The following is a 288,358-nucleotide window of genomic DNA, read 5'->3' as shown; positions in this document are numbered from 1 at the left end:
AAAATGAAAAGGCTGGCGGTTGAAATCCAGTCGGGGCGTTTAGAGCCTAATTGCCTCGGGGAAATATGGGGAATGATTTTGGTAGCTTTGATATCAAAATTTAGCTGAATTCGCCGGGATAATTTTGAGAGGAGTGATAGCGATAATGCCCGATGAGTTATTCGAAGGAATTACTGCAAAGTGGTTATTTACGGGCAGGAAAAACAGTGAAAATCTAATAAAGACTCGAACACCCTTTTTCCCATATTGTAAAAATACGTCTTCACTTTCGACGAGGAGAATAATAAAGCAAATAGTTAAAGTGGTCATGTATGGGCAGCTTAGTATTGCTACTATTTAGGCCTACATGCCATTTAAATTTGATATATTTCATCATTTTTTTAATAAAAGAATATCATGTGACCCGTTCCTTTCATTAGAATCCCTCAGTGTGCCATGTTCATGTGATTCTGGACATTATCCTATTAAAAACTTACCATGATAATGCTTTTTACATGCCCTGTCATATGGGAAAGGGGCAACAGTAAGAAAGCAAATTATACAATTAGAAATATAGGTTGAGAGATTTTGAGCGTTTACCTATATAATATTTTTCGAACATACATCCCTCGTTAAAATTAGTCTGCTGCTGTGCAAACCCTCCACTCGAGTCAAGGGTCTGAATGTGCAGCCTACTCATGCCTTGTGTACTGAAGGCCCTCTGGCTGAATTGAAACGGCAAGTTTTTTATGTGCTAGTCTTTGCGTGAGGGCACACTTGTTGATCGAAAAGTTTAAATCAGGGTCTGTGTCTGCACGCTATTTTAAAATAACCCACCGTTTGATATTTTCTTACACAACCTAATTGTTACATTGCATAATACACCTTAACGGGGAATCCAACCCAAATAAAAATTGTTTTTATAAGGAAAAGAAAAATCAGACAAGTTGATAGGTGAAAGATTTAACAATATTGGACAAACAACAAGAAAGTTATGAATTTTTAAAAGTTGTAAATATTGGTGATCACTCTACCCATGGAGACTTCAAATTGGCCGCATATAGGATGTCATAGTGATGTAAGGCAAGGACTACTCTTCCATGTACTCCAATACATATTGTGACTAAAATGTCATTTTTCCCAAAAGTTTTATTTCAAATTATATTTTTCTTTCATGAGGACATAAAACAATATACTACCTGTGTTCTATTTAGATTACTGCCCCAGGGGGTGGGTATTTAGGAGAAAACCACAAATCCCTGATAATAAAGTACATGGCCTATGGGAAAGTTGTCCTTGCCCCTTGTCATAATTTACTTACCCAGTTGCCAATTTGAAATCTACATAGTATTAGTGATCTCAATTTTAAAGCAGCTTTAACTTTCTTGTTGCTTGTCCGATTTCTTTCAAACTTTCACCATTCTGTTTAATTTGTTTTTCTCCTTCCCAACACAACATTTTATGGCCAAGGCTGGATTCCCCTTTAAATGTCCATAAAGGAGCAACAGCGATGCATCAGAACACGCAATATATGGATTAAAATCGAATTAAGTGTCTTATTTATTATTATTGTTTTGACAGATGTCCGATGAAAGTGGCGGATGCAATTCAATATCTCAATTTTTTAATCCTATTTTAATAGTTAAATATATCTTTTTTTCGTACATCAGGGCCTCGTCTTACAAAGAGTTGCAATTGATCCAATCAATCACAACTATGGAAAGCCAGCAATGTCAACACCTATACTATGCATGTTTCTTCAAAATATTATCTAACTATGATGCACATTCATACATTTGTATTGTTTTCTTGAAAATTCAGTGTGCTTCTTTTTGTTTACAAGGACATTTTTCAAATTTCTTGTACAAAATATTATGGCAATGATGGATTTCCATAGAATTGAGAACAATCGGATCAATCGTAACTCTTTGTAAGACGAGGCCCTGATCGTTCGCAAACTTTTATATAAAAAAAAGCACAAAGAGAGTTTGAGTCTTTTTTGCGTCCAACCCGAAAAAAAACTTCAAATCCTATTTCACTCGCCCTAAAATCTGCTAAACCAGGAAACTGAACACCGTCGCCGTCTGAAAGAAGTGGTAAATAAAATTTAGATGAATCCGAAAAGGGGGCACTTGGACTCGGACTGAAATAACTTTCCCAATGTAAAGGATTTTAGTTTTCTGTGTCACCTGCGCCGCATGGTCGGGGATGCGGCGAGTTCTTGGCTGCAATACCGTATGCTAATTGGCTAGCAGACATGCAGAGTTGAAAAAGCTGCAAGTTCGGCCTATGGGGCAGACATGCTCCTTGTGGGTGCGGATGGTGAATATTTTCTGCCCCCCCCCTAACTCCATACCATCCATGCCCTCCACTACTTAATTCTATCTAGATTATCCCTTTTAAAAAAATCAGCGAATATTTTCTACTCCACCAAACCCCCGCCCCTACCACTAAACGTTTCACCTTGTAAGCCCTTTTCACAATTTTAGCCCTCCATGGGTTATTTTATTTCGCCAAGCAAAGCAATTTTTAAACAGACAATTATACTTTTAGGGATCTTTAACTCTCCTTTTGCTAATGTATTTTTCTCAACTTACAAAAAGAAAATTAAAAGAATATCGCGTTTACAAAAATTCAACGATTAGGATAGGCTGTATTTAGATTATGTGCTTAACAGCTTAGGGTTATGACATAGTTACACGCAGAAATGTGTTTTTCATATATTCTCTCCGTTTTCTCTCTTTTCTTTTTTCCCCTCTTCTCTTTTTCCTCTTCTCCCCCGCCCCCCCCCCCCCCCATTCTTTATTTTCAATCACTTGAAAAGTCAGAGCACTATTGCTCCACCCCATTTGCTCTAACTTGTACTCCTTTGGTCTGGCGGTGTATTCATATCTTATGCAGATAGCGCTAAAATATTTTTTTTTATTCGGGAAAGGGGGCAGAAGCATTCGAGGGTCCAGGCATGACGTATGGGATGAAATTTATTTTAAAAAATAATAAAAAAAAACTGGGCAATTTTTTTTTTACTTCTTGATACAAAATCAAATTTTGTTTCAGATTTCGAGATATTAACATTTAGAAAAACATAACATCATATCTCAATCTGTCGTCTGGTTTTTTGTTACCTCCCATTTTGTGTGGATTGTGTGGGCGGGGGGTTATGCCTTCAACCTCCTCCCCAATCCATACGCCAGTCAAGGGGTGACCTGTTTTGTTTGCATAGAAATCATTACGAGCTGCCGCGTAGCCGACTCGTCTTTTAATGCGAGAAGGGTTTTCCAAAAGAGGGGCACATTTTTCCGATGAAAATTTGACAAGCAAAACAGAAAAGAAAAAGTTTTCACCTAAAATTGTGCCCCTCGCCCCTAGATCCGCCATTGAATGCGAGGATCATGGGTTCGAATCTCTATAAGACCATACGCCCTGAAGAGTGTCAATCATGCAAAAATAATCTTGAAATAGACTCCCAAAAGTAAATATTTTACGTAAAATACGTGTAAGAGTACTTTGTAGAACTAATATCGCTAAGATTTTTTGTTTATAGATAATAATTGTCATTTCATGGCGAATATACCAGAATAATTTTACTTCGACATAATTTGTTTAGGCTTAGTACTTGTATTCCGAGAATATTGCTATTTGTATAAATAAACTTATTAATGATCAAAACTAACGAGATTCTAATCTGTATAGAGTTAAAGAAACTTTAAGAACTTTTCCGAGCCGACGTCACAGGTATTAGCTGCGTTCTCTTTCTTTCGTAAAGACCACTGATTTTAGTGAAGTTATAAATATTAGTTCGTTTTATGTGACCAAGGTTTTTTCTTAGTCTTGTATTTTTTATGTTTCCGAGTTCCATTCTCAAATTTAAAGAATATGGTTGTGGTGGGATAATAGCTGCCAAAAAGCGGAGTATGGAAATGAGGGAAGCAGCGAGTGTCAGCCATCGGAACACTCTATGCACGCCCGGGAAGATCTCCAGCCATCTGTACCCTCTTCACTGGCCACTCAAGTATGATACTCCACCGCGTGTTTTAAATGTACGCTAATGGCAGTTAAAAGCCCCCGTACGACGGGTGCAGCGAAGGGCGAGGATTGCGAGCGCCGTTCGCATGGACGCGTACCAAGCACACACGCGCATTTGTTGGAAGAGTGGTTGCCGATCACGTCGCGGGGTTGGGTAAAGATGCGCGCGGAGTGGGTGAGATGGGTTCGGGGTACCAGGCTTTTAGGGGCAGTGGGGACGGTGGGGGTAAGGGAAGTGGGGAGTGGAATAAGGAGGGAGGGGATTATGTTCTGAGGTTTTTAGGAAGGGGAGTTTGAAGATTGGCGAGTGAATACTGAGAGTTTGAAACACTGTGGAGAAGAGGTTTTTGATACTCGCCATGTAAATAACAACGGCAATTATGAATACCTAATGACGTCACGGATCTGTGCACAACGCATATGGATGGTAGTTGTTTCGTTTTTTTACATTCCTATTACGTTAGTCAGTGGTGTAATGAATTGGACGAAAAACTTCTGGAATGAAGAATAATGGGTTCATGGGAAAATGTGACTGCAATAGAAGAGATTTAACACAAAAAAAAAATAACGTGATTAAGAAGATTTGATGAAAAAAATAGTATTCAAAATTTTGATGGCAATTCTACTGCTGTTGACGACAGTGATGACAAGGATAATGATACTGATAATGATGATGGTGATCGTGGTTGTGGGGATAATGATGACGATGGTGATGATGAGGATGATGTTCATGATGATGAATGTTGATGAATGATGATGATGATGATGATGATGATGATTGCAATGATGAATGATGGTGATGATGATGATGGTGGTGATGATGGTGATGATGATGATGATGGTGATGATGACAATGAGGATGACGATGTTGATCATGGTGATCAAGATGATAAAGATGACGATGATGGTGGTGATGCTGATGATGAGGAGGAGGAGGATAATGATGAAGATTATGGTGATTGCAATGATGATGATGATGGTAATGACGATTATGATGGTGATGATGACAATGAGGATGACAATGATTATGTTGATCATAATGATCATGATGATAATGATGACGATGATGGTGATGATGCTGATGATGAGGAGGAGGAGGATAATGATGATGATGATGGTGAAGATTGTGGTGATGGTGATAATGATGGTGATGATAATAATGATAATGACTTCAATCCTGCTGTTGATGGAAATGAGGATGATGAATATGGTGACGACGACGACGATGATGATGAGGGTCGCAATGATTGTTTTCGTGACAGTTATGAATTCCATAGCAATGAGGATCATTCATTGACACGATGGTCGTCGGAGTCATTGACCTCCAAATTTTACTACTGGTATTGAGGTATGTGGATAAGTACATCATGACAGACTAAAAAAAACATTCGACTTAATAAAGACCAATCAGGATGTCGTTCATAATTTTGTGTTCACTCATTGCTTATATTGTATTACAACTCGTATATATTGTACATGTTGTATATAGACACTTAATTATGGACCGATAGAGTTCCCCAAAATTAAAATCACTTCAGTCCAATTTTTTTCGTTCTCAACAAAAAAAATCAATAAATAAAATTCATGGACTCATTAACCAGTATACCATGATTGAAAGTAATGTCCATCTTATGCTGTGCAGTCACACCAACGAAACCGATTTCAAACCGATCAATGGTGTGCCATTGGCGAATAACATAATAGCTTTGATCGGTCTGGCGTCTGGGTGGGGGTGTGACTGAGTGTAAAACCAGCACGCGGGTTGTACAGTCACTGCAGTGGAATTGGTGAACAGATGGTCGGGAACGTTGGGGCCGTGTGTTGGGTTGGTTTTCGACCTGGCGCACCGCCGGTATAGATCGATACATGCCAGAGCATTGGATTCATTAACGAGCGTTAAGTGAGGGGGGTAAGTGTTTAAATGCTGGGGGTGCAATGTTTCGGATTTTTTTGTTATGTCCCTGTCGGGTGTGCGAATGTGGGTTTGTGTGTGTGTGGTTCTCGCGCATATACTCACTCCCCTAAATCTGGTTTGTTTCCCCCTGCCCGTTTTCGCTCTCTTTCTCTCTCCCCCTCTCTCAATAAATTATATTATGATATTTATCTCTTTCGTCATCTCTCTCTTCCTTTCTCTCTTTTCTCTCCTAGCCTCTACTTTATCTCCCCTTTATTCTCCCTCTCTCTCTATCTCGACCCCTAGCTCCACATAAAGACCCTCATACACACCCACACTCACACACACACACACCCTCACACACACACGAGACACCTGCACACCTAGACGCACGTCCAGAGCGGGGGGGGGGGGCTTTAATTGATCTACCAAATATCCATTGTTATCAATTTAGTCTTATTTTGTTTTATTTAATCCCTTTCTTTCTAGTCCCCACTCCATAAAAGAAACCCCTTCCATCCAAATTTTATAGAGTGACAAGATTTTGTCCTGGCCTGCAAATGGCATATCTCTTTAAATGGCGTGATTTTTTTCCACTTCTTAAAATGCGTTCTCGCACCCGCGAACATACATGTATACCGTTTCGCGTTCGCGCAGTGTCAAACGCCGCTGAGTGCGGTGCACAAACGTTGCCCAAAGCAATCGCGAAATCAAAGTAGCAAATTTGGCGAACAAATGAAATTAAATTTATCACACTTTCCAACACAGAAAACCCGAGCCTCCATTTAGTAAATTAGGAGGAGATAGGCGGACAATTTGTGGGGAAAATTTCTGGAGGTTTTGGGACATCAGGAAAAAAGGCGTGAGAGTAGAGGGAAGCAGAGAGAGGGAGAGTGGGGATAGAAAATTGGAGCAGATTCTTTGTTGCCTTTTGGCCAAATGCGACGTAAATTGGAACTTGTTTAAGTTGGTGGCGGAAGGGAAAATAAAAAATAACGAAACAAAAAAAATTAAAGATAATGTTCAGAAAATTGTTATTATTCTAGATGGTCATTTTTCCATTTTATTTTCTCAAGGCCTTAAACAAAAAGGTTGATAAAGTTAGCAAGACTAGAAGGCAGTTTCATATAGAAATAGACGAAAATTTAAAAAAATCTTTAAAAATGGAATTATTTTTCCCTAAATAATTGTTTGTTTTTAAGCTTTGACAGTTTTAATCTGGGTGTGTTTGTGCAAAAAGTAATTTCTATTGGCAAGGGTTAACTAAAGGTCTACGTGTTACAATTAAATATTGACCATTTCTAGAAGACAAACATGAGATTCAATGTCATAATGATAATAATTCTAATAATGATAATAATGATAACAACAACAACAATAATATACAATACTAATAATAACAATATTAATAATGATAATAATGATAGTGATACCAAATGGCCCTAAGCGCTCACAATTCCAATTTCACATACAAAAACAACTAAACAATACCAAACATATAAAATGAAGGCAGATGCCTAAAAAAATAAAAGTTTGGGGACTTCTTGAATGATTCGATTTGCTGGGGATTGTTTTAATGTGAGAATGAGTTTGTTCCATTTAATTGAGGATGCAACAGTGAATAATAATAAATATAATAAAGACAATATTAATGATAATAATAATAATAATTATAATAATAACAACAACAATAACAATAACAATAACATTGATAATAATAATATTATTATTAAGTAATTTCAAGTAATTTGAAATTATTTCTGTTCCCCATGATATCAGCATTGCTGTAAAGGAAAGAGACAAACGGCTCAAGTTCCAAGATTGAGATCGAGAGGATGTGGAACGTGAAGGCCACACCAGTCACCATTGGTCACTCAGGAATGGTGAAGAAGGGAATGGAACCCTGTAATACCTAGATCTCTCCTCATCTTCGGATGTACGACATTCAGAAGGCAGCTATCTTGGGTACAACCAGATTGATAAGACTCTCGGACATTACTAGTGAAAAGTTCTTAGTTGCACTTAAAATTACTTGGTGTTCTTTGTTAGAGCAAAGTTATTCCAAAAAAACGGAATTGATCCTGTTTAGAGGAATAATGATAATAATATTCAGCATGATTTTGTTTAGCGCGTACTATTAACCGGCTTTAGCAGGGCTTCCCTGATCGGACGCTCGAAAATTCAAAGATTTCCTGCCTACCGGTTACCCATTTACTACACCTGGGACCCGTTGCATAAATCTTTTGCCATTAAAAAAACTCTGGCAAAAATTCAAAAACTTTGGCAAACAAAATTATGCCATTGAAAATTACACATTAAAAACTATGGCAATAAATTATTAATTAATTATTATTTTTATGGCAAAGGTTTTATGCAACGAGTCCCTGGGTGGAGAGTGGCAAATGTAAATAAATGTCTTATAAAAGGACGGAAGAGACATAGGTACATTTACTTGGGAACAGAATCAGAGGATTAGGAACGAGAAGACAACAGATAGAAGGAGTAAAAGAAGAAAAAAAAGATAAAGAAGAAGAAGAAGACAAAAATTGGAAGAAGAAGAAGAGGAGGAGAAGAAGAAGAAGAAGAAGGAGGAGGAGGAGGGGAAGAAAGAGAAGAAGAAGGATGAGGAGGAGAGAAGGAAGAAGAAGGAAGAGGAGGAGGAGGGGAGGGGGAGGCTAATAATGTAAATTACTTGAATGGAAGGTGGAAGTAGAGGAGGAATGAGGAGGAGATGAAGAAGGGAAGAAAATGCAGAAGAAGGACGATGAAGGGATTGATGAAGAATTAGTGAAGATGTGATGGAAAGAAAGAAAGAAGTGAACGAGGAAGAATAGGAGGTGGATAAAAGAAGGAAAATGAGAATGATGATAAGAAGAGCAATGTAAGTAGACGAATGGATGTAAGAAAGGGAGAAACCGGAAAGGTGGGTGGGAACGAGGTGTAAAAAAGGACAAAATGGGAGGAGGAGGAAGAGGAGGAGGATGAGGAGGAGGAAGAAGAAGAATGAAAAGAAGAAAAAACAGAAGAAGAAGAAAGAAAGAAACAAACAAACAAACAAAGAAACAAAGAAAAAAGAAAAAAAAGAAAAAAGAAACAAACAAACAAACAAAGAAAAAAGAAAGAAAGAAAGAAAGAAGGAAAGGAATAAAAAGTCATGCTTCTCAGAGGCCCTTACCTAGTCTATTTGCAAGTCTTCTTTAAAAATGTATAATGATTTTATTCTTGCTTTTTTAAGAACTTGGTATTATATCTTGTTTTTGTTTTGATGGCCAAAAGGCCATCTAGTTGAAGGAAAGGTGAGAAAGAGACGCGAAAAGTAAAGGGTAGCATAAAATACAAAAGGGAAAAATACGAGGGGATATAATTTCTTGAAAAATAAAGAAGTCAACCGGGCAAGCAATCAATCAAAAGAGTTTTAGAATTGGCTCCCAGTCTATTGCTCCGGGCCTCCGCACTAAATTGGCATTAAATCTAATATGTAATTGCCTTAAGCGCCTGGAGCTAAAAGACTATCGGCAATGGAATACGTCAAAATGCGTCAATAAAGAGGAAATAAAAACGTTAAGGTGAATATAACGGTGAGAAGAAAAAAATGGAAATGCTATCGTAACCAAAAGACTCGTAGAATAAAAGAAAACTGTTTGCTCCATTGACTTATTACTTTCTTGATGTATTTAAATGATTGCTGTTATTAATACAATACACACTAGTAAACATGACTAAGAAAATTTACATTTTCCTAGATACCATAATAGTAATATAATATATTGTAATTTTAGCGTTATCGTGCACCCCACTATTTTGTTATAGGCCCGTATTCTGAAGTCGGGTTTAATTTAAACTCTACTTTTAAGTTGTGGTTTAACTATGGAAAGCCAGTTGTTACATAAATCTCTAGCAGTAGAGGTTCAATGCATCAGCTCATTTTGACTCCCAAAACATCATTAACTGCCTGGGAAGGATAAGTATGACAGTTGTCTTCACCATTAAAGAATTAGTAAAGAGCACAGTAAACGTGAGAAGCATTCACTGTAAACGAAACTTTGAAACGTTTGGCTTCCCATAATTGTTTTCTAACTTCAGAATACGGGCCAGAGTGTTTACATTTGTTTGAACTCCACACTGATACAAGATGCATTTTTTTTAAAGGTGCAGCGACTTTTGCTATCAGAAATTGTGCTTTCAATCTACAAAGGGAGCAACGCGTTCACACTGTTACGTTCATGAGCATGAATCACATTTTGCATTTCCACATGATATAGGCCTAGTCCATTATTGTGAACACACTTAGAACACTCATAATGTAGACGTGACCACAGTACTGAATTATTTTCTGTTAGATTTGAACATTTTAACATAGTCCACTGCACTCTAAAAAAAAAGGTTTACCCAATATTGGGTAAAATGGGAACATGCATATTAATTGGGTAAAAGATACCCAATATTTTGCAAATTTTTCGCAAAGTTGCTTTGAAATAGCCCAACTAGGGGTATAGAAAAAATACCCAGCAAACATGCATGTTCCCTTTTTACCCTATATTGGGCAAATCTTTGGTGTTTTTATAGTGTATATGAACAAATAGTAACATTTACACTAATAGTAATAATTATAATAATGGTGGCTACTTATTAAGCGCACATGTCCACCTTTCGGTGTTCATGATGCTTCAAGATAAATAAATATACACATAAGCAATAAGTGAAAATAAATAGGAAAGGAATATAAATATGAATTCTCTTAAATAAAACACACTATTATTCATTCATTTATTTATTCATTTTTCCAACAAAATTTACAATGCAATAATTACAATAAATAAAACATAACATCAGAAAATAAAAATGAAATTTTATTAAACTGGTATAGGAATCAAACTGGTAAACTGGTATAGGAACAAATAAGTTTAGAGATGTAGACAGTTTGAGATTATCTTCGCACTGATAAATTTTGACTGCTTTAATGGTTTTAATCACATCTTCAAAATACTCCACTATTTGAACACACTCTGAACACTCACACGATGGACATTTCCACAGTGTGAAAATATTCATATATATATACATTATTAAATTTGACAATTTCAGCGGTTATAATCACAAATTCTTAAAATAGTCGGGCAAAACATGTCAAAATTTTAACCAACCCTGGGCAACATAATGTCCACACAACTGTTGGTTTAAAATCTACCCAAATTTGGTAATAAAAACTTATTGGGTAATAAATGTGTTCAGTTGGATAATAATTGCCCACTTATATATATATTTTTACCAACATACATTACCCAACATAATGGAAAGTATGTTGCCTCACATTATAAGTGTGCATCAATTCAAAATACTCCACAGTGTAAACTCACTGGAGAAGACACATACTGTGGAGGTGTGCACAGTATATGAAACTATCTTCAAGTTGTTATATTTTAGAATTTTAACAGTGCCAATCACATATTCACATAATCCATGGGAACACTAACAGTGTTGACGTGTTCACAGTGAAATTATTTTCACACTTTAGAATATGGGCATTTCAACTGTTTTAATCACACCTTTACACAGTATGTGAGCGCACAGTGACCGTTCACATTGTTGAGGTTTTCCCCAGTGAAAGTATCCTCACATTGTTAAATATGAGCATTTTATGTGAATCACATCTAAGGTAGTCGTATCAAAATTTAAACGGCGATTTTTTTTTTCAAGTGCATGGTTTTATTGCGTTCCCTAACCATAACTTGGATAACCTATCCATAACTTGTCAATCATTGTCAAATATCTCTGTGATTTCTTGAACATGATTCTCTCATTATTTATAATAATTATGGCATGTTTATTTTAATTCTCACGCTGCTGTATTCATCGCACAACGGCAAGCAATTTATCACATTTAATCCAAGCACTTTATTAAAATCATACTGCGAACGAACAGCGACTCGTCATCATACGAAAGCAACATTAATTTCCCCCATTGCTGTCCCCACACAAGCTCGAAGCCCGGCATTCAGCCGAAAGCCCAGAGGCTAGCCAGGCGGACGGGTCAGGCGACAAGACAACGCAGTACCCCGCTCCGTGCGCTAGATGTCGCGCGGCTTGTGTACACTGTACCCCATTAGCCCCACCGGGCCCAAAGCAACCCTCACGGCAGACTCGGCGCCTTCTCTTTTCCCCTCTTTTCTCGCCCTTTACGCCAAGATTATAAAAAGGCGTAAAAAAGCCGCACAATCACGCTTCATTTCGTGGCGGAGTTCGCAAAATGTGAGGAGAAGATAGGAGAGAATTTTCCACCGATGAAATGAATTTCCAGACACAGTTAAAAGTTTGGATAGACCTGCGGAATCGCTCTGAGGCATCGTGAAAATACTGTTTTTATTTTTAAAGTAAATATAGAACAGTAATGGATGACAAAGGGTTAAGCTTTATCTCTCTCTGTCTCTCGCTCTGTTTTCTTGCACTCTCATTAATAACCTGTTTTGGCTTCTTTTTGTCTTTTGATTTGCTTTACTTTACATTTTCCGTTAAACGAAAGGCCTATACTACATTCTTAAAATAGTTGGGCAAAAAAAATGCCCAACTCAGTTTTGACCAACCCTGGACAACATACTTTCCACACAACTATTGTTTAAAATTCGTACAAATTGGGTAATAAAAACTAATAATTGGGTACTAAATTTGCTCAGTTGGATAAAAATTGCCCAGATTATATATATTTTTTATCAACATACATTACCCAACACAGTACCTTGCCCAACATTTTAAGTCTGTAATTATTATGATTATATTAAACGTTATACGTCATTAAAACAATGTTTTATTCATATTTCTTTGTTATATCTTCCCCTTGATTAACATGAGTGTTACTATTAAGCTATATTTTTCTTGACAACCTCCTTCTCTTCGCAGTCTCCCTCTCTGTCGACCCCCCTCCCCCCCCCCCCCCTCTCTCTCTCTCCCTGTCTCTTTCTCTTTTTCTCAATCCTTTCATTTTTTTGGCATTTATTTTCTATAGCTTTTTCTATAATTTCCTAAGCTCCCCTAATTTGTAAACAGGATGCATATGAAAAAAAAACACCGTGATTTCTTCTCATTGTCTTTTTTCAGGCCTATATATACACTCTAAAATAATATTTGGTAAAAATGCTCCATAAGGGTGATTACTGTGTCCAACCAACATAGGACATTTCTTTTGGGTTTTTTTGTTTATCCAGAGTGATGAAAACTTTGCCCATTCTAAAGTAATTGCTGCTTATTTTTTTAACCTTTCTGGACAATATGCTTCCGCATTGGGTAAAATACTGCCCCGAATTGGTTGGACACATTATTACCCTCGTGCTGGTTAAAATTTTGTCCAATATGTTTTACAGTGTACCACATTTTCTGTTCCCCTGTCTGTAATTCATACAACCCCCCTTTGTAATGTCTCACTTTATTGTCACTCAAATATTTTAGCCTTTTTTTTTTTTTAGCAGAATCCATCGTCAGTAATTAGATTTGTGTGAAAGAAGAAAATAAAGAAAGAAATGACATTCGCTATAAATTGACATGTTAAAATGAGCGATTGAAAGGCTGGTCGGACGAGTGACAACCTATTCAAACACGTTGCATTTACCACTTTAAATGGTTCCATCCAAACTGTTTAAATTAAATTATTGTTTGATTCAGCTTTATACAAAATTTGATATAACATTTGAAAATGTCATATACTCTTCCAACCTTTAAATTGCTGATTTAACATTTCAGATTTAACGCATATTTTGAAATGATAACAATAGAAAATAACAGCGCAACAGCTAAATAATAGATAATAAGGAAGTAGTGAAAAATAACTAACAGCTCAATAGAACAATAGTACAATTTATTGCACTTATCGTGGTAGTGTATCTGTTGCCATTATGATCATGGGAATATAATACAGATACATATCACACAGATAAAAAGAACTCGTCTGAGTTATTTTGTTTTTGTTTTCGCTGTTGTTTTATGCGACAGTCCTCAGCTTGAAAGAACACGTGCAGTGTCACACAGTGTGATCACAGTGTGTTCACATAGTGGACTGTGAGAAAATATTATTTGTACTATTAAATGGCTCAAATTCTAAAGTGTGAAGGTATTTTCACACTGTGGACACCTCGACAATGTGACTTTTCACAGCGTGTTCACATGGTCGGCTATGTGAATATGTGATTCACACTGTTGAAATGATCAAATTTAACAGTGTGAATGTGAACACACTGTGGGACACTTTGTTCTTTCCAATGGGTTCAAACCGGCGAACCCTGTTACAACCGATCAAATCTATTACGTTATTTCCAATGGAATGCCAGCGATCGGTTTGGAGTCGGTTACATTGGTTATGTTCACTCTTAAAAAATGTTGGGCAACATACTGTCCACACAACAATTGGTTAAAACTGTTTATCCAATTCTGGGTAGTATTAACCCAATAATGTGTGCTTCGGGTGAAAACTACACAGTATTGGTTGGAATCTACCCAGAGTTGGATAAATTTTTTTTAACCAATCGTTGTGTGGACAGTATGTTGCCCAACATTTTAAGAGTGTTCTTTGTGTAAGATTGTGTTGTTTACTCAACTCGGATGTGACTGCAGAAATGAAATAAAATTAAACCCAAAATCAAATATTAGCGCGTGTATTTTGTAAGGAGGGGGAACGACCTTAAAGGGATGGTCCGGGCTGAAAGTATTTATAGCTTCATAGATAGAGTACAATTCACTGAGCAAAATGCTGAAAATTTCATCGAAATCGGATAACAAATAACAAAGTTATTGAATTTTAAAGTTTAGCAATATTTGGGGAAAACAGTCGTCATGAATATTCATTAGGTGGACTGATGATGTCACATCCCCACTTGTTCTTTTGTATTTTATTATATGAAATTAGGTTTATTCAATTTTTTTCCTCCAAGAACTAGAAAAATTGGATTGACAACTGATATAGAGCATTAGATATTTATTGCTGCAACTTATTTCATTATAAGGGAGACATATTATTCTCACATGTATGAAATAATGAAAAAATATGATATTATGTAATAACATAAGAAAGCGGAAAGTGTAGATGTGACATCATCAGCCCACCTAATGAATATTCATGAAGACTGTTTTCACAAAATATTGCTAAATTTTAAACTTCAATAACTTTATTATTCCTTCAACTCGCTATAGGGGATCCACGCTCTACAAGCAATGCTTTTTAGTGGATCCCCTAATTTCAATACACGCTTAATACTATTTTATACAAGCTTTTATTATATAATTATGCTGAGGTAAAATTGATCTTGTACTAATACTTTGATTTGTATCTGTATTTGATTTATATTTGTCATGGAAATGAAAATAAACTTCTTGAATCTTGAATTCAAATTCAATTTTATTTTTAATAGAACATACATAACAGAAGTATAATACAAACTAATATAATACATTTCTAAGTACAATGAAATTGTGATACTGAATATATAAAGTTTACATTATTATTTTTTTTTTGTAGACAATTTATAATGCATAACTTTAAAATAAAGAGTATCTGTGGAAATGGGGATTCACTCAAAAGCATATACTGTAGCTTGTAAAATGTGACCCCCCCCCCCCCAAAAAAAAAAAGGATTCTTCAAGTACTCAATCAAACTTGGTAATCGTTCCTATATGGTATTAACGAATTTCAGTTTAATGACTCATGTAAAAAGGGATTCCCTGAGGTGAACGGTTTGGGGTTCCCTAAAAATAATAATCATTATTCGATGCGTAATGGGCTGAACCGAGCAAACTACAATGATTGTGGTATAGCAGTTGTAAGGTTTCAATGGCCAAATTTCAGGCACTCCTTTATTTCCTCTCTTCCTGCTCTCTGCATTTCATCTCTCTCATACACTACACACACCCCTCCCTCTCTCCCCCTCTGTCTGTCTGTCTGTTTCTCTCTCTCTCTCTCTCTCTCTCTCTCTCTCACCCCACCCTCTCATCTTTCACTTCTTCTTCTTCTTCTTCTTCTCATTATTATTATTTTTATTATTGTTATTATTATTGTCATTATTATCATTATTATTATTATCATTATTAGTGTTATTATTATTATTATTATTATCATTATTATTAAGATTACTATTATCAATATTACTAGTAGTATAGTAGTAGTAACAATAATAATATAGGATTTGTATAGCGCACGTATCCACCTTGCTAGGTGCTCAAGGGCTCCTATATCACCCCGGCTAAGCTAGTCTATACCGATTCTGGTGCGCACAGCTTTTTGAGGAATTACTTCCTGCCTGTACCCATTTACCTCACCTGGGTCGAGTGCAGTGTGGATAGATTTCTTGCTGAAGGAAAACACGCCATGGCTAGGATTCGAACCCACGACACTCTGTTTGAAAGGCGAGAGTCAGAACCACTAGACCGCGACGCGCCCAGTATAGTAGGGTTATTAGGATTAGGATTATTTAATTATTCATCTTATTTTTCTTCTCCATCATCATCTTCTTCATCATTATATTATTCTTTTCTTCATCTTCTTCTTTTTTCTCCCGTTCTTGTTGTTCTATCCTTCTTTTTCTTAAAGGACAAGTCCACCCCAACAAAAAGTTAATTTGAATTAAAATAGAAAAATCCCAAAAACATAACACTGAAAATTTCATCAAAATCGGATGTAAAATAAGAAAGTTATGACATTTTGAAGTTTCGCTTAATTTCACAAAATAGTTATATGCACATCTTGGTCGGTATGCAAATGAGGAGACTGATGACGTCCCCCACTCACTATTTCTTTTGTATTTTATTATATGAAATATTCTCATTTTCCCTCATTGTCAAGTGAAATAACAATTAATTCCTCCCTGAACATGTGAATTAGCATTGTTTAATGATATATGGTTCAGTCAAGTTGGTGCTTATTGTCAAATCTGTAAAAATTGAAATATTGTATAATTCAAACAATAAAAAACAAAAGAAATAGTGTGTGATAGACATCATCGAACGACTCATCTGCATGTCACTGAGTTGTGCATATCACTGTTTTGTGAAAAATAAGGGAAACTTTAGAATGCCATAACTTTCTTATTCTACATCCGATTTTGATGAAATTTTCAGCATTCTACTCGTTTGATTGTTCTCTATTCATTAAAATCAACAATTTTCTGGGGTGGACTTGACCTTTAATTCTACTTTATTTTACGTTCTTATTTCCCGGTCCTCGTAATTCTTTTATCGGTCTTTTTTTCCTTCTTTCTCATATTCTTTAAAATTTTGCTCTGCTGACTATTGCACCACTTCTGTCTTCTCCTTACTCGTTACTCTTTTTTGTTTTGTTTTTTTAAATCATTTTCTTCGTTGTTTTTCAGTCAGTGTGAGTGTCTTTCAAATAAAACTCATATAGGTCGATGAAATAAAAGTCTACATTTTCCAGTAAATTTAATAACAAAACCCCCTATATTGTGGAATTCAAAGCTCGTATCAAAGGTATTAAGGATATTGAATATGTTTTGGCGAAGAAAAATGGTAAATTACCTGTACATTTTAAAACGTGGAGATTTGATATCTAATTTGTTTTATGTATCTGTCTTGACAAGTATATACCTACATGTTAGTAAGTGCTGCTCTGTTTGATCGTGTAAATATATAGCTTGTTGATTTGTTTGATTTGTACTGTGATTATTTTTTTTCAATAAAGATTGAAAGAAAAAAAAGTCTAAATTTTCCATATATGTTTTTAGGTATATCCTCTCTTTCATTCATGTTTCTACATGTCTCTCATCACGCTTATTTCACAATTTACTACTGACATTTTACATGTTTTATAACAAAATTAATGCTCAAAATTTTCTTACACAGTTATCTTCAGAAATGGTGGAAGAATATGTTATTTTTTATGATTTTCAGAGTGTAACCTTAAATAGAATAATAATAGGTGTAACTTAATAATTTTGACTGTCACATATATCTTCCGTGTATTATGGTACCCATCATGTTTGTCCATGTAACATAATCATGATTATAATAGATTAACAGATTTAGTCGTGCATCCTGGCAGAAATTACATTCTTGATATATACTATAGAAATAAGCGATTTCATCTCCAGTAACAAATAAGTAATTAAACCTTGGTGTGAATTTGAGCTTCGGGACTTTATTTAATGCCACGTCACCCTAATCATCGTAGGATCTTCTATTGAAAATAAGAAGAAAGGGGGGAAATTGCTCACCCCCTTTCCCCCGAAGGAGATCTTCTGTATTAACGAGTATATGCTTATTGTTCTCCCACAACTCTCCGGCGTGTAATCCGCTAATCCTTCGTTCACGCTCCCGAATTTTGAAAGACCCTACTACAACATTTTGCGCTTCGCCGCAGAACTATTTCGCGTTCTTTATCTTCATAGGTACTCCGGTCTTTTGTAAATACATGATTTCTCATCTTCGCTTTTCAGGGTTTATCAAGAGAAAACCTTTCTGAGCCAAGAGAAAAGTTTTTGTTGGTTAAATTCACTCTTGTTTCCCGGGATCATTTGAATAGGATGACAAGGGGATTAAGCATTTGTTACGGATCTGTTTTTTGTGGTAGAGGGGTAAAGAATTGACCCCACAGAGGGGGTAAAGAATTGCCCCCATAAATGCCTAATCGTCTTAGAAATGAAACAGGTATTTTTTAGAGCTCATCAACTGGTATGATGAGGGGTTGACAAAGGAATTAATTAAACTGTCTATATGAACAAAATACAGAAACCATGAGAAAGTTCCAGTGAGAAACAGCGGGTAGGAGGGGGGGGGGGCGTGGAAGACATGGATGGATAGGGAAAATGGGGGCAGACTGAGGACTTAAGATATGGTAAGAAAATTCGTAATATTTTCCAAATTTAATTCCTCTTAACTTTTATTGGAGTACAATCTTCACTGTATCCTTTCTTCTCTCTCTCTCCCTCTTTGCGCGTGGTTGATACACAGTTGAAAACATAAGAAAACAAAAGACTTTACAAAAAAATTACAGGATCATTATATAAATTGTTTTAAACTGAAATTATGTGCAATTTAACAGGACAGGTCTGTTTTTAAGGGGATAATACAAAACATTCTCATGTTTCATGCACCAAATACATATTTTTTTCAAATTTTACACAATACATGTAACATTACACGTTGTAGTAAGATTAATGCTGTAGGAACTTCTTTAGGAGAACTTTACCTACAACAGTACAAAGGTATCTAGCATGGAATATAAGCACCTTTACCAGCTGTGTGAAAATATAAACAAGAGTAAAGAAAAGGTGTAAAGGTCCAGGGTTTTAAAATTGACACCAGTGTCTGTCACTAGGGGACCACGCCCTAAGATGTTAGCATAGCACCCTACAGTATGAATATAACACCAAAGAGAGTTAAAGTAAAAACAATACAAAGGTGCTATAATAACGTGCATGGGTTTTGATTAAACACCGCATATTTAACATCGGGGTAAAATGACTGGTGTCGTACAACACACTTTTTGCTGCGTACACTCTAAATAAGTTTACCCAATATTGGATAAAATGGGAACATACATGTTGGTTGGGTAAAAAGATACCAAATATTTTGTAAATTTTACGCAATGATGCGTTGAAAGAGTTCAATATAGGGTAAAAAAATACCCAGCAAACATGCATGTTCCCTTTCTAACCCAATATTGGGTAAAATTTTATTCAGTGTTTTTATAGGGTGCAGTAGAAGTGTAAAGAAGCTTACGGGGGAAACGTTTTCATGGAAGGAAAGGGATATGTAGAGGTGTTGTGGCTCAGTGGATAAATCTCTTGACTCTTAACCACAAGGTCTGGAGTTCGAATCCCACCGCAAGCACTCTCGTCCTTTGGCAAGGCGTTTAACTACATTTACCACTCTCCACCCAGGTGTAGTAAATGGGTACCCGGGAGGAAGGAGTTCCTTGAATGCTCGTGCGTCCGATCAGGATGCTAATAGTATGCAGCGCTTAGAAACATTGTATTAAGAGCTATATAAATGTTGAACATTATAATTATTACCATCATCATTGTTTAGAGAAGATGAAAAAATACACAATTGTTTTACATATAACGGTGTTTATCATTCCATGCACTCTAAAAACACTGACTAAAATTTTACCCAATATTGGGTAGAAAGGGAATATGCATGTTTGCTGGAATTTTTTTTTACCCCATATTGGGCAAAATACATGTTTTTATGGGTAAATTTCAAAGCAACATTGCGTAAAATTTACAAAATATTTGGTATCTTTTTACCCAACCAACATGCATGTTTCCATTTTTCCCAATAATGGGTAAATCTTTTTTGTGTGTGTCTGTCTAGAACATAATAAAGGCAATCGATGATGACCCGAAAAGAATGTTCATGTTTCGATCAAATTATTGATTTAGATCCAAGTTCGATATGTACCGGTGGACAGTTAGATATCTATCGATATCGCCCTATTTCTTTTTACGATGCACGCAACTAACTTTGTATGGTTGATTGCCATTAAAACAATACGTTCTTGATAATTATAAATGCAAAAAGTTGTCGAAAACGTTTGGACCAAAACATAATTCTTTCCATTTTAATAGGTGAATATTTAAAAAATTTTCTTTTCTCTATTCGTTCAGTTTGATCGTCATTTGAAGTTGTTTTCGGACGGAAATGCCCGCTTAAACAGATCGAAATGTAACCCCACTAATCCTAAAACAGAACTCGCGTAATCCATGAGAGGGTATCGATCTTTTCCCCAGTTATATCGATCTCCGAGTCTCAAAGTCATTATCGCTCAATCGATATCGCAAAGCTGATTACGATCGCGGGACAATGCATGAATTTTGACAACATATCTCTCTATCCCCGTTCCTTATTTACAAAATGCGTTTTTAGTAAGCATGGAATTAGCATTTGAGGGTTTCTGGTGTATTTCAAAGCGTTTTGGAGGGGATCAATTTGTTGAAGCTCTTCGTGGGAATGTAATTGGTTAGTTTTATGTGTTGGAACATATGTCAGCGGTATAAGCTCAGGGATTGGATGGAATTACAAGCTAATTCGTTCTTTTTAGGATAAGGAAAGTGTTGTCCAATTTAAAGCTCATTTGTGGGCCTGGTAGTTTTATAAAATGACTATAATAAGACCAGTGTAAGCACGATAAGTGGTTAGGCACTGCTAGTATTGAAAATAAAATACACATGAAAAAGAACAAGAGAACAATATTAGATGGAAAAACATTTTAGAATCCCTATTCTTTTTTCTCTAACTCCTTTCCTTCGTCCCCCTCCTCTTTTCTTCTATTTCTATTTCTTATTTTATCTCCTTCTCCTTCTTCTTTATCCTCCTTCTCTTCTACTTATTCTTGTCATTCTTCTTCTCCTCTCCTTATTCTTCTTCTTCTCCTTCATCTCCCCTCCTTCTTCGTCTTTTTCTTCTCCCTCCCCTCCTCCTCCTTCTTTCTCTTCTTCTTCTTCTTCTTCTCCTTCATCTCCCTTTCTTCTCCTACTCCTCCCCTCCTCCTCCTTCTTATTCTCCTCCTCTTAATCTTCTCCTTCATCTTATTTTCTTCTTCTCTTTTTCCCTTCTTCTTCTTCTCCTCTTCATCCTTATAAAACATTACATACGTTCATTCTTCTTTTCTCATCCAACAATTGCACTTTCCCCGTTTCCTTCCGAGACCCTATACTTTACATCCAACACATGACACACTTCCATACCATCATATTGTATGTTTTCAATATAAAATATTCCTCCCCCTTGCTCCTTACATCAAAAACACATTTCCACGTGTTTCCCCCGATCGACCCGGACCCACTCTCGGAAACTCGATGTCCATTACGGATTTCCGAGTGCTATACTCAACAGCCGAGCCGACGTCGTAATGGTATATAGCGGACAAAAGAAGATTGCCCCCCGAAAAAGACTTTCTTCTGTCCCTCTTTCGGTAACTAGCGTCGTAACGTTGGGCGATTTTTCTTGTAGCTTACGCTTGTAGTCGTATAGAAGTAGGGCCGCCCCTTTAAAAGAAATCTAAAAAAATATAACGTGTGGGGTCACCCCTCGCCTTTGTTATCTAATGAGGTAAAGAGGGAGTTTACTCTGACCAAAAGTTTATTGCAAAAAATAACAGGAGAAAAAATTATAAATATTAGTGTTGGTTTGAGGAAAATCATCAAATATTTTCGAAAAAGTATTAGAATTGTGACATCATATGCGAATATCTTCATGGCATTGGGAAGCAGGGGGTGCTGGGGATGTAGCACCCCCTCGAGATTTCCGGGGGGGGGGGTAGGTGCTGCGTTTATCATTCTCCATAGGCAGCACCCCATGGAATTCTGACAGGTGTGACAAAAGGACAAATGTAACAAATATAATATTCATTTTTTAGCGAAACCTTTTTTGTTTTGCTTGTCAAATTTCTGTGGACCAAAAAAGCATTCATTTTTTAGTGAAACATTATTATTATTATTTTTTTTTTTGCTTGTCAATTTTTTCCGAAATAAAATTGAACCTCATTTTTTGGACCCCCCTTTTCATTATCAAATTTAAATCAGCACCCCCTGAAAAAAAGAAAGAAAAAAAAACGTTCCAAGGGCCCTGAACAGCTTCTCTATCTATCGTGTAGTAAAAAAGTAAATGAAGTGTCATTTTCTCAAAGAAAAATATATTGAAATGTTGTTAATGTACCGTGAGTATATCAACACATAACTGTTTCACATCTTCTCCTGATAGAAAAAAAACTTTTTTATATAACGTCACAAATCAAAATCTAAAGATTTATAATGTTTTTCTTAATTTCTGATGGATTTACCTTAACCTTCACCTGCATCTTTAATAATTTTTTTCTAGTATTCTTTACATTTAACTTTTTTTCATGGTGAACTTCCCCTCCAAAAAAAATGAAGAAGGGAAAATTGAGAAATGGAGGAAAGAAGAATGAAGGAATAAGACTATCAACGAGCACCACCAATTTTGACAGGGGTTGAGTTTTAGATAAAGTGTATTATTTCATAAATTTTGCGAGCTTGCAAAGCGATTAAGTTTGGTGAACAAACTTATGCAAATTATGATTAATGCTACCATTAGCATGAAAAGGCCTAACCTATAAAATATTCAAGGAAAATCGTAAATGATATGATTATGACGATAATTTATGGTGGCTTTATGTGATTTATTTTATTATTATGCGACCCGGAATACGAGCATTCTTCTTTTTTGAGGGGGGGGGGCTGAAACTTCTGATAAATAAATAATTAACCATCACGCCCATCAGCATCATGCTACTTGAGTGGAGAAATAAGCCACAGACTTTGAGGGGCCATATATGGTATGGTGCAACATCTGAGTAGAGCTTTGAGCGAGCAAAGCGAGTGAGTACAAATTTGACCAGCTGAATTAAAAAATCTGATTTTGTGATAAATTTTGTGACATGCTATTCAGAAAATGCTATCGTATTTCGTTTTTGCCCTTTCAATTTCTTTTTGTTGCTCCTTTTTGAGAGTCGTGATTTTTTGTGTGTGTGGGAGGGGGGGGCATGGATCCAATTAAGACCCCCTCCCCATCTGTACGACAGTGTCATAGTCACCATCCCCGCCATCATCACCATCATCATCATCATCATCATCATCACTATCTTTATTACCAACACTGCCATCATTATCATCATCATCATCTGATCATCATCATCACTACCACCACCACCACTATCAATATCACCACCACTATTATCACCATCATCAACTGTCCTTTTACCATAATGACCATAATGCACGCTCATCGTCCTTCTATTTGCATATAACCAAATGTCCACATCCCATCGTCGAAATTGAATTTAACTTTGACCCTAAGCGGCTATACTGTATTCCGTTATGTAAACATGTCGAAGTTCTCTCCACACCCTTACTAATTAATAAAACAAACATTTCCCCCATTTTCAAGTTCTCTTGGGCATGTTGGGAGATGCCGGGGAGATGATGGCACATTCGTACGAACCCAAACACACTACAGGAAAACAGTTTTGGTCGAGAATATCCTCTCTTCAAAACTTAAGCCTTTGCTTTGTTAACTATATAGCCCCGCAATCCATTACACCAAGTTGTCATACACAAACTCAACACAATAGAATTGCTACTTTGAACAGGTAGTTTGAGAGATAATAGCGCATGCGCGATGGAAACGTAACAAAGAGGTTCAATACACGGTTGAGTGAACTGAATCCCATAGTGGGGTTTGTTGTAATGTTATTGAGTGGGAGAGAGGGAGATAGAGAGTGGGGAACCGGGTTATTACAATAGATGTGTATGGTTTCTGATAGTTGAAGCCAGTTCGAGTTTTTAAGGGGTCGAGGCAGGGTGAGAACAAAAAATCTAGCGCGTTTTGTACGGGACCCAATACAGCTGTCTAAATACGAAGTGGATTCTAAGCGAAGCGGCTACGCTCCCAGTGCCTCGCTTACTGATCACGCCTCGTTAATTCACTGTCTACGAAAAGGAATTCTTCTCCTAGCGACCAGCCAAGCAATATTTCTTCATATATTCTTCTTCGTCGTCTCGAATAATTTTTCTCCGTTGTGAGTCATCTAACGGCAGTGTTTCAAATACTACCAGTGGAGCCACTGTGAGGGGGGCTTGTGATAATAATACGGATTCTCTACACCAATGCCTTTTTCTTTTTCTGTGTATTAAAAGAAGAGCAGGGGACTTCGCGCTAACCAGGGCCGACTTCGCTGGGGGTTGTTTGAGTCAACAATTCGCTCGCTGCCAGCTGATTCCTCGAGCGAGCTTGTTTCGTTAAAAAAAAGGAGAAGGGTAGTCGCTTGGAAGAAATTGGTCGCCAAGACGCGAAGGACTTGCGAGGGAATATTACTGGCCGACACACAGCACACACACGCGTACGTCCGTGCGCTGGTCGAGGCCATGAACTTGGCGTAGGCGATCACATTATCATTTTATCATCTATTATCATTTTCTTCGAATCTTGAGGTCCAGCGGCTCGCGCTTGCGAACGCCGCTAACCGCCCCTGCCCAGTAGTACAAATGCTTTCTAGCGAGTTAGTCGGCTTAGAGACAAGTGGCGTTCTTAGTGACAGCGCTACGGCTGCATCTTTGCACAGTGTTCCTGAAACCAGTTCGTCTTCAACAGCACCCGGCATCAACCCGGGCGATTTCTTCAGCGCCACGGATTTCGCTGTGAGTCGCCACTCCCGCTCGGGGAGCTTTACCGGCTTTGGAGGCATGCTGGAGCCAGATTTTCGCGGGGCCTCGGCCGCCGAATATGGCATGGGATCGGCGCTTGGCATGAATACATTTCAAGGAGCGCCGAGTATTAATAGCATGTCGTCTGGAAGTTATACGACGTTAACCCCTCTTCAGCCGCTGCCGCCTATTAATACAGTCGCCGATAAATTGAGACATGATACGAACGCTAGCACGGGATTCTCGCTGATGAACAGTTCGAACCTCGCCATGAATAACTACGATAAACTTGGAGGTATGAATATGGGGATGGGTGTCGGGGTCGGCGGGTCAATGGCTGCCAATTCCATGTTAAACGGTTACGGACATCATCAGGCGATGGGGGGCTATGGTAGCCCCCACCACGGCACCTGTTCGCCGAGCGAGCCCCGGTATGCCGCGTCCATGAACGGCTATGACCAATTCACCCATAACGCCCAACATATGCGGGGCTTCACGCATCATCATACCCAAAGAACTGGTCTAACCACGCCTATGGTCCTGAACGGACTAGCCGGTCACCCCCATCACGCACCGTCACCGTCGATACCGCCACCTGGAAGTCGAAGCGGTGATCGAAGCTCCGTTTCGTCCAGGGACACCGGGCAAGCCGGGGAGGAGATCAACACGAAAGAAATCGCAGCGAGGGTAACGAGCGAACTCAAAAGATACAGTATACCCCAAGCCGTGTTTGCCCAAAGGGTCTTGTGTAGGAGTCAAGGGACACTGTCTGACCTCCTGAGGAACCCCAAACCCTGGAGTAAACTCAAGAGCGGCAGGGAAACCTTCAGGAGGATGTGGAAGTGGCTCCAAGAACCAGAATTCCAGAGGATGTCGGCGCTCAGATTAGCTGGTAAGTCGATAAAATACCATCTAAAACTTTTTACTAACTAACTACTTACTATTAACATTATTATCAATATTGGGTTTTTAAATGGGCTCTAAGAGCCTCCTTAACCCTGCCACACTCATCTGTACACCCTCGTCGTGAAAACAGTGAGATGTGGCCATCAAGGTAACTTCAAGGTAACTTATTAATCCCAAATAATGACTGTGTTGATTAATCCCTTTTATCCACCATAGGTCTACGAATTTGAGATTTATTTTGAAAATCATATTCTTTGTCCAACAACCTGAACCACATTCAATATACTAACAGAATACATGTAATTATTTTATCTCAAAAATATAGTATTGGTCCAGTGTCTTCCATTCTTATTCAGTTCCATGTGATGTCAATGTATGTGTTCAAATGGTGAAACTTGATTTAAGAAAAATTATTGTAAAGCATAAATTTATCATTATTATGTGAACAAATATAGGCATCATAGACAACTTTGTGTTGGCAGAAGTATTTTCATGAATGAAAAAGTGAAGAAAGAAAAGAACGAAGATTTCAAAAGTAATTTCATTTTTACATACGTTTTTATTTCACAAAAGCAGTGGAAAACTTCTGTTTATTACTTTTATACCGCCGCACTAAACCACGACATTGCCATATCACCTAGGCATTGTTTATAGCAGCAGATAAACATCGCCATGGAAACCAATGAAGTCCAGACTTCCAGATAAAAAAAACATAATGAATCCTGTAAATATTATGTTTGAACTCTGCGATAAAGACGGTCAACGATTTTATGTCTTGATAAAAGGGCCATCTCATGTCTTCCAAAAAGGAAATTCCCTTCAAATCGATCTGATTTTGACAGAAATCTGAAATCAATTTTTCCTCCCCGCCGCTCCGTTTTCCCCTTTCTCTTGCGCGCGTGTTCAAAACTTCCGAAACTTGAACACCGTGCTTCGATTTATTGCTAAAATCTTTATCAATCTATAATTCCTGTTTACATTTTCCCTTTGCTTGACAGATTTAGATGTTTTATACAGTACTAGCGCTGGCTAGTCACTGGCTTTTCTTTCTTGCTCTTGCCATAAATCAAAATTCGCCGACACTGATTGAATTTCGCCCCGAGTGAAGCAAAATTAAGAACTGTTTTTCTTTAATCGCGTTAATTTTATTATGGCTTCGAGGCGAATTTACGCAAAGCGCGTGTACGACCATCGCTCATTTTTTTCTGCTTCATCGATGAGTTCTGTTTCTCACCATCGCTCTGACATGAAAATGGTGCCGACTTTATTTTCATAGCTTGTTCTTGTATTTATTTTGATTAGAGATTATTCATTGTCATGGAAATGTAAATAAGTTGTCACAGATTTAATTATCTTTGTAGAAATATTCATAGTTATCTCTACAAATTCTTTTGTCATTTTTTTCATAATTATGATGGAGTGATATTGTTTGTTTGGCTTCTTCCAAACTCGTCCTTATTCACGAGATCAAAAGGAATGCATTTAACCTTTTAAACCGGTCGAGTCATCTTTGTTTGTCTTATTACGTTATCTGTGATGAAGTAAGTTTTCAGATTGCCGTCCAAAGCCGCCAAAATTAATGCCTCCTCCATTAAAAAATAGTCAACGTTAGGTTAGGACCGTTATCATGACAACGGGCGGATATTTGCTATGTGATTTGTTTCCCAGGTACACAAGTTTTGAGAAATGCGTTCCTAACCAAATTCTTAGAATTCGTTCTATCAACAATAATATGATTAAAAGCTTGAGATAATTAATTTGTACAGATTTTTGCGTTTTTTTATTATGAAGCTACAAAGTACCGATTTTACATTGTGCGTACTTATTTCCAACTGACGACGAATTCATACCATGTCGAAATAGCGCATGGCCGGCCTGATATTATTGTTACCTTCGACTGGATTCCGAATTCGTATAAAGACATTTTGGGTTATCATATCTAGCTGGTATGTAAAGTCTTTTTATATTAAGTTTATTTATTTTTAATTCGTTCTTTAAGGGAGGAAAGACGACATCCTTCTATTCTCGATGCGGAAATTAATTACAACCCGCGAAAAGAGAGAGAGAAAAAAAAAATACTATGAGCGCACTATCGCCTCCCCGTCCCGACTCCGCTCGCATCTCGCCAATGTCCGCTATTATTTCAATCTCGCTCGGCGTACGACATCTTAGAACCAATATTGTTCGCTTTTTCGCTCGGTCGTATAGGGGCTGCTAATTTGACTATTCATACGTTAATTATGTGTCTCATATTGTTGGCTTTGTACATAAAAGTTACGCAAGAAAGTCAACATGAGTATGGCTTTATTGCTTGTCACTCTCAAGCTGTCTTAATACAAGACATGAATGGGTTTCCCTTTCAAAGTAAAAATACTGAAATGAATAAAATTGTCTTTTTATGGAATTAACTTACAGTTACAGATCAGATTTCAAGAATAGACGTTCATTTTACTATAGATTGGAAAATTGTTTAACTTTGATATGTGGGTAATGGAATTGATCTACATTTAGAAGGCAGTTCAATTGCAACTTTTTATCCTTTGTTTGTAAGAAGAAATTATAGGAGTTAAGGACAAACCAATCATAGATTTTCTTTAGTTTTATTTGGAATTGGGTAAAATCTAAAAAGTGTAGTGAAACTATATTCACTATAAACTAGAGACCTCATACTCAAGAGATATAAATGGAAACTAATTTACTACAGTAAAAGAACAGATAAAATAAAAGAAATATGTATGTGAACAAATAATATTTTAAGGCATTTCAAGCAATTTAAATTGTCCTGTTATGCCTCTGTCTGTCTGACACATTTATTTGACAACAGTCACATTAAAAATGAATACCTATTATTTGTTGATATATATTTTTTACAATTGAATGAATCGTAGCTTTCACAGGTTATACTGAACTTGAAATCAATTACAATTTATTTCACTTGAAATTCAATAAGAAAACGTTTGTTATGAGATGAAGACATAACAAACACTTAAACCTGTTTTTATTTGAAACCAACATGTTTTGATGTTTCCATTATTATATTTTGATGCTTCAAAAAGGTAAAAGAATATTAACAATTTACACATCTATTTTCTAAGTCTATCCATTTTTTGTAGTCCATCTAGTGATAAAATTATACATAGTTTTTTCTATCTCATAAATTTGAATTTTGAGCTTGATCTAGTACGAATAATATACATTTTTAGAAATTGATCATTGTGATAGTTATTGTTATAGCCTATTACACTCTAAAAAAAGGTTTACCCAATATTGGGTAAAATGGGAACATGCATGTTGGTTGGGTAAGAAGATAACCAATATTTTGTCAATTTTACGCAATGTTGCCTTGAAATAGCCCAATGTGGGCTACAAAAAATTACCCAGCAAACTTGCATGTTCCCTTTCTATCCAATATTGGGTAAAATTTTACTCTGAGTTTTTAGAGTGTAGGCCCTTTGTACAGGAAATCAATTTCATCATCATTCTAAGATCAACACTCATGAATGCATCTATCCACATTTTGCAGTAGGCAAATTGTGTTCTAGAGGGAAGGGGACCTATGCATATATAGCTTGATATGTTGCCACTATAATTCAATTGGGTTTTAACGTAATACAATTACACATTATTATGATTGGGCCTCATTTTATACCCACCAACATGCACAGATATTCATACAGTATTGGAGTATATCACTACTTGAGATGTTTAGATTTTCAAGTTCTGTAAATAGCTGTTATTGAGATTAATTTCTCAATTCTTGATAATTATTATTATTATTACTATTATTATGATCATCATTTGAGATGTTCTGTTTTCATTATCAAGTTCTGCAAATATTAATTTGTTATCATTATTATTATTGTTATTATCATTATCATCATTAAATCATTACATTTATTACATTATCAGTAGTAGGAGTATCATTATTATTATGACTAGTACCGTTCCTGTTTTTAAATGCCTTCACTTTTTTAATCATTTCCCTCTGTACATAAATGTTTTGATTTTCAAGTTCTGTAAAAAGCCGTTATTGAGGGGTATTTTGGATATCCAACATATTTATTTCTTAATTTGTAATAATTATTATTTTTATTATGATCATCATCATGGTCATCATTTGAGATGTTTTGTTTTCATTATCAAGTTCTGTAAATAGCTGATAAGGAGGGGTGTATTGGATATTCGTCATATTAATTTTTGAGTCATTATTTATCATTATCATTAAATTATATTTATGATATTATCAGAATTAGGAGTATCGTTATTATTGTTCTCACTAGTACTATTCCTATATGTTTAAATACCTGCACTTTTTTAAATTATTTCCCTCTGTACATCAATGTATACATTTAGGCCTACTAAATCTTTTAATGATGTGATCATTGACATTGGATAAATAAACTATACTCATTTAGAAAATGAATGTTAGCTCATATACTAGATGAATAAAGATGATATCTACCTTTTATATTCATGCGTCTGCAAAATGTTTGGAGATTTGTATAACATTGTGCCCCCAAAGTAAGTGCATTACACGCATTTTAGTGCGTGAAAAATGTTGAAGACGCTGCATGGACTACATACAGAGCGTGAAACATGCCCCAACAAAGCGTCGAACACCATCGTACCGTCAAATAATTGTGTTTCTAGAGTAGGGTTGTTATTAAATTCGGCATGCCGGTGCGACGGACAAGTGACGGTGTATTTACCCATTTAATTAACAGGCAGAGTTTTCTATAGTCCCACGTATGCCACTACAAGTATGGATTGGGAGTCGAGATTTGAGGTTTATGGGTGGATTTTGTCATTAAAGGGAGTCATCAAATGAGAAATTACATAGGATAATGGGCATTGTACACACTTGCTCCTGCGACAGTCGCTCCGGGATTAATTTTGTCTAAGGTGCAGGGTTAGGGTTAGGGTTGCAATAGGGTTTTATATTTTAGGTTTAGGGTAGGGTATAGTATTAATAAGCAAAGGGTTGAAGTTGCTCATCCAATTAGTGTGTGGAATTTAGAGCCGAGCAATTGTCGCCAGAGCAAATGTCACTGTAAAAAAACCAAAAATATGAAATTCTAGAGAGCAATGAGTAAATATCAGGTGGAGGATCGAAACAAAATATTCCAGGAGATGCTTGAAAGATTTACATTAAAAACTTGCTATAAATTAAAGGCTTGAATATGTACAGGTGCAATGATCATGTACCAGCTTGGGTTAGGGGGCAAGTGCCCTTCAAACTTTGCTCCCCCCTAAAAAATGTATAGAAAAAATATATAACAATATATAAGTAAATATGTACATCATAAAAAAATATAAAATGAAACATTTTTTTTTTGGTTAGATAATTGCATGTCACTTTTTGAAATCTTAATTTCAATCCAATTTAATGGATATCTGATTATTTCCATGTCAAAACTATTACCAACTTTGAAAAAAAAATATATTGTTTTGGCCAGCTGTTCATTTTCAGGAATGAGGAACCATATTCCAAAAACCCAGCCCCTCAAAAAATTGTCCCAATGTGTTACTAACTGTATGACTATATTTGCTAGTATACATGTATTTGATCAAATCAGATGTACAGAAAGTGCATTTATAGAGAGGGGGACAGGGCACTTCTACTTAAGTTCAAAGGAATATAAGCGTGGAAAACGAGATGTTAATCAAGCAAGTTGGCCAGAAATAAAAAGAAGAAGTGGCAAATTGGTTTCCAAGAGGTGTTTAATTTGAATAAATTCCAGCCCAGACAGACCATAGCAACCCCCACATTGAGATGCACCATACTGTCCGTTTCCACATCGATTCCGCAGCAATTTCCACAGGACAATGGCTAAGAAAGATATCTGGCTTTCACATGAGGGGGGAAATTGGCACTGACCACGTGCAGTTAAGTGAATCTCAGATTCAATGAATGCAAATAGATGCATTGGCATCTAAACACTTGATGCCTCTATGCATCGTTAGTGTCTTCTTTTTAGGTTTAAGGAAAGTTCATACATCTATGTAGAGTGTCTTTGAAGGTGAATAGATACTTTGGAAAAAAGAAAGGAAAATGTGAGCTACGAGTTTTGAGATGACGAGTCCTATTCCCCTTCTTGTTAAAGAGTTTCATTCAGTTGCTTTTGGTACACCGACAATGGAAATAAAAGATATTGCAAGGTTCACATGTGCATTGTCTGTCTCTAATGATTAGGAATACACATTTAAGGGTATTTACTTAGAAATTTGAAGAAAAACATGGAGTATAAATATTGTTGTTCACTCCTTGTACTGATTACTCTCTTTACTCATACTTCCACTTTCACTACTACGTTTACCGCTATTACACTTGTACTACTACCATCCTACATTTACTACTACTACTACTACTATTATTATTCTACTACGCTACTACCCACTGCTGCTACTACTACTATCACCCTACATTTACTACTACTACTACTACTACTACTACTACTACTACTACTACTACTACTATTACTACTACTACTACAGTACAACTACTACTTCTACTATTATTACTACTTCTACTACTACTTCTACGACTCCTACTACTACTACTTTTACTACTCCTACTACTACTACTACTACTACTACTATTACTACTACTACTACTACTACTACTACTACTACTACTACTACTACTACTACTACTACTACTACTACTACTACTACTACTACTACTTCTACTACACCACTGCCTACTACTACTACTACTTCTAATACCACTACCACTACTATTTTTATCCTACTACACTACTACTACTGCTGCTACTACTACTACGACTACTACACCACTACTACTACTTCTACTACTACTACTACTACTACTACTACTACTACTATTACTACTACTACTACTACTACTACTACTACACCACTGTCTACTACTACTACTACTTCTAATACTACTACTATTATTATCCTACTACACTACTACTGCTACTACTACTACTACTACTACTACTACTACCACCACCACACCACTACTACTACTATGCCTTCATGTTGCTACCTTTTATAACCCCCCCTTTGAATGTCAGCAAGCTTGTTTATGTACCTCCCATTGTATGCAGGATGGCCTCATTTGCCCTTGGTTATTTCACATCTTATGGAGATTACTTGTAATTCTGATCCTTCTCAGAAAATAAAAATATTCTGAAAGGAAAATAGGTGTAAATTTGATGTTAATGAATATTGCTGTGTCTTACTATTTGGACTGTACATAGATGTGTTATGTAGATCTTGTGGTCACGGCCCCATCTTACAAAGAGTTACGATGGATCCAATCAATCGTAACTGTATGGAAATCCATCTGTGTCATAATTTTTTCTGCACGAAAATTTGCAAAATGTCAATTGTAAACAAAGGAGAACACCAAATTGTCAAGAAATCAATGAATTTATGGATATGCATTCATATCTAGAATTTTTTTTGAACAAACATGCATTATGTATATATTTTGACTTTGCTGGATTTCCATAGTTGCGATTGATCGGATCAATCGTAACTCTTTGTAAGATGGGCCCCAGATCTGATACTTTAGTAATTTAACATCTACAATAAGTTATCAACATGTAGGTGTCTTGTTATAATTACTGAGGCCTACAAAGCAACAAATTTACTTATAAGTTTATCAATAAAAATGATTTTTATCTCTCAACAGATAGACTAGTAAATTATCATTATGAATATTACTGAAAATGCAGCCCTGGGTCCCATGTCGTAAAGACTTCTTATAATAACAAATGCACAATTTATACAACAAGTTTCCTATTAGCCAATCAGAATGAAGGATTTCAGTAGCTTTTAACTGTTATTGCAAGTTTGTTAGTATAACAAGTTTTGTGAAACAGGTCCCTGGTTATATGTGTAATACATTGCAAACGATAAAAAAAAATCATCAAGATAAGATGATACCTAACACCAGAATACAACTTATTAGTTAATGTTTTCCACTGATGCTATAAATAGAAGCATGACTGTATAAAAAGGTCAACTTCAATCCTTAATACACCATTTGACATGGCAACATTATACTACTTTAAGCACCTCTGATGGCTAGCAGCTAAATGGTAAACTATTAACTGAAGATAAAAGGCCGAGAGTGATCCAAGTATATAACGTGAGCAATAATATGCATGCACACCCCCTTACTCGGTCCCCGCATCCCACAACGACGCGTGGAGGTAGGCCAGAGGGCTGCCCCGCGGGAGAGGCCTCCAGCGCTAGCCGTCTCCTCCCCTCCCTTCGCTCCCGGGCTTGTTTAATCACATCAATTAAAGCGAATGGATGGGGTAATTCAATCAAGTCACCGGCGCAAACGCACACCGTATTGTTTCCCCCCTACTCGGCCACGGTAGCAGGAGTTAAACGCCAGCCAACGCCGCTAGTCTCTGTCACTCAGCCCCAGACTGCATCTCTGCTTCCAGCCATTTCCCCTTTTAACTTTGATGTAATGTACATGTAGGGGTGTCTTTTAAGTTCCTGCCCCTCCCCTAAAAAATGCAACGAGGGTTTCAAGGTGCAATTGAGTTTTAATGTCCGTGTTATGGATAGGTGTTGGAAGGTGATAGGTAGATACACTGTAGTGCGTAGTGTTTAATTAATACAATTGATGGTGTAAAAGTTTATTGAAAAGGTAGGGTTTTGTGTAAGTGTAACATTTGTGATATTTAGGACAGTGTAGAGTGTAGGGTTTAAAGTAATGTTAGGAATATTCATGAAGTGTAGGATTTTTAAGGTGTTAGGTGTTACCTATATTGGTAAGCATGTTTAGTGAGATCAAGTACTATTCACATGTATAGGAGCACATAAAATGTATCTGGTTGGAGATACCAAGCAAGCTGTAGTTTAATAGGGTGTTGAAGTTTTTAGATAGATGTTTAGGCTTAGGCTGAAATGTAGGTTCTGATAATCCATGTTAAAGATGATAGGACGCAAAGACATGTTTCTCTTACTTTATCTTCAGAACATTTTTTTTTGATGGGTAGGGGTGGAGTAAGTTGTGTACAAGATCACGGTGACACTAGTTCTTAAAGTGATGTGTCACACAATTCAGCTTCTGCGGGTGAAGACTAGCCCCCAAGAATTGCCTCTTATGGTGCGTAAGCATTTTCTTGCCGATTTAGTCAATGGAAGTAGCTGTGTTCCCCTGTGTCCGCTATGTATATGCACAGACATTCACTTATACTTGACTTTAAAGAGATGGTGTGTGCATGATCATCTTGTGTCTTCAACATTTGTGTAGTCAAAAGCAGTTTCACCTATCTTTAAGGCTTCAAGAATGAAGTAGCCAAAGGCATATACACAACCTTAGGGGGTGGGGGAGGCAATTGTGATTATGAAATTCAACTGTTTGTCTTGTAGCTGTGAAGGCATAGCATTCACTTTCTTCATTCATTTATTTTTTCACTCATTCATTCATCCATCCATTTATTTGTCATTCATTGATTTATTCATTCATTCACTCATTAATTACTTCATTTATTCATCCATTCACTTATTCATTCAGTTAATCATTCACTCATTCATTCACTCACTCATTCACTCACTCATTTATTAATTCATTCACTCACTCATTTATTCATTCACTCATTCATTCATTCACCCACTCACTCACTCACTCATTCATTCTTTCAACCATCAAAGGAATAAACAAAAACAAGATAAAATATTCACAAAGTGACAAAAAATTAAAAACACATAGACAGCTCAGAGGCTCCGGACAAGCCATGTTTAAAAGGGAACCCTTTATTACAAGGATACATTACAAGTTCAAACAGAATAGGAAAAGCATTAATTAGCGGTAGGGAGGGTAGACTCCCCTTTAAAGGTAAAATCAAATAAGAAATGGACAGTGTACCTTAGGACCTTTCCAACTGGGATTTTAGGACGAAAGAGAGTTCAGATTACCATTACCCTACATATTATAGGGATAAACTCAATAGTAGCTGAAATGGTAGGGTATTGCTGTGTTCTGCACAGTTGGGTATTTGTGTTTGAGTTCTTGTGCCACTGATTCTGTCATTATTGTTTCTAAGCATCATTTTTGAGATTTTTGCTTTTATGTTGTTGTCCATTAAAATTGTAAAAAAAAGGAAAACCTTTATCATTGCAATGACCGTTGCCATCATTAACATTATCATTGTAATCATGACCACCACCATTATCGCCATCATCATGGCCATCATCATCATCATCATCATCATCGTTGCCATTCATATTATCATCATCATTATTACCCTCCTCCTCATCATCACCATCATCATCATCATTGTAATTATAATCATCACCTTCATCACCACCACCACCATCACAATCATTTCTGTTGCATTTCCGCTCGCTTTTTATCATAATTTTCTAAATCGAAGGGGATAGAAAGTTTCATTGTAGTAATTTAGAAAGATTTAGACATTCAAATCTACAATTTGAAGTCTACAAGGCTAAAAATGATGACCACATGATATTAATGATGACAATTATCCTGCCCTATTTTAACAAAAGTATCACAAATGTAAATACAGTAAAAGGTCAACTTTGATTAATACGTCACTAGCTACCCTTTGTCAAACTAGGACCATGTATCGTAATCATAATTATTACGATGGTCATCCAGTCACCTTTCCTTCCTTAGATTAAATGCCCATAATCATCATTACAATGAAACTTCACTGGTCAACAAAAAACGAAAGACACTCTGAAACTCATTTATCATCCTTTTCCCTTCACTTTTGAAACTAACATGTATTGAGATGAGATCAAATTAGCCTAGATAAAGTAAATAAGTTGTTAAAAATAGACACCTCTACATTTAGCACGATTTTGAGACTGATTTACAATCCTAACAGCCAAGATGAATAGATAACTCATCAATAGACATTATTCTAGTTGAGACTTCACTTTTGTTACTGATTCATATCAGAGTAGCCGAGAAAAGTAGATGAATTGTAAAACATATAGAGACCTCTGAAAGATCCAGGACTTGTATATCAAATCTGCCTAGATAAGTAGATAACTATCTTAGAATAGACACCTCTGCAATTTTTCATCCAAAAGCCATCGACAGTGACCGAGTGATAAATTTGTTGACAAAAGAGCACTGATACAGCTCAAAAGTAGCACCCGCAATCACATTGCGAACAATGATTTATGTGTCGGTCTATTTGTCCCCAAAAGCTGTCCATTGTCAAAATAGCCCAGATTGTAGCTAAACTCTAATCACTCATTCATGACCGCATCAAAGATGGGAACGACAAAACATGAATTTTTCGCCCTCTGTGGGAACCCGACCCCTCTTTATTGTTCGTCTAATCTCTATCATCTTGTTACAATCAGCAGTCAAAATACCGTCAATTTGAAAGCGATTCCGACACCAACAATCACCCTGTTGAGTTAATGTTATTCTTTGATGCAAAAGGCGGGTATAGAAATTGATTTATTGTTGTTATCGGTGCGTCTCGTGCATGGGGGAATGACGGTCTTGTTGTGCCCCAGGCGTTGGAGATATCCATCTCGAGTAATTATCACATTTATTTCTTATGTTCAATGGGGAGTGTCTATTTGGGGTTTTAACCCCAATCTGTCTCGTAGTTTAGCATTGTTTGGGTGTTCAATTTACAAGCAGTGGAGGAATATCATTTGGCTAATGTAGGTCATCTGAAAAATGAAACAAGGTTATTAAACAAACTACATAATGAAAGACTGTTTCGTTTGAGCACAAGTTTCTTGCCAGTTCAACTGAGCCCAGTGTGAATGATGTTTGTATAGGTTTTAATCAGATCATCAGTAATTATAAGGCCATTTAATTTATTTATTTATTTATTTATTTATTCATTTATAGATTTATTTATTTATTCATTTATTTATTCATTTACTTATTTATTTATTTATTTATTTATTCATTTATTTATTTATTCATTTATTTATTAACATGTATTATTGTTCTTTTTATTGTTACTTTGAAGAGGAGGATCACAGAACAAAATTACAGTCAGATAATACATTACTGTACAGTAAAACAACATTTATTTGCACGAGCCTCTCCATATCATTTATGATAGAGAAACAAAGTTCAAATGAAGGGGAGTTTCTGAAATCCAAGACAGAAAGGCATCACTCTTCAGCATCATAAATGAAACGACCAATGAAATTTGTTAGTCTCATAGTAATTATCATACATTTCAGATGGTTAAAATTTAGCAGCCACTTGTCTTTAGTGAAAACCTGCCATTAGTGGCCACCATAATTCTTTCTCATTTTAAAGGAATAATTGTTATACATTTAGAGGCATTTTCCCATAGATGGTAATTAATAGACAGATTTAATCATATAGATCTTTTGAATACATACATAAAGATTTCTCTGTTATTTTTTTTTTATCTACTAGATATTTTTTCATTCTAGATATCTTATCATATATATCCTTATCACCTGTTTAATTTGCTCCTTCACTTTTTCCCTTCACCTTTCTCTCTCAACAAATCTCTTCTCCCCTCCACCACAACTCCGGCAGAACTGCACTTAATCTTTGACCATTTCCCTCTGATCAAATTAGCCCAATTTGGCATCGCGGCATAAATTTGATGACAGCAGATACCCAGATTCCGATCCCCTCTTCTCAAAGACCTGCGCTATTTCGTGGGGAAATCCGATCCCGCCGCTGCCGGGCCCGCCAGGCTACCGTAGACGGTGTATGAGTGACAAGCGCAAATTAGAGAGATAATTAATTACCTATCAAATGAAATTTGGTTGTATTGAAACAGTCGAGGTATCACTCCTATCTGTCTCTGTATAGGCCTCTCTTTTTGGGAAATGCGACTTTTGGGAAAGTGGCAAAATTCTGCACTCTTAATTACAAGCTAGTTAAGAGTGAAGTCCAAACTAGCTTCATTTTTATTTAAATCATGTAGAAGGATGAAAACAATGATGCCTCTTTTAGGATAGAAAGCAATTTGAAGTCAAACCTGTCGATGAAGTCCACCCAATGGAAATAGTGAAATTGGCCACTGTAGGCAAGTGGCCTTTGTAGACAGGTTCTGTCTTTAACACATACTCTGTTCAGGTGAGAGAAAATCTTGAAAGATACTAAAGACAGTTTTCCACTATAGTCAGGTGGTTGCTAAGTCGCGTCTGACTGGATAAGAAATGTTTGCACCTTGATATCAATTTCTTTTCCTAGGTGTCCAAAAATGCAAGAACAGCAACTGAGTAATTAAAAAATAGCTTTAAATTTTGTTTATGAATTATTTATTTTAAATAGATTGAATTGGAAAAAATATATATTTAAATCTTAGCATGGGGTTACTCATATTTAGAATTTGTCCATAGCCATAGGGCTATACATTATCTTTACACAAGAGAAGTTATATGCAGGGATGATTATCCTATGTCAACATCTGTAGTAGATAACGGTTTGTTTTCATTTCAAATTTAAACCATACTGATTAGATTAAAGAACCAGCCTGTCAGGACGGGGGATGTGCTTCGTAATATTTTAATGAGATTTGAGAAGGGGATATTGTACCCCCAAAACCGCAATTTTTGACCACGGGATTATAACCTTGTTAGATGGTGGACAATTTTGTTTTTCTTTGGTTTCAAGAGGAGGGATTTTTATTTATTGGAGAAATTATGTCCATCATAGAATGATTATTTTTTCAATCTTGGTAAATATTTAGGTATACATGTAGCTGTCCCTGCTGCGTGAGGGAGTGTATGTATACATGGTGTAGCATTCTGTATCTTAATTTAGCACTCTATATCTTGATGTAGCCCCTAGTGTATATGAATTTATATTGAAAAACTTACACAGTAATTATTTTCTTAGTCTATATCAAAATCTCCGCAGTATTGCATAGCAAATTGGATACAATATGTCTATTGATTGCCTGTATGAAAAATTAATTTTTCTTCCATAGAAAGTCAATTAGGCCTACAATTAATTCAGATTAGTTCTTTTCTGTTACATTCATGAACATGTGTGGTACAATGAATGAAAATAGCATGATGAATACAAATCAATTAATTTCATGATTCTTGATACATTGTGCAATTGTATATGAATTATGAATAAGACACCAATTGCCACAGAAGTCGATCCTTGCACTCATGGAGTGACTTGTACGGAACTCCAGACTTATCGTTTTGTTCTAATTCTCCACAATAAATGTGTTCTGCTGGCCATGGATGAAATATATGAACAGAGGTGAGCCCCCCACCCTGTCATGATTGTGCAAGTGATAGGTAGAATTGAGAAATGAAGATGAATGGAAAGGGACACTTAAAAAAAGGTACAATGAAAAAGATATGACTTGGTCGTTTCTGTCTTTACCCCTATTTTTGTTAGAAATGATTATGATCAAGTATTGTTTTCCATCAGCATGTCCCTTCCACCCCCCCTTTTCCAAAAATGATTGTTCAAAATGAGTCTTGACAGGGTTTTTAAGGTATATGTTGGAGTAATTTAAAGTGTATTTATCCCCAACTTCAAGAAATCAAAGAAAATGTTCTCCTGTTTTTCCTCTCCAAGTCTCCAAAAGGAATCCTAGGGAAAAGAAACCTTGCTTGTCAATGTAATGAAATAAAAAAAAAATGCACTGCTTTTGTGCTTCCTCCCCTATACTATGAATAAAAAAAATCAAGTCCTCTTCTCTCGCGGTGATAAGCGACATTACATGCACAGTTGACCATGTAATATGTTGCATTTTAGAAAACCAGGCCTATAATTAACGTCGCTAGCCACGCTGATTCGGAGACAAGGGGAAAAGATGGCCTCGGCGCTGATCATTTTGGTACTTTTGCTCTCTGCCGAGTCGTTCGCTGCCATGGAATTTTGGTTTGCACGGTCCGGTGGTTGTACACTACCATGCGTCCATTGCTTGTATTTTCTGGCTGGTTGGTTAGCAGTGCACGGGTGGGTTGGGGGTGGTGGAACGGGTTCAGAGACTGAGAGAGGTGGATGAACGAATTGGTTTTAATCGAGGATGGAAGGGAAAAATTGGGAAAAAGAATTTGATGGTAGGAATTGTTTAAGGGAAGATAAGAGAGGAGAATACTCAATCAAACCTTTTAAGGTCTCCTAAGATAAGACACTGTTTCCACTTAAGACAGGTTCCCTTGCATGCATTCCTTTCATATAGGAGATACTCGGTGGGTATTATTGGTGGCCACTAAAGACTGGTTTTCACAATAAACTGGTGGCTGCTAAGATGGCTTTGACTGTGTATCAAGGAGGACATTTCTTTTGGTGAGAGAGATTAGAGGATAAGATAATTTTCGATGTGAAGCAAATCTAAAGAAGATGAAGAATTGGTATGTTGTCGGGGGGAGTAGGGGGAGCAACGATGACATACTGTGACTTCTAAGAATGGAATAAATGGGGTAGTGGAGGTGTTGTGGCTCGGTGGATAAGTCTCCGGACTTTGAACCACAAGGTCCGGGGTTCAAATCCCACCGCAGCACTCTCGTCCTTTGGCTAGGCGTTTATCTACATTTGCCACTCTTCACCCGGGTGTAGTAAATGGGTAACGGAAGGAAGGAATGCCTGGAATGCTCGATGCACCCGATCAGGGTAGCCGTGCTAAAGCCGGGGTAATAGTATGCAGCGCTTAGAAACATTTGTATTAAGCGCTATATAAATGTTGCATTTTATTATTAGGGCAACTAAAAGAGACGGGATGGGGAGATTTTGAATATAAAAAAAAAATTACTTTAGAATTCTTAAAGAATATCCCTACACATTTAAATATTATATTTATTGCGTGTAAGCAGTTTTTCACATAATTTTATACTAATGACATACATAGATTGTCTCTACAATTCACTCCAGTAGCCAGGGTAGGCTTATGAGCCCAAAAATCAACTTAAAAGTGAATGTGGTAGAGTATAAAAATTGATTAGCATATTTAAGTGGAAACCTTTCCTTTAAGTCATTGAGACTGGGGGAAATCAATTCATTTACCTAGTATTTCTATCTCGGTACCTTTCCTCACCATAAGGCGCGTAAAAATGGGAGCAAATATGCTTTATCCCTAGACTCTGCGCATCTAGTCTCGTCAATTAGACCAATTTCAAACAAGATTTTTCAAGGTTAAATGAACTGGTGCATGTCAGTTAATATTTTAGCAATTGATTATAGGTAAATCTAGCTCAAAAGTTCCCCAGGGTGCGGAGAAAGTGTATATGGTATCTTGTGTGCAGGCAAGGCAAAATCTAATAGCTGGCGTAATGGTATATTATTATGCACTTAGAGTCAGAGACGTTGTTCTGATGAATGTATTGAGCACTATTCAAAACCAGATCATTATTATTATTATTAACGGATTTTTCTGACACTTTGTCTTGTTGCCGTTTGATAATATATATTCAAAAATTGAGAAAAAAATTGGAACTATGTGTCTGTTATAAAATTATCACTGCAAGTAATCTGACATAGCAACAGACTACAGCAAAGGGGTGCTTAAGGAGGTAACAAGTATGCATACCCTAATTAGATGGAGGGATGGTGAGCATAGTATATGATGTATGTACTGTAGTACTATCAAAAGGAATGTCTGTGAGGGATAGACTACACTCTGCAAGCAATACCCTATACTGTTGGCATCCTCCGAGAGTTTGCTCGTCGTAAATTCCGCCCGCGTCCTCTTCGTCCACACGTTCCTGTGTGCCGTGCATGTGGAAGCGACAAACACACTAATTTTGCACGGCCTGTGTTTAGCGACTGTGTTTACCTCCCCAGTCGGCGCATGACCCCAATTATTATCAGTTATGTACGTTCTTCCTTTAAACTTCCTGGCCATCCATCGCACATGCCTGAGCATTTCATAAAATGCAAGATGTTCAGCCAATGCTATCCAGTACTCTTCCATGTGTTCAGTGTCCGCCTCGGTCCCATATATACATGTACATGTACTGTAAATCCTGCTTTGTCACTTTTACATCAGATGTAGGCCTAAAGATACAGAAATCCATTAATGCAATATATTATGCCTTTTTGATGATGTAAATAGATAGATAAATTATTAAAATATATAAATAAATGAAAACGTGAATGCATTATTAATATAGGTTTAATGGATGAATGAGACAATGGACTATTTGAATGAGTAAATGAATGAATGAATATTTGGTAACAATTATGCAAATGAATGAATTGATGGAAAAGGATGTTTATAATGATTTAAAATCACCAAAACTCAAGAAAATACAAAAAATTGTGAGTAGGGAACGGGTAAAATGGTGAAACCTCTATCTGGTACCTGTCCTACATGTGAATTACCATCCCGATTCCTGCATTCAAAAGATTTAGGTGAAACCGCTCAATTCTATAATTAAGCTAATTGGCCCATGCACTCGTAAGGAGGGGATAGGAATTATGTCTCTGATGGGTCGGCGACGATTGAGCCGCCATATTTAACCAATCCACAGGTTGAGAAATAGGGATGATGGGATGGGTATCGCTATAGTAACGAGGTTAAGCTTCGGATACGTGACAGCCTTGGTCTATCTGCTCATCTTGAAGGGATATATCAACTATTTATTGTCTTCATTGTAAATTTGTTCACAGTAGGTTTATGTCATGTAGGCCGAATTAAAGTTTTTTGTCAATGCATGAATCTTTTGCCACTCTCCATCCAGGAGTGGAAAATTGATACCTGATAGGATTTAGTACTTGCATGAACATGTATGTAGCGTTACTGTAGCAAATCTGAAATTAGTACACTTAAGTCACTCTCCACCCGGGAGTAGAAATAAATACCTGATAGGATTTAGTACTTGCATGCTCATTACCTCACAGTGCCGAATCCGAAATTATCACTTTTAAACTTTGGCCACTCTCTATCCGGGAGTAGAAATAGATACCTGATACGGCCAGTTTGTGCTTGCATGCTTACAATGTCGCTGTGCTAGATCAGAACTATTAAACTTCAGTGTCCTTTAAGCCTCATTTTGAAGTAGAAATACGCACATGAATCTAGATGATATCATTATAATTACTATTACTACTAACATTTTTTAAAGCTCCAAATTGCTCATTTCGCTATTGTTCTCCCCAAACCCTGTAGGCTCGTCCATGGCCGGATCTCAAATACCTCAGATTCTCAAGTGTGAGTACCCTATTCAGCAATACTTCATCATTTTCATTGTCTGGCAAAAGGGCATAAGTGCTTGGCACCTTCCCGCTAAGTTACCGGGCAGAAGGTTGAACAGGTATCCTTCCCGCTGCAGATACGTTTATATACCTGTTTAGCAGAGTTACAACCTTTTGCAGATACCTTGCGGTCGATGCTTGGCACTTATGTCTTTATTGCAGGCAGTTCATGGCTATCCATACATCATCATCAGCATGCTTCTTTAAAAAAAATGAACATTAGGGTTCAAAGTCCAAAGGAATTTTTTCTTCTTTTTTCATCTATATAATAATATACTCCTATCTCTTCACAAAAAGAATAAATCATATTTCATTATATAATCATCCACCATCGTTATACAGCGGGGATAATTAACCAATGATATTTACTTTATTTACGGATACAGGGGCTTATTGGTAAAATAACCACATACCGGTACGCAAGGTTCACTAACAAAAAATGGCTGCTTGTTGCATGACTAACTAACACTCAACTCCAATTTATTTGTTATGTTATCAGTATATTTTATTGATCTCCAATCAGTTTTTAGAAACAACTTATGTTTAGTTTTATTCCTCCATTGTACAATAAAGACGATACTGCCTTCACAGTACATTTGATATGTTGAGGCCTGTATAAGGTTTGAAAGAAGGAATATGTAACATTTTATCATTGTTTGGGGGAATAGGAAAAAGGAAGAAATGTGAGAGAAAGAAAGAAAGGCGGAGAGTTAGAGATAGAAAGAAAGAGAGATAGAGACAGAAAGGGAGAGACAGTGAAAGAGAATTAAAGAAATTAAATGACAACACAATGCAATACAATACTTTTTAGAATCTTATTAGAATGTTCGAATGCAATGGTGAGAGAGAGAGAGAGAGAGATACAGATAAAAAGGTCATTTGATTAACTGGAAATTAATTGATACTATCATTGTTGCTTGCATTCGACTGGCCAATAAATTATTGATGTGCATTTCCTTAAGTGATTGGTTAACTATTCATAATCAATGAATATTTAATCCCACTTTCATTCAGCCAAACAATCAAAATATTTCAATTTCAGGTGCTGCTAGTTCATTCAATTTTGGATCACCAATTACTACAAATATTTAATAAAATGAGACCTTGTCATTATTAGACATGACATGCTACTATGCATCAAAGCATTCTAACCCCATTGTGGGTATTCAATAGACTATTAAAATGGGTAATTGCTCTGTTAAATGCTTTTTGGTTCTCCTTTGTGTTTGGTGGTGGTTGGAGGGGGGGGGGTATTGGTTAGTTTATTATCAACGATCCTCTTTGAGGCTTGGGTATCATAATAGTGTATCTTCTAGTGGAAATTGAAGTTTAATGCACAGACAAAGAACAATTAATGGAGAAATTGACATATTTAGTTAACCATCATTTAAGTATGCATTGTACATTTTATAAGATTATAAGTTGGAGCAAAAGCCTGTCTCTGGCAGCATACATCGAAAGCATATTTAGGAACAGCATTAAAAATTTTACTTGAATTTAGGGTGGCTCATTGTGGGGCTTTGGTATATTTTTGTACAATTTTAATGCTTCACATCTGATATTTTTTAAATATATATATATGACTATGCTAGAATGCTAGCTTGTTAGCATTCTTGCAGAAGGTTACATGTAATTGCAGTGTAACACATTTTTCTCATTAGGTCATTTGTTTGAGGAGGGGTTATCAACTTAAATACGAAACAATATTCCCCCACCAACAAAAAGCTTGAAGATTTGTTTGAATATTTAGGGGTGTCTTTTATATTCAATCTAAACAGAAAAATATATTTTCATTAAATGAATAGACTTTGAAGGTGTTATGAAATGGAAATGATAAGATGTGTATTTTTTCTTAGAATTAAAATTACAGGTTAATTTAAACAAAATAGTTTCTTTTATTTATGCCAGTCACCATTTTTTTTTTTTTGCTACTTCAATTTCATTGACTATTGCAACCAAGATAAAGCTCATTTAATGCAGTTGGGCAGTGTATAACAAGATTAAATTTTCCCTCTTTTGCTGGATAATAAGCTAGTGGATAGGAAGTTGAATAAAGAAGCCCTGCTATGCCTGCTCAATGGGCACCCCCATAGCCAGACACGTCCATTGTCCAGGAGATAATACACATGCACCTGTCTGTAACTCACAATATAAAACCCAGCTGAAAAGACTCCACGTGGGACTACACAGATCCAGTGCGAGGCATTCATGAATGGAGGAATAGGCTGATGCTAAGAATCTTTAATTAAATGCCTGCCGTAGTCCCCTATTGCAAACAATTAACATTCATTAAGTTCCGACCGCTTGCCTTGGTTAAGCATAGATGTCTATGGAGGAGGTTGTATTATTTTTTACTTTCATTTTTTTGTAGTCTTCGGTATTTCAAGTTCCCCATCTCCCTTAAATTATAATTATTTTCAAGCCCTCTTTCTCTCTCTGTCCATGCCTTTTTATGTTTGCTTTTCATTTTTGGGTCTTTTCATCTTATTTCTGCACTTTTCTTTCTGTATCAAGGATTTCTTGAAATAAGTAGTTGTCTTTTCTTTTTTTCATTTTTATTTTTCTCTTCCCCCATCTATCTCTCTTCATCTTGCTTTCTGCTTTATATATTTCCATTGTGTGTGTGTTTTTTTTTTTATTTCTTTTAAATATGAATATGGCTGGCTGGATGACCACAGTATGTGGGGCATATTTACAAACATAGTCTTACGACAGAATAAACATGAACAGTCGAGAAAATTAGACTTTTGGGGAAACTTCTTGTTACATCCATATTTTATGGTAGTTCGATGGAAAAAATATCGGGGGGCACTAACAAAAACTTTCATCAGTTGTCTCTGAACACAATTACCCATAGTATTGCATTACTTACAGCAATGACCTATTATAACCTACTTGTAGGCCTGCCATAGATGACTAAGCATAGTCATGATACTGCAACTTCACTGTATATAATTAATTCTGTGAAGCATTCAAGCAATATAAGACATTTCGCCACTTTTAAGGATTCAGTACCAAGAACTTGCCTCTTTATTTTGAAGTTAAACCTCTGCTTCCACCTGCTATGCTGTGATGTAATTTCTAATCCCAGTATTAAAAGGCCTATGAGTTTTTTTTATGGTATGATGCAAAACCAATTGAACTGTATGAGGAAAACTAATGCTATCATTTTTTAAAGCTTGATATAAAGAATAAGTCTAATTGTTAACTATATTTAGCTTTTTAATATATACATTTTTAGAAATATTGTATGGACTTTTCCATATTCGTAGCTTTCTTATACAATTTAAAATAATATTGTTTTACTCTTTCCTTAAGAAAATGAAAAAGTGTGATTGTTACAAAACAAGCTAATTTAACTTCCATTTCATTATCAGTGGTTGAATTCTGGATAAATACATATTCATGACTTATTCTTGCCATGCAATCAAATATTTTGTTCTCATCACTTTGATCTCTTTATGAAGCCATCATATTGTTTGTCACATTAAAAATTGGATCTTCTGAAATACAATTAAATGCTTGGCCGATCATTAGTGAAAAAGTATGTAATTTCCCATGAATATATGACTTGTACCCAAATGAGTATTTTCCCATGATTCTTATCTGTTATCTTCATAAAGAAGGAAAGGTTGAGATTCTAAAAGAATTTTCCCCAACTTTTTCCATATTGATGAAACGGGTATTTCATTTTTTTTTTCATGAGGCAATGTTACTATTCTGGAAACTAATTCCCCATAAAATTTTGTATTTATAGATTTATAAAATGAATTAATAGATAAAAATTTAAATGATAAAGACTAAGAATAAGAAACATTTAAGAATTACTTTTGTTTAAGAGCCAAATTCTTTCCCTTGGAATCAATCCCTTTTGCTTAAACTATAGTGACAAAGATAGCACCATACTAAACTTTTGGGGACTCATCGACATACTTCTCTTTCAGTGTACAACTGGATGTAATAAGAAAAACCCATCTGTAGGCCTATATGCTCTATAGCACAGTTTCAACAGGAAATATTTGGCTAAGACATGTGTGTAGTAATTCCATTTGTACACAACATCGCAGAATACTTAGACAATGCATGATGTCGAGAGATAAACACTGTACAATGTCACTCCTATTAGATGCAGTGTACAGTGAGGGACGGGGATGGTGATTTTAAGCTTCTAGCTTCACGGTCGGACAAGCAAATAAAATTACGTTTCCTCTTTGGGGATACCTTAAAAGAAAACACTGTGATGAGGTAAAGGTACTGTCCAATTTAGTGAATGGAGGTGATAGAGAGAGAGAGAGAAAGAAGAGATGATATCATAGAAGCAGTACTGCCCTACTTTGGCAAAAGGAAGCAAGTGACACATCAGTCAAATTTGAGTTATTGTTTCTGAAACACCCTTTGTATGTTGCGCGTTCAGGCAAAATTTGGGGAAGAAATTATCGTTCTATGGAAAGATATTGAAGAAAATATGCTGTTATATTGCATTGATGCCTATGTAAAATGACGAACACACATTGCTCATTTACAACAGATGATACTTTTGTAACTTGCTTCCTTTTGCCAAAGAACGGCAGACTAGCCTACAGGGTGTTGCAAGAAAATTGTGACAATCCTGAAGAGTTCTGCTGCAATTTTGCAGTTTCAGTTGCAGCAAATTTCTTCTTGTTGAAAGGAGCCGTCCGGCTTGGACATACTACAGTGTATTGAAATAGATTTTTTTTTATGATTGAAGGGGGAAAGAGGAAGGGAGAGGATGTGAGTGAGTGAGAGAAAAAGTAGGTGCTTTATTTCTGTGTGAACTGTTATGGAGAAACAGAGATAGAGAAAGAGAGAGGGGTAGGGGGTGAGTGAAAACTGCAGTGTGTTGTAGTTGTACTGTGTGAACTGTTAATAGAGAAACAGACACACACACGTACTCACGCATATGTATATGTATGTATAGATATATGTATACACACACACACACACACACATGGAGAGAGAGAGAAGAAGAGAATACATACATAGACAAAAAAGCATTTCAAAATTGGGTTATGAGAAGGGAGAAAGGGAAAGAGAGGGGAGATTGAGAGACACAGTGAGATAGTTCTGTGTGAACTCTCCATATGCAAAACATACACACACATACACACAGAGATAGAAAGGGAGAAAGCGATGGAGAAGGGGAGAGAGAAGAAGAGAACACATACATGGACCAAAAAAAGCATTTCAACGTGCTGAGTAAACTCAGAGCCCGTGAGTAAATATTGAGTGTCCGTCGTCGGTGTGAAAGCTTTCCATGCCTTGTGCAAACACAAGCCACGTGCCTTTAATTCAGACCATATTCACCCCCTTTCTTCATTTTATTTAATACCCTTCTCTTTTCCTTTCTCTTTCTCTTTCTCACTTTCAGAACCATTTTTTGTCCTCAAATTGTATACATGTACATGTGCTTTGTTACCATTTGTTTTGATACTGTAGTCTTTCTGCATACATGTGCCCTTTCTGTCCTCCATCTAAAAAATGGATGAAAATGGTCTGCTTTTTTTTTTAATTGCAGCTAGTACACCTATCAGTAACTATTATTTCTCTTATTTTCTTTTATCTTTGAATGCATGCAGATATGATGTACTACATGGAAACTTGATATGTATATATATTTTTTTTTCTTCTCATGCTTGCTTTAATCTTGAATGCTTAATCACCTGATTGTGTATGTGGCTCTCTCCCTCTCTCTCTCATCTCTTTAACTTACACTTGTTATCTGTATTGGGTTACCTTTCTACCAAATTTCTTTTCTTGTAAATGCATCCTTTCTGTATAACTCTCTTTTTATCCCTATTCTCTTTCTCATTTTATCTCATTTTCTACCAAATTTCTTTTATTGTATAATGCATCCTTTCTGTATAACTCCCTCTTTTATTCCTATTCTCTTTCTCATTTCATCTCTCTCTCCTCTCCCTTGTGTCCTTTTCCCCCTCTCTCCCCCCAATAATATACTACATGGTCTATCCCTCTCCCACTCATCCCCCAGCAGCAGCTAGCCCACCGTCATCGGAGGATGTTGTGGGAAAACACGGGCTGCATGCGCCGCTCATTTGTACTATCAGCACAGTCATACGAGCTCTGGGCAAACAAGGTTTGGTCGGGCGATCGCGAGCCAGTTAGCTCCACGGCAAAGTCCAGACAATTTTTAAAGGGGTTGACGTCCCCTTCAACAAAGTGTGTGAGAAAATTGTTTCATTGAAGATAATCTGTATTTATTTATGTGGCAGTGTAGATGAAATTTGATGATTCGTAAATATGATGAGTAAATATTGATCAATTTAAAAAAATTATAAAATACATACATATATATATATATATATATATATATACATTATCTATTTTCATTAGCCCAATGTGATTTGTTTACAGTAACATAAAGAATTTTTTTTGAAACTTAGTTAATAATAATATTCCTTCTTTAGACCTGCTTTAACAACTGCATATTTTCCAACTCAGCTTGATGTGGGCCTAATATACGAGCCTTTGGTCTCTTTAGATTTTCTATTTGCTATTTCATTTTTATATGATATAGTTTAAAATAACAACTTAAAGTTGGAAAAGAAAACCCACAGCCTAAAACAATAATAAGCCAATTGACTATCTAGAGCACTTTAAATCTTTCTTTTTGTTTAGCAAATTGCATTGCCAATTTGAGGTAATACAGATTTAATCCTTTCTCCATCTTGGGTCGTCGTCGATAAGTTTGGACATCGTTCCTATCCCCCTTTCCAGGAAATCTTATCCCCTCTTTAGTGGGCAGATGATGATGATTAAGTGGTATATGTCTTTTGATCTGAGCAGGGATTATAAAGCGCATCCTCTCGATATGAGGTTTTATAATGACCCCCACTGCAGCTAGGATTCCCCCCTTCGTAGCCCGGAGGGGCGCAGGCTCCCGTGGACCCAAATAACGACGCTCATCTGAATTTTGAACACCGCGATTATTCCCGCTCGCGAGCAGGTGTTCCTTGCTCGGCCCCGGGCCCGAATACGCAATGAGTGACAGTACAGCCATCGTGTTTCATCTCTGAGCTCTTCTTATATTTAATTCGTCATGAAAATCAAGCTTGATGCGTACGTGGCATCCTGCCGCCTATGATGGGTAGCCCTACGTAGGGATGTACATGTATTTCTAGCTGGAATTTGACCTTATAGTTTGAAATTAAATTCCATTATGGTTATAGGCTTAAACCCTATTGTATATTTATTTTGTGTGGTATATACATGAATACTCTGACTTGCCAAGTGTCTGGGTGAAATTTGAGTGAAATCACTCAACACAATCTTAGAAGGTATTGCTTGTAATACGTATGAAAGGTAATATAATTCATGCAAAGATAATCATAGAATTTGAGAAATAACCCTTTTTTTACCTTTACCTTGGAACCATTTTAGTTTTTTTTTTACAGAATAATTCACATTATAGCCTATAGGAATTACAAGATATAGTAGTCAGTAGGTTGAAATTGTTTGATTTGTTATTGCATTACAATACAGGTAGTTAAAATGCATTTCAATTAGACCCTATTTCAAACGTTGTGCTTCTATGCTGTTAAGCCTACATGGAGAATAAGAGCAAGATAAGTATTTCCTTCTATGTTATATGTCTGAAAATCTGACCTACTATTTTGAAATCAGGGAAATAATGTGGAATTAAAGATCTAAATTATTTAAAGGGGGGAGTGACCTTGCAAAGATGGCAATATTTACGGTATCTCTTGGGCCCCCCTACCCTCCTTTGCGGGTTAAAACGTTTACCGTCAAGTTATGCGCCGGCCGCTTCTCGGTATGGTAGAGACCGGTGTTTAGCTTCAACCATGTTGTCCACCTCCCCCTAGCGAAGATGAGGCACGGACCGGGGAGAGCGTCGTTGATGAGGCGAACTCGCGAGGGGGTAAGACGTTCTGTACACCTTGCGGCCTCGGGCGCGATCATCGTCCACTTAATCGGGGAGAAGAGGGAAGGAATATGCATGAAGAACAACCCTAATTAAAGACACATGTGTGTTTAGAAGCCAGGGGGCGATAATAGAATACTACACCAAGGTACTATCTCCTCTCAGTCATAGTGTCATATTACATTGTAGGGCTGTATTGAACAAAACAGCAAAATGCCACTTGGTCTAATGAACTACAGTAATCTCACTTTGTCCAAGCACGTTTGGTCTAATACCATTTTCTATATATTGTAATTATATGGTAATATCACTTTTTTAACACTATTTATTCTTATAGCCAATAAGGCAAACATTCAAGGTCTTGAGGGATGGTACGATTTGAGGAATCGTTTAATATACTCTTTAAATATTTGAATATACTTGAGAAATTTTTTGGTTTATATAGGTGGAATACTTAGTTTGATTGTTATCGTCTAATGTTTTTAGTCACACACTTATGTTCTTTAACACCCCCCCCCTCATTATTTTTTTCTATACACATGATTGTGGTAGTGATTTCAGGCTGTGAGTGTGTACACCAGAAATATCTGTGCAAACAAGAAAAGGACCAGAATCTCCCAACACACTCAGCCAGTGCAAACTCCACAATCACCCAGTTATTCTCTCTCTCTCTTTCTTGTTTTCTGTCCCTTTTACTATAGAGACATGCTTTCTTCTTTCTCCATTCCTCTCTCCGTCTCTTGCTTTCTTCTTTCACTCACTCTCTATTCCTAACTTTTGCATCACCCCCCCCCCCTTCACTCGAGTAAAGGGTCTGAATTGCAGCCTACTCATGCCTTGTGTACTGAAGGCCCTCTCGCTCAGAATTGAAACGGCAAGTTTCGTATGTGCTAGTCTTTGCGTGGAGACACACTTGTTGATCAAAGTTTCAATCAGGGTCTTTGCCTGCAGACTACCCTCACCCCAACCCCAACCCCAACCCCACTCTCTCTCTATCACTCTTCTTCCTCACTTGCTCAGTAATTTCCCCTCTTCATCCCTACCTCTCTCTTTCATGTCTTTCTACTCTCTCTCTCTCTCTCTACCGTATCACTAATATATCAACTGTGTGAGTACCCTATGTGTACAGTAGCACAGGTGAACAGACACAAGCCTATTTCGGAGGAGACCTCGTTACCCCTGAAAATTGAGATTAAATCAAGGAAAAACAGTACGAGTGGTAACAGGCACTTGATTGATGGTGTATTTGATATCCATAGTGCTAATGGGTTGCCTGCCAAAGGGTCTCAACTCCGTTTTCAGTGCAATGCAGATATATTGGTCTGGAGACTATACCCCCTCCCCAGCATGCTTTCCATGTTGTAAAAAGGACTTTTGCTACATTCATGGGAATGTCAAGCATATTCATGTATTTATCTTTCCATTACTATGTGCACAATATATAGAGAAGGTGTTATCCAATTTCCAAAATGGATTTAGTGCCTTAGATAACACTGCATACTATGAGTAGAATTTGTTACCTTTTGCTTTCAGATCATACACAAACATTGATTGTGGAGTTGTCAACTGCTCAACAAATAAAAATAGGGTTAACCAGTCTCTGTGGGTCATAGATGTGAATCTGAAAATGTCAGATGGAATTAAGTATAAATGAACAACCACGTAGACTGATAACTTTTAATTAAATTTTCTTTCTTCTTAAACACTTAGTGTTAATTTAATTTCACTTTTCAATTCGGTAAAAATGTTTTTGATTATTATGAGGAATGAATATTTGATAAAAAAATCCCCAAAATTAATCAATCTAAAGTTAAGATTCAAGTTGACTGTAAGGTATGTATATTGCCAAATAAGTCACCAATAAGGTTTAAATATATTGGGATGTAAGTCAGCTTTAAGGTCTATATGAAGATAAGTTGCTTTTAAGGTGTACATAATGGAAGAGAAGTCCCTTTTGGGTGCTTATAAGACAATAGGTTGTGTTTAATGTTTACATATTGGAAGATAAGTCATCATTGTTGGGATATAAGTTTGTTTTAAGTTGTATATAAAAGAAAATAAGTCGCCTTTAATGTGTGGATATAAGAATCAAAGTTGCCTTTAAGGTAAAGAAATAAGAAAATAAGTCTCTTTTGGGGTGCTTTTTAGAAAATAAGCTCCCTCCAAGGCGTTGCCCTGTATATTTGCAGATAAGTCGTCTTTAAAGTGTACATATTGGAAGATATTAAGTCGCCTTTAAAGAGTATATATTGGAAGATAAGTCGGTTAGACTTTATTGATCTCTGGGTAAGCACTTGTTAAACGAGTGTAAATTGACTGTGGAATGTTTCGATCTCTCCCTGTCTGAGGGGAGAGATGGGATGTCCTCATCTTTAAGATCTATCAGGGATTGTTAAGGTGCATCGATTCCGACGCAACAAACGAGATTAGCATTGATTTATCAATACGGACCCTAAGAATCACTAGTGATTTTTTTCCCCCTACTCCAAGAGATCGAGATTGCTCCATCGTTTGCTTGCTTGCTTGCTTCATCCGTATCTATAGTGATATTGTGTGCTTCTAGGGGATGTAGATCTTGGGGATGGTGAACTTGGAGGACAGTTGCTATGGTGTCTTTCAAGATGGTGGTCTAAAATTTAAAAATTGATTTAAATAAATTCAAATTTACTGTTTTCAATAATGAAATTTGAAATCAGTTATAAATATGTGCAGATTCTATTTGCCTAAATTGCCTAAAACAAGATCCAAATATTGTATTCTGGAAGACTTAAACTACTGCAGTCTTTTGGCTTTTGACTATGTTTTTCTCTTTTTTATGATATCTTTTCTTTATTTATACCTCTCTATCTGTTTTAAAAAGAAAGATAACCTAAACATGTGAAAAAGATTGTTTGTCATTTAAAGGTCATAGCCTTTTATAGTATTTTTCTCTTCTTTTCTTGCTTTGTTTTTTTTAATCTTTCTATCTTTCTTACTTTTGTCTTTCTTTCCATTTATTCCTTTCTCTCCAGTTCTTATATACCAACCATGAAAGGGCTTATAACAACTGATAGGGCATTTCATGAAAAAAAAACACAACTATCTTTAGTAGATGTTAAATGACTGGCAAAGTTACCTATCTTGTGTAGTTCCCTCTTTGTTCCCAAAATACATTGATAGCTACGCAGATTTAAAATCACTTTAGCAATCAACATGCAATATTTGTTTTTAAGGTCTTTACATGATATTTCCTTTTTATTTAGGACCAAAATATATTATTGATTTTAAAGATTCATTACATGGGATGTTTTTTAAATGCTTACACATTCAAAATCCTCAATGAATTATGTTTGAAGTTCCAAACATTACTAGCCCATGATTTAAACGTTTGTAGATTTGTCATGTAGGCCTATTTATTCTTGATAGTTATGATTTATACATATGATTCATTACCTGAAATTTGTTTCAGCAGCACCTGTGCATATATTGAAAGTGGAAAATTTACCAACTGACAGAGAAACATTGTCATTATATAGTTAACATCATAATAAGATGGTCTATCACTATGATATGAATGATTATTATAATTGTTGTTAGATATTTTATTGCATTATATTGAAAATTGTAGACAAATCTATTTTTTTTGGACATACATGGAAAAAAAATCTATGAAATGTGTAAATTGTCACTTGCTGGGAAAGAACTCTAGAAACACAGGTGTCGTGTGATCTCTTTTATTTCCTCAAGTGGGAATTTGTTTTGGGCGAAATCAATTCCGCAACTTGTAAGTGCTTCGGGACCGAAACGCGAACTGGATTTCTTGCAAAATTTAACGAAAATTAAGGAGCGAGGGAAGAGGAGTGTTTATGGTAAAAAAAGAAGCATTTGTTAAAGATCCTTCTACACACCCAATGGCAGAAATCAACAAACAATGTATCTTCGGAACTGAATTAGAGAAAACCGAGAGAGTGAGAAGAACGGCGGCGTGGATAAAATTCAGGGTTTTCTTTTTAAGGACTGTGATGGGGTAACATTATCACCGAAATGACCGTAATGAAGTTAGCGACCAAAATGAGGCCTAGATTCCTCACCAATGAAAGTTAGAATGAAACAGGAGAGCGTACCGCGCCCTGAGGGAACCCGGAGTGGAGAGTAAATACAGGCGTCATAATTATCTGTGGGAAGAAACGTTAATTCAGGTACAATTTCCAAAATGGAAAGTATTCGGTTAGGGTTAGGCTGTAATAGAAAGCTAGGAATCAATTGCAAAATGCAAAGTATTCTTCAACCAAGCAATTCCTTGGCTGTTTGTTAGAAGATAACCTTTTCCTTGATTTTTTACTTTTCTTAAGTTGCGCTTAGATGAACTTCAAGTATCCCACTAAAACCTTTTTCTAAAGCTCTGTTGTTATTTCCTTTTTTCTTTCCCATTATTTCCTACCATATTAACAATAGTTGTACTCCTTTCATGTGGGGTAAAGTTCTTGCTGAAGGAAAACATAGAATGACCAGGATTCGAACCCCCGACCTGATGATTGAAAGACGAACGTCAGAACCAATAGACCAAATGAGTCAAATGAATTCTCATCATCATGGTAGGATACCACTACTGAAGTGGAGCATCAAGATGCTCTCAGCTAGTCATACCTTCCTTAAAAAGCTATTCTATTGGGATTCTGCTCAAGGAAACAGGCCTAATAATCAAACATCTTTTGGAGGAAGAGTGTGGGCTCTCGGAAGTGGTGCCGCACTAAAGAGCACTTAACTTCACCTGACAAAGGGTATCGATGACCAAACACGTTTGGCCTGGCTAACAATGTTCCAGGTGTGTTTACATCAAAATTTCCTCACGTTTCTTTCAGTGTAGCATGATTTATGAAAGTTTTCTCATTCAAGTATCTCTCCGGTGTGTTTACACCAACATTGATTCAAGTTTCTTTCAATACAATATGATGGTGGATCCTGGAGACTAGACCCTGATGTGTTAACACCAATACGTGTGCATGTTTTCGAAGTGTAACATAGCGTAAGCGAAAATCACTCCCTACTTAACCTCATTTATTCATTCATACATTTATTTCAGCGTTTAAACCTCTTGGGTCTATGAAATACACAGACTATACTAACAAAGTGTCAAATTTATTCTACTGCACTTATTCAAGGAATTAGTGCAAAATTGAATATTCATTTACCTTTTTGAGTTCAATACCAAAACATTGATTTGAAATGAATTTTTTTTAAGGACAGGCAATTGAAACTTTTCTCCTTCTGCCACGCACTCTGTTTTCCTTTCAAATTGTATTCTGTATACACGGCGCATTTACTAAGTATTTACAATATTTGTAGGAAAACTTGGACCAACAGTGAATGGAGCTTTTGAGAAATCTTTGTCTGCGTTTTGAGTCCCTGGCATACGTTTCTCTCATGATAGCGAATATTTGACATTACTTGTGTGCTGAAAGCGACACCTCTCCCTCTCTTAGTCAGCGTTTCCTCTCGATCCCACGTCGCGGGGCAGCCGTTCCTACTGGTATTCGAGACGGGAGTCGACAGGGAAAAGCCTGCCCATATCAAGTTCTCTTCTCTGCTTTTGGAGCTACTACCACCTTGTTTGCCATGCAAGGGAGATGAGAATGGACCCATTAGTGTTCTAAAGTCATACTATTTCCTCTTCCGCTCCTGCACCGGGTTCGTTTTCCTCCGCCGTGTGCCATGCGATAGTTTTTACTATCTACCCCTACAACTTCTACTAAAATACTCCAGAATGGCGGTTGTCGCTGCCTGTGTCAGGTTACCTTCCTCAGAATTTGCATATTTTTCCTGTACTTCCAGTATAGTGTGTAGACTGTTGAGTGATATAATGTTTGTAGTAAGTGGGGATGAGGACTTCCTTGAACAAAATCATATCTTGCAAATAATGGAGCAATGTTGTCTTAATGGCAATGGTTAACATGGATTTGACTTAAAAAAAAACCCAAGCTGTAAGGTCCTATTTGTTGTAAAAATAAAACCCTGAAAACATATTGCACCTGAAAAATCCTTCTGCAAAACATAATCAATGGAACAATATCACACTTCAACCAAAATCATTTACCTTTATTAGCAAGTACTTTGAAACAATCATGTTATTACAAAAAATAATTCAATTTGTTTCAGTACATTGGCTGGTGCTTGACCACTGAACCACCATGTAAGGGAACATTAACAAAGAAGAAGGTATTGATCATTGAACCTGCAACTTCTACTGGGCCACCATCTGTGGACACATTTACAGATGGATTGTTTATTGAACCAACAACTTTCTGTTCATATTGCGGGTGCATGCTTGACCACTTGGCCACCAAGAGTGGACAGATTTTCTGATTGATTGTTTATTGAACCTACAATCTGTTCATATGGTAGGTGCTTGACCACTGAGCCACCATACATGACAATTTTTTTAGAACAAGGTGCATTTGTTTTCAAATTTTTCCTTCAAGGAATCAATACCTGGCAAAAAATTCATTGAATGACAAAAATATGTTTAACCAATCCCTTTATTAACAGATTCGTCCCCATCGAGAATACCCCTTCTACGCGCTTGACTGACAATGAGTCTCGGGACGCTAGCCACTCTTCTCCCCCAAACCGTTGAGTTTTCCGGTTGCGGCGCTGCGAGCGCTCTCTCAGCCCCCTCCACCCATGTGTCAAACTGCTTTCAATGGCATCTCCCATTACACAAGGAAAACTCTCAGCCACTCGTTGGACAAGCGGGGGAGAATTGTCATTAATCGATCGGCTTCTTAGCTCCTTATCAAGGGCTGCTCACCTATACGAGACAGTTTTTTTTCTTTCTCTCGCCAAAATCCAGGAGTGATTGAAAAATGCGACTCTGAGAAGTAAGTCAAGGAATTGACCATTAAAAGGCCCATTGCAGAGTGCATTGAGCACTTGGACACCCTAGTGATAAAGGATGAATGGTACATTAATCTATAAAAAGTAGTACGTGTAGATATATGTTGAGGTCTATGGGAAATGTATATGACATTGATCTATTAAGAGGACCTTACTTTGTTCAATGTACATTGAAGCATTTCGTAGCTTCAGTGCTAAAAGGGCATTGGTGTAGCTTGGTGAATGAATTGTTAACCCAGGGCGGTTTATGCTCTGACTAGTAGTACAAAAAATGTATATTATAAATAAATTTATGTACAACCCTGTATGCCCAATATGTTATTGCTTGTTTGCTTATCATACCTTACACCTTCTATAGGCCTTTGTTAAAACGCTCATAGTCCTATACACCTTACACTAAAAAGGTGTGTGTTTTCTATATAATTTCTCTATTTATGCCTGATTTACCTGAATTGATGAATGTAATCAGTTCACACTGTGCTAGAATCATAGACTTGAAATAATACACATATTAGTTTCTTGGTTTGTTTTCTTTTAATAGGAATTATCATGTGAATGATGATAAAATGGTAAGAGATAATGGAATACGCCGCACAAAATTTTAATGGTTTCATGAGGAATAGAAGGTCTGGCTCTTTGTGATTTATAAAGAAATGGATCATGTAGCTTATCTTATGCTGATATGAATGTATTTTATTTACAGGTAGTACACTATACCCAGACAAGGGAATTACAATTCTTAGTTGTCAATGGGTCATACCATAATGAGATGAAAAATCATTTATCCTTATACAATATTGACAAAACATGAATGAATCAATCAATCAATGATAATCAGGCACAATTAGCAGTTTTTTATAATTTGAATAAAACTGAATATATTATGTAGATACATGAAAAGAATCAAAATTAATGAATAGCCAAATGATAGCAATATATTATTTTATATAGAATAACATATGAGAGAGGCCTTAAACAGTCCACCATGTATGAATTTAATAAATAGAATAAAAGAACAAATAAGATTGAATTTGAAACAAAAACAGATAGATTGAGAAGAAATAAAATAGATTTTATTCCTATCCTACTTTCTTCGACCAGAGTCATGCAGAGTTATTTGGGTCCCGGAGCCCTCTTCACTTCATCAATTTGATTGATTTATGAATCATGGCTAAACAAATGATGGATTAGTCTCGCTCCCCATCCGTTCTTTGGCAAACATGCATAATTTATTACACAGGAAGCCCTTGGGATTAGCCGACCATATGCCCTACAATGCCTGGGAGCGGGAGCCTAATTGTGCATTAATTGATTATGCAAACAAAGTGCCCCTTCCTTGGGGAGGGGGAAATGGATGGGGGAGAGAGGGATTGAGGGGGAGAAAAAGAGGGAAGGGGATGGGAAAAAGAACGTAATAGTCATTAAAGTATTATGAAGAGTAAGGAAGAAAGAGGAAGCTGGGAGAAGAAGGAAAAATAAGGAATGAAAATTACTGAGGAAGGAGGAGAAAAGAAAGAAAGAGAGAGAAAAGGAAGTACATCTAACAAGCTGTTTGCCAGCCCCCTCCCCCTGATATAAAAGAAAGAAAATTATTGAGGTCAATGTATCAGCAATGTCGGTGATCAAAGCTACAATCGGGAGTGTAAGAGGTCACCTTTTAAGCTAATATCAGTTCTTTTATATTTAGTTTTTTTCTGCAATTTTAGTTTTCCTTTATCTGTATAAGAGCTTTTGCAATTTCAGATATGTTCATATATGGTTACACCAATGCCACATATAAATGTAATATTGGAACAGGGTTAGTAGAACAGAAATGCTAATAGTGACACACATAACAAACTACTTATAAAGACAGTAAAACAAAATAATTTGCATAATTTTAATCAAGATATAATATTGAAAGTAGGATAACACACAGGTATTTGGGGAAGAGTAAAATTCATTCACTTGATTGAAAAGAAGATGGAAGGATAGAACCTGTGATGGTAGGCAAATGAAGAGCTGAAAAAGGAAGTTAGCAAGGTGGATAGTGTTGTATTAGCCATCATCCACACCACAATCAGATTTTTTAAACGAGCTTAAACCCAGCGGCCCCCTGGAGAAATATCATCCAAAACATCTTCTTCATCTCCTCACAATACTGTCTACTTTAAACCAATTCAATTACCAAATTAAATACACCCTGTGTATACTAGCAGGGGCGCTGTTGTCATTTTTCAGCTGCGAGAAAAATGGATTATGCCCCCTGCACAATCAAGCGCGGAAAGAGAGTAGCGCGCTGCAGCTCTTGATTTTTGGTTAGGGCCACCAAACGGGCAGAGAGGAAAAGATCATTGGTTGAGGATATTCTTAAAGCTAAATGATCGTAGTTGCAGTGAAACACTGATTTCGTGAGAAAGTCTGTAAAACCAAGATAAAGTATTGATATATCATCGTGGATCTCGATCTGGTACAGTTACATAAACTGAACTTTGTGAAATCATAATATCTAGCTAAAAAACGATCACACTGAAGATCGCCAACACAGATAGGCACACGTGGGACAGTGTATTATTATTGCTGGAATAAAGAACCGACAGAAGTGACCGAATCCGCGCTTATTTTGCTTATTTCTCTGCAATTACAAAATTTCTTCCAGAATCCTTTGGCACATATTTTTTATTCATACAAACAGACACTTTGGTAATCATTATATTAAATTCTGTAAAAAGTCATTTTGAGATCGTTCCCATAACTGGAATTTATCTTTAAGTTCTGCTTTTTATTTTAGTTCTTTATTTTAGGCAATGTTGGGAGTAAACTGAATTTTGCTCAAGATTTTGTATTATATTGATATTGATGATAGAGTTTCATTATTTTGAAGCTTTATCATAAACATCAGTGGGTCAGGAAAATCTTATCCAGTACAGTAGTCTACTTTTTCATTATTATTTTTTTTGTTGTTGAAAGGGTTGGGAGTTGAGTCAACATTGTACTAGGCTTTAAGTTCTATTTTCTGATTTTGAATCTTTGCAATTTAAATGTCATATCGTTATATTGATTTTTTTTTTAAATCATATATCATAGGTTAAGGGTATTAAAAAGACAAATTGTAGCAACAGCAAATTAGGTACTTACTCCTTATTTCCAAGCACTTCATAGATTTCTTTAATTAATGTCTTAATTTAATTATTATTTTTTTGATAGGCATATATATGCAAAGCCCAGCTAATTAACTGAACATTATAAAAACAAATATTTTCAGCAGTTAGTGATATTTCTAATAATGATATCAATTACAACATATAAAAGGCAGTCCATCATAATATGTCTAATAATAATATCAATTACAACCTATAAAAGGCCCTTCATCATATTGTTTCTTTGCACTTCATACTGTTGATTCCACCCTGCACTAACAAATCACTATTTAATACTTTAAAGCAAACTAAAAACCAATTGAACCAGCTATAGGCTATCATACCCAAGCTGCAGTGTTTAAAATACCGAAAAAAAGGGCAATAAACACGGGTCGAGGGTGAGTAATCGTTGCTCAGTTTTCAAATACTTCACGTGAAGTGATTGCGGATTCCAGTTACTGTCTCCAGGCCAGAAGTACATTCTCCAAATTCGGTTCGTACTTTTGGAACGCCTCTGAACGGGAAATGGGCAGATAAAATTTACCTTTGTGTTAAAGAGGGGCTCTATTACAGGTTTATCCCTATGGCAGGGTAATGCAGCGCATGTATGGAGAGCAGCGTGAGACGATAATAAGTGGGAATTTGAACTCTTTTCAAGGATTCTGAACACCCTTTTAAGCACTCTTTTGCAACAAAAGATGGGACAATGTATTTTGAGCACATGTTCAGTGGTGCTTTTTTTGTTGAACAAAAGCGGAAATTGTTGTTTTTAGCAGATATTTCCCAATAGAATCAATTTTTAAATGTTCAAAATAGCATTTTATTCCTCATTATTTGTACTTCTTTGTTCCCATTCCCTACGTGTTGTGATATTGTTCTTTTTGGCATATTTTTTATCATGCTTTCTTATTGTTTGGGTAATATCTGAAATATAACAATGGAGCATGAGTCCTTAGTTTGTTCTAGGCAGTTATAGGAAAATTAATGGATCTTAAAATCTTACTTTTCATATAAATATATATATATATTATTTGCTGTCCTTAAATTTGAAATACTTTGTCTTCTTTTAAAGTGTTATTAATGTATACTTCAATTATGATTCAGTTATTAATTGCATTGTTTTGCATAATAAGCATGCATACACTGCACAGTATGAATTCTTTTCCATGAATCATTTGTGCATTCACATTGCTACATTGGAATCGGTTTTCTATTTAATAATGAACTAATATTTCCAACATACAAGGCAAACATTAAATGAGATAAATGGAAAATATTAGATTTATTAGAAGATGTTCCTAGCAAATTCTAAAGTGCATTTTCCTTTTATGTTTAAGTTTTGAGATGTTATGTTCTGAATGGAAGCACTTGATGAATTCCAAATTCAATTTGCATAATATTTTTTAAAGATTAATTTGTCTGTAATTTGTGATTCCAACTCACTAAAACCAGATACTGTCAAACTTGTCTTTGTGGCCACCTGTTTACAGTGGCCACATTCTCTGTTTCCCCGGGAGGGGGGGGGGGCATGATAGACCTGTTTGACTGTAGGCCCATTGGTGTCTTCTGCAGTAACAGAAAATAAAACAATTCTTCTGAAATCATCACTATATTCATTCACTTGCACTTCAGCTCTCGATGAAAACGCAAAACTAGCTACAAATTACAAAATCAATTAAATTGGCACTGGATCTAGTTTTCCGCCATTAATTCAATAAGACTCCGCATTGTCCCAATCTCCCACCACGACCCGAGGCTAAAACGCTTTTACACCACTTATAATATATCGCTGCCATTTTCTCCCAAATTTGGTGGCGGCCTGCCTCAGAGTATCTTTAGCAAGTGAATATTTGTGAGTGAAATCTCGGATAACATGCACTGCCCCTGAGGGTGAGCTATTAGCAAGGCAAAATGTGTATCGTCTTTTGTGGGTTTGTGGAAATTGTGCTTGAACAGGTTACTTCTTTAAGAATACAGTGGAAGATGGAGTTACAGATTGGTATGAGATGCCATCTTTTAAGTGATACCATTTTATTTGTAAATGTAGAACTATTTCTAAGAATTATATTGATTAGTATATTAACAAATATCATGATAAATGAATAAACTTTGAATTCTCTCTCAGTCATTGCAATGAGAAAACAAAGCAACTAAGTGCAAATTGTTGAAAAATTAAAAAATTTTGTCCCAAAAACTGCTGATATGGCATTTAATTTTTGCAATGTGTATTTAAGATATTTGGTTCACAGTTAAATACAAAAATCTATCAAAAAATCATTGTTTCATTATTGTATTTTCATGATATTAGGCTCATAATTCAATATGAAATCTGCAATTTTTTCTATAAAACTATATGATGACCTGATAATGCTACAGGTATATTGAAGAAGTGGGTTGAGGAACCGCAACTTTTGCAATGAGTTCCTGACATACTTGGATGGTATTAGTAGGAGAAGGACTTGTTTTAACTAAGTACATACACTTAGAACCTTCATGCTCTGAACCCACGCCTCATCCTGGCTATATTGCCTTCTCAAGTTGTGTGAGATGTGCGATTATTATCTTATCTTATGATAAGAAATAAGACTAACAAAACAAATGACATTGCTTTTGATTCTTCGAGGGAGGTTTATGAATTTCTCCATTTATTTCCGGCCGCGGTATACTCAATGGTTTCCCCCACGACTTTTCCTCGCAATATCTCGCCAACTTAGCCCTGTCGTGTTTAATTAGATTATTCCCCGCTTTTGCCAAGGAAAAAAAAGTTATTTTAATTAGAAAAGAACAATATTGATTCTTATGAATCGATAATTTGTTTGCTAGCGGCATGCATGGCTATGAGGCCTAGGCAAGCTTAAGTTGTACATGATGTTAATTTGCAATATGTTTTTTGAGGGGAGAGAAAGGATAATGGCATGCAATTTTGACTGGCTGACTGGAATGTAATTTACACAGATGGTATTCGGGGCTGAAGTTCCCACAAGTTGGTTATTGGTTTTGGTATATGGGGGAGAGGGGGTGGGGGCGTTAGTCATAACTAAGAAAGTAAGAAAGTCACAGAGAGAAAGAGAGAGAGAGAGGGATAGAGAGGAGAGGGAGAGAGTAAGAAGAATGGAAGAAGTTGCATGGCATTCTATAAAAACAAATATATCACCATCAAAATTATGTAAATCCACTGGAGTTTCTGACTACAATTTGTAATTTTAGGGTAAAAATACAGATATTTGGAATGTATTGAAGAATCTAAGTTATCTAACTGTGAAAAGGATTTATGCAACTCTTTGTGTCTTAATCTTTGTTAAACCATTATTTCATTAGTGGAGACAGAGGGAAAATGAGTTGGAAGTGTGAGAGAAAGAATGTCAATGTTGTCATTGCCTTGTGTATAATTTTAGTCTGTTGTATTTTTTCTTGCTAGAGTAAAACAAGACAAAGATTAAGAACCCAATTGCACCCAGTTTTATGTTTTGTAACTTAGCTGTCAACATATAACTATTCTGTCAATTAAGTTGTCTTTTAAAGACTCACATCTGAAAAGGGCCCAAAAGATATGACAGTGGTTATAGATTAAAGACCTGTTTTGTAAACTTAACTATTAAGATATCCCAGCCCTCAGCCTTTTAAATTCCCTTTTTGTTGGAGTATAATGATGGACAGGGGTTTGAATACTACCAAAATATATTTTGTACACCTATTATTAAGATACACAGTACATGTAGCTATGAATGAAGGAGTACTATTTGGGACAATGGGGGTAAAATTGCCCCCCTCTCTAAACCATTGTTGGCCCATCTGGTACCAACATGGACCCCTAGAGTTAGATCCCTTACCCCAGAACTGGGGAGGGGGAAGAGGATTAAAGGGATTACACATGGATTAAGGGTATTAGCAACCACAGCTTGACAATATACATATTTTTGGGTCTAATTAACAGACGCTAAACTGGATTACTTTTTTTTTCTTCATGACATTTTTTTCATGCCAATGCAGTGAAATATCAGCGCTAGTTTTACTGGTTATGAAGGGAAGCATGTATGCATGCATGTATGAGCGTGAATTTTTAAAATCATGCAATATTTTTTCTTCAGAAACAGATTTTTAGGAAGATAGAGAAAAGAGGAACAATTTAGGGCAATCCTTATCAACATACAGTATATTTTTGGCACAATACAGACTTAGATAATCTGTAAATACTTTTGTATGTACATTTGAAAAATATATAATGTAGAAAAAGAGAGCTGTGGGGAGGAAGAAATAAGGTTCAAAATGAAAGTTTTCAGGCTTGCATTATTTTATGTAAAATAAAATACTGAAACTATAAATATATCTGAAATAAAATTTCCAGGTTGAGATATGTATTAATCTATCCCCTATAGTATATTATGTTATATACCACTTTTATTGTGTTACTGCCTGGCCTTCAGTAGTATAAGTATATTCATTGTATTGTTATATTACACATTCTGATATGGACACAGTGTCTGCAAAGTCTGCTACATCATCTGTTGAATTCTCATAGCCTTTTTGTTTCCAAAATATACTTTTCAAGCAAATAGTGTTGGGAGAGAAGGGGGCAAAGAGAGTTAGAGTGAAAGAGGGGGGGGGGGGGAGTGAGAGAAAAGGTACATGGAATAGAAGGAAAAGAGAGGTAAAATAAAGTAGGGGAGAAAAAAGCAGAGAGGGAAAAGTTAGTAGGTCCATGGTTAAAGTGAGAGAAAACTGCTGTAAAGAGAAGAAAGTGAATGCCGGAGAGGGGAAAGAGCAATTAATGAGATAGTGAACAAGCAAGGAAAAAGAGGAATGGAAGAAAATCAGAAAGAGAGAAGAGTGGAAAACTTTGAATGTCTAAAGGGAAGGGAATGGAGGCAGAAGAAAAGAGAGTATGTAGTAGGAAGAAAAAAGATGAATGGAAAAAAGGGGGATATTAAATGAGGGGAGAGAGAGGGAGAGGGGAAAGGAGAAGACAGATATAAAGGAAAGAGGGAGAAGAGATGAGAGAGAGAGAGAGAGAGAGATGCATTTGAATACACATCACATTGCAGGGGTATATATTTGAATAATGAATGAGAAAATCTACTCATTGACAATGACAAACAAGGTTGAGGGATGGTAGCAAACAAAGGACAAACACAACAAGAAAATTCATCAAAACGGTGGGAAAACCGAAGTAAATCATGGATACTAACTGACTCTCTTCCCATGCTTTCATTTTCATATTTTAACTAACCTATTTTTTCTTCTCTTTTATTCATGGACAAATGTTTTGTTTCCATATTCCATTGTACTCTTATCCTACTTTTGATCTAGCTTTAAGTTTTTAACTAATGGTTTGCTTATAATTCAGACTGCCGTGTGAATTTTTCGTGCATTGCTTTCACATAGTAAAGATGATTCTGAAAAGCTTTTGAATGGCGGCTGCATTTAAGCGAATGCATTTGAATGGAGTTCTTTTTATTCAGTTTAGGCATTTTTTCTAATCTGATTTAATGAATGTCTGAATAATCCACTGTCACTAATAATGATTGTTCTTTTTTTTTCATATATATTTCATTCATCATTTACCAAAAATGTTCATGTACATGAGTATATACAGTCAGATGTAAGAATGAATGACCCTAGTCCATCTCTTTGCAAAATTGAGTTAAACTGGGATATTGTTGCTTATGTATCAGCCCTTCTTGTGCTTAATATAAGTTATATTTTGAAATTCCGTCAACATGTGCCCAAAATTAACAAAAACTGACCAAAATCCTCATTGGACCTCCACCAAAATCATTCAGTTTTTATCTTAATACACTTCCGCTTCTGTTTCTGTTTATGGTAACCCCCGTAGGAACTCTGCAGGACAGGCTTTTGCTGGTAAATGTCAAGCTGGTATATGACCAATTAACTAGGAAAAATTCTACATCTAGTTTAATCAGTCATATTGGCTGACCTGATAGATGGCAGATATTACTCTCAGGCCTTTTATCAAAGTGGAGACGATTCGAAATCACAACCTTGCAATTATTACCACTGGACCACATGACCCTGTTTCTTTTTATCATTTAGCCAAAAGCTCATTTCTGTTTGTTTTTATTTGTATCTTTATGCTACAGCCTGCAAAAAGAAGGAAGACGATGCGAAGAGCCCGTCACAGAACAGCCACATCAAGAAACCACGCCTTGTCTTCACCGACCTCCAACGACGCACCCTCCACGCGATCTTCAAGGAGAACAAACGCCCCTCGAAGGAGATGCAGATCACCATCTCCCAGCAGCTGGGTCTGGAGCTCAGCACGGTCAGTAACTTCTTCATGAACGCCCGGAGGCGGAGTCAGGACAAATGGCAGGACGAGATGGGCGGGGTCGGAGGGAATGTGGGCGGAGGAGGCGGACCCGGGGTGGTGCATCCGAACCAGGGCTCGCTGACACCCAAGTCGGAGTACAAGGCATAGCTGTGATGACGGATGGGCGGGGCGCATGTCGGAGAAGGACGTTGCCGGGTGTGTCCCAAGTGTTTCTCGTGACCAAAGAGCGGAGTCGCCCGTCGTCCCCCGCTAGTGTTCATTTTGAGGAATAGTAAGTGTGTGAGCGTTAATCCCTTTTTCCAAGCCTAACTGAAGATGGGATTGCTAAACGACTCAGAATCGACATCAGCATGAGCCAAATCCTGGACTTGCAACAGTTGGATCGACCGGTATCAAGCTGTTCCAGAAAAAAATCAAGTCAAGTTCTTGTCACTCTGTAGGTTCTATCTTGAAGATCCAAAGTACCAGTACAAGTGAGGGAAATAAGGCTGATATGCGGTCTCCGGTTGCCATGACAATGATGCTGCGCCATCATATCTTCATACTGTTGTCGTGATTAACAATCGAAGGCAGGAGAATTATTTATTTTCCATTTGAATCTATCAAAGTATCTTCTTAACAGGGTTTAATGATGTTTTCACTTCAGTGTGCTGTGTGCAAAATGGGTTCCTTGTCAGTCTTCAGGTTTTAAGTGCAGTGTGCAAAATGGGTGGGGCTTATCATCTATTCTTTTTTGCTAACCTATACATCCTATTGCCTGGGTAAGGACGACAAGTAAAGTACAACACCAAATTGCTCATGTTCATGTGATGTTGGCATTTCTTAACGCAAGTTTATATCGCACAATTTTGCTGACACCACCTCTTTTATGAAATTAAATCAAATGTAGGAAAAAACACTATCCTGGCTGAAAAATAAAGTTACTGGTTACTGAAAATGAAAATTCTAAGGCTGAAATTTCACAAGCGCAATAGGTTTTGCACCATGTTGAAATAAGTGTAATGCTATTCAAAAGTTGTTTATTGGGACATGTTATTTATTGGAGAGAGTGGAATAAAAAAATCTGTTGCATTGGGCTGTGGTATTAAAAGCTAATGCTTATTGACCAACAGAGGGAGACATAGCACTTTTAGGAAGAGAGTAAGTTATTGAAGAATGTGTGCTCTTTGAAAACTGGAGAAAAAAAATCTTCTGCAATAAATCTGGATGTTTTCTAAGTTTTTCATGTCTACCTCTACATGTTACTGAAAAAGATAATGATATGTAAATGTATTCAGATTAGAAATAGATTAATAGATTATGAATATTCATTATCTATTTGCATGGAGAAGTATAGTCGATGTGGTATGGATTTGATTGTGGCTACTTCTGTTTTAAATCATTGTACTTGCTGATCAATTTGAAAAAAAAACATAAAATTAATTTCCCATTATAAAACAATTTTTTTTTTTCATTCAAAATTCAAGTCTAAAATCTAAAGCCCTTTTCACGATACATTTGTGTTGAGAATGTAATAGAATTATTCATTTTTTGCAATAAAATAATATATTTTTGACCAAGAGATATGTAGTTGCATTAAGGCTGAAATATTTTTAAATTGTAAATTCAGGACTTTCTCAGTCAAAATATACATTTGAGACAACTATAAGCTTCTAATATTCGAAACTATATCATTATCTCCAATTTTAAACTTATTTTGTGCTCATACAATATCCTGTTGCTAAGAAGATGCGCGTACTATATATTTTATCTAGTTGTATCAAAAATGGAAATCTCATATAGAATTTGAAGTATTTCTAAATACCATATTTCTTTCACATTCCAATTGAGTATTGAAATCTTTATTATATGTATATTTGCTCTGTGAGAAAGGGATGATTTTTGAAATATTATTTATTCGCTGTATTTAAGTTGTTCATACATTTTGTGTGCTGTGCAAAGTTAGAGATTTGATTTTAAAACTCTACACGGGGCAATTATTTGATGAGAAAAGTATTGAAGTATTATTTTTTTCCTTCACCATTCCAAGACACAGTAACATAAAAAGATGCAATCAATATGTAACTACAATTGATTGTAACTTTGTGTACACAGTTTTCCATAGATTTACACTTACGACCAATTGTCGTTCCTAAAATTGATTGCATCTCTTAAGTGTTACCGGGTCCAGATGTTATGTTCATACACATTCGTGCAGTGCAGTTTGATACCTTTTAGTTCGTAGATGAGATAGTTTTAGCCAGTGACCTCTGCATCAGTTATGTAATTTATTATTGCATTTTTATTTCATGCTATTTGCCAGTATGAAATCATTATAGTCTTTATTTCAGACCATGTTGCTGCATATTGTAATATTTTTAGAGAATGTTAATATTGAGCATTCATGATCTCATTCCACACCAATGATAACAAGACCATATTGCCAACTTGTATCAAATCATGATAAGAAAAAATGAATTCCTTTGTCAATTTTGAATAAATCTTTCCATGTAAACCAAGGTAACATAACATGTTCAGTCACAGATAAAATTTTGCCTGAAACTAAAGTATGCCAAAGCCATTGTCACTAAAATAACTGTTACACCAAGCTTAGCAATTATTCATAGATTGAATTTAAATGATTGACTACATTGACCACAGTGTAAAATCAATTGTATGACCAATCACAAAGTTTTCTGTTAATAACTGACCCTGATCAGATAAAGCTTCTAAGAGCATATTGAGTCATTTCTAGAGTTTTTTATTCAATCTTTTGGCTAGGGGGTGGATGGTGCGGTATCTTTGACCCAGGCCCTCTATTTCGTGATATTTTCTTATTGCTTTGAGAGAGAAAGGGAATAATATTTGTGAAAAAACAGAATTCTTGCCTTTTCTTCTATTTTGCCATATTAATCATTCCAAATCATTTGAGATTCAAAAGTAAATCTTCAGGATTCAAATTGAATTTAAAAAGGGAGCATTTCCTTGAGCAAATAGTTGGTGATATCCATTGACTATTGTTATAAGCTATTGAAATCAGATCATCTGATTGGCCAATTAGTAGCCAGTGAAAATCAGTAATCAATAAGAAACTTTATGAAATGCCCCCCCTTCCCCTCCAGTTGCTTAAAACATCCTAATAGCTGTAATTAAGAATGTACCGTTCGAATTAAGTCAAACGATATACATGTATATAGAGAGATGGGCCCAGCTAAGCCAGTCATATTGCAATTATTATTCATAGTTTTGAATGTTTGCTTTTTTTTATAAGATTGATTTTCTATTCCATTCCACTGAATGTCTAAGAAAATACATTAAATGAATTGAAGTACATAAAAACCATTAAAATATTACATTTGCATACTCGAAGTAGATATTTTTCTACATTGCCAGTGTGTAAAGTACAGTGAATTCCATGTGCCATCAATATATTATTACATGTATGTTTTTAAAAATGCCACTTGATTTCTTAATGAATTTATAAATGATGTTTCCTTTTTGTTATGATTGGGCAGCAGAGAGTTGTAGCAAATCAAAATTCTCTTTCCATTTGGAATTTTGTCTTTCATTATATTTTTTGTCCTATAAAACACTTTAGATCCATGGTAGCTTCTGTTTGTTTTAAACAAGAAGAGATAAATAATATGTCCTTTGTGATAAAGATATAATGTAACCCTTTCCCCCTCGAAAGTCAAAGAATGAATTCAGAGTTTGTTCTATTTTTCCTTTATAGTCTTTTTTTTTTCTAAATGGATTTAGTAAAATTTTGATTTGTGACTGTCAATCTTAAATACATTGTCATTTAAGTTAATGCAGGGTCATTTTCTAAAGCAAGTTCATTGTTAACTATTATTGGTCTTGTTTTGTCAATGTGATTGGGTCCAATTTGTTATTAATGTAGATGATATATAACAGAGATCATGATTTGTATATATAGTTATCTTAGTTGGAGTTTGCCCAATTAATGCGAGATTTTTTTACCATCAACCAAATTAATCAGTGTGCGCGTGAGTTTTTTTGTGCAATATGAATTGTGTATATACACACAGTATTTCCAGTGCTTTCGAATGCCATTCTCTATTTTCTGAGTTTTCACTTTTTTGTTTGTGTAATTTTTTTTCTTCAAAATATGTATTTCCAATATTTGTCTCTTGACAAGCAAGGTGATTCTTGTTGCAATTGATTCATTGTATTTCATTCCTCACAAGAATAAAAGTTGGTTTAACATTACATTTGTTTGAAATATGACTTTAGCAAGTGTTGGTTAGTTATAAAAATATTTTTCACAAAATTTTCTTAAACTGTATGTGCACTGGGGTCGGGGGGGAGGGGGGGGGTTATATTGCCATTTTTCTAGAAATCTTAGATTAGCAATTAGGCATTATATATTTATTTTTGTTTCACACATTTTTGTTTTGTTTGTGAGAAGGATGATCTTAAGGTGTGTATCGTCATTCCAAATTGCGACCATATTTTGCCTAAAAACCTGTCGATATGAATGAAAGAGCTGGATTACATACATTTATTACGCTAGCTTAGGGAGGAAAGCAGATTTCTAGTAAAAACTTCAATTTTATCACAGTTTCTGACCTGGTTTAATCTACAATACTTCATTAATTAATGCAGGGAATCTTCACTAACAATTCCCAGATAAATGCATTACTCTAGAATTTCATTCATCTTATTCATTCATTTATTCCTTTATTGAATTAAATCTATTTTGTTGTAGGGGCAGGGATAAGAGGTGTTTGGCTTTTATTATTTTCCTTCAAGTCTACTCCCCTCCCCCCCTCCCCATTATAATCATGACAATCATATTTTCACTATTTTCTATTTGGTTGTGCCTTTAATTATTGTTGGGTATATCATATTCATATTTGTTTTTTGTTTTTTTTAATAGGATTACTCAACTTCAAATGTCCTCAATGTCTTGTTGTTGAGGTTTTTTTTTGCCTCCGTTAATAAATGTATCAGGCTAGATGAAGATGAAACTTTAAATGATTCTATTCATAGGGTTATTGCCCATTATTTGTGGCCCATAGTAAGGAATTATGTGTCGAAATGAAAGGGTTGCTGGATTAGACCTTTTATAAAATCATGACAGTAATCTGGTTATAATTTTCTTTTTTGCACAATGTGTGTACATGTGCCCTAAAAATATGCGTGCAAGCTATATTTGCAAGCGTAAGGATTGTGTTAAGTTTGGCACAGAAAGTTGTTGTCTTTCTGCTTGCTTTGTATTATTTCTTTATTTTACGTCATTTTTTGGTCACGTTTCCCTGTGCATTTGGCCATGCTTGTGGAACCATGTTTTTTTTCTGCTGTTTTTCTGGAGTTTTGATCTGTAAATTTTGACATTTTTTGAAGATGTTAATATATGAATGATGTATAAAATACAGGTGTTTGGAGAGAAATAAAAAAAAGTAAAAAAAAATATGTTTGCTCTCAGGATATAAATAGTTTTGGAATGTTTATTTCAAGTTAATTGTGTTATGTGATGCTGCAGTCACATCCAACAAAACCGACCCCGGATAGATCAAAGTTATTATGTTATGACAAATGGGATATCGTTGGTCAAATGGGTGTAGGTTTGTTGGGTGTGACTGTGTCTAAATTAGTAAGGAGATGCAAAGCAAATTGAGTGAGAAAGGGAGGCAAGGGAGAGAGAGAGAGAGAGATAGAAGAGGGAGAGAGAGATGGGAGGGGGAAAGAGGGAGAATCAATGAGAAGGCCGGGGGAGAGAGGAAAGGGAATGGTAAAATTGGGAGAGGGGGAGAGAGAAGGGGTAAGATATGGAGAGAGAATGGGTAATAATAATAGTCGGTTCTTGTATAGCGCAATAACACATTATGAACAACATCTCAATGCACTTCCAAAGGACAAAGGATATGAAGGATTTGAACCCACAACCCTGTTTCAAAGTTGGGAGAATAATCCACTGGGTCACAACGCTCCACATGGGGAGAGGGGATGAAGGGGGAGAGAGGGGGAGGGGGAGAGAGAGGGGGTAAGATGAGAGGAGGGAGAGAGAGAGAGGAGTCCACATAGAGAGAAAATGGGGAGGGGGGCAGGGAGATATTAAAAAGCAGGCAATAGGAGAAATGGACAGATTTCGAGGAGGTAAAATAATGCGCCAGGGAAAGAATTAAGACTAAGAGGAAAGAGAAGAAAATAAGGAAGAAAGAGAGATCGAATAAGCAAGAGCCAAAACCAAGACATACTGGAGATGAAAATGGATTTTTCCCCCATTTCAGACTGCCCAGGACTTGGAATCTGTAATGAATTTTCTGCAATCCCTCATGAATTTCAGAGATCTTCCCTCTCTCTCGTCCTATTTCTTTGTTTTTCTATCCTATCCCTCTCTCCTCTTTCACACACACTTGCCTTCTCACCCCATTCCTATCTTGTTCCCTCATTCACTTTTTCTTTCTCTGACTCTCTTCCAACATTTCTCTCTCCCTCTCTTGAACCCTCTTTTAACCTTTTCTCTTCCTCTCTCTACTTCCCTCTTTCATTTTGTAAATCACATATTCACCCAAATCAAAGCAACTGTATACCCAGTTGTGTGTCCGGAGTCTCCGGAAAATCAATTTTAAAAACAACTATTTGGAAAAGTTAAAGGTCAAGTCCACCCCAGGAAAATGCTGACTTGAATAAATAGAGAAAAATCTAACTAGCATAGTGCTGAAAATATCATCAAAATCGGATGTCTAATAAGAAAGTTATGACATTTTAAAGTTTCGCTTATTTTTCACAAAACAGTGATATGCACAACTAGGTCAGTCGATGATGTCCATCACTCACTATTTCTTTTGTTTTTTATTGTTTGAATTATACAATATTTCATTTTTTATAGATTTGACAATAAGGAACAACTCGACTGAACCAAATAGTATTAAAAAATGCTAATTCCACATGTTCAGAGAGGAATTAATCCTTGTATCACTTGACAGTGAGGAGAAAATTAGAATATTTCATATTTCATGTAATAAGATACAAAAGAAATAGTCAGTGGATGACGTCTTAGCCTCCTCATTTGCATACCAGTCAGGATGTGCATATAACTTTTTTGTGAAATTTAGCTAAATTTTAAAATGTCATAACTTTCTTATTTTACATCCGATTTTGATGAAATTTTCAGTGTTATGCTTGTTGGATTTTTCTCTTTTTATTCAAATCAACTTTTGTTGGGGTGGACTTGTCCTTTAACAAGAACAGTTGCATCAATTTTTAGTATAAAATGTTAAGCAATGTTACAGAGAACAAAACTTTTAAAAATTGAATTAATATTTTTTTGTAATAATAATAATAAACAGTTCTTGTATAGCGCATATCACAATTATGAATAATGTCTCTATGCGCTTCCAAAGGACTTGGATATTATTACCCCAGCTGTAGCTTGGCAGCCGTAATTACTAAGATTACAGCGCACACGCATTTCAAGGAATAAATTCCTACCAGGTACCCATTCACCTCACCTGGCTTGAGTGCAGCACAATGTGGATAAATTTCTTGCCAAAGGAAATTACGCCATGGCTGGGATTCGAACCCACGACCCTCTGTTTCAAAGTCCGGAGACTAATCCACTTTGCCACAACGCTCCACGCTTTGTGTAATCAAAAAGCCAAAAGAAGGCTTCAAAAGTTTCAAGTGTCCGGACACCCCACCCCCATCATAATTATTATCAACCTCTTCCAAATCAAATTCTTTTTAAGTCGGAGATGTAATCCCGATAAAATTTGACTTGCACAAAGTCACTTGTAAATACTCAAATTACATGATTTCTTGGCACGCAACTAAAAATCATACACATGATGAAGTAAACAACACATAGCCTTTAATCATACACTTTGTAACTTTTTTTATTATTTCTCTCTTTCCTTTTGTCCACCACGAAAGAAAAACAGAAACATAAAAATACCTTACAATGACAACAGACCTATGACAAACACATATACGTAGACCACAAAATGCACAAGACACGATACAGACCTTTTTCTGCAGTGCGAGTAGCAAAATATAAACTTTCTCAAAATAATATCTAACACGGTCGCAAAATTTGCCAAGGTCTGGCTTTATACCAATATTTGGTATTCTCTCCGGCACACTGCCTCCAAAAATAATTTCTAGAAATTCAACAAAATTAAAAATAGCATACATCATTCATCTGTAGGTGACACAACATTTGCTCTGGCGACAATTGCTCCGGGCTTTATTTCGTCTAAGACGTAGGGTTAGGTTTGAAATAACCTTATAGGTTAGGCTTAGCATGGACCTAGTAGGTCCATGGGACATAAGTTTAGGGTGGTAATAACATTATATGTTAGATTTAGCATGGACCTAGTAGGTCCATGGGTTTAGGGTAGGGTATAGTGAGATTTAGCATGGACCTAGTAGGTCCATGGGTTTAGGGTAGGGTATAGTGTTAAATCCAAGGTTAAAGTTGGTCATTCCATTTGTGTGGAATTTATAGCAGAGTAATTGTCACCGGAGCAAATGTCATGGAACCCACAGATCTGTAACATTAAAAAAGGGTTAGGCATCACTCTTGATGCATTTTCTCCCCTTATGACAGTTGAAACATATCTGTGAAAACATATATTGTTAAAAGCAGTCGCGTACGCAGGATTTTTTTAAGGGGGGGTTTCAAGCTAAATGAAATGTTGACAACCAAAAAAAAGTCTTCACCACAAATTTTATGTCGTTTTGTACGTATCTCAAAAAGTTGGACAAGCAAAAAAGGGTGTTCCAAAATATTTTAGGGGGGGTAGGGTATCAAAAGATTTAAGGGGGGGTTGAACCCCTGCAACCCCCCCCCCCCCCTGCGTATGCCGCTGGTCAAAAGTTCTATTCCAACTTTTGTGGATGAAGCAACCAAATGACACAACACTGAATGTTGCTCTTACATATTTAAATTCAGAGCCGACTCAACACATTATTTCAGGAGAAATATAACCCGTTTTCCTAAGAAAATAATGATTATTTTGCTTATTGTAACATATTCTTCCTCGTCCCCCATACCCTTTCACTAAAAAAAAAGTCTGAACTTGTAGTCTAAGGTCCAGACTGGGACATGTATACTGAAGTTCCACATTTTATCTACAATGTAGGCTTGTCTCAAGATCCATTAATTTAAGTTAATAATAATAATACACAGTTCTTGTATAGCGCATATCACAATTATGAATAATGTCTCTATGCGCTTCCAAAGGACTTGGATATTTTAAATCAGGGTCTGTGCCAGCAGACTACCAACAGGAAGAAAGAAGATGGGAGGGTATGAAAGACTATTCCTTAATTGCTCCTTTTCATATCTCGGATTAGTTTCTTTCTATAGAATATAGATATGCGCGATTGCTTCGATCTGATGAACCACAGGTGTGGAAAGCCAGCAATGCCAACATCTAAAATGCATGTTTGATCAAAATGCTTTCTAGATATGATGTTCATTGTTGTCTTGACAATTCAGTGTGCTTCAGAGGGCAACGGGCGATTTCGCCCTCATGGCAGCCCAAATCGCCCCGAGAAGTCCCCCCTAAAAAGCCTGCTTTAGGGCAACCATTGGGTGATTTCAAGTTCAGTGTTGACCTTTTGGTGTTGGTGTTAGGTCAATTTTTACACGATTATAACACCAAAAATAACATCAAGATGGTCCCGAAAAGTCATTCACTAGTTGTTGAGATGTCAATCATGTGATCTGGATAAGTTTTACAAAATCTGAATTAGTTTTGGAGCTAGGGGAAGCAATCCAAATTTCAACACTAACACCAACACCAAGGCCAACACCGGACTTGAAATCACCCATTCTCTCTAGAGTCACTCAAAGATCTGTCCCCAACAAGAAGATTATACAGAAAATCAACATTCCAACTATGGCAGAATAATGAGTTGCTTTTGCTGCATAATTTCTTCTTCGTTACCCCTGAAAAGTAGCCCTTAAAATGAGAGAGCCCAAACTTCCGGAATAGCCCCAATGTGGAGGAAAATAAAAAAATTTCCCACATGAGGTTGAATGGATCAATCGTAAATCTTTGCAAGACAGGGCCTGGTCGCAAATATCTTTGCCTGAGTAGTTCATGAAGCAAAGCACAAATTGAGTAAAACAGGGGTTCACATAAAATAAAAAAAAGGTTGATAAGTTTGGGGAAATTGCCCACATTACACATGTTGTAAAAATCAATGTCTGTTGTTTTTTTTTGTTCCAGATCTATAGAGACATAGCTACAATTCAATGGCAAACACTTTGTCAGTTGCAAAAATGTAGTCAAACTAGTGATAAATAAACAAAAATGGTGGTATTGCCAATTTCTGCTGCAATTAAATGACCAAATCGGGTCAATAGACCTATCATTTCAACAAAGGGTACAAATAATTATGTTTATTCTCCTCTCTTTATATGTAACAGTATTTCTTTTTCAATGATTTTTATGTCACATGATTCGTACATCAAAATCAAAATTTCAAAAAATTATTCAGAATTAAATTGAAATATACCATAAAAATAATCTTTAAAATATTGTTCTTCTTCAAATATATCAGAGAAACTGACCATTCAATTTTGTTGATTACATAATACGTGATGTGCACATTGGTACATGTAGAGTCAAACGCTGTGATCTTGAGGGGGGCGGGGGGGGGGGTTTGGCACATTGTTTGCAAGAAGACAGTGTTAACAATGTCTGAAAATATTAAATAATAACGGCATGACAACAATGTCAATTACACGCTTGCAAGAATGAACAAAAATATTGCAATTGATTATATCACAAAACGCAATGTCAAAAATGTAAGTGCTAAATTTCAATATTACCTACTGAACAATTCTTAAGAAATACTTTGGTGCATATGTGTGCTAACATTATATGTTTGCCAACCTTGATACCTAAGAAAGTTGGACAACTGAGAAATCATAGGCTGTAAACAGGACACTGCACACTCAGCAGAGTTTCTTACACATTATCAGTAAAGATAGATTTTAGATAAAAATTGGGGAGACAGTGGGTGAAATTATTCTCTTTTTCACCACAAATGAGGATTTTAAAAAGGAACAGTTGACAGGTATGTACCACTAAAACAGAAATTCTTGCAGGACACCTAAATATGGCGGAAAATCGAATTATTTCTTAAGGTTTTTAGAAGAATGTAAGTTAAGTGACCAAGACCCAATGGAGATTGAGCTTTTTGTTGGGGGGGGGGGGGGTATTTTTTCAGTGGCATCCCAAGGTTCGAACTCTACTTGTGGCCATCTTTGGCCATTAGATGGCACAAAATAAAACAACTGGTAGGCGTTTCATAAGGCTGTTCGGAAGTTAAGACCAACTGTACGAACGACTGGTGATCCTTTCTTACTCAAATAAACGTCGCTAATGAATATTTTGGTGTGTACCATTTACCACGAGGATCGTGTAACTTCTGAAGGTTTCCATGGCGAAGAAGAATAGTGAAGTAGGTTTCACGGTACACCATGTATCTTTCTTGGGCAAGTGTTGGTCCTGAAAAGGACCACCCAATCTCGACGTTTCGACAAGTGTGTTCTTGTCGTCTTCATGAGAATGAGCAAAGTTGTAAAAGCAGGCCTTATATACTCTGTCAGAGTGCCGTATGGACGGTATCTTGCATGGTACATGTCTCTGATTGGCAGGATAAGTCTTTATGTCGCTCTTAAATTACGAACAGCTTTATGAAATGCCCACCTGTATCAGTAATCTCGGTACAAATCCAATTCTATCATTGCTCTGATTTCAGTTTAGTTTCCATGTATTAATTGCATTAAATTACAATTTACTCTTTGAATGACAAGGCAGCTTAAAATAACACAACGTAAAAATAAGGAACCACTGTTCACTTTGCATAGCAGCGCTTTATTCAGTCAGACGTATTGGTTCCGTATTTCCACATCCATTCACTTTAAATACACAAGTGTGTGCGTACAAATCGATGTGTGGTTTCCAAAACAACAGTTTGGTTGGCATTCAGTACCCCAAAACTAATGTTAACAAACGAGTAAACAAATAAGTAGTGCTGCTTACGTAAGCTAAGTTTGGCACAGTACATTGAGTTTCGGAATGAAGGAAGCGTGTTGTGTAAATAAAAACCCTCCAAACTGTCTTTAATGTACATTGCGAGATAATTTTGCGTGGACATTACTACAAATAATTTGCATGTTCTTTACGATACGAGTAGACTATTTTGAATACTACAATGTATTCACACACAATTATTTCTGTACAGGATACCTGTACGTAAGTGATATCTTTCCAAGGTTTCTGTGAAGTTCTGTCGGACTCTGCAGAGCGGCACAACTGCATCATCCATGTGACAGCTTTGGCGATCACCTCTGAACCAGCAATGCTCTTCATTGGCAAAATTATTGCTAGCATCTTTTGATTGTTGATCACAAAATGCTCCGGACCGCTTCTTCAACATCGCTATCCATCGTGTTGAGTTCGGTCTCAAGCCCGGCGACAGCGCTGCTTTCTTCCAGGAAACTCGTATTGGCATAGTCTTCGAGATTAAACACTGCAGAGTCGTCGGCGCTGTCAAACACATCGTCCTGATCAAAGCTAATATCGGCAAGGCTGGCATGGCGCATGTTATCACTGGGACCCGGGTTCTGTAGAAAAAGAATACTGTTGACTGCACTGTCCATCTGCTCTTGAAGCACGTCTTTGCACTCACTATCCTCATCCATTATTGCATCGAACTGATTTCCGGAGGGGTTCCGGTCGCGAGACTGCGAGCCGACCGTGTCGCGGGTACTTGCGTCGCTTTCTTGGAATGCAAAAGAATCTTTAGTTTTCTCGCTAACCTTCCACACACTGCCCCTAGTCCTGTAATCGATTGACGGCGAGTAGTCGCTACTGTCTAAGGAATCAGAACTAAGCAGCGCCTCGAGTTGGCTTCTCCGCCGCTTCGGCTTGGTCGGGGAGGATAGTACTGAGTCATCGCTCTCACTTGTAATGGATCGATCGCGGGACTTGACCTTGGACTCCACCAATAAACTTTTGGTCAACCGTAACCGAATGCCACCCCCGGACGCTCCTTTCGAACCATCTTCCTCGTCGCTGCTCCCGTACTTGGACACGATCGAAGACTGATACTGTCCTTCGGTGCTCGAGGATGTGTCTCCGTCACCGCTCACCTGTCTTTGACGCTGCAGAGTGGCTCCCTGCCCACCGGACCTACGGGAGGGGTTCATCTCTGGACTTTTTCGTATTCTGTCGTGGTTGGTCTTGTGGCGGGGTTCAGCTTTGGTAGGGGCGACCTTGGCAGGTTGGGCGAACGAATGCTCAGAGGGTGCCTCTACATGGGCAGCCTGCAAAATTAAAGAGAAGTTAATTTGGTTATAATACTACCCAAGTCCATTATATAGCGCAACTACTGTATATACATAATCCCCTGGAAAGAACACTGAGTCACATAGTGAATTCACATACTGGACTATGTGAAAGTGTGATTCACACTGTAGAAATGTAACAAAATTGTTGAAAAAAAAAAATATCAAAAGGTGGAAATTTTTCATTGTGATGCCACATTCAAATCGCAAAACTGACTCCAGGGCCTCGTCTTACAAAGAGTTACGATTGATCAAATAAATCACAACTATGGAAAGCCAGCAACGCCAACTTCTATAATACATGATTATTCAAAATAATTCCTACATAAGCTCTATATTCATACATCCAGTTTTCTTGAAAATTCACGGTGCTTTTCTTTCTTCGCAAAGGACATTGTGCAAAATTTCTTGACAGAAAAAATGATGACGTCAATGGATTTCCATACAGTGGAGATTGATTGGATCAATCGTAACTCTCAGACCAGGGCCCTCTGACATAAAACTTCGCAACTGATCATGGCGGATTTTTAAGACTGATTACACATAATTAGCAAATGTGCAATAAATCATAGAACTCTGTCCAACAATCAATCGCTGATGCTGCAGTCACATTCCCCTACGGCCGCCGTACGGCGAGTCAAAAACAGCTGTTTTATCTAATTTTATTAAAACTACCCATAAGTAGCTGGTACAATAAATGTTAAAACTGCTTTCAACTCGCCGTACGCCGTACGGTGGCCATAGGGGAAATGTGACTGAAGCACAAGCTATCAGTTCTGGGGCCCAGAATATGCAAAATATGTATCGATATATAACTATTGAATTGGATCAGTAACAGTTGGTTAAGCGTCCGTCTCACAACTGGGAGCTTAGGAGTTTAAGCCCCAGCCACGTCGGACCAAAAAGACTTCAAACGATGGGAGTTGCTGCTACCCTGTTTGGCATTCAATGATGTAAATTTTCTGAGTAATTTCATTTCAGATTTTTATTTCGAAAATTAAAATACATTTTTTAATTCATTGGTTTCATTTCAGATCATCTTATAACTCGAAATTTGCCTTCTGGTCCCTAGAGAGTTATATGTATTTTTATTGTCTTTCATGTTGTATCTTTCTATGAGTGGAAATAGGCTTGAAACTCGATGTGTTGCTTACCTGAGCATTGGCTGCTTCTTGGTCCTGACTGGATTCTATCTTTGGCATCAATGATTCTACTAGTCCTGATTGGAAAGGCAAAGAAGAACGCAATAATTAACGATATATGTCAGTTGTGGTATTGATTTTGAAATGACTTTGTACGGAATCCCAGAAAATGACTAAGTATCAGTATGTACAAGTAAGAATATACACCAAAGGATTCTAAAAGAAACTGTTTAGATATAAGCAAATGAGCATGGGTCTTTTTCAGGGTTCCCAGCTTTTCAAGAAAACAAAATTCCATGATTTTTCCATGATAGAGTTTCAAAATTTCCTGATAATTATTTCAACCCATTTCAACCAACTTTCGACAAAAGCCTCTCTGCTCTCCATTGTGATTTCAATTGCATTTTCAAAGGAATTGATGCCTTGTAGAGTGTCTACGTGGTAAATGCGAAAACTCTCCATTATCTTTGTTGGTGATCTTCAGTTTGAACATGTTTTAGTGCAACTTTTTTCATTAAACTTTAAGGATAAATAAGGTAAGAGTGAACTGACAAACACTATACATGGCCTCTCATTGACAGTGTGTTAAAAATAGAGTCTTGATATTTACCTTGAGATGACTATTAATGATACAGTGAATAAATTAGCAAACAATTATATTCCTTTATACAATTATATTCCTTTAGGAAAACTGAAATAGAGAAGAAATGTATGGTTTTGCTACTTGGTAACATAATCATGTCAGCAGTATTTAGATATTCAGTTTGAGGAAATAGCACAGCTTTTTTACCTCTGTTAGCCTCGACTCTACTGCGTTCTTCTTGGAGTGCAGCCGTCTCGTCTTGGTGAAACAAACGCCCCAGCATGACAACCTCTGACGACGGCACTTCAATCTGTGATGACAGGAACGGACAAGAAAGGTGATAGACTTGGGCTTTCACACCGAAATAAAAATTGTTCATACTTGAACAAGAACACAACTTTCTTTTAAACTTATAATCGATTGAGCAGTAAACTGCCATTGCACATTTTACAGAATCTATCATTCTTTTTTAGAGTTAGGGTGTAGTGTGTTGATAAGTGCCACAGATTTTTTCTTTAGAAAAATGTTTCCACGCTGATAATGAATGAGCGATACGGGTTAACTGGTGGGGGTAAACAAAAATTAAAGAAATAAGAAAATAAAATCAATTAAAATAATGTTAATCTAATACAAACATTAGATGGCTATTTCATGGATGTAAAGAAGTAAAATGTGAAATTTCAGCAACTTTTGAGGGGGCTAGTTTTGTTTTTTTGCCATATAGAAAAACGGTTGTCAAAACAGAAACGTTTTATGCTTTTAACTCACCATACTTTCTTGATAGAGGAGGTATTGGAATTTATCCAACATCTTCTTCTTCTTTGTCATCAGCTGGTTACTGATCTCATTAAAAGAACTCTCAGCTAATGAAAATGGAAAAGACAAGTAGTCAAAATAAATATAAAAAAATCTTGTGAAATCATGGAAATGTTTCATCGGCATTTGTTGTCAAATTGTCAGATCTGACACCTTTTCTTTAATTTCAAATGAAGAGAAACACTGTTACTATGGTAACTGCCTGATAAACAGGACTTGTCGGATGAAACATCTGACAAGAATCTGACAAGACCTTTCATGAAACACTTCCTAGTTGCCACACTCATTTGCTTCCGTTTATCGATATAACTGATCAGGGGCCCGTTTCATGAAGAGTTACAACCATTGTAACTTTGTCTTTATGGCAAATACCATGGTAACAGGGTTCAGCAGCCAATCAAAATCAAGGTAACCATGGTAGTTGCTATAATGGCAAAGTTACAACACTTTATGAAACGGGCCCCGGGAATGCAATTATTGCTTTAAATAAGTGATGGATGGGCCGGGTCATTTTCAATCATTTTTCATATAATCTATAATTTATGGTTAGAAACCGTGCTATTTTTATTATGATCATTGGAACCAGTTACACCACAACCAACATGATCATCATCAACAAAACCATCACCCAACTATCACAGCCTTTACATCCATTATTACCACTACCACCAATACCCCCACCATCAAACACAGCAATCACCAAACACCAGCTTTCCCATCACACCCTTCATCCCCATCACCACCGTCATTACCACTTCCATCTACGCCATTACAACTACGATCAACACCGACCACCATCAGTATCATTACCAACATCATCACATTCACCATCATTACCCTCACCTGCCATCACCACCATTACCCACGCAGTTACCAATACTCCCATCACTACCTTTACCATCCATTGCACCCTTCACCCGCACCACCAAAACCACCATCACCATCCTCCCCAGCAAATTTAAGAAAAAAATCCATTACTACCTACACCACCACCACCATCGCCACCATCACACCCTTCATCACCAACAACACCACCGTCATTACCACTTCCATCTACGCCATTACAACTACGATCAACACCGACCACCATCACTATCATTACCAACATCATCACATTCACCATCATTACCCTAACCTGCCATCACCAGCATTATCATTACCACCATTACCAACATCACAATTTTTTTTTTTTTGGGGGGGGATGCAAAACAAACGATGCCCCCCCGGCTGATGGCCATGCTTATACTCACTTTCTTTGAAACTTTCCTTGCTGGGGATCTTCTCATGCGCTATGTGGTAGGGCAACAGCCTCTGTATAGCCTCGTTGTACGAAGCAAAGGGCGTCTTGAACTGAATATTCTCCACACAGTACTTGTCTAAGTCACGCCTCTCTCGGATGCTGGAGAATAGAATGGAATGGTAACATTCAAAATCAAATTAAAATCCCATTATTGTTGAATTTCAAATTGCTTAAAGGGCAAGTCCACCCCAACAGAAACTTGATTTGAATAAAAAGAGAATTAGAAATATGACGTGTCCAAAGGACACAGATGCCCCCGCTTAACACGATCAGAAATTCATTCAATATGATTGAACTTAATATCGTGCAAAAACCAATATGCATATATATATAATGAACAAATTTAGACCTTTGACCTAAAGACTCACCCTTTCCATAATAATCTTTGGCAGAATATATGACAGTCAGGTCATTTGATGTGTGATCCAACAAGCATAACACTGAGAATTTCATCAAAACTTGGTTGTAAAACAAGAAAGTTATAACATCTCAAAGTTCCAAACAGAACCAAGCCAAAGTCTGATGACTTACAATTCAGCTGCAGCCGGTGGTGGCGTCGGGGGCTTAGGGGGCGGTGGAGGGGAGATGATTTCCACTTCTCTACCCCCTTTATCCTCCATTCGGTCTCCTTTGGGAGACGCCTTGGCCCCTTTCTTCTTGGCCTTGCTACGGCTGGGCTTGGGAGCTCTCACCGGAGACAACTGAGCCTAAGATGGAATAATAAATAAAAATAATAATCAAACACAAATTATAAATAGTATTTATAGCAGCCATTCTCAATTAATTTTGTTGAAGCGCCAAATTTCTTGTTGAGAATCTGGACTGCTCCACTATCCAACACGCGGAGAGCGAAACTTTGTGGTGTGGGGGGGGGAGGACTGCAGGACCACCTGAAGAGCTTAAATGTCAAGTATTCCAGAAAAATGTTGATTTTAATAAATAGAGAAAAATCGAACTAGCAAAACGCTGAAAATTTCATAAAAATCGGATGTAAAATAAGAAAGTTATAACATTTTAAAGTTTTCCTTATTTTTCACAAAACAGTGATATGCACAACTCAAATGAGACATTCGATGATGTCTCATTTGATGATGTCCCTCACTCACTTTTTCTTTTGTTTTTTATTGTTTGAATTATACAATATTTCATTTTTGATAGATTTGACAATAAGGACCGACTTGACTGAATCATATGGTATGAAACAATGCTCATTCAGGGAGGAATTAATCGTTGTCTCGCTTGACAATGAGGAGAAAATTAGAATATTCCCTATTTCATATAATAAAATACAAAAGAAATAGTGAGTGGATGACGTCATCAGTCTTCTCATTTGCATACCCACCAGGATGTGCGTATTGTTTTCTGAAATTAAGCAAAACTTTAAAATGTCATAACTTTCTTGTTTTACATCCGATTTTGATGAAATTTTCAGTGTTATGCTTGTTGGATTTTCTCTTTTTATTCACATCAAATTTTTGTTGGGGTGGACGTGTCCTTTAAGTAAAAAGCTTTTTAAATGGCCGAGAGGGGTTCTCAATCAACAGAAGATATAAAAATACCAACTACACAATTTATTTCAAAAGAAATGATAAGTGACTTGCTCAAATTAGTGTTAATTATTATGTTTCTGTATTAAATTTTGTTCTTGATCAGGGTCGTGTTTGAAAAGCAAACCGGGTATGTTGATTAGTGGTAGAGCGTTAGCCTCATGAACGGGAGGCCGTGGGTTCGATCCCCAACAGAGTCATACAAAAAAAATATACATAGGAATGGAACCTTCTGCCTTCTTGCTTGGCGCTCAGCATTTAGATTCGAGAAGGGTAGTAATAACATACATGGGAATGCAGGGCCCGCTGCAGTTCCCTAACCGAAATGGCTACCCTGAGTAAATAAAACGTAATTATGATTATTATTCTTATTATTAAAAGCACATTTCACAAATCTATGTTCACATATTATGTACATAGTCTTTGTACCAATCGTAAATGAATACATTAAATAGATCCTCCATAATAGGGGTTATCGAATGCTAGATTACACAAAATCAGAGGAAATCAAATAGCATTTAGATTTCAAAGAGCTGAGTTTTTATTTTCCCTTTGAAATTAAATGATCAACCCTCGATTCCAGATTAATAGTAGATCAACCTTTTATTTTCTAATGCTTTTTCTTTTTTATACTGGATCCCACGCGCCAATCCGGAAGGCTCGGTGCGCCACAAGTGGCGCGCGCGCCACCATTTGAGAATCCCTGATTTATAGAGTACATTTTCTATCTCATTTAGATGCTCAAGGTGCTTCACAGGCAATTACTAACGGACACTACGGTGTCAAAATTCTGACAATGAATTTACAATAGATATCTGTCAAAATTGTGGTTAGTAGCATACCTTTGGTGTTGGAGTACTGGAGGAGGGCTGCTGCACAGGTTGTACTGCTGAACTTGACGCATCTTGGACCTTTACAAAGAACACACAAAAGGAAAAAGAAATTGATCTAAGGCCATTTACGGACTGTTTCCTGGGCCCTATTGCATCAAATATTTTAACAAGGGAACCTAAATTTTACATGTATTTTATCCTGGGCTTAAGCCCAGTGCACACTATGCAAGCAATTGCACAATGATCCAATTGCAACAAAATAAGAAAGTGTACGCAAACCACAGCAATATTGGTGCCATGAAGATGCAGGGCATTGCAGAGCTGTTACAGTGTGTGCACTGGCCTGTGATGTGCTTGCACTGAGATCAAGGGCCCGTTTCATACAACTGTTGTAACTTTGCCATTATGGCAACTACCATGGTAAGCTTGATTTTGATTGGCTGCTGAGCCCTGTTGCCATGGTTGTTGTCATAATGGCAAAGTTCCAACAGTTGTAACTCTTTATGAAACGGGGCCCCAGATGCGACTTGTTGCGATTGGATCTCATTGCATAGTGTGCGCTGGGATTGAAAGTCAACTAAGGAATTGGCCTAACCTTTTTCTGTCCCTAATGGCAAAGTTACAACGGTTGTAACTCTTTATGAAACGGGGCACCAGATGCGACTTGTTGCGATTGGATCTCATTGCATAGTGTGCGCTGGGATTGAAAGTCAACTAAGGAATTGGCCTAACCTTTTTCTGTCCCTGCTGTAGCTTGACCTGATGCTGTCGGTAGAACTCTTGTTGCTGCTGTGGGGTCATGTTCTTCAACTGCTCCTGGAGGCGCCTCAAGACGTCTTGTTGCTGAGGTGTCAGGTTCTACAGTAAAAAGGATACAAGAATGGTAGTTTCTAAAGTTTCATTTTTTATCATCATCATTGACACCTGGATGAAATCAAATTCACTGCAACTAAACCACAGTAAATGTGAGTTCATCAGCAGGTACTAGGTTTGAAGTAATTTTTCCTCATTTTTAATTTACCCTTTCTTGTACTTCTCTTAGTTCTCTTTACTTTTATGTTTTGCTCTCTTCTAAGTGCCTTGAGCATTTAATCAAAATGGAAAAGACGCTATATAAATCATATGTATTATTATTATCATCAACACCATCGTCATCACCAAAATCATCTTCATCATCATAATCATCTTCAATTATCATCATCATCGCAATCATCATTACCTTGCCCACTAACTGCACAATATTTGTGGTGAAGATCTGTTGGAGGGTGGTGGATACGCTAGTAGAGGAAGGGACCTGTACCCCTGACACCGGCGTTGGTATGGACGAGATGGGAGCAACAGGTTGAGTGGACCCCTGGGTTGCTGGGGCCCCTGATGTAGAGGTCTGGGACGAGGCCTGGGCGGCGACAGCAGCAGCAGCCGCTGCAGCGAAGGAAGATGAAGTCTGCTGATCGGTGTTACCCATCTGAAAACAACAGACAAACACTGATTTATCAAAACAACAAAAACACAGCGAGGTGTAGTAGAAAATCACTTGGGTTTACAACAATGTAGTCCACAAACATATACCACTATCAAATTACATTCAGTTGTGTCCATTTCACCACTTGTTTGATTTCAAAGGAAATCTTTCCTGATAAAAGGGGCAATTTAACTACCATCCGGAAACCTGATCTATCCCGATCATTAGACATCCAAGGGATAGGAATCGGTTGATATCTGGAACAGCGTAACAACAGCATTGTAAAGACAGGGTAAAGGCGGGCATTCATTCAGATCGGCGTGATTGGTGAGAAATTTTGAACCTGCTCAAAGTTTCCCGCCGTTCTTCCCGATCAGTCATGGGAATGGTGGGATGAGTACAACCTGGGGCCCGTTGCATAAAACTTTTTACCTGAGAAAACTCAGGTTGTTTTTACCGGAGTTTTTGCCCTGTGTTAAAGTCAATGGCAGAAATCAGACTAACCTCAGTTTTCAGTTTTTACCAGAGTTTTCTCAGGTAAAAAGTTTTATGCAACAGGCCCCATGTCTTTCCAGACATACATGTACTAACAGTAGAACCGGGATGCTCCACTTGATAATTTTTGTTCCTGCAGAGCATTTTTCGCTGACTTGACGTAAAAGGTTCATTTTCCCCCAATCCTGCCCGATTTGTGGCTTGCGAAATTGTAGCAAGATCAACGGAGTAGAATGTCCCCTTTACTTGTCCTCGTTCATGCAGAAACTAGAGGAATCAAAGGAGCAAGACATTAAGGCCCAAATTCACAAAGGTGGTTTTGAAAATCCACGATTGAGTCCATGGCTTATGAAGATTTCCTGTATAAATTACGCTTATTTTACCACGTATGTTAAAAATGTCTAATGCCAGGGTTGTGATAAAAAACGTTTTTTATTAAAAAAAACAAATAAAACGTTTTTTATTGTTTTAAAACGTTTTAAATCGTTTTAAAACGTTTTTTTCCAACGAATGATGCAATTTTCTCTAAATCAATTAAACTATACACTAAATACAGTATGATTTAAGCTCTTGATGTTTCAAATAAGAGATTACCACAATTTTGTTAATGAATTTACAACAGAAAAGTTCATATTTCCCCCAAAATTACTAAATCATGGAAATTGAATGCCTACAAAAAAAGAACACATTAAGTAATTTGACATTTTATTCCCTAATCTAATACATGAACATATACATGTAGTCCCGAGGTATACCGAGTCTGAATCGAGGGGGGGGGGGGAAGGAGAATTTGCACAATGGAAGAAATTGACGTACATGAGGTTTCAAAGCTTAATTTCATTACCGGTAAATCAATATGCTTTATTTCACTTGAATCAATTGTACCAATTTTAGTGCATGAAATACAAATTCAATTCAAATCTATAAATAAAGCCCTTGAACTACATATTTTTTAATTCAGGAATTCTGATCAAATGTATATTAAAAACAATCAGTAGGCCTATAGAATTTTTTTTTAACCCTAATAAGACTGGGGGGGGGGCTGATTCAGCCCCCCCTCGTCATTTTTTGTGATAAATCCACTGCACATATTTTTTTACCGCGTCACTCACAGACTTTCCTTTTTCAAGTCTCACGCAACTTTTGAGACCAAAATTGCGACCCCCTGGTATGCGGTTCCGAAATTATGCAACATTTTGTAAGTGCATGCAGACCCAAAATTGCTCAAAAAAGTGAATTTGTGTACAAATCTAATTCAAATAGTGTTTTTAGCCATAATTCATAAATGTACCATTATTTTTCCTTTTACTGATTAAAATAAATAAATTTCACCTTGTTTATGGTCAAAATATAGTCCCTGACTATTTCCATTGAAAAAACAATAAAATACATAAGAAAATAAATGTGATGTTGAAATTTTTTAAAAGAACATTTGATCAGATTCCTATAAAGGGTTTGTGAACCAAAAATGATAATTTCAGGGGCATTATTTAGTTAATTAGAGCAAACTTTTGATTTTACGCATAAATTAGCAATGAGATTTATGCAAAATTTGATTTATAGTTATTTAGATTATGCCATGGGTAATGCGTGTGCCAATTTTCGTTGTGATCCCGCGATCGACGGCCCAGATCATAAGGGGGGGCCCCGTCAGTCTTCTTAGGAAACAAAATAGCCCAGTCTATTTAGGTTACCGGTAATGTTTTTTTAACTTTTTTATACTTATGTACAGAGTTTTTAAACTTTTTTTTATTACTAATAGAAATTTTTGGCAAGAACTCACATTGGGCTTATACATGAAATCACGTTTTTAAGCAATTCGGGATCTGATAATATGCACTTGTGGTGTATATCATAACTGCATACCCATGCATTCATCCCAAAAATAGTCTTGAACGATATGGCGTGGCCCTGTCGTGTTTATGGATTTATCATAGAAATCTTTAGGGGGCCATTAAGGTCCCCTGGAATTGTTAGGGTTAAGGTTTGCTAGCTGATTATCTTATACTGTTTAAAGTACATGTACTTTTCTTCATCTTTATGAAGGGCAAAGTTTCACCAACTTGTGTGTACCTCAAGAGTATGATGTCAGGTTTACAGAATTTGTAAAATATTATTGCGCTTGTGCAACACTTCCATTTCATTCAAGTTCTATTACATGTACATGTATTTTAGCTTATTTTAATAGTGTTTCTTTACCTGTCCAAAAAGTGAGTACAACACTCAGATATGTTTGTTAAAATGAGAATATTCTTAATATGGATTGTTGTGCACAATTGAATAGAGAGAAGAGGAACATGACAAAGCAATGGAGAAAGAGGAAAGAGAAAGAGGAGAAAAGGAGTGGTGTTGAAAAAGAGTTTTAGTTAGTTAGAAGAAAATAATACACTTCAGAAATAACAGTGTAAAAAAAACAACATTTATCTAACATCACATCCATGCAAATTTATAACACACAAGTCTATGCGGTGTTTTAAAACACGTTTTTTTTGTAAAAAAAACGGGTGTTTTAAAACGCGTTTTAAAACATGTTTTAAAACACACCGTTTAAAACGCGCCAACCCTGTCTAATGCTGAAGCGCGCTTTCGTCACAGCGCGCCAAAATGACGCCTGCTGCCATGGTTATCCACGCTATTTTATATATGAGTCCACTGTTTTGAATTAATGAGTCCACTCTTCAAACAGTGGACTCATGAATAAAATAGCATATTAAAGGGATAGTCTGGGCTGAAAATATTTATATCTTAATACATAGAGTAGAATTCACTGAGCAAAATGCCGAAAATTTCATCAAAGTCAGATAACAAATAATCAAGTTATTGAAGTTTAAAGTTTAGCAATATTTTGTAAAAACAGTCGTCATGAATATTCATTAGGTGGTCTGATGATGTCACATCCCCACTTTCCGATTTCTTATGTTATTACATAAAATCATAATTTTTTTCATTATTTCATACTTGTGTGAATAATATGTCTCCCTTATAATGAAATAAGTTGCAGCAATAACTATCTAATGCATGAAATCAGTTGTCAATCCAATTTTTATAGTTCTTGGAGAAAAAAATTTGAATAAACTTAATTTCATAAAATAAAATACAAAAGAACAAGTGGGGATGTGACATCATCAGCCCACCTTATCAATATTCATGACGACTGTTTTCACAAAATATTGCTTAACTTTAAAATTCAATAACTTTGTCATTTGTTATCCGATTTTGATGAAATTTTCTGCTTTTTGCCCAGTGAATTCTACTCTATTTATTAAGCTAGAAATACTTTCAGCCAGGACCATCCCTTTAAACCATGGTAACAGGCGTCAATTTGGCGCACTGTGACAAAAGCACGCATCAGCATTGGACATTTTTTATACACGCGCCCGATACACGCAAAATTAAGCGTAATTTATACAGGAAATCTGCATAAACCATGGATTCAACCGTGGGTTTTCAAAACCAGCTTTAAGTCTTTTTTAACGTACCTTATATTGTCCTGTTGACGGAGGTTGATTTGGCATGGCAGTACCTACTGCAGGTTTAGGAATGTTTGCTGTGGCTGTTACAGAACCGTAACTCTGGGGTGTTGTCCCTGATACACCCAAGTTTGAGCTGGCCACGGCAAATGTAGAACTGGCAGTATTCTGAAAGTAGCAGAAAAGGATTGTATAATACAATAGTCTTAAATATTAAACAGAGATATAGTAATTTTCCCCTAAACTTAGATAAACTGAATTATTTTCTTTTTTGCTTTAACCCTAAAAGGACTGGGGGGCATGATGGCCCCCTTCCCCCTCGACGCTTCGCGCGATATTTCTGAAACGCAAAAAGATAGCGGCGCAAAATTTTATGACTTTGTTCTTTGTCTTGCACAACTTTTGAGACCAATTTCGCGATATATGGGTATGGCATCACTTTTTACGAGACAATGTCATGCCGAAAATGGCTCATTTTTATACTTTGTGTACAAAATCTATGGGAGATGAAATTCAGAAAAGAGTAATTATTTTTTGTTCTAATTGGTCTGCTTAATTAATTTAGGGTTTAATCTAGTTGTTAAATGATCTGTAATAATTTCCACTGAAAAAACAATGATATTGATATAAGATGAAAAACAAAGAAATACATAGGAAATTCTATAAACAAAGAAATACATAAGGAAAAATTGGCTTTTGCAATTTTTCTTTGTGGAAACCACATCTGCAAATAAAAAGAAGAAAATGTGAAGTGAAATTGGGTGTTATATACGCAAATAATATTTTTCATGAAGAAATTTGCATATTTTATTCATAATAAATAAAAAATATTTATTTTCAGATTTTTTTTAAATACTAGCTTGTAGTTTATGTGGTAAAGAATGTGCGTGCCAAATTTCGGTGCGATCCAGCAAACAGCAGCTGAGATCAGAAGGGGGGGGGGGCCATCATGCCCCCCAGTCCTCAATACATCTCAAATAGTCCAGTCCTTTTAGGGTGAATAACGAGATACTCTGTTGGAGGAGCTGCTGCCAAAATCTGTACCTCAAAACTAAAGCCACCAAGGATGGCTTGGCTGTGGAATTCACTCCCCTCCAACACGTTCCCTTTAGCTCCCAACATGGACAAATTTAAAAAGTGTTAATTCATATTTAATTAGCTTGATATAAAACCTTGTACTTTTAATTTAATTATGGTTTTTACATGGCAGTCATGGGCCACCTTTCATCATATTATGATGGCAACATCAGGCCCAAAGAACAATCTAAAAAAAAAGTGACATCCAATGTAAAGCCAAATGGAAGCACTACCAAGATCATTGTACTTTTATTAGTTACAAGTTTTTTTTGCACCAAACAACATGAAATTAAACAAAATATGTACCTGGATGGTACTTGCAGCTGTGGCGACTTCTCCTGTAGCATCGTTGGATAAGCCAGTGGCAGGGACCTTTGGAACGATGGCACCACCTACTGGTTTGGCAGAGGGTGTCGGGGTACCTGTCCCTTCCAGCTTAGCTCTGGCCTGGTCGTTGATCTTCTGCTGTAAGTCCAGGAGCTGTTGAAGCATCGCCTCTTGCTTTGGGGTGCGGTTGACGATGCCTTCTAGCTGCCGGATGAACCCTTGGACACTGTGGAGGCTCTGCTGGGTCTGCACGCTGAAGTGTGATGTTTTGGCTTTCTGAACAGTCAAGAGATGGATTGGTTGCAATTAATTTGTTTTTTTGTTTTTTTAATCTTTTAACCAATATAATCTTATAAGGTTCGTAATAAAACAGCTTTCCCTTCAAATGGATTTCGGGGCCTTACCAGGTATTAGCTCACAAGAAACGTTTGTAAACTGAAACTAATCCTCTAAATGAAAATGATTTTATTTATTAATTTAGAAATTAATGAAACACCCTCCCCCCCCCCCCCCCCAGCTCCGGTGGCAAGATTTAACTAATAATGAAAGTAAAAATGTCAAGTGATTTGGAGAAGATTTCAAAACAAATAAATTAATCTAAAATGATAACATTATAAAATACTCACCGCTTTCGTTTTGAAAACAGTACTGGTTGCTTGTTGACTCTGCTGTAGCTGTTGCAGTCTTCTGCTGGCAACATTAGAATCCTTCTGTAAGCTTCCCCCAGCATTGACAGATGTTGCAGACACCCTTGTTGCTGTGACCTGTGACTGAGCCCCCTGTGAGACTAACGATGTTGCTGGACTACTCCGGATATTCTCCTGTGGCACTTGTCCATGTTGATAACCCTGCGAGGTGAGCTGCCCAGCTTCAAAACCAGGTTTCTTATTCATTTGGTTTGAAGGCAGTATCATTTGGGGTGCACTCTGCAACATACGACTCAGATGGCTACCCTGCGAGGCATTGCTCTGAGACCTAGACATCTGGCCAGATTGGGATGGCAGTTGATTGGCTTGAGATCCAACAAAGTTCATCTGCGCGGGAGCACCTTCTTGAGGTACCCCAGTTGGGTCGATCTGAAGAGCAGCCTGACCCTCTGTTGCTCTCTGCTGCATTGATAGAGGTTGGTGATGAACTGTTCCAGAGCCAGTCTTTCCGCCTGATGTCTTCCGACTGAACTTGTTCTCTACTTTGACAGGTACTGGATCATCATCATCAAACTCAAACACATCTTTCTCCTTGGTAACAGAAGGAATCGTTCCAAGTGGAGCCTGCTTCTGTGAAGGCAGAATAGACACGTTTGGTGGAGCTTGCTGGGGAGCAGGTGGGGGTGGAGGCATCATTGATGTATTTGGAGGTGGTTTCTTTTTTGAAGACGAAACCACTGGTTGTTGACCTTGATTTGGTACGAACGACCCTCCGCTAGGTGTGCCATCCTTCTGCCCTGAATTCACAGCCTGGATAGTTACATTGGGTGTGTAATTGGGGTTCTGATTTTGAAGTCCATCTGTTGCCTTTGGAATACTGTTGGTGCTAAAGGTAGTTGAGCTAGGTCTAATGAGTTGCTGTACATCAGTTTCTCCTGTAGACGAAGCTATTCCACCATGTCTTGTGTTATAAGCAGCGCTAGCATTCTGGGTTGCTTGTAAGATTGACGACGCTACCAGTTGTGCTTGATCCGCACTCGCAGAAAGGACCTGCTGCTGTTGAAACTGCTGTTGATTGGTGACACCAGATTGTTGCATTTGCTGGAATGAACTTGCAGGCATTGAAGCTCCCATCTGTTGCTGTTTTGCCATCTGCTGTTGTTTTGCAAGCTGCTGTTTCTGTTTTAGGTGTTGCAATTGCTTCATCAAATCTGGATGTTTCTGCAAGAGCAACTGAAACTGCTGCATGTAATGAGCTTGCTCCTGGGCACCTGATGGACCCTTTGCTTGGGCTGCCTGTGCTTTCTTCAAAAGATCAAAAGCTTGTAAAAGCTGGGGCATCATCGTTGTGGAAGGCTGACTAGGAACTTGCCCAGTCTGCGCTGGATGGACAGGAGCACTTGACGGCATCACATGATGTGCATTTGGAGCAAAGGTTGATTGGTTGTTCTGGATCACTTGGCTGCCACTATTTAACACATTCTGTGGACTTTGCAATCCTTGAGAACCCATGACATGCTGGCTATGATGAGTTGGCATTGACAATCCTTGTGGACTTGCTAATGGCTGACCTTGTGGGCTGGGTAGAGGATGGCCAACACTAGGTGGACGAGATGTTTGTCTGCCCTGAGGGCTGGGCAATGGCTGACCAGCACTAGACGGGCGGTGTGGCTGCATGGCTTGAGGACTCTGTGCAGGTTGTCCTGCACTTGGTGGGCGATGTGGTGGCATCCCTTGTGGACTCGGCAAAGGCACACTTGGAGGGCGATGACTTTGATTGGATTGGGGGCTTGGAAGTGACTGACCAATGCTTGGTGGTCTGGAACCCCCCTGTGGACTTGGCAAAGGTTGTCCAGAACTAGGTGGATGAGATATTTGGCTCTGGTTTACAACTGCTTGAATTTGCATTTGATTTGATTGAGCTGGATTGGCACCTGCCTGTACTGCATTCTTTCTTTGTTGAAGTTGCAAGAGCTGGTTCATCAGTGCTGTGTTATCAGCTCCAGGATTTGAAGTGCCCATCTGTCTCATCAATTGCTGCAACTGCAGAGCGCTTACCATTGGTCGATTCTGAGTGCCTGGCTGTTGTGCTGCGTTCATACCCTGCCCTTGCCTTTGCATCTGCTGTTGTACTTCTAAAGCACTTATCATGGGCTGTGGTTTAGTAGCGCCTGCAACACTTACACCTTGTCCTTGAAAATGGCCAGCATTCTTCAACTGAAGTGCACTCATCATGGGTGCATTTGGCCGTATTGGCTGCTGGTTGAAAGATGTGCTTTGGGGAGTCATCATCTGCTGTGCCTTTAACTGCAATGCACTAACCATAGGCTGCTGGTTCAGGGCAAGGCTCTTCATACCTGATTCTTGCATTTGCTTCGCTTTTAGTTCAAGGGCACTTATAAGACCAGGAGTGGAAAGAACTCCTCCAGCACTACTCATCATACCGCTACTACTAATGGTATTCTCCAAACTTGCTGTAACACTTGTATTACTCCCTAGCATGTGGGAACCCGAGGTAAATTCATTTGGATGTCCTCCTTGGTTGATTTGGGAGCCAACGGTAGAAGAGGCCAGAGTTGTGGTAAGAATACTGCTAGTGGCTAACGTAGATATTGTGGAGGCTGATGTACCACTTGCAACTACATGCTTTCCTTGCAATGTCTTCAGGAACTCTCCTTGAAAATTAGCGCTGCTGTCAACAGAAGCAACAGGTCGTGAACCAAACATGTTTTGCTTTTTTAGTTGAGTCTTCTTGGTTGGTAAACTGCTAGTATTGGAAGGTAGTGTGCTCACTAATGTGGGTGTCTGAATGGAAACAGCCGCAGAAGAAACTGAACTTTGTAAGTTCAGCTGGGCGAGTTGAGAGTGCTGGACGAGGGCAGGGACACTGCCACTATTTCCTGGCAAGGTTTGAGTCTGGTTTGGCAAGCCTTTAGCATTGACATTGCTCGGCGTAACAATGGTGTTTGCAGGAGGAGAGTTCTGCTGAATGAAGACTGGCTGAGACTGTGTCCCTAGGTCTGTCGTGCTGCTAAGTGCCTGGCTGAGGTGTAAGGATGAACTCTGCTCTGCTCCAGCATCACCAGGCTGTACTTTCTGGAGTAAGGTTTGTAAGGAGCCCGAGGTTTGGTTTGCCAGAGTAATGGCAGCCATCTGAGCTTGACTTGACTGGGGAACAGATTGCGAAGTGTGCTTCGAATCCGACTGTACTGTGGAGATTTTACCATACAGTTTATGACGGAATGTTTCTACTGGCTTTGCCTTGGATGCAGGCAAAAGATCTGACTTGATTACTTGCACTTCATTTTTAGCAGTGGATAATGACTGGGCATATGGTTGAACAATATTAGCCGCATTCTGATGGGCAATACTGCTTGCATATGATACAGGAGAATTAACCATCTCACTATTAGCCGGAGATTGGTACGATACAACATCCACTTTTGATGGCGGATTGTATGCAATGTCTTTGGTGCGGTATGCAGTGGAAGATATCAGAGACTGCGAGAAAATGGGTCCAACTTTTGTTTGTGCTTGAGCTGAACTTACTACCTTTGGCTGAATAAGCTGTGGAGTTGTTTGAACTTTGTTATAGGTTCCAGGTTGTTTGCTCTGCACAAAGCTGACTTGATTGGCTCCAGATTGAACTATCGATGCTTGGCTCTGTGCGATTGGAAGGACATTTGATGAACCTTGTGGATTTTGGATCACTATTGTCTGTCCACCGGTGACATAACCTTGCGGCAAGGCGATTGTTTGGTAGGCCTTTCCAGCTGAAACGCCAGACTGCACAAGCTGCATCACTGGTAAGGCTTGTTTACCTCCTTGTTGCTGATTGACAGGCTGAACAACGGGTGCCATGGCCTGTCCAGGCATCTGAATGGTGGCAAGACCAGAACCGCTGGTTTGGAGTTGCTGAATCTGCTGAGGGGCAAGAACTGCAGGTGGTCTTGTCATGAAGATGAAGCTTCCTTGAGTAGCACCAATTGTTATAACTGGTTGCAGGACTGGTACAGAAGAAGCTCCAGCAGGTTGAACTGCTCCTTGTACAGCACCTTGTACATTGTGTAAGACAACCGTTTGCTGTCCTGTTGCACCAGCCTGTCCATGATTCAACTGGATGGTTTGTCCAGCTGGAGCTCCTCCAATTGTTTGAATATTATTACCCGCTTGTGGTGCCAGCATGATTCTAATGCCTTGTTGGGGTTGAGGTTTTGATGCAGCTGGAGGGCTGATTCCAAGTTTGGGATGGATATTCAGAGGAGCCTTCGTGTTCAGGACATAGGTTTGCTGCATGGGCATAACAGTCTGCTGTGCACTACCCATGACTTTCCCAGGCGTTTGGAGGAACTGAGAGTTGATGACCTGCCCCTGGGCATCGATGACAGGCTGTGTTGCAAGGACTTGCGTCTGGGGCTGTGGTTGAGGTTGAGTTTGTGGCCTTACAACTGCTACTTGTGGAATGCTTTTTGTCGTCATCTTCTGATGGTCTTGGGAACTACTACTTTGGACAGATCCTCCCTGGACCATGAAACTTGAGGGTAAAGCATGGCTTTGCGGGATACTATGAGCAGGCTGTACAGCATGTGTTCTTCCAGATCCTTTGTCCGTTGGAACCTCTGTAAGAGCCTCTTGTTGGTTGGGAACATCATCAGAGAGATCACCTACCCCTGACAACATCAGACTCTGCTGAATCACATCTTGGACATTCCCTGAACTGACGGAGCTGGGTGGGACGGCATGCTGTAACTTCTCACCTTCCTCCTCAAATGAAAAGATGCTGGAGAAGTCACTTTTGACAGATGGCGTCTGGTTGGACCCTCCAACACTCCCCTTGACCCCTAGCTTTCCGAAGAGATCATCACCTGCTGAAAAAGCCTGGTTGTTGCTGGCCTGCACCTGACTGGAACCCATCATAAAGTCAGGAAATATCTCTTTGATCTCACCCCCTTCTTGCTCACCAAACCCAAGGTCAATGATCGGCCTGGATGCAGCCTGGTTGTTCTGCGGCTTGTGGCTGGTCGGTGTGAAAGGCCGATCGCCCAGGAGTGAGAGGACAGTGTCATTTTGGATTGGTGGGGGTGAGATGTTTTCAAGGCGCATCAGTACTGAGGATGGGGTTTCCTGCGCCATGGAGGCGCTGGGGTTTGGTCCGATGGCATATTGGTTATTGGTGAGAAGAGATTGCTGCTGGTACCTGGAGAACTCCTGCATATCAGATCAAGAAAAACATACAAAATCCAATCAACTTCAGAACATGGGTAAAAGTCATGTTTATGTGTACAGATAGCTATAAAATCCTAGTTTGCACGCACAGACCCTTATTAGAACATGTTAACCCTAAAACCGCCCGGGGGGGGGGGGGGGTTGAATCAATCCCCTCCCCCATTTTCCACGACCATTCCAGTGCGCAGAATTTTTTGACCGCGCAGCTCACTGACTTTTTAACTTTGAAGTCTTGCGCATCTTTTGAAACCAAATTTACAATGCCCACGTATGCGGTTCAAAAATTATGCAACATTACGTAAATGCAGGTCAGACCCAAATTTGCTCTTTGCTCCAAAACGTGCAAAGTCAATGTAAATTGAGTTTTCTCCCCTTATTCATAAAGATATGATTATTTTTACTTTCATCAGCTGAAATTACTTAATTTTAGCATAATTATGCTTCAAGAAGTTTCTGCTATAAATTTGGCAAAAAACAAATAATAAAAACAAAATTTCAAAAACAAATAAATACATAAGAAATTCATATTCATACCATGATTTCTTTTTATTTGTTAGCGTTAGCAATGGTATAAAGAATGTACAAAAAATAGCATTCTATGAGCTTTTTATAGTGAATTAGAGCAAAAAGTATGATATACTCATAAATTAGCATTTAATTAAAATAAATTCATACAGAAAAAAATGTGATGATTACGGAAAAATTATTCATACAGCCTTACATCTCACACTATTATCCTGCTAATTTTCAGATTATGCGCGATTGGCGGCTGAGATCTAAAAGGGGGGATTGATATACCCCCCTCTGAGGTTTTGAACAACCATTTTATCTTTTTTTATTCAAACCAACCATATGTAGCTGGTACAAAAAATGTTTAAAAGGCGGTATTTGTTTAATGAAATATGAAAAAGGATCTTACCTCCAAGTCAGCACTATCCAGTCTAAACTCATCTTGTTTGTCAAGAAATGATGTCAACGCATCAGGGTCACTGAAAACAAAAACAATTACAAAAGATATGATTTAGAATGCAAATCCACTCAGCAGTGTGCTCAAGCAAGATGACAAAATATACATTAAATGCATTGAGAAATGAAAGAATTCAAACTTTACAGTACAAAGACAGTTTTTCTTCAATTACGGTACCATCTTTACTTGCCAAAAGTTTTAATTCTGATTTCGGGGCAGTGATTTTCTACTTACCAGTAAAATCAAATGGAGAAATATGTTTGGTTCTTCACTTTATATATATATGTGAAAATTCACTGAAATTACCTTTGCAAAAGGGAATTCATGTTTTGCTATGTACATTTTCTACTGAGAACGAAATTTCCATTTTAGATCAAGTTACAAAGTCACCAAAATTTACAAACAGGAAAGACAATTTCTTTTTGTAATTGAAAATCAATGTCCGTACTAATTGATAAACTATATAATCCAATATTAGTGGTATATCATTCATTATATCCTACATAAATTAAATCCTGTATACTGATTGTGACCAAACATATTCCCACTATTTTGCGATGATGTCGAAAATGAAACGCCCACCGGAGAAAATGTGCTATTCCGTGACGTCAATGATGGAATAGTCGACTATTCCATCATTGACGTCACAGATCATGATGGCGCAAGCACTAATACGCATTCCGCGCACTCAGAGCGCGTAGCTAAGTGCTTCAGGAAAAGTAGGTCAGTCAGCGTCAGCAGATTTAAAAAAGGATAAACTGAGAATACAAGAACTAGATTATCAAGATCTATTGCTCTAACTTATTTTAGGATATAAAACAAATATACCAGGCCTTTATTTCGAAAGTATAGAGGGAATTATTCATCCTCGGTTGTACTGGCAAAATCACTATTTTAAAATAGTAATGCCAGTCCAACCTCGGATGAATAATTTCCGTTATACTTACTCAAAGCCTGGTATATTTGTATATTATTTTCAACAATTTCTGGAAAGATTGGAGTGTCAAAACTAGGCCTGCCTCTAGTCAAGACTTGTAGTCCAATCAAATTTAGGTTGAGACTACTATTCTTTAAAAAAGATAATCAGACAGCACTCTATATAATCATAATACAGTCATCATAATAATATGCAACACTGCGCTTAATAAAATGTTTCTAGGTGTTGCATATTATAACCCCGGCTTTAGCACGGCTACTCTTATCTGGCGCTCGAGCATTCAAGAAATTTATTCCTACCAGGTACCCATTTACTACACCTGGGTGGAGAGTGGCAAATGAAGATAAATGCCTTCAAAAATGACGCAAGTGCTGCAGTGGGATTCGAACCCAAGACCTTGTGGTTCAAAGTCCGGAGACTTATCCACTGAGCCACAACACCTCTATATAGCAATGAATTGAGACGACTTACTCTATCACGTCAAGTAGGCATCTACCATCATCCATGTCCTGAAATGGCTGTAGAAAAAAAATACATCACTGTATTATACTACCAATGAAAGTAGGTTCTTATAAAACATGTCTGTCAAATAAGAAGACACTTCTGGGCCCTGTCTTACAAAGAGTTACATGATCCAATCCATCGCAACTCAATGGAAATCCATCAATGTAGTAATTTTTTCTACAGGAAATTTGCAAAATGTCCTTTGTCAACAAAGGAGAACAATTCAACACCCCACATTGTCCAGAAAACAATGAATTTATGTAATTTACATCATATCTAGAAAACATTTTGTACATTCATGTATTTTAGATGGTGACTTTGCTGGCTTTCCATAGTTGCGATTGATAGGATCAATGGCAACTCTTTGTAAGAGGGGCCCCTGGAGCCCATTGCATAACATTTAATGGCAACCTTGTCATCCAAATGGTAACTACCAAGGAAATGATTATCAACAGGCAATCAAAATCAAGTACTGCAAAGAGGTTAAAGGGAAAGTTGATCCTGACAAAATTTTGTTTTAAAATAACAGAAAAAACAAGAACAATTGCCAGTGAAGTTTTGAGGAATAATAATAATAATAAACAGTTCTTGTATAGCGCATATCACGATTATGAATAATGTCTCTATGCGCTTCCAAAGGACTTGGATATTATTACCCCAGCTGTAGCTTGGCAGCCGTAATTACTAAGATTACAGCGCACACGCATTTCAAGGAATAAATTCCTGCCAGGTACCCATTCACCTCACCTGGGTTGAGTGCAGCACAATGTGGATAAATTTCTTGCCGAAGGAAATTACGCCATGGCTGGGATTCGAACCCACAACCCTCTGTTTCAAAGTCCGGAGACTAATCCACTGGGCCACAACGCTCCATCCGGCAAAGATTTTAAAAATTAATTAGAATTGAAATGTTTTGATTTGTGACCTCATATGCAAGCAGCTTCCTCTGTACATGTATGATCTGTATCTTGAATAAAAAATAAATAAAATAAATGATGAACATGGTTTTTAATAGAACCTTCAGTATATCAACAGAAAGATCATTTCACAATATTGTGTTGCTGCCCTCTACGTTCGAAGATGTAACAGCACGATATTGATCGGGGTCTTGAAATCCAAAATGGCGGATAGGCGGAAATCGTTGACTGCTGAAAATGATGTCCAAAAACCCCCAAAATTATCGATGAAATTTCATTTAACCGAAAAATAATGCTGATGATGTGAAAGGCGAGGATGTATTTTATGTTAAATGTGTTTGTCAAAATATTTTGTCTACCCGCATAGATCCGTTTAGAACAGATTATATTGCGTTGCTGGTACAGTGGCAGATACAAATTTTGAATGTTATGACATTGCTATTCAATGGGTAAACGGAATTGTTTCTTTTTCATGTACACAAAGTCTATGGGGAAACAGAAGTTTTCTGACATGCTGAAACGGAATTTGAGATTTTCTGAAACGGAAAAGGCAATTTTTTGAAAAGGAAAATCACTGTCCTTATTACCGTATACAACAAAAGTTTCCTCAGGGTAAAGGTAAACTTCCTTTTTAACATTACTGTAGTAGATGGCAAGTTACAGCACATGTATACAGGGATAACGAAAATGGAAGTTTATATTTACCTGAAAAGCCACTTTGGCGGAGTCTTGTGATCATCCGGCAGCCCCGGCCAGCGTCATGTTTCTTGATTCTTTCTGTTACTCCACATGTAAATTCTGTAACAAAATAAAACTATTTCATTCATCAGGGGCCCATATAAAAAGAGAGTATACGATTGATCCGAACAACCTCAAGTATACATGTATGGAAATCCACTAAAATCATATACTTTTTTCTATAGGAAATTTGCACAATGTCCTTTGAAAACAAAGAGAAGCATTCTGAATTGTCAAGAAAACAATACCTGTACATGTATCTCGAAAATATTTTGAACAAACATATATATATTTTTGGTGACATTGCTAGCTTTGATAGTTGTGGTTGATTGGATCAATCGTAACTCTCTGTAAGACGGGGCCCTGAATTCTTCATGAAAGGCACACATATACAAACCATTTTTTTTTCTCAAAGTTTTTACTGAGGGGGTCACTTTAACTCGGCCAGTTCTGCAAAAGTTTGAGACACCTGTTAAAGACGTCACTACATGCATGGAGTGCGCTTTCATTGACACAATTGTTTTTGTATAAGAGCAGAGTCAAAATAGATAAAGGCCATTCAAGTGACAGTCAAAAACATAAATTTGTTTTCTTATTTTGACAATTATTAGACCATACTGGGCAAAAAAGAACCCTTCCAAAAGAGTTGCCGATATTTCACATTGCAATGGGCGAGCAGTAGGGTCTATCTTCCCTATTTCCCTGAAATAATTTATACAAACTATTAAGTAGACCTGAGACATTACGTTTATTTGAAAATTGTTTAAAAGCTATTAATAAACGCATGTTTAAAAGTTTAACCGGTAGGAGACTTTGACCAAAAAAAATTTACAAAAAGTTTCATTTTTAAACCACGAAATGGCCATTATTTTCCAGATTTCATTGAAATTGTTTTAGTTGGAACCTCTCATGAAAATGAAGAATATCCCCCTCTTTCTTGACTCTGAATTCTGAAAGGTCGTTTCGTGACTGATATAACTTTCATGGTGTTGCAACATTAACTGAAAATGAATGTTCATCATTTTACACTCTACCAACACCATGAAAGTCTAGAATTAGGAAACATTATTTTTTTATGAATAGGCCTAATGGCTATAAATATAATTTGCATTGGATTTGCACATGAATTAATGTTTTTGAGCAAATTTGAGTCTGACATACCAGTACACTTTAATATTGCGCAAGTTCAGAACCCGTACCTGGGAGTCACATATTTGGCATCAGAAGATAAATTAAATATATATGTGTGCCAAATTATGGCTCTGATCCAGCAAATTATCCGATCTGAACAATCTCAAGATTATTTGTAATGGAGACCCATCATTGGGATAGTTTGCTGGATTAATATTGAGATTGCAAATCCTACATAAAGGGGAATGAAACCTTTGGAACAAGTAGGCTTGTGTCGAAACAGAAAAATCAAAGAATAAGAACAAAGAAAGTTTGAGAAAATTCGGACAAATAATGAGAAAGTTATGAGCATTTTAATATTGCAATCACTATTAATGCTATGGAGATCCTCATATTGGCAATGTGACAAGGATGTGTGATGTCACATGTGAACAACTTTCCATTTGATGGACTATAAAATACCCTCAAAATGTCTCTTTTTGCTTTTTCTTATGGTGATACAAACTTTTTATCCATGATGTATTCTTTAAAAATCTGTATTACATGCCCTCCTACAGAAAGAACACATGATCTACTGATAGATGTGATATAAGAGGCAATTTAAGTGAAATACATGTATATATTACAGTAACGGGGAGAGTTATTCACAAGTGACATCACACATCTTTGTCGCATTGCCAATTTGAGGAACTCCATAGCATTAGTGATCGCAAAATTCAAATGCTCATAACCTTCTCATTATTTGTCAGATTTTTCTCAAACTTTTGTTGATCTGTTTCTTTGATTTTTCTGTTTTCACACAATCTATCTTGTTCGAAAGGTTTCATTCTCCTTAAAGTCAACTTAAGATTATTTGCAAAATAGCGTGCTTTTAACAAATTATAATAGCGTGCTATTAACGAATTATCCTGCTAGTTCGCAGGTGCAGACGCACTCTAGATTCAACTCAGAATTATTTATTCATGGTGTGCATCGATGCCTAGCTCAAGCACGAATTCACTTCTTGCACTAGTGGAGATGGGGTACTTCTTAAATCTCAAAAATAATCAAGAAGAGGGCTGATTGGGCTAAAATCTTGAGATTGAGCAAACTCAGACATTGAACATTCCCCAAGGAATTTGAATAGAAAGATGATGAAAATTATGGAGCCACAAACAATTCTTTTCATTCTGAATTTTCTCAAAATAACCAATTAAAAAAAAAACAGATCAGCAATTTTGTTGATTTTCCCACTTTTTCCACAGGGAAAACACGTTCCAATTATGATCCATTTATTATTCAAATGATTAAAAAACATTCACATGCCAGGAAGGGCAAGATCAGAATTGCAAGAAAATTGATGCAATAATTGCATAGGGCCTAATTCATTTGTGTAGATAGTTTGAATTTCATTGAATTCATTCAAGAAAATATTGATGTTGATATAATTGAATCTACAGACCACGATAAGAATTATGCCAAAAAATCAATTAACCATGACTATAGTCTATAGTATAGTACTCCTAAGATTTTAATGTTTAATTCAGCAGTCAGTACGACAATACGCCAGACGGTGGCCTGTAGGATGGGGGGTCGGGTGTCCGGACACTATATTTTTGAAGCCTTCATTTTTGTCTTTGGATTACACTAAAAATGTGAATTCAATAGTTTTAATCATCTACTATTTTGTTCTCTATAATATTTCCTAACATTTTGTACAAAAAATTGATGAAACTTCGCTAGTAATTTTTCCCGAATGACTTTCTAAAATTGATCGTCCGGACACACAACAACTGGGTATACTTATAAAGAAGAAGAGATGTTCAGCACAACGAACAAGTTTGAAAGGGACCCAGATCAGGAGTTTAAAAATTATTAAAAATAGTGAGTTTACATGTAAACTCACTCTTTTTAATGCCTATGGATAATTTCACTTGTCAGTGGGCCAACTGTGTGCAACTGCTGCCATGACTGCCACCAGTGCAGTGCTGTTGCAGTAAACTATCCGGTTATAATAATGCATGCACTGCACTGGTGCACTTGCAGTGCAGTGTTCGCATTCAATACTAATACTAATAGGTCGAGCCCAACAAACTTCAACGAGCGGACACAGCTCTGTCCGCGGCCCGACACTGGCCGCCTGGTAAACCTTTGAGCATCCGCTCCAACATGAAAGATTTTGACACTCATCTATTTCGCACACATAAATGAGAGATTATTACTCATTATCTTCCCCACTTATATCGACCAAAAGCAAACAGCGATGTTATATTCATCTCAATTACAACATATAAGTACATTACATACATATTTTCAACATTTTGGACAGAATTCGATGGCGAGAACATTGACATCATTGTCGGATTTTCGATTGAATAAAATTCCGAAGCATAGGCTTCTTGTGTGAATACGGCTCCGTATGTTTCTACACAGAGTCAATGGGAACAAGTGCGTAAGTGCATCAGAAAGGCAGTATTCTACACTACAGAAAAGGTACAAAAAATTCTACATCATATCATGCTTTTTTCATGAAAATAATCGATCAATAAGTGGCACCAAGCAGCTCGTCGAGCTGTAGCACGTTTAACCCCTAAAATTTATCAGAAAATATTATTCGGCATTTCACTCACCGTCGACAGGTTCCGAGGTTCCGAGTATAATAGGGTAATTTTAATGACAAAGAAGCTGATTGGACAATACGTCAGACAAACAAAATTACCATATCTAAGTGACCAATGGGGCACGGTGTCGCTTTTCTGAGTCACAGGGTCATAGGTGGGCATGTGTCGGGTTTCATTATTGCTTTTCAAGGGTGTATGTTAATGAGGAGTATATAAATAGATCGTGAACATATATATCCTGGGAAATAAACAACTCACAACCTATCCCTGATGGAACAGCGTGAGATCAGCATGTTTTTGTAAATCTTAATAGTCACTGATACTACGTGTTCTTTGGAATGTTAACCTTGCTGAACACATTTCATAACGGATTTAGATATAATTTTATGTGCAACCGTGTATAAATAGGTGATGGGGCGAGGGCGGTCGCCCCCCAGTCCCCAGTCACCCCTTATACTAATTATTAAGCCTATGAATAGTGAGGAAAGATAGCAATGCGATTATTAATTTCTTTTACTCTTTTGTATGTCTGTTTTACCAAAAAATCAAGCATGCTTAAATAAGGCATAAAGAATATTATAGGCCTATAAATTGCGATATTCGACCGTCCGTATGATTAGTAGTAGAAGTTGTAGTAGTATAGTAGTAGTGGTAGTTGTTGTTGTTGTTGTTGTTGCATTATTATTATCATTATTGTTATTATTATTATTATTATCATTATTATTATTATTATTATGATCATTATTATTATTATTATTATGATCATTATTATTATTGTTATTATTATTTATTGCAAACCCAAAATATACGAATTCAATGTTTTGGTGAAGAAAATTCAGATTTGGGTGTATAATTTGCTCAAATTTGTATTTAGTGGCTTTGAAAAACACACACACACAAATTGCGCGTTTCGAAATATTTGACTTCATATAGAGTCCAATTTAATGCGTCATTCACTCATAGTGCAGCGAGGCAGCTGCGCGGGAGTATATAGCGAATGTATATTAATGGCACTGACCACTGATCATACAGCTTTAAGTGAGTACCTCAGTCATATCTCCCATACATATCAGCCGTTCAGCAATATGTAGCTCGAACAAAAAATTGGGAAAAACGCGGGCTCAAAGTTTTTGACTCGCCCGTTTGAGTAACATAAGGGAAAACAGGGGAAATGTCAAGGGCACACACGTACCATACTAACTAAATTTATTTCCTCATAGACTCATGTGTTAAAATGAGATTTGAAAAACTTAATCGCGAATAATGACACAATCCAAACTTTTACCATTGGTAGTTCATCCAATAATCTTCAAACACTAAAAATATGAAAAGGGGGTTTTCGGAATTTTTTCGCGCTATGTACAGGGGCTTCAAACCAGATTGCATTGGTTGCAGTCACAGTTGGGCAACTAATTAAGTTCCAATAAAATCCAGCATTGACAAATTACTGCTCTCCCATGGGACTGAATAGATCCAGTAATAATCCCTCTCGATGCACATAATTATGAAAAAAAAAAGGTTCAGATATGCACCGTTGATTTTATATGAATATTTTTCTGACCATTGAATGCCGGATCGGGTGTGCGTCCTGAGTGTATAAATGACCAACCGACCCTACCGATTTTGAGCTTATGAGGACAGGCTTAACAATTTTTAGGCCTAAGGATTTACCTATTGTGCACTATGCTTAAAGGGATGGTCCGGACTAAAAATATTTATATCTTTTTTTTTTTCTTTTAAAAATAATTTTATTGATAAATAATCACATGTGATAGTTACATAAAATGTTAACAATGTCATACAAAGCATGAAATATTTTCTTGAACAGGACTGTTTTCAAAAATACACAAATTTTTACTTTTACAACGCTTCTCTATTTCTAAACGATTACAAATCAACCTTTTGAATAAACAAAGTATACCAAACTCATGGAATCTACAACTCCGACTTTCTGTTCGAATAAAAATTGAATAAATAGCATACCTTGCATACATAATTAGAAGATTCAAAATTCTATACTTTTTGTTTTTCAACTCATATCCTTTTATCAGAGTAGCAACATTAAAGTCAAATTTAATGCCTACAACTTTATACACGATACTGCTAAATATTTTCCAGAATAATTGTGTTTTTTTACAAGTTACAAATAAATGTACGCTGTCATGTATTTCATTGTCATGTGAACATAAAGGATTATCTCTTAACTTCCATTTATACAAATTATATCTATGAGGTAAAAGATTATGTAATAACTTATAATTAAACTCTATTATTCTATTTTCTTTGACAGTTTGTAGATTAAATAACCATACAGATTTCCAATCAATCTCTTCTTGTAAAATATTTTCCCATCTTTCTTCAGCTTTAGGCTTAATACTTATTTTGTTTGAAATAATGGTGTAAAATAACTTTGAACCTCTTTTCCTATTTACATTCATCAAAATATTCTGTAGAATGTCTTCACTTTTAGGTTGAAGAATCTCAAAAAATAACTCAAATCTGGTCTTTTTCCAAACATTCGGTATTGCATTCATTACAATGTTATACTCCTGAAAAAGATTTGCATACTTTTTTTCAAATAAAACTTCTATTTCCTTTAATGATTTGAATTTGGAATCTGAAATAATGTCTTTTACTTTTAGAATTCCAATATCGAACCATCTTTTTGTGGCTTAATTCGAATATAAAAGATCGCAATGGAAATGTATTGTTTTTTAAAAGATGGTTAAAATATTTATATCTTAATACATAAAGTAGAATTCACTGAGCAAAATTCCGAAAATTTCATCAAAATCGGATAACAAATTATAAAGTTACTTAAGTTTAAAGTTTAGCAATATTTTGTGAAAACAGTACCATGAATATTCATTAGTTGGGCTGATGATGTCACATCTCCACTTTCCGTTTTCTTATGTTATTTAATTTTTTTCATACTTGTGTGAATAATATGTCTCCCTTATAATGAAATAAGTTGCAGCAATAAATATCTAATGTACTAAATCAGTTGTCAATCCAATTTTTCTAGCTCTTGGAGGAAAAATTTGAATAAACCTAATTTCATATAAATTAAATACAAAAGAACAAGTAGGGATGTGACATCATCAGCCCACATATGATGAATATTCATGGCGACTGTTTTCACAAAATATTGCTTAACTTTGAAATTCAATAACTTTGTTATTTGGTGTCCGATTTTGATGAAATTTTCGGCATTTTGCTTGGTGAATTATATTTTATTCATTAAGCTATAAATACTTTCAGCCCGGACCATCCCTTTAAATTCAATTAGGCCTACATTTTTAGAACTTGTCTCACAATCAATGCAGCCTAGATCTGATCATGGAGCTATTAAACAATAATAGCTCCATGATCTGATCAATATACACATGGCTTTATTTTGCTCAAATCGTTTTTTTTTTTAAATAAAACATAGTAACGAAAAATATTGGAATGCGCAGATAGGAAGGGGGGCTCGAAAATAGATCCATTGACGCGAAGTGCGGAACCAAAGGCGTTTCTTGAATTTTAACTGAAGGAAAATGTGCCATATTTTAGAACTACTAATTTGACACCTCTATACTTTGCATATAGTGCCGCGAGAGGTTTCCTCAAAGTTTTTAATGCAATCTTGTCTTTACCATTACAGGCAGATACATAATTTTGAGTAAATGCATGATGGTGATAATATGATGATAATACTGACAATTATTATTACATCTATATTTTTATTATTACTATTATTGTTATTATCATTATTATTATTATAATTTTTTTATTCTTTTTCATTCCAAAATTTAACAAAGGTTACAATGTAAAGCAAAACACAAAAATATAATATACAGAAATGAAAAAATGAACCCACTGGAAAATATTACTATTATTGTTATTATCATTATTATTATTATAATTTTTTTTTTCTTTTTCATTCCAAAATTTAACAAAGGTTACAATGTAAAGCAAAACACAAAAATATAATATACAGAAATGAAAAAAATGAACCCACTGGAAAGCAAAGCTTGTTAGTATGGGTTCCCTGCAATAAATAGTTTAAATTATTATCATCATCATGATTATTGCCTATAAATATACCGCATAACGCTTATTTTATCAGAAGTATAATGCAGCATAAATATTACCTAATTGGCTTAGCAGATATAGAGCAGCTGTTCCTTTTCAATCAGGAGATTCAGAGCATATACACCTCACCTGGGTTGAGTGCAGCACAATGCTGAAGGAAATCGTGCCATGGCTAGAAATCGAACTCATGCAAGCTTCAGATTGAAAGACGAAAGTCATAGACCACGACACCCCCACATGATTTATTACGATTCATATCTGTAATATCGTATCTTCTGCTCTGCTATTGTTTGACTCAGTCAGTTAAAGAAATTACGAGGAACACAGCCAAAATTGTATTTGATGTATGATGGAAATGAAATAAATTTCTAAAATCTTGAAAATTAATTGAGAAAATTAAATATAAAGGGGCCGCGGAACCTGAGGGCTGAGCCCGGCCCTCTGCATTTTTTTTCTCCAAAACCATGTACAAAAACGGACAAATGACCACCCAATGGTGATATTTTGCATCGGTGCATGACGACAACCCCCGCCCCCCCCCCCTCCGAGTCTGTCGGCTCGCAGCCCCCACTTTTAAAACCGAAATACAGATAACGGGGTATATAATTAGGGATAAAAAGATATGATTTTACTAAGCCAATGACAATTGCGTTACATGTTTCTGTATTACATTTCAATTGTTACATTTGTATTTATGATGGATTTTGTTTACTGTTTTTGTTGGAAATGAGAAAAAATAAAACTGAAGCTGAAACAATTTAATCAAAATTTGATGAAATTTTGAATTTCTTCCCCCTATATTATGTATCTACAAAGTTTTTTTGTCTATAGGCTACTCCGCTTTTTAGCAGTCTCCTCCATGTCCAACCTGTTTATATTAATGATTATATTATTTGTACACGGAGATTTGAAATATGTTTTCTTGATTAGGCCTATATTTTGTATATCAAATTGTACGAAACAAATATTATTGTAAATGTTGGAGAAGGAAATAAACGAAATGAAATCACAATGGCAAAATTGTTATATTTAAATCCATGGTCTGATCCAGAATTTTCCAAAGGGGGTTGGCACATTTCCCGAGGGAAATTTTAAAAGCAAAAAAAAAAAAGAAAAAAAAGTTTTAACCGAAAACTAAGGATATTTCGTCCACGAAAATATTGACAAGAAAAAAAGGCATCACTATCAGGGGGGAGGGCACTCTTCGATTTTAACGGCATGTTTACATTACAAATTTTAATTCTGCCTCTCAAAAGGGGGGCAGGCACGTACGGGCCGACTTTGCCTCCCTCCCCTGGGTCCGCCAGTGTTTAAACCTTTGGCAACATTTCAAAATGTCCTCTGCTGAACTTTGGAATAAATTACCTGATATTGTTAAACAAGCTAATAATGTAGAATCCTTTAAGTCCCTTTTGAAGACATTCCTTTTTGTAAAATAAGATATACATGTACCTATTAATTGATATTATATATTTGCTCCTCTGTGAACAGGCTTTTCTTTCTTCTCCATTCTTTATATTCTTCTTTCTAAAGCGCATAGAGACATGATTTTATCATCGTTATATGCGCTATATAAGCAATTAATGTTTTATTATTATTATTATTATTTCTTTAAAAAAATAGTTATATGCACGCCGTCATGGGTGGGCTGAATCATCGTTACAAAAATGATCAAGATTCATTCATTTCACAATGAGTGTATGATAATGTCTCGAAGTTCCCTGTAACAAAGAATTTCTTAAGAATAAAATCAGTTGTCAATCCCTTTTTTTTAAAGGTCAAGTCCACCCCAGAAAAATGCTTATTTGAATAAATATAGAGAAAAATCAAATTAGCATAAAGCTGAAAATTTCATCAAAATCGGATGTGAAATAAGAAAGTTATGACATTATAAAGTTTCGCTTATGTTTCAGAAAAAAAGTGATATGCACATATCAGTGACATGCACATGAGACGGTCGATGATGTCCCTCACTCACTATTTCTTTTGTTATCTACACTGTAAAAAATTGCTGTAATTTGTACGGTAAATTGATGTAAATTTTAACAGTAAGATACTGTAATGATGATTTTACAGTAATTTGCCGTATTATTCAGGCGGTTCACGGTAATTTACAGCAATCATTCGAGTTCTTTTTTTTGGGAGATCAACTTTACAGTAATTTACTGTAATTGAGCACGCGAAATGCATTCTGGGATACAACACGTCACACGCGCATGCGCCTCTTACTCGGCGCGGAGCATAAATTCTTGCAAAATTTCGAGTGTCAGATCGATAAGAAGTGCCGTCGGAACTGCTGTTGTTTTGAATTCAACTTTACGTCTCCGGTCAAGTACACATTCCCTGGTAAGTAGTGATATTTTCATCCTGTAGATCCTTCACATGTAGAAATGTTTTGTTGAACTGTTTTACATATAATGTAATCTTTCATGGAACTCTGACATTCACCATCCTCACTTTTCGCGCTCTCTCTCTGTTGTCTATGAAGATGTATGTGTTAATGTGTGTTGTGCGGATGTTGTCTACGGAAGATGTGTACTGTGTAGATTTAGACTTAGAGTTGTGCGGGGTGTTGACTCAAATTTCGACTGTTTTTAACTTGCTAAAAAATAGTAAAGACCTATGCATAGAAATTTGGTATGTGTTGAAATTATCATTAAAATGCCTCTTAGCAATTCCATCATATCGACTAAATTTCATTACGCTACTTTTTGCTAGATCAGCTAGATAGATTGCATCGGATTCCGATGTCTGCACGCAGTTTAGCCATGCAACCCTGGCCATACTCGTACAGTACAGTCATGCAGCGCAGCATGCAGTGCTAGTGCAGTGCTTGTATGGCCTATGGTGCGAGCTAGCTAGCCAGCGCATGCATGCACCGCGCGCTAGCGCTAGCGATATGGCAAGGAGTTCCGGCGCGGCCGACCGTGGGCAATCGTCTGTTACAGTCTGGTCTTTTGCATTGTGACGTCATCACTGTTTGAAAGCGTGCGCGTGCATATAATTAGCCAAGGATGGGGAAGGGGGATACTCCCATGAATTCATTTGTGTCTTTTTCACAATATAACACATATATATTTCCTTTGCTATTGCAGTTTTTACACTTTGATAATGGTAAACTTTTCTTGAAAATATAGACTTATCCATTTGTAAATATTTTTAAAGTTGATCACAAATAACACACAAACAATTTTTTTTTCCAACTCTATATTTCTACTTCTCGGTTCTCCACTTTTTTGTTTTGTCCTTTTCTTCCCGCTGCTTCTAATTATTCACCTCCTTTGTCTTCTTTCTTCACCAATTTCTTCTCCTTTGCCTTCCTTCTTGCCACCTCCCCTTTCCTTTTCTTTTTTTTTTTCATTTCCTCTTTTAATATTCTAATTAATTCTTATCTCTTCTTTTGGCTTCTCCTACTTCTCATATCTCTTCCATCTTGTCAAACTCTTTCTCATTTTGCTTCTTACTCATTCCATGTCTATCTTCTTGTCCCCTATCTCCCTCCCCTCCTGCCCAGGACCCTACTCATTCAACTTATTATTTTTTTCTATTTTTTCCCTCTCTCTCTTCCTCCAGTACTTCTCGTGGAAGCTGCGGCTGCAAAAGATGATGCAAACCTGCATGATGTAGCATCTGGTGTGCTGAGAGGGTTGCAGAGCCTGTTTAAAGAAGGGAATGACTCCCTTTTCCTCATCCGTGATGTAAGATTTAATAATTACTCTCCTGAAAAATGTTTTGCGCTATTAGTCCTGAGTGAAAAAGTTAGTATTTAATAATTGCTTTTGTATCGATGACTCTGGACTTTTCAAGACCCTTTGTGGAACCTTTCCTTAGATCTGTTTTTTTTTTCTTTTTTTTCTTCAATTTTTAATTTTTTGTTGTGGGGGGGGGGGTGTTTTGTTGCTAAGGCACGCCCCCATTTGAAAAAAGAAATGAGAGAGATCACTTGCCCTTCCCCCTTCGAGGTGGTACATAATTGAAAATTAATTGATGATTATTTCTAGATTGTATTGGACCTTCACTCTTGGGGACTGCATGCTGTATGAAAATTAAAATCAATTAAATGACACTGAAGAGTTGAATCTTGTGTGTAATGGTAATGGAAACATGGGATTATCATATCTTTTCAGGTTACAGATACTGCTGAGGACATGGAGAAAGAGGGAGATGCATCTGATTCACCCAAACTCATAATCCAAGGTGCATGACAACTTCCAGTGTTTTTAATCAAACCTCTTAGAATAATATAATACAGACATTTAAAACATTCTCAGATTTAGGTTTAGACTAAATCTGTACAGACATGTACGTTTATTTTGTGTCAATTTTCTTAAACAGACTTGTATTTCATATGTACATCTTTCACTTTCAGCATTTCAGATTTGCCATGCTTGTAATTATATGCAGTCATTAACAAAAGAGACATGTGAATACTGCATGATCCCAGCCTTTAAAACTGGGCAAAAAACATAAATTATAGTTTTTCACTTTGTAACGCGTCCATAAGGGGGGGGGGGAATCAGGACAATTGGAAATAAATAACTGAATTTTACTCTAGTGAATTTGTACCAGAGATTTTCCCATCAGCTAGTGTTAAAACAAATTATAGAAAATGAAGCTCATAACGATTAAATCTTAACATTATTTTGTTTGATAGGAGATCCATTTGACTCGGCCAAGTCCCAGTGGATGGTCATGGTTGAAAGCAGAGTTATTGGCCATTCATCATCAACAACTGAAGGCTTTCTTTGTGGGGTGGCATACCTTTTTGCCACCTATTACAACCTCAATTTGGAATATCCAAGCACGGCTGCAGCAACACTGGAGTTCATTCAGAGGTACAATATGGCATGCAAAATATCGGACCATTTTCTGGAACTGACATAAGTCCAATTTCATGGACATCCTAGCTAAATGGAATTTCAGTCTGAAAAATAACTTGATTTTAAAAAATGTGGAAAAATAAAGAAAAATATTGGTGAAGGTTTGAAGAAAATCCGTCAAAATTTTTTGTTAGAGTTGTGAATATTTCAAGTTATGATGTTGTGACGTCACATCCGAGCAGCTCATAAATTTAAGCATTTTGATTCTAGAACATACTTTCTTATCTGATAAATAGGCTTTTTATTAATGTGCTACTGCTTTGCGACTTGATGGAGCGAGCAACATCCGACTGTTGCCTTGCCTTAGAAAACAAAGACATTCTTCACAGTACTTCTGCATTTATTTGGGAGCCAAATATGATTTCCATTGCAAGTGTCACGTTTTGAAAGTAAGCAAACCCAGCAGTACTGTGGGGAACTCCAAAATTTCAAGAACTTATTAGCGACTAGCACACTAACATCTGGTGTATTTTGGTGCAGGTTAATGATTACGTACTTGAGTAGAGAAGAGTGTGTCTCTGTACTAACAATAGAAAAAAGTGATTTAAAAAGTATTCTTTTTTAAGTAAAGCTGGCTTGATGGAGCCATCTCTAATTACTGTTTGATAAATTTCATTTTAGGTTTGTCAATTTATTTTGACTCCCTCAGTTTTCATTTGATTGTTTTTATTTTTATTTTTTCTGTAATATCTTTTTCTCCCTGTCTCTCAGATGTCTCCTCGGAATAAGCCCTGATGGGTCGAAGTGCCATGCGTCGAAGAGTCACTGCAACGCGAAAGTAGTGTCATTTGTGCGTCGGTTTGCTGATTTCCAGTGGCTTTAATTTCCTGATTTGTACATTTTACCCCATCATCTAAAAACATGTGATTTTATATATCACCCAATAATACTATGTTCGCTTGGTCACCATCCTCTTGAATAATTGGTTGAGCTTTGTCTGACCAAGCAACTACAGAGTTTATGCCCAATATTGCATAACATGAGAAACTTGCTGAAATAGATTGTCGACATGCTAGTTATGAGAGAACATTCATTTGAATATGCTATTAAGTTGACATTGCCCACAACTTTATTTTAGCCGTTTCTCAAATCCAGGTCAAGTAAGAGTGGGGGAGGGGTAAAATTCATATAGAAATTGTAAATGTAAAGGGGTTTCATACTTGGAAAAATAAAGTTAAGAATATCTCCTTACAACCGAATTTGAACCATACAAAAACATAGATATATGGCACTACACACTGTTTGTATGCCTCCGCCCACCAAAGGTGGTGTCGGAGGCATTATGTTTTTGTGTTGTCCGTCGGTCCGTCTGTCCCACTTTCGTTCTCGCGATAACTTAAAAACCGGTCAACAGGTCAACTTCATACTTTTTGACTTGAGGATACATATCTGGGCGACAATGAGCTGATAAGTGTTTGGGTCCAAAGGTCAAAGGTCATAGAATTCACTAAAATACATAAGAAATAGACCATTCTTACAATAACTCCAAAACCCTTTGATAGATCAACTTCAAACTTGTCTCGTGTGTATATGTTAAAGTAACAATGATCTGTTCAGATTTTGGGGTCTCAAGGTCAAAAGTCAAGGTCATTGAATACAATAAAGTACATATAACATATACCGTTCTCGCAATAACTCCAAACCATTTGACGAATCAACTTCAAACTTCGCTCATTTGTGCATATACAAGTGACAATGATCTATTAAGATTTTGGGTCTGAAAGTCAAATCTCAAGCTCTCTGGATTCAATCAAATGCATATATTTGCTTTTTTGAGAAACAGTTATCTGACTAGATTTTGAAGTCACAAGATCAAAGGTCTTGAGGGTTTTTTTTTTCTTTATGGAAATAAAAACTAGGAAATATATTTCTGGTATGGCAGTAGCGGAGGCATCTATTTCCAACATTCGTGGTCGAAAATTCATCTTTAGTTAGGATTAACATTGCTGTAAATCAATTTCGATTTCAACATTGTGCTACATTATATATATATGTATATATATATACTGCGTAGTAAGCGCTTGGTCATCAAGATGTTGACAAATATTGCAATAAGCTGTTTACTGAGAACGATGTAAACTTCTGTAATGTATGTGGCTTTAACACAGCCTACCAAGGTGGAGTGAGATTATTATTATATTATTATTACATGAATGACACAGTGATCTCCATTATTGCATATCATGCATGGCTGACTGTTAGCCATTTTTGTAAAGAGGACCAAATTATATCAAGAAATTCAGGAAATCTTAAGGTGATGTAGCAATTTTTTGTTTTCTTATAGTCAGAAAAGGATATTAAATGTATCAGAAATTCCTCAAATGAAAAAGCATGTGACATTTTGATTACATTTCAAGAGTTTCTCAAAATAGCAGATTTGCATGATGTAGTACAGAAAAATTTGAAAATTTTAGATACTTCTCACAGATTGACATTTTTCTTCATTATGATTACTGAGGATTTACTACATTGTATTTTGTTGTTCACAGAATTATAACATTTTCATACTTTCACTTTCGCAGCTGTTCAAGTGTCACAGTACAAACATTACTTTGGCAAAATTGGAGGTCATATTTGTACATGTTTGTTCGTCAAATATTCATGTAAATATTAAGTATTTGCAATGGTAGCAATACTCTCATTCGGGTTCTTTCTTGCCAGTTTCAATATCAAATTGATAGTACTGTTGTAAGAAACTTTATTTGTGAGGAATATTGTATGCAATGTAATATTATTGTCACAATTTAATGTATTCATGGCAGTTAATGTATTTGTATGCTTGTAATATAAATTATTGGTTCAGTGTGTGTTTAGGACTATTCATTATTTTGATATAGGATTGAATAAGGTTTTCTGTCTTAATAAGATTTTTGGGAATATGTATATATAAGAAGTTGACATACACTTAATTTTTTATCAATTAATAGTATACATGTAAAATTACTCATAAGTGAGAAGTTTCACTTAAAAATTCAGTTTTCTTCTGGTAGAAGCATTGTCGTCAGGTTACCATGGAGTAAGCATTTTGCGTGTTACTACGGATATGTGGATGTAAGAGATAGAGAGTCTGTGTGTGTGCGTGTGTGTGTGTGTGCGTGTGTGCGTGTGTATGTTCATCCAGTGTTCATCCAAGGTCAGCTGAGACAAGCCCTCCTAGAAGGAAGTTCACTTTAGTCAGATTTGTTTTCTTAAAGAAATTGAAAGTTTGCCATTATTTCAGGCAGTAGTTGCATAAGTGAAAAATTGCTTTCACTTGTAATTGATTCTAATGGGTTATGACTGAATATTTGAATGATTATGGTACCCTTCATGTAAATGGATTGCTTTAAAACACACCTGTTCATTAATGTACTCTCATTTAATATACAGTGGCCTGAAAGTTTGTGTAAGGTTAGCAATTACAACTACTTTAATGCATGCAAGGTGAATTTTACTTGTTGAATAGATTTATTTACAAAATGTTTAAGTCAACTGAATTGCAAACAGCAGATAAAGTAACACCAACCAAATTTTATGGTTGTTCTTACAACCTTTGTTGCTTGCTCTGACAGGTCCAACAAATACATAAAGAGTTTATGCATGCAAAAAGGATGCCACTTATTGTAATACCATTCAGTCCATGGTAATTACCTATTACCAAATCCAGAGGAACAAAGTATTCATGAAATTTGACTACATTAGTGAACAGGTCTGTAATGAACATCAGCATTCTTAGGACATTTCTGTGTACATAGTTTCTGTATAATTGTCATCTTTGAAATTTGATTATGCAACACATTCTACTTGCCAGCATTTTGCCCATGATCCTTACAAAAATTGTACTGTTTGTGAAATATGGCATTGTCAGTTCTACTGCATGTTAATGCAATAAAGACTTTTCAAAGTTTCATTCAAAAGTTTTACTCAAGTGTATTTTTGTCATTGGAAGTTGTGCCAATTACAGTAAAACATACTGTAAATGGGGTCAATTTACAGTAAATTACTGTAGGGAGTGTACAGTACTGGGGGTAAATTGGGAAGGTGTACAGCATTTTACTGTAGGAAGTGTACAGTACCTCACTGTAATGCAAGGGAAATTTACAGTAGTTTACTGTAATTTAACCAAATTTACAGTAGCAACAATTCTAAAATTTGGTAAATTTTACAGTAAGCTACAGCACTTTTCACGGTATTTTCCTGTAGCTAGTTCAAATTTACAGTAATTTACTGTAGGACGAAACTACAGTAGCTTACTGTAAAATAAAAATTACAGTAAATTACCGTGCAGCAGAGTTGCCAGTAATTTACTGTAAAATCTACAGTAAACTTTTTACAGTGTATTTTTTTACAGATTTGACAACTAGGACCAACTTGACTGAACCATATAGCATTAAACAATGCTAATTCCACATGTTCATAGAGGAATTCATCGTTGTTTCACTTGACAAAGAGGAGAAAATTAGAATATTTCATATTTCATATAATAAAATAAAAAAGAAATAGTGAGTGGATGATGTCATCAGTCTCCTCATTTGCATACAGACCTGGGGAGTGTTTCATCAACATTTTCATCCGACAAGTTGTCAGATCTGACATCTTTCTCTGATGTTGATTAGCTGAGAGGTACTGTTACTATGGTAACTGTCGGATAAAATGGGACTTGTCGGATAAAACGTCCGACAAGTCCTTTCATGAAACGCCCCCCAGGGGAGTGTTTCATCAACATTTTCATCCGACAAGTTGTCAGATCTGACATCTTTCTCTGATGTTGATTGGTTGAGAGGTACTGTTACTATGGTAACTGTCGGACAAAATGGGTCTTGTCGGATAAAACGTCCGACAAGTAAATTTCTTAATTTTCTTTCTTTTCTCATTTTTTATGGTGGTGATTTTTTTTGGGATCCGGCCATATGCCCCCTTCCCACTGAGCTCCCCTCTCAGTGCCCCTTCCCCCTTGTGCAAGGTGTCGCCTCAACCATCCATGCCTCAACAGAGATGTTTATGCGTGTTTATGCATATGCGCGCGCGAGTCCAGCGAACTTAAAGGAGAATGAAACCCTTGAAACCAGCTGAATCCATATCAAAGAGAAAAATCAAAGAAACATATTGTTGAAAGTTTGAGGAAGATTGAATGAATAATAAGAAAGTTATGAGCATTTAAATATTGAGATCACTAGTGCCATGTAGATCCTCAGGGCCCATCGGCAATGCGACCAAGATCTGTGATATCACACACGTACAACTCCCTCATTACTCTAGTACTTATTTCACTTTATATTCTCACTTTTATAGAGTCTATCACAAGGTGAGGTGTTCTCTTTATGAGATGACAAGTACAGAGGTTTCACAACATTATACCATTGATGAATCGTTTGTCATATGATTAGAATAAGCAAAAAGAGATGTTTTGGGGTATATTTTCAGTGTCCAAATGGGAGAGTTGTACGTGTGTGACATCACAGATCTTGGTCGCATTGCCAATGGGAGGATCTCCATAGCATTAGTGATCTCGACATTCAAATGCTTATAACTCTTTTATCGCTAGTCCTATTTTACTCAAAGTTTTGTTGATCTTATTCTTTGATTTTTCTGCTTTCACAAAAGCTAACTTGCTCCAAGAGTTTCATTCTCCTTTAAAACGTACGGTACGGCCGGCAGGCGCGCGCGCGGGAAATTTGATTGAGAAGGAAGATGGCGAAAGAACCGGAATCTAACGTCGCTGAACGCTTTGCAAATTTGGGAATTGAACTCTTAGATGAAGGTGAGACGACACTTAATGTGAATTAGGAGATCTAGCGTTAGGTATTCCTGCTTAAGAGTGATGTTGTTTTTATAATTTTATTGCAAGGTAACTTTGATTAGCTGATCTGCTCTGGAAGCTAGTGCCGCTATGCGGTACGTGCACGGCTGGCCCGCCGGCGCTCCCGGGCGACAATATTTGAATATTCCGCTCATACTCATAGGCGGATCCAGGGGGGGGGGGGGGGGGGGGGGGGCGAGGGGCCCGGGCCCCCTATTGGCGGAGCCAAATAAAAGGGGAAAGAGAGGAGAAAAAAAGAAATGGAAGAGGAGGAAGACGAGTGAATAAGATGAGGGGAATTACTAGCCTACGGTACTACTACTAGGCCCTACTTGGAAAATAAAAAGAATCTTTCATCATCATGATTCATCATGATAATGTTCATCATCATGTCACTTAAAATTTTTAGGTTCACGCTCGCATTACCTGCTGGGTGATTTTCATATCTTATAATCTTGTTCAATCTGGAGTCAAAATAACAAGTTTGGAAGTCAATAATATACTAGGCCTATACACAATCAGAGTGTCAGAGGCGCTGGTCAGAAAATTGGGATTGTCCCAGTTTTACAGCGACTGTCTCAGTTTTTAAAGCTTTCTTCACAAGAAATGTAGTAAAGTTCATTCACCTGTCAAGTGCCGACACCAATCAAGTACGCTAGTCAATGTAACAAATCAGGTTTCATAACAAGATTATTGGAAGACTGGAAGTCATGAAAAATAGACCATGTGTATGTAGACAGTGAACTGGGGGGAATTAAGTCAAGATCACTGAATCTATTTTTAGCACTCTCAATTCCTGTAATTGATGTCTTTGTCCCGTAGGGGGAAGTGAACAAAAAAAATTCCTATAAACAAGGACAGTCTCAATTTATCAAGACATGATTTGTCTTGGTTAATGAGGATATCCTTGTTTTCTGGGACAATCCCAATCTTTGGACCAGCGCCTCTACTGACAATATATTTCACCTCTGAAATTGAACTTTCATTATTTTGTGTGATTTACAAATTGATTTTTAAAAGGTGCTCTGTAAAAATATCAGTTTTATGGCCTGAATTTTATCGCAAATGTTGATTTATCAGGTAGGCCCTACCTATTATTAGGGAGACCACAAGATTTTTCTATCTCATCAACCACTTCATTAAACTGTTTGATTTTTTCAGATCTTGATAAAAATAGTGCAAAATAGAAATCTACCAAATTTCATAGTAATCCATGAATCAGTTTTTGAGTAATAATCAAATGAATTTCGAATGAAATTCCACCAAATGCTCCCAATAGGCTCTGTAGTATAATTTGTCACAACACACTCACAGCTGAAACACACGACCACACACAGAGTGCAGATATTTTGTGTGCAGTTTTGCATTGGGCTTTCTGGAGTATGGGAGGGGGGGGGGGTATTTTGAAAGCAATTCTGACACTTGATCCTGAAGGAAAGGTGAAAAATGAGTATTTCCATTGGATTTGCCATTATCAATACTACAAAAACCCACTAGTTTATAAAAATATGGTACTTTTATTCACAAGATACAAAACTTTGAACTTCCTTTTTTAATGCCACATCAAAATCATGGTAGTAACCAAATGTAAACTACATGTAAGTAGGCTATACATGTGGAGCATTTTATTCTCTTTAAGTTGATACCAAATTCATTAAATTTGGATAATAGGATCATATGTCAGAAATGCGTTGAACTTTGATTTTTCCCTCAAAACCATGACCATTTTTGGCTGTGTGAATGCGGTGAAAAGGGCGATTTTTTTTCTCTGTGTGCAGTCGCCCTACTATTATTTTCGTGTATTCCATAACATTTTCAAAATATCCCTTTTCAGGTCTGATTGTCAAAACGTATCAGCTAGCGCTGCACGCTCGCATTTTGATTGGCGAATTGTGTACGTGTCTCAATATTGATTTTACAACAAACTACTTAAAATCCCCTTTTTACCAAATAAAGAAGTTGTGACCAAAACTTTTCACTGCGATGTCATCGAGGCAGCGTTGCTCAGTCGGTTAGAGCGCATGTTTCGAATAAGATCGTAGATCTCAACATGAGGGGTTTCAGTCCCGCTCATGCCGAAACGCGTCTAACAAAAAAGTATGATGCTATAGCGTTGTGTGTTAGCGTGCCTCACCACTATTCAGTGCAGGTGTGAATGCAGTTGGAAAACACTCCATCCATCGGAAAGGACGCAAATGTTGCTCCTGTGTTACATAGGAGAGGTACAACCTATGCATGTTAACACCAATACACTATTTCGTCAAAGATTAGGGTGTTCATCCGGTGTATTGCACCTGCCGGTCCCGGCAAAATTTAGGTCAAGTACCCGATGCGTTTATGCCCATGAGGGCCCTGTTTCGTATACATCCAGATCCAGTTGCGGGGTTTGGCTGCCATTTTGGATTTTGGCCCGGCACACTTTTTTCTCGGACCCAAGACAAAAAATATTGTCATTTCATGTTGAGATATTAATTACAAGGAATAAAAAAAAAACTGTTGCCGTATTAAAATGACAAAAAAAGTATTTTTGACCCATGTATAGCCCACTCACTCAATAATGGTAGTGACTACATGTATATGAAAACTGTTAAGTAGGCTATCTTTAAGGAGCATTTAATTCTCTTTAATTTGATACAAAAAAAAATTGATAATAGCATCATATGTCAGAAATGTGTTAAACATTGATTTTTCTCCTCATAACCATGTCAATATTTGGGTGTGTGAGTGTGGTGCAAAAGGAGGAATTTCTAGCTATGTGTGTGCAGTTCCCCTCATAATGAATCAGAATTGCTGCATACATGTGCTTTCCGGGGATTCATCAAAACTGAATATAAACTTTTAACCTGTTATATATATTTTTTTCCCTTAAGGATGGGTGAACGCAGTATGGGAGAGCGACTTCACAGAGAACCCCGAGCTTCCAGAGGGTGTCAAAGGTCAGTGGGCCAACCAGCGTGAAGTCCTAAGGTCATTGAAAGACGCCATTGACTGCTCGACACCGTGGGCCAGGGTGGACTTTGCCACACTTCCACAAGGTACATTTAGGGCGCTAAACTTTCACAAAGATTTGTTATAATAACAAATGCACAATATCTGTAGATACATGTAGCAAGATTACTATCAGCCGACCAGATTGAACGATTTAACTAGCTTTTAAACTGACATTGCATATCAGTCATTATATTATAACAAGTTTTAGGAAATGGGGCCCAATTTGTTTGGCAAATTTTTCAATTTTGCTATAGTTTTCTACTCTGGTGGAGATTCCCCATATACAATGTTGTACCAAAATTGTACATTAAATATATCAACAGGCAAATTACTTCACACCCTCTCTTGAAAGAAAAAAAAATTACTAAATAGGTTCATTATTGCGGATTGAAATAATCGCTAGAGGGTATTCATTTGTCTCGCAATCTACTATGGTCAACAAGGAAAAATACAAGTTCACGAGCTTTCGAGTGCCGCTGCAACTCTTTATCAAGTGACGAAAATTATCTGATAAAAAATTAGTTCAGTCATCATGAACCATTATAAAATTTCAATTTCTGCAAATTCATGCTGTCACATATCAAAGACTTCAAATTCTAATAACTTTCTTAATCTTTGTATTTTCCAAAAACCTTTTATATCAATTTTTTTTTTTCTGGTATTTTAACATTTTTTTTTCAAGTTGAACTTTCCCTTTAATGCAAATTGTTCTTTCATGTATGACATTGAAATGTCATTTGTGAAAATTGTACTCGGGGGCTGTTTTGTGAAGAGTTACAACTCTGGTATCTCTGCCATTATGGCAGTTGCCATGGTAACGGGGCTCAGCAGCCAATCACAATCGAGGGTTTTTGATGGTAGTTACAATAATGGCAAAGTGATGCTAGTTGCAAGTCTTAATGAAATGGGTTTTCTGCATGTTGGACAGCAGCATTTCATTATTAGGAATAGGACTGTCCTTTCATCAGCAGTAGAAAGAGGGAGAGAAATATTTTAAAGGTCCTATGACACAAAAACCATCTTATTTTGGATATGTATCTATTCTTGGGTAGTTTTACTTGAAAAATACGAATTTGCCATCGGTTTCTATGTACGACGAACCAGTGTTGAGTTATTCTATGGAAATTAACTTCAACGGGAACGCCCACTAAAATTTTCAAGAAAGTCAGCCGATCGACCTGTCAATCATCGTGACGTCATCGAAAGAAAGCTTTCTCAGCTGTGCAGCCGGACCCCTAGTTATTGCACATGTTTCTCGTGTAGTTGCTGTTTCAATCAAGCTCATCCTTAACAGATTTTTTAGATTTTTATGAGGTTTTGATCATGGCTGCAGCATCGTCATCAACTGCGTCTGATTCTTCAGACTTTGAAGATTCAGATTCTGAATATCATTCCAGCAATTCAATTTATTTACTTTGAATCCACACGTGCAACCACAATAGGCACTTCACGCTCCAAACGTCAGCAACACTCAGCAGATTCTTCCCCTGACGTCATAATTGTCACTGATATACGAAACCAAATTGGGCTGAATTTTTTGTGGGCGTGGCAAATTTGGCTCAATTTTCAATATAAAACTGCCTTTGAACCTGATGTGGGATGTTTTTCGGGTAAAATTTTGATGGAATCGTTATTGGTAACCACTAAGCTAACGAATAAATCAGCATCTTTGCTGTATTTCATAGGACCTTTAAATGTCACTTTATGTAGTTTTTAATACAACGCTCGTGTACATGTAATTGTTTTTCCGAGCAGGGTTTTGGAACATCCTCTGTGAAAATGGAATCGTACCCAGGTCTTTGCTGGCTGGACTGCACCATTTTATGAATAGGGTGGACAGCCTCCTTTCATCGGCAGTGGAAAGAGAGATTGCAATATCGGCTGCTCATCTGTATATCCTCCTTCTCGAGATACCAGGTAAATATGTAGTTTGCAAGCCTAGGATGGGCTCAATTACAAGGTAATTGATCATTTACGTGATTAATTACATTTTCTCAGGTAACAATTGTAATTGTATTTGAAATTTTGAAAGGGAAAGCACTCAACCCAGGTGAGGTAAATGGGTACACGGTAGGAATTCCTTGAATTGAAAAATTCCTTGACTGCTTGAGCGCCTAGGCAGCTCAGCTAAAGCCGGGGTAATAATAATAGCAGGGCCCGCTGGTAGAACAGTTTTCGAAACTGAAGTGGCTACCCTGGGTAAATATACCTATATTAATATATTATTTGTAATTGTAATTGAAAAAAAAATGTAATTGAATTCAATTACTTTTAATATCATTCAATTACTTTACAATAAACTTACTTGTTTTCATGATTTAATTTCATGACTTTTTTTTTTTTTTTCATAAAGTTTTTATTGATCGATAAAATGATTACATAAATATCAAAATATTTCGTGTCGACTGCTTCAGCATCAAAGTGTGTAATGGGTAGAATTTTGCTTTTTATTAAACATAAACCATCTTGTCAGTTTCTCTGTAACTTAGAATTGTGTTGAAATAAGTGGTGCTAGTACATATAGAGAATACAAATTGATTTCATTTATGACTTTTATAGAAAGTAATTGAAATTGTAATTGTAATCGACAAAAGTCATTGGTAATTGTAATTGAAAAAAAAATGGAGATATCTTGCCACGTAGGGGAGAATTGAGTCTCTGAATATTGCAGAATTACATGTACACATATTCTGTCTAATCTGTGTAAGCGTATTTAAAAGTGAATATTTCATCATGGCGATTTAATCAGTCCCATCTCAAGCCCTTTGCTAACTTTAATATTGGCAGTTCAATATAGAAATGTGCCATTTGGAAAAGTGGCCTTGCTCTACAGGCCTTTAACATTTACGCGAAGTGTTGGTTTGCTTTGTTGCACTTTGACTGAACATCTACATTGTATCAATGGAGCTCTGTGGCCTAGTGGATTACTCGCTGTACATTGAAACAGAGGGTTGTTGGTTCGAATCCCAGCCAGGAGGTATTAAACTTCAGCAAGAAATTGATTGGCATTGTGCTACACTCACCCAGGTGAGGTGAATAGATACCCGCTAGGATTTATTCCTTGAACGCTTTAGCGCCTATATGGTGGCTCAGGTACAGCCAGGGTAATAATATGGTACCAAGTATCAAGGGCAGTAAAGTATATACACATAGTAACTATGCTATATAAACGGACATGTTAATATTATCATTATTATTACTATCCTCCAGGAAGCGGAGCATACCGTGTCCAGCAGCCGATGCTCTTTGAGGAAGCCCTGGACACCTTCAAGCTCTGGCCGAAGACGGAGAGCAACAAGCGGAAGCGCCCCGAGTCCAAAGGCCATCGGAGCTCCCAGCCACAGGGGGGTAAGAAGTCCCGTCGCATCACCTCCAGCCAGACCGCATCCCAGAAGGCTCATGATGCCGGCAACGATGAGGAGGAGGATATGGAGGAGGATGAGGAGGTGGTTTCCTTGACAACGCAGGAAGTGGATCGCATCCACCGGGCTATCTACCATGCTATCAGGGTATTTATCTTTGATCCTTGCATTGTCACCCAGGCTTTTATCCACTGTGTGCCATACATGTAGTGCTCTGTCCCCCTAAATTGCTTGAAAAATGTACAAGAATTTGCTCAATTTAAGTCATTACATGTGCAGGATCCACACGCATTAGCGGTATGCACTAATGCTCTAATTTATTAATAATAATAATAATAGCTGGATTTTTATAGCACTTTTTGCCTGAGGATACAAAGCGCTTGCTATTATTACCCCGGCTTTAGCTCGAGCCACCATCACCTGCGCTCAGCGCATGCAAGGAATTAATCCTGCCGGGTACCCATTCACCTCACCCGGGTCGAGTGCTGAACACTGTAAAAATGTTGATTAAAATTTTAAGCACATTGTTTAAGCCTGTTACTCTAACAACTATTGTTTAAACTATTTAAACAACTGTTTAAACTTTTTAAATAACTTGTTTAAAAAGTTTAAACAATTAAAAAAAGGTTAGTAGTTTTCAAAGCCAGCACTGCTGCTATATTAAATCACGTAATGCAGGTGAGACTGCAAGAGGTGCTCTACTTATTTGCAGGAGGTTGTTTTCCTGCTGCGGAATGTGCCGCTAAGAGTTCTGAAGCGATCATTGAGCATGTTATGCAGCATACTATTATTATAATTATTATTATTACTGCACACCCAATTTTGTCGCCATTCTTTGCGGAAGGTTGTTTTCTTGTTCTTATCCAATCAGAGGCAAGGATTTCAGTAGCTTATAACAGACTAATTATTTGATGAAATGCTCCTAAGACCAGCACTATCTTTGTTCCAGAACTTGAATTCATCCTTAAAAATTTACCTAGTATTTGTTTTTAGGGAATTCTGTGTTTATCATCTGCAACATTTTGTAATTTTGTCACCAATTTTTTTTGCAGGAGGTTGTCTTCTTGCTCAGGAACGTGCCGCTGAAGAGTTCTGAAGAGATCATCGAGCACGTCATGCAATGTCTGGCCGAGGTCAGTCGCGTCCCCACGGAGCAGGGCTGGGAGTCCCACTTTGGAAACAAGAGGTGAGGTATGATGGTAAAGGTAGCATATCATGGTGCATGTGGCTGGGGAGACAGTCTAGCACTAAAAGAAGATGCATGAGGCCTGTTCGCATTTATTTTCTTTACTGCCTTAATAGTACTGGTTGATTCTTGATAACACAATATAACATAAGAAATAAATCCACCAGGCAAATTTTTTTTACTGTGTCGCTCGCTGACTTTTTACTTCCAAGTCTCATGCCATTTAGGGTTAATGCTTGCCAACTGTTTTGGAGTGTTATGGCCCAGTGGATTAATCTTTGGACTTTGAAACAGAGGGTCGGGAGTTTGAATCCCAGCCATCGCGTGATTTCCTTTTGCGAGAAATTGATCCACAATGTGCTGCACTTAACCCAGGTGAGTGAAATGGGTACTGACAGGAAGTAAATCCTCAAAAAGCTGCGAGCACCAGAATCGGTAGCTGAGGGTGTAAGCCGGGGTAATATAGGAGCGTCTTTAATAAGCACCTGACTATGTGGATATGTGCGCTTTACAAATACCCTATGTTATCATTTTTTTCAACTCTGTCATTTGTATGGGAAAGAGTTCCATTTGCACCCCCCACCCAAAATGACAAGAGATTGTCGAGACTTACGGTTTGTTCACTTCATATTTCTCTATCGATTTTTTCACTGTTCCTTACCTTGCTTGGGATTCGAACACACCTCGTACTTTTAGTCAAGACCTCTATCCGCTGTGCCAGCGAGAAGCACTGATACCGGAAGAAGTATTTTAGCAATCTTGAGCCGATACTTCCGACTAGTCTAGACTCACAGACCCTTTACTGACTAAATAAACCGATGTTTATGGACAATAACACGCACTCGATCCTGCTCGAAATTTGACGGAATAAGGCCATATTTTGGTATGTATTTCCACTTCCCCATCACATATGTTCTATATTAGGGCTAGATATATTATTTTGAACCTTCTCAATGTTTTAATTTTCAATTTTATTGGGGGTGCATGTGGAACTCTTGCCATTGTATGTAATACATATTATATGACACCTAGATAGATCCTTGTAATTTGATTGGTTGTTTGATATCGTTCATTCAGCCCATTTTGCCGTGACGTCATTGGCCGTGCAATTTTGGATCCATATGATTTTGTCAATTGCACACGCGCACCGAGACTGCATTCTGCAGGCACCAGCAGTGCGCATGTTGTAATGACGTAACAATCAACAGACCGAACTCGCAATGCATGAGCGTGTTTTGCATCGAAATTCATGAATTTCATATGAAAAAAAATCAATTTGTTGGTGTCATATAAACCAATTAATGAATGTTTTTTTCATTCGTGCAATGGACAGAATACTTCATTCGGTGAAATATGAAATGAATGATCCATTCAACGAGGTGTAGCCGAGTTGAATGGATCATTTCATCTTTCACCTCATGAAGTATTCTGTCCATTGCACTCATAAACATTCATTATTTGTATACTTTACTTCTTTTTCTCATTCCCACACAGTTCTTTGGAGGATGTTTACAGTATCAGCCATCTTGCCTATCTCGGTCTGGAGGCACTCTGCACAGGTTCTCATGGGGAATCCTCTCACATGCTACGACAGGTAAGATACGTTTCTCTTGTCTTTGCGTTAAAGGGATGGTCCGGGCTGAAAATATTTATATCTTGATACATAGAGTAGAATTCACTGAGCAAAATGCCGAAAATTTCATCAAAATCGGATAACAAATAATAACGTTATTGAAGTCTAAAGTGGAGCAATATTTTGTGAAAACAGTCGTCATGAATATTCATTAGGTGGGCTGATGATGTCACATCCCCACTTTCCGGTTTGTTATGTTATTACATAAAATCTTATTTTTTTCATTATTTCAACCTTGTGTGAATAATATGTCTCCCTTATAATGAAATATGTTGCAGCAATAAATATCTAATGCACTAAATCAGTTGTCAATCCAATTTTTCTAGTTGTTGGAGGAAAAAATTTGAATAAACCTAATTTCATATAATAAAATACAAAAGAACAAGTGGGGATGTGACATCATCAGCCCACCTAATGAATATTCATGATGACTGTTTTCACAAAATATTTCTAAACTTTAAAATTCAATAACTTTGTTATTTGTTATCCGATTTTGATGAAATTTTGGCATTTTGCTCAGTGAAATCTACTCTATTTATCCTATAAATACTTTCAGCCCGGACCATCCCTTTAAAGTTACTCCTTCACGCCGAGTGTTGAATGTTGAGCCCAGAGAAACAAACTTAATTGAATGTAATATTTTGTCACCTGACTTCACAATTTAATATCTTGACTTAAACATGGTAGAACTTTTTTTAGCACCACTCTATGCATGATAAGAATGTAAAATAAGTATTGTTAAACCAGTGAAAAATTGTCACTCTGCTGAGAATGGATTTACTTCTTTTCCTTTTACAAATCATTTTTCTCTTGAAACAAATTTTTTATTTTTTTTCATTATAATTTTGTCCCAGGTTTTCAAGCATCTACTTCCAAACATCTTGATGCTGATTGGTGAGAATCAAGCCGTTGCCTCGACGTCCATACCAAAACACATCCAACAGATGAAAGACCATGCCGAGGCTTTCGCCAGGTAACTACATGCGATGCATATTATTAAAAGTTAGGCCAGGCCTTAGTATCGGCCAAATGTAGTGTTGTTACATTAAGACTTAAAGGCGAGCGAACTTACCACCATGTATTTTTTGCCCATTGACTGTGTCTTGAAAATAGCTAGTATGAAATATACCTTTTGAGATAGCTCTGAATGATACAGAAAATTATTTATCCTATAACTTATAATTTGTAGGGAAACTATAAATTTCTGAGAGGAAAAGTACTGTACTTGTTTAGCTATTTTTTAATATGATTATAGTGGTATGAACGTGTTGAGTGGGGAATTGATGTGTTATTTATCAAATGGGTCTACATTACAAGATGACACTGGTTAGAATGTAGCATGATGGGTTTTGAACCTGGCCCGGTTTGGAAAATGAACAATTATAAATCAACACTTCTATGGGATGTTCACCTCAAATCTTAGAGATACAGTTAATTCATTCTGAAGTGATTTATTGGATGAAATGCCATTGTATTCATATCCCTTTTCTCCCAATGGCTAGATTGCTGTAAAATATATATTCCAAGTCAACTTGCAAGTTTACCTTCCGAAAATTGAATATTCATCCAAGTTTAAGCAATTTATTTGACCATTGTTATGGAAAACGTCTTCTTTTCTTATCTCAGTCGGCATTCATACATTTGTTCATTTATCTGCATTATTTTAGTTAGTGAATCTATCAAATACATTCATTCATTATTCACTCTTTTTTCATTCATTTATTCATTCATTCATAAATTCATTCATTCAATTATTCATACATTTATTCTTCATTCATTCAAGATGTCAATCATTCATTTTTATCTCCTTTGTCTATCTATTCTTACATTCCTTCGTTTATTAATCTTTCACTTATTCATTTCTTCTTCCACTCATTTTTTTATACATTTCTAAAGTTTATTATGTAAGTCAAGGATATTTTTGTGCTTCCAAAAGACTTGACCTTGGCAAATTTACCTGTATTGCAATCTTTGAACGGTCCCACTAACGATATTTTGTCTCTTGATTCCAGCCATTTGTATAAGGACATTGGGGAGAAATCCTTGCCATGCTTGAGGGTTCTAATGCAGCACATGTGTGTCAAGGTGCCGGATAAGGTCGAGTATCGGACGCGAGTCTCACACACCATCGCTCGCATCCTTGCTGGTGTTCCGGCCGAAATGGAAGCCAGCTTCGTCAAGTGGCTCTTCCTTTACTCCAAAAATGCCAAGGTATGTTGGTATAATTTTCATTTTGACTTATGGAGTGAAAATTTGTTACTCTTTAGAACCACAAACATTCTGGGGATGGGCAATTAAAAAATATGAGTGAGTTGATATGAATAAATTTTAGAAATGTATAAAAAATGAATGAATAAATAAAGGAATTAATGAATTTATTAGATAATAAATGATTTCAACGTAAGAAACAAAAAATAATGAATGAATAAATGATTGAATGCTTAATCATAGGAATGAATTACTGAGTAATTGATAAGTGAAATGTATAATGAATGAATAAGGAAATACAATAATTGTATACATGTCGATATCATTGATTTGTAAATTAACAAAAAATCAATTAATCATTGAATTTCTTTTTTACCAGTGATTAAATGAATGCATAGAATATATATTTGATAAATGATTACAAATGGATAGGTAGATTTGTTAATAAATTAATTACTCTCAAATGAATAATCAATCAATCATGAATTAATTAATTACTCTCAAATGAACAAGATAATACCCCTCTTTCCACCTCTCTTCATCCTCAGATCAGCTATCGTGTCTTTGCTCTTGAAGTAGTCGGTGCCCTTCTTGAGAGGCCAGAGAGACAATCATCTGGTAAACTTCTTTTCAAATCATATCATTTCAAATCAAATCATATTTATTTATTTATTCATTTATTCATTTATTATTTATTTATTTATTTATTTATTTATTTATTATTTATGTGTTTATTCATTTATTTTTTTTAAGGGGGGAGGTAATAAATATTATAGAATGAAAATGAATAAAATTTTCAGGTAATCATCAGGTAAACTTCTTTTCAAATCAACATTTTAAATCAAATCATATTTATTTATTTGATTTTATTCATTAATTTTATTTATTTATTTGTTTGCTTATTTATTTATTTATTTATTCATTTATTTATTTTGTTTTATTTATTTATTTTTCATTTATTCATTCATTCATATTTTTAAGGGGGGAGGTAATAAATATTATAGAATGAAAATGAATCCAATCAAACGTTTTGAAGATCTATCACTTACGTGTATATATTTACTATACAGCTGTACTTGGATTCTCATTTTTTTCCAAAATGTATTCCCTTGAATGTCTTACGCATGTTACAGATGAACAATAATATTGACAATAGTAATAGGCATTTATATTGTGCCAATAATCTAGAAATAATCTATTCCGACGCGCATTGTTATTATCATTATGAATAGTAATAAATTGTTTTTTGATTACCTATTCTCACTAAGCCTCAGTGCCCAGTCTCCATAATTGTTGAAAATAAAATCTTTTTGTTTTTATTTTTTTGCTTTTGATAGGCGAGGGCAACCAGGAGCAGTTTTTATCTCATCGTTTCTTACTTGACATCATGGTGTCCCGCTGCTCTGATAAGGCACCTACGTAAGTTTTAACCTCTGGACAAATTTTCCACTTTTTTTGGTTTTGCTCAATAGATTTCATATAGAGCACTATAATCATTCAAAAGTTCTACACTTAAATTCAGGTATGATTTTCTCCATGGATTTTGATATTTTTGTAAAAGGCTTGTTTTTCTGTTACTTTTTTTTCCTAAGAGTTACTATCAATTAAGTCTAATTTTGTCTACTTGTCTAATTTTCATTTAGCCTATTTACTCTAATTTTCACTTTGTCTATTTATTATTTTACTTGTAAAATGGAAATAAGTTCATGCACAGTTCATCTAACCATAAATTGCATTCGCCATATGTTTTGCTTACATATATTTTTTTCTTTTGTGGACGATTTTGGGAAACGTGGGAGGTGTAAATTTTGCAACTTTTGTGATGTTTCCTTTTGAGTATTTGGTCATGTATCGAAACACAATTTTTCGAAAAATTAGATTCATGAAAATTGGCAAATAAAACCGCAGGGAAAAAATGATGTCTACACAGTACATTGAATTGTATCAGGAACAAATGTAGGGGTACTTCATCTCTAAGTAAAAGTAATTAAATGAATGAAGAATGCTAATTGTTTTCCCCATAAATCAGTGTTCGAGCCAAGGCGCTTAGCTGTCTTGCCCAGTTTACTGCCCTCGCTGGTAACCAAGCGTCCAACCCCCTGTCGGATATTCTAGCTGCCCCTACGGCCAAGACTGGGGCTACCCCGGTGCTTGTTCTTGAGGATGCAATCAAGGTAAAATATTTATACAGCTCCCACAGTCCTTCACGTTAATAATTTCATGGAGCTCAATAAATCGCTCCTTATTTTTTTGAGGAGCTCAATTGAGCTCCTCAGAATCGCTCTCCTTGAGGAGCTCTAATTAATTCAATACATGTATGATAAATTGTAGATTTTTCTTAACATTGTATATGCAATAGCTGTGTAGCTATTAATTAATCTGTGGTGAAACTAGGCGTGGATCAATATGTTTACAAAATATCGTGCTCCTGCTCAAAAAAAAAAGAAAAAAAAAAGAAGAATATTCACCTCTTTCCCGACTCTGATTTGAACTTACTTGTAGTCCCACATGTAGACTTCCATGGTGTTGCCATGAAAATCTACATATGGGACTACAAAATTTACCGAGTTCAAATCAAAATAATTTCAAGGAATTATGGAAAATAGATGGCCATTTCATGGAGTTAAAGATGTAAAATATTAATTTTTTTTTTTTGAGCGCGATTTTTTGTTCTCATTTTTTTTTAGGAGCGCAGTAGGAGTGCCGGCGCGATCGCGCTCCTCAAAAATGAAGGTCTGCTCCCAAGAATGTTCTGTTATCTGATTGGTCCAAATCGGATCACATGATATCAGCAAATTGCACTACTGCATCCAACATGCACTATCCTGCACTCTGACGTCATACCAAATGCACTATCCTGCACTCTTGACGTCAGAGTGCAGGATAGAGTTGTGGTATTATCTAGAATTTAGTTGAAATATAGCATTCGGGGCAACTCAGTAACATGGGTGAGGGGGGGATGGTTGTATAAAACAAAAAATACACATACTCTTGTGCATAGAGGACCTCAATAATGAACTCTGTGCTCGACTCGCCAAATTGATATACTGCACTTGGTCTTGCGGACCTCGGTGCGGTATATCCATTGGCTCTTTTCGCACATCGTTCATTATTTGGCCCTGCATGTACGCGCTTACGTGCATTATTTGTATATTATTTTTTTATGAAAACCCCACCCCCCCAAAAAAAAAAAAAAAGAGAAGAGAGAATAGTAATTCTAACGATCTGTGTTTCACACTACATAAGAAAGTTCATCGTGTTTTAGCGTACTAACCCTCAGGGAAAAACATTACACAGGGGATTTGATTTTGCCCTTGAAATGTAAAAAAAAAAGCCCTGGAAAAAAAAATATAGCCCTGGAAAATCCCCATTCACTGTCGTGTTAACGCTTATCCAATGTTGCAGTTTTATTCATTTAGGGTGTGAAAAGTAGCCCCCGAACATAAAAAATTATTTTTTGCCTGGCCTAGTTATTGCCCCTTGTTAGCTGGATGGTCGCAACCTATGTTGTTCATTTTAATGCAGGAAGCTGCTGCAGGATCTACCAATGGCAACGCGGCTGCAGGACATGCTGGGACTGACGCAATGGATTGTGGGTCGACGGTGAACGATGGGGGTTCTGGAGAGGTCACGGAAGAATCTGTGAAGGAAAAAGGTCCCTCAGAGCCTAAGAAGGGTGCCACCCCTGGGAACCTAATGGGAGGGTCCCCTGCTCTGTTGTTCGGAGATGAGAGTGCAGCAGGTATGCTTTCCATCCTAAGTTCCTCTTAAAAAAAAAAAAAAAATCATTTTGTACTTGTTTTTATTTTTATCATTATCTTAAGTAATAGTTGTAGCAATTTGCTTGTTTCATAATAGATGTGCCAGCATCGTATTTTTCCCCAATATCCAGGAACCAGGACAGAAACTTTAATAAATATAATTTCACTTTTTTTTTTTAATACAACTGTTCACATACTTTGTCAACATTTTTATTTTCTTCTTCAGAGGAAGAATTCAAGAAGGTCCATGACCATCACAGTCAAATCCAGTTCGTATGAAATGAGTGTTGCCATGTTGGGCAAACCTCTTAAGAGTTGCATGCTTAGATGGTCTTAGAAATTGCTACAATTACAAATAGTAAAAGACCCTTATCTGCCAATTTTCAGGTTTTGTTGGTAGCAGTGGGCTGTTGAATTGCTTGAAGGAAAGGATCTGCGATGATAAAGTCGGAGTCCGCAAAGCTGCTCTACAGGTAATACTTCAATTTTTTTTGGTAATTTGTTTATTCTGTTTGATGAAACAGGAAAAATCTAACTCATCCCTATTTTCCAGTTTCATGGGTTTGGAGTTTTTTTTGGTTTTGTTTTGTTTGTTGTTTAGGTTTCGTTTTGTTTTTGTTCTTTTATTTTTTTTCTGATGAAATTATGATTACTTGTAATTGTATTTGATCTGTTGTATTGTTTATATTTGGTCCTTGTTGACCCCATATAATATATGAATAAAAAAAAAAAGAATTCTTTTGATGGGTTGTAAATATTTTTTCCTTGGTGTAGGCGCTTGAGAATATCTTCAAGCTCCAGTGTATGGCCTTTGACCTTCAGCTGTTGGAGATCCTCCGGGAGCGTTGCCGTGATACCGCCCTCTCTGTCCGTAAGCAGGCACTAGACTCGCTCACCAGTCTCCTCAAAGAAAGCCCAACTGACGAAAGGGTCCAAAGGTACTATTTGAAATCTATTTTCATATGAACGCACTTAAAACGAATTTGATGCAAGTCATTTGGTAAATTAAAAAAACCCAAAACTATTCCAGACTACGTGAAATCAACCATTACACATGTTTCCACTTCACAAATATTTTATAGCAGACAACAAAGATAATTTTAAGTTTCAAGTTGGATATTTGGCCTACATACATCTGAATTTAGTGACAGGGAACATGAACAAATTGTAAAGGTATGTCTATCTTATGCAAAAACATATTTTCTTGGGTATGAATTTGGTTTTTATTAATGTTCGATTCCCCTTAATGCAAGTATTCGTTTTAGAAGTAGAGGGCGCTCATTTAAGATTTAATGTCATTAGTGAATACACAGTTGTGTGCGTTCTCCGAACATGATCGACTAATGCGGTAATGTGTTACAGACCCAGTCAGCAATCCTTGACTTGACTTAATATCGCTTGGACCCAGAGCAAAAGAAATGGTCCACTTAGCCCATCGGTCTCTCTTGTTCTGGCCCTGAGTGTAGTAATACAGTCAAAGATTGCTGACTGCCACAGTATATACCTCCTGCAGTTGGGAAAGTAAGTTTGTTTTCTTGGTTAGGCTCTGATCTTTTTGAGGTGTCACAACATGTGCTCCAGGCTTTATTTCGTCTAAGACATAGTGTTAGGCTTGCAATAGGGTTTTATGTTAGGTTTAGGTTAGGGTATAGTGTTGAATGCAGGGTTTGAGTTGGTCATTCCATTTTTGTGTGGAATTTAAAGCGGAGCAAATGTCATGGCACCCTCTTTGAAAGACCACCAGACCTTGCGGTTATAGATGATTATATAGATTATATCAAGATTATATCTTTGTAGGAAACATGAAAAATTGTCTCCGTACTAGGCAGAAAAAAAAAAAAAAATATTTTTGGGGCTACTTTTCACAGCCTACTGCCCAAAACTGCTAATTTGGATAAGCTTTTACATTGCAATGAATTAGAATTTTCCGGGGCTATTTTAAGCATTGTGCCCCTAGCCTCTGTAATTGTTACCCGGAATTGCTGAGATTTCTTTTCCTTGCCTTGTTTCAGGGTATGGCTTCAGGGTGTCCTGCCTACAGTGTCCGACCGAGAGTCGTCAGCCTCTGAGAAATGCTTGCAGCTCCTTCAAGATCTCGTTCTGGATGGTGTATGCAGGAAAGGTGTCACCGAGACCAAGAAACGGCTGGCGTGGAGTCTACTCTGTCAACTCATGGAACCTGACCTCTGTGACCTCAGGTTAGTAGTCATGTGACCTCAGATCTGTTGTCATGTGACCTGAGATCTGTGTATGTAAGTTTCTGAAACTCATTGTGAAGTTGTAACAAGCTTCAGATACATTTTGCCATCTATTGGAATGTATTGCTAGACTTAGTTGGCAATTAGTTCTTGTTTTAAATGAAATTTGAATTTGGTTTGTAGACATTGGTGGTTATTTTACCTGACTGTTGTTACTGCTAAGAATGCATGAATGCTTGTTATTAAGCAACCAAAACACTGATATCTTAAGCTCCTATCAGAGGGACCATATGCATTTTTTGTTGGAATGATGTTACGCACACTTGAAAATAGATGTTGAGATCAGGGCCCCATCTTACAAAGAGTTACGATTGATCAAATCAACCACATCTATGGAAAGCCAGTAATGTCAACATCTAAAATGCATGTTTGTTTAGACTATTTTCTAGATATGATGTCCATTCATATATTGATATTTTTTTTAGAAAATTCAGTGTGCTTCTTCTTGTGCAAATATCCCAAAGAAAAATTATGACATTGATGGATTTCCATATACTTGAGGTTGATCGGATCAATCCCAACTCTTTGATATAACTTTACTGAAAATATTTATTTTTTGTTTTATCAGGGTGTATTTCCAGCGAGTATGTCGTCTGTGGGCGAGGCAGAAGTTACTCACTCCATCACTGGTGAAAGGCTTGGCAGAACACACACAAGGAGATAATACTGTTGTAAGATAATATGGATTTACAGATTTATTTCTAAAAAATCATTCTGAGTATTAAAAAGTGGATGATAACGAGTTCTTCAGAGCTGCCAACCAGTACGTTTTTGGCATATTTAGTATGTTTTTGCAACCAAAATAAGACAGTACGTTTTTTTCTTTAAAAAATATGATTTTTATATTTTACAAAATCGTAATTTATTGAGAAAAATCATCTCTATATGTCTCTATTTCCTAAAACTTTCACAAATATGGTTATTGGTTCAATGTAATTTCAGGTAACTTGTTTTTGTTTTCAATCATTTCGTTAAAACCAGGACGCATGTTTCAATGTTTTTTTTAGCTGCAAGAGCAGTGCGCATTTTGGCTTGCATGCAGCTTTAGTGCCGCGATGAGCGCGTGCGCCACGCATTGTATTATGAAATACATTTTTTTGGGGGAAAATACAGTTTTTAAATCACAGAATACACTTTTTCATTCCCAGAGGTTGGCAGGTCTGGTTCTTTACTTGCAATTATCAAGAGCAAATGCAAGAATGATCATGGGAGTATTTCATCAACTCTTGTCTTCTGACAAGTTGTCAGATCTGACAGCTTTCCTCAGATTTGATTTGCTGAGAAGCACTGTTACTGTGGTTACTGCCAGATAGCACAAGATTTGTCGGATAAAACTTCTTACAAGTCCTTTCATGAAACTCTCCCCGGAGACAAAATAAAACAAAAAAAAACTGAAGCTGAAAGAAAGTTCATCAGATCATATATATAAGGATATTTTCTCCCTCCTATCTTTTAAGTTTTGCAGAAGTAAGAGTTTTTTCCAATAGATTTTTATTTCATGCCATATTAAAAATCGACAACAATAGGTATGAATTTAATAATCAACATACAATATTACAATGAAATAAATAACATTAAAGATTTAATACTGTTTACTCGTTTAAGTTGATAATTCATAATGAAGTATATTATCAATCATTGTGGAGCGTTGTGGCCCAGTGGATTAGTCTTCTGACTTTGAAATAGAGGGTCGTGGGTTCGAATCCCAGTGTGGTGTTATTTCCTTCAGCAAGAAATTTATCCACATTGTGCTGCACTCAACCCAGGTGAGGTGAATGGGTACCCGGTAGGAAGAAATTCCTTGAATGCTTGAGCGCCTAGGCAGCCCAGCTAAAGCCGGGGTAATAATGATAGCAGGGCCCGCTGGGAGAACAGTTTTCAGAATGGAAGTGGCTTCCCTGGGTAAATATATACCTACATGTATATCATTATTATTATTATTATCTTCCTTTCCATCAACCCAGGCTGCCTGGATGTTCCTGTCCCAAGTCTCTCACTTCTGCCCTCACCTGGACAAGGCCCTGGTCCTCTCGACCTGGCACGACCTGACCTCTGACCTCACAAACAGTTCAGTGAACTCTACAGCTCAAGGGTCAACGAATTCTGAGATCTTGACCAGTGTGCTTTCCGTCATCGGGAGTCTGGCAAGCCACCTAGGGGAAGATGAGAGGAAAGATCTTGTGCAGGGGATGGTTGAGAGGCTTGTTACTCAGATGGACTCGCCAAACCTTATGGGAGCTATGGTAGAAACTGTGTATAAGGTTAGTTCACATATGACATATAAAAGAGTTCTGTAAAAGGGAATTTACATAAGAACTTTGAATAAGGCTTGGTCAGATAAGAACACTGTATAAGGTGTGGTCATGTAAGAACTTTGCATGAGTTTAGGTGATATATAAACTCATAATAAGGTGAGTCGTTAAAATTTGGTTGATATAAGAAATATGTATTTGTAAGTTGATAAGGAAAGGTGTTAAGGTATGGAAATGAGTATCAGAACCTATGAAAGATAGACTGATGTAAGACTAGTGTTGTTTTGGTCATCGGGAGTCTGGCAAGCCACCTCACGGAAGATGAGAGGAAAGATCTTGTGCGGGGGATGGTTGAGATGCTTGTTACTCAGATGGACTCGCCAAACCTTATGGGAGCTATGGTAGAAACTGTATAAGGTCAGTTCGTACATGACAGATGTATTCATAAGGAATTTAGCTCACATGAGAACTTTGTATAAGATGTCATATAAGAACATATAAGGTGTGGTTGTGGTCGAATAAGAACCATGTATAAGGTGTGGTTGTATAAGAACATTGCATCAGGTGTTGTCATATAAGAACCCTACAGGTATATAAAGATGTGGTCATATAAGGACCCTATATAATGTGAGTTGTTAAAGATTGGTTGATATAAGAAAGGAGTAGTGATAAATAGATAAGGAAGTGTGTTAAGGTATGGTAATGATTAGTACTCTGTATAAATGATAAAAGCTAGTGTTAAATTGGTTGGTGGGGGGACTAACAGGACTTGGGCCTTAGAAGACTAACAATAAAAACCTGTGCATCAAATTGAGAAATCTTCATTTTATGGTCGAATGCTCATGTGTCCAATTGTCTTATTCTTCATCAATGTTCAGGACGTCTTCTTAATACGCTATATGACGTAGGAAGAAAATGATATGATTGTAGTTATAAATATGATGAGCATCTCAAGAAATGTTGAAAAGGAAAAGGAGATTTTTTCCCTTGTTATTATCTGTTAATGATAATTTGTTGTGTGTACATGTAGCTTTGCTGTGCCTGTGTCGGTGAGAACGAGACCGCCAACCCGCTCCTGGACCAATCCTGCGACACGATCCTCCAAGCCTGTGACTCGTACCTCTCCCAAATCCTGCTCACCGAAGATGCACCCCGACCGGACGATGCCACGGAGGAGAAGCTCATCGCCAGGATCTTCCTGCTGGGCGAGATAGCCCAGCTGTGTCCCTATAGGATGCCTCGGAGGGTCTTTACCCTGGTCCAGTCCCTCCTGGCAGGTCCAGGAGCTGCAATCTCTGAAGGTAGGATGCTTAAAGGAAGTTAATGATTTGTTCCCCAGGATTCAAACTGGATTCAAAAGTTTCAGCTGGTAATTTATTCATTATTGCAATGCTTAACTCTAATAGAGCCTGTTAGACCCATCTCATAGCAGAGGGGAAGGGGGGGGGTGGATTGATTTTTCTGTTAGGAGAGAAAGTCCAGCTGTGTCCCTATAGGAAGCCAAGAGGAATCTTCACCCTGGTCCAGTCCCTCCTGGCAGGTCCAGGAGCTGCAATCTCTGAAGGTAGGATGCTTAAAGGAAGTTAATGATTTGTTCCCCAGGATTCAAACTGGATTCAAAAGTTTCAGCTGGTAATTTATTCATAATTGCAATGCTTAACTCTAATAGAGCCTGTTAGACCCATCTCATAGCAGAGGGGAAGGGGGGGGGGGGGGTGGATTGATTTTTCTGTTAGGAGAGAAAGTCCAGCTGTGTCCCTATAGGAAGCCAAGAGGAATCTTCACCCTGGTCCAGTCCCTCCTTGCAGGTCCAGGAGCTGCAATCTCTGAAGGTAGGGTGCTTATAGGAAGTTAGTAAATTTTGCATTTTTTCGGCTGCGGAAAAGTAAATATAATATAATTTCTTATCTGACAATGTTGTGGTATCAACCTTAGAAATGCAACCAAGATTAAGATTCAGAGTTTTCAGGATAATTTTGAAACTTTGAGTCCCTTTTGTATACAACTTACGCATAATGATTATCAAGTATCAGCAAATGAATGACTGTAATTTCTGGGCCCCGTCTCACAAAGAGTTACGTTTGGTCCGATCAACCTCAGCTATAGTGGAAGCGTTGTGGTGTAGCGGTTCTGACTCTCGCCTTGCAATCAGAGGGTCGTGTGTACGAATCCCACCACGGCCTAGCGTCCTTTGGCAAGACGTTAATCCACACTTTACTATTCTCCACCCAGGTGCCTAATGGGTACCTTCTAGGATGCGAAAGCCTATGTAGTATGCCTTGCAATTGAGTCTTGGAACTCTTGTTGGAATGCCTGGTCAGTAATCAGGGCCCCGTCTTACAAAGAGTTGCGATTGATCCGATCAGCCACAACTATGTAAAGCCAGCAACGTCAGCATCTAAAATGCATATTTGTTCAAAATGTTTTCTAGATATGTCTATCATTAGATTCATCCTTTTCTTGGCAATTCATTACACTCATCTTTGTGTACAAACGGACATTGTGCAAATTTCCTTCAGGACACATTATGGCAATGATGGATTTTCATATAGTTGAAGTTGACCGGATCAATTACAACTCTTTGTAAGACGGAACCCTGGCATCAAGTAAAAAAGTGTCCCTGCTCTTATAATGAATTGTGTAACGCAGACGGGACAGCCTGGGTGTTCACTTGTTTTAGCACTTGTTTTAAGTATATTTTTCTCCCTTACCTTGCAGGATCTGATCTACCTTCTTCTCAAGGTCTCACCCAGTTCTCCCAGCAGCCTCTCTCCCAGTTCCGCACCAACGGTTCCCCCGTATCAATGGCCGTCCGGGCCCATGCCTTCGTAACCCTCGGCAAGCTGTGTCTCCACCACGAAGGCCTCGCTAAGCAGTGCATCGCTGCCCTCGCCCGGGAGCTTGAGATAGCGGACGACGCGGCTGTCCGGAATAACGTCGCTTTGGTCATGTGTGATCTGTGCATCAGGTGGGTGTGTCATAAAGTTGTTCGCAAGTTAAGACTTTAAGAACGACTTTGATCCTTATGTGCTAAATAATACCCAAATGAACATATAATGGCGAACATCATTTAACACGAGAAAGGATCGACAGTCGTTCTTAAACTTACGAACAGCTTTATGAAATGGCCCCCTGGTATAAATTTTAAATAGATAAATAAATAAGATAAGATTTGTGTAACGCATATATCCACCTTGTTAGGTGCTCAAGGCGCTCCTACATTACCCTGGCTAAGCTAGTCTACCGATCCCGGTGCTCACAGCTTTTTGAGGAATTACTTCCTGCCAGTACCCATTTACCTCACCTGGGTTGAGTGCAGCATAATGTAGGTAAATTTCTTGCTGATGGAAAACACACCATGGCTGGGAATTGGACCCACATCCCTCAGATTGAAAGACAAGAGTCTTAACCACTAGACCACAATGTCCCCCTGTTTCCTGTGTTAGCAGCCATGTTAATGAGAGAAGTATTCTCTTGCTGAACTGTTTCCTGTCTGACCTTTGACCTCTAGGTACCCTAATCTTGTTGATCGCTACGTGCCTAATCTAGCAGCCTGCTTGAAAGACAAGGATAAACTGGTCAGGAAACAGACGCTGACTCAGCTCACCCAGCTAGTTCTGGTATGTAAAGATTTATTTAAGTGTTATGTCTTGTACTTAGTCTCTGCTTCATTTTTATGCCATGAAATAAGATCCTGAGTCTGTTTTACAATGTGTTTATTTACACTTGCACTTAAAATCCTTATAAGTGTTTATCTAAGGTGTACTGTCAATGAGATGATTGTTCACTTAAATTTGCACTTAAAATCAAAATGAGTTAAGTATTTATTTTAAGTTACACTTGAAATCCCAATATTATGATTCACTGAATGTTGCACTTGGAATCCCAATGAGATAAGTGTTCACTTATACTTGGAATCCCAATGAGATAAGTGTTCACTTATACTTGGAATCCCAATGAGATAAGTGTTCACTTATACTTGGAATCCCAATGAGATAAGTGTTCACTTATACTTGGATTCCCAATGAGATTAGTGTTCACTTATACATGTACTTGGAATCCCAATGAAATAAGTTTTCACTTATACTTGGAATCCCAATGAGATAAGTTTTCACTTATACTTGGAATCCCAATGAGATAAGTTTGCACGTATACTTGGAATCCCAATGAGATAAGTTTTCACTTATACTTGGAATCCCAATGAGATAGGTTTTCACTTATACTTGGAATCCCAATGAGATAAGTTTTCACTTATACTTGGAATCTCAATGAGATAAGTTTTCACTTATACTTGGAATCCCAATGAGATAAGTTTTCACTTATACTTGGAATCCCAATGAGATAAGTTTTCACTTATACTTGGAATCCCAATGAGATAAGTTTTCACTTATACTTGGAATCCCAATGAGATAGGTTTTCACTTATACTTGGAATCCCAATGAGATAAGTTTTCACTTATACTTGGAATCTCAATGAGATAAGTTTTCACTTATACTTGGAATCCCAATGAGATAAGTTTTCACTTATACTTGGAATCCCAATGAGATAGGTTTTCACTTATACTTGGAATCCCAATGAGATAAGTTTTCACTTATACTTGGAATCTCAATGAGATAAGTTTTCACTTATACTTGGAATCTCAATGAGATAAGTTTTCACTTATACTTGGAATCCCAATGAGATAATTTTTCATTTATACCTGGAATCCCAATGAGATGAGTATTTCTGATATAATTTTGGTGCGCCTCCCTCATAAAACGAGAGGACGGAGACCTTTAAATTTATTACATATGTAGGGATACATGTATAAATAATTGTACATGATTTACCAACTCTCATGTCAGATCGCGAAGCCTGGCAAACCATCGCTGATTCATTCTCAGATGCATCCGATTTGTAGTGTTAAGTTGCACTTTAAGTCCCTTTCAGATAAGTGTTCAATTCAAATCGCACTTAAAATTACAATTATATAGGTGGTGATGCTCCGAAGAAACACGCTACTACATTCTCCCATCAATGTTGAGCAAATTACAATGGGGAAACCAGGAAAATTATTCAGTGGAACAAATTAGTCAGTGATTTTTTTTTCTTTATTTGCTTCATGAATCAATCATCTGATGTTTATGATTTGCCATGTCAATTCTGTCATCAATTTCTATCAATTTTGTTTCATTTTCCAGGAGGACTATGTGAAGTGGAGAGGGCCCCTTTTCTTCCGCTTTGTTTCCGTCATCGTAGACGAGGTGGATACCGTGAGAGATTTTGGTAAGAATATTGCACCATTGATAAAAGAAAAAATTGATCTGCTTCTCGTTAATTCTTTCAAAATTATCGTCAAGTTTCTTCAAATTGAATACAAATCTTGATTTAGATAAAAATTATGTATTAAAATAAAGAATTATGTATTGAAAAAAAAATTTGATCTGCTTCTTGTTAATTCTTTCAATATTATCGTCAAATTTCTTCAAATTCAATACAAATCTTGATTTAGATAAAAATTATGTATGAAATGTCAGTTTTATTAAAGACCCTTTGCCACAGATATTGAGATATAAGATTTCAATAGTATAGGCCTTTCAACAGACCTTTAAATCATTCTAAATTTGGAAGAAAGTATATGATTTTTTTACCGTTCAGAGCTTGTTTCGATATAATTTTCCAAACTTTCTTGATAACTTATCGTTGGATGTATATAATGACTCTTACTTACTTAGGGAAGCCACTTCAACTGTTAGCTGATTTTCAAGCGGGCCGTGCATAACATAATGTTATTATTATCCTTTCTTCTAAGTCAAGCGCCTGACATGAAGGCAAGAGGTCCCATTTTTGGAGTCTTTGGTCAGGGGGTCGAACCCACAACCTCCCGTTTCTGAGGCGCACGTACCACCACTGAGCCACTATGTCCGGTTGCTATGAATGAACGAATTGCCCTCTTACATCTTAGAATTATTGTTTATATCCCTTTCTTTTACAGCTGAGTATTGTTTGGTGGAACTCCTTTTGAAACGTCATCCCGGGATGCTGATGCAGCAGTTTGTCGAGAGTGTTTTCCATTTCAACAACTATCGCAAACACTCTGGTAAGTGCTATTACACATCTATTAAAAGATGAATAACGATTTGTAGCGTTATAATTGCAAAGTGAATCTCAACAGAATCCAACAAAGATACCACCCTAGTGGTTGTGTATATAAATGAAAGTAATGCGCCAAATAATTCCGGGCTCAATTAAACATAGGTTTGGGATCGAGCGCAAATATGATAGAACGCTCGTCATTTGCTCCTCTTCGATGTTCTGAACAGAATCCATATGGCACAATGATCCTGATTGGCCGTTGCAACCTAGCGATTGATAATAAAATTTTGTGTTACATAGCCCAGGCATTGAATGTGTATTACGTAGTAAAAGAAATCATTCAATTGTGGGAAACATGCTTGAGCTTTTCTTAAAGACCGTTTTTTTTTTTACGGCTGCAAGTTTTAACAGATTTCACACACAGTGCCTCATGCAAGAGTGTACCATGTCAGCAAATTCTGTTTTATCTTTATTTGTAAAATTATCCCTGGAACTCTATGTTGATTGCTCAATATATCAAAGAGACCTTAGAACAAGTAATTATACATAATCTATTTCATACAGTTTTCAATCAGTTCACCTATCTGGCTGAGCGAGGGAGCTTTTAATTTACAAGAAAGAGAATATCTAATTTCAAATAAGAGAGTTTGAATTTATGCTCAAGGCAAGCACAAGATTTATAAGGTTATCAACGAAATAAAATGCTTGGGTCAAGAGTGAGAAAGCCCCAAGAGCAACATTCAGTAACAATTTTCCTATTTCTGTTTCACTCAGTCTTCAATCAATTCACCCAATCTGACCGAGAGAGGGAGCTCTTCAGTTTACAAGGAAGTGAGAACTCTGACAAGAGAATGACCATCTTCAAGTTTATGCTCAAGCACATGACGGATGAACATCGCTTCAAACTCACCGCTAAACTCATACAAGAGGTAAAAATTTTGATATGAAATATTTGGACCAAATAGGGATTAGATTATGTAGGATTGAACAGAACAGGGATTAGGCCATATAGGTTTTGACCAAATAGGGATTAGACACTGTAGGATAGGTCCATACATGAACTAGATTACATGTATGTAGGATTGGGCCAAACATGGATTAGATTATGTAGGATTGGGCCAAACATGGATTAGATTATGTTCGATTGGTCCAAACATGGATTAGATTATGTTGGATTGGTTCGAATGGATTAGATTATGAAGGATTGGTCCAAACATGGATTAGATTATGTAGTATAGGTTCAAACAGGGATTATATTATGTAGGATTGGTTCAAACAGGGATTAGATTATGTATTAGTTAAACAGGGATTAGATTATGTAGGATTGTTTTAAATAGGGATTAGACTGTTGGATTGGTCCAAACAGGGATGAGATTATGTAGGATTGGAACAAACAAGGATTAGTCCATGTAGGATCCGACCAAATAGAGATCAAACCGTGTGTTAAATGAACCAAAAAACAGCTCTTAGTCTGTGGGATCAGACAAGACAAGGATTGGACCAAATTGATCTGAACCGAGCAAGTATGGGACCAAGTAAGGAATGGACCAAGTTGAGATTAGACCATATTGGTTTGGTCCAATTGAGAGAAGACCATTTTGGTTTGGTCCAATTGAGATTAGACCATATTGGTTTGGTCCAATTGAGATTAGACCACGTTGGTTTGGTCCAGTTGAGATTAGACAATATTGGTTTGGTCCAATTGAGATAAGACAATATTGGTTTGGTCCAATTGAGATTAGACAATATTGGTTTGTTCCTATTGAGATTAGACCATATTGGTTTGGTCCAATTGAGATAAGACCATTTTGGTTTGGTCCAATTGAGATTAGACCATATTGGTTTGGTCCAATTGAGATTAGACCATATTGGTTTGGTCCAATTGAGATAAAACCATTTTGGTTTGGTCCAATTGAGATTAGACCATATTGGTTTGGTCCAATTGAGATTAGACCATATTGCTTTGGTCCAATTGAGATTAGACCATATTGCTTTGGTCAAATTGAGATTAGACCATATTGGTTTGGTCCAATTGAGATTAGACCATGTGGGAATTATGTAATTAGGATTAGACTGTAGGATCAGACCAAACAGGTACCAGCTCTACCATATTTAATTGGATAATCTGCGGATTAGACCATTTGGGATCAGATTTAAAAAATTGATTAGACCTGGTTGATTTGTTCGTTTTTTTTTTTTTCAGGTTCTTGGAGCATTTGTTGATGGAGTTCTCCCTCTTGACAACGAGTCTAGCGGCATCCTCCAAGATACGCTGAAGATTCTCTGTTGCAAGGTAATTTAGGCTAGGCATTGGAGTACTATTCCAATATTAATAACTCAGTGCTAAAGACCGCTTGAGTTGCGTGCAATCACCCACAATATGTACAATTACAACTTCTCTGCGGGCATGTTAGACCAGTCAATTTGTTAGCTTTACCAGTAGTGGGGTCTTTTTCCAAACAATATAGAATACACTGTCCCACATGTTCTTCTTTTTGCTGGCGATCTTTCTCCTATGTTGAAACAAGTTACTAATATTGCCATTTGTAAATATCTCCATTGCATTTTCATGCATTGCTGTCATTTTGTTTTGTGTATTCATTGTCTATTTCTAGTATAATTTTAGTGTGATTATTTCATCCCTTGTTCTACTCTCTACTTTCAATACATAATAAAGTCTTGAATGAATGAATTGAAAGAATGAATAGTTTAAATAGCTCTGAAATTGAATAGGATGTGTAGTGCATTGTCTAAATTACAACATTATTTTGTTTAACAGGAGATCAAGCTAGCCTCCCTCCACTCCAAGCAAGCAAACCCTGATGACATCGTTGAGGAGATGCAGATGGCCGAAGCCGTCATGGCCCAGGCGAAGACCAAACTCATCTCCCAGGTCGTCAAGAAGAACGTCATCGAGAACATCATCCCCGTTATCATCGCCCTCAAGCACATGGTAAGATGAACTGACATGTTTTTAGCTTAATTTTTTTATACCTCGGGTCTATCTTAGGCATTGGTAGCTTGTTCGCTTTTATTTCTGCTTTCAAAATAGTACAATACATCATGTAGAACATGCTTACTCAGACAATATACAAAATAATCCACAATATAGTCATAATACATAATGAATAGAAAATAACATTTGTGAGCCTAAACTTCACTTTTATGTATAACAAACACATGTAATTGATGAACACAGGAGACAGACATCGTGAGCCGTTAAGCTGGAAATTGATGGCGGTCTCATTGTGTTTTGTTGTCTGTCCCTCAGCTTATTAGTCCCGTTCTTGAAATGAACTGACGATGATGATAATGATGATTTCATGATGATGATTATGATGATAATGATGATAATGATGAGGGTGATAATGATGATGATGACCATGATGATGGTAAAGAAGAAGCCGACGATGAAGATGATGGAGATGGTGATGATGATGATGGTGATAATGATGATAATGATGATGGTGATAATGATGATGATGACCATGATGATGGTAAAGAAGAATCAGATGATGATGGTGAATTGATGATGATGATTATGGAAAAGATGATGAAGAATAGGAGGATGGTGATGATGGTGGTGATGATGATGATGATGGTGGTGGTGGTGATTATGATGATGATGATGATGATGTTGATGATGATGGTGATGATGATGGTAAAGAAGCAGAGTAATTGATGATGATGATTATGGTAAAGATGATGAAGAATAGGAGGATGGTGATAATGATGGTGGTGATGATGATGATGAGGATGATGATGGTGATGAGGAGGAGGAGAAAGAGGAGGAGGATGGTGATGATTATCATGGTGATTATATTGAAGATGATGATTATCATAGTGTTGATGATGAGGATGGTGATTTTTTTGAAATGCTGAAAATTGGAATCCTCTTTTTTACTCCATATCCTATTAGCTGGAGGAGAAGCATTCTCCGCTGCTAGGTGACCTGATGCTCTATTTGAAGGAACTGATGAAGGAGTATCGCAATGAAATCAAAGGTATTTCTTCATGTCTTTATATTCCTCATGTATCAAATTTATTGGGCCAAATGATCCTGACGCCTATCTTATCACATTCCCACTTTAATCCTTTACTGTGAATTCATAAAGATACAGTGAAATTGACAATCGGGAACTATACATGTATAAGCTACCTCTTGACAGGTGAGTATTTTGTTAAAGAAAAAGTAAAATTAACGGGTTAGACACGGGTTTCATTTGGCTTTCAAAATAATTGCCATAACTGAATGGTTTCCAAGTCATCTTTTAATATAATCCACCTGCCATGGGCTTCATAGTGCACAAGTCAAATTGGTAATTCTATCTGACCACAGTTTTCACCTGGTGGCTGTGACACAAAGCTTAGCAATCATTGTATAACATTTTTTTACGATTGATTGCATTGACTACAATGTGCAATTAATCATAAGAAATCAAGCATTGATTAATCGCTAATCTTTGTGTTACGGGACCCTGTCCTTTCTCCTTACAGACATTCTTGCGGCCGATCGTCAGCTGGCCTCGGAGATCGAGTTTGACCTTCGCAAGTTTGATGAACAGCAGGCGGAAGCCGCCAAGCAAGCCGTCCAGGAGAAAGACAAGGCCAATACGCCAGGCAAGGCCGGAAAGGAGGCGCCCACGGCAGAAGGGGTGCAGAAACCAGCTACTCCAGGACTAACCAAGGTAAACATCAACTGTGGTACTCTTCCCCAGGGGGCGGAGAATGTGCATACATGTAATGCAGTCAAGACTGGTTAGATCTAATTACCAACACCCAAGGTAAACTCGCTCCGACTACTCCTCAGTGAGTGAAGTATGTGCATGCATTCTTCATAGTAAAGATCTATTGAATGTAATTATTAAAGGTCAAGTACACCCCAGAAAAATGTTGATTGGAATAAATAGAGAAAAATCAAACTAGCATAATGCTGAAAATTTCATCAAAATCAGATGTAAAATAAGAAAGTTATGGCGTTTTAAAATTTCACTTATTTTTCACTAAACAGTGATATGCACAACCCAGTGGCATGCAAATGAGACAGTCCATGATGTCTACCACTCACTATTTCTTTTGTTTTTTATTTTTATTTTATATTTTATTTAACCATGTAGTATTAAACAATGCTAATTCCACATGTTCAGGAGTAATTAATCGTTGTTTCACTTGACAATGAGGAGAAAATTAGAATATTTCGTATTTCATATAATAAAATACAAAAGAGATAGTGAGTGGATGACGTCATCGGTCTCCTCATTTGCATACTGACCGGGGTGTGCATATAACTATTTTGTGAAACTAAGATAAACTTTAAAATGTCATAACTTTTTTATTTTACTTCCGATTTTGATGAAATTTTCAGTGTTATGCTTGTTGGATTTTTCTCTTTTTTAATTCAAATCAACTTTTTGTTTGGGTGGACTTGTTCTTTGATGGCTTAGGTAAACTAGCTCCTATTACTCCTCAGGGAGTAGAGTATGTTCATGGGAAAGATTGAATGAATGCAATCTCTATCATCTAAGGTAAACTTTAACCCCTATTATTTTAGGCACCTAATTGAGGGGAAAATCCTGTTATATGAATCATGGCAAGTAAAAATTGTGTGCTTTAAATTTTTTAATGTGTCATTTAACAAGAATATTGTAATAACAATTTCAGAGGAATAACTGGTCATATTGCCATCATTGTAAATCATCATTTTTTTAAATGATTGCATAAACCTGCCCCTTTTCAAAGAAATAAGGAATAAAAAACGAAATGAGCTTGATATTAAATAGTTCAATGAAAAAAAAAATGATAAAAAATAAATGAAATAGGTTTCAATTTAAAAAGTTGAACATGTCCTAAGTATTGATTTCACATTGCATTTCTTATTTTTGCTTCAATTTTTAAGACACCACAGCTTCTTTCACCAAGGTCCGTGGCAGGCCGTTCGCCAAGGGTTGCTGGACAGAGCCCTAAGACACCGACAAGCAAGGTTGCCCCGACCAAGTAAGTTTTCCGTGAAATTATCAGCGGGAGAGTGGCTTCAATTGGATCTGGCCAATTCCATAAAGTATAAATCCAACCCCCTTGATCTTTTTGAATTAATAATTGTAATAATATTTAATATAACGTTTATGTAACACGTAATAGAATATAGCATATTCAGACCTTGATCATCATACCCATGGAATTACAAGAACTTATCCTGGCTAACATTATTTTACTCGATTACACCGACTCCAAGTAGAACATCTCAGGGTTAGTTCTCAAAGATACGAGCATGAGTTGTATGGTCGAATTAGGAGAGGCAATGGATTCAAAATTGGAAGTTCAACAGCCCAATGACACCCGTACCAAACTACTTGCGGGGTTGATAAAGTTCTCTTTATTTTCTTTCACACTGCAAGATATCCTATGACCTTGGAAAAATGCCTGCAAAAGTTCTTGTAATTTGGAAAAGTACCTGTGACTTAACGGGCATTTACTTTCAAGAATATTACAAATATATTGCTTTCACACTGCCAAAAATAGCCTGGTATTTTCTGATCGGGGTAGATCGGGGTATATTTCCCGATCAGGGAATATCTGGTATTCTTGAACCTCGAGTTGGTCTGAATGTGCCTAATATTTTTAAGAGCAGGATGCCTTTACCTGGGCTTTAGTTATCGTTCCGGCTCCGGCCTCGTTGGGAATCCTTGTATTTGATGCTTACTTCAATTACTATGCCACAACGCAAAGTATCATGCAAACCTTGAGCCATATTACCATATTGTTTGCCTTTATGGCAAAGTTACCATAGTTGTTTTAACTCTTTATGAAACAGTTTCCTAGTTCCCTGGTCCTCCATAAGATGTTCTTGTTCTCATCCTCATCTCCATTTTTTTCTTCTTCTAGAGAGAGACTCCTTGCTGCCCAGGCCATAGTGAACTCTGCCCGGCGAGCCTTTGCGACCGCCAGGCGTGCCAACACCCCCGGGAGCAACACGCCTGGTGCCAACGCCAGCCCGAGGGTGCAGGGTGGCACCCCTCCACGGCCCCAAGCTGGAGGGGCGAGCGATGGTACCCCTCCACCGCGTAGGCCCCAGGCTAGAAGGGGGAGTGATGGTACCCCTCCACCGGCTAGGCCCCTACCTGGAGGGGCGAAAGATGGAGTGGTGGAGGACGAGGGCGGGGCCAGTACGGGAATCGAGGAGAGGGTACGACGTGTACGGGTCAGCGAGGACACCTCTCCGGAGTCCAGTCTGCGATCGCCGCTCAGGGAGTCGTGTGATCAGAATACGTCAAAGGTGACCAAACTTTTGTCAAAATGTATGAACAAAGAACTCGATTGTGTAAATGATACCAATCAGAAATGCTATTGGTTGAATTGGTCATGGATAATTTATGCATCTTGTGTTGTTTTAATATCTTTACTTGAGAAATAAGTGAATTGTATTGAAAATAATAATGGAGAAATTTGCTTACAAATTTCCTTGTTATGAAATAGAGTTTATATTGTCACAATTATTTTAATTTTTCTTATTTTTCGGGGGTAAACAGGAGAGCGAGCCAGATATCCAACGAGCTATCAGCACACCCGATAAGACAATTGCGAACATAACTTTCCAAGCTCCAATGGATATGAGCATCATTCCTCTCTCGTCCCCGATCCCGACATCACTACCGATCAGGGTCTACAGTGACCAACGCCCTTCAAAAGGTTTGTCATCAAATTCTCTGAGTTGGCTTATCGTAACCTATTTTAACTTGGCTCTTGCTGAGTAAGGGGGGGTGGGGTGCTATCACAATGATTTTGATCGATTGATACTGACTGCTTCCACTGTTAACTGTCAGACATGTACATATATATATATATTTTTTTTTTTCCATTCTAGGTACTAAGAGTTGGGTACCCCAGCTGGACTCGCATGAAGAAATTCAGATCAAGAAAGAAAATCTGGTTCTCATGTTCTCACCAGAACAACCGTGAGTAGCTTCTATCCTTCCCACAATTCGTGTTCAATGTCGATTTTCAAATTTAAACAGCAACATGAATCATGATTGAAAACTCAATTCCAAAACACCAAACACAAACACGATCAGCAGTGTACCGTTATATGTTGATTGTTTTAAATTTCCAGCATACATGTCGCATTCGCGATGTTTAAGGTCGTAAATATGAGCTGATCGTGTTTACAAACGCATCTTCTTCGACGTTCAAATTTTCCTCAGAATCGTGATTTGAAAGACGTTTACTTTTATGACCCGGAATAATGGACATTGAACACGCCCTTTGTTTCTCATATCTGCATTTTGTAATCATGTTTTAAATCATGATACTTGTTGCCATTTAGATTTTGAAACCGACATTGAACACACCCTTGGTCTATTGGTGTACTATCAAATGAAAATGAAAAACGAAAACCCATATTTTATTGTCAGAAATGAAATCTGAATTAGAAATTGTTCAAAATTGTTATGCTCAATTGATCGTGGGCCGGGCAGCCGCTGTGCAGTGCCGGATCCAGGTAGCTCAATCCCTTGAATGATTGAACGCCAAACAGGGTAGCAGAAACTCCCTTCTTTTAACGTCTTTTGGTCTGACGAAGCTGGGGTTGGAACTCTGGATCTCTCGGTTGTGAGACGGACGCTCTACTGAGCCAACACACCAGTAAATTGGAATAATTCCATTGGTCTACACTCTAACTAATCCAATACCTTCATAGTCTAATTCTCATTTAGGCTAATACCAGTTGTTCTAATTTCCACTTCATTTAAAAATTTGGTTCATAAACAGCTCATGTATTCACATATACATAGTGGAGTTTGATACGTGGATATTGAAGAACTTGACTTTTGGAAGCTCATACTGCCCTTTGTCTTTGTTGAGAGGTTTGAGGTTTTGTCAGTGTGTTGAGAGCAAAATTGACTCTGCAACATGTTTTGTTATGCGATCATGACAGTTCATTTGTTGGACAGAGAACCGCAGTACTAAAAGAGAAGCATAAAAGAAGCAGTCTACATCCGGGCATTCAAACCTCCTCCCAACAGGGACAGAGGGTGATAAAAGCTTCCAAAATTCTGTGACCTAATCATCAATCACTACGTCACTAAGTTCAAATCGGGTCACATCGCTGAGAACGGCTGTAGTCAGTAGCCAAACATTTGAGGTGACTCTTGGAGATTTCTTTGTGTGTTATCAAATGTTTAACATTTTGTTATGTTCTGTTTTTCTCCTGAATGTTCCTTTTTCCAGAGCTCCGAAACCTAGGCTCTGGAATATCACCTCGCCCCAGGTCGACCAGAAACCGGTTAGTCGTCGACCACCGGTTGATTCCCAGCCGACATCATCGACCTCCTCTGACAAGGCGGAACCAGGAGGACGACGAAGTAGACGAAGAGGTCCTTCTGAAAATGAACCTGAACCGGAGAGACGACGAAGCGGCCGGATGAAAGCTCGCTAAGAAAAGCTTGACTGTGCGATGGGAGTGGAATATTGAATTTCTGCCGAATAATAGCATTTTATAATTTCTTGATATATAGATATTTTATTTCAAAACCCAGTGTGTATTGAGCTTTCCTGAAAAATAGATCATAATTCCAACAGCAGACTCAGAAAAAGAAGGGAAATACATGCAATATCCCTGCTAGAAAGATTACAGGTGTGATTCGCATGGAGCCCCCTGTAAATATGAGGTTTGGAGCACAATGTGAACATGATTTCACACTTTGGAGTCCTTGATAGTGTGTGTGTTCAGTGTGTTCACATAGTTCGCTATGTGAAGATGTGTCCCACAGTGTGAAAGTACTCAAAGTGGAACGTGTGAAGAAGTTTTCACACTCGACATTGAGGGTTTATAGCGTGTTCAAGTAGTGGACTTTGTGAATATGAGGTTCATAATGTTCAATTTGAGCATTCTAATAGTGTGAAGGCAGTTTCACTCTGTTCCATACTATAAACACTCTGTCATCGCGCTGTGTTCCACACTAAATATTCTGATGATACTTTGAACACACACTTTAAATGCACCATGAACACACTGAACATACTGCACTCCACACTGTTCCTCTCTGAATTTACCGTGAAAACATTGTGAACACTATGTGAACACACCATGAGTACACTGTGAACACCCTGTGAACACACTGTGAATACACTGAACATTCTGTGAACACACTGAACACACCCTGAATACACTGAACATACGGTGGACACACTGTTAACATACTGTGAACACACTGCAAACACACTGTGAACATACCCTGAAAAAACACTAAATATACGGTGGACACACAATATACGGTGGACACACTGTTAGCACACTGTGATCACACCGTGAGCACACTGTGAATACACTGTAAACACACTGAACACACTGTAAACACACTGTTAACACACTGTGAACACACTGAATACACTGTGGGACACTGTTCCATCCAGCAGGGATAACTGCATATTTTGTCTTCTGCTCATTATTAGAATAGAAACATAATCATTTCTTTCCTGGATTTGATATTGTTGTGTACATTTGTTGTTGGTGAAGAAAAAAAAATGAAAAAACGTGTTGATGTCAGATCTAAATGCATTTTTCTTTTTGCCAGTATTAAAGGGGAGTTTCACCCTGAGGATAAGTTGGTTAAAAAAAAGACAAATTAAAGAAAAAAATATTGGTGAATGTTTGATGGAAAGCCGTTAAAGAACAATAGGGTTTATGCATGTTTAAAGTTTTGGTTTGTGGCATCACAGACGAGCAGCTCCTCCACATGTCGTGTGATATAAATTCTCAAAAATGCCATTTTCTCAAGAAATAGAAAGTTATTTGATTTATTTGGTGGACATATCATCAGACATATATTATCATACCCCTCCATTCCTATGAAAAAAAAAAAAATTATTACATGATATATGGGAGAGCTGCTCACATAATTATGATGTCTCAAATTGAAAACGTAAAAAATTCTTATCCCTCTTATTCGATGCATTTTTATTCAAACCTCTGCCAATATTAATTTTACAAAAATCATTTTGTATTAAAGCCAACTTATCATCAAAATGAACTTCCCCGGCACAATTAAGGCACAAAAAGAACTTGTGTACAGTTCATGATGTTTACATTTATTGAAATGAAATATCTAGATAATATGTCAATAACAAGAATATTATGGTAATTCTAGTGACGGCACTCGAAGATTCTCCTTCTTGCATTGAGTATAAGAAATGCCGTTTTCTGCTCTCAAATGTATATTTATAATGTGTTATCTATATTATTTTCTCTGATTGGAGTCCTGTGGCCTGTCTGACAAAAAAATTCTACATATGAACGTGTATCCATAAATTCATTGATTTCTTGACAATTTGGTGTGTTTGCCTTTGTTTACAATGGACATTTTGCAAATTTCCTGTAGAAAAAACTGATACTGATGGATTTCCATACAGCTACGATTGATTGGATCAATCGTAACTCTTTGTAAGACAGTGCCCAGGGGAGCATTTCATGAAAAGTTTTTATCAGTTCAAATCACTGACTAATTTGATCTCAGCCAATCAGATGCAAGGATTTCAGTAGCTTATAACAATAGTCAGTGACAGTTTGTTTCATGAAATGCACACCTGAAGCCAACCCCTAATTTGTGGTAGGTCAAGACTTTAGTCATGCTGGTTGAACTTGCGCTCTAGACCAAACAATCCTGTACATGTACATCGTAAGATTAATCAAAATCACTGCATGTTTGGTAACTGAATTGCATTTGACATTGCTAACCTTTTACAGGAATTATTAAATAGATGCACTGGCTCTTTTAAGCCCCTTTCACGATTGGTGGTACAACTGCTTACGACCGTTGCGATTCTGTGCAACATATATTGTGACCAAGTGATCGCAAACGATCGAACGAGCAATTGTGAAAACCCCTTAAGGTGTTATTTTAATACTAGCAGGAAAATTATTACAATATTTTGCTTTGTGAGCGAAAAATGATCATTATACATATTGCTTTCTAGATCCTAAGTTTGAAATGCAGGTGACATTTGTATAGGTAGATTTATGTGTAGAATCAAAGCTCCATATATGTATTGAGCTTGTTATGCTTATGTTTTTTTATTATCATTTTCATGTTATGTTTTAATAGCAATTTCACTTTCAAATTATATTTTCTCATCATGTTTGAATTATTTCATTCTTTTTTTTTAAACTTATAAAAAGAATCATTTAAAAGCGATAAGATTATTTACAGGTTGGTGACAAGATATATTTCATTTGCTTTGACGAATGAAATACAAAAACAAGAATTCAATCTCTTTAAATATCTTATTTTTTATGGAAGAAATAATGCCTTTGTAATATTTTAAAGGATAATGATTACATAGAAATAATTATGAAATAATCATATCTGTGTATCAATTTTTACCTTCATTTTCATGTTTGAGTTTATCATATCTACAATAAAGCTTGATTTAGGCGTACTAACTGAAGTAAAACTGGGTCTTCAGTATATACTCTTTTGAGTGATGTTACAAAGTGTGTTACGTATGTTTATGAAGGTTTGTAACACAGTGAAGAGTTTGATGAATAGTGCTGACACCTAGAAACATAGTGAGTGATGAAAATGTGTTACATAGTAATGAAAGCGTGTAACTCTAGTGATGAAAGTGTGCTACATTATGATGAAAATGTGTTTCATCATGATGAAAGTGAGTTGCATCATGATGAAAGTGAGTTGCATAGTGATGAAAGTGTGTAATATAGTGATCAAAGCATGTCACATAGTGATGAAAGCGTGTAACTCTAGTGATGAAAGTGTGCTACATTATGATGAAAATGTGTTTCATCATGATGAAAGTGAGTTGCATCATGATGAAAGTGAGTTGCATAGTGATGAAAGTGTGTAATATAGTGATCAAAGCATGTCACATAGTGATGAAAGTGTGTAACTAATGATGAAAGTGTGTAACTAATGATGAAAGTGTGTGACATCATGATGAAAGTGAGTTGCATAGTGATGAAAGTGTGTAATATAGTGATCAAAGCATGTAATACAGTGATCAAAGCATGCCACATAGTGATGAATGTGTGTAACATAGTGATGAAAATGTGTTACATCATGATGAAAGTGTGTTAGTGATGAAAGCATGTAATATAGTGATGAAAGCATGTCACATAGTGATGAAAGTGTGTGGCATCATGCTAAGAACATGCTCCGTTATGATGAAAGTGTGCATAGTGATATAAGCATGTTGCATCGTGATGAAAGCATGTTATAGCGCTTAATATAGTGTTGAAGAGTAATGAAAGTGTGTTACTTTGTGATGAAAATCTTTTTTATGATGGAAGTGTGGTACCTAGTGATGAAAACTTGTTATATAGTGACTAATGTGTTACATACTGATGAAAGCAAGTAAGAATAGTGATGAAAATCTTGTTTCATCGTGATGAAATTCACTTTGTCATTTTCTCCCAACAAATATTTTCTCTTTCAAGCCTATTCAACATACTGCAAGAAATAAAGCAGTTACTCATCAGTACCATTATCACCATCATCATTGGTTGAATCAGTATCATTACCATAATCATTATGTTAATATCTTAATTATGTAACACGCTGTCACCGCTATGTTACACACTTCCATCACTATGTAGAACACTTTCCCCACAACGTTACACCATTTCATCACTATGTTACAAACTTGCATCACAATGTTACACACTTTCATCACTATGTAACACTTTATTTTCATTACTATGTTATACAATTGCATCCTATGTTAAACACATTTATTACTACGTTACACGCTTTCATCACGGTGTAACACACCGTCACTTCTGTGTAACACACTTTCATCACTATGTTACACCCTTCCTCACTATGTAACATACTTTCATCACTATGTAACATACTTTCTGTACCATGTTACACACTTTCTTTACTACGTAGCATGATTTCAACACTAAGGTACACACTTGTGCAGCCATCGTGATTACTATTATCATTGTTATCACTTTCAATCATGGTATTGATATCTCTAGGATTAGTAGAATCGTTATTCCTAAAATCCATATTTCCAGGAATAACTTTATAGACATATAAACCCAGGGGCAGAATCTCCTGACACATCTCATAATAATGATAATAGCAATAATTACTTCTTATTAAGCGCCTTTTCAAAAGTTACAGAGCGCTGTACACACATACATGTACCCGCCAATACTTCCCTCTCCTTTCCGTGCATATTTCTAGCTCACTCTCTCCCCTTCTCCCAGTGTAACCCAATTCCACACACACACACCCACCCACACACGATCACCCTCGCACACACACACACACGCACACGCGTATCCCATCCCTATCAATGTATAATAAAATCTCCACCTCTTCTTCTTGTGTGGAATATTATGCCCCCTTCTCTGCTGATTTATCTCCGATTCGTCCAATGCCAATTCGTCCAATTGCCAACTCGTCGACTATCATTTGGTCTACCATCAGTACGTCCACTATCCACGTGGTCTAAATGCCAATTCGTCAACTCACCATTTCGTCTAATAGCCAGTTGGTCCAATAGCCATTTAGTCCATATACCACTTGGTATAATTTGACTTGGTGTTCATTGTGCAACATGAATGAAAATAAAATGGATATTAGACCTACTGGTAATGAGACGAAATGGTCATATGCGAAGTGGTGATTAGACGAAGTGATGATTGGACCAATTGGTTATTGGACCAGATGGTTGTTAGACAAAATGTTGATGGACGGAATGGCATAAGACTAAATAAAAGACCAGTTGGTGAGTGGACGAGTTGGCAGTAGACGAATTGGCAATTTACCTCTCTGCTGAGGATTCTTGCAGCATATATCATTTCCACTCTGCCTTATGTTTATCTTATTTTTCTCTTTTCATCCATACGAACTTCGTAGTTGGGGTGAACTATAACTCTGTGTAGCCATGTTTTTAAAGAAAAACAAAAACAAAATGCGTATGTCAACACAACGTCTACATTCATCTCTATTCAATAAATTGACGAAAACGATTAAAAATTTTCCCAGAAAATTCGAGCATTTATTCATTCCCTTAACCAAAGATACAATCAATATGCATACATATTTATACATTTTATTACAGCTAAAACATTCACCAACCATTCACGATAAAAACTCACAATATATATTTTTCAAATAATGCAAAATACAATTTGATTTCTTGAAAGTCCTAAAGATGCTAAATTATATCCTACCAAAGTTAAAATGTAATTGTTTTAGATGTTGAAAGACATTATGAAACATACAATATGGCCTTAAATATAAATTTTGATTTGTGAAAATAGAGACATGTCTGATATAAAGTTAAAACATTTCTTTAAAAAACATTAGATATATAAACATGAAGTGACAACATCTGCGACCTATGAAAAATTCAAATTCGCTCCTGACTGATCTCAAATATTTCAGAAGTCGTTTTATTGATCAACATTTGTCTTCTAAAAAGTTGTTTTATCTGACAAATCTTTGGCTAGGAAGCAGCTGAGTCCGATGGTTATCACAGTAACTGTTGGAAAAAACGAGATTCTGATGGATAAAGTATATGGTTCGAATATAGGTTTTCACTTGCTTGTTTCATTACGAGAAATAACATGCCTTTATAGCAGAAACCTCAAGCTTATCAGGTTTTTTTCCTCAAAACATTACCAATTGTAATCATTCTTTTTAAAAGGCAGCACATGAAAGAGAGCAGAAGCTCGGGGAAATTCTCAGCATGCCCCGTTTAACCTATCACCTTTTCATGAAAGGAATTGTCTGAGGTTTTTTTCGCCAAAAGTCTGGTTTTATCCAACAGTTAATTACCGCCTAAGAAAATAGAATAACACATGAAATTTTTCACATTCATAGAATACTGCTTAAAATAGTACATATTTTATACGGAATTCATGAATGACACTTGGTCTATTCAGTCATATAGATATCTTGATAATATCGTTCATTTCGAAGACTTCATATTCTGGCGGGTGTGTCACAAAGATTTAAGGTTGACTGAGGGGTGCACTGTTGCAAGAAAGTATTTGCAATAAATTGCAAATAGGCCCGTTATGTTGCAATTTCATAATCAATAAATATGAATAATAGTTCAATATTTTCATTTAGTCACACTTAACTCGTCGGAAATCACCCCAAAGGTTCATTATTTAGCCATTTGAACATAACTTTAAGCAACAAAAATAGAAATTAAAAACAGGGCCTTCACATACATGGACGCTTCAGCCAGCATATTATGCCGACGTATAGGTATAATAATTATGGCGCCCTGTTTTTTTATAATCTTATTTCTTTATCAATACGCTAAAAAATAACTCGAATTCTTTATATAGAGATCTTAATTTCTTTGTCATCAAGAACTAATTTTGTGCAATAACGAACGGCAATGATTGATATCAAGAGTTAAGCACTTGATATCAAGAAATATAGTTGATTAAAAGTTTGGCCAAGGTATGTCGGCATTCACTTACTGTATCGTCCATATGTGAACGACCCCTTAGCAAAATATTAATGCAACCTGCTCACACAATCAAAGGATCAGTGTATTCACATATGTGAAGAAAAAAAATTCACAGACATCAAACTCAAATTAAACAGTGTGGAGGTGTGGGGGCAGTCAAATATTGCTGTACACATGTGAGACCAAAAAAAAACGCGTTTAAAGGGGTGTTTTTTCCAGTTTTGGACGCACGTGCACTCGTTAAGGGTATAAAAAACACAGATTTTCAAGAAAAAGGGTGGTTTTGAAAAACTGGTCAATGGTCAATCGCAGGGTCAAACGTATTTAGGGTATGTTTTTTTCCAAATTTTTTTTTTACAAACTATCCAAACGTGTTTTGGGCGAGTTTTTCCCCCTAGCTTTTCCCCCGAGGTCATATTCTGGCGACAACTTGTTTAGGGGCCAAATTGTGTTAAAAAAAAACCGCGAAAAACTTGTTTAAGGGAATATTTTGCAGACAGAGAAAAAACTCGTTTAGGGGGTGTTTGGAAATAAGTTTGTCACGAATGTGTACAGCAATACATTTGACTGCCCCCCCCCCCGATTCACAGCGTATTCACATGGCTGACGATGTGATCATACCGCGATCCAATTCCTATATAACAAATTCAATATTATGTTTGCTTTAAAGAAATATAATACCATTTGAATACATAGAGTACTCCATCGATGGGGAAAAAATCGGAAGTATAATCAGAATTTCGACGTACCCGGCATGTAAACAAACAATTCACCTAAGTAGGCTATTGGAAAAGAAACGAAAAATATCTAACTTTTGTAAAGTCGCATTGCGCATTGCCTACAGGAAGTCTGCAGAGTCATACCCTTTCAGTTTGTTCTTCCTTTCTCTTGATTTCACCTCGTCATTTTCACAACATCATAATGTCTACAAAATAAGAGAGTTCTAAAAAAAAGTTCTAACATGATCTATGTCATCGTGGCTTTAAAAGCCCAAATGAAATAAATGTAACACCGTGACTGATAAGTATTAAAAGCTTATTATTGCGTCTTCTTATACATTAAAAATAGAACTATGAAAAATCACCAAATCTGGTGAATAAGCTGAGATGAATTACTAGTAGTTAATACAGGATGATAGCACCACACAATATGATCAATATCCGAATTTTTAAACTGGATTCACTCTCAACTACGTGAATATCAAAACCACCACTTTTTATGGGCATTAAATCAATTGATTTACAGCCATAATATGAGTTATCATAAAACACTTTAAACCTCATTAGTGAATAAACATTGACTTAAAAAAAGTTTTTCCTCAAGAATCAAATAAAAAAAATCATTGTTAGATATATCATTTTAGTATTGTGGCTGAATAGCTCGTATCAGCGCTCAGTGAAATAGAGAAGCCCTTCGCCCATTTCGTTTCACTTCCCTTTTCCCACATAAGAGTCGAAACCGTGCACCCCTTAAAACTTATAAAATGTCAAAACATGATAAATCAAAGTTACAGAGATTTAAGACGAGTGTCGGCATAGTGCTATGAATGTCCAATTAATTAATTATTGCAAGTCTGGCCTAAAGAAGATATAAGATAAACAAAGAATGCCGCTTTCATAATATCTTTTTACAGTTGGTCTGTCACGTGTTATTAATCACGTGATCATTGGGCCATCGATTGTATGTTCAAATTTGGTATACTGTCGAGTTCAATAAATGAGCTGCGCGAGATTATTCGACTGTTATTTACTAACTGTCATTAATGAAACGACGTTACTGTTTGAAGAAATGTCGACATGTATTCTTAATGAATAAGATCAAGTTCTTTCTTAAGAACTGTGAAAAGAAAATTGTAATGTATAATGATAAAAAAGTGATACAATTTGCCGTAAGCTTTCCGACATTCAAATTCAATTTCAAATTCGTATTTACATAGGTCTACTCAGGACTCAACTCATGAGAAAAACATATTCCTCACTAATACAATAAAAGAATAAATGAAAAAAAAAAACAGTTCATGAATAATAATACAAACATATCAATTAAAGAATATCTCGGTAAAATATAAGGTTTCAATATGGCATAAAGTCCATCCTTACAAGTTGTGATTACTAATACGGATTACTCAAACAACAAAGAAAGAAAAAACGAAATTTGAGATAAAAGTCCATGCTAAAAAATTATTTAACATAAAAATCATGGTTATATGTCTATCCATATTTTCATGCCATTGCACAGATCATTAACTATGAGAGATTTTAGTGTCCTTGCCATTTATATGCTGTTGATGGAGATAACAATATAATAACTAACCATGCAAACCATCATTGAACTGATTAAGTTATGTTTAATGACCACTGTGCACCTTACAATTGCTCTGCGAACCGATTTTGGAATAAAACGTAAAATTTAATGCTAATAATGAAACATGGAATATCTGACTGCGCAATGTTCTAGATCATCGTGCCAATACCTACGCTAAAATCTGTGACTTTGCTCTCGTCCTTATCGGAATAAAAGCGAATTCAATATCTAGTCGTAATTACGTCATAGCAATCGTACGATTGGCTACGATTTGAAACAAATTTGGCATTTACTCCAAACTAAGGCTTGCAATAATTCAAAATTGTTATATTAATATTTTTTCAGTTGATATGAACCTACCATGAGGAAGATACTTTTCATTCACAATTTTGGCATGGTCTATATATATACTCTGATGAGAAATTAAACTAAATTGAAACCCCAAAGTGCTAGAAATTCTATGCTTTTAGGGGGCCGATTCATAAAGCTGTTCGTAAGTTAAGGGCGACTTTAAGAACAGCTGGTGATCCTTTCTTGCGCGCTAAATCATCGCAAATGGTGCGTTCTATTACCAGTCGTAGTTAAAGTCGCTCTTCTTACGAACAGCTTTATGAAACACCCGCCCGGCCCATATTACATAAAGCTTTAGCGGTAGATCGTATGCTATATTTTACAATTGATTGAATTAATCGTTGTGTATGATCAATGGTAACAATTAACCCACGATCAGTTACTAAGCTTTATATCACGTGGCCCTAGGACGTGCATGTAACCCTTTTCGTAAAAATTAGCTAAACATAAAGAAAACAAATGTCATAGCTCTCTTGGTACATGTATATATGCAAATTAGTCGATATTTTTGGTGTTATGCTTGGTTGATTTTTATCACTCATCGCTTATTTTGTTCAAATCAACTTATTTTTGGGATGGACTCAGGGGCGGCACTAGAGCTATTGTGGGGGGGGGGGGAGGATGGTCCGAACGCCACCTTAACTTTAAGAGCGTTACAGACTGTCAAAGGAACCAGAAATCAGAGACAGAATATTTCATGAAGGTTCCACATAATTTATATGGGGTCGGACGTACATATTTTATGGAATTGCCCAGTAGTTAAATTTTAAAAAGGGAAGAAAGCGGAAGAAAACAACAAATTTGAGAGATCCCGACATACCGCTTTAATTCATTTGAGAAGGTTATAGGACGTCAATCTTAGGCCCCTACTTAGCCGCTCCCTCATTGAATTCATGATCCTGATTCCGCTCATTGGTGCACTTGAACTTTGAACAAACTTCCGATCCATCGCCGCCTCGACTGCTTGCAGAAAATTACATATTTATAATCAATATAGCCCACACCTCTTGTCGTATGCAGCATAAATATTGATTAGTTTACCAAAATAGTGAATCTATAAAACGTTTTTTCAGGTGACGTCACAGTGGATGGCATAACAATTAACCTGCGCATCAGACCATAAACAATGAATCAACACATTTTTAAACTTCTGAGAACGCTCTATATACCCTGTATCCTGCAGTATCTAATCATATCAAATCACTTATTATTGCTGATTCAACTTTGACCCAGAATTGTGTCAGCTGTGAGTCAAAACAACTTTAGTTCGAGTGCAATTGACTCAGACTCTGAATGAAGTTGGCTCGGAATGGTGTCAGTAGTGGGTCAAGTCAATTCCCAGTCAAATGGTGTGACATTAGCTTTAAAATATCACTCAACTCCCAGTAAAAATATATTGGAAAGGAGTCACTTTGACTCGAAACACAATTGACTCCCAACTGACGCCATTCCGAGTCAAATTTGACTCTTCAGAAATAAGGTACACAGGGCATGCATCCACGTGTACATCATAGCCAACATGAGCATCAATATGAAATAATGTAAATCATTTTATATCTAGCATGAGATATTGGAAGCATAAGGATTCTGATAAAATTTAAAATTGCAATTTCAGATAAACATGGATTGAGGAATTGTTACAATAGTAAAATTCCTCAAAATACGAATTAAAATCACTAAAAGTGACCCCACTACCGAAAAAAAGACATTTGAATTTTGCACATTTTCAATGCTCGTAATGATATCATGTTGGAGCTCCATCCTTACGATATACAATCAATGCCATTTTTTCGAATGGCTTTCGGATTACATAATAATGTTTCTACAATGTTCAATGCTTTTGATATAATTGCAGGGAAGTACAATAAGTGTAAAACAATAATACTTTGGCTTGGCTGCTAAAAGAGAAAATATACAGCAGTTAGATCCAAAAGGGGGCATAATATGTTCTATTCAGAACGATAATGCTAAAAAGCAAACCATGTGGGGTTAAAATTACAGCGTTGGCTTAACATGCATTGGTCTTATTACGACACATTTAGTTTAGTCGATACTCTTTGGTGTTAAGTTCAATATCTACGGCGTAACTTTAACACCTTTAGATGTGGTCCGACACCAATTGGGGCTGGTTTGATACCCCAGGTTTTACAGTAAAGGAAACAAAAATTTTGTTTAAAGAAGGAAGGTTAGTTGTTGTTTATTTAGTCACTTGCTGGTATCGGCGGAGGGAGACCAAACGATGACGTCAACAGTAGGCCTACGTAGTCTATCACCCAGACTCCACGTTTGAGTAAACATCTGCGCCAAATCACCATTCTAAGTCTTATACAATTCCATGTCATCCACGATCTGTTAAAACGGATATTAAAAAAAAACACGAATGAATGAAAAGTGGAGCGGTGAGTAGGAATGATATAAAGGGAAATGATAATACGGCAAAAACAGAGTGATCCTATTGCATGAGAGTAATATCACATTACACTACATGCACCAACGTTTTTGTTTTTTTAAGGGCCAAATCCACCCCATTTGATATATATAACTAGAGAAAATGGGAGAAATAGAACAATAAAAAATAAACATAAAGTGTGGTCCAGTGGTTAGAGCATTGGACTAATAATCGCAAGGTTGTGAGTTCGAATCCCCACTCTGCCATTGTCTCCACTTTGATAAAAAGGCCAGAGAGTAACATCTCTCGTCTATAAGGTCAGCCATTATGACTGATTAACCTAGACGTAAAATGTTTCCTACGTACAATTGGTTATATACCAGCTTGGCGTTTACCAGCAAAACGCTGTCCTGCCGATTTCTACGGGAGTTACCATAAACAGAAACAAAGAGGGAACTAATGACAACACGCGCATTATTTAATTAGTTTTTTTATGTGAAATGTGAGATAATTTGAATTTTCAAATGAATCAATTAGCTGGAATTTACATTATCATGTTTACTTCTAACGTATGGTAAACATTGTAATAAATTTCTTTTTGTCATCATATTTAACAAATTAAACATTCAAAGTGAAAGAACACAAGAGAAATGAATATGTAATCATTAATAGTACTCTATAATCATATGATTCACTTTCCACTTCAGCAAATCTTTTAATGCTTGTTTCATTTTTGTTTATAGTGGGGTTGACTTGATATAAAAAAAAAAATAACGAGATACATTTTTTTTCACCATGACATCTAAAAAAAGTTAACTAATTTCAAGGCTCCAAATGTAAGGAAATTTTTTAAAATATCTGTTTCCACTTCAGTGAAACTTACATTGTAACGTTTCTTTCATGTTTGTGTTATTCCAGTCGTGTTGGGGTTATCTTTACCTTTAAATAAATAATTTTGAAATATGCGACCAAGCTTTTTTTCTACCATGCCGTCTCCAAAAAACTACGTTTAGCGATTGTAATACTCAAAAAAATATATATTAAAAATATTTTTTTTTAAGAATCGTCTTTAATAACACTAAAGCAACGTCAAGGAAGGCACGTGCAAAGCCAAACCAAATTATACCAAAACTAAACGGAAAACCTATATACCCATAGCGTAAAACTTAAGGGGTGTTGCAAGAAAATATTTGCAATCAACTGCAATTAGTGATGCAAATTTACAATTGATATATCAGTTATAACTAGAGCAACTTTATTTCTATGGTATGTTATAAGACTGAGGCAGACTAGCAAACGAGTGAAAAAAATTTGCCAAACTCTAAGTTTGATTTTTCTCTTTTCACCTAAACTTAACATGCAAGTGATTCCAAGTTTCAAGCAATGCCCAATGAAAGGGAAAAAGGAAACTTGGAAGACATGTTTGCATCTTAAAAATTCTAATCGGTATAACTTTGGAATTAATAGACGTTGGATCCATCCCCTAAATCACTATAGTTACAGATAATATATAGCAAAATCATAGCAGAAATTATCTGATATGACTAAGGAAGAAAATCCCCATGCAACTATATCACCATCTAGAAAAGGCTTGAGTCAAACCATCGCGTTTCCCGACCTCTCATGGAAAAATTAAAACATCGCCAAATTATTAAAAATAAAGGGAAAATCAGGAGATAAAGAGTGCGGTTTTCAATGGACACAAGATGATTTCTATCTCTGTTGAGTCTTTATAAATGTTGTTAAACCTTTCTATTCACTTTCCAATTGTATATTCGCCTAACGCACTCCTCTACAAAGTGGATTTCGCGCTTTGTAAAGTCACATGTATTATTATCATTTGTTAAGGATACAAGCATATAAACATATCCAACATTCGTAATTGTTGCTTTAACAAAGAAAGAAGGGGTTTGACACCACAAATTGATCGTTTTGCAGTTCAACATGATAAGAAAACCCCTCGATATTTACGTTTTTGTGAACGGCTTCAGAACCTTTTGAACAGTAATTGACAAGACTACCTTTTTTTCCTTCACGATAGTCGTAACATTCGCCAAACGAAATGTATTCTTGACAATTAGCATCATTTATTGACACGAATTAGGGGTTTACTTCAAACTAGTGTAAGATACCTTTATTAGCAAACAAAATTGGATATTATTATGAAAGGCCGGATTACAAGGATTTTACCTTATCGTGCGATGGCTCGACCGCTGAGCTTTCTTTGAATTTGAAAAAAAGTATACAAGCCCCTCATCTATTTCACTTATTAACAGTAGTAGAAATAACATGCACAAGCATTTAACTGATGTACGTTTTGATTCCTCCACGAAGAGAGTCAAATTACAAAAGAGAAAATAAATCAATTTATGTCCCGTTTCACAAAGACTTGTTTTGAGAACAGATGCACAAATTCTATAGCAAATTTACTACCAGCCAATCAGATTGAAGGATTACAGTAGCTTTTAACTGTTACTGCATTTTTTTAAATAAGTTTTTATGAAACGGGGGCCGGGAGCTACTCTTATTGAAACGGAAACTCAGACGAGCTGAAGAAGCGTCCCGGATCAGGGCCTCGTCTTACAAAGAGTTGCGATTGATCCAATCAATCGCAACTATGGAAAGCCAGCAAAGTCAACATAATTAATGAAATGCATGTTTATTTTAACTTTTTTATAGATATGAATGTATATCCATAAATTCATTTATTTCTTGACAATTGGGTGTGATCTCATTTGTTTGCAAAGGACATTTTGCAAATTTCCTGTAAGAAAAAATATGACACTGATGGATTTCAATAGAGCTACGATTGATTGGATCATCGTAACTCTTTGTAAAACTGCTCTCCGTTTCAATAATAGTACGTCCAGATGAATAGATTTATTTTCTCTTTTGTAATTCGATGCACTGGCATTAAAGAGCATTAGCACGATCAGTATACACAGTCTTACCCATTCCTCGTCTGATGGAAACTAAAAGTAGTTTTGACATAGGAAAAAAAATGTTACACTTTGTGAAGAAAAAAAATATAAATAATATTCCGCATTTATATAGCGCTTAACACATCGGAACGACGTCTCTAAGCGCTTTACAGATATATAAATAACCATAATAACATCATAAATAACCAATAATAAATATAAAATAACCATGAGGTAGAGAATATTCACAAGTTTCGAATGCACAGCAAAACGTGTGGTTGCAGACGACACCACACAAATACCTAAAGGGGAATAAAACTTTGGAACAAGTGAGCTTGTGTGAAAACAGAAAAATCAAAGAATAAAATAAAAGAAAGTTTGAGAAAAATCGGACAAGACATGGTAATGAGAAAGTTATGAGCATTTGAATACTGCAGTCACTAATGCTATGGAGATCTCCTCATTGGCAATGCAACAAAGATGTGTGATCTCACACGTGAACGACCTTCCCTTTGATGGACTATGTACCTCCAAAATGTCTCTTTTTGCTCTTTCTTATGATGATACAAACTCTTCATATACATAATGTATTCTTAGAAGATCTGTTTTACATGCCCTTATATAGAAAGAATACATAATTTACTGATAGATGTGACAAGGGGGCAGTTTGAGTGAAATATATACAAAAGTAATGAGAAAGTAGTTCACAGGTGTCATCACACATATTGCCAATATTACAATAATCTAAATTTCTAATATTTCTTAGTATTTATTCAATTTTTCTCAAACTTTCGTTGATCTGTTTCTTAGTTTTTTTTGTGTTTTTGCACAAGCTATCTTGTTCCGAAGGTTTCATTTTCCTTTAAATTGTTGGGATTATTCAGTAACTGTGGGTGTTATTTTAGCACCTTTGGTTGAAACATGGAGTTTTACACTCTTTGGTGTTATGTCAAATCTCTAGGGTGTAGGCTTAACACCATCCCCAAGGGTGTGGCCCGCCATGGACACCAATGGATGTTTTTTACAGTGTATATTGGACGTCATCAGACAGAATCAAACTGCATTATGATTTATCCAATAGGACATTATCAACGCACAAACAATGGATGAAATATGAGGCTAAGAGAGAATAATAATCGACTTGCGATTGATTTGTTGACTTGCGTTTAAACGCAACTCTTTCTGCAACGGACCCTGGAAATTCAGGTCATAGTCATGAAACAAATCTAATGAAAAACTATTCTGTGGACAATAAAAACCGGTCGTGGAACAATAAAAAAAAAGAGAAACAAGGGAACTGATCGTCCAGGTGTGACAACATGTAAGTTTAGGCCCAAATGACATTTCGGTTTAATGGATCTTTAATTAATTATTCAAAATAGCAGTCATCAGGTTTGGGTTGAGAAAAGAATCCTATGAAATTTTGTCTTTTTGGGCAGTGGCAGATCCAGGCAAACCGGCGCGGCGGAGGTAGAAAATTGGTTCCGTGAGGACCGTGACATTTGCTCCGGCAACAGTTCCCCCGCTCTAATTTTCACACACTAATCGAATTACCAACTTTTAACACTGGGTTTAACACTATACCCTACCCGAAACCTAATATAAAACCCTATTGCAACCCTAACACTAACCCTACATCTTAGGCTAAATTAATTCCAGAGCAATTGTCGCAGGAGCAACTGTCGTGTCACCAGAAATCTGAATGAAAAAGTTGATAAAAGAAAAAGAAAGAGAGAGAGATAGAGAGAAAGGAATTTTCTGAAAGTCTTACCTCTGATCGCTCCGGACAACAGCATGCTATACAGCATATGAATAGACTGAGAAGAATAAATATAAAGGCGAAGAAACTAACTATCCCAAAGGGTGCCATCAGCAATAACCACTCATCAAAGTTAATCGGTTCTCGAGTGGTTGGAAGAACAGTCGAATTTCCGGTGGTATCCATCACAGTTCCTGACGTAACTTCCGGTGTTGTCATCATCCCTGATGAGCTGCTATTGTCTGATGTCATATTTGAGGAAGTCACATTTGGTGACGTCACATTCGGTGACGTCACATTTGGCGTCGTCGCATTTGGCGACGTCACATTTGGCGACGTCACATTTGGCGTCACCACATTCGGTGTCGTCATATTTTCTGCCGTCACATTGGGTGCTGTCACATTGGGTGACGTCATATTGGCACCACCTGATGCTGTCGAGTTATCTGCAGTCCCATTTGTATCATTCGATGTCCCATTTGTGACAGTCGCATTGGTCGCCATGTCACTTTCGACCGTAGTCATCGGTACCGTTGTCACAGCCAATGGAGTTGTCATGATGGCCGTAGAGGGCGTCATATTTGTCGATGTCTGGGGTGGAATGCCAAAGAAATATCCGTTTTCGTAGAGTGGCCATGCTGGGACTCCAACGCTAGCCAATGAGCACACGATCGTGAGAAGTGCTAAGATAGCCAGGCCGCGAGTACTCTGTAAAGAAATTTCGAAAATGATTGTTATTCTATGAATTTTTCTTGTCATAGTTTCAATATTTTAAACGTTTACAGATCATACCACTCCGCTTGTACCGTGTGTGAGCAAACAAAAACTTTACACCTATAAACTTGTCAACTCAGTTGAAATAATAATGAAAAGGAGATATTGTAACTGTAGACATACTGAAAGAGTATTTTATACCAATTTTATATGGGATATGCTTTGATATCCAGGCTCTATCCTTTGTGATGGTAGATTCGAATTGAGCCGAAATAAAGTTTGATTGCAATGAATGAATCGAGATGTGAAGTTATTTTGTGGAAGTAAAATTACTTTAAAAATACCTTTTCAATTAAATCAATATAACACAAAATGTTATAATGAAGATTACTGCAACTGTTGTAACCAATCATTCAATTCTTGCTAGCATTACCTTTTTTGTTCGCATGAAGTCCATTGTTAAGAAAAAAATTGTGTTCTGAAGAAAATGTAATTCTTGACAGTGTCTAATTGAGCCAACAATTTTGAAGGGCGAGATCTTGCGTATCGGGGAACATTTATGAAAAGTTGCAAACGAGCGAAAATTTCGACCTATTTATAAAAAAATAATCTAATTTTGTGATAGATTTTCACAGAATAATATATATCACCATTTTCTCTTTCCTTTTATTTTTATTTTCTTGGTCGTGAAAAAAATGGGAAAAGGTTGGGGAGGGGATAAGCGCCACTGATACTTGATATAAATAAATGGGATTCCGAAACGGCTTGTACGTCGTTGGCTAATACCTTCAAGTGTGACAGACCTTTAAGTTCTTCCAAAATGAAAAAATAAAAAGCGAGATATAGGCCAAATAAGTGAAATTTGAGTACTTTGGAGAATGAGGGAGGTGAAATATTAAGAACTGACACTATATTATAAAAAGCAGATTGATATTGAATACCATTGGGCAAGGCCAAGAGGTAGAATAAGCTTTACATTGTAAGAAATTGCATTTTGATATGTGACTTACAAGTTGTAATCTGATTTTTATACTCGATTTACATGCATGCCTCTTCAAACTCTTTATTATGTAGTCATTATGTATTTAGTATCTTATTCATCGAATTTGTATGCTGTGTATTAGTACTTGAATAGGGTCTTGTCACCCTTTTTTTCCTTCAAAAGACCGCCAATTATTTTGTGCTTTGCTTTGATTTGAAACAATAAATAGGATTAAACAAACACTACACCATAGGAAAGAAGGGGTTTAAAACTTGTGGGTTGACAATGCTAAAAATACCAATAAGATGTCAACAGTTTAATTTTCTACAGGTTTAATAAAAAACAGGTCAGGGGCCGAAGACCCCATAGCCCCCGCTGTTCTGATACCCCTGCTATAAGAGGCGAAATATATTAAGAAAATAAAAGCTAAGGAAATACTGTACTTACCCAGTCATCGTCAGTCATTGTCTTGGCGATGTATATAGCAACGACTCCGGTACCCACTGCCTGAAAAAAAAATGATTAAAGGGGAAGTTCACCCTGAAGAAATCTATATTGGTGAAGGTGTGAGGAATATCGGTTAAAGATTAAGAAAGTTATTATAATTTCAAGTTTTTGATTTGTGACGTCATAAACGAGCAACTGACCCACATGTTATTTGAAATAATAATGCTTGAATTTTTTATTTTTTCAAATGGTTTCAGATGACTTATTTTTGCTCTCTATTCATGATCGGGTGTGAAATATTTGTATAATGATATAAAAAAGGTGTAGTAAAAACCATTTTTAATTTTCTGAAAAAATTACATTTCATTTATTTTTGTTTACCATTCGCTATGTAGGAATGATGTTGGCATATAATGTCACAAATCAAATATTTTAAATTCTAATAACTTTTTAATTCTTTGATGGATTTTTTCTGCTATTTTCACAATAAACCTTGTCAGGGTGACATAATGACCACCTGCCGTCACATCACATCCAATCCCAGTTTAGCTTGGAAGAGCTGCTTCAGTGACTACTACTGGTCCAGTGGTTAGAGCATTGGACTTATAGTCGCAAGGTTGTGACTTGTGAGTTCGAATCCCCACTCAGCCATTGTCTCCACTTTGTTAAAAAGGCCCGAGAGTAATATCTGTCGTCTAGCTACAAGGTCAGCAATTATGACTGATTAACCTAGACGTAAAATGTTTCTTAGGTAATTGGTTATATACCAGCTTGGCGTTTACCAGCAACATGCTTCCCTGCCGAGTTCCTACGGGAGTCACCATAAACAGAAACAGAAACATTTTTCTTCCAGATTGGGGTCACTGCCAAAGACATTTAGTGCCGACGGAGGCGCTGAAAACAGCTTCTTACAGGTCCTAGGGAAACTTACCACTACACCTGTAGACACCACCAGGTAAGAATAGAGGATGTATTCAGGGAAGACATCCGGTAGAGAGATGACGTTAAAGTATAGGTCGGAGAGAAACCCGATGGTGATTCCGGCCAGGGCGAACAACGTCCCAAAGACGAAGAGGATGGCGCCAAAGGCCTTGAGGGTCCGAAGTCTGCATCCTAGCGAATCGAAGCTGCAGCACTTGCAACACTTGCACATGGTTGAGAAAGGTTTGTGCCTGAAGAGAATGGAAAGGCGTACCATAGAATTAGTATCAACAACAGCAGAAGTAAACATTATTATGATAATAATGATTACTTCTGCTGTTGTTGACAATACTTCTACTATTACTACAACATGTACTACTACTACTACTACTACTACTTCTACTACTACTACTACTACTACCACCACCACCACCAACACCACCACCACCACCACCACCACCACCACTACTACTACTACTACTACTACTATTACTATTACTACTACTATTACTACTACTACTACTACTACTTCTTCTTCTCCACCTCCTTCTTCTACTACACTTTTTGTTTCCACTGCTCTTCACCCTTTAACTATGCCAACCTGTATGCCAAACGAAGATACATCACCTTCAAGACTTCCACATGATGACTAAAGAGTGTGGCAGACAAGGAAAGGAAGCTGGTGTTGATACTACTACTACCACCACTCCTCCTCCCCCTCCTCCTACTACTACTACTACTACTACTACTACTACTACTACTACTACTACTACTACTGCTACTACTAACTACTGCTACTACAACAACTACCACAACAACTACCACTACTACTACTTCTACTCCTACTACTACTACGTACTACTACGTACTACTACTACTACTACTACTACTTCTACTGATATTGCTACCACTACTACCACCACTACTGCTCCTTTAGATTTACTACCACCAGCAGCATAAAATACTTCCACTGTCACAACTTTAAATACAATGATCCACAAGGACGGGTATTACTACAAGTATTAGCAGCAATCCTTCGATACTTGTTTTGTGAACGAATAAATATGTATTGCTGACCACCGTGAGCGCGAAATGGAGGCACTAATAAGGAAAAATCGTTGATGAATACTAAGAACACAATGACATATAATTCGAGATATATCATTTTATAAGTATTATGATTGAGAAGGGGCGATTTTCCCGTCGCCAATTTAAAGGAAATTAAAACAATAGCGAGAGGGCGTGATATATACTAAAATTCCTATTTTCACAAGGGAATCAATAGATTTGAGATGATAAACGGCAACAGCATATACATGTATCTGGCATTGAAATATAAAATGATAATTCAATGTATCCTTCATTTGATTACTCTTAACGGATTTTAGTTCTAATGCTTTATACAGATTTTAATATTACACTGTTACATAATTATCTGTCCATTTACAGAATTCCAGTATTTTTTACCAAAAGGTATACCAGTTAAACACATTACATGTGAATGCACAAAGCAATCGACGAGCATGTATCAACACTTCGAAAGCCCAGACGGTGGGACCGTTTCAATAACCTGTGGCGTTATTTGTTCTCGGTATTTATTCACGCACTTGATCTGATTTCTTATTGTGACTTCAAACTGAGCCATTATTGCAGAAAGGGCATTGTTGTGATATGGACTGTATCAAAGTGAATTGCCCATCAAAATGATGAATATGAATAAGGCATGGATCATTGCAGTTTATGTACAGATTGATCGACAACCCAGGGTACACATATTGTACGTTTGTTGAATATCCCTGGGAAAAGTTGAACCATGGCGAATTATTACATTTTCTGTTCTGGTAGATTTAAGATCTCAGAATCATTACACAATATTGCTTATATGACTTCACCTAGTGCACTTTAAATAACTATTTATAATAATGATATTAACAACAACAGCAACCGTGAACGACAATAATAATAGTAATAATAATAACAACAATAATGATAATACTACTACTAATAATAATAATATTATTAATAATAATAATAATAATGATAATGATAATGATAATAATAATAATAATAATAATAATAATAATAATAACAACAACAATTAGTAATAATGATAATAATACTGATGATAATAAATGTACTGATTTATACAGCGCAAAATTGTTGTAAATACATTCCTCTGGGCAGTAAGAGCTCCTGAAATGCTTGGCAAACCAAATTTAAAAAAGGAAAGGAAATGTATGGAAATTGGCGAAGATGCGTCTTTAATCTAAGTTTAAATGTTTCTACTGATGGAGAAGATCTAATTTCATGTGGCAAGTTATCAAAAAATGTAGTGGCTGTCAATGCGAATACACGTACTCCTAAAATAATCTTTGTTTTACAAGTGGGGATTTTGAGCAGCAAATTAAAATTGAGAACTGTGTATGTTGTTGATGTTTATGTATATTTTGCTCCCAAATATTACTGGGGGCTTGGCCAATTAGTGCCTTGTATGCAATTAACAAAAAAATAAAAATTAGATATATAAATAGGAAAGATGTAGTAATATTTGGTCTTTAAGATGTGCACCCTTCCCCTAAACACACACAAACCCTCACTCACCCACAGACGCATGCACATCTAACCCCTCCAAGACTGGATAGTTCACTTTCTGTTATTAATCAATTTTGTTTATTATTTCTTCAGCTTTATTTTTTTTTGCTTGTGTTCTAATTTGCATGAAGCCTTTTCTAATTTACCTGGAATCCATTTTTCCTCACTAAATGCATTTCAAATGTAAAGAAAGCATATTGACATGGTTGAGCTAAGCAGTTCAAAATGTCACGGGCGTATGGTATTTCTTGTAACCTATTCTTCTTTTGCTGATCATATTTACTCTGCAATAATACACTTCCAATGATTCAAGCAAATATATTTGAGTTCTCCTTGACGCACTAATGTTTATTGATAACCCACGACATAAAACTTAAAGGGCAAGTATGTTTACTAAGATTTATCAAGAAGGCAGATAATATTATCGTGCAGATAATGTAATTGTTAAAATATGTATGCCGTATCAATGAATAAAAATGAAGCGATACTAATTTACGTTTTATTTACCCAGGGTAGCCACTTCAGCTAGAAAACTGCCCTACCAGTGTGTCTGCATAACGCAATTTAATATTTTACATAGTGTTTTTTTTTTCAATAAGTAAAACCTAGAAATTATAATTTCATGAACATTTCAAAGAGTAAATAACCTGAGGATTTGTAGAGATACCAATAAATTAAGAAGATAAAATGAAAGTTCAATGTTTATCCTTTTAAATGACGTAGCTATTGATGAAATTGAACAAACAGAAATAACGAAAATAATGGTCTTTTGAATGAAATACTATTTTGCTATTCAAGTTGTTTCCTCTGAAGTACGAGAGAACATACACACGCAATAAGCCTGTTCACGGTTGTAAACTGCGCACGAGCAGAAAAAGGGCATTGGAGACAACCACGAAGGTGGCTTTCAAATTCACTGACATAGGCATTTGTGATTTGATGATTATTCATGTATTCCTTTCAAAATATTTATCACATCCAAGCTGAAGAGTTATAAATAGAGCCTTCATAATCACTGGTATTTGACAGTAGCCTAAACAATAGTCAAATGTGCCAAAGGCAGACAATAAAACAGATTTCCAAACTTTATCCCTGATGTACTATTCTAGTCACCTGGTCTATACAATGCCTTTGTTCTTAGAATTTGAATACTCTACCGGTAAAGCTTACGCAACATCTACATTTGGAAATGATAGTGCTTATCCTAATGAAAAATCACAAAGGTCATTTGAGAAAAGTTGATCATGAGCTAACCGTGAACTGGCTTATTCGCTGATAAGATTAAAGGACAAGTCCACCCCACCAAAAAGTTGGTTTGAATAAAAAGATAAATATGAAACAAATATAGCCCAGAGAATTTCATTACAATCGGATGTAAAATGAGAAAGTTATGACGTTTTAAAGTTTTGTTTGATTTCACAAAATAGTTATATTCACATCCTGGTCGGTCTGCAAATGAAGAAACTGATGACATCATCCACTCACTTTTTATTTTGTATTTCATTACATGGAATATGAAATATTGTAATTTTCTCCTCACTGTCATGTGAGACGAAGTTTGAATCCTACATGAAAATGTGTGATTATAACTGTATAACATTGTGTGGTTCAAGAAAGAGGGTCCTTATTGTCAAATCTGTAAAAATTGAAATGTTGTACACTTTAAACAATAAAAAAGAAATAGTGAGGGACATCATCGACTCTCTCATTTGCATATCACTGAGTTGTGCACATAACTGTTTTGTGAAAAATAAGTGAAACTTTAAAATGTCATAACTTCCTTATTTTACATCCGAATTCGATGAAATGTTCAGAGTTATGTTTCTTTGATTTTTTTTTTATTCAAATCATTCTTTATCTGGGATGGACTAGACATTTAACCCGAGGGTACCGAATACAGTGCCTTTGGATGCCCTCATGAATATTCATGCCATTTTAATTATTTCCCCCATTTATGCTGAGAACAGCTATTCCCCTGGACAATATAATGTAGTGTAAGACTTGAAACGTTTTATCATTACGATTTTCCTATAACAATGACTATTTTCGTCCATTCCTGAAATGCTTTGAGGCCTCTTAGTACTTTACTTAAGTTTCGTTGCCAATTACCTACCCTTAAAGGGATGGTCCGCGCTGAAAATAGTTATATCTAATAAATAGAGTAAAATTCACAAAGCAAAATGCTGAAAATTTCATCAAAATTAGATAACAAATAACGAAGTTATTGAATTTCAAAATTTATCAATATTTTGTGAAAAGAGTTAAATGCACATTGTCATGAATATTTATTAGGTGGGCTGATGATGTCATATCCCCACTTCTCTTTTTCTTATTTTATTACATGAAATAATAACTGTTTCATTTTTTCATACATGAGCAAATGATGCGTCTCTTTTATGATGATATAAGTCAATCCAATTATTTTAGTTCTTGGTAGAAAGATTTTGAAAAATCTGAATCTATATAATAAAATACAAAATAAAAAGTGGGGATAGGACATCATCAGCCCAACCAATGAATATTCATGAAGACATGACTAGAACTGTTTCACCGGAATAATGCAAATCTTTAAAGTTTAATTACTTCGTTATTTGTTATCCGATTTTGATCAATTTTCAGCATTTTGCTTTGTGAATTTTACTCTATTTATTGAGATATAAACTTCTTCCGGCCTGGACCATCCCTTTAAAATAGTGAGAGACCCAGTAAAAGGTTTATTCAGACATTCAAGCGCTGAAAAACCAAGGTTATTTTCTTCTACATGTTATTTGGCCTATCAAAAAAAATCGATATTTTTTACGATTTCGGAGAATATTCACTAATCTATAGCACTTCCTTTCTATATTTCTAAGGAATAGAAAACGATGGTTTCCCTTTACGGTACATCAACCAATGGAATCCACAACAAGGCCACTGCATATGCTTTTTTTTCCTCTGGTGATTCCATTTAGAATTTCATGTGTGTATCATAGATCAACAAGTAAAGATTACAGAAAATTGAAATGACCCCATAACCATGCAGTCAAAGAAACAATTGAAGAACTTGTTGATATGAACAGACAGTTTTACATAATTTGTGAATGCAATTTAATTCTATTGCCCGTAATCGGGAGTCTGGTTTATTAACTTAATTAGGACATGGTCTGTTGTCTGGGCTGAATTATTTATTTATTTATTCAAACATATTTAAACAGGTTCACAAGATCATAGATAAAATTACTAATTTGCATCTTGGTCCTGGTGTATTAAAAACATGATAAAATTGTAATTACAATAATTGGCATATAATAACAGGCATATATCGAAAAACAGGGTAAGACATAAACATATCAGCGTAATACAAAAACATGGAAACACTATTGATCATGTTATTATTAATGTAAAAAAAATAGATAGGCCTACATGAATAAAAAAGGTAGGTATACGTATAACCTCATCAACTACAGTACATTTCATGAGAAGTGATTGACAAGAATCTAAACTGTAATTCTTCTTGTATTAACTGGATTCCTTCCATGATTTGAAGAAAAAAAAATTGTGTATTGATCATTGATTTTTTTGTAGGCCTAATGATTTACACGCAAATGCCGTATGTACGGCCGCCGTAGAGCAAATGTGACCAATGTCTTATGCAGTACCTTGGTCACATTTGCTCTACGGCGGCCGTACGGCGAGTCGAAAACAGCCGTTTAACATTTTTTGTACCAACTACATATAGGTGGTTTGAATTAAAATTATTAAAACGGCTGTTTTCGACTCGCCGTACGGCCGCCGTAGAGCAAATGTGACCAAGGTACATGTATAAGAAATAAGGGTCCAAATATGAACCCAAAGGGTCGGTACAATAGCAGCACCCCTATAACGGTGCTGGGTGCAATAGACCAGTTCGTAGTTACTTCATGGACAATTTTGGTCAAATGACCTTTTATTTCTTTCATTGAGATTTCAAAGCAAGATATTAAGTATGTATGCCTTACATATCGGGATGAAGAAATTGAATAGACCAGGTGACTATAATAGCACATCAATGAGCACTCTATGAAGGTATCTGTTGCATTTCTACTTTGAATGCATATTAGAGAATGTTGTACAATGTACTTGGCAAACTGTGAAATATACCAGTCATTCGTGGACGCATTGTTTTTTGTGGATGTGAATGAAAAACACTATTCAAAAGAATATATGAATAATCAAGACATCGAGGTTGGTGCTCATCTCATTAAAGTTTAAACCACCTTGTCACTTTAGTACAAATGACCTTCCTCTGATGTGCAGAATCTTCTGATCATGCGCAGAGTGGAACTACGAACTGGCTTACTAAGCTCAAAATGTGCCCCTTTAAGGGTGAAGTGTAGCTGAATTAAGCACCATATACAGACATAGGGTGCAGAGTTGAACCATACAATAAAGGTTCAAATATTGAAACTGAAATTGAAACTTTATTTACAACAATCTTCATAAAAAACATACAAATCAAGAAGTATACATTTTTCAATAAAATACATTATAATAAAAGTGAGTGTATTTAAGAATAGTGGAAGGATCACTGAAAAGTTACAAGGAACTTATAGATTAGTGATACTGAAATCAACACAAAACAACACAATTAAAAAACAAATGCAGTAAGGAAATACAGAAACAAACAAACATAACAAAAGTATACAATTGTATCTATATCAGTATTACTATTAGTATGAGACTTTCTGCATGAAATGTACATGTATTTTTAAATGTCTTTTAAAGCTTTGAAGTGTTTTGCACTGCTTAATATTTTGAGGGATCTTATTCCAAATAATGGGACCCCTACATACAAATATGTTGTTTGAGAAAGAATAATGGCCATATATTGCCAATTATAAATTACATTACATGTACATTATATACCAATATGAACTTTCTTATAATGTTAAGTATTATCCATCTTAAAATGTGTAAAGTTGAACCTTTTAGGGTGCAAACGAACATTTCGGGGTGCAAATGATAATGATAAAAAGGTACATATTGGCAGCTTTATTCCACTTAGGGTGCAAGATCATACCCCATAAAGTTGGTAAAAGTGTTTCATTTAGGGCTCAAATGTTGCTTAGTGTCAGATAATGCATTGAAGACCTGAATTCTAGATATTGTTGCCACATAAGCATCCCGAAGTTAAACTACAACTTTAGGCCATAATAAACAAGACTTCAGAATACGGGAATATCTCAACTCTGATTCGTCCCCTTTCAGATCTGTCTTCCCTGTCCCCCTTTTCTACATCTTATTAAGACCCCGTTGACGATTCAGTATTTATTCCTTTTTTTTAATCACGATTTTTTCATCTCCTTTTCACAGACCCTATAAAAGCAATAATTTGTGCAAGAACTATGATCATGATACATGAAGATAGATACAGTAGCAACATTCCAACAAGAGTGAATTCGTTTTAAAAACGTTGGGTGATAATTTTCTTCGGGATTTTAGAGACCATCTTTTAAGTGGAAAAATATAGCAAATAACGGACGAAGAAGAAACCTATAAAGAAAAAAATACTGTTTTAATGATGAGGTGATGACAATAATGGCAAAACTATTGATTGCTCATGATGACGATGATGATACCAGTTATGGGTAGATTTTTTGCAAGGGGGGCAATTCTGTTCGGAAAAATCTGACAAGCAAAAAGAAAAAAGTTATCGCTTGCCTGTGTGCAAAGATTTCCACTATAAATGTTCTTTATGCCTCTCAAGGGGAGGGGGGAGGGATACGGCCCGGATTTGCTCCCCTCCCTCGATCCGTCAATAATGAGTAGAATGCTGTTGCTGCGAAATATTTTTAGGTTGATGTTGATGAGGGCGACTGTAATTATCATCATGATGACGATGACATGATGATGATGTTAACGTTGTTGATGATAGGCGCTGATGTGGATGATGATGGTAATGTTGATGACTGTGGTGGTTGTGACAATGATGATGATTTCGATGATAATGGTGATGGAGATGATGATGATAATGGTGATGATGATGATAATGGCAGGTGAAGAAGAAGAAGATGACGATGAGGATGGTGGTGTTGGTAATGTTGATGACAGTGCATGGTGGTGAAATTGTGATAATGATGGTGATGTTCATGATAATGGCAATGATAATGATAGTGGTAGTGATTATGACTGTGATGACGATGATAATGATGATGGTCGTGATGATAATGATGATGGTCGTGATGATAATGATGATGGTGGTGAATGTGATGATGATGGTGGTGATGATGATGATGATGACGGTGGTGATATTGTGATGACTGTGGTAATTATGGGATGATGATGTGGAGCAATGATGATGACACCTTTTAATGATGGTGGTGGTGGTGATGATGATGGTGGTGGTGGTGGCGGCGGTAAGGACAGCAGCGACTTGATTGTGATAAGTTTTGCGACGACTATTATACACGGTAAAACAAATATACAACGCTGTTTACTGTATGAACCTTACAGTAATTATTTAAACAGTTTAAACAAGTGTTTAAATCTTAATATCTCAATATCTAATCTTCGATTAATTTAACATGATTTTTTAAACGGTTAAACAAATACTGTAAGGCTCATATAGTAAACAGCGTTGTATAAAATCTTAAACAGCGTTTTTACTGTGTATGGCCATGACAACGATGATGATAAAGAATACTTGGGCCATACAATAAAGGCTGGTGATATTCGTTAATTTGGCCCAAATATATATTTATATATACAGTATGCATACATATTTGTTTCAATTTTAATGGAGGGAACAGAACCCTAGCATCATAAACTCTTCCACAAGATATAATCTATCTCTTGCAGCCTATATCTTCGAGGTAGGCTGCAGAGCCCTTTGGAGATTACAACAGAAGCAGAAGAACGGTAGAGAAGACACTGCCAGAAAGCAGGCACGTGAAGCTAAAGACTACAAGACGTATCGGGGTAAAGGAATTTATCATTACAAATTATGAATATAACAATCTGTGCAAGTCCAGCAGCCTTCAATTTGATAATAATCGATAGCCATACTGAAGCATCTTGTCTTTTTCATTAAAGAGGTTATCATTGAAATTGCAACTGCACAAGCAATTTAAAGTTATTACTAAAAGACACACGTCTCACAGTGCCCTTTAAAAGAAATTACCAAATGCATACCATGATCACAACTTACCAATTAACCTGGCCAAAAAGTCTGATATTCACGCAGGAGTTGACAGAGCGGCTTTGATATGCCTACATGTATGTCCTATCCGTGACGAAGTGATCATCAATTTATGAAATATTTATGAATCATGGGTTTCCGAAAGTTTGCAACTCACATCCGGAGAGTATGAAAGTGAGAGATTAGAAATTCTGCGAAGCCGATGTACTACGTGAGATTATATTATAGGCCTAAAACTCTTCTATCGGCAGACACACATACACAAATGCCGCAGATTTAATTCGTCCCCTTTTTTCTCCCCTCTGCTCTGATTTAGAAAGAAAAAATAATCTCGTCAGCCGACAGTCTTTGTTATTTCCCACCCAGCCGTGTTCTAAACACACACACAGAAAGCATGACACATATTATACTCATCCAACACATACACACAACTACATCGGGGATAAATGTGTGTATATTACTTTTATCCAATGTGCATTTAGCTCCGCTCAACCGCGTTCAATTTGCCATTGTGACGCCACAAAGAGCTAAATAGGCTACATACCAATACTGTGAAAACGCCGCACCCTATACTTCATCACTTCAATGAAACGTGCTTTTTTCAAGATTATTTTTAGGTTAAGGAGGGATTGGCCGCAAAAAAATTGAAGGCAAACATCTCAAGGTACCTTTTTATTACGTCACTCTCCGATCCATATCTCGCCTTTTACTATACAGAAGTTATAGGCAATTTATGCATATTTTTAGCGTTTGGCGCTTAATATTCGATCATTGAAATGTGTTAAAATAACAATTCTGGTGGATATCATCCTCGTCACAGAAAAAAACGCTGTTTAAGATTTTATACAACGTTGTTTACTATATGAACCTTACAGTATTTGTTTAACTGTTTAAACAATCATGTTTAATTTATTGACAATTAGATATTGAAAATTAAACTTTGTTGCTTAAGATTTAAACAGTTGTTTAAACTGTTTAAATCTTAAGCAACAAAGTTAAACAGTTGTTTAAACTGTTTAAACAATTACTGTAAGGTTCATATAGTAAACAGCGTTGTATAATTTGTTTTCACTGTGTAAGAGGGGTACTCCAATCTGAAAATAACATGATTCGATAGGCTAGGCAATCGCACTAGATTTGTGCTGTATAGATTGTGTCCAATAAGTCAATTAGTTGGCCTCAAATTTTCTTGCCATACCTAAAGTGAACAACATAGCGACTAAGCGACATCTTCGAATTTTCTGGCAGCCAATTTGATTATCTATTGATGTGACATATTTCCACGGCTCCTCTCAGTGGCTCACACAGTCCTAGGTCAGCACAAAGACTTTAAAATGCCTATTTTTTTGCCACTAGCCCACACAGTATAGCATATAGGGACGGACCAATATTGCATGATTTTATTGAGTATCTAAGCCTCATTTTTCACTATTTAGGAAATTTTGAGGTAAGTTTTGAGCAATATCTGTGATAATAATGCTATATTAAGGTAATGGTTTTTAGTAGAAATGCTGTTTTTCTTTTGTCCTACCTAGATTTGAACAGATAAAGCAAAATATATTAAACGAAAAGCTGAAAATTATTTGCACTATTTCTTGAAAGTTCTATCCATATTCTCATGAACTGGACTATGCAATGATCAAGCTGATGATGTCATATTTCAACTTATATTTTGTATACAACAACATTGATAAGATTAATAATAATAATGATAATAATAACAACAACAATACTAAAAATTATCATCATAATTTTCATTATTACTTTGTCCGCCAGAAGAAAAAATGGAACTACTGATTTAATGTATAAGATAATCAATGCTGTGCATAGAGAAAAGAGACATATCATACACATAGGCCTATATCATGAAAGTGTGAAATAATTAAGATTTTGTGGAATAGGCCCTAACATTATAGAAATTAAAATGGGATGGGGACAGTGATCATCAGCCCACTAATTGCATATTCATGACGGTGGGCAACAGGGGCGGATCGAGGATTTTCCAAGGGGGGGGGGGACAATTTCTGGGGAAAATTTGATAAGCAAAAAAGGTAACTTTATACCTAATTTGTTTTTGGTAATTTCATCCAGAGAAAATTTCACAAGCAAACAAGCCAAAAAAAAAAAAAAAACAAGAAAAAAAAACGCGTCCTCGCTTTGAAGGGGGGGGGGGGGACATATGTGTTAGAACGGCATATTTACATGAAAATGTAGAATATAGAATATGCCTCTCAAGGGGGGGGGGGGGCACGGGCCGGATGTGCACCCCCCCCATGGATCCGCAAGTGGTGGGCATATAACTCTTTTTTCACAAGCTATTACTAATCTTAAAAATTTATTTGTTATTTGAAATTTTCAGCATTTCGCTTAACATCCTCAATGAAATCTATTTCATTTATTTAGATAGCTAAGGTTCAAGGTTTATTCACATCAACATTTCACATTTTCAACAAATCAACAACTCAACACAAACAATAATATTATACAATACAAATTGCCATAGATAAGCATATATAAATATCGTAAAATATGAAATGTATACCTAATATAACGATAGAAAAAAGTAATATAATGTATTCCTGAAATTGGTTTTAAAATAATGACAAAGAAAGAAAATGGGAGATGTGGATATGAGGGAGCCAAAAGTAAAAGCAGAGCTTGTTGGTTGAAGGCTCCAAAGAATATGCAGTGAGAGTCCCATAAAAATATCAATACGACAAGAAAAATAGGGAAAAGCCCAGTACCCTTTAACACTTGTTTTTTTATGATTCTTAAATTTGTCCCTCCATAGTTTATACTTATTTTAATTGGATTTCTACTGAGATGTTAATAAAAATGTCAAGCATGTGTGACACAGAACTTTCAGATAATAAGGGAGGGAAATCGCAGTAATTGTAAAGTGCAAAACAGTATGGGGAAATATGTCCGAACGTACAAAAACCATTGTCAATCGTCTTTCATGACAAAACGGTCTTTATCGAAAATCCGTAAATCAAAACAGCATGTCGTACGTGACTTTGGAAAAACTACACATGAAGAGTTTAGTTGCCAAAGGGATTAGGTCCACTTTCGACCATTCCGAGAAAAACCTTGTTTTTTATTTTCACTTTCTGCAATATTCTTATGAGAAACTAAATTGTCGTGATGTACTACCCTATCATGTGAACATAAAATTGGGTATAAAAGAAATCTACCTGTCTTCATTTTTTTTCCTATATATTCTTTTAAAAATTATCATTGTGGACCTAGCCCCTTTTGCAAGTAAACTGAAATGAATCCAATCTATTTTGCTTAAAAAGGTGATTTTTTGCCACTTTTATTCACGTTTTCATGTAAATTTCTAATTTTCTTTGTTTTCATCACAGCGACCAAAAATTTAGAGGTTTTGAGACAGAAAACAATAAAATTTATGAACAATGGATCTAACCCCTTTTTGACAAATGAGCTTCTCAGAAGAATTTGTTTGCAAAAGAGTTAGGTCCACTCCAAGAAAATCATTTTTTACTCTCCCATATTGATATTCTTATGCGAAATTAAATTTTCATGATACCCTACCATGAAAACATAAAGTTAGGTATAAAAGAAATCTAACTGTCTTCATATTTAAAAAAAATATTTGCAACAAAACTGAAATGGACCTAAACCCTTTTGAAAAAAAAAGTGAGTTTTACTTTGCCATTTTAAATCACTTTTTATGGGAATTTCAACTTTTCTATGGTATCACCTTATCATGCTTATAGAGCTACTAAATATCTATACATAGAGACAAAAAAATGATGAAAAATGGACCTAACCCCTTTTGCAAGTGAGCTCATATATTGATCAATGTTCCGTCAGCTCCGAAACACCCGACGATCGGCTGCCCGGGTTACCAATATTCGACATAGAGTCATTTTTTTCATTGTGATTTGACATGTATTTGCAACAGATTTACGACATTGTAGAATCCATCCCCGTTCTACTGCGAAAACTCGCTAATGACCCCTCAAAAAATTTTATCACCCACGATTGAAGGATTATAATTTTTTTGCTCCTACACCATCATAATTAGAGAGCGGAATCAATCTCATGACATGAGATTTAGGGGGGGGGGGTCGTCCCAGGGGCCCGTTGCAGAAAGAGATGCAATCAAACGCATCTTTAAAAATCATGCGCAACTTCGTTTTTAACCAATCAACAGCGCGCATTTTGGACTACGAATGGTGGGCATTTGTTATATCAATCACTGGCGGATCGAGGGGGGGGGGGGGCACGCATAGGCGGCGGAAGCGGGGGGGGGGGGGACGTGTCCCCCCTAAATTTTAGGTGGGGGGACGACCCCCCTGAATTTTTTGTTGATGACCTGAGATAACAATGAGATTAATAGTGGAATTTTGGGATTGGAAAACATATCTCAACCGTAGGCCTATAACATATTGGGCGGTGGAGCAGAGGATTATCATTCGCCGCCGTTGATTATGATGATATTATAATGATAATGGAGGTGGGCTATAAATGAGTGATATCTAAAAACCAAATTCTGCATACCTCATTTGAAGCAGATTGCTTTTGCTGATTGATTTAAAGAAAATCTGTTGAAAAATGGGACAGTGCGGCCCCCCCCCCAAAAAAAAAAACACCGGTTTTGAAGGGTGTGGCCTAAAAGTGCTGAGTCATTCTCTCAGTAGACTTGATAATGAAAAATTCATCCATTTCTTATTTGATAGCCTATTAAGCTCATTCTGGTGTCCATTTATATGTTAGTTATTATAGCCTGATAAATCCTTTGGCATTACCATAACTGCTTAAAATATTTAAAAATGTATTGAAACAGGGCCATTTTGATTTTTAACCCTTTAAAGCCTTATAGGGGCCATTATGCCCCCACCGTACCATTGACGTTGAAAACGGAGGATTTCTCAGCTGCAGTTTTATATTTAAAGCGTATGGGAGAATTAGGCATTTGTATTAGTCTTCCATTGATATATATATATATATATATATATATATATATATATATATATATATATATATATATATATATATGATAAATAATAATAGCTGGATTTATAAATGAGCGCTTTTTGCCTGAGGATACAAAGCGCTGCTATTATTACCCAGGCTTTAGCTCGAGCTACCACTGCACTGGCGCTCAGTGCATTCAAGGAAATAATCCTGCCGGGTACCCATTCACCTCACCTGGGTCGATCGAGTGCAGCACAGTGTGGATAAATTTCTTGCTGAAGGAAAACACGCCATGGCTAGGATTCGAACCCACGACCCTCTGTTTGAAAGGCGAGAGTCAGAACCACTAGACCACGACGCGCCCACATATAATAATGGTTAGGATAAAAACATGAAACTTGAAAAAAAAATAGGGTAAATAAATTAAATTTGAGTAAGCAAAAAGAAAAATACATAAGAAATGTGTGAAACAATTATAGAATACATTAAAATAATAATCATATATTTGTATATATTACCTAGTTTTTTTTTAATCATAGTTTCAATGTTTGTTTCCAAGCCTTTTACGAAGAAAAAAAAACAATAAATTTTTGACTTTCATTACTGAATTATATCATGAAAAATCTGAATTCATCTTGGCCTATATTTGTTTGTACACAAAAATCTGAAATTCTCAGTTCTGAGATTCGCACGAGGTCGAAAGAAGTCACGTACGTAATATGGTTTGAGAAGATACATGCGCAAGTCTATTAAAACAAAATCCAGATAGCCTTGAGAATGGCATTCCAAATTTAGAACTAGGAAGAATTTTTCAGCCAAATACACTAGCTTGGCCAGGGCGGTGCCAATCAATGCAATTTTAATATTTTGACAACTTAATTTGTTTTCAATAAATGCTGACCCCTCCCCGGAAATCAAAGAGGTAAATAAAATAAGCTTTAATTATCCACCTCTATGATTGATCCATATCCTTGAAGATTCTGGGAAAGGTGAGATAGAAGCTTCATTGTAACCCCCTCCAGGCCTCTCTCTCCGATCACCACCCCCCCCCCCCTTCACAACCCCAGCAAGCAGCTGCCACGCATGCGTACCATAGACGAAAACGCTAGCCGTGGTGTACGTGTATACGTAGTACGGTACTGGTGTCACGCAAAAGTTAATTTACAAATCGCTAATCGCCTGCTGGCCTCGACATAACAGTTAACACCACGGAAAGGAAAGAAATGAAGAAGGTTCTAATCGGATGGTTGTATTCTAAAGGTGAGTCGAGCTGTAGGCAAGACTTCCAATATTGAAAAAAGAAATATGCGAACGGTATTCTGATAATCTACCGTACAAATTGATGATTCGTAGTTTGAAGTACCAACACGAAAATCTATATATGGGAACCACACATTGTTCCCCATCATGACAATTGACATTTGCTTCATTTATGAAAGGGGTCCCATGTCTGTGCACCTAACCTTTTAAGTTAAGATTTAACAACATGGGTTTATTTTATTTCAGAAAATCTTCAAGTTGATAATGTTCCCTAGAATCCAAGATTTAGATAAATTCCAGTTGTGGGAACGATCTCAAAAAAGACAAAATGAATTTAAGGACGTTCCACAGTTAAAGTGAAATCCATGTCATTTTCACCAAACTTTGCACATAGATACTTTTAAACCTTAATATTTGAAATATGCAAAAATTTACATAGGTCCATGTGCTTGATTTTTTGCTATAGAGCTTCAAAGTTCACCCAAATTGATGTTTTTAAGAATTGCGCATTCAAAAGATTTTGCATTTTTAGACCTCGCAAGAATACTACAATGAGTTTAAACCTCTATTACTCAGTCAAAATACATGAAAAAAACTTCAAATTTTGCAAGAGAATTAATAATTGTATCGTTAGAATAGAGAATCTAATTATTGTGCTATGTGTTTGCAACTTTAAGTCTAACAGCACAGTCAGTTCTTAAAAATGGCGTAAAAGATGACAAAAACCCAATCTAAAAAATGTGAAATTTCAATAACAGACTACAAAAGTACAATAAATGCTGCACTTTATTCAAAATCCATGTCATTTTCACCAAAATTTGCAAAGTTGTAGAGGAAGCTATACTTAAGAGGTACAAACATTAAAAAATAGGGGTTCATGTGCTTGTTTTCAAACTATCAGCATTTTTATTAGAGCAAACGTGCTTTTTAAAACACCAAAAATGCGCCAAATGCTTTGTATCTATGTGAAGAAAAATCAAAACCACTCTACCATTTATTCAAACTCGGGGTCATTTATCCTTTTTCATATTAGAAGGATACACAAGAATAATATTTCATATATGTATACATCATATTGGTAATAATATCATTATGTGAGAAGTGAGATTTTTTATTAATAGAGTCAATGGCGACAATAGTCAAATATGACTAATCGCCACTCAAACCAAATTAAGAAGAAGAAGAAGAAGTCATATTCGTGATTCTTGGCAGTACTGCAGAGTAAAGTATTTTGAAATTGTAGAGAAATTTTTTTAAATGGTCCATGGAATAATTCCATTTTTTTAGCTTCATAAAATAATGCATCGGATCTGCAGTTAGGAAGCAGATGATGAGAAAAATCAGCTCATACCCACATCTAATTAATCACCTGTTCATCCATTGTGACGTCAGCGCGCGGAGTGTTAAATATGCGCAGATCATAATGCGCACAAACATAACTGTGGAACGTCCTTAATATAATGATCACCAAAGTGTCTGTTTGTAATTGTATGAATAAAAAATATGTGCCCAAAGATTCTGGAAGAAATTGTGTAATTGCTGAGAAATAAGCAAAATAAGCGCGGATTCGGTCACTTCCGTCGGGTCTTTATTCCAGCAATAATAATACACTGTCCCACGTGCGCTTATCTGTGTTGGTGATCTTCAGTGTGAACATTTTTCAGCGTAGATTTCAAGATTTCACAAAGTTCAGTTTATGTAACTGTACCAGATCTAGATCCTCGATGATATACTGACAATTAAGCCTGGCTTACAGACTTTCTCATGAAATCAGTGTCTACTGCAACTACTGGCATTTCTCTTTAATCTTATGTCATGAGTAAGGGCAGAAATTCTAATTTTTGAGAGAAAAATACTTAATAGATTTCTTAGTAGCATTACATTTATTAGACCCTGACCCACTCTAGGCGACACCCCAATACTTACCCGTGTTAATAAACTGGGACTCCACTCACGCACATTTGGGCCGCCCTAGCTTGGAACTAAGCATCAATATCAATTTAAAATATATATCTACAAGTTATGTATAACCTATTTACTACTTTGATAATGTTTAATCGGTACTCACCAGTTCTTTTGATGTATTTTCTCAAGAATTCCCACGGATTTGTCCCAAATCTTGCGACAAACCACGTCGCGGTAGACAGCTGTACATTCTTTTTTATTTATAAATAGAGCGCCCCTTACGATAGTTGTTAAGAACGCGGCCAAATTGTTAGGTTTTTTGCACTGTGTCCAAGGCGTTTTTATTTTGTTTTATTTTTTATTTTTTAATAAATATTTTGCTAAATAGCGATTTTTACGTCAAATATTAAATTCATATCACAAAATATTTTTAATTGTAGAAATATATATAAAATCATGCAATTATTTATTCTATATATATTTTATAATAAAATTTATAATTGTTGCGGTCTTTAAAAAAGGATAGTCGATCGATCAGGTGATGACTACTCGTATCACGTGATCTGAAAATCAGCTTCGTACCGCTTTGATCGCACTCGACGGGACCGGACTGACTGCCAAGAAAAGATCGAAAAAGGACTCAATTGTAAGTTTCCCTTTATTTTATAACATTTAAAGTATGAGTAGGATTATAGTTAATGGGTAATTTTTTAATAAATGCTAAACAAATGAGGACAAAGCTTGCATTTTTCGAGTAATAATCACTAATATCATAAAAATACTTGGGTGCAGGACTTCTAACCTGTTTTTAACGCATTGTCGCCTATGAGGTCCATACATGTTAATGTTTGGACCTCATTGGTACTAGGAGTGCCCTGACCTAAGACTTTCTCTGAAAAACTTGGCCAGTCATGTTTTGAAAAACAATGGTGCCTCATGTCTGTGCACCCATGCACGCACTCTACACGCGATTCTGGGATTTGATGAGAGGCTGCGTTTCGAGGCCGGCGTCACATGAATATGAATTGCCTGAAATTCATTGTTTTTTTTTTCAATTTCACCATTGTGTTGCAAGTCAGATTTTTGTCTCACCTGCATAGCAGAGTGAGACTATAGGCGCCGCTTTTCCGACGGCGGCGGCGACGGCGACGGCGACGGCGGCGGCGGCGGCGGCGTCAACACCAAATCTTAACCTGAGGTTAAATTTTTGAAATGACAGCATAACTTAGAAAGTATATGGACCTAGTTCATGAAACTTGGCCATAAGGTTAATCAAGTATTACTGAACATCCTGCCTGAGTTTCATGTCACATGACCAAGGTCAAAGGTCATTTAGGGTCAATGAACTTAGACCATGTTGGGGGAATCAACATCAAAATCTTAACCCAAGGTTAAGTTTTTGAAATGTCATCATAACTTAGAAAATATATGGACCTAGTTCATGAAACTTATACATAAGGTTAATCAAGTATCACTGAACATCCTGCATGAGTTTCACGTCACATGACCAAGGTCAAAGGTCATTTAGGGTCAATGAACTTTGGCCGAATTGGGGGTATCTGTTGAATTACCATCATAACTTTGAAAGTTTATGGATCTGATTCATGAAACTTGGACATAATAGTAATCAAGTATTACTGAACATCCTGTGCAAGTTTCAGGTCACATGATCAAGGTCAAAGGTCATTTAGGGTCAATGAACTTTGGCCAAATTGGGGTATTTGTTGAATTACAGCCATAAATTTGAAAGTGTGTTGGTCTAGTTCATAAAACTTGGACATAAGAGTAATCAAGTATCACTGAACATCCTGTGCGAGTTTTAGGTCACATGATCAAGGTCAAAGGTCATGTAAGGTCAAAGAACTTTGGCCACGTTGGGGGTATTTGTTGAATTGCCATCATATCTCTATAAGTGTATTGGTCTAGTTCATAAAATGTGGAAATAAGAGTAACCAAGTATCACTGAACATCTTGTGCGAGTTATAGTAGTTTTCAAAATCAGCACTGCTGCTATATTGAATTGCGTGATGCAGGTGAGACGGCCAGAGGCATTCCACTTGTTTATTTAATATCTTTCTATGTATTGCAGTGTGAAATTTGTGTGCATTGTGCATCTTTGTCTAGAATGGCGCAGATACGCGTGTGCGCAGACAAGGGGGACTGCGTGGACTTGGAGGACCTTTTTTTTTTCAATTCATCTATTTTCACTTGATAAAAATACATGTAGGCCTATACAGGTAAATAAGAAATTACATAATGGCAAGAAAGAACAATACAAAGTTAATGGAAATGATAATGAGTAAAATAATGCACAAAACGGGCTTTGAATGTGAACTGGCACTAAAGACCTGTTGGATCTTAGAAGTTCCAGCCCAGTAAAGGAAGAAAGAGAAGGGCTGCAAAATAGAACATACAAAGACAAAAACAAAACATTGGAAAAAACAAGCATTAACAAAGTGGAAATGAAGTTTTGCCTTTCTAGAAAAAATGATAGATAAAACTAAAAGGTAAAGGACTAGCATGTGTGGAGAGTCACAGAAAATTGAAATTAGTGAGAAGAAGTGTAGGAGAAGACAAATATAGACATTATTAGTCACGTTTGTTAGGATCTTATAAGCGAATCATGCTTATAGTGTAACTCGCCGGGTAAGTTCGTGTAAAAGTGTTCTATTGCAAATATAATGTACGAGTGCACAGTGAATGGGGAGTTTATGCGAAAAAATCACTTCAGTACAAAATATTCACGCACAAACACTCTGTATGTTTCCTTTTCCAACTACTTAAGTTTTTCTTTTGGGGTGGGGGGTTGTTGTCCGTTCTAAAAAAACACATCTTTCTCATCACAAAATAAAAGAGATTTAATACATATAATAACCTGGTAAAAACTGCAGCATATTTTTCATTTAGAGCAAGTCATAGGCGATGGTACCAAACAACACAGAGGCAGTGCGCGCACACACTGGACACATTTTCAATAAGCTAGGGAGCGAGTTACACTATAGCAGGATTTTACAGTTTAAGACCGTAACACACGTTGCAGTTACTTAGTTGTTATTGAGTGGGAACGTGGTTAACCAAATTCCTTAGTACTAAAGTTGAAAACTATTACCGTAAGGGATGAACTGTTTTTAAGTGTAGGGGGAAGAGAGTTCCATAATTTGGAACCGGAACACATTGTAGTGATTTTAATAGAAGTAGTACGGACGGAGGGCATATGTGAAAATTGAGTTGACTACGGGTTTGGTGGGAATGGGAAGTAGTATTGAGACAAAAAATATCTGCTTATTGATTCAGGAATTATCTTTTTTCTTTTTGTGACTTGAGTACATTTATGATCCAAGGGAAAATTTAGGTCAAATACACTCAGAAGTTTTAATCTTTTAAAAAGGACACTAGTGTGGGCATTAAAATGAAGTTTTACATATTATTCTCATGGCTGTTTCTGTAATTTAAATAATCTTATCTTTAGGTTATTATTAGCTGCAGTGGCCTATACAACATTGCAATAAAATAGGTTAAATATTGATAAACCATTGGATAATAAAGTTTGAGTACTATGTTTTGTGGAAGGAAATTAAATTTTTTTATTGCATGTATATTTCTTCAAATAACCTAACATAAATAATTAAAATGATTGGACCAGGAGAGTTTATTGTCAAGTTGGATGCCAAGAAATTTTGTATAAGATGTATGTTAAATTTTCTTACTGTTGAGATACATTTTAACGTTATTGGATTGAATTGGCGATTTGAAAATATCTTTGATGTTTTAGAAATCATACCTCGGGTGATGGCTCGTGTACGCTGGACTGATACACTTCACTACCGCTACACTACCATCATCAGGGTCAATCCATAGGAATTATCGATTCATTAAGGTGTGGGTTTTAGGAGGGTGGTAGATGTACATGTGTAGTAAAACAATCATGAATTTACCAGGAATCTTTGTAGATCTATGTAGATCTAGACCTTCTTTAGACCATTCATTCAATGAATAAGGTTATGATTAGATTGATATAGCTGTTTCGGAGGAGTTTTAAAAAGTTTTCTTATTTCTGTTGTCCTCCTCCAACACAGACGGATGACTGCCATAGGGCTTGTGATGGTGGAGGTTCGCATGACGCTTAACTACAGCATCTATGGAGAAAAAGGGTGCGCTAGCGCACTCTCTTTGATAACTGCTTAATTCCCCCTTTTGTTGAGCGAAAAAGGGTGCAAGAATTCAAAACAAATAATGCTTAATATAATCAGCTTATCACCTTTCCAAAATATATGCTGGAAAATAGAGAATTTTGATGAAAAACACAAATGGTCAGGTTTTTTCTTTGATCGGTGGTCGTCATGTTTATACAATGTTATACAGCTTAAGCGTACATGTATGAACGCACCAGTAAATCACGTCAGTGTTACCACTTTCTAACCATGAATTGCGATTTTTTATTAGGTGAAAGGGCGGTAAGACAAGTTCTAATATTCAAACTGTCATAGTTTTGTCTCGCCTGCATAGCAGAGCGAGACTATAGGCGCCGCTTTTCTGACGGCGGCGGCGTCAACATCAAATCTTAACCAAAGGTTAAGTTTTAGAAATGACATCATAACTTAAAAAGTATATGGACCTAGTTCATGAAACTTGGACATAAGGTTAATCAAGTATTAGTGAACATCCTGCCTGAGTTTCAGGTCACATGACCAAAGTCAAAGGTCATTTAGGGTCAATGAACTTTGACCATGTTGGGAGAATTATTTTCAAAATCTTAACCAAAGGTTAAGTTTTAGAAATGACATCATAACTTAAAAAGTATATGGACCTAGTTCATGAAACTTGGACATAAGGTTAATCAAGTATTAGTGAACATCCTGCCTGCGTTTCAGGTCACATGACCAAGGTCAAAGGTCATTTAGGGTCAATGAACTTTGGCCAAGTTGGGGGTATTTGTTGAATTACCATCATAACTTTGAAAATTCATAGATCTAGTTCATGAAACTTGGACATTAGGTTAATTAAGTCCCACTGAATATCCTGTGCGAGTTTCAGGTCAAATGACCATGGTCAATGGTCATTTAAGGTCATTGAACTTTGGCCGTGTTGGGGGTATTTGTTAAATTACCATCCTAACTCTGAAAGTTTATGGATCTAGTTCATAAAACTTGAGATATAAGAGTAATCAAGTATCACTGAACATCCCCTGTGAGTTTCAGGTCACAAAACTAAGGTCAAAGGTCAGTTAAGGTCAATAAACTGAGGCCATGTTGGGGTAATTGTTGAATTGCCATCATAACTTTGAAAGTTTATAGATAGAGTGAATGAAATGTGGACATGGGTGTAGTTAAGTCACCGTTCAAATGTCATTTATGGTCAATGAACGTGATATTATGTCATTATATGAATGGTGTTTTTGTGAATGATTATTTTATAGTAGTTTTCAAAGTTAGCACTGCTGCAATATTAAAATCGCGTAATGCAGGCGAGACTGCCAGAGGCGTTCCACTTGTTATCATTTGCATAGCTTTGTATCCCGTCCTCTTCCCATCATAATACATCTCAAAGCTGATCAACTTGACAAATCAATTTTCATTTCTTCTTTACCTTTTTTGCAGAAATCTCTTGAGCAGTAGATTTTGTAAGATGCATCAATCTAGAGACTGATATATTAGGGATGAACTTTTCTTGCAGTGAACTACAATTCATCCACAGAGAACCTTGACCTTACTGCTCTTCCGAGTGTGTACATAGTCCACCCAGTAGTGGGTCTTAGTCCTTGGTAAGTACTTCTTCAATAGACCTGGGCCGGAAACACAAAAGTTAGCGGTTAATAATAACAATTCTGATTGGTTCCTAGTCATTCAACTGAGCAAAATGTGCATCCAAGGATGATCTTGATAGGCCGCTTCATTTAGCAATTAATCACTGATTTTTTTGGTTCAGGGCCTTGGTGGGTGTTTTATAAAGATGTTCTTAAGTTAAAGTAATGCATGACATAAGACTGGAACATGTTCTTAGGTAGAAAGTCAACTACGTAAGAATATATCACATAGCTCAAGAAAGGGTCACCAGTTTAGCTTAAAGTCTTTCGCAACTTACGAATAGCATTATGAAACACCCATCTTATTATGGTTATTTTTTATCATACTTTTTTAACCTTTGCTGTACCAGGGCGGTATTCGATATCCATTTTATTTCTTGGAAAAAATGGATAAGATCTCATGATCTCCCATATCTAGAGATATAGGTAACATAATTTTGTCTGTATGGACATATCCAGGGCATTTCTAATTATTGGTGTGCTGTGCTAATGCCCTTGTTGCTTTGAAGAAAAGATGAATTTGTAAACTTGTAATAAGGTAGGGTCTGTTTATTCCTCTGCTGCATCAATTTCTATCAAATTCTAAGTGAATTGGTTCCAAATATTGGAATGGATAATATCATTGACACAAATACTCAAATATTATTCCCTTGGGATATTTAAAAACTTTTCTGTACTAATATTATCAGGATTCGAAATGATGCAAAAAGCTTAGACATTAGGAATATATTTTTTTCCAAAGAAATTCCTATAATGATGCATTATATTGTTGAAGCAATTTGTCTAAAGACAAGGTTTTCTGCAGGGCACCGTTTTTTTCCCTGTAGATCTCTTTTTTTGCATTTTGTATCTATTGTCGGACTAATCTGTGTTATTATGATTTTATTAACAAGGCTAAAGATATTATTCATTGAGGATAATGATACTTGGAATGGATATGGTGATCACAACCTTTCCTGTGCTACTGCTACATTTCATCAGGTGATACGGAAAACATCGCAAGTGGAGGTCGCCCGGCAAGCCGTCTCGACTGCAGGGTGTACATGTATATACCACCACTCGCAATGTCTTCTATATCACCTGATGAAGTGTAGCCGTAGCACACGAAACGTTGTGATCACAATATCCTTGTTGACCACCCATTGCGATAAAAAACACGAATATTTGCAAGTGACTTTAGTCCTGAAATATGCTTTTCACACTGCACTTTTTGTCCTAAATTGGTGGGGCTAAGGGGGGGTCTTAGCCCCACCAATTTCCCGGGGTTAAGCTTAGCCCACTTTGTTTTGACACTACGTTTTAGCAAAGTGGGCTAGCACGGTAAATAGTACAGTACTATCTGGCCCTGCAAAAAAGCAGGGTTAGCCGGCTTATTGTGGTGCTAGCACCACAATTGCTGTGCTAAGAGATGCAGTGTGAAACGAAACAGGGCTAAGCAATAGCCAATCACAGAAGTCGAAATTGCACGTTAATCGCGCTCTGTATGGTAAAATCATCGATATTTATGAGCTGTGTGATTGCCCGGGGTTAAGGCCTTAACCGCGGCTAAGCAATAGTACGGGGTTAAGAAAGACAGTGTGAATCGAAAAAAGGATAGTATGGGGTTAAGGATAGTCCGGGGTTAAGGATAGTATGGGTTTAAGGAAATGCAGTGTGAAAAGCATAAAAATGAACATAATAGTACAGATTAAATGAAATAAGATTAAGAAAATAAACAGATGTAGGTGAAGCTGTCAAGATATTAACATACGCTGTGTATTTTGTTTGTCTTTTCTGCAGATTGGAATCTGATTGCAGCTGAACTACAGGTACATCTTTTCCTGTTATGAATGCTTTTGATGATCATTACTATCAGCAAACTTATCTATGGTAACCTCTCCGCAACATTCCAGCCAAAAAGAATTGCCGAGTGCCCCAACAGTTTCCCTCAGTCCTTCAACGGATCGCAGAAATCTCAGACAAAAATTTCCTTCGTTGCCGAATGCGCATATAGAAAACGTAGTGTGTTGATAACAATCAACTCTGTACAGGTATTACAGTCTAGTGAGTGAGCCAGGCATCCTTGCCACACTGCTGGTGCAGAATATTGAATAATTACAACCAACGGCAGCTTGTATACCATTTAAAACTACAATTCTTTATGAAATAGTCATTTTGATTTGAAGAATGTAGCAATTCACAAAGAAATGTGAAACGTTCAGTACTATGGTATTGCCAATTTGCATTTGTATCGCTTGTTTACGTGTAATATGGTACTATTGAGAATAATCTGCTAATTAATTGCCATTGAATATTGCTTTTATTGTGCCCTTTATAAATTTTGACATTGTTTTGTATACAGCTGTATACCATTTTGAAGAAAGTACATACACTTTGCATTACGGGTCAATCATGATTATAACGCGTAGTAGCAATACCAAACCAACTGTTACAGGAACTTCAAGGGTAAAGCGCAAGTCCATCCACAAGTCTGTTTGCCCTTGCTGTCGCGAACCTGACGTGAAGGCCACTCCGAAAAAGCCAAAGGTTGTTAGAAAAGTTAAGAAGAGATCTTCTCATTGCAGTGTTTGTGGGGTGGATTTTTCTATTCACACTAACCTGAAGAGGCATAAGAGAGTCCATACAGGTGAGAAGCCATTCCCTTGCCAACAATGCCAGAAGAAATTTACCAACGAGGCCAACAGGACAAGACACGAAAACGGCCACGCGGGACTGAAGCCATTTAAATGCGACGAGTGCGGGAAAACATTTTCCCGCAAGGAAGGGCTGGCAAACCACGAGAGGATTCATTCCAATTCCCGACCTTACGCGTGCAAGTATTGCCCAAGGACTTTCCGGCATAGGTCCCACGTGTGTGCCCATGAACGCTTTCACACGGGTTTCCGTCCGTTTAAGTGCGAGCAGTGCGGTAAGTCCTTCACACAGAATGCGGACCTGAAGGCGCACATGCGCGTCCATACTGGGGAACGACCTTTCCCGTGCTCTGTCTGTAACAAGTCGTTCACGAGACGACCGATTCTGATTCGGCACCAGCTTATCCACACAGGCCTCCGTCCATACCACTGCAAGGAATGCGGGAAGACGTTCCTCCAAGATACGCACCTGAAACGCCACGCCATCATCCACACGAAGGAGAAACCTTTCCAGTGCGAGCAGTGCGGGATGCGCTTCAACGTCAAGTCCAACCTCCGTGCCCACGAACGCCTCCACCTGGGGTTAAAGTTCACCTGCGACATATGCGGGAAGGAGCTTCAGCATCGTGCGTCCCTCATCCAGCACCGGCGCCTGCACACTGGGGAGCGTCCCTTCGCCTGTAACTACTGCATGAAGACGTTCAACTCCAGCACTCGCCTCAAGCAACATGTCCGGCTGCATACTGGCAGCAAACCATATGCCTGTGACATCTGCGGGAAAGCATTCCGTACTAGCAGTGATCGGGTGGTTCACAAGCGTATACACAGTGGCGAGAGACCATTCTTGTGTAGTGGATGTGGAAAAGGCTTCATCAAAACCAGTGCGCTCACAAAACATAAGAAATTCCAATGCGATGGAGTTTGATCGTAATGTATGTGTGCTTTAAAGGAGAATGAAACCCTGGGAACAAGTTTAAAAGTTTGAGGAATAAAGAACAAATAATACAGTTATGAACATTTCAGTGTTGACGTCCCTGATGATGTGGACATCGTCCCATTGGCAGCGTGTCCTGATTGTGTGACGTTACACTTGTACAACTCCCCAATTAATTTTCTGCATATTTTACCTCAATCGCCAGTTTGGTCAAGTCTGTTTCTAGATATGGATCCCTGTATCACAAAGCTTAGCAATCATCGTAGATTATTTTTCTGCGATTAATTGCATTTACTACAGTGTACAATCAATGGTGAAAATCAGGTGTACGATTAATTTTAACCTTTGTGTTACGGGACCCAGTGTTTACTATCATGGAGGGACATCATGAGAGGTTTCAAATCATATCGTGGAATGACGAAGAAATTAAAAAAATGAGCAAAGGTTAATGTTGTGGAGCGTATTTTCTGTGTACAAAGGGGAGAGTTGTACTTTGCTATCCCAAATCTTGGTCGCATTGCCATTGGGAGGATCTCCATCGCATTAGTGATTATGAAATTTAAATGTGCAGAACTTTCTTATACCGTAAGTCCAATTGTTCTCAAACTTTTACTTACGTTATTCTTTGATTTTTTTTTCATGCAAGTTAAGGTTGTTTGTTGGGTTTCATTCTCCTGGGTGCTGTTGCGTAGACTTGTAATGATAACAAATACACAATTTCTATATCAAATTTACCATCAGCCAATCATATTGCATGATTTCAGTAGCCTTTAACAATTACTGCAAGTATGTTTTGTAACAAGTTTTATGAAACAGGGTCCTGGGTCTCATTTCATAAGGATTAGTTATGATAACACATGAACAGTTTCTATAACCAATTTACCATCAGCCAATCAGATCGTTTGATTTCAGTAGCTTTTAACTGTTATGTCAAATTTGTATATTCTACAAGATTTATGAAATGGGTCCCGTGGTGTGCAATCAATTTCCAACAATGACAATCTCTGTTCAGGAAATAATTGATTTTTAGTCGGCCTAAAAAATAAAAGTAATACATGTATCTACATGTATATATCTAAAAATTGTGATTGAGACAAAGTCACCTCTAGCCGCCCCCTCCCACCAGAAAATATTTCAAGTGTTCAAGTTGTGCCATGTTTTAGATATTTAATTGTGGAGTCAGGTGATAAAATGTTACATTCAATATAGTTTGTTCTTGTGGGCTCACCGAACATTTATAGCGTTGTTGTCTACATTCAACTCTCAGCATGAAGGAGTGCGTTTTCCGGTGGGCTTCACTTTTAAGCACAACTGTACATATACATCTTCAGGAAAGAAGTTTTACCCATTGAAAGCAACTAAAGCATTTTGAGAGGAATGATACCTTTTTAGCTGCTTGGTACATGCCATTAATTTATTGTTGTTTGCGATATGAATGCATTGTGTAGTAAATCAGTGTGTTATCATTTGCAGTTACAAACATAACAAGACAGGTTATTTTCATTCGGTCCAATGCCAACTCGTCCGATTGCCAACTCATCTTCTATCATTTGGTCTACCATCAGTTCGTCCAATATCCACATTCTCTAATTGCCATTTTGTGCCATTTCGTCCACTCACCATTTGGTCTAATAACCAGTCGGTCTAATATTCAATTAGTCCATATACCATTTGGTCTAATTAGCCAAAGTGTTATTTGGGTAAAATGAATGAAAATAGAATGAATATTAGACCAAATGGTTATAAGACGAGCTGGTGATTAGATGAAGTGACAATTGGACCAAATGGTTGTTAGACAAAATGTAGGTGGACAGAATGGCATTAAACTAAATGAAGTTAGACCATGTGGTGAGTGGACGAGTTGGCAGTGGACGAATTGGCAATTTACCAACAAGACTGCACTGCTGAGCATGTTGCATTATGGGTTAGAAACCAGGCCAGACTTCAGCAGTCGAGCCTTCTGGTTCGCATTTGCTTTAATAACTCAGAAATTCCATATTTTTTTGGACGAAATGAGTCTTGTTTGCAAACCCTGTAGTGTTATTAAAAAAATCATGAAAAGGTGGAAAAAGCAAGTATTTTGGTGCAGATTACATAGCTCATTATGGAATAAGTGATTAATGACTCTAGGTAGATAAATCTCATTATGATCATGTATTATTGTTATTATTGCTAATTATTACCATAATTGCCATTCATTATTTTCATGGTCATAGAGAAAATAATTGACTTACTATTTTGTACTATTACATATAAATGTATGCGTGTCAGTACTTCAGATTGTGTGATGTTACTTGTACTGCTCAACTATTCTGTTCGATGTACTACAAATGATATAGTACTATTGATTAGCGACATTGATATGTTCATTCAGTTGTTACGTATGAAAGATGCAGTTTTAAGGTTTCAATAGACCAGTTCGGAGTTACCGCATGGCATGGGCAATTTTGGTCAAATGACCTTTCATTTCTTTCATTATGATAAGCAGATTTCAAAGCAAGATATTATGTAAGCATGCCTTACGTAGCAGGATGAAGAAATGGAATAGACCAAGTGACTAGAATAGCACACCAATTAACACTACATGAAGGTATTTGTTGCATTTCTGCTATGAATGCATTAGAATGTTGCTATAAAAATGTACTTGGCCAACTGTGAAATACCAGTCGCTAGTGGGGACGCATTGTTGTTTTTTGTGGATCTGATGAAAAACACAAAAAAAAATATGAATAATCAAGACTTCAAAGTTGGTGCTTATCTCATTAAATATTAAATTACCATGTCACTTTAATAGTACGAATGACCTTCTTCTGATCATGCACAGAGTGGAACTCGGAACTGGCTTGTTGTGATGCCATTTAAAGTCAAGTACTTTTTAAGAAAGGAGTAATATTGGATGATAAATGAATACAACAATACCATTTTTGCAGAAGTTCAAAATGCAACGGGTGAACTTCAGCCTTTGACGGTGCTCTGCGATGCTGCTGGTTTTGTGGGAAAAATATAAAGGGAATTTTTTTAAAGGGAAATATTTTCCATTCAATTTGAAAACAAAGCATGGATAATATTAAGCACAGGAAAAAATTACCAAAGCCATTCTTTTAATGTGTCCTGAATATCTTTGCTAAGTATTGTTTGATAAAAGTTTTAAACTGTCAGTTTGTGATGAGAAAATAAGAAGTCTTATTGTAAATTGTTTTTATTGTAATTGCTTTGCTTGAATTTAATAACCAGACGATTGCATAGTCTTCATCCTGTAAAGTTCTTACATAGCAGCCTTTACCATATGAGTCGAAAAGTAAAGATCCGGGGCCCCGTCTTACAAAGAGTTGCAATTGGTCCAATCAACCACAACTATGGAAAGCCAGCAATGTCAACATCTAAAATACATGTTTGTTTAAAATGTTTTCTAAATATGATGTATATTTTTTAAATGTCAGTATGCTTCTCTTTGTTTACAAAGGACATTGTTCAGATTTCCTGAAGAAAAAAAAAATGACATGAATGGATTTCCATATACTTGAGGTTGATCGGATCAATCGTAACTCTTTGTAATACGGGGGCCCAGGGCCCCATTGCAGAGTAAATTTGCCAACCAATGGTAGCTACCATTGTAACAATGCAAATCGACCAATCAGAATCAAGGATTTCAGGGAAGTTACCATTGGATGGAAAAGTTATAATAATGGTAACTTTTATGCAATGGGACCCATGGGGAAAAAACAAATAACACAGGGCTTGGGGCGAATGATATGCACAACTCAGTGACTAGCAAATGAGTCAGTCGATGGTGTCCATCACTAACTATTTCTTTTGTTTTTTTTATTGTTTGAATTGTACAATATTTCCTTTTTTACAGATTTGACAATGAGGACAAACTTGACTGAAACATATAGTATAAAAAAAAAAGCTAATTCCACATGTTCAGGGAGAAATTAACCATTGTTTCACTTGACAATGAGAAGAAAATTCGAATATTTCACGTTTCATATAACAAAATACAAAAGAAATAATGAGTGGATGACGTCATTAGTCTCCTCATTTGCATACCGACCAGGATATGTGCATTATGCATATAACTGTTTTGTGAAATTAAGCGAAACTTTAAAATGTCATAACTTTCTTATTTTACATCCGATTTTGATGAAATTTTCAGTGTCATGCTAGTTTGATTTTTTTCTTTTTATTCAAATCAGCTTTTTATTGGGAGTGGACTTGTCTTTTTAATTATGTTTGTCATAATTTTGTTGTGTATTTGCAACCCTCTATGATATATGATATTTAAAGTAGGACTAGTGGAAAAATGGGAAAAGAGAGAGAAGTGGGAAGGAATAAAATAAATAAGCATGTCAGAATGGGAGGTCTGTTCCATGTACATGTAATCCTCCCATTGTTCAATGGTGAAAGAATATGACGTCACTTTTAGGCTGTCTTCCCCCCGGCCCCCCCTCCCTTCCATGCCCTTGAAAATATCATAGCGCCACCCAGGCTGCTCCCGACGTAGCTTTGTCATTAGAAACCAACAATTAGAGCAAGTAATTACCATGATTGGTTGCTGCCTCGCCCACTCTTCTACACTGTGCACTCTCGATCTCATGAGCAACAATCGGTCTAAACTTGATTGACATTGTAGGCCTATGTTTAGGGTTCCATGACATTTGCTCTGTTGTTCCGATGGAAATCTGCACGTTAAATTACAGTAGTTGCAGTAAAACACTAATTTCGTGAGAAAGTCTGTAAAACCAAGGTTAAGTATGACTATATCATCGTGGATCTAGATCTGGTACAGTTACATAAACTGAACTTTGTGAAATCATAAAATCTAAGCTGAAATACAATCACACTGAAGATCGCCAACACAGATAGGCACACGTGGGACAGTGTATTATTATTGCTGGAATAAAGACCCGACGGAAGTGACCGAATCCGCGCTTATTTTGCTTATTTCTCAGCAATTACACAATTTCTTCCAGAATCCTTTGGCACATATTTTTTATTCATACAAACAGACACTTGGGTGGTCATTATATTAGATTCTGTAAAAAGTCATTTTGAGATCGTTACCAAAACTGGAATCTACCTTTAAGCCAAACATAAAGTCTCACCTACAAAACTAAATAAACCTTAAAGGACAAGTCTACCCCAACAAAAAGTTGATTTTAATAAAAAGAGAAAAATCCAACAAGCATAACACTGAAAATTTCATCAAATCGGATGTAAAATAAGAAAGTTATAAAATTTTTAAGTTTCGCTTAATTTCACTAAACAGTTATATGCACATCCTGGTCGGTATGCTAATGAGGAGACTGATGACGTCATCCACTCACTATTTCCTTTGTATTTTATTATATGAAATATTCTAATTTTCTCCTCATTGTCCTGTGAATTCAGTAAAGTTTTATTCCTACCTGAATATGTGGCATTACAGTTGTTATCATGCATATTTCATTGTTCAGTTAAGTTTGTCCTTGATGTCAAATTGGTAAAAATTGAAATATTGTATAATTCAAACAATAAAAAACAAAAGAAATAGTGAGTGAAGGACATCATCGACTCTTTCATTTGCATGTCACTGAGTTGTTCATATAACTGTATTGTGAAAAATAAGCGAGATTTTAAAATGTCATAACTTTCTTATTTTACATCCGATTTTGATCAAATTTTCAGCATTATGCTTGTTTGATTTTTTTCTATTTATTCGAATTGACATCTTTCTGGGGTGGACTTGACCTTTAATGCTCTACCTTTTTCTGAACCGAAAACTCCATTGCAATTCTAACTCTAACCCTATGCCCTCTGAGATGTTAAGGCCGGAGCAAATGTAGCTAATGTCGTGTCACCGTATTTAGATTATGCCTAATATTGAATGTTTGATCATTTGTTGACGTTTGTTACCCTTTTTTATCTGGATGTTGTTTTGTTATTATGTACAGTATATTACTGTCAGAATCATTTGAAATAAATATTGTGTTAATTGGAAGGAAGTTTGATAGTTGGATACAAAACGTTTTTATTGTCTCAGAGTATTCGCATTAACTTTGCTTATAAATTGAGTGATTTCAAGTTCAGTGTTGACGTAATGTTTGGTGTTAAGTCAATATTTTTCAAATGAGCATAGCACCAAACATAGGCCTTCAATGAAGTTGGTCCAGAAAAGTCACACAGGTGTTGAGCTTTCAATATTCTTATCTTGCGCCCAATGCATAAAAGCTACTATTGTAGTAACTTTGCCATCCAAAAGTAACTGCCATGGTAACCAGTCAATCAGAATCGAGTATTCAACCCTCAGGCTAACCAGACCGGGCTTTTTTGGGTGATAGAAAACCGGGGGAGGGTTGAATCAACCCCCCTTGAGATCTCGGCTGCCGATCGCGCGAACGCCGTGAAAATTGGCATGATAATAGTGTCGGATGTAATCTACAAGGCTGTATGGTTTGATTAATCATTAAAAAAAAGTGAATTATTTATGCTAATTTATGCGTAAATTATTCTTTTTACTCCAATTCATTAAAATTTCTTAGATTTTCGACCTTTTGTTTTTCTTGTTTTTTCACTAAATTTATAGCAGAACCTTTTTGAATGAAGTTCAGCAGATCAAATAAAATATGATCATATCTTTATGAATAAGATGAGAAAACTCAATTTACTTAAACTTTGTACACAAATTAAGGTTTTGAGAAATTTTGGGTCTGACATGTACTTACGCAATGTTGCCTAATTTTACAACCGCGCACCGGACATCGTAAATTTGGTCTCAAAAGATGCCCAAGACTTAAAAGTAAAAAGTCAGCGAGCGGCGCGGTCAAAAAAAAAAAAAATTCGCGCAGCGGAATGGTCGCGGAAAATGTAAGAGGGGTTGATTCAACCCCGGTGGTTTTAGGGTTAAGGAAAGTTACCATTGGATAGCAGAGTTACTAAAATAGTAACCTTTAAGGAACATGGTCCTGGAGAGGGGGGATGCGAAGATGAGAAACTACGAGAGAATGAAAGGAGGGGATGTTCATTTGTATTGGGAGAGAAAGAGCAGGAGAGACGAAGGGAGAGGGGGCGGGGGGTAATAAAAGAATAAGAGAGAGACGGACAGAATTGTGATAATGTTTTTTGGTGGTTTGATATTAAGTAAAAGAAAGTGATGCAATTGGAGATGAATGTAGGAGGGGAGAATAGAGAGGGGGAGGGGTGAGTGCCAGTAAATGCGATTTTTGTTACACACCTACTAACCCGAAAAGGACAACTTGTTAAGGACTGTTTGCAGTGATTTCTGCTCGGGCTTCGTGCTCCCATTATTCATGTAGGGAGGAAGATACCCATCCTTTTCATGATTACAAAATATGAATAGCGTTTTTTCAGTCAAAATGTCAATTTTTTCGCTCGCGTCACTTATTTAGTTACATACCTATCCTGTTCATGACTACAAAAAGGGATTACGAAATGTCCAGTTTTTAGGTTGGAGTATCCAAAATTTTCAGCTCGCGCTTTCATATTTGATTGTTGAAATATGTATCGCCTTCATGGGTAACTGCGAACAGTCCTTAAAGGGGTACTCAGGCTCAGGGCCCCGTCTTACAAAGAGTTACGATCGATCCGATAAATCACAACACTATGGACGACCAGCAACGTCTTCTTGAAAATTTACTGTGCTTCTTTTTTTTTGCAAAGGGCATTATGCAAATTTCCTGTATAAAAATTATGGCATGGATGGATTTCCATAGGCCTGGGCCCCGTTTTACAAAGAGTTACGATTGATCCAATCAATCGTAACTCTTTGTAAGACGGGGCCCAGGCTGAACATGGTATGATTTGAACAGAAAAATCAGACAAACACAAACACTGACAATTCCATAAAAATCGGACGAGGAATAACGAAGTTATGCCATTTAAAAGATTTGCATTATTTCGGTGAAACTGTTCCTTGCATGTCTTCCTGATTATTAAATGAGCAAACTGATGATGTCGTATATCCCCACATGTTCTTTTGCATTTAGTTATATAAACTAATATTTATTAAGTTTTTTCTTCCAAGAACTCACTAAATTAGATTGACAACCGATTTAATGCATGCATTAAATATACATTGGTATAACTTATTTTAATATAAAGGAGACATCAGACACGCATGTATGAAAATATGAAGTAATAATATTTCATTCAATAACACAAAAGGGAAAGTATTGATGTGACGTTACCCCACCTAATAGATATTCATGATGATGTGCATATAACTGTTTTCACAAAATATTCATAAACCTTAAAATTCAATAACTTCGTTATTTGTTAGATTTTGATGAATTTTCAGCATTATATTAGATTTTGATGAATTTTTCAGCATTTCGCTCGGTAGATTTGAATTTATTTAATAAGATATAAATATATTCAGCCTGGAGTACCCCTTTAACAGTTCCATTTTCGATCAGGCCAGCATATTGAAAATATCAGCTTGCGCTTTCCACTCACAGTACGTATATACGCCTCTTGTTTATGATCACAAACCGTTGCTCAGACTATTCAATTTTAGGATAAAATACTTAAATAAAAAAAATAGCTCTTGCGTCGCGCTCGCATCGTTACAATTATGGCTATTGAGATAGAAATATATTGTTTTTAAGAACATGGGCCTTAGGGTTCATTATTACTCTCTAAGTAGTAACTGTTAGGACTACGCGTTAAAATTAAGAGGCCGTGCGGGGAACATTTTGAAGAAAATACTTTTGCCCCCCCCCCTTATTGGCAAAAGCTGCATTCGCCGCTTATAAGTTTCATTGGTTTAAGTTGATAGTTTTAAGGTTATCTGTTTGCACGAAGTTAGATGCTATTGTAAGGGTTCAAATCTTTCTATTGATGTGAAACTTTCATCAGTGATCGCCTTATATAACTTTTTTAAAAATGAACACTATTTAGATATGACCTGGCAAGAAAATATGTTTTATACAAACACCTTTAGCGAACTTAAAAATATATAGGTCACCCGCGTTCAAAATTTTTAACAGGGGTATTTAAAAATAGCAAATATAATTGATTATGAATTATTTTCCTTTTTCTTAAAAATAATATGTAGTAAGTCTTAGGATGTAAATTGATCTAGAAAAAATGTATATACATATTTTTTTTAAAGACAATATCACTCTTAAATAATTGTTATATGTTTTATGAACCCCCGAAAAGATAGCACAGTTATCTTAAATAGCCCTAGAGGAATGATATAATTTCTCAGATTACACTTCGTAAATTTTAATTGCATTGCAATAGATGCAAGGATTTCGATATAAAAATGAAAACGAATTCCAAGATTATGACGAGTATTTGTAATGTTAGCAACATGATCTTTAAAGTATTTTTCCTCGATTTCATGAAAACATCCAACGCGTCATTATTGCATTATTCCGCCTTTTCACTCACATTTGGAACATTTTTTTGTAAAGTAATTCCAGATGTATGGCTGATCGATTTCAGTCGACGTCAGTATAAAATTTTACACAATATAATATACACAACTATCAACTGTTTCTTTTCTCGCCAATAATGCTCATTTCGTGAAAAGGAAGAAGAAACCTAAACTATGAAATTTTTTTACTTTTTAAATTATCATCATCATTATCATTATTATCATTACTATCATTATTACTAATTACTATCATTATTCAGTGTGCTTATTCCTATAAAACCCAAAGCGCTTACAATGAAATAATCAAAAGGAATCATAATGCTGTAACTAAAAACTACGAAAGAGATGGGGATTTTGATTGCCTTTCTAAACATTGCTAGTAATAGAGACTATCTTAGTGGTAAATCATTCAAGTATTTTGAAGCTGACACTAGTATATTAGTTCTATCACCGGCAAATCTACGAGTTAAATGGGAATCCAACCCAAATATAAACTTGTTTCTAGAGGAAAAAGAAAAATCAGACAAGTTGATAGGTGAAAGTGTGAACAATATTGGGCAAAAAAAAAAAAAGTTATGAATTTTAAAATTTGTAAATATTGGTAATCACTATACCCATGAAGACTTCAGATTGGCTGCATATGTCATGTCACAGTGATGTAAGGCAAGGACTGCTTTTCCATGTACTCCAACACATAAAACGGCCAAAATGTGATTTTATTCAAAAGTTTTACTTCAAATTATATTTCTCTTTCATGAGGACATAAAACAATATACTACCTGGGTTATATTTAGATTACTGCCCCAGGGGAAAAGGTACTTAGGAGAAAACCACAAATCCTTGATAATAAGCCCCCGGGGGGGGGGGGCACTTCCATTGACGAGTGGATACCATGCGCGACCACGGGGTCTTGAAAAGCACCCTAAACACGTATTTTCCATATTCTGAAAATGCACCCCTTAACAAGTATTGGCGTGTGAAACCCTACGGTACCTTAACAAGTATTGGAAACACATACTATTGGCAAGTATTCCCAGAACTGAGCCCCTAAACAAGTACAGCGATGTATTTTCCATATTCTGAAAATGCACCCCTTAACAAGAATTGGAAACAAAACGATACTCTTAGCAAGTATTCCCTGAAATGAACCCCTTAACAAGTACAGAGGTATTTTATTGTTATGTCACGCGTCCGTCGGTCGTCGGTTTTACCTTTAGACACCATTATTTTGGTTTAGTACGGCCCCACCTTCCACACCTCGCGCAAATCGGACTCTAAACACGTAGTGTTGGGGCAAAAAGGACATCCTTTATAAAACATTTTGATTTTGTTTTATCATCCCCGCACATTTGACCCTAAACACGTATATTTTTCCTAGCGAAATAGATACCCTTTTTTCAATATTTTTGTGTTTTTGACACCCTTATCACGTTACGTACGTAACGTGCCCTATCTTGAAAAAGACATCCGTTTTACGTGTTTTTTTGGTCGCGCATGGTATCCACTCGTCAATGTAAGTGGCCCCCCGGGTAATAAGCACATGGCCTATGGGAAAGTTGTCCTTGCCCCTTGCCATAATTTACTTACACATGCAGTTGCCAATTGGAATCTACATAGTCTTAGCATGGACCTCAATTTTAAAACAGCCATAACTTATTGCTTGTCCGATTTCTTTCAAACTTTCCCCATTCTGTCTTATTTATTTTTCTCCATTCCAACACAACATTTTATGACCAAGGCTGGATTCCCCTTTATATAATGAATGTACGTGTGAGACGAAGAGGGTCGCTGGCTGACCCAAGTACTCTAATTGATGTGTAGAGAGTCGACCAGCCTGTTTATTCAGTGTTTTGTAGACGATTAAAAGTAATTTGAACGCAATTATCTGTTTCAAAGGAAGCCTCTTAAGGACGTTCCACAGTTAAAATGAAGTCCATGCCATTTTCAACAAATTTTGCAGAGAGTTACTTTGGTATCTATGCATTATGAAAATGCAAAAAATAATATAGGTTCATGTGCTTATTTTTTTATACGGGTATTCAAAATAGCCGTATTTGAATTATGCAATCTTGCACAATCAAGAGAATTATGCCTCTCTTATACACCTCACGAATTCACCAAATGAGTTTAAATCATCTTTACTCAGTGGATACCGCATCAAACTTCATACAATTTTCAAGATATATAAGAAAGTGTTTACCAAAGTAAAAGAAAGTCTTTTAATTGGTAAAACTAAATATCGTCTTAACTAAGAAAGTATTTAGACCTAATTTATGAAACGTAGACATAAGGTTGATGGTGTATCACTTAAGATCATGCTTGAGTTTCAGGTCACATGACCAAGGTTAAAAGGTCACTTAGAGTCAACTTAGGCTATGTTAGGGGTATTTTCGAATTGTTATAACTTACAAATTTTATGAATCTAGTTCAAGAAACTTGGACAAAAGAGCAATCAAATATGCCTGAACATCCTGTGCAAGATTCAGGTCACATGACGAAGGTCAAAGGTCTTAGGGTCAACGAACTTAAGTGACGTTGGGGGTATTTGTGGAATTGTCATCATAACTTTGAAAGTATATTTGTCTAGTTCATGAAACTTGGACACATAGGGCAACCATATATCACTAAATATCCTATGCGTGATTCAGGTCACATGACGAATATCAAAGGTTATTTAAGGTCAATGAACTTTGCCAGAATTGGGGGTATTTGTTGAATTGGCATCATAACTTAGAAAGATCCAGTACATGAAACATAGACATAAGGGTAATCAGGTATAATTGATTGTTTTGCACACGTCTTAATTCACATGATCATGGCCATTGATCATTTGTGTTTTAAAAAGCACATTCTTTTTTCAAACACCAGCAAAGTGCTGAAAGTTTGAAAACAAGCACATGAACCCCTATTTTCTTAATGTTTGCACTTTGCACCTCTTAAGTGTATCTTCCTCTACAACTTCGCAATGTTAGGTGAAAATGACATGGGTTTTGAATAAAGTGCAGCATTTATTGTACTTCTCGAGTTTGTTAATGAAATTTCACATTTTAAGATTTAGTGTTAGTTAACTTTCACACCATTTGTAAGGACTGACAGTGCTGTTAGACTGAAAAGAGCAAACACATAGCAATATAAATATATTCTCTATCTTAAGGATACAATTGTTAACTCTATATATTGCGAAATTTAATGAAATTTTCATGTATTTTTGGTTTAAACTCATTGCTGAAGTGATCTCGTGAGGTCTAAAATGCCAAATAAATGCGCAATCTTTAGGAACATCCATTTGGGTGAACTTTGAAGATCTATATCAAAACATCAAGCACTTGGACCCGTGTTAAGTGGAATATTCAAAAGCTAAAGTATATTATATGCAGATTTTGGTGAAAGTACATGGATTTCAAATTAACTGTGGAACGTCCTTAAATTAATTGAAGAGAGTGGCTGGGAAGGTTGATCTCGAAAAACCCCAATCGTGTTGCTCAATCTTGTAGTCGTTGAATATGAGAATAAATTGATTAGAGGGGATTTAAGAACGAAATCCATTGCAAATATAATCGATGCTAGATAAAAATGAACGAACCACATTGTGACAGACAGAATGATCAATGAACCATTCGATATAGAAATCTGTATTAAATATAAAGGCGACCGCACACCTTACGACTGGTCTGCGACCCGATTTTAGAATAAAATGTAGTAGAATTTGATGCTAATATTGAGACTTGGAATATCTTACTGTCTAATGTTCAAAATCATCTTACGAATACCTATGTTCAAATCTGTGACTATGCTATAATCCTTCTTAGAATAAAAGCAAATTTAATATCTAGTCGTAATGACGTCATAGCAATCGTACGATTGGCTACGATTTGAAACTAATTTGGCCTTTACTCCATAATTAGGGCTTGCAATCTTTCAAAATGGTTATAATATTATTATTTCAATTAATTCTAACCTCAAATGAAATGATATGTTCCATTCACATCTTCAGAAAATGAGCAAAATGCGATTTGTTCCAAAATCGGATCGCGAACAGTCGCAAGGTGTGCGGTGGCCTTTAAGTATCTGTGCTACATATATAAGAGATATCGTACGACATGGATATGCGGGAATCAAAAATAACACCAGGGATTCTGCTTGCATTAAAACCTTGAACTCGAACCCGTTGAAGCGACACACGGGTGGGTTTTCGAAAGCGCATATTACATGTATTATTGCCAGTGTGTATAAATGCTTGCATTGTATTGAAGAATTTTTTTTTCATGATTTGTGCATGTGATCCCGAACAAGGAAGTTTCTTCTGTCGCCATTTTAGATTGTTAAGAACCACGATTTGAAGGTAAGCAATATGCTTAATCATATCAATTAAGGCGAATCAAATTAATGTATGGACTTATTACTTATGAATGCTTCAATATAGCATTTCTTTATCGATATCTTCTCACAGAAGCTAGTATTTTGTACATAATTTATGATTGCACTACGTTTATTTGTGAGTCGTATATCATGTACATGTACATCATGCAGGACATGGTAATGCATGCAGTAGCAAATGTGACAAGCCATTCCAAAAACCAACAATCAGTCACGTGAAAGGCTCCTTGGAAATAACCGAAATGGCTTCGAAAAATTAAAGTAAGCAATCTAGTTCTATCTGGAAGAGTATTTCTTTTTCTTTCAATTGTCAAAATTTTCAAATAGTAAAGTTTCAGATAAAGTGAAGACAAAGTGTTTCTTTTACACCTCTACTTCCGGATTGCTTGGAAGCTTCATCTTATTCTTCAATGAACCCCCAAACGTCATAACTTGTTCTCTCCTGCAATGTTTGAAGCTTTCTCCGAATTTAGTGTGCATCCGATCCGAATGGTCAATATAAATCTTAAAAAAAAACCCTAACACATTCGGGACAACTCATTGTTGGTTGGGAATTGGCAGGTTACAAATGTATTTCATTAATCAATTCACAATTTTTTAAATAATTACTTCTCCATGCATATTATGCATATTAATCTAAACGCTATGGATAGATGTTTTTAAGTTTACCTTGTAATGTTTAGAAGTCAAAAGAGTCGAGTGCTTATAATGACTTGATTTGTGACAAAAAATATGCTAAATTTATGTATTTTTAAAATTATAGTTAATTTTCATCACCCAACTAATTTTTTTTTATTATGTTATGTTAGAATGTACGTTAACCACATGCTTAATGTACAAGACATAATGTTAATTGTGCAGGTACCGGCTCGTTATTTATCCATCGTTGTGATTCTGAATTATGCTGATGCCAAAGTGTTGAATAAAATTAGATTAAATGATTTTGATATTATTTGAGCGAGACAAGAAATTGTTAAAAAGACAGTGAGAGATCAACTCATCGACCCAACTTACACCTGTACTTTGCCCTCTGTTGTTGCCGCAATAGCTCTACGGCGCGCATTCAAGTAAACTACCGCTTTTAGTATCTCGCTGATACAGTCCCGGCTCAGTTGAGTAATATGAATGGCGCGGATGAAATAATCAGTGCTATAATCAGTGCTATTTCGGTGCTGCTTTTATCAGACCGCGTGCCCAAGTTTTTTAATGTATGATCGTAAAAGAAGCGCAGCTCTGAACGCAATTTTTATTGTGGGTTTGGACTATTTTTAACGCGGGCCTGGTGCGGACCTGGTTCGTTCCCTCCCCCTTACGAGAATGATACATATTAGCTGTATACATGGTATAGGGGCAGTGGCGTAACTACGGGGGGGGGGGCATGGGGGGCACGTGCCCCCCCCCCAATCGGCTGACCAAAAAAAAAAAAAAAACGGGGAAAAGGAGAAAAAGAGGGAGAAAGGAAGAGAAACGTAGTGGAAAAGAAGACATTATTGTTCATTCTATAATGTTATATAATATCATAATTATGATATGTTATATTACATAAGAAACATTTTTTTCATAACTTTATGAAGCATAATTTGCTCAGGGCCTATGTCGTCATTGTTCCTGGTGCTCGCATTGTCTGTTTATCGAGATATATAATCCTGTTATACTAAAACCTCCCGTTTTCAAGTCAATATACACCAAACTGCCAAATATATTTCCTCGCACTTCGAGTTATCATAGTTTTTTGTACAATAGTATGCTTCTTTTTCATGACTACTTAAAGTGATTGCCCCATTTTAAGGTCTTAATATAAAACATTTCATGTCCGTGCATACGTTCGCAGTAGTGAATTGGTGAAATGTGTCTGCTCTCCATGAATTCCTAGAATCAGTCCTTAAGATGTCCCTTTTTCTGATCTGAATATCAAAAATTTTCAGCTCGCGCTTCGCGCTCGCATCACTTGGTTAGTGAACTACGTATGGTCTTCGTGAATTCCTACAAACAAGCCTTAAAATGCCCCTCTTCAGGTCTGAATTTCCTAAATTTCAGCTCGCGCTTCGCGCTCGCAAGATTTGATTAGTGAGATGGGTATGTTAATCATGATTACAAGTGCTTTATGTGCATGTTTAGATGTAATTCTAACAAAATCAGCAAGCGCTAATTAGCACTTTGCATTAGATGACTATGATGAGATGTGTATACTCTTAATGAATTCCTAAAATATAGTCCTTAAAATCTTCCTGTTTTGGGGTCAATATTTACAAAAATTTCAGCTCGCGCTTTGCGCTCGCATTATTTAGCGAGACAGGTACGTATCATGATTACAAAAGATTGATTATAATGTCCCTTTTTAGGTCTGAATATCAAAAATCTTAAGCTTGCGCTTCGCGCTCGCATTATGTGACCAGTGAGATACATATCCGTTTAATGGCACTGTCCTTAAAATGTCTCTATTAGGCCAGTATACCTGGCAACTGGGCGCGCTTCGCGCGCTCACTAAGTGACGCAATTTTTTTGCTGGTGCCCCCCCCCAATGCCGTGACCCACGGTACGCCACTGTATAGGGGAATACGGATTCTAAGAACTGACGTCAAGATTCGCAAAATGTATTTCAGAGGGTCGATAATTTTGCGTATTATGTGTCCATAAAACTCCTCTGTAAGGAGTTGTTTGTGCAATTGAATTTTAATCGAACTAATTTGGTCTATTTCATTTCTTTATCCATTTTTTCACCATACAAACCAAAGATACATAAATACAAATCAATTACATAAGTCAATACAAAATCAATCTTTAAAAAACAAAACAATACGATATACTGCCTTTGCACCTTTTTGTTACAACTGACCTCCCTGCTACCCCTGCCTTCTGAAGACAGAGATACTAATATAGAGTGATATCTGTAAAAATATCTTTTGAAAGATAAGTATAGAGCATAATCATGATAATGTACTGTGTGTTTTGGGGCTATGATAAAGGTAAAAATTCTGTACAAAAGTTTAAAAAAGTTTAAAAATTTAAGTTCTTTTCTAATTTAACTTTTCATTATTTCATTGTTTCATTATTTACATTATATTACTACTTGGCTTTTAACGATTTCATTTCTCCTAAAGGAGAAAGTGAATACATATTGCATTATAAGTACAATGTCAGATGATAATGTAGCCGTTTTTGGATAAGCAATTAATTAATATTTTTTGCATAACTAATGAAAAGTAAATAATTATCAGTACATTCATTCTACAGATTCAAAGTGTGTATTTTTGCATAATCGTGTGAAAAATCTACTTTTTCAAGTATATTACCATAACAATGCTTATAACCTCTTAGATATGCTAATATTTGAACTCGGCACCCTTGAAAAAAAAAATATATATAAAACATATTAAACACCCCTTTTATGCCGTTTGATGTAAAAAAAAAAATGCCGAAAAGCCATTTTCCCGCCATTGAAATGGAACCAATATAAAACCATACCGTAGGTCAAAATGATTGTCGGATTTGTGTTCAGTAGCTGAATCCACCCGTTTCTATTTTTTGGCCACCCTTATTAATGGATATTTATGATAACGTGCATTATAACCGTTTTAAGAAAAAATGATTAACATTAAAATTCAATCACTCCGTTATAAGTCATTTTGTTATCAGATTATGATGAATTGCCACCATTTTCCCTGGTGACTTTTACGCTATTTATAAATAATTACTTACAGCCCGGAGTAACCTTTAATGATATGATTATTTTATTGCCTTGTAGATAGCAATCTTTAGTTTTTGACTTTGTGTGATTGAGTTTTGTCAGACGCAAATCAAATACCAAGGCCCCGATGTATAAAAGTGAGGGGGTAAGACGAACCAACCCCGTTATATCCGTGAATCGCCTGCACTGTGCCTAAATGACATTAATTGCGTAATTCGTCTTAAAAAATTGGGAACTGAAGTTTCATTTTCAGGAGAGAAAATATTTCGTTTGTACAGTGGTGAACAGAAAATGAGGGGGAAGTTGTTTTGGTGCCAGGTAAAAATGGCAGAGGTAATAATGGCAGAGGTAAACATGGCAGAGGTGAAAATGGCAGAGGTAAAAATGGCAGAAATAAAAATGGCAGAGGTAATAATGGCAGAGGTAATAATGGCAGAGGTAAAATGGCAGGGGTTATAATGGGAGAGGTAAAAATGACAGCTCTAGGTAAAATATGGCCAGTCTTAAACCCCCATGCAATGAATTGTCAAAAAGCCCCCGCATGTAAAATCCTGAAGATTTTTCCACATTTTAACATTGGTACAGATACATTTAAGCAAATGACGATATAACTGTCGAAAAATATTTCCGCTTGAGTGAGCACCACTTACTTTTGAAAAGTTATTAAAAGATGGGGTGCCGGTTTGTTAAAAAGCCGAGAAAAAAAGTTTTCAATCCAAAATGAAAGGGGATTTGGTTAAGGGGGAAAATGACACAAAAATATTTCAACTAAATGAAGTTCTTTTAGGTCAGAAAACGAATTACAACAAAAATAATAACAATTAGATAATAAACAATGTTTTTTTTCTGTTTGAAAAATAACAGAGATTTGTATCAAATCTCTACATTTTAGCATACCAAGCTAATTACCAAGAGGGTGCTGCTTATGGTGTACAAAATACCCAACAGTACTTCCGCTTCCAAGGGTTATGACCATCAAGGCGTTTATATCATATTGGATGCAGTGGTTAAGGTTCAGGGTCTTCTTTTATGCAAAGAATCTGAACCAGACGGTCCCCCTCGATCGACCCATTGGTTTACCATTCAAAACAGGATTATTATTGATTTTCATAATATGTTACATATTCAGTGCCAAGCCTGGGAACACATGCTTATTGTCATTTAAATATTTAAAAAGAATAGTACAGACGACATTACAAATAAGGACATAATATTTAACCACAATCATTCGTGACAATTTCAACGTCTATTCTAAGCTTTCCCCGCTATGTTCTCTATGTTGTTTCCCGCCCCATGGGCGGAAATCCCAGGGGGGACAGGGGGGACAGGGGGGACGTGTCCCCCCTACCAAAAATAGTAGGGGGGGACACAATATCAAATGTCTTTTATGATGGAGAAAAATGCTTCATTCACATTCGAAATAATACATGTATTTTGGACTAAATGACCTTACATTTTGGGTGAAAACCTTTGTTTATTTTGCTTGTCAAATTTTCAAGAATGAATAAAATAAGATGAGGGAAAACTTGGAAAGAATCTTTCATGTCACTATATAAAATTTTCGCTCGCGCTTCGCGCTCGCATTGCCTGTTAGGTGATTTTTCAATATGGAGCTTAAATATCATGTTTGGAAGTCAATATTTATTATACATTTCACCTCGGAAATCGAACTTTCATTATTTTGTGTGATTTACAAACGGATTTAAAAAAAAAGTGATCTATAAAAGTTACAGCTTTATAGTCTGAATATTGGCATTTTCTACTCGCACTGAGCGCTCGCAAATTCGATTTATTCAGTACCTATTATTTTTGTGTATTCCATTTAGATTGAAAATATCCCTTTTCAAGTCTGATTGTCAAAACGTAGCAGATAGTGCTACTTGTATTTTGATTGGCGATTTATGTTTCAATATTAATTTCATGACAGTTTATCAAAGATTTTGGCTCGCGATTTGCGCTAGCATTGATGGTTAAAAATATTTTAACTCATGCATTCTATTCCTAATTACAAAAGTGCTTGAAATGTCCAGTTTTCAGGCCATAATATCATCAGATTTCTCGCCCGCAAAATGCGTTAATAAATAAGATATAAATTTAATGATTAAATTGTCCCTTTTGTTTCATCTCGCGCTTAGTAAGAGGAATAGGAAGATAGTCATCATTTTCATATGACTTGTCCTATAAGGATGTCCCGGTCCTATGTCAAAACTCAAATAATAATGAAATATTAAGTGTGATCCATATCCACCTCACAATTTTCCTACGAAGTGCATGAAATATATAGCTGAAATTGACTCTTTTTTTTTCAGATCAGAATATCAAAAAGTTTAAGCTCGCGCTTCGCGCTCGCTGATAGATGTGTAAAATGCCGAGATTCTAGGTCTAAATCTGAAAAACGCTTATGTTTATTCAGATATTCAATTTGTTCTCTATTTATATCATCCAGTTTCAGATTACAATATCAAAAATTTTGTGCTCGCATTATTAATGTAGAAAGATCCCCTATTACTCATCCTTTTCATGATTTACAAAACATGAGTGTCCCGTTTTTTTAGGTCTAAATCTCGAATTTTTCTGCTCACGCTTCGCTTACATCAATTGTTTAGTTATATAGCTACCCTGTTCACGATTACAAAAATTTATCAAAATTTTCGATTCTTTTTGAAAAAATGTTAAAAATTTTCAGCTCGCGATTCGCGCTGGCATTGATTGTTGAAATATGTAACGTCTTCATGGCTAAGTGCAAGCAGTCCTTAACAAGTACCTTTTCGATCAATTCAAATTAAACGTATATGAACATTTTCTGGCTGCATTTTGCACTCGCTTTATTTATGTAAGGACCGGGTGTAAGAAAGACCCCCAATTACTCATCCTTTTCATGATTTACAAAACATGAATAGAGTGTCTCGTTCTTAGGTCTAAATCTCAAAACTTTCCGCTCGCGCTTCGCGTTCGCATCAATTGTTTAGTTATATACCTATTATATGTTTAAGTTACAAAAAGTGCTTAGAATTTCCAGTCTTTAGGTAAAAATTTCAAAAAAATTCAGCTCGCGCTTTGCGCTCGCATTATTTGATTGTTGGAATATGTAACGTCCTCATGGCTAATTGCAAGCAGTCTTTAACAGGTACCTTTTCCATCAGTTAAGCTCTGCTCGCACTTCGCGGTCGTGGTAAATATTTAGTTGTATATACATCTTTTTCAGGATAACAAACATTGCCCAAAATGTTCAAATTTTAGGAAAAAAATACATAAATTTTCCCAAAAAATTTTGCTCGCGCTTCGCGCTCGCATTATACAAATAAGGACAATGATATCATATATTTATGTTGATTTATAAGAATAAAGCTAAAAAGTGACCATGAGGACTACTCCTTCAATGAAACAGACAAAAATTACCTTCGAGCAGCCGATCGGGGATTAACATATGGCTGAAAATGTTTTTGCCCCCCCCCCCAAGGCTGGATCAGCCCGTTGTCCCCCCTACCTTTCGGGACAGATTTCCGTCCATGCCCCGCCCCCGTAACCCACTCTGTCTCTCCATCTCTCTTATGTCTACTCTTCCTCCTTTTTGCATCGGTAAACCTGGCAATGACAATGACAATGACAATGACAATGATTTTATTTCTTTGACGGCCCCTCCTGGGGGCATAGAAGAAATATAACAACTTACAACAATTGCAATAATAGGCATAAGAAAAAAAATACCAAGGTAAAAAAAAAAAATAGATATAAAGAAACCAGCCAGACAAAAAGGAATGTTATGAAATGATGAATGAGAATAGTGCAGTTTCATTTTGCTCCTGATAAATTGAATGAAAAAAAATCTGTCGTTTGATTTCTTTTTAAAAAGCGTTAACGGTACACCTCCAACGAATTCGTAAATAGCATTGTTAGGCCGATGAAGACATAATGATGATGAAATGCCTAACCGTGACATGCACTTCTTATTTAATGTATGTACATGCGTTGGCTTTTTGACAATTCATTGCATGGGGGTTTAAGACTGGCCATATTTTACTTAGAGCTGTCATTTTTACCTCTCCCAGTATAACCCCTGCCATTTTACCTCTGCCATTATTACCTCAGCCATTTTTACATCTGTCATTTTTACCTCTACCATTTTTACCTCTGCCATTTTTTTTACCTCTGCCATTTTTACCTCTGCCATAATTATTACCTCTGCCATTTTCACTTCTGCCATTTTTGCCTCTGCCATTTTTACCTCTGCCATTTTTACCTCTGCCATTTTTACCTCTGTCATTTTTACCTCTGCCATTATTACCTCTGCCATTTTTACCTCTGCTATTTTTACATCTGCCATTTTTACCTCTGCCATTTCTACCTATGCCATTTTTACCTCTGCCATTTTTGCCTCTGCCATTTTTACCTCTGCCATTTTTACCTCTGCCATTTTTACCTCTGTCATTTTTACCTCTGCCATTATTACCTCTGCCATTTTTACCTCTGCTATTTTTACATCTGCCATTTTTACCTCTGCCATTTCTACCTATGCCATTTTTACCTCTGCCATTTTTACCTCTGCCATTTTTGCCTCTGCCATTTTTACCTCTGCCATTTTTACCTCTGCCATTTTTACCCCTGTCATTTTTACCTCTGCCATTATTACCTCTGCCATTTTTACCTCTGATATTTTTACATCTGCCATTTTTACCTCTGCCATTTCTACCTATGCCATTTTTACCTCTGCCATTATTGCCTCTGCCATTTTTACCTCTGCCATTTTTACACCGAGCCGTTGTTCTAAGTCTTTAGACCTTGAGGGTTATTTTTGTGAACTTGCCATTTCCATTTTTCTCTCACCTGCATATAGCAGAGCGAGACTGTAAGCGCCGCTTTTTCGACGGCGGCGTCAACAATGAAATCTTAACTTATGTTAAGTTTTTGAAATGTCATCGTACCTTTTTTTATTTATTTTTTTATTGATAAATCATCAACATATAAATCATTTACATCAAATTCCAGTATAAAAGTTACATTAAAAAAATCAAATATATATAAAAATATATACAAAAGATTGGAGTGATCGAAAAAAAAGCAACAAGGAGAAAGCGGAGTACATGTATATCATTTCATTAAAACAATATCATACTTTTACATGAGCAAGAACCCCTATAATGGAAACCAATCAGCAACAAACTTTGGCAAAGTTATTAAAAAGATGATAGAAAGAAATACCATGATGCAAAGCATTAAAACAAAAACCTACTCAGGCTGGAAAGGGCAGAAGTGAGGGAGGAGACGACCAGCCGCCCTCTAACTCTCTCACACGTTCCCCCTCGGCTCGCTCCCGGGGGGGGGGGGGGGGGGGCACTCAGTATATAATGCATAGTGGGTATGTGCCGCGGAGGGGACCCCCATTTTTACACTCAAATTTCCGTTCCAAGGTATAGCATTTTTGTCTTATTGAGAAAAAGAACAAAGAAAGCCGCTCCAAATCATATCATCTTCTTCTTATCGAGAATAAAAGAAGAAAGAAATCCGCTCCAAAGCTTCGCATATTTTTCGTTACGCCGCACAGTGGGCCAGAATGAACCCAAAGTGCGCCAAAACCCATTATTCACACATTTGTACGATTAAATTTTGAAGATAGGGGTAATTTCACCCGTAGAATTCAATAAAAGTATTTTCAAATATTGATGACGTCGTTAAAATACTGTTTTCTGATTGGCTGTTAACATTTGAGAAGAAAGTACATGTTTCTAATTCTACAATAAGTTTCAAATTTTCAGAAACTAGTTTTAGAGAAATTTCAGCAATAATTAAGCATATTAGCAAACAGCAAACACACAAACAGGCAAACAAACAAGAAAAGTCTGTGCTCGGGGTACAAATAATTCAAATGGTGACTCGAGTATCGCTTAAAGAGGGCGCCCTACCAAGAATCCGGAATTGTAAAATTCAAAGTGAAATTGTAAAAAAAGTATTTTCATTCCCTGGGTACAATGATTATCCACACCTACATGAATTAAAATGGATTGATACCAGAAGTGGACAGTGAAATCTTTAAAATAATGATTCTAGTGATAAATAATAGAAGCCGGGTCCTCTGCAGGTTAATCAGTACAAGGCCCTACAAGGCCTACCTATTTCACCAAGAACGGCGTATACAAAGTTATTCCGAATCAGAGTCTCTCTCTACTATCTCACCAACTATTATGTCTTTGGTGAGAGGATCTTTTAGCATATTTTGAACATCAGTGGGAAGAGGCTGTGATTGTTGTACTCTTAAAAATTTGCTACTAATCACAATGTCACCTGTTACCATTAGTCTGTGGAATACATATAAAGTCAATGAGAGTCATAAACCAAACAATCCTTGAATTTTGAAATGATAATATACACTTCCTTCTTGATCGATACTAACAATTATAGCAAATTTGAAATGAGCCAAGAGATGAACGAATTCATACGTGTATGTGAAGTTACAAACCCTTTTGGGGGGATAAATACTAATAATGATAATGCAACTTAGGCATGTAATAGAGCCCACGTATATCCCATCTCTGTCCTATACACATTTTCATATTTTGTCAGAAAACTGCGTGAGACCTATCACATCCCTAGTCATGTGTGTTATAGTGATATACAGTAGCCCCTACTTGGTTTATGAACAACAAAACAAATATATAATCTTACCCGGGAATCTTATCTTAAGAATTAATCTTCTCAGGATGACAGCATATCAGATATGGGACACGGGATGGAACAGTTTGGCATCAAAATGAAGTTGTGTTACATGTATTATTATATAGTTAGTGGAATTGGAAATGAAAGCTTGCCTTTACGTATGTTTAACGAAAATATTTTAAAGGCAGACACCAGTCACAAGAGCCAGACACTTGAGCCAGACACCCCCCTTTCTCTCTCTCTCTCTCTCCCAGCACGCGGCGGGGAGTTTCAATGTCACCCGCAACGTTCGGCTCGCGCATAATGGGACACTAACTTGGAACGATTTTTGTGATAAATACGGCGAACATGTGGTTGGAAAATTGGTTATATCTCCAGAAAATGCACGTATATGCTGCTAAATTTGGTATCAGTGTAAAGCATGAACTATAACAAAGACCGTCATGGTATTTACAGCGCAGCAATCGGCAGCAATTTGTAAAAGATATGCTCATGAAAAAAAAAAAATGCTAAAACCCTCCATTGTCAAATGGTTTCGTCCAAAATTGCCTCTGAAGGGATTATCATTTTATCTTGAAAATCTTTCATCACTTAAAACAATCATTCATCAAAGAGCACCGTTAATAAGAAATAAATTAAGCAATCCGTTTTGTTAAAACAGTGAAATATCTAAAACGTGTCGTTTACACATGCGGTAGCCGTATAGAGTCATTTTCCGGTAATATTGAATAAAAATGGGCAACTTATAATCAATTTAATGGAGAAATATTGTATGGAGGCATTCTACAGGTTCTTATCTTTGCTTTTGCTCTCTCCTGGCCCACTGTGCGCCGTTCCGATTGCATTGATCTGCTACAATGAGCTGCAATTTTGATGAAAAGCGGCTGCAGAGCGCTGTCCGACCATCGCCTCAGCTCTGCGCGAGCGCACCCGGTGGAGGCCGCGCTAGCTGCATCATGCACGCATGACCGTTCCATAGGGATGCACACGCACTCACACGCTGGCGATCCGCTCCAAGGACCCCCATTTTTTTGGTCGAGTGCCCCCCCCCCGGGGGCTCGCCTCGCCTTGAATCATATCCTCACACTGATACTCGCACCCCCCCTTCCATCACATACTGTAAGAAACTCCACACTCAAAGATCATCGTCCCCCCCATCCCGCCCATTCCAGCCGGAGAATTGCACGTGGTCAAAATAAAAGCTGAGCGTGAGAAAAGACAAGAAGAATTTGATCGATTTTCATTCTGGGGTCATCGCACATGTTAACAGTGGCGGTAGAATAGTAAACAAAGGGTCGAGTTAGAATGGTTGTATTAGGTTACAGAGGTCAGCCATAATACAGCACAAGTATCAAGAGGACAGAAATTAACAAAGAAATTTGCTAGAAAAGTGCAAACATGGAGTGCAAATAACATGTATACATAAGATAAAATGAAGGGAAAGGAAGAGTTTCAGAGTTACATATAAAATGGCGCTAAATGCTCAGAATTATAAAACACCTAGATATCGAAACGCCATTTCGACTAGGTAACTTTTTGCTTTTTTTTGCTGCCAAATATTCTAACTCTTTTTGTTTCTTAACAAAAGATTTATACATGACAAAGTTTGGGAGCTCGTTTCTAAATTTGCAAGAATAAATATGATACTTCAATAGTAAAAACAAATATGAAACAAATTTATCACTACGTATACCAAACATTTTTTCATAATTAGTTATAGAAAAGCGGGAACCGGTTTTCTGTGTGATTACAATTTCAAGAGCGTGCCAAAGAGATGTGACTTTTTCACATTCGCAGAACAAATGAATTAGTGTTTCCTCTTCTTTTCCACACATGGAGCAATTAGGAGAGTCTTTTCGTTTGATCTGATAAATTAATTTATTTAAAGCAATGGCTTTGTGAAATTTTTTAAAGTAAAAGGATCTTAAGTTAGTATCAAGAGAACAAAATAAATTATTCAAATGAACCTTTTCCCAGTTGATGTTAACAGGGAGCAATAAATTGTTGCTCCAAAAAGCATATCACCGTCTGGATAGAGCCAAGAAGTACATTGTACACTTCTTATGATTTTTTTTGTAATTTAATAGGTTTACAACAATGGTGTCGTGAACGCCAACAATATCAACATCAAAATTTACCATCCATTCTTCTGGAATATTTTTCATTAAAAAATTAAATTTCCTTCTATCTGAAGAGGGGATGTCAAAATCTAATGCCAATTCTTCAAAAACATTGTGACCAGGGAGGGGTGGATTAAACAAATCGGCAATGGTACAAATACCTTTATCATACCATACATCATAAAAGAAAAAAGGTTTGGATTTAGATCGAATTGATTTATTAAACCACAGAGATTAACATGCGCTCAATTCTGAGAAAATGAAGCCGTAACATTCTTTAGCAGCTTCCTCTCGATATAAATACCATAAAGGCATGAACGCAAAGAATCAGCTAACTGCATTGCCCAAGGCGTTCAATACACATTCTGGGGCATAACATTTCCACAAAAATGAGGTATCTTGATTTAAATCATTCAAAAACGATAGTTCAATATATTTCCAAGAAGCATCAAAAGTATCATCAAGTAGATATTGACCCATGTCATCTTCTGGGCAATGGCAAATTTTGAGGGGTCAATCATTTTGAGACCAGCATTTTTATAATCATTACAAACATTAATTCTTTGGACCCTATCTTTACCCCCACTCCAGATAAACTTATAAACATGCTATTCAACTGGTTAAAAAAGGAGCGAGGTATTTTAATACAAAGGACTGAATATAAATAGATCACTGGAAGCACAAGAGCTTTAATTACACAAATCCTTCCTATTAAAGAAAGATTTCTCATTTTCCAGCATGATATTTTAAGTTCCATTTTTTCAACCTTTCTTTGTAATTTAAACAAAGTAGGCTCAAATTCAAGGAAAATTTACTCCAAGACATTTAAATTGAGATGTTTTCCAAGATATGCCCTGGTTGGTGTAAGGGAAAACTTGGCTTCCTTTTTTTGAACCAATCCAAATTGCTTCAGTTTTGCTAAAATTTATTTTACATCCAGAATACTTCCCAAAATTGTCTAACAACTTAAACAGTTGAGAAAACGGGTTACTATATAGATCCATTTAAAAAGCAAACTGAATCATCTGCAAACATAGAAATATTAGCTTCAATGTTATTGTCTAATGGAATCCCTTTGATTTGGTCATTTTGACGTATGGAAAGGGCCATTTTTTCAATAACTAATAAGAACAGGTATGGAGAAATCGGGCATCCTTGAAAAATACCTCTTTTCATAGATATACGTTCCGTTAAATATCCAGTATTCAAAACATAACTTAAACGAGGGGAGTACAAGGTCTTAACAATGTTAATAAAATTTTCACCGAAATTAATTTTTTTCAAAGTTTGGAATAGAAAGCTATGAGAAACGCTGTCAAAGGCCTTTTCAATATCGAGTAACAAAATTGCACCTGGAATATTTTTAAAGTCAGTATATTCAATAATATCTAAAATTAAACGAATATTATGGCCGATATTTTGACCTTTCATAAAACCAGACTGGTCAGGATGAATAACTTACTCGGGTAGCTAGACTATTGGCAAATATTTTTGTAATCTGTGGTCAGAAGAGTAATAGGTCGATATTTTTTTATTAACAAAGGACCTCTATCTTTTTTAGGCAGAAGAGTAATAATGCCATTTCTCTGAGATAAGGACATGGAACCGTTTTGCAAGGAATAATTAAAAGATGTTATTAACATATCACAAATATCATTCCAGAAAACTAAGTAAAACTCAGCAGGGAGCCCATCTAAACCTGGGGCTTTATTTATTTTCATTGATTTGACAGCTTCATATATTTCATTTCTGGAAAAAATAGTCTCAAAAAATTGTTTACCATCTTCAGATAATTGTGGAATAGTGATGTTGTCAAAAACTGCACTATTACGAACACTATCGTCAACAGGAATTGAATTAACATCTGGTGTTGAATATAAATTGGCATAAAATTCATGGATATTTTTCAAGATGATATTGGAATTTGTTATCAAAATGCCTTGGTTATCTTTAAGTTTAGTAATATTCTTCCTCTGCCAAGCTCTATTTTCCAAATTACAAAAATATTTACTGCTCCTCTCACCTTCCCCTAACCACCTGATTCTAGACCTAGTTATCAAACCTTTATTTCCAAATTCATAAATTTTGTCTAGTTTTGCTTCAAGTTCCTCTAACTGTAAAAATAGGGGGTCATCAGGTGTAGAGGTGTTGCTCGAAGGTAACAACATTTTTATTCCATTGATTTCTGTTAATAACTGACTTTTCTCTAGATTTCTTTGCTTTTTCTTCCGGGCTGAATACTCAATAGAAATACCTGTAATGAAGCATTTAAAGGAGTCCAAAAGTATATTGTCATATTGCACTGAGAATTCAGATGGATGATTTTAAATTCCTTGATTTTGTCTTTTATGAGATTAATCAAATAATTATCATGATATAAATAATGAGTATTAAGTTTCCAATAACCCTTACCTTTTAGTGGTTGGTTATAATATAGGGTATTTATATTGCGCACATATCCACCTTGTTAGGTGCTCAAGGCGCTCCTATATTACCCGGCTAAGCTAGGCGTTCATAGCGCACACAGCTTTTTAAGGAATTACTTCCTACCGGTACCCATTTACCTCACCTGGGTTGAGTGCAGCACACTGTGGATCAGTTTCTTGCTGAAGGAAATTACACCGTGGCTGGGATTCGAACCCACGACCCTCTGTTTAAAAGTTCGAAGACTAATCCACTGGGCCACGACGCTCCACATAAATTCAACTGAAACGACAGAATGGTCTGATTGGATTCCAGGCAAAATTTTGGATTTTTTACAATTTTCCAAAAAGTTATTTGAAACCAAAATAAAATCTAACCTAGATAGCACCCGAGGAAATTTCTAATGTCTGGTATACTTTTTCAATTCAGGATGGAAGGATCTCCACACATCACAGAGACATGTCATCATAACTTATAAAGTATATGGATCTAGTTCATGAAACTGAGACATAAGAGTAAGCAAGTATTACTAAACATCCTGCCTGAGTTTCAGGTCACATGCCTAAGGTACAAGGTCACTTACGGTCAACGAACTTTGGCCATGTTTAGATTTTTTAAGGAATTGTCATAACTTTAATAGTTTATTGGTCTAGTTCATGAAACTTCGACATAAGAGCAATCAAGTATCCTTGAACATCCTATGCGAGTTTCAGGTCAAAGGTCATTTAGGGTCAACAAACTTAGCTTATGTTGGGGGTATTTGTGGAAATGTCATAACTTTGAAATGTTATTGATCTAGTTAATGAAACTTAGACATAAAAGCAATCAGGTATCCTTGGACATCCTGTGTGAGTTTTAGGTGACATGAACAAGGTCAAATGTCATTTAGGGTCATCAAACTTTGACAATGTTGGAGTATTTGTGGAATTGTCATCATAACCCTGATATTTTATGGATCTGCTTCATGAAACTTGGACATAAGAGCAGCAATATATCCCGGAATACCCGTGTGCGTTTCAGGAACATGGTGTTGAATTGGCATCATGATACTCGCGTGAGGAGCTCTTGTATATAGGACTGAACATTGTTGGCAATGGGACTCGGTCTGAGCTCCTCAGTTCGGATGAATTGAGTCTTTTCAGTGAGTTGGGAATCGCTCAGAGAACTAAGCGTCAGGGGCCGCGGAACGGTTTTCAAAGTGGGGGGGCTGAGGAAAAAGTGGGGGGCTGACCATGCAAAAAATCACAATCTTATGGTCATTTTTACGTTTTTGTACATGGTTTTGGAAAAAAAGTGGGGGGGGGGGGCTGAAGCCCCCCAGCTCCCCCCCCGCTTCCCCGGCCTCTGAGCGTGGCTATCGACAGATCGAGGAGGGGTAATGAGGCGTAGATTTAACATCCCTGTTCTCATTCAGACTCGATACACTAAAGTTCCTTCTTTTAGTGGTAAATCGACTCGGAATACTTATGGACTCATACAACTCACTGGAACCCCTCCTTCTTATATGAAATGTTCTTCTAGGAGTAAAGTTCGAATAGGCCATTGGAATGCCAGATCTATGAATAAAAAGACTACTAGTATTTGTGATCTTATAATTGATAATGACTTTGATATGTTCATCGTCACCGAATCGTGGGTTAAGGGCGATCATCCGGACAATCATACTCTTGCTGACATTAGGGCGACTCTTCATGATTACGATACAGTGCACAAACCTCGTACGACCAGTTCTGGTGGAGGTATCTGCATCATCCACCGTTCCACGGTCAAAGTGAGTCTTCAGGACTTCGGCAACTTTCAGTCATTCGACTGCTGGACTTCAACATTCGGTCTAACGATGCATCGGCGTTTCCTATATTTCCCATCTACAGACCACCCCCATCCTCAAGAACAAAAAAAAAATTATCTTCCTTGAAGGAATTTTCGTTACTTATGGAATCAATAGCAATTTTTTGGACAATATTTCACTGTTGGTTGGTGACTTCAACATGTAATGTAGATGACCGCAGCAATAGAGATGCTACCACTTTCCTCAATACCTTGGATGAGGCCGGTTTCCAACAGCAGATCTGCTGATAACAAGAAGGGTCTACGAAGTGGTCCCTGCGATTGATTTCATCAGAGTTCTTCCTTCTGATCATGACTGTATATGGTGCACTATTAAATTGGAACGCCCGCCCGCCACCAAGAAGCTTGTCACTTGCAGGAAGTTTCGTGATATCAATATGGGTATCAGGACAACTACCCCCTGGACAATCACCCCCCGGACAACTACCCCCCGGACAATTACCCCCCGAGGACAATTACCCCCCGGACAATTACCCCCCGGACAACTACCCCCCGGACAATTACCCCCCGGATAACTACCCCCCGGACAATTACCCCCTAGACAAAGGGAGTGCACAGAGTCATACGTCGGCCGTACGTTTGATGTAAGAAGTACTCAAGGCATTCTCGAGTATCTTGGAATCAAACGTACGCCGTAAGAAAGCTTTAAAATTGAGCTCCATCCATAGGCAGATCCAGGGGGCGAGGGGCCCGCCCCCCCCCCCTATCGGCAGAGCAAAAAAATGGAAAAAAAAGGGGAAAGAAAAAAAGAAAAAGAAGGGGAAAGAAAGGAGGAAAAATAAGAGTTAAAATAAGAGGGAGACGAGTGAAAAAAAAGGTCAGGGGATGACTTGGAAAATGATTAAAAAATATATTTCATGTCACTTTATTATTTTTTTCGCTCGCGCTTCGGGCTCGCATAGCCTTTTCGATGAGATACACATCTTGCTAAATAGGCTGATATGTAGCTTAAAATGTCAAGTTTTGAAGTTGATATTACAAAGCATATTTCAGCTCAGACATTATTCATAATTTAGTTTGATTTACAAACTGATTTTTAAGTGCTCTGTTTAATGTCCGTTTTATGGTGTGAATATAACTTGCAGCTTGCGCTGTGCGCTCGCATTATTTGATTTGCCAAATTATATAACAAACTACTTAAAACCCCCCTTTTATGACAGTTTACCAAAAATTTCGTCTCACGATTTGCGCTCGCATTTTTGTTAAAAATATATCAACTCACAAATCCTATTCATGATTACAAAAGTGCTTAAAATATCCAGTTTTCAGGCCTCAGTGTCAACTCATTTTACTCACTCATTTAGGCTTATTACATTAATAAATATGATAATAAAATTTTCATGAATTCTTAATGACTAAATTGTCCCTTTTCAGAAAAGAATATCGACAATATCACAGTTTCATATGTTTCATATCGCACTCAGGAAGAGGAATAAGAAAGTTGTCATCATTTTCATACGATGACAAAATGTCCTTAGACCTATAGAATGTCCAGGTCCTAGGTCAAAATAATAATGAAGATATCAGCTCGCGCTTCACACTCGCATCATTTATTAAGTGCTTTCCAAATCCACTTCACAATTTCCCTACACAATGCTTTAGATAGTGCTCAAATTCACCATTTTCATACCGGAATATCAAGTATTTTCCGCTCACGCTTCGCGCTCGCATTGCTTTTTCGATGAGATTAATATCTTGCTCAATATAGGCTGATATGGAGCTTAAAATATCAAGTTTCGAAGCCAATATACAAAACATATTTCATCTCGGATATCGAGCTTTCATTATTTTTAAATTTGCAAATTGATTTTTCAAGTGCTCTGTAAAATGTCCGTTTTATGGTCTAAATATTAATATTTTCAGCTCAAGGTGCTCGGTCGCATTATTTGATTTGCATAGGCCTACTTCTTTATAAATTCTTACAAACCGTCCTTAAAATGCACCTTAAACGAATTGTATACCATCATGATTGTCAATTTGTATAGAAAAAACACTGTATTTGAATATGTCATATTGTTTACAATTTAGTAAATTTGGTACTTAATTTCCTTCTTTAATGTTTAATTGCTTTCACCCAAGAATACTACACACAAAAACACCTTGTAATTTACAAGGTGTTCTTGTGTGTATTATCTTTGCTTTAAGTTTTTTTAGCTTACTGTATCAAGTTATAAAGCCACATCTTAATCTGGAATGTGCACCAATTGTTTCATAATTCTTAGCTTCTTGTTAGTTGAACTGTTAAAAAAACAGATTAATAGGTCTACTTGACAGTGTTAGTGTTCATAGTTGCGTTATCGACTTTCAATATTTCTACCTATAAAGGTGTTTTTTTAACGATTTATCTATTTGCCTGATTTCTTACCTGAAATTAAACCCAAAATAAATATTCAAAAAATCAGATCAGTTGGAATCAAAGATATTCAGCATTTGTGATTATTATGACTCATCGTGTTCAATTGTTCTATGAAAACTTAGAATGAGGGCCAGTTTACAAATTTTCTGATGTATATATGCATAGCCAAACGGGAGGTTTCGGGTGCAAGCCCCCCCCCCCCCCCCATTTTTCATGATGCAGAAGGCGCCGCTAAAAAAAAAAGGAAAAAACAAGAAAGTGAGAGAACAGGAGAAAGAGCAATATAAAAGAGAAAGAAAAAGTTATACACGTAAGATGAAGTAGAAAATATTTCGGAAACCTGTGCCACCGACCAAAACTTACAATGGGTCCCGCTTAATTTTAACATTGATGCTGGAGAGAAGGGGGGATTTTCTGAAGGTAATTGTCTGGGGGTAATTGTCCGGGGGGTAGTTGTCCGGGGGGGGGTAGTTGTCCCGGGGGTAATTGTCCGGGGGGTAATTGTCCTCGGGGGGTAGTTGTCCTCGGGGGGTAATTGTCCGGGGGGTAATTGTCCGGGGGTAATTGTCCTCGGGGGGTAATTGTCCGGGGGTAGTTGTCCGGGGGGTGATTGTCCAGGGGGTAGTTGTCCTAGAACCCAAGTTTCAGATGAGTCACTAGCAAATGACTTTGGTGAATTCTTCGAGAGGGAAATTTATAAAATTATTGAAGGATTTGACCAAACTCCATGTCAAGTAGGGGAAATTCCCGGATGTGATAGTGAGTTTTCCTCGTTTGAACCAGTATCTGAAAACCAAGTTAAAAAAGCTTCCTAATATTATCAGCCGGATCATCTTTCAACATGATTAGTCACTTGTTGTATGGGTGAACTGTTGCCAGTTACCACTTCCATTGGAAACGGATTGCTGTCTGACAGCTTCAAGGTCGCTCAAGTACTTTTCCCTGCTGAAGAAACATGTTTCAGATCCTAATGATCTTTGGAACTATAGACCTGTGTCCAATCAAATGTTCCTTGCAACAGTTCTTAAAATCGTTGCAAGCTTCCAGTTGAAAGCGTATCTAGAAAGTAACTGCTTTTTTCCCATAATGCAGTCGGCCTATCGTTCATTCCAAACAACGGAAACAGCGCTCGTGAAAGAAATGAAGGATCTCATACTGGCTGTCGATAAAGGGTTATGAGGCGATATTGGTTTTACTAGATTACAGTGCTGATTTAACAACGCTATCTCTCACCCAGGGAGTCCCTCAGGGCACCTAAAACTTAGGTTTTACATGTCTTTTTTTTCATGTTTGGAGGTGCTCGGGATCTCTCCGTACTGCAGATTGGAGATGGGACGGTAGTAGGATGTAATAAAGTTTCCTGTGATCTTGGTGTGATGCTTGATCAGAATCTCACCATGGCTGACCACATCCGATCTAAGTCTCGAGCAGCAGCTTTTGGAATTTCCAGGATAGGGAAAATAAGAAAGTATCAGAACCCAAGTGCAACTGAACGATTACTTCATGCATTCGTGTGTCATCAAATTTGGACTACTGCTTATTGAACGGTTTACCAGACTATCTCATTCAACCTCTCAAACGTATCCAGAACACGGCTGCTCGGCTTGTAACTCGTTCCAGAATGCAAGACAACATCACCCTTATCATCCGTTCTCCTCACTGGCTTTCTGTCTCTGCACTTATCATCTTCAAAATCTTGATTCTAACTTACAAAACCCAACATGGTCAAGCCCCTTCTTATATTACCGACCATCTCTCACCCAGGATCCCGACAACCCCCATTCGACTCCGATCTTCCACACTTCTTCATCTGCAACTGGCCCGAGGACCCAGATCTCGGACAAGGTATGGGAACCGAAAATTTAGTGTTGTTGCTCCAAGGCTTTGGAATGACCTTCCCATAGAATTGAGGAATGCCCCATCATTCGAATCGTTCAAAGCTTTCCTCAAAACTTACCTTTATTATGTTTACCATTCATCCTTTAAGTTTTAAGTTTAATCTTGTCAATATCAAACGAATGTTCCTTTATTTCTTGTTTATGTACAGCTATTGCACTGCTTTATTATTCGAACATTATTTATCTGTCATTGGATTTCTGATAATTCATCATGGGCACTGTTTTTATTATTATTATTATTATTTTGTATTTACCAACTTGATTAGGCCATTTTGTTGCCTAATTTGTAATTTGTAATATGATAATACTTTACACTTTACATTTCCTTTCTTGTTTGCTAAATGTTCAATTATATTAATGTATGCTACTTAATAGTTTTTGTAAAGCGCTTAGAAACACCATGTACTAAGCGCTATATAAATACATTGTTTTATTTTTATTATTATTTTATGTCACTAAATAAAACAATATCAACTCGAAGATCGCCGGAGGAAACATATTTGGTGCATATTGACTTGAAAACGGGATGTTTTAGTACAACAGGATCTTATGTCTTGTTAAACGGACAATGTGGGTACCGGGTCTATAGCACAGATCACACAGGCCCTGAGCAAATGATGTTTCATAAAGTTATGATTTTTTTTATGAATCATAACATAATATATATAATATAGCATATTATAATGTACCATACTTTTTTTCTCCGTATTTTATCTTCCCCCCATTTTTTGGGGCCAGCCGATGGTGGGAGGGCACGTGCCCCCCCCCCCCCTCCATAGTTACGCCGCTGATTCCAGTATTAACGACCTGTATGAATTAAAGTTTTTTCGTGCAAGTGTCGTTCTCCTTCGAGGAGGGTAATATTGATTTTGATTAGCTTTTCTTGTAGGATATGTATGAATGTCAGTGTTTTTGGTGAAGAGTGAAGTAATGGCAGAGGTTTTTTTTTTTTTTTTTTTTTTTTTATATAGCGGCCACATAAGAGTTCCAAGGTTTAAGAAGATAGAGATCGTGTACTTTTAGTATTTTATTTTTTAAACAACGGGTTAGTATGAGAACGGTAATTGGCATTTTCAGTTATCCTGACAGCTCGTTTTTAAGCAACAAAATCCTACTTGATTGAATTATTTGTGAATTTCCCCCAAATGAAATCTCCATAATTAAAAAGGGGGGGGGGGTGCTAGGGTTGAGTAGAGGATTAAAAGTATTGTGTGGTAGGAAAGTCTTTAATTTATTTATGACACCAATGTTTCTAGAGACCCCTCTACGACGAATATCGTTTTCCATGATAGTTTATTGTTGATAAATATCCTGAGAAAGTTGTGCTAATTGAAAACAGTCAATATTAACCCCATTAATGTATATGTCACCACGAAGTGTTTGTATTGAGTTACTAGAAAACATTTAATTAATCTTCTGTATGTTCGGAGACAGTTTATTAGCCCGTATCCGATTCAGCATTCATTATATTAAGTAAGGCTGTCGGGTCACGATGGGAGTAAAATATGATTTGAAATAAATGATAAATATTGATTTTGAAGATGTATGGAAGTCGTTTATAAACAATATAAATAATAGGGGGTGAGGAGTGATCCCTGTGGTACACCACATGTTCTATTTTCCGAGTAAGATTTGCACCCATTAACAAAAACGTATTGTGATCTGTTAGGTAATTCCTGAACCACTCCAAGATATATTATCTTATACCATAATAGGATAGTTTGTGTAAGATAATATCAAGACCTATCGTATCAAAGGCCCTGGAGAATGATATATTCATTTATAATTTTGAATACACAAAGAAGAATCTAGAATCTCGGATTTTGTATTCAATTAGTGATCACTCTACAGTGCGTATCAAAAAAAAAGTTTACACTTAGAAAAAATCCTGTAAAATTATACATTTGTAATATTGTGAAGATTTTTCCACATTTTAATATTGGTACAGGTCCATTTAAGCAAATAACGATATAACTGTTGAAAAATATTACCGCTTTAGTGAGCACCACTTGCTTTTGAAAAGTTAGTGAAAAATGATTTGCGCAGAACTTTGAAGTAGACATTAATCATAAATAACACATGGAATTTAGTTAGTAAAATAGATTTAAAGATATCGTTTGCCTTTTTTTAAAGTTTATTTGCCCAAAACACTTCAAAGAGTGCATTGCGCCCACCCCCACTCCCCCACACACCGAGGCCATCGTGATGATATTTGCTTTACACTGAGCTGTGATTTACTTGAAATGGCTTTGGCTTGATTTTCATTTTTTTAATCATTGTCAAGCTTGGGAAAAGTGTGGAGAAACAAGTATTAAATGAAAAATGGAGTATAAACCCACTTTAAATGATGAAAACTTAGTGAAAATGCAGGAGATGTCTGAAATAAAATTTTATTCAGATTCAGTTTATGCCCTCAGATCCAACTGGCACAAAAAGGGTAAATATTGTGCTTACTAAGTGTTGAAATTTCAATTTGGGTGACAAAATTGTTACAAAATGCTTGAATGTATCTGTTTTATTTTAATTGACTAAAAGTGCAAGGGAAATGTATGAGAAATGCTTCGTAGGGTAAGTTTGATTTCGCCCTTTTCACTTGACACAGCGTGAGAACGAGCATTTCTGCGCAAACAGATTTCTGCGAGCTTTACAAAAATGGACAGTGCTCACTCAAATGTAACATTCTGTCGAAACCTTTACTTTAATTGGGAAGATTAGACCCAAACCCAAGAATATATGTGAAAAAACTACCCACATGTAGTTTTTTTTATTCCGAGCTTTTTCAAAGTGTAAACTTTTTTTGGATACGCACTTTATATTATACCGAAAAACCCTTGCTTTGTACGAAATCCTTTAAGCGTAAAAGAAAAGAAAAATTATTGAATTGTCTATAGATCTTTATTTCGTAAAGGCCTCTTAGCGCGCTTAATGCGAAACCCCTCGTTTATTAACTTTAACATACGAAATAGAGCCATGAGATCATGATGGCTTGTAAATGCATTCTACTTTTCATTATTTCATGTCTTCAAGGGGAATCCACCCTTGGTTATCAAATGTTGTGTTGGAAAGGAGAAAACTAAAGCAGAATGTTGAAAGTTTTGAAGGAAATCAGACAAGCAATAACAAGGTTATGGCTGCTTTAGAATTTAGACTCCTATAAAGACCATATAGATTTCAAATTGGCAACTGGGTAAGTAAATTATGACAAGGGGCAAAGACAACATTTTCATAGGCCATGAACCTAATTATCAAGGATTTGTTGTTTTCTCTTAAGTGCTTATCTCCCTAGGGCACTTATCTAAATATCACTTAAGTAGTATAACGCTTTATGTCCTTATGAAAAAAAACCCCCAATAATTTGAAGTAAAACTTTTGAAATATTACATGTCGCCTACAGGATGAATTGTTTGGAATGTCTCAAATTGTTGTGAAACTGTTTTAGTTTCATCTTGTAAATCGATTTTTTTTTTAGATTTAAATTTACCGATTGAGGGCGATAGTTTTTGTTAAATTTCTTTAATTTGGTGATACGAGCCCAATGACGTGAGTATTATTTGTTTATCTTTGGGTTTATTAGTTATGTTATCATTTAAGCCATGTGGCATGCTGAAATATGGTTCTTAAGGTAGGAAATTATGTGAGTTATGTAGGCCGAGTGAATTTGTTCAAATGAAAACGCCGTATACGTATACCTGCATGCACTACGTAATAGAAAGCGTACAGTTGTACGTGGCGTAGTTGTGTATGAAAGGCAAGAAACTTGAATTTGGCGCCTTCGGGCACGTTATGAATGCATTGTTATTGAATAACTGTTAACATATGAAAGAAGTAACAGTCACATTGTGCACACATCAACACACTGGACTCGGTATGATTCTTGGGTTTTGTTTAGTTTTCGACGTATCACACGCCACATGACATTTTAGCAATGTTATGATAGGAGACCATGGAAGAGTAGCCCAAGCCTTACATCACTATGACATGACATATGCGGTAATTTGAAGTCTCCATGGGAATAGTGATTGCCAATATATGCAATTCTAAAAATTCATAACTGTCTTATTGTTTGTGTGATATTGCTCGAACTTTTACCTATCAACTTGTATGATTTTTATCTTTGCTTTTAAAACAAGTTTTTATTTTGGCTGGACTCCCCTTTAAGGACATATATTAATAAACAACAACAACGAACTACCTTTATTAAGTCCAAATGCTAATTAAACTATAATTAATAAATTAATTTTTTGATAAATTTATTTCTAATGTTCATCTTATTAAGAATCTGTTTCCTTTAAACTTTAGGAATCAACCTAGGACAAGTGGAGGACAGAGAGAAAAGCATACCCGCAGAGGGTTTTGAAGTGAGCTCAGTGATACCAACTGAAGAAAAAGGATACCATCATGGCTGAAGAAGGTAGTGCCCAAATCCTTTTCTTTCTCTGATTCTTCCAAAGCTAGGCCATGTATGCATAGGAATTCCAACACCCACTTCACACACACACACACACACACACACACACCCTAACACACTCATCTTCATACCCTGCTGCACGTGAGCACTCTAAATGACTGATTGTAAGTTATAATAAACAAGATTTTAAAAAGTAAATTGATTATGAATAAAGTGATTGAATAATTATAACTGCTCACATATTTATTTACTATTATACCTTTTTCATTTCAATATGTATTTTAATGTACAGTGCCGGCCGCGGGAAACGTCACAGTGCCCCCTAGGGCGAACGCGGTAGCCCGTAGCGGACATTTGAGGGGAGCGGACGAGGGAAGACGCCCGCGTCCACTCCCCTAGGACATGAGTGCCCTAGGGGAGCGCCCGAGGGTAGTCCCGCGTCTATCCTAGGGTGTTTCCATAGGATGTTCGGTCATTCTTGGTCGAAAGAAGAGGACTGATTTGACACATTCAAGACTGCATGTGATTTTTATCTCATATCAAGCATAAGTTTTCGATTATTTATCGTGGATAAAATCTGTTATGAAAATTACAAACTTTTGGGTTGATAACTGGGATTTTAGGCTTTTTCACCGAATTACTTATTGTGTTCGATTACACACTGGCACCAGCGTAAAGGGTCCTTTCCTATATATTAATATTCTTCCCGTGGTGTCCGTTATTTCATTCACTGACATGGTTAGTCGTGATCGTAAATGAGTTTCTGACAAAGGAGCAGGTATTTGTCGATGTTGACCCTACATTCCGGAGGTCGTCCTATAACTATTTACTCTATTCTTTCCCTGAATGGTCATCCTTTTTTTTATATACCCTGACATGCTATTCAGGCGCGGATCTACGAGATGCAGATAAAAGGGAGAAGAAGAAAACAAAAATGAAAGAAAAGGCGAATATGAAGGGATGGATTGAAGACGAGAAGGAAAGAGATAAGAGAAATAGAAAAAAAGTGAGAGAAGGGGAAAGGGGAGAAAGAGAAAATAGAGGGGGGGGGGGGGGGCGAAGAGGAGAAAGAGGGAGAGGGGGTAAAGAAAAGAAATAAGGAAAAGGTGAAAATCGAGAAGAAAACAGAGGGGATAAAAAAGGGAAGGTGAGACAGAAAGAAAAGAGGGAAAATGAAAATAGATTGAAAATCGAAGGGGAGAAGAAGAGTCAAAGGAAGAAAAGGAAGGACAGAAGGAGAAAGAGAGAATGATAAGGAGGGGGAAATTAAATAAAATGAACAAGGGAGACATAATAAAATGGAATAAAAAAGCGAAGGAGGGAAGAGAAGGAAGGGTGCAGGAAAAGGTAAGAAGTACAGGGGACAATAGAAGTTGGGCTAAAGAAAAGGTAGAGGAAAAGAGAGAAAGCGGGAAGAAAAATTTGGGAAATTGTCCAGTTTTTCATATCAGAAAATACGTTAGTAACTCGCATCTGCCCATTTTTTACGCCGATGACAAGTATTGAATATTCTTGCGCTCAATCTTGTAATTATTTTCTCTCACCTTGCTCACAATTTCCTGCTCTCGTTGCATCAATTAAAAACTTGTCCCGAATTAACATCCGCTCATTCAAGAAAGAAGAAAGAAAAATGAAAGAAAAAGGCAAATAGGAAGGGATGGAGGGAAAATGAGAAGGAAAATAGAAAAAGTGAGAGAAGCAGAAGCGAGCGAAGAAAAGAAGGGGAAAGGGGAGAAAGAAAAAATAGAGGGGGCTTATTGTTTCATGGTAATATGGATACCATATAGTTCTGCGGTACTTAGTTATGAAACTTGTTTTACTCAGTAATGTTCACACGTGATGATTAAAAGGATTTTCGACTATATAGAGGTGAACCGGGACGGGGCTTTCATTCTTTAACTTGGCTTGACTAATTCCGTTGTTCCCCCGAAAAGAATTGTTAGGTTTGATAGTTAGCGTTTGCGTGAGCACCCACCAAAACTCTTAACAAAAGAAAATAATGGTTTGTATAGCTCCATTCTTGCTTTGTCGGCAAGTGATAATTAACTCGTTAAGTACCCATTCCATACACTACGTCATAGTAGCTTTCGAAAACATACTTTTACTTGGGTATGTGTTTAAACATAGAAGCTAAATGTGCTAGATTTTTTTTTTAATAGTTACATTATGTAAATAGCTTTTGCTGCTTTGCTCTGAAGCGCATTGAGCATCCAATCAAGATGGAAAGTGCGCTTTACAAATGTCATGTATTATTATTTTTAGCTGCCATATAACACTGAATTCTGTATTATACCAAGTTGTGACTTGGTTTTATCATTTCCAATTCATATATATAACAAAATATATTTCGATGGAAAATCTTGCTTTACTGAAATAAAATAAATAAATAAAAAACGTTTATAACTTTAATTGATGTCCGACAAATCTATCAACATAAAACCGCAGTTCGTAAATATTATAGTTTAATCTTTACTTCGACGTCAATTATTCGTGTGATTATCATCATGTAGGTGTATCATGGATATTAATATTCGTTTTAATCCCATCTATTATTTTGTATAAAATTGCGCGAAATATATGCGTTGTTCTCACTATGAAGCTGGAACCCCTCTTCATTTTTCTCATCCTCCTCTTCCTTCTTCTCCTTTATTATTTCCACCACTTTCATCTCTTCCCAATTTGAATATCTACCAATGTAACTTAAAAACCGCAATAGAGAGCAGGTAATATAATCAGATGTTTAGCAAAAAGATAAATCTGTTACATCTATTACATTTAGGTAAATTTATATTTTTTATAGGGTGAGGGTTTTAGAGACCCGATTTGAACCGAAATGAAAAGAACATCCTCATTTATTGTTGTTAGCGCATCAACAAATTAATCCCCCCCCCCCTCATTTCTATGAACATCCGGTCATAAATTGGGAAGCAGATGTGATCAAAGGAGATCAAATGTGTGGGCGGGGAGCAAGACTCTACCAGTCTGTTGACAATAACAAAAGAACCAAATAACAAATCGATAAGCACAACCAGTTTCGCCGGTGTTTGCTTTTTGCACGTCTACTTTGTATGATCTTGGTCATACTAGTATTCGTTTTCACGTACCTTTCATTCCCTTTATTAGGGTTTGATCAACCATGTCAACGAATTGACGATCCCAATATTGACCACACGTTTGTTTTAACATAATGAGAATTCGCAAATGCCCTTGATATTCATAATTCTGTTTTATTTTAAGTTTGTCATTAATGTTTGTTAACATTCACTCTGTTAATAACTTGTCAATTTTGATTTACAAAAAAATCAAGTCTGCTTATTAATGCCTTTTATCTATTTTAATTATTTTTTGTTGATATGCCTTTCTTTCTTCTTTCCTGATACCACCCTGTGCACCCCGTTAAACTCAAGGAAGAATGTTTCAAATGTTTTCTAGTTCTTACACTGTTCATAATAAGGAGATGTGATTAGGTGTATAGTTTACGCTGAAGGGAGAGGAATGGGTACGTATGGAAAAAAGATTATCCCAAAAGATAGAGAATTGATCTCCATGACATTAAATCACAATTGTGTCCTATTTTTTTTTAAACAAGTTTGTATGATACATGTATGCCTCCCACGTAAGGCGTAAGGAAAAAAGTTTACCTAATGCATCAAATTAGATTAATTGCGGTAAATGAAAAACAATAAATTCGATGTTCCAGCCAGGGTGACCAGATTTCACAAAATCAAATACGGGACAATCGACAAAGCACTATGTACCATCGGATCGACCGAGCCAGGCCAAAAAATCAACAAAAAGGCTACACAATGTTAGACTTTTTAACAAAATATATTAAGAAAGGGGAAGGGAGGGTGAGCGGAAGAAAGAAAAGAGAAAAATAATGAGGAAACAAGAAATGAATTGAGAGGAAAGAAAAAATAAGGAAAAATTAAAAGAAAAAAGTTTGAATAAAAGAGAGAACGGTTTCCGTCATTACTTGTAATGAATAAAGAAAGAAAGAATTAAAATAAAGGAAGGGAAGATGAATAAATGTGTGAAAGAAAAAACATAAGGAGAGAAAAGAGAAGAGTAAGAAAAATGGAGGAAAAGAGAAAGAAAGAAAAACGAATTCCTTCATTATTTGAAAGAAACAAAGACAGAAGAAAACATGAAGGAAGAAGGGAAAGAGGGAATAAGGGAAAAGAATTAAAAGGGAAAACAGAAAAAAAAAAAGGGGGAAAAATAACATCTAAAAAAAAAATAATAATCTACAATAGATTCCGATCACGCTAGTTTAAAAACATAATGGTCTATCACAAGATAACCAAAGTACATGCACATGTAAACATAATGCAATGTACGTACCTTAGGGTACCCGAGGATAAGTGCGGGCATGGCCAATATTATATAGCACGCAGGAAACTGCGGGTGCGTCTAAACACCCTAGTCTGCTCCCCTTGAATACCCTCGGTTAGACGCGAAAGCCCCCTAGGGTGTTTGCGTGCTCGGGCGTGACGTTTCCTGCGGCCGGCACTGTATCATTTAAGAATATGGACAGCAGCCCCATAAAATGTTGGGTTCTATATATCTGATCTCAAAGTGTCCCGTATTTTGTCTGTCCAAATCTGGTCACCTAAATACAGTATATCCTCCACTCTTCCCCGAATTTGCACACGAGTAACCGACTCTCGCGTACGCATAGTCAAAGGTGAGACACATAATACTGTATAGGCAGGGGTGAGAAAATGAATTTATGCATTACAGACCATTATTTTACCAAAGTCTGGAACAGCAATAAAACGTTGGTAGAATCGGCCGTTCCATAGGAGTTGTGACACGAAGGGGGTGTTGAAGAAAGTATTTGCGATCAATTGCAGGGTGTCTGGAAAACGAAGACCGAAGACCGGGAACTCATATCACACTCGTGTGAAAAGCGTTTGTAGTTCACGCCCGAAGTGTGTACAAAGCAGTGCAAAGTGTGTACAAAACACGTGCGCGGGTTAGAATGGACCTTGGACCTTGCCCCCTACACATGTTCTCACATTGACAATACGCGGGTCCCTGGTCTTCGATCTTCGTTTTCCAAACCCGTTGTTGGGTGTCTGGAAAACGAAGACCGAAGACCGGGGATCGCATTCGTTTAGCTAAGATACCACTTATAAATGTCATTATGAAGGCCTCTATTATTCAGCTCAAATTCAAGAATATTCTGATCTTGAATACATTATTGTCATTAATTGGCTGATAATGAAGTCATGTTAATTGCTTGTGTCAATAAATAGTATAGTTAGACCAGTTGAGGCGGGATAGGTCTCCCAGTTTACACCACTATTCTACTGAGACAAGTAACAAACTCCAGTAATCAATCAAGACCAGTTTCAAATTTCCAGTTAAAGGTTAACTCTAGACCAGTAATTTCAGACCAGTTTAATTCTTAACTGGTCCAGTAAAATGAACTCGACCAGTTAGACCTGTATGCCGTTGTTCCATTTTCCAGAGTTACATTCTGTGAACTGGTTTTTCCTACTTGGCTGACATTAATTTGCAATTTTACTACCATTGACAACGCATGCCCCCGGTATTCGATCTTCGTTTTCCAAACCTGTTGTTGGGTGTCTGGAAAACGAAGACCGAAGACCGGGGATCGCATTCGTTTAGCTAAGATACCACTTATAAATGTCATTATGAAGGCCTCTATTATTCAGCTCAAATTCAAGAATATTCTGATCTTGAATACATTATTGTCATTAATTGGCTGATAATGAAGTCATGTTAATTGCTTGTGTCAATAAATAGTATAGTTAGACCAGTTGAGGCGGGATAGGTCTCCCAGTTTACACCACTATTCTACTGAGACAAGTAACAAACTCCAGTAATCAATCAAGACCAGTTTCAAATTTCCAGTTAAAGGTTAACTCTAGACCAGTAATTTCACATTCTGTGAACTGGTTTTTCCTACTTGGCTGACATTAATTTGCAATTTTACTACCATTGACAACGCATGCCCCCGGTATTCGATCTTCGTTTTCCAAACCCGTTGTTGGGTGTCTGGAAAACGAAGACCGAAGACCGGGGATCGCATTCGTTTAGCTAAGATACCACTTATAAATGTCATTATGAAGGCCTCTATTATTCAGCTCAAATTCAAGAATATTCTGATCTTGAATACATTATTGTCATTAATTGGCTGATAATGAAGTCATGTTAATTGCTTGTGTCAATAAATAGTATAGTTAGACCAGTTGAGGCGGGATAGGTCTCCCAGTTTACACCACTATTCTACTGAGACAAGTAACAAACTCCAGTAATCAATCAAGACCAGTTTCAAATTTCCAGTTAAAGGTTAACTCTAGACCAGTAATTTCAGACCAGTTTAATTCTTAACTGGTCCAGTAAAATGAACTCGACCAGTTAGACCTGTATGCCGTTGTTCCATTTTCCAGAGTTACATTCTGTGAACTGGTTTTTCCTACTTGGCTGACATTAATTTGCAATTTTACTACCATTGACAACGCATGCCCCCGGTATTCGATCTTCGTTTTCCAAACCTGTTGTTGGGTGTCTGGAAAACGAAGACCGAAGACCGGGGATCGCATTCGTTTAGCTAAGATACCACTTATAAATGTCATTATGAAGGCCTCTATTATTCAGCTCAAATTCAAGAATATTCTGATCTTGAATACATTATTGTCATTAATTGGCTGATAATGAAGTCATGTTAATTGCTTGTGTCAATAAATAGTATAGTTAGACCAGTTGAGGCGGGATAGGTCTCCCAGTTTACACCACTATTCTACTGAGACAAGTAACAAACTCCAGTAATCAATCAAGACCAGTTTCAAATTTCCAGTTAAAGGTTAACTCTAGACCAGTAATTTCACATTCTGTGAACTGGTTTTTCCTACTTGGCTGACATTAATTTGCAATTTTACTACCATTGACAACGCATGCCCCCGGTATTCGATCTTCGTTTTCCAAACCCGTTGTTGGGTGTCTGGAAAACGAAGACCGAAGACCGGGGATCGCATTCGTTTAGCTAAGATACCACTTATAAATGTCATTATGAAGGCCTCTATTATTCAGCTCAAATTCAAGAATATTCTGATCTTGAATACATTATTGTCATTAATTGGCTGATAATGAAGTCATGTTAATTGCTTGTGTCAATAAATAGTATAGTTAGACCAGTTGAGGCGGGATAGGTCTCCCAGTTTACACCACTATTCTACTGAGACAAGTAACAAACTCCAGTAATCAATCAAGACCAGTTTCAAATTTCCAGTTAAAGGTTAACTCTAGACCAGTAATTTCAGACCAGTTTAATTCTTAACTGGTCCAGTAAAATGAACTCGACCAGTTAGACCTGTATGCCGTTGTTCCATTTTCCAGAGTTACATTCTGTGAACTGGTTTTTCCTACTTGGCTGACATTAATTTGCAATTTTACTACCATTGACAACGCATGCCCCCGGTATTCGATCTTCGTTTTCCAAACCTGTTGTTGGGTGTCTGGAAAACGAAGACCGAAGACCGGGGATCGCGCTATTCGTCTAGCTTAGATAGGCCTATAACCAGTGGCGTACCTAGGATTCTCCACAGGGGGGGGGGGGACCGTTCGCCCAAAAATGTGACAAGCCAAAAAAAAAGGGTCTTGAATCACAAATAAAGCCTTTCGTACCAGAAAAAAATTGACAAGCAAAAAAAAAGAAAAAAGGTCTTTGAAGCTCGTCAGGGATACGTTTTTTGCATGGGTTGTGGCTCTTCAGGGGGGGGGGGGGCAGACTGCCCCCCCCCCGTAGGTACACTAGTGCCTATAATATTCAGCACCAATTCAAGAATATTCTGATCTTGGATACGTCATCAGCTATGATTGGCTGCGGATAAGTTATGGTTATTTGTGTGAATATCGTTATCAGCTAGGGCATGATTAATGAGGATAGATAACAATTATAACGTACATATTTCACCCACGGAATTCAGCCATTGCAATTCTGAAAACTGTCATAAAACTGAAAACTTGCATACAATACACCTCGCATTGGTCTAGCTAATATGGGCCTATAATATTCAGCACCAATTCAAGAATATTCTGATCTTGGATACGTCATCAGCTATAATTTAATATGGTTTCTGGCTTGATCAAAAAGGGACCTGTTAAGGAAGTTTGCAGTTAGCCATTAAAACGATACATATTTCAACTATTAAATAATGCGAGTGCATTTGGTTTCTTCCTACTCGCTGGGCTTTTGTGGAAGCCCAGCGAGTCGTTCACTTAGCTACGACGGGCTTCTACAGAAGCCGATATTTGTTTGGTTTGATTCGATGAAGTTTTTAAGCTTTTTCGTAATTGTTATGTACTAAAACATCTGCCAATATTTCCTTTATAAACCTATTTCGATAACCAAATGATAAAAATATACAGCTACGTGGGGAAAAATCCCCAAAATAGGATATCAATTCAACTTTACCCGAATTTTTCTTTGGAGTCAGACGGGAGGATAAATTCTGTGACGTGCACGTACGCACGCGCACACTAGGCCTGATCACGTGATTTGTTCTGATCACGTGATTTGATCAATATCGTTGTTCTAAAAGATGAGCTATAATATTTTCTGCAATAAGCGTCGCGTTTATTCACCATAGCGTCTTATTTGTTTCATCAAGGAGATATTACTCTAGATAGAATGATATCTCCTTGGTTTCATCGATCGATGGTATTTTCAGAAAAAAACAAAAATCTTGTAATGTCTTAGTACTTTGAGCTGATCTCGGTGCACTTTTGAACTTTTTCCCTCCCATTATCCCTCTTCTGATTATTTTAGTCTACTATTATCAGCTAGGTCATGATTAATAAGGATAGATAACAATTATAACGTACATATTTCACCCACGGAATTCAGCCATTGCAATTCTGAAAACTGTCATAAAACTGAAAATTGCATACGATACACCTCATACTGCGCAATCACGTACAAGCAGACTCAACTCAACTGGCGTTTGCAATTATTTTACTACCATTGACATTACGCATGTCCCCGGTCTTCGTTTTCCAAACCTGTTGTTGGGTGTCTGGAAAACGAAGACGGATGACCGGGGATCGCATTCGTCCAGCTATAAGATGGGCCTATAATATTCAGCACCAATTCAAGAATATTCTGATCTTGGATACGTCATCATCTATGATTGGCTGCGGATAAGTTATGGTTATTTGTGTGAATATTGTTAACCATCAGCTAGGGCATGGTCGATTAATAAGGATAGATAACAATTATAACGTACATATTTCACCCACGGAATTCAGCCATTGCAATTCTGAAAACTGTCATAAAAATGAAAACTTGCATACAATACACCTCATACTGCGCAATCACGTACAAGCAGACTCAACTCAACTGGCGTTTGCAACTATTTTACTACCATTGACATTACGCATGTCCCCGGTCTTCGGTCTTCGTTTTCCAAACCTGTTGTTGGGTGTCTGGAAAACGAAGACGGAAGACCGGGGATCACATTCGTCTAGCTAAGATGGGCCTATAATATTCAGCACCAATTCAAGAATATTCTGATCTTGGATACGTCATCAGCTATAATTTAATATGGTTTCTGGCTTGATCAAAAAGGGACCTTTTAAGGAAGTTTGCAGTTAGCCATTAAAACGATACATATTTCAACTATTAAATAATGCGAGTGCGAAGCGCGAGCTGAATTTCTTTTGATATTCTGACCTAAAAAATGACATTCTTAGCACTTTTTGTAATCATAAATGGTATAGGTATAAAACCAAACAATTAATGCGAGCGCAAAGCGCGAGTGGAAAAAAATTGAGATTTCAGACCTAAAAATGGGACACTCTAATCATATTTTGTAAATCATGAAAAAGGATGGGTAATTTGGTTTCTTCCTACATTAACCCTTTGCGTGCGACGGGCTTCCACAAAAGCCCAGCGAGTCGTTCACTTAGCTACGACGGGCTTCTACAGAAGCCGATATTTGTTTGGTTTGATTCGATGAAGTTTTTAAGCTTTTTCGTAATTGTTATGTACTAAAACATCTGCCAATATTTCCTTTATAAACCTATTTCGATAACCAAATGAAGAAAATCCCCAAAATAGGATATCATTTCAACTTTACCCGAATTTTTCGTTGGAGTCAGACGGGAGGATAAATTCTGTGACGTGCACGTACGCGCGCGCACACTAGGCCTGATCACGTGATTTGATCAATATCGTTGTTCTGAAAGATGAGCTATAATATTTTCTGCAATAAGCTTCGCGTTTATTCACCATAGCGTCTTATTTGTTTCATCAAGGAGATATTACTCTAGATAGAATGATATCTCCTTGGTTTCATCGATCGATGGTATTTTCAGAAAAAACAAAAATCTTGTAATGTCTTAGTACTTTGAGCTGATCTCGGTGCACTTTTGAACTTTTTCTCCCCCCATCATCCCTCTTCTCATTATTTTAGTCTATTATTCTGAAAAAAGGGAAAAGAAATCAGTTTAGCACGCCATTCATCTTATGCTCTTTTCAAAAGGGAAACGTCCAAGTAGTTCATGATATCTGCACTACCCAAACAAATTCCTTCCGAAAAGAGCAGGATACAGATGGTGAACGCCCCGAACGAAAGGAGGATTAGTGTTTATCGGCAGGATTACCTATTGAATGCTCTTCCTACTTAGCAATACAAACATTTTTTATGAATACTTTTTTAGCCCCCCCCCCCCGATGGAAATGTTCTGACCTATACACTCTGATGTTACTTGTTAGTCTCCTCTCTCCTATTTTCTGTTTTCAATTGCGAGTAACGCGGCAGAAAAGATCAGAATAAAGACCGTCCTGGCCAGTTTTTGTCCCCGTTACGACCCCCCCCCCAAAAAAAAAAAATCGCATTTGGGACGCTTACCACGATTAGCATCCAAACCAAAATGTTTGGAAAAACAGTGATTATTATGTCTCAATATTGATTATACAACAAACTACTTAAAATCCCTTTTTCATGACAGTTTATAAAAAAAAAATTGTCTCGCAACTTGCGCTCGCATTAATGGTTAAAAATACATTAACTGATGCATTCTAATTACAAAAGTGCTTGAAATGTCCAGTTTCAGGCCATAATATCATTAGATTTCACGCACTCATTGGGCATTAATGAATAACATGTCAGTTTAATGATTAAATTGTCCCTTTTGATTCATTTCGCGCTTAGGAAGAGGAATAGGAAGATAGTCATCATTTTCATATGATGACATGTCCTAAAGATGTCCTGGTCCTATGTCAAAACTGGAAGTAAATAATGAAAAATGTCAGTTCTTTATGAAGTGCAATCCATATCCACCTCACAATTTTCCGACAAAGTGCTTGAAATTTAGAGCTGAAATTGACTCCTTTTGCAAATCGAAATATCAAATAGTTTAAGCTCGCACTTCGCACTTTGATTTTCATGATGAAATATGTATTTAAAATGCCTAGATTCTAAGTCTAAATATGGAACATTCGCGCGCATGTTTATTCAGATACTCAATTTAAATCATTATCCAGTTTCAGATCACAATATCAAAAATTGTCTGTTGGGTAATTGTCCGGGGGGGTAGTTATCCGGGGGGTAATTGACCTGGGGATAGGTGTCTGGGGGGTAATTGTCCGGGGGGAGTAGTTGTCCGGTGGGTAATTGTCCGGGGGGTAGTTGTCCGGGGGGTAATTGTCCGGGGGTAGTTGTCCGGGGGGTAATTGTCCGGGGGTAGTTGTCTGGGGGTAATTTTCCGGGGGTAGTTGTCTGGGGGTGATTGTCCGGGGGGTAATTGTCCGGGGGGTAATTGTCCTCGGGGGGTAATTGTCCTCAGGGGGTAATTGTCCGGGGGGTAGTTGTCCGGAGGGTAATTGTCCGGGGGGTAGTTGTCCTGATCCCGAAATTTTTCGGTATTTTGTTCAGTGAATTCTGCTCTATTCATTAAGCTATACATGCTTTCAGCCCGGACCATCACTTTAAAGGCTCCGTATAAAATAAACCTAATTGTAATGGAAAGCAATGTCATCGACCTAAGACAGGTGGCAAGCGCGCCTTTGTAGAATGTTGTTGTCGGTATGCGATGTTTTCTATATGGTCGGCGCACATGAAACTACTTTGCAGTTAAACCCGAGACGTTCCCACACGTACATTTCGAGACAGCAACATTCAGTACGCGTGAAGAAAATTACCCTGTTTACACGTGCATCGGCTTTTGATTCAGAACCAAAAGCCGATGCAGAATTGGTTTTTGGTCTATCTTGCACCGCAGAATCGGCTAACCCTCTCTGGGAATCGACGGGTGGAAGACATTTGGATCTTTTAGTCTCGCCTTCACCTCTTGTGGGCGAGACAAACAATGAGAAAGGGAAAGGGAAAGAGAAGGAAGAAAGGAGAAAGGAAAAGGGCCAAAAATTGCAATGAACAAATCTAATCATCCTGAAATAGGGCCTACTAATAAACAAGTGAGAAAGGGGTTAGAAATGAAGAGATGGCAAAGTCGAAAGGAAAATTTAGACGGGAAAGGGAAGGAAAGGAGGCCAAAAAAAAACGGGATGCGAAAATGCTAACATGAAATCTGAATAGAAAACAGAAAAAAACAAGAGGGGAAAATAAAAAAAGGAAAAGAAGAAGAAAGACAGAAGAAAAAAAGATGAGGAAAATAAGAGGAGGAAGACGAGTGAATGAAATAATGTGAGGGGAAGACTTGCCAAAAAGAAAAAAAATCTTTCAAGTAACTATAAAAAATATTTGCTTGCGCTTCGTGCCAGAATTGACTGGCGGATGGTTTTGCCCCCCCCCCTGTGGAAAATCCTAGGTACGCCACTGATTATAGGCCTATCTAAGCTAGACGAATAGACGCAATCCCCGGTCTTCGGTCTTCGTTTTCCAGACACCCAACAACAGGTTTTGAAAACGAAGATCGAAGACCGGGGACATGCGTTATGTCAATGGTAGTAAAATTGCAAATCAATGTCAGCCAAGAATGTAACAGAATGTAACTCTGGAAAATGGAACAACGGCATACTGGTCTAACTGGTCGAGTTCATTTTACTGGACCATATAACACCTCCCCCACCGGGGAAAAGAAAGCTTTACCGTAGTAAAGGTTTCTTTAAGATTACTTTTTTTCCTTTTAACTGTTCAAAGTCATCTTGATAAATTGTTTACAGTTATTGTGTACAAATGTATAGTACTTAACGAACATGTTTAAATAAATGAACATCAAAGACATTTTCTTCAAATGACGCACTTGGTCAAAAACAATAATTTCACTTTTGATACTCTTGAAAGAGCTTCATCAATTACATTATTCTTTCCCTTTATGTGTACAATTTTCAAAGGGAATCGTTGGAGCATTAGGCTCCATCTATACAGTCGTTGATTCTTTGTTTTGAATTTCTCCAAAATCACAAGAGGATTGTGGTCTGTATAGACTGTAATCTCTCCATTGGTTAGATATACCTCAGACTGCTGAAGGGCTAGTATAAGACTCAGGGCCTCTTTTTCAATAGTTGAGTACTTCTTCTGAAACCGATTGAGTTTCTTAGAGAAGTAGCACACTGGTTTTTCGATGCCTTCTTCATCTTCTTGGAGCAATACTGCTCCTACTCCAACATCACAAGATTGGCATTATCCAGTCTGTCAAACAGTGCTCTCAGATGATCCAGATGATCATTCCAAGTATCACTGTACACTAGGATGTCGTCTATGTATACGACACAATTGTCAAGTCCAGCAATCACTTGATTTGTTAACCTTTGGAAGGTTGCTGGTGCATTTTTCATTCCAAATGGCATGATTTTGCATTGAAATAAGCCTTCAGGTGTGACAAAGGCTGATATCTCTTTGGCTCCGTCAGTCAGTGACACTTGCCAATATCCTTTAAGCAAGTCTATCTTTGTGGTATAGGCAGAATTTCCAACCCTATCAATACAATCTTCTAACCTAGGAATTGGATACGAGTCAGTCTTAGTTACTACATTTACCTTTCGGTAATCAATGCAAAATCTCTGAGAGCCGTCTGGCTTTGGAACCATTACAATAGGAGAATTCCAACTGCTCTGACTCGGTTCGATTATGTCATTATCTTACATGAACTATATTTCCTTATTCACCATTTACAACTTGCTTGGATTGAGCCTATAAGGATTCTGTTTGATAGGTCTTACATCACCTACATCTACATCATGTACATTTAAAGGTGAACGACCTGGTTTGTCTTTACATAGCTTCTCATATTCTCTTAACAGGCCAGATATATCATTTATCTGATCTTCAGGCTGGTGTTTTAATGCCTCATCCATATTTCCTAACATCTCTGAGTTACACAACTTTACACCACATGGTTCGTTCTTAGATACATCTGTATAAGACAATTTATCATCTGTCTTTCCATAGCATTCTTCTTCATGTACATTCAGATGTTTCTTGTCTTCTTTAACCTGTGTTTTACCTATTTGCTGACTAGCCTCTCGCTCAAAGTATTCTTTCAACATGTTTACATGACAAACTCTTTGAGACTTTCTTCGAACAGGGGTACTGATCACATAGTTGACATCATTCAATTTCCTTTTGACTATGTACGGACCACTAAACCTAGCTTTCAAGGGCTCATCTTGCAATGGCAACAACACCAACACTTTGTCTCTAGGCTTGAAACTTCGCTCTTTTGCATTTTTGTCAGCTTGAGTTTTCATTTTCCCTGCAACACTTTCAAGTGTTCCTTAGCCACATCTCTAAACTTTGACACATAGTCTAGAAGGTTTACATAATCATCATCCTACCATAAACCTCTCTTTGATAAGCTTTAGGGGACCCCTAACCTCATGACCATAGACCAGTTCAAATGGACTAAAACCCGTGGACTCATTTGGAGAATCCCTAGTTGCAAACAGTAGGAATGAGATCCCTTTATCCCAGTCATCGGGATAGTCCTCACAATAGGCCCTTATCATGGTCTTCAGGGTCTGATGATAGCGTTCGAACGCTCCTTGGGACTGTGGGTGATAACCAGAGGACTTGATCTGCTTTATTCTCAACTCCTTCATAACTTGCTGAAATATTCCTGATATGAAATTTGACCCTTGATCAGACTGAATTTTCTTAGGCAGACCATACCGAGTGAAAAGCTGCACTAACGCCTGCACCACTGTCTTTGCAGTGATACTCCTCGAAGATATCGCCTCTGGAAACCGTGTAGACAAGTCCATAATCGTCAGAAGAAATCTGTGACCGACCTTGTTCTGGGTAAGGCTCCAACACGATCAACAAGAACACTAGTAAAAGGTTCATCAAATGCAGGAATGGGTATCAATGGAGCAGGCTTGATAGAAGGCTGTGCCTTACCAATAATATGACATGTATGACATGTCTTACAGAAATGCACAACATCTTTGAGCATAATCGCCAGAGCCAGTGAACACTTTTTGCGAGAGTTATCACGAATTTCCTTGTTGACCATAGTAGATTGCGAGACAAATGAATACCCTCTAGCGATTATTTCATTCCGCAATAATGAACCCATTTAGTATCTTTGAGCATCTTAGGCAAATAAAAATGCCTCATAATTCTATCTTCTGTCTTCCGACTACCGACGTGACCTGCCATAGGTAACTTATGAGCCATTTTCAGAATATCCGTGCGGTAACAAGGAGGAACTACTACCTGGTGAATTATACACCAATCTTCATCAGCAGGTCTGCGGGGGAGGGGGGGGGGGGGTCTCCACTTCCTCATCAAAATGTCATCTTTGACATAAAAGCACTCAGGAACCTTATCAGCCTCAGCCTGGCACAAAAGGTTAAAGGTTGTGCTTACAAAGTGTTGAAAGGTCAATTTGGATGGAAAAATTGTTACAAAATGCTTGAATGTAATTGCTCTTACAATTCTTATATTCGTCGTAGTAGTGGTTGTTATAGTAGTTGTAGTAGTCGTAGTAGTAGTAGTGGTGATAAACCTAATATGTGTTTCTATTGGCGTTATTATTTACCTTTATCATCATACGATTATTGATATTTTTATTGATATTATTAATGTAGAAAGAGGAAGCGTGAAAGAGGAAGGACATGCATAAGATAGATAGCAAAGAGGAAAAGAGAAATCCAGATGAAGAAAAAATGTGTAGATGAGGTAAATGATAATAAAAATAGCCGTAGAATGGTAGAAAAATAAATCAATAGAAGCGCCGAGATCACCTATAGCATAGAGAAAAGACGTAGACAAAAATCACGAAGAAAAAAAGAAGCGAAATTATTTAGGAATGAGATATTAAATTTATATTTTGTCTCCTTCTGACTGGCAATAACTTTGTTTGTTACACTACGAATAAAAAAAAACACAGGGTCTTATTTTGAAGACTACACGAATGAAAGTTTACGATTGGCCACACTTTGAAGATACAGCGTTTGATATACCATTGTGTGTGTTCGTGTGGGAATCACAGCTGTACTGTGATTGGTCACTTGATCGAAGACGATGCCCTTTTTTTGAAAAAAAACGCTTTCATTTGTGTGTATTCTTCAGAGGAAGCAACTTAAATAGCCAAAATAGTATTTCATTCAAAAGAGCATTATTTTCTGTTATTTTTGTTTGTTCAATTTCATCAATATCTACGTCATTTAAAAGGTTAAACATCGAACTTTTATTTTATCTTCTTAATTTCTTGGTATCTCTACAATTCATCAGGTTATTTGCTCGTTGAAATGTTCATGAAATTATAATTTCAAGGTTTTACTTATTGAAAAAAAAAGCAATGTAAAATATTACATTTTTTCTCATTTTTTAAAAATGCGAATAAGAAAGATAATACTAGTAACACGATCATAAAGTCCATGAACCATGCATGATTTCATGTGTAGAAAGTTTCATTATCCAATGTACGGGTAAAGAGTTATGACCGTTTTAAAATCAGTCTCTGCTTACGTTTTGGTCAATTTAGGATTCCCTCGAATACCCCTGGCAGTCAAGGGGTATTCGTACTGGCACAGTAAGAGTTAATATATATCAATGGAGCAAAAGTCTTCATGAAATTAGATATGTTCAATACAACGTAAGGTCACCTTGATCAACCTGGAGTATAAGGAAGAACAAAATTCCATTGATGTTTAGTGTACTGACAATAAAACAATTATATTTTTTGATTCTCTAAAATTACTTTTTTTAAATCAGACCAACCTCTGAAACCATACGCATAGTTCCAAATACGTTTCTAATTATGTTTTCGATAATATTCCTTAATGTTTTTATATTCTTGTTATTCTTTCTCTTTTCCTTATCTTATTTGACAGGGCGTAAGTATACACGTTCATGTATTCATATTTTAATGTACTTTGGACTATTCTTTAGAAGAAAGTCAATAAGTTTGATTTCTGTGTATTTAATATATTGTTACGGTCACAGACCTGACCTGTGTTTGACCTGACATGTCATATAGTTAGGCAGATGTAACATTTTGACCACCTGATAATAAATAGGGTCTGTATTTCCACTGACCAGCAGAAGTGGTCGGATACATAAATTTGTCTGGGAAATGACAGGCCCAAGGTAGTGAATGTCTCACAATGTATATGATGACAGAAAACATGTTTCCAGGGGTGGTCGAGTTTCGACCATCACCAGGGTATATATTGGGGTGACATCGATTGGAAGGGAGAGTTTTTCTTCGATATGAGATACTTCTCTGGATAGTTTGATCTCATTAAAATGAACCAAATGAACCTGCACATACGCCTGTAGTCTACATTTTGTATGAGTTCGTAGCAGACTTAACACTGGTGGCAGCGGTAAAACTCTTTCATGATGCCCTGTTCTAAATCGAGGAGGCGACAGAAGTTCGAGGATGAGGTTGACTCTATGTGTGAGGAGGAGTCGAAGCAGGCAGGTGGACGGGTATCGTTTGGAAGCGTCCCCCTCCCTCGACAGACGGCTTTCTCGGGCGATAGCTCAGGGAGACTTTTATCCGCCTGTTCATGAACTTGGCAGTCGCCTGCTCCTGGTCAGAGGAGGAGAAGAGGCTTCGCCTTCTATCATCAGTGACATGGGAAGCAGCGGATTATCTCTTCCGTACGCAGCCAGAGGATTTTTTTAGTTCGTTTCATCTCATGAAAGAGGCCCTGGCAACGCGGTTTGCGGAAAGGACTAAGCCAAATTCTTTCTTGTCAATGCTGGAGACAAGGAAGCTCCTTCCTGGTGAATCCCTGTCCGTCTACGTGGCTGACTTGAGGCGGTTTGTTCTTCGCGGCTACCCGACTGCCAACGAAGCTACAAGGGAACAAATTGCCTTGCGGCAATTCATCCGTGGTTTGCAGGACCAGCTCTGACTATTGGGATGAGGGAGCCTGCAAGCCTCGGTGAGGCACAGGACCTGGTAGAGAGGTATCGCTCCGTCACGGACGAACATCGGCCTAATCACCGAGTCCGCATTGTTGCCCCTTCTCCTAATTCCGTTATTGAGAATAAATTGAAGCGAAAATGGACGCAACTATTGAGGAGAAGATCAATTGACTCGCAGAGAAGGTCGCGGAAAAACTGAGCCTGAATGGTTTTGGCGGCCGTGGTCGAGGGCGAGGACGACTGGGAGGACGTGCTTACCAAGACACCCGTACCTGCTTTAACTGTGGTGAAATGGGACATCTTAGGCGCTACTGCCCACACCCCCAGGGAGCCTCTCTGAATGTGTCCTATGGGAATCAGGGAAACTAATAGAGACCGGCTCATCCGGCAAGATACCGGTCTCTCATCCAGCTAAAGAAATCACTGACATCAAAGTGACACAAAGCAACACGAATGGGTTATCAGCACATGTACAAGCAGCAGTTAACGGCGTTCGGGCAAGCTTATTGATTGACACTGGAGCTGCGGTAACTATAGTTTCTGAATCAATATTTGATAAAATGTGTGGTGATAATAAACCTGTTCTTCGGAAACCGACAAATGACATTGTTCTCAAAACAGCAGATGACAGCTTACTAGATGTAAAGGGGATATCAACCGTTCATGTTGAAATCGCGAACTCGATTTTGACATGGGATGTTTATGTGGCACCAATCCACGATGATGTGCTAATCGGACTTGATTTCTTGTATCACTTTGACTGTGTATTTGAAGCAAGGAGGGGGATCAAGATTAGCAATGTTTGGATCGATTGTGAAATAACAGGTGATACAACGATATGACATGTTATTCTCCAATCTTCAATAACTGTGCCTGCAAATTGTGAAATATTGGCAGCAGGGTGTGTCGACAATGCTGTAACTTTACATCAAGATCAGGATATCCTTATTGAACCGGTGTCAACCGGGTTGCGAAAGGAGGCAGTCCTGATTGGCGCTACATTATGCAATTCTGAACAGATCAAATCCGGGCTGCCGATACGCATTATGAACACCTCTGCCGAGGATGTTATTTTGCGTAAAGGACAAACCGTGGGAATAGTGACCGAGATCATTACTACCAAGCAAATTGATGAGTTCGAGAATGACTAAAAATCAGTAATCAACCGAATATCTCGAGTAAATATGAAAAGTGATTTAGAGAACATACCGCGTGATAATGTTGACAAATTACATCCCAGTCTCAATGAACTGTATGTGAAAAGCAGTGAAGGAATGAGTGACATAGATAGAAACATACTTCATGGGTTATTACATAAACATTCGGACACATTTGCGAAATCATCAAATGATTTGGGTCGCACCTCTGTGCTGCAGCATGAAATTAAAACTGGACGAGCTAAACCTGTCCGTCAGCCAGCTTGGAGGCCCCCTCGGGCATTGGACGATGAGGAAGAACGCATTATAGGAGAACAACTAAAAGCAGGAATCATCCGTCCCTCATCAACCCCTGGACATCGCCTTTTGTATATGTAAAAAAGAAGGATGGGACAACTCGCCCCTGTGTTGATTATAGAAAGCTGAACGCTGTAACAGAATTCGATAGTTTCCCCTTACCCCGTATCGATGACTGTTAAGATTGTTTAAGTGGATGTAAATATTTCTCTACTTTGGATCTGCAGTCTGGATACTGGCAGGTAGAGGTTAAGGAAGGGGATAATCACAAAACTGCTTTTCGGACGCGATCAGGACTACACGAGTATAATGTTATGCCTTTCGGGCTTTCTAACGCCCCCAGTACATTCGAACGGTGTATGGAACTAGTTCTCAAAGGACTTCAATGGAAAACATTGCTGATCTACTTAGATGATGTGAGAATTTTCAGCCCTACGTTTGAAGATCACATCTCTCGACTCGATGAAGTTTTCCAACGCTTGAGTAAGGCCGGGCTCAAGCCGAAGCCAAGTAAGTGTGCTTTATTTCAATCTGAAGTACTGTACCTCGGACACATCGTCACACCCAATGGTGTGAAAGCCAACCCCGACAAGATAGCAGCAGTGGCGGAGTGGTCGTCACCTTCACCTTGTTTATGAGTGAGCGCCCTGCGTGGCTGCCTTTCACTCTGTGCTCTCTAAGTTTTGTCATTTCCTTGAGTTATTCTGGAATATCATTCTTATAGTTGTGTGTTACCTGTATTGTATATGCTTTGTGAATCTCCTGGACCATTTTGGTGTCATGTATTTCAGAAATTTGGACGAAAATCAGTAATTTGGATTTGAGGTTTGTACACTCTCTGAGTACTTCTTGATTGTACAGTAGCCATACTACAGCTTTCATGTTCATGTACAGTATATGTTTGTGCACTCAACTTCACTATTATTAATAGGCCTTTTCCCTATTGTATATGAAAGAGCTACTAAGTATCTTAAGCTCTGGGTCTATTCACAACTAAGTGATACTAAAGGTAAATACAATGGAAGGAATGAGGTGTTTGTTTATTATGAGTCTAATTCTGACTCTTCTTCCATGTACATGTAAGGCTGCCTGTCACATCTATACAGCCCCATGCACTTATAATGCATATCCTAATGTGAAGAATTGTAGTGATATGTCTTTGAGGGTAAAAGGTTACTCAAAAGCATGTATCTTGTATTATAAGAATGCAAGCCCCACTTTTCAACTAACACTACTTACCAGTGGGGATATTGAAATTAACCCTGGCCCTTCGCCTAATGTATCTAAGGATCATACATGTATGATTGATAACAATACAAAATGTATGTACAAGTATAGTGTTACAGAACTTTTACAACTTAACCCCTACAATGTCAACATAAGTCTGCCTCGCAAGACCCTTCGGATTGATGATGAGACTTGGCAGCAAATTACTGCACTGCGGATTAACAGAGTTAAGAAGACACGCAGAGGAAAGAGGGCAGGAAGACAGCATAGGGATAAAGTAGAGAAACTCTCCATGAAATTAAAAAGAACTCACTTGAATTCAGACTTTTCAAGTAAAAACATCAAATTTGCTATGTTAAATGCAAGATCGGTGAAGAACAAAACTGCTGAACTTGTCGACTACATGATTGACCATGAGTTGGACATTGTTGCTGTCTGTGAAACCTGGCTCACACCGAACGATGCTGCTGTGATTGGTCAGCTGACACGATGCGGCTTTACCTTCAAGCACATTCCCAGAGCCGGTAAACGAGGAGGAGGGGTAGCTGTGCTGTTCAAGAGTCAACTAGATGTCAGAATCCTGGACTCTCCGAATATAACATCATTTGAAATGATCCAAATGTCGCTCAATCACAAACAGAAAGTCTTGCATCTGATAAATGTGTATCGTCCACCTACTCCAACACAGTTTCAGACTTTCTTGGAGGAATTCTCCAATGTTCTTGATGGACAGCTCCTGTGTTCTTCTGACTTGCTGATTGCAGGGGATTTCAACATACCAATGGACTTGTCAACTCCTACTTCTAAATCATTTTCTGAGTTGTTAACAGCCTACAACATGGCTCAACATATTAATGAGCCAACCCATAACCGTGGCCATGTTCTAGATTTGCTCATGACCCATAATGAGAATACTGTTAACCTTTGTAATATTTGTGTTGTAGAAGGCATATCTGACCATTCAGCACTGATGTGCGATTTAGGCCTTCCAAAACAAACCAACCAGAAGAAAATAGTAACAACACAAAATTTTAAATCCGTTGACCCGAAAGAGTTAGCAGATGACACCCATGTTAAGTCTCTAATATCAGGTTGTATACATGTTAATGGTGTCGATGAAGAAGTGGATATGTACAATACATTGCGCAGCTCTGCTCTTGATAAGTTGGCACCTGAGAAGCAGCTGAAGGTTACAATTCACCCCAATACTGATTGGTACACCCCAGAAATTACTCAAGAAAAATTGATTCGAAGACAGTTTGAAAGACGATTTAGGTCCACAAGGTTGGAGATTCACAAGCAGATATATCGTGACCAAAAGCAACGTGTCAATACTTTGATAAAGAATGCTAAGTTACAATACCATTCGAAAAAGATTGAGGATTGTGTGAAAGACACAAAAAAATTGTACAAAGTTGCCAATGATTTGCTTAATAGAAAACAAAAATCTCCTTTACCAGAACATCTCACTCATGGTGATCAGTCTGAGCTAGCAAATTGCTTCGATCAGTATTTTGTAGATAAGATTCTAACAATCCGACAGTGCCTTTTAACTCCTGCCTTACACTCAAATGACACTGTTAGCGAAACTAAGTCAGAATTGAGGGAATTTCGACCTGTCACTATCAGTGAAATGGAAGTATTTATAAAAAATTATCCAAACAAATCATGTGAACTTGACCCAATCCCAACAGATTTGGTTAAGAAATGTTCCACAGTTATGTTGCCTGTCATTACTAGAATAGTAAATACAAGTCTTAGTTCGGGAGTTGTACCACAGATCTGTAAAAAAAGCTGTCATCCATCCGACGCTGAAAAAATCAGGCTTAGATAAAGAGTGTTTGAAAAATTACCGCCCGATATCAAACCTGTCTTCCTTAGGTAAACTACTGGAAAGAGTTGTTTTCTCACAACTAACATCATATTTACAAGATGATGAGTTACTTGACCCACATCAATCCGCGTACAAGCCTGGTCATAGTGTAGAAACACTACTAGTTAACTTATCAGATACTATTTATAGAGAAATGGATAATGGCAACATTACGGCACTCATTATGCTTGATATGAGTGCAGCATTTGACACAGTAGATCACACTATCCTAATTGAAAGGCTGAACTCATTAGGTATCAAGGGGACTTCCCTTGCTTGGTTCATATCCTATCTATCAGAACGATCTCAATATGTTAGAATCGGTAGTTCTATCTCAGGTTTAACTACTCTGAAGTTTGGGGTACCCCAGGGCTCTGTTGGAGGTCCACTGCTCTATTCCCTCTATATGCAACCAATCAGCAAGATATTTCGTAAACATGGCTTAAAAAAACCATTGTTATGCCGACGACATACAACTCTATTTGTCTTTTCAACCCTCAATGTCATCACTGAACTCTGCTATCACAAAACTTGAAGCATGTCTACAAGACCTTAAGACATGGCTTGTATCTAATTTTCTGAAACTGAATGATGATAAATGAGAATTCTTAATACTTGGATCAAAGTTTATGCTTGGTAAAATTGACTTTCAGTCATGTCATATCCATCTTGGTAGCTCTTGTATCACTCCGTCTAAAACAGCCCGTAATCTTGGGGTTATATTTGATCAGGAAATGACTTTTCGCAACCATATCACACAAGTCCAACAAAATGTCAGATATCAACTACGTAATTTAAGTTTCATCAGAAAGTCACTGTCTAAACCTGCAGCCGAGATACTTATCCATGCTTTAATTTCCTCCCGTTTAGATTTTTCAAACTCATTGTTCTGTAACCTCCCACAAAAAGATTTGACGAAACTTCAACGTCTACAAAACTCTGCTGCCCGTCTCCTAACTTACACTAAAAAGTATGACTCCATCTCGCCAATCCTCCAGTCCTTACATTGGCTGCCTGTTGGTAAAAGAATCACTTTCAAAATTCTTTTACTAATACATCATTCAATTTATTCTATCTTCCCCACATATCTCAGCAGCTCTATCTCAAAATATCAGCCTTCGCGTAGTCTTCGCTCATCATCTGATACTCTATTGCTCCAAACGCCCAGAACAAAACACAAATGGGGGACCATGCATTCTCTGTTATAGGACCAAAGCTATGGAATCAACTGCCTATCCAATTACGCCAAATTTCATCAACAGAAACATTCAAATCCCAGTTGAAAACTTACTTAATCTCCCATTAACAGTTTAATATTATGTTCATTCAGGAGAATTCCAATTCCATTCTTGTTTGTTTTCTATAGTTGTTGTGTTTTGTGTTTATTTTCCTTGAAGCGCCATGAGCACCGAAATGCGGACCTGTGCGCTATATAAGTAGCCACCATTATTATTATTATTATTATTAAAAATTAGAGAGTCAAAAGGGGCCTAAGCTTTCGATCCTAGCAGAATCTTCGTCGGAGGCAAAATGACAAACATGTAAAGTAGAACAACCATAATATAGACCACAAACATTCAACAGCAACACTAGAAACAAGGAGACAAAAGGGGCATTAGTGAGAAGAGATGACCAATCAGGTTAATGAAGGGGATGAAAGAAAAGGAGTGGGCAGACACAAAGGGAAGTTAGTGTAAGGTCAAAGAAAGACCTCAAGCCAAGAGGGATTAAGATGTGAGGCAGGCAACATCAAACAGGATCTGGAACAAAACAGTGTTAGAGGGTATGAGGAAGGGATGAATAACAAGAGAATTAGTGAGAGGTGGGTCAAACAGGTAACAAAGAAAGGCATAATAAACTGGTGCATAAGAGTGGGGAAAAGGGAAAGAATGGGGAACAACTGATAATGTGCAAAAGACATAAGTATGTATGATGGAGTAATAAACAAACTAAGAGAAGTGTAAAAATAAACCTGTAAGAATAAAAGTATGTAAATATTTCCAAAAGGGAATGTATATGAAAAGAAAATTATATATATATATACAAGACGTGTAACTGATATAGCAATCCGCTGGGTGTGAGGGGAAAAAAAACCCAGAAACCTGTATAAATGGAAGGGAAGTAAATTGCCTAAAAGGGTAAAAGCAAATAAAGAAGCTGATGCTGTATGAGAGAGGGGGTGTATTAAGAAAAAAAACATAGTAAACATTAAAATAAGCAAAATGAATAAGAGGTAAATCTAAGAGGTGAGTGGAGAGAGAGAAAAAAAATATATATATATAATAATAATTATAATATCGTCTGAATAAGGGAGGAAAAATTGGAGCTGAGCTTGTTTGAGATATGGGAGGAAAGTATTGGCAGAAACTATAATGTAACTAATCTAAAAGAGCTGAGGGGAAACATTATATGTGTACACAAATGGAAAGTGGACAAATCAGTCGTTCCCCTCTTGAATGTTCAGGCCATGAGGTTGGATGGTGCGAAGTCGTCTCATCCAGAACTTCTCTCTGCTAGTACGGACTGAGTCAGGACGGGTACCTAAAGATTCGATGCCCTGTAGCATCATGTCAGTGATGGAGTGGTTGGGAAGGTTAAAATGGTGGCCAACTGGAGTGTCCAGCTTTGCTGTGTTGACGGTGGATCTGTGCCCGTAGAATCGTTTCTTGAGTGTGGTCTTGGTTCCCCTACGTATTGTATCCTACAAACTCTGCAAGTGATGAGATATACAACATTAGTGGTAGTGCATGTGATGTTGCCCTTGGTTTGGTGAGAAAGGCTGGTAGAGTTGCTGGTGAGAGTGTCGCCCTCGTGAATGTGTATTTCACATATAATACACCTGTTGCTGGTGCATTTGAAGGTGCCATGCTGTATGGGAGAAGAATGGTTAGTGAGGGAGGGCAATTCAGCACGAACAATGAGGTCCCTGAGATTCGGTGGTCGTCGGTATGCTAGAAGGGGAGTATCGGGAACGGCCTGTTGGAGACGATCAGAAGTGTGTAAAATGTGGTGGTTATCACACAGGATTTTGCGGAGATGGGGTAGATTGGGATGGAAGGTGGTCACAAGCGGTATTCTGTCGGTAGTCTTCTTGTCACTTTTGGGTTTGAGAACTTCAGATCTGGGGAGAGAACGAACTTTGTTGATTGCCAGTTGGACTGCCCTGGCCCCGTGGCCCCTGGCACAGAGATGTTTCTGCAAATTCCTGGTATGGAAGGAAAAATCAGGGTCCTCGGAGCAGATACGGCGAAAATGTGAAAGAGATTAGGGCTGTGCTCTTACTACCGTAGGTTCATCAGAAACTTTGCTAGAATTGCACGGCCGCTTAATTACTTGCTTGAGTCTGGAGTGCCATTTGAATGGTCCGATTCATGTGAAAGTGCTTTTTCAGAGCTTAAAAGGTCACTCACAAGTGACAATGTTATGGCATACCCCCTAAACGAAGGAACCTTCATTCTAGATACCGATGCATCTGACTTTGGTATTGGAGCATCGCTATTGCAGATGCAGTGGGGTCCTTTACAGAAAAGTTTCCAGGAGCGGCCAATAGTTTTCGCCAGTAAATCTCTGACGAAGTCACAGCGACGCTATTGTGTAACTCGCCGGGAACTTCTCGCTGTCGTGACATTTGTCAATCAATTTCGACACTATCTGCTTGGACGTGAATTTGTTGTGAGAAATGATCATAGTGCTCTTAGGTGGATAATGTCCTTTCGAGAGCCATCCAACCAAATGGCTAGATGGTTAGAAATCTTATCGCAATTCAACTTTAAGATGCAGCATCGTGCAGGTCGCAGTCATGCGAATGCCGATGCTTTATCTCGTGTACCATGTAGCCCAGAAATGTGTGAGTGCTATGATGGAAAGGATATGTTGAATTCTCTTCCTTGTAATGGATGTAAGCACTGTAGGAAACAACATGCAGCCTGGTCTGATTTCATGGAGCTTGATGATGTGATGCCGTTAACGATAAATGAGCGAGTGCGTCGCTGCAGTGCGCGTCATTTTGGAGACGGCGCGAAGAGAAGTGCAGGATCGGCAACGGTGCAAATTAGAGGTGCCAAAATCAAGCAGAAATCAGAGCCAGAGAGCTTGCAGTATGTTTCAGATATTGGGTGGGTATTTAGTTATGTAATGATAATGATACAGATGATTATAAGTGTAATGTCTTCCTGATATAACCTTATGCGTAATGTTTTCTGTCTACCATCATTTACAACCTATATAAGGCAAGTAACCACTAGGAAACAAGCCAGAAAAAGAGGAAATTCTGTTAATTGTGATTCTAACAGACTTTTAAATATGCCCTGCGGACGTGAAACTTCCGCGAATGCCATGAGTAATTCTGGGCCGCATATTTTCAATGACATTGGAGTTACTGCTAATAATGTTTCTTCTCTTCAAAGGCAAGACAAATATATCAGTATTGTACTACGCTGGCTTACAGAGACAGCAGTAAGACCGGGTAGAGAACAAGTTCATGATAAGAGCCCTGTAGTTAGGCATCTATGGTTGCTATGGAAACAACTTGTAGTTATTGATGGTGTACTATTTAAGAAATGGGATGAAGGGTCATCTCGCGTACGGTTAACATTGGTAGTACCGAAGTCTTTAATCAACACCATACTTGAAGCTAACCATGATGCGGTTATGGCAGGGCATTTGGGTTTCAAGAAGTCTCTCAGTCGGATTAAGCAGAATTACTATTGGTACCTCATGAAAGATACAGTACGTAATTACATAAGAGCTTGTCATGTATGCGGTGCTCGAAAGAGGCCCCCCCCCCAAGACACCCCATGCACCCCTCAAAAATTACCAACAATTCGCCCCCATGGATCGTATAGCAATTGACATATTAGGGCCATTCCCTCAATCTGATCAAGGTAACAAATATGTTCTTGTTGTTGGTGATACATTCACTAAGTGGTTAGAGGCTTATGCCATCCCTGACCAGTGCTCCCCGACGATAGCGAACAAAATTGTTAACGAATTCATATGCCGATTTGTCACTCCTTTTGAATTACATTCTGATCAGGGCCGCTCATTCGAAGCTTCATTGTTTCAGGAAATTTGTCACCTTTTTGAAATTCACACAACCAGAACCTCTAGCTATCACCCTCAATCTAATGGTTTCATTGAAAGGTTTAATCAGACTATGGTCAATATGATTTCCTCCTTTGTTAGTAAACATCAGAAAGATTGGGATGTAAATCTTAACCTTTTGACTTCTGCATATCGCAGCACAGTCCATGAAGGGACTGGATTTACACCAAATTACCTCATGTTGGGTAGGGAAGTAAAGACACCTCTTGAAATCAATTTGGGAATTAGAGCCAACCAATAGTCATGTCCTGAAGAGTATGTAGTTAAGTTACAACAACACTTGGAAGAAGTTTACCAAATTGCTAGAGAGCAGATTGGCAAAACTGCGGAGAAGCAGAAACCAGACCATGATGTGAGGATTGCTCACAATACATTTGACTTGGGAGACTTAGTTTACTGTTTGGATTCTACTAAACAAAAGGGTTTGAGCCCCAAACTGAACCCTGAGAAGTGGAAGGGACCATACGTTGTAACAAGAGTTTTGAGTGATTTGTTGTTTGAAATTCGGCAAAACAAGGGAAAACCAAAAGTAATCCACCATAACAGATTGAAACAATATCTCAGTAACGATATACCTGGGTGGGTTACTTTACTGCAGAAACAAGTGCGATCTGGAACTCAAAACAAATCAACGTCCCGTTCCGTCCAAACAAACAACTAAGTTTCCGATAAGAAGAATGTATGTCATATTTTGTTTGACATGTAGCATCTTGCTCAGTAATGTTATACAAATGTGTATGTTAAGATTATTATTGTTTTATGTCATGTTTTATTTAGGATTTAATAGTACAGTGTATGTTCCCGCATACATTCGTAATTCCGAAGCTTCGTTATTCCGAAGGTTCGGATATTCCGAAGGTTTGTTATTCCGAAGGTTCGTATTTTCGAAGGTTCGTAATTCCGATGGTTCGTTAATCCGAAAACGAAATAAGGTTCGTTGTTCCGAATGTTCGTTAATCCGAAAAAGAAATGAGGTTCGTAATTCCGAAGGTTCGTTAGTCCAAAACTAAATGATTAACTAACCTTATTCAGTTTTCGGAACATCGAACCTTATTTCGTTTTCGTATTATCGAACCTTCGGAATAACGCCACAAATGATCGGATTAACGAACCCTTTTACGTTTTCGGATTAACGAACATCGAGGTATAGGCAATTTGCGTGTTTCGGAAGTACGAACCTTCGGAATAAAGAACCTTCGGAATTACGAACCTTCGGAAATACGAAGTGTAACCGTATGTTCCATCCTATTGTTACCAATTTGCTATTATTTTTCTGGCTTTCTGATTATTCTTTCAACCCTGTCCCTATTTCATTTTCACTCTTGACGAAACTCTCAATCCAATTTCTTTCTTTTTCTGCCTGTCGACTTTCCTGTTGGCATGGTTACATGTGTCTGGTTCTGACCAATGGTCTCAGCTGTTTACCCTCTTTGGCATTTTTTCCCCCAACATCTCTCTGTCTGCGTGCAGTCTGTATGTCTCCCACCCCCCCCCCCCCTTTCTCTCTCTTTCTCCCTCATTTTTCATCCAGGCCAGCTACATGTTGTGGAGTTGGTGGTGAAGGCCACTTGATACCAATGCGTTTTATTGATGTGATAAATTACAGAGAGTTGGTGTGTAGGTTTGTCTGTCTCTAGAGGAACTTATGATTTTGTTTATCTCCCTACATATTGTTTCATTGATAGTATAGAACTAGAATTTTGTACATGTACTCTCTCGTTATACATTGTTCCGTGTATATATTTGATGTTATTTCTTTCTTCACTCTTTCCTCTCTTGATTTTTTTTCTCTTCACTCTCTCCTATTCTATTCTATTGGACTAGTATAAGTTTTCTTTGCTTTATGTTTTTTTAATCTTGCAAATGTTCTCATGTGTTAAATTCTTGATAGTACATGTGTACTTGCTTTGTTTGCTATGTTTTTTTTATTTATGTAAACATGTATTGTTGCTGTCTTACATATATGCCTACAGTACTTATTCCTATCGGCACATTGCCTTTTGTTTAAAATGTCTTTCTGTTTCTATTCTGTTGAGCCATTTTGTAGGTGGTCTATATATACACATGTTTAAAATTGCCCCTGATGAGAGTATATCTGCTCCTTTTTTTTCAAGTTTCACACCTCTCTGATTTTAGGAGATGTCGTTGTGTCATGGTTCCAATGGCTCTTCATATGTATATATACATATATATCTTTTTTATCTTTTTCTCTTCTTCAGGGTGTGGGGAACATTTGGTTATAATTTGTTTTTAATTTCCTTATTAGGCAATTAATGATGACTGTAATTTGCATCCACCATTGTTAAGAAACTTTACTCTGAAACAGGTTCCAAATTGCAATTATTCACGACATTGATCAGGTTGATAATTCTGAAGGTTTATGTACTATTTGTTTTGTCTTGCTATTCGCAAGTGTTTTTTTTTTGTTTTACTCCCTCTTGATATCATATTTAGGAGCATGAATAAATGTACATTTATATTTTACTTTAAACTTTGCTGATTTTGCTGTTAACAGTCTTTTTGAATTAACAGGGTTTCAGACACTTCATTTTCTTGTCTCCTTGGTTTTAGTTTCAATTTCTAGACCTGAATGAATTTTACAATGTTATAATTTCAGTCATTTGTATTCTTTCTTTGAGATTTTCCAAATCGATTTTCTGGTTTTATATGTAGATTATTTGTCTGGCACTATATTATTTTGATACATTGTAATCTGTTCGGAACCTAACTCTTAATGACATACAGGTACATTTTTTCTTTGTAGATAATATGAGTCTTCGGACTTTTGTCGTGTATCATTTTTCACAAGACCAGAATTTAATTGAATTGAATTTAACTTCGCCTGGTTTACAGTTTGTTTGTTTGGAAGGGAGAGTTTTTCTTCGATATGAGATACTTCTCTGGATAGTTTGATCTCATTAAAATGAACCAAATGAAACTGCACATACGCCTGTAGTCTACATTTTGTATGAGTTCGTAGCAGACTTAACACTTTCAATGGAAAAAAATCATCATGAAATAAGATATGTTCAATACAACGTAAGGTCACCTTGATCAACCCGGAGTATAAGTACGAACAAAAATCCATTGATGTTTAGTGTCATGACAATAAAACAATTCTATTTTTCGATTCTCTAAAAGTACTTTTTTTTAATTCAGACCAACCTCTGAAACCATAAGAATAGTTCCAAGTACGTTATGAAGTACGTTTTCGAGAAGTTTCCTTAATATTTTTATATTCTTGTTATTCTTTCTCCTTTCCTTATCTTATTTGACAGGGCGTAAGTATACAATTTCATGTGTTCATATTTTAATGTTTTTTGGACTATTGTTTAGAGGAAAGTCAATAAGCTTGATTTCTGTCTATTTAATATTTGAATGGAAAAAAAATCTTCATAAAAATTAGATATGTTCAATACAACGTAAGGTCACCTTTATCAACCCGGAGTATAAGTACGAACAAAAATCCATGTATATTTAGTGCACTGACAATAAAACAATTATATTTTTTGCTTTTCTGAAATTACTTATTATATATCAGACCAACCTCTGAAACCACACGAATAGTTCCAAGTACGTTTTCGCAAAATTTCCTTAATGTTTTCACATTGTTGTTATTCTTTCTCTTTTTCCTCATCTTAATTGAAAGAGTTTGAGTATACAACCAAATGAAATTATATTTTAATGTAGTTTGGACTATTCTTTAGAAGAAAGTCAATAAGTTTGATTTCTGTGTATTTAATATATCAATGGAAAAAAATCTTCATGGAATTAGATATGTTGTTCAATTCAACGTAAGGTCGCCTTGATCAACCCGGAGTATAACTACGAACAAAAATCCATTGATGTTTAGTGTCCTGACAATAAACAATTATATTTTGTTATTCTCTTAAATTACTTTTTTAAATCAGACCAACCTCTGAAACCTTACGAATAGTTCCAAGTACGTTTCTAATAATGTTTTCGAGAATATTCCTTAATGTTTTTATTTTCTTGTTATTTGTTCTCTTTTCCTTATCTTTTTTGACAGTGCGTAAGTATACACGTTCATGTATTCATATTTAAATGTACTTTGGACGATTGTTTAGAGGAAAGTCAATAAGCTTGATATCTGTCTATTTAATATATCAATGGGAAAAAAATCTTCATAAAATAAGATATGTTCAATACAACGTAAGGTCACCTTGATCAACCCGGAGTATAAGTACGAACAAAAATCCATTGATGTTTAGTGTACTGACAATAAAACAATTATATTTTTTGATTCTCTAACATTACTTTTCTTAAATCAGACCAATTTCTGAAACCTTACGAATAGTTCCAAGTACGTTTCTAATTATGTTTCCGAGAATATTCTTTAATGTTTATATATTCTTGTTATTCTTTTTTTTTTCCTTATCTTATTTGACAGTGCGTAAGTATACACGTTCATGTATTCATATTTTAATGTACTTTGGACTATTGTTTAGAGGAAAGTCAATAAGCTTGATTTACGTCTATTTAATATATTAATGGAAAAAAAATCTTCATGAAATTAGATATGTTAAATACAACGTAAGGTCACCTTGATCAACCCGGAGTATAAGTACGAATATTATTTATATTATTTAGTGTACTGACATTTAATCATTTTTATTTTTTTATTCTCTGAAATTACCTTTTTTATAATCAGACCACTTCTGAAACCATACAAATAGTTTCAAGTACGTTTCAAAGTACGTTTTTGAAAATATTCTTCAATGTTTTTTTTTTCATTTTGTTATTCTTTCTCTTTTTCCTCATCGTAATTGACAGAATGTGAGTATACAACCAAATGAAATTATATTCTAATATTGTTTGGACTATTCCTTAGAGGAATGTCAATATAAAGCTTGATTCTGTCTATTCAATAAAGTAAGGAAAAGGTTCTTTATGTAATCAGATATGTTCGATACAACATTCGGTTACCTTGATTAACCCCTGTATAATTTAAAAACAAAACTATTGATATTTAGTGTCATGACAATAAAATAATTCTATTTTTTTTCGATTCTCTAAAATTACTTTTTTTCCAAATCACACCAACCTTTGAAACCATACAAATAGTTCCAAGTACGTTACGAAGTATGTTTTCGAGAATATTCCTTAATATTTTTATATTCTTGTTATTCGAATTCTTTTCAATAAGTCAATAAGCTTGATTTCTGTCTATTTAATATATCAATGGGAAAAAAATCTTCATAAAATAAGATATGTTCAATACAACGTAAGGTCACCTTGATCAACCCGGAGTATAAGTACGAACAAAAATCCATTGATGTTTAGTGTACTGACAATAAAACAATTATATTTTTTGATTCTCTAACATTACTTTTCTTAAATCAGACCAATTTCTGAAACCTTACGAATAGTTCCAAGTACGTTTCTAATTATGTTTCCGAGAATATTCTTTAATGTTTATATATTCTTGTTATTCTTTCTTTTTTCCTTATCTTTTTTACCAGGGCGTAAGTATACAATTTTATGTATTCATATTTTAATATACTTTGGACTATTAATTAGAGGAATGTCAAGAAGCTTGATTTCTGTCTATTTAATATATTAATGGAAAAAAACTTCATGAAATTAGATATGTTCAATACAACGTAAGGTCACTTTGATCAACCCGGAGTTTAAGTACGAAGAAAAATCTATTGTTATTTAGTGTACTGACAATAAAACAATTATATTTTTTGATTTTCTAAAATTACTTATTTTAAATCAGACCAACCTCTGAAACCACACAAATAGTTCCAAGTACGTTTTCGCAAAATGTCCTTAATGTTTTCACATTGTTGTTATTCTTTCTCTTTTTCCTCATCTTAATTGACAGAATTTGAGTATACAACCAAATTTAATTATATTTTAATGAAGTTTGGACTATTCTTTAGAGGAATGTCAATATAAAGCTTGATTTTGTCTATTCAATATAATAAGGAGAAAGTTTTTTTTTATGTAATCAAATATGTTCAATACAACGTTCGGTTACCTTGATTAATCCACAGTATAAGGACGTTAAAAAAAATCCATTTATATCTAGGTAATGACAATACAATAATTTCGTTTTTTGGATCCTCTGAAATTTTCTTTTTCGAATCATACCCACCTCTAAACCACACGAATAGTTCCAAGTACGTTTTTGCTAAATTTCCTTAATGTTTTCACATTGCTGTTATTATATCTCTGTTTCCTTATCTTATTTGACAGCACGGAAGTACGCATCTTAATGTATTTATTTTTAAAGTGTAATTTGGACTATACTTTAGAGGAATGTCTATAGGCTTGATTTCTGACTACGTGTATTCAATATATCAACGAAAAAGATTCCTTCATTAAATGAGATATATTAAACACAACGTACAGTCACCTTGATTAATCACAGTATAATTTAAAAAAAAAACTATTGATATTTATTGCCATGACAATAACAAAATTCTTTTTTCGATTCTCTAAAATTACTTATTTCAAATCAGACCAACCTCTGAAACCATACAAATAGTTCCAAGTACGTTTTGAAGTACGTTTTCGAGAACATTCCTTAATGCTTTTATATTCTTGTTATTCTTTCTCTTTTTCCTTATCTTATTTGACAGTGCGTAAGTATACACGTTCATGTATTCATATTTTAATGTACTTTGGACTATTGTTTAGAGGAACGTCAACAAACTTGATTTCTGTCTATTTAATATATTAATGGAACAACAAAATCTTCATGAAATTAGATATGTTCAATACAATGTAAGGTCACCTTGATCAACCCGGAGTATAAGTACGAACAAAAATCCATTGATATTTAGTGTACTGACATTTAAACAATTTTATTTTTTTATTCTATGAAATTACCTTTTTTTGATCAGACCAGCTTCTGAAACCATACAAATTGTTTCAACTACCTTTCGAAGTACGTTTTCGATTCCTCATTTTTTTTTATTCTTTATATGTATATATATATATATATATATAGAGAGAGAGAGAGAGAGAGAGAGAGAGAGTTGGAGCGCACACATCAAGGTTTTTCTCTGATATTTTACACCAATTTCTCTCTGAATTTGAATTGCTTTTTTTACAATGTTGTAAATTGTGTTGGAATACATCCCTCCAGGAGACATTTGATAATCAACATGGTATCATATGATATGTATTTAAAGTGATATTTATATCTAAAGGATTTGAGTTCTTGTCATCATTTTCTCTGAGGTCCCATATACTACTTTCGATGTCAGCTTTACTTCAAGTTGATTTTGAACAGATTATCACAGTTCAGTGAACTCTAGAAGTGCAACATTCAATGACCTGGGCCTTAACTCCATTGTGCTGCTTTAGACTTTCCAATCTACTCAAGATAAGCTTCCTATTGTCCAGCATATCAACCTCTCATGTGACCACTAGAGCACGTTCAAAGGAAAACTCAACTCTAACAGAAGAAGTCATTAAGGATCTCCTACAGAACAAAGGCTTTATTGCATTGTTTCATGATTCAATTAACAAGAAGATTAGAGTCCTGGAAGAAACTATTGAAAATCAGGTATCAGAGATAATGGACTTACAGATCAGCATAGTTACCAAAGAAAAGGAAATAAAAGGCCTAAAGAAAAGAGTAAATGAGCAGACAGACAAGATGAAAGGGATCAGCCACAGCATCAACACACAAGAACAATATTCACGTCGGAACTGTCTTCGATTTTTCGGATGTCCTGAGAGAAAAGGTGAAAGTACAGACAATATATTGATGAAGATTGCCAAGGATACCCTCAAGGTCGACCTCAAGCTTGAAGACATAGAAAGAAGCCACCGAGTTGGTCCACCAGAGCAAGCTTCAGAAGCCGGATCGGCACTTAAATCACCACGCGGAATCATAGTGAAATTGAAGTCCTATTGAAAACGACAAGAAGTGATAGCAAACAGAAGAAAATTGAAAGGACAGAAAAGAGCGATAGTTGAAGATCTTACAACTACGAATCAAAAACTCCTGACTTCCACGAAAAGTCATCCCGATGTTGAAGCTGCCTGGAGCAATGACGTTAGAATAATCGCTCTACTGAAAGGAAATGAACATAGGAAAAAGGTCATAAGAAATGAAGATGATCTGAGAAAACCATGAGAACAATAATAGAAAGTGAAAGCAAAACAAACTACTAAATCTCCTGGAAGGAACTTTCTCTTTATTTATAAAGTTAAAGTGAACTTTTACCATTTTTCTTGTATAACAGTTACTGATATATATTCCTCATTTTGAATTAATTGATTTAAACTGTTATCATTATTGTTATTTGTACTGATTGAACATTTTATTCTTGTTATTTATTCTGTTCAATCATATTTTCGTATTGTATTGTGTTATTGTATTGTGTTTAATTGATTTGATATTTGTATCAGACAAAGAACTATACAGTGAATGGGGAATATTTGAAACTAGTATAAGTGATCATTATTTGGTGTATACAATTCGCGATTTCAGTGCTAAGATGTATAAAGATTCCGAATTTGCAGAATTTCGTTCATTTTAAAATCTTGATGAGGAAACATTTTATAGTGAATTGAGAAATATTCCTTGGCAGGTCGTAAAAGATATAGATGATGTTGATGTTGCTTGGGATGTATGGTTGACTTTTTTCAATGATGTAATCAACAGGCACATTCCCTTTTGTAAAAAGCGGATAAGAAAAAAAGCTTGTCCTTGGATATCTGACGAGGTCGTCAAGCTAATGAAGGAACGTGATAAGGTTCTAAAAACAGCTAAAGTTAACAAAAAAAATGATATTTGGGACACATACAAATTTCTGAAAAATAAAGTTATTCATCTCATGAGAAAAAGTAAAAAAGAATATAATGCTAACCAGATTTCACAAAATCAAAACAATAGTAAGAAAATGTGGAGATGTTTGAGAGAACTTGTGCCCAAGTCATTACCTATTTCTCCCAACACCATAAACGTAGATGGAACAGATGTGTCGGGCAATGCAAATATTGCTGAAGCATTTAATGAATTTTTCATTTCAAATGCTACTAATATTACTAAGGACCTGCAAAGGGATGCGTCTCAACAGAGAGTTCAAGTAGAAGATGATACAAATGTTGGTTCAATTCACTCTCAATTTGAGCTAGAGTTGATTACTAGAGATTTTGTTTTGAAACAGATTGATAATCTGAGTAAAGATAAATCAACTGGGGAAGATCATGTCAGCTGCAAACTTTTAAAGATGACAAAAAATGTTATCGCAGAGTCCCTTTGTGATATTATTAACAAATCCCTTACTACTGGAGTTGTTCCTCGTGAATGGAAAAAAGGCTCGGGTAGTACCAATATTTAAATCTGGTGATATGTCTTCGTTGAATAATTACCGTCCAATTTCTATATTACCAATCGTGAGTAAAATTTTAGAAAGGGCTGTTCACCAACAGCTAAGTGAATTCTTGGACGTGAATAATTTATTACACCCAAATCAATCTGGTTTTCGGCCTATGCATTCAACAACTACTGCCCTTGCAAAACTTGTAAATCAGTGGTCGTTAAACATTGATAACAATTTAATTTCTGGAGTTGCGTTCATAGATCTTCGGAAGGCCTTTGATACCGTGGACCATGAGCTGCTTTTAAAGAAATTAACTTGCATTGGTTGTAGTAAGAGGACTATCACTTGGTTCAAATCATATTTATTTGATCGACAACAAGTGACACAATTTAAAGGAGCCAAATCGCACCCTTCAATCGTCAAATTAGGCGTGCCACAAGGGTCAATTCTAGGTCCCCTTTTATTTTCAATATATGTTAATAGTTTACCTGAATGTATTCATGAAGGTATTATAGATATGTACGCTGACGACACGACACTTACCGTCAGTGCAAATGATGCGACAGTTTTGGAAGAAAAATTAACTGTTGCATTAAACAAGGTCATGGCATGGATTAAAGATAATCAGCTCGTCCTCAACACTGAAAAAACTTGTGTCATGATAATAGGTTCTCGTGCTAATCTCAGGAAAATAGATTCTTTCACGATTTTGTTAAACGGTGATTTGATAAATAGAGTTCAATTCACCAAATGCTTAGGAGTTTTGATAGATGAAGAACTGAAATGGTCAAAACAAATAGAAAATGTATGTAAACTTACTCAGAAAAGCATTGGCATAATAAAGAGAGCGAAAAGTTCTATGACTGTGCAGTCCTTAAAGTTGCTTTATAACAGTTTAGTGTTGCCAAGATTTGATTACTGTTCTGCTGTATGGTCGAATAGATTTCAATCCCATACAATTAAGCTGCAAAAAATTCAGAAGAGGGCTGCAAGAATTATATTGAACAAGACATACGACACACCGTCGGCTGATTTGTTCACAAGTCTTAAATGGATGACACTAGACAAACGATTTGAGCTCAGTCGCGTTTTGATGATATTTAAATGTGTCCATAATTTAGCACCTTCTTACCTTCAGGTAAACTTAACCAATCCAAATGATGTACATGAACATCATACCAGACAGAGAGACAGTTGATATTTACGCGTGCCCAAGTTTCGCACTGATTGTTATAAGTGTAGTCCAATCGTATCTTCAATATTTAAATGGAATAAGCTTGATAATTCAATTAGAACAGCTCCTTCTGTCATTTCATTTAAGAGAATGTTTAAAAGAACTTGTAATTTATAAATAACTTGCGGAACATCCACTGTTGTGCTTATTTTGTGTTAGCATGACCTTGATGATTTGGTGTATATTATCAGTATTTTCAAGATGTCCTTCTTAATTAATTTGATTTATTGATATTTTATTATACGTCAAACGAGTGCCCGTCTGCGTTTTGTTTGCTGCTAAGTTTGTTAATGTTTCGTTTTACATTCAAATCCTAATGTGAATCTTAATGATGTAACATTCTGTACATACGTTATGCATTTTGTAAATATGTTTATTGTTATTCAGGGCCTCATGGAAGACCACTACTTATTGGTGAATGGGCTACCCTGTCAAAATATCAGAAATAAATAAAAAAATAAAATAAAATAAAAATATGTCAAACTTCTCAAGGTTTACACCTCTGTGATTTTAATGTGATGAAAGGACTTATGAACCAACTTTCATCTCTTTGTGATTACATATACACGAGTTGTTACATTATTACAATACGCAAAGCTGCAATCCTCTTCTTTATATATTTCTAAAGTATTTTATTCAGAGTCTATGATAACATCAAAGTAAACCCATTTTTATATATATGAGTAATCCTCTTGTTGATCTTGATCCAGAACTTAATGTAAACTGTTTATCAAATGCATGTACTTCTAATTATTATACACCGTAAGAGTTCAATGTACATTTTCAAAGTAATAATGAATTCAGTCTGATACATTTCAATGCGCGTAGTCTTCATAAAAACTTTGATATCATTTCAGATTTCTTGTCTACTCTAGAAAATAGGTTATCGGTAATAGCTATATCAGAAACATGGATATCCGGCACACCTTTAATTCCATTTCACTTAGATGGTTATGATTTTGTAAACTTTGATAGAATAACAGGCAGAGGTGGTGGCGTTTGTCTTTTTATTAAAACTGATATAAATGTCTCTGTAAGAAATGATATTTTTCTCTCTGCAGATACAGAAACATGTCAATACTTATTTATTGACTTATTTAGACATGAAAAGGATAATTTGACAATAGGTGTTTTTTATAGAAAGCCAAGTACTGATGTTATATCATTCATTGATTTTTACTCTCAAACTCTTAGCATACTTGGTAATGATAAGAGAGAGATTATCATGACAGGGGATTTTAATATTGATATGATGAAAGAAAAAGAAGATAACACAAATTCGTTTTTAAATACGAACTCTTCTTTTGGTCTACATCCTGTCATTAATCAACCCACCCGTATCACTTTAAATACAGCATCTCTTATTGATAATATTTTCTTAAACGCCTTTACAATAAATGTGGAAAGTGGTATTTTTTCTGTTGATATAACTGATCATTTACCTGTATTTCTTATATTAAATATAACTGACTTGCTATTAAAGAATCAGCAAAGGACCAATAACACATATAGACGTAGAATTACTGATGCTGGTGTGAAACATTTACAAAAAGAACTTTATAATACTGATTGGTCATCAGTGTATTCTTGCAATGAAGTAAATACTGCCTTTGGTATATCTTTGAATAAGTTTAACATTTTGTATGATAAGAATTTGCCTTTGATTTTACAAAAGAAGAAGAAAACTTTTATACGTAAGCCATGGATTACTCCTGAATTATTAAGACACATCAGAAAGAAAAATACATTATATAAAAAATTCCTTAACAATCGATCAACTTCTACTGAAACAAACTCTTCTTTCAACACTGGTCAAGCACCGAACAGCTGCTTGGCTACCTCTCTTCAACTTTCATATATTTTGCTGGAAATTGATATTACTGTACTTCTTTGGAATTATTACTGATTCCACTGGACTGATTTACAGCTGTAAAATTGCTTCATTCTAGATATATCTCTGGAAACCTGGATATCAGTTTGATTGGATTCTGAAACTGAGTAGACTCCATTGCATGGACATTGCAGTACTTTTCACAATAGCTTCATTGTCCACAGCTATCCTACTAGTTGGACAATGTCTTCTATTCATTTCTTGTTCATTGTTGCTTTGGTCATCCCCTTCTGCTCCAGCCAGGCAGACAGAGAAGAAAGCCTATGAAGTCTTCAGTCTTTTGTGTGCCTCGAGAAGCATTCTGATTACTTCATTGTCAAAGTAAAGTTTATTGGGAAAATGGTTCTCTATTACAGTAACTCTGATTCTACATTCAACATTGTGCAGTGTGGTGATGTTCAAACCAACCCAGGACCTTCACAACAGACCAATGAGAGTACATCCAGCGATGGTTATCTTCATGCTTCAGCTATACAGAATGTATCGACAAAAAGAATTAAATATGATAGGAAAACACTCCTCGCCATTCCCAATTTACACCGCCGCCTTGATGCTACAACATGGGCTATCAATAATAAACTCGGCATATCAAAGAGACGTCGTCCAACAAGGTGAGGGAGAAAAGGTGGAAAGAAGCGTGTTACCCGTAATCAGGCCTCCTATTCTTTGGAATATCATTCCTCTTCTCCAGATCGTTACATCGCCACTTTTGATAATTCTTCAACCTTTCGTTTTGCCCTTTGGAATGCAAGGTCTGTAAACTCTAAATCTTCTTCAATATGTGAATTTGTCATCAGTAACCACATCAATATCCTTGCATTAACGGAGACATGGCTCTCAGGAAACTTTAAAGATGATAGAACTATAACTGATATTTTCGGGTGTCTTCAGAACTATGACTTCCATCATACTCCACGCAAAGGTCGATCAGGTGGTGGAGTAGGAGTTTGCATCGAGAAAAAAAACTTTTAAAGTCCATAGTTACGACATGAAACAGTATACATCGTTTGAATATATTGACCTTCTTATTGGTGTAAAGGGAAGGCCATTTCTCCGCCTAGTGGTGGTCTATCGACCTCAAAGAACTGGAAAAGGTTGTTTAACATCTCAGATCTTCTTTGATGAGTTCTCTTTATTTCTTGAGCGGATAGCTGTTTATCCTAACCAGCTAATGTTGGCTGGGGATTTTAACTTTCATGTTGATAATCCTCTTAATAAAGATGCAGCCCGGTTTCTTGAAATCATTAGTTCAGTCAATTTGAAACAACATGTCACTTTACCAACGCACAGGAGTGGACATACGCTGGATCTTCTGCTGTCACGTGAAACTACAAATCTCATCTCTGAGCTGGATGTGACAAGCTATCTGCCTTCTGATCACTCAGCAATTCTTTGTTCTCTGATGATTGAAAAGCCCAAGCAACGAAGAACTGAAGTTAAATTCAGGAAACTTAACAACTTGAATCTTGATGAGTTTCGCGAGAGCATTCGTCAATCAAAACTGTTGACATCTTCCATCGAAGATCTGGAACAGCAGGTACAGCTCTATGACACCGTGCTTCATGAGTTGCTTGACGAACATGCACCTTTGCTCACTCGCTTAGTCCTCCCTCGTACCCATGCACCATGGTTGAATGAAGATATTCGTAAAAAGAAGCAGGAACTCAGACAAATAGAACGGAAATGGCGCTCAATCAGATTAGAGATCCATCATCAAATCTTTATGAAGGCTTCATGTGATTATAAGAAAGTGCTTACTACAAGAAAGAAAGAATATCATCATAGACAATTTGAGAACTGCAATTCCCGCGAACTGTATCAGAAGTTTGAGAAACTATTTAGGTCTAGGCCTGATCTAACTCTTCCTAAATCTAACCCTGATTGTATTTTATTGCCAGAACGTTTTCCAAATTTCTTTGACACTAAAGTAAAACAAATTTCTGATGATTTGTCTAATGTGTCTGTTGAACGGGTTGCAACTCGTGAATACCCTTGTAGCAATTGTGGTTTCTCTAGATTTAAGGAAATGAATTTCAATGAAGTTTAGACTATTATCAAGAAGTCAACTTCAGCAACTTGTAAATTAGACCCGATACCTACATCTCTTGTGAAGAAGTGTACTCCTGAACTTGTTCCTTTTATAACAAGAATTATTAACCAATCATTTAGTGAAGGGTTATTTCCAGAAAGTCTTAAAAATGCTACAGTGCTCCCTCTGATCCAATACAAAGGACTCTGGTGGAGACTTTGGTAGTGAACTTATATACAGTTTTATTATACAGGCCAGCTAGGCAGGTCAATCAACGGGCTTGGTATCCATGTTGCGGGAGGTGTATGAAGTGCTTAGATATCAATACTGATATCGTACCATCCCCCTTCTTCTGATAGGATTCAGAATTTCAAATTTCAATGATATTGTTTTCAAACAATACTTTTGGTAGTCTGCAAATTTTGGGAATTTGGCTTAGTTATGATATATCAGATAATAATATAGAAATTGTTTGTTTCGTGAGAATGATATCAATTTGTGATAAACTGTGTGCATTTTCAATTTTACATAACTTCAATCTTGTGCAAAACTGAAAATAATTTGGATAACCGGATTGATCCTGAAATCAATATTTCCAAACAATAAGTTTTGGCTTTAGTGTCTTTCTGATAATTTCGTAAACACTATCTTGACATACAAAAAAATAATGTACAATGATTATACATGCATATAATAAACTTTTAAATTACACTAATGTCTTCAGTGTTGTTCTTCTTTCTTGTCTTTCTCTTCTTTGTTTGAGAATTTAGAGTGCTCATAATGTTCAATCTTCAAACATGGATTTCTCTGGTTTGCGAATAGTGCGTCCAGATCTCGTAGTTTGTGAGTATGTCTGTTGAGATTGATTAGCGTTAGAGTTGGACATTGGTGATTGTTGGACGTTGTCTTCCTCTGGTTGAGTTTCTGTGGAGTGGTCTTCGTCGAACCTCACACGCTTCGGAGTTGGGTTGGTGGATGGAACTTCCCTCAAGTGAGATCTATTTCTCCTCAAGATTCCTCCGTTCGGCGTTGAAACTTCGTAGGATCGAGGTTCTTCACAGACCTTGGATACCTTGGCTGGTATCCAAGTGTGGTCTCTTGGATGCAGAACCCTCACTGGCTGTCCTACATGCAGTGGTGGCAAATCAGAACTTGCATGTCGATCATGCACTTCCTTCATTGTGATTGCCTATTCAAGAGAAACTCGGTGGCAGCAGAATCTCTCGAAAGATAGTGACTTGGCAATGTGGTTCGGATTGGTGTTCCAAACAACATCTCTGCTGGTGATCTCAGATTATTGTCAACTGGTGTTGCTCTCAGGTGCAGCATGGCTAGTTGACTGTCTTGGCTAGTTTGAGAACACTGCGTCAAAATATTTTTGATTGTACGAACAATTCTCTCAGCTAATCTGTTGGATTTTGGATAGTGCGGTGAAGAAGTGATGTGCTTGATATTCCACTTCTTGCACATGTCTTGGAATGGTTTC

The 288,358-nt window shown here is 36.7% G+C and overlaps 7 protein-coding genes across 10 annotated transcripts; 5 read left to right on the top strand and 2 right to left on the bottom strand.

Annotated features, from left to right (window-relative positions):
- The first annotated feature begins 24,116 nt into the window (after positions 1-24,116).
- LOC129263816 (one cut domain family member 2-like) lies at positions 24,117-28,665 on the top strand. Its single transcript, XM_054901727.2, has one exon. The coding sequence runs from the start codon at positions 24,901-24,903 to the stop codon at positions 25,990-25,992; it is 1,092 nt and encodes a 363-aa protein (XP_054757702.1). The 5' UTR covers positions 24,117-24,900; the 3' UTR covers positions 25,993-28,665.
- Positions 28,666-79,488: 50,823 nt separating this feature from the next.
- Positions 79,489-108,416, bottom strand: LOC129263817 (nuclear receptor coactivator 6-like). 3 transcript variants are annotated; one of them, XM_054901728.2, is made up of 16 exons: positions 108,362-108,416; positions 104,589-104,681; positions 102,934-102,980; positions 101,478-101,547; positions 95,312-100,540; positions 94,665-94,961; positions 93,291-93,449; positions 89,074-89,319; positions 88,587-88,712; positions 87,864-87,932; positions 86,006-86,181; positions 85,425-85,573; positions 84,127-84,221; positions 83,566-83,668; positions 82,788-82,852; positions 79,489-81,612 (listed from the first exon to the last, which is right to left on the bottom strand). In XM_054901728.2, the coding sequence occupies exons 3-16, from the start codon at positions 102,966-102,968 to the stop codon at positions 80,692-80,694; spliced, it is 7,740 nt and encodes a 2,579-aa protein (XP_054757703.2). In that variant the 5' UTR covers positions 102,969-102,980; positions 104,589-104,681; positions 108,362-108,416; the 3' UTR covers positions 79,489-80,691. The 3 variants fall into 3 exon arrangements, with proteins under 3 accessions (XP_054757703.2, XP_063956969.1, XP_063956968.1); XM_064100899.1 differs by lacking the exon at positions 108,362-108,416 and adding an exon at positions 108,241-108,333; XM_064100898.1 differs by lacking the exon at positions 108,362-108,416 and adding an exon at positions 108,039-108,160.
- Positions 108,417-114,602: 6,186 nt separating this feature from the next.
- Positions 114,603-121,205, top strand: LOC129267861 (uncharacterized). The gene is made up of 5 exons (XM_064100897.1): positions 114,603-114,775; positions 116,003-116,127; positions 116,557-116,626; positions 117,084-117,264; positions 118,021-121,205. Exons 1-5 carry the CDS (start codon positions 114,646-114,648, stop codon positions 118,130-118,132), a joined length of 618 nt encoding a protein of 205 aa, XP_063956967.1. The 5' UTR covers positions 114,603-114,645; the 3' UTR covers positions 118,133-121,205.
- A 1,737-nt stretch (positions 121,206-122,942) lies between these two features.
- On the top strand, positions 122,943-161,249 carry LOC129263818 (condensin-2 complex subunit D3-L-like). Of its 2 annotated transcripts, XM_064100895.1 has the most exons (32): positions 122,943-123,049; positions 125,959-126,123; positions 127,835-127,996; positions 129,290-129,588; positions 130,494-130,627; positions 132,122-132,221; positions 133,115-133,233; positions 134,273-134,471; positions 135,017-135,086; positions 135,806-135,887; positions 136,498-136,642; positions 137,994-138,210; positions 138,617-138,702; positions 139,004-139,167; positions 140,242-140,427; positions 141,056-141,158; positions 142,452-142,748; positions 143,770-144,040; positions 145,458-145,707; positions 146,251-146,359; positions 147,920-148,004; positions 148,714-148,818; positions 149,589-149,743; positions 151,018-151,107; positions 151,594-151,767; positions 152,734-152,818; positions 153,312-153,502; positions 154,711-154,808; positions 155,697-156,087; positions 156,341-156,500; positions 156,676-156,766; positions 158,037-160,505. In XM_064100895.1, the coding sequence occupies exons 1-32, from the start codon at positions 122,980-122,982 to the stop codon at positions 158,242-158,244; spliced, it is 5,061 nt and encodes a 1,686-aa protein (XP_063956965.1). In that variant the 5' UTR covers positions 122,943-122,979; the 3' UTR covers positions 158,245-160,505. The 2 variants fall into 2 exon arrangements, with proteins under 2 accessions (XP_063956965.1, XP_063956966.1); XM_064100896.1 differs by lacking the exons at positions 156,676-156,766; positions 158,037-160,505 and adding an exon at positions 160,841-161,249 and having other exon boundaries at positions 156,341-156,532.
- Positions 161,250-168,668: 7,419 nt separating this feature from the next.
- LOC129263819 (uncharacterized) lies at positions 168,669-188,246 on the bottom strand. The gene is made up of 5 exons (XM_064100894.1): positions 187,812-188,246; positions 178,065-178,305; positions 177,134-177,193; positions 175,003-175,698; positions 168,669-170,270 (listed from the first exon to the last, which is right to left on the bottom strand). Exons 2-5 carry the CDS (start codon positions 178,284-178,286, stop codon positions 170,238-170,240), a joined length of 1,011 nt encoding a protein of 336 aa, XP_063956964.1. The 5' UTR covers positions 178,287-178,305; positions 187,812-188,246; the 3' UTR covers positions 168,669-170,237.
- Positions 188,247-193,838: 5,592 nt separating this feature from the next.
- Positions 193,839-211,265, top strand: LOC129263820 (zinc finger protein 501-like). The gene is made up of 3 exons (XM_064100893.1): positions 193,839-194,006; positions 201,509-201,672; positions 203,494-211,265. Exon 3 carries the CDS (start codon positions 204,106-204,108, stop codon positions 205,270-205,272), a length of 1,167 nt encoding a protein of 388 aa, XP_063956963.1. The 5' UTR covers positions 193,839-194,006; positions 201,509-201,672; positions 203,494-204,105; the 3' UTR covers positions 205,273-211,265.
- A 50,951-nt stretch (positions 211,266-262,216) lies between these two features.
- LOC135154504 (uncharacterized) lies at positions 262,217-264,842 on the top strand. The gene is made up of 4 exons (XM_064100754.1): positions 262,217-262,306; positions 262,641-262,784; positions 263,056-263,277; positions 264,432-264,842. The coding sequence occupies exons 1-4, from the start codon at positions 262,217-262,219 to the stop codon at positions 264,840-264,842; spliced, it is 867 nt and encodes a 288-aa protein (XP_063956824.1).
- The last annotated feature ends 23,516 nt before the right edge of the window (positions 264,843-288,358 follow it).

This window comes from Lytechinus pictus, chromosome 6 (genome assembly GCF_037042905.1).
Source record: "Lytechinus pictus isolate F3 Inbred chromosome 6, Lp3.0, whole genome shotgun sequence".
Classification (NCBI taxonomy): Eukaryota; Metazoa; Echinodermata; class Echinoidea; order Temnopleuroida; family Toxopneustidae; genus Lytechinus; species Lytechinus pictus.
The sequence above is the reverse complement of the archived record's forward strand: the minus strand, read 5'-3'. Positions and strand labels throughout refer to the sequence as shown.

Excerpts from the sequence above, each read along its gene's own strand:
- LOC129263819 (XM_064100894.1), bottom strand. The coding sequence starts at position 178,286 with ATGTGCAAGTGTTGCAAGTGCTGCAGCTTCGATTCGCTAGGATGCAGA. Across the intron at positions 177,194-178,064 it reads TGGTGTCTACAGGTGTAGTG|GCAGTGGGTACCGGAGTCGT; the intron begins GTAAGTTTCCCT and ends TTTTTTTTTCAG. Across the intron at positions 170,271-175,002 it reads GTTGTCCGGAGCGATCAGAG|ATCGTGGATGACATGGAATT; the intron begins GTAAGACTTTCA and ends CCGTTTTAACAG.
- LOC129263817 (XM_054901728.2), bottom strand. The coding sequence starts at position 102,968 with ATGGATGATGGTAGATGCCTACTTGACGTGATAGA. Across the intron at positions 83,669-84,126 it reads TCCTCTATCAAGAAAGTATG|ATTGAAGTGCCGTCGTCAGA; the intron begins GTGAGTTAAAAG and ends CTGTCATCACAG. Across the intron at positions 81,613-82,787 it reads AAGAAGCAGCCAATGCTCAG|GCTGCCCATGTAGAGGCACC; the intron begins GTAAGCAACACA and ends TTAATTTTGCAG.
- LOC129263820 (XM_064100893.1), top strand. The coding sequence starts at position 204,106 with ATGATTATAACGCGTAGTAGCAATACCAAACCAACTGTTACAGGAACT.
- LOC129263818 (XM_064100895.1), top strand. The coding sequence starts at position 122,980 with ATGGCGAAAGAACCGGAATCTAACGTCGCTGAACGCTTTGCAAATTTG. Across the intron at positions 123,050-125,958 it reads AATTGAACTCTTAGATGAAG|GATGGGTGAACGCAGTATGG; the intron begins GTGAGACGACAC and ends TTTTCCCTTAAG. Across the intron at positions 130,628-132,121 it reads TCCCACTTTGGAAACAAGAG|TTCTTTGGAGGATGTTTACA; the intron begins GTGAGGTATGAT and ends ATTCCCACACAG.
- LOC129263816 (XM_054901727.2), top strand. The coding sequence starts at position 24,901 with ATGCTTTCTAGCGAGTTAGTCGGCTTAGAGACAAGTGGCGTTCTTAGT.
- LOC129267861 (XM_064100897.1), top strand. The coding sequence starts at position 114,646 with ATGCGCCTCTTACTCGGCGCGGAGCATAAATTCTTGCAAAATTTCGAG. Across the intron at positions 114,776-116,002 it reads GGTCAAGTACACATTCCCTG|TACTTCTCGTGGAAGCTGCG; the intron begins GTAAGTAGTGAT and ends CTCTTCCTCCAG. Across the intron at positions 116,128-116,556 it reads CCCTTTTCCTCATCCGTGAT|GTTACAGATACTGCTGAGGA; the intron begins GTAAGATTTAAT and ends ATATCTTTTCAG.
- LOC135154504 (XM_064100754.1), top strand. The coding sequence starts at position 262,217 with ATGCCCTGTTCTAAATCGAGGAGGCGACAGAAGTTCGAGGATGAGGTT. Across the intron at positions 262,307-262,640 it reads CGAAGCAGGCAGGTGGACGG|GCGGTTTGTTCTTCGCGGCT; the intron begins GTATCGTTTGGA and ends GGCTGACTTGAG. Across the intron at positions 263,278-264,431 it reads TGATTGACACTGGAGCTGCG|TCTGGATACTGGCAGGTAGA; the intron begins GTAACTATAGTT and ends TTGGATCTGCAG.